The 288,358-nt window shown below is 38.6% G+C and overlaps 7 protein-coding genes across 11 annotated transcripts; 5 read left to right on the top strand and 2 right to left on the bottom strand.

Annotated features, from left to right (window-relative positions):
- The first annotated feature begins 15,665 nt into the window (after nt 1-15,665).
- On the top strand, nt 15,666-26,094 carry LOC133994237 (ubiquitin carboxyl-terminal hydrolase 2-like). 2 transcript variants are annotated; one of them, XM_062433465.1, is made up of 12 exons: nt 15,666-15,919; nt 21,135-21,182; nt 21,301-21,424; nt 22,411-22,522; nt 22,653-22,763; nt 23,101-23,165; nt 23,250-23,353; nt 23,597-23,677; nt 23,773-23,851; nt 24,583-24,690; nt 24,800-24,920; nt 25,891-26,094. In XM_062433465.1, exons 1-12 carry the CDS (start codon nt 15,713-15,715, stop codon nt 25,994-25,996), a joined length of 1,266 nt encoding a protein of 421 aa, XP_062289449.1. In that variant the 5' UTR covers nt 15,666-15,712; the 3' UTR covers nt 25,997-26,094. The 2 variants fall into 2 exon arrangements, with proteins under 2 accessions (XP_062289449.1, XP_062289448.1); XM_062433464.1 differs by having other exon boundaries at nt 21,132-21,182.
- Nucleotides 26,095-35,806: 9,712 nt separating this feature from the next.
- LOC133994554 (integumentary mucin C.1-like) lies at nt 35,807-39,017 on the bottom strand. Its single transcript, XM_062433859.1, has 3 exons — nt 38,893-39,017; nt 37,209-37,550; nt 35,807-36,268 (listed from the first exon to the last, which is right to left on the bottom strand). Exons 1-3 carry the CDS (start codon nt 38,936-38,938, stop codon nt 36,225-36,227), a joined length of 432 nt encoding a protein of 143 aa, XP_062289843.1. The 5' UTR covers nt 38,939-39,017; the 3' UTR covers nt 35,807-36,224.
- Nucleotides 39,018-47,205: 8,188 nt separating this feature from the next.
- On the top strand, nt 47,206-79,567 carry tlcd3a (TLC domain containing 3A). Its single transcript, XM_062432890.1, has 5 exons — nt 47,206-47,531; nt 58,083-58,169; nt 61,577-61,796; nt 67,860-67,955; nt 71,424-79,567. The coding sequence occupies exons 1-5, from the start codon at nt 47,410-47,412 to the stop codon at nt 71,727-71,729; spliced, it is 831 nt and encodes a 276-aa protein (XP_062288874.1). The 5' UTR covers nt 47,206-47,409; the 3' UTR covers nt 71,730-79,567.
- A 10,934-nt stretch (nt 79,568-90,501) lies between these two features.
- LOC133994162 (smoothelin-like protein 2) lies at nt 90,502-100,061 on the top strand. The gene is made up of 9 exons (XM_062433377.1): nt 90,502-90,670; nt 94,489-94,659; nt 94,762-94,920; nt 95,056-95,118; nt 95,596-95,653; nt 95,845-95,970; nt 96,074-96,188; nt 96,572-96,723; nt 98,370-100,061. The coding sequence occupies exons 1-9, from the start codon at nt 90,535-90,537 to the stop codon at nt 98,494-98,496; spliced, it is 1,107 nt and encodes a 368-aa protein (XP_062289361.1). The 5' UTR covers nt 90,502-90,534; the 3' UTR covers nt 98,497-100,061.
- A 7,062-nt stretch (nt 100,062-107,123) lies between these two features.
- Nucleotides 107,124-120,425, top strand: LOC133993508 (adapter molecule crk-like). The gene is made up of 3 exons (XM_062432491.1): nt 107,124-107,639; nt 112,327-112,928; nt 116,755-120,425. The coding sequence occupies exons 1-3, from the start codon at nt 107,420-107,422 to the stop codon at nt 116,887-116,889; spliced, it is 957 nt and encodes a 318-aa protein (XP_062288475.1). The 5' UTR covers nt 107,124-107,419; the 3' UTR covers nt 116,890-120,425.
- A 3,496-nt stretch (nt 120,426-123,921) lies between these two features.
- Nucleotides 123,922-139,814, top strand: LOC133993507 (14-3-3 protein epsilon). Of its 2 annotated transcripts, none has more exons than XM_062432490.1 (6): nt 123,922-124,148; nt 129,536-129,735; nt 131,582-131,688; nt 132,664-132,870; nt 134,902-135,038; nt 138,522-139,814. In XM_062432490.1, the coding sequence occupies exons 1-6, from the start codon at nt 124,085-124,087 to the stop codon at nt 138,572-138,574; spliced, it is 768 nt and encodes a 255-aa protein (XP_062288474.1). In that variant the 5' UTR covers nt 123,922-124,084; the 3' UTR covers nt 138,575-139,814. The 2 variants fall into 2 exon arrangements, with proteins under 2 accessions (XP_062288474.1, XP_062288473.1); XM_062432489.1 differs by having other exon boundaries at nt 134,902-135,044.
- Nucleotides 139,815-151,380: 11,566 nt separating this feature from the next.
- gria4b (glutamate receptor, ionotropic, AMPA 4b) lies at nt 151,381-287,210 on the bottom strand. 3 transcript variants are annotated; one of them, XM_062432884.1, is made up of 16 exons: nt 287,120-287,210; nt 280,850-281,008; nt 220,361-220,600; nt 207,976-208,160; nt 202,631-202,684; nt 201,136-201,294; nt 196,398-196,565; nt 195,490-195,594; nt 193,648-193,758; nt 184,102-184,308; nt 176,865-177,238; nt 163,811-164,009; nt 161,585-161,832; nt 158,485-158,599; nt 154,316-154,453; nt 151,381-151,545 (listed from the first exon to the last, which is right to left on the bottom strand). In XM_062432884.1, exons 1-16 carry the CDS (start codon nt 287,208-287,210, stop codon nt 151,381-151,383), a joined length of 2,718 nt encoding a protein of 905 aa, XP_062288868.1. The 3 variants fall into 3 exon arrangements, with proteins under 3 accessions (XP_062288868.1, XP_062288870.1, XP_062288871.1); XM_062432886.1 differs by lacking the exon at nt 158,485-158,599 and adding an exon at nt 157,669-157,783; XM_062432887.1 differs by lacking the exons at nt 151,381-151,545; nt 154,316-154,453; nt 158,485-158,599; ... (2 more) ...; nt 176,865-177,238; nt 184,102-184,308 and adding an exon at nt 192,248-192,280.
- Nucleotides 287,211-288,358: the final 1,148 nt, after the last annotated feature.

Below are 288,358 nucleotides of genomic sequence, written 5' to 3'. Positions count from 1 at the left end.
ACAAACAACAGTAGAAAAAAACGGTATATGGGAGAGTATTAGTGACAAAGCCAATGCTGTTAGTAAAAACCAAAAATATTCCACTCCAAAAATATAAACATTGGTGGAAAAAACTTGTTCTGTGTATATTCTGGCATTGCCTCCTCTCTATAGTAACAGCTGGTTAAAACCTGCCCTTGCCTATTATTTATAGATATAATTATAGATATTATTATGGCAAATGTACTAAATGGACAGTGCAGATTATCTTGCACATTTGTAAGCCTCAATGCGCCTCGTTAGTAGATCAGCTTGTAAATTTTTTTGCGGGTGATGTCAAGTTTACACGCGTTTGTACACATGCAAACCTTGCAAAAAGGCCCTAAGTGTAACACAAAGAAGTACGAGATTTGAGACACAGCACAGGTACATGTTGGGATCTAACTGTCCTGCTCTGATAGTGTCTGGATTTAAAATATAAATTCCCCTGACTTTGATGTATTTGACCACCAGAAGAACTACTGTAATTACAGTGTTTATTACTCTTAACCAACAAAATCTACATCAGCTTGTGGTTTAAAAAAAAAAAAGAGAGGCTATGGATGATATACTGTAAGTGGAAGAGTCTGTGACAGGATTATAAATCATGATGCAAACAGTTGGTGGCCTACATTAATCTTGGATGTCAAAGTGTGGTTTATGTATTGAGCAAGTATTTATGTGTGAGGAGAGAAGCTCTTTTATTTCAAACCACATTTTTGGGTGTCATAGTTTGTGCCATTAAAATATTACATTGCATTCATTTCTATGTAAATCAGTTATTATGTTCTCATATCATTTGCATTCATTTTTAACACTCCTGCCATGAATACTGATTGCCTCTGAACACCAGTTTAGGATGGACGTGTGAGGACATGATGGTCCCTGGTTAATGTTTTCTATGTGGCACCTTATAAATGTCGATATATGTCACTACACCTCTTGTGTAAAACCATCAGTTGACTTTAATAAGCCAGTTCAAATTCTCAGTTTTGGATTAGTCATTAAGTAACTAGCAGGTTTTTTTTCATAGGGAGGCCTGTTTGGCTGCCTTCTATGTACAAATGTACAGTCCTTGTCAGTTTGGTGGTTTATGGTGAGTTATGTGAACTTTTATTTTAAAATAATCAGTATCTTTTTTTTCTTCTTTTTTTTTATGTTTTAAAAAGTGTCCAAAAAAAGTTTTATTCTTTGAGAGCAGCACCACCCTACCTTTTAATAAATTAAGAAGTTCTCAAAGTCCGTGTGAGTCAAGTTTATTTTAATGTTTTATTTCACATGGAGAACATATTTAATTACAATGAATAATTACACCAAACAACAGTGCCGTTTCTATGTATTTGCATGAATGAAATGGATTCAAAACTTAAGTCCTGTTGCCATGTTTTAGTAGCTGACAGGAAGTAAACTTTGGTGCCTCCTAGCAACACAGCTGGGTGTCATTCAGGCCACACCCCGTGATTGCATTCAGTTAGTTGAAAGTTGCAAATGTCAATCAATCACTCCAATTATCTCCACGCTGAAACGCGCTGCGAGTGTGTGCGCTGCCAGTATTTACAATGTCCACGCTGTCGTCATCAAACATCAGTCATCAGTCATCGGTGACATTTGAAAGTAACTGAATGTTGAAAGAAAAGGGTAGATGAAAGAAAGTAGGTTAAGCGAAACTAAGTGTTAAGTAAGTGAGGATATGTTTCACAGATATGGAGAATTAATATGTAATTAATCACCTTGACATTTTTGTAGTTGTCAGGCTTCTTTTATAGGTCAGTACCTCTCCTAGAGCTAAATATGTGCTACTCTACACTTCCTCATAAGGACTTATACTATGGGTGCTTTTTTTCTTTCACTATTTATTAATTAGTTTTTACAAATCTACAATTTCTAAGCACCTGGAATTGATGCTATAACTTCACATTATCCATATTATTTAAGTTATTAAAGAATCTTGCGTTGTGTCTTAAATTAGCTTGTGTGACCGAGTCATAAAAATAGCTCAATCCAGTCTTGTTACTGGTCACATTAACTTTAAACTACACATACTGTGGGACTTTCACTCCACTAATACAAGTTTATTTTAATTCCTTTGCACAGAATTGAAATATCCAAAATGTTCAGTTTCTTTTTTTGATGTCTGAAGTATCAACGATTTATAATACAACCTGTTATTATAAGTACAAAGAAACCCACATACAATTTTAATGAACTATCAATTGAATATATAACTATGAATTGGAAACATACACAAGTGCCTGCAGAGGGCAGGTTGACCAAGTAGATACTGAAGGTCTGATAAGATTATACTGGATTTAACCTTTTACATACTGTTCATATTCTGACTCATAATTAGTCTTTACACAAATTCACATTCATAAATTCTCCTTCAGTCATTAATAAATGATTGATTAATCCTTCTGTGAAAGATGACATTTACAATCACTGTTTTATGGTCAAGGAGAACATTTTAGAGAATATGATGAATACAACATGTTTTAATGCTGATTTAATGATTTAATGAAATGTACAAATTTTTGTCAAACTTGTACATTTGCATCTATAAAAATGTGAATCAGCTGCAGAAAAATTAAGAAAATATGCATTTTATTTCCATTTTCGTATAGTGTGGGACACATTAGGAAAAGTCTGGCTAAAAGAAATGTGTATAGAGTGTTTTTATAGCTGTAAAATGTAAAAATGAACAGTATGTAAGGGTTAATGCAGTGTAAGGTGAGGAGGGCATTTAAAAATGAATGTTTAAACATGAAAATATCTTTGTCGGCTCAGTTATATTTAGCTAAAATGTAAAATTGTACCTTTAGAGAAGCAGAACATGGTGGGACATGTCTGATGATACAGTTAAAATCATTTCAGTCACACTCTGTCACATGTGGAGAAGACATTGACGTCTGATTATTGAAATGCCATCACGCAAGTGTGTTCTGTTGACATGTTGGTACTAAAAACACTGCGTGAGTACAAGACTGCATCTTGTCCTCATTTCCCCTTTCCCTTTGTAATGAATGTTGAGCCTGTTATGTATCTATGGTTACATAAGTGTGCAGGAGTGTGTGTTTACGTGTGTGCATGTGTGTAGGTGTGTGTAGGCGTGTGTAGGCGTGGTCTGCCATAGCTTGCTTACTTTTGGGGACAAATTTCAGACTAGTTAATTAGAGACAGCTTGGCCAATTAGGAAAAAAGCTGATTTTGGGGTCAGTGGTTAAGTCTCTAAGTTTATGTAATGTCCCGTGTGTGTGTGTGTGTGTGTGTGTGTGTGTGTGTGTGTGTGTGTGTGTGTGTGTGTGTGTGTGTGTGTGTGTGTGTGTGTGTGTGTGTGTGTGTGTGTGTGTGTGTGTGTGTCAGTCACACTCTCCTTTGTATATCTAATGTTTTTTTATTGTGACTTAATTCACATGTTAAATATTTCAATGACAATGAAAGTTGTAATTCTTTTGTGTATCTATGTTTAGCCACTGTACTTAATTCCTGTTTTTTATAGTATAATATATCAGAAGATCTACACATAAAATAAATTCCCTTGTTCAGACTCTTTTGCTGGCAGACCATAAAAAAAAGACTTTTCATCCACCAAACCACGTTGTTTATAATAAAACTGCATCAACGTGATCAGAAATAATAACATTAGTTAGCTGATCTATTTGGGCCACACTCAAGATAGAGTTTCATGCTTATCTTTGTACTTATTTTATGGCGCTGCAGCATGATATACTCCTCTTTGTGAAGGCAGCTGAGTCACTGTAAACTTAACCTAACCACAAAGTTTATAGAAAAGGAGTTTTGCCCTGAGTTTGCTTAAACTTGAGCCCAGCTGAAGGTGCTCCCTTGTTGACGTACATTTGTGTACAAGTTATTTCCTGTGTTTGAATGAAGGGATGGGCTTTGTTGAAGGTGGAGGGTGCATGTTTGAAGCTGTATTTATTCAGAGAGAGTGCCTTAAAAGAAAATCTCTCACCGGCTGAAAACAGTAGCAACCTTAAACCTGTACGAATGTGACATTAATTAATCTTTTATTGCTTGAATGTTCTCCGTCTTTGTTATATAACAGGACATTCACAGGTGATCATTAACAATAGCTCTTATCCTGGAATGTACTGTACATGGCTGCTATCATGATCATATCTCTAATACTTGAATCCATAATCCATAAATCCATAAATTATGTTATGTGAGTAAATCTCAGTTTTGATATCAGTGATTCAATAAAATGTGTTCTCCTGGTGTTTCTCCCCCCATTGTAAAATCAGCACCTTTAATAACAATCTGTCTACTTCGTATGAGATACCTTGTGTGTATTGTTGCCAATTTGGCCACAATACAAGATTTGATACTTATCTTCCTATTACAAGTTAAAACCCCATGTGTTGATTTTTATATGTGAGTCTAGCATCTTTCAGATTATTTGACTGATGTAAGTCTTTGTAGAAAAGTGGATTGTGCCACTGAAAAAAAAGGTCTGTGTGTTGCTTTCAGCCCTTTATTCTTTTCAAATAGTATGCTGTCGTAGTAGCTTCACCATTTCTTGTGTATATGTGGAAATCTAGACCTGACAGTGGTGCTTCATGCAAGATCAGGGGGTCATCAAAATTAACATGGATTAGGAACCCTTAGGCTCATCTTGTTGGGACGATTAAAATCAACATTGAACTTTAAAGAAAATGTCTCTGTATGAAGGTCAGAAGGTCCACTTTGACTTAAACCAGTGGTCTCCAACCCTGCTCCTGGAGAGCTGCTGCCCTGCATGTTTTAGGTATCTCCACCACTCTAACACACCTGATTGTAATAATGAACTCGTTATCAAGCCCTTTGACAAGCTTCAGCTGCCTGATAAGGAGTTAATAGTTAGGATCAGGTATGTTAGAGTGGGGGAGATAAAAAATGCAGGGCAGTAACTCTACAGGAGCAGGTTAGACTTCACCTCTATAGCCACCAAGTTGACATTTTTGGTTTTAAGGGAAATATCTTGATAACTATTAAAAAATACTTTTGCCATTATATTTGATAATGAAACACACAATCCACACAGATTGAACTGTAATAGCTTTAGTGACCTCTTAACCTTTCATCTAGCACCATTATCAAGTCAATATTTCAGTTTGTACAGTTTGTCATTGGTTTATGACTAATACCTGCATAACTAATGGCCTTTTAATCAGCCTCTCTGATATACCTGCATAACTAATGGCATTTTAATCAGCCTCTCTGATATATCTTGTGCTAAGTGCTAATGGAATTGGCACATTTCAAATTACAAATGAGCAAATGGTCACATGCTAAACTAAGATTGTGAGCATGTTTAAAACACAATACCCGTTAGATATCAACAACTTAGCATTGTCATTGTCAACTACACAGCATCAGAGAGATTCAAGCTTGGCTGTAGTATCTTAGTCATGTTTTCAGATTGCTTGTAATGCTCAAGGAGATGATTTGAGATGATTGTAGCAGTACAAGAAAGGTAAAAAGTCTCCAGCTAGCAATCAGGCCAGTACTTAACCAGTAAAACAGATAACAAAGTCTTATTTTACCATCTTTAGCCCCACTGCTATTAATAGCTTGCATGGTTTAACATAGAAAGAAAAAGTCAAATTTCATCAGCATAAAATCAGAAAAAAGGAAATAGTTTCAAACTCAGATTAAACAACATATCTTGTTTTGTCTTTTAGGTTGCAGTATGCATTTAACCCTCACACACTGTTCATATTCTGACTCATAATTAGTCTCTACACCAATTCATATTCATAAATTCCCCATCAGTCATTAATACATATTTAATCAATCCTTCTGTTTGATTAAAAGATTTTATGATCCAGGATAATATTTTATAGAGTGTGATGATTACAACATGTTTGAATGCCGATTTTAAACACAGGTTTACACTTATACATTTGCATATTTAAACATTTGCATCAGCAGAACATAAGAGAAAAAACATTTTATTTTCATTTTTGTATACTGTGGGTCAGATTAGGAAACGTTTGGCTGAAAGAAATGTGTATATGTTGTTTTTACAGCTCCCAAATTAAAGAAAAATTAAAAAGTCAAATTTGACTCTGAACAGTATGTAAGGGTTAAACGTAAAACACTCAAATCATCGACCAATGAGGGAAAGTGTTGCGAAGATTGAAAGAAACCAAATATCTGACAGATAACAGATTAAATAACTCTAACGTTTGACGCAATCAAACTGGAATGGGATATCATGAAAAGTATGTCCTGTTAAACCTTCGGTGAGAATCAGCCATGAGTCAAATGTTAAGCTCTAAAGTCCCAGTAGCCAAATGTGCCAGGTACCCCAGAGACAAAGACACAGAATCGTGGTGCAAGTTTAACAGATTTATTAAAGGGGCGTTACGTCGGAGTGGAGCTGGGCCGAGGAGGGAGAGAGGGGGTATCCTGGGAGAGGTGAGAGGGTGGAGGGTCCACGTGGTGGTTTGGTGGGGGTGAAGGTGAGGGGCTTGGAAGGCGTGGATGGAGCGAGGAGACACTGGGTTTGCGGAGGGAGCCTGGAACAAACACAAAAGAGAACAGGGTTAGCAAGAATACAACACACAGTCTTTCACGAGTGCCGAAAATGCTGCTAGGACACAGCCGGCTAAACTGACCACAATAGTCAACGTTCAAGCGGCGGGCGCCTCCTCTCAGCCTCCTTTTATACTCAGGCAGCGTAGATGTGGAGCAGCTGGGCTGCTCGTCATCCTCATTGCCAGCACCTGTGCTGGGCTGACTGGCTGCTGGCTGCTGGGCAGCCCCAACAGTACCCCCCCCCTGAGGGGAGGCACCGGACGACCGCCCGGGGGCATCTGGGTTGTCCCTGTAGAAATCATCCAACAAGGAGGGGTCAGCGAGGTAAGACGAGTGCACCCAGCATCGTTCTTCGGGGCCATAGTCCTCCCAGTCCACTAAGTACTGGAATCCCCGACCACGGCGACGGACGGCGAGCAGCTTCCTAACTGTCCACACAGGGTCACCATCAGCTAGGACTCGGGGAGGCGGAGGAGCTGAAACAGGAGACAATACGCTGGTGGCCACAGGTTTAAGCTGGGAGACGTGGAAAACTGGGTGAACCTTGAGAGCAGGAGGGAGAATCAGACGTACCGCCACAGGGCTAATGACGTGGTCCACAGAGTAGGGGCCAACATACCGGGGATTCAGCTTGCGGGTTGAGGTCTGGGAGGTCTGGAGGGGCAGGTCCCGGGCCAACAACCAAACCTTCTGGCCAGGTTGGTAGACAGGAGCACGCACCCTCCGCCGGTTGGCCCCACGCTGAGCTTGTGCGGTGGCACGAAGTAGCGCAGCCCGGGCGGCCTTCCAGACCCGTTTACACCGGCGGAGGTGAGCCCTGGTCGACGGGACTGCCACCTCCAGCTCCTGTTGGGGAAACAGAGGGGGTTGGTAACCCAGTGAGCATTGAAAAGGAGACATACCAGTTGCTGCGCTCTCCATGGTGTTGAGAGAGTACTCCACCCAGGGCAGGTATCTGGACCAGGTCAAGGGGTTGCTGGTGGTGACACAGCGAAGGGCCGTCTCAAGTGTCTGGTTGGCACGCTCTGTTTGCCCATTGGTCTGTGGATGGTGGCCAGAGGAGAGGCTGACTGTGGCCCCGATTCCCTTACAGAAGGCCTGCCACACCTTCGAGATGAATTGGGGACCACGGTCAGACACAATGTCCGAGGGAATTCCATGCAGCCGAACAACATGGAGGGTGAGCAGGTCTGCGGTCTCTGCAGCAGAAGGAAGTTTGGGGAGTGGAATAAAGTGGACAGCCTTAGAGAACCGGTCAAACACAGTCAGGATGGTATTATTGCCCTGGGATACCGGGAGCCCTGTAACAAAGTCCATACCTATGTGGGACCATGGCCGATTGGGGACGGGGAGGGGTTGAAGCAGGCCCGCTGGAGGACGATGGGAGGCCTTGCTCCGGGCGCAGATGGTGCAGGCGGCTACAAACTCCCTAACATCCTTGTTGAGGGAGGGCCACCAGAATCTGCGGCTGATGAATTCTGCTGTTCGGCGTTCCCCTGGGTGGCAGGCAATGTGACTGGAGTGACCCCACTCCAACACTTGTGGGCGGACAGAGGTGGGAACGAACAGCCTGTTTCGGGGTACATTGCCCGGATCAGGCTGGGTTCGCTGGGCCTGCCTTACCATGGAGTCGATAGGCCAGGTGACCACACCCACGACTCGGGTGGGGGAAAGGATGGTGTTTGGCACCTCTTGGATCTCAGGGAGTTCCCCAGTGGCCTGACGAGAGAGAGCATCAGCCCTGATGTTCTTGGAACCCGGGCGGTAACTGAGGGCAAAATCAAACCGGCTGTAGAATAGGGCCCAGCGGGCCTGTCTGGAGTTAAGCCTCCTTGCTGTCCTCAAGTAGGTGAGATTCTTGTGGTCTGACCACACTATGAATGGCAGCTTCGCTCCCTCCAACCAGTGTCTCCACTCCTTCAGTGCATCATGGACCGCCAGTAGCTCCTTATTACCCACGTCGTAGTTCCTCTCAGCGGGGCTGTAACTCCTTGAGAAGTAGGCACACGGATGCACTCTCTGGTCCCCCTCTGACCGTTGAGAGAGAACTGCCCCGATGCCCGTATCCGAGGCATCTACTTCGACGATAAACTGCCTTGTTGGGTCGGGGAAGACCAGCACAGGAGCTGAAATGAACAGGCTCTTAAGCTTACAGAAAGCTGCCTCCGCCTCCGCTGTCCAGGAGAAAGGGTGAGAGGGGGAGGTCAGGGAATTGAGAGGGGCCGCTATTTGACTGAAACCCTTGATGAACCGACGGACGAAGCCAGCAAACCCCAGGAAACGCCTTAGCTGAGTTCGGTCGTTGGGACGCGGCCATTCTTCTACCGCCTTGACCTTGGCAGGATCCACACGTGTCTGTCCATTCTCCACTACATTGCCCAGGTACGTAACAGAGTCAGAGTGGAACACACATTTTTCAGCCTTGACGTACAGGCGGTTCTCCAACAGCCGCTGAAGAACCAGGCGGACGTGCTGGTGGTGTTCCTCCAGAGACTTGGAGAAGATGAGGATGTCGTCTATGTACACCACTACAAAGATGTTAAGCATGTCTCTCAGCACGTCGTTCACAAGGGCTTGGAAAACGGCCGGGGCATTGGACAGGCCAAACGGCATAACTAGATACTCGAAGTGGCCAAGATGGGTGTTGAAGGCCGTTTTCCATTCGTCGCCCTCCCTGATCCGGACTAAGTGGTATGCGTTGCGGAGGTCAAGCTTCGTGAAAACTCTGGCATGAGTAAGTGGCTCGAGGGTGGAGCTGATAAGGGGAAGAGGATATTTATTCTTCACCGTGAGTTTGTTTAGCCCACGGTAATCAATACATGGTCTCAGGCCGCCATCCTTTTTCGCCACAAAGAAAAAGCCTGCTGCAAGGGGGGAAGACGAGGGTCTGATGATGCCTGAATGCAGGGATTCCGCAATGTAGTTGCGCATTGCTTCCTTCTCTGGAAGAGAGATGTTGTAAAGCCGTCCCTTCGGGAAGGGGGCCCCAGGTAGGAGATTGATGGCACAATCATACGGCCGGTGAGGGGGAAGCGACAGAGCCCGGTCCTTGCTAAACACTGGGGCAAGATCATGGTACTCGGGGGGAACACCTGTGAGGTCTGGGGGAGAGGACACCGCTTTGGAACCACAGGGCGGGGACAGTGCAGAACGCAGGCAGGTTGCATGGCAAGTCGTGCTCCATCCCAGGATCCGACCGGAGGCCCAGGAGATGTGGGGCTCATGCTTCTCCAACCAAGGTCGACCCAACACCAAGGGCGCAGTCGGGGCACGAAGAACAAAGAAACAGATGGACTCGGTGTGATTACCTGAAAAGGTGAGCATGAGGGGCCTGGTAGAATAGGAGATAGCGCCCAATGGACTTCCGTCTATGGCCTGGGGGAACAACGAGTGGTCTAAGGAAACCAAGGGGACACCTGCTTGGCGAGCAAAGGAATAGTCCATGAGGCACTCATCCGCACCAGAGTCAATGAAGGTGCTGACAGAAAGTGTCTCTGTGCCCCAGGACAGCGTAACAGGGAAGAGGCGGTTGGGATTCTTCTTGGGCTGGGGGAAAATCGTCTTGCTCACCAGTATAGCCCCTACCAGCGAGCAGGATCTTTTGGGCGAGTGGGGCAAGAGCGAATGAAATGATTTGACTCACCACAGTAGAGACACAGCCTGTTGTTCAGTCTCTGTTCCCTCTCCTCTGGTGTGAGTCGTGATCGGCCGATCTCCATGGGTTCCCCTGGGCCAGGTGTAGAAGGAGCCGGGGAACGCAGAGGTGAAGGAGGGGGCTGAGCTCGGCTGGCAGAAAACAGAGTGGGAACTTCCGTAGCTGGGCGGTGAGAGGGTTGGCGAGGAGAGCTTTGATGGACTCTGTCTGTGCGTCGTTCCTGAAGCCGGGAGTCCATCTGGAGGGCCAGGGATATTAAGTCGTTGAGGGTCTCGGGGCAGTCACGGACAATGAGATCCTTAATGGCATCACTCAGCCCCTTGCGATAAACACTGAGAAGAGCATTGGTGTCCCATCGGCTCTCCGCTGCCAGGATCCGGAACTCCAGGGTATACTGAGCCACAGAGCGAGACCCCTGACGGATTACCAGCAAACGACTGGCGGCGTCCTTCCCGTCTACAGGGTGATCGAACACTGCCTGAAACTCCCTCTTAAACTGTGCGTAGTCGGTAGCCAGAGAAAGGTTGCCTTCAACTGCAGCTATAGCCCAGCTGAGAGCCTCATCAACAAGAAGAGACATGACCAAGGCAATCCTAGACCCATCGGAAGAATATCTGGATGGCTGATGAGTGAAAAGTAACCCACATTGAGCGAGGAAACCCCGACAGCGGTTGAAATCTCCGTCGAAGGGCCTAGGGCTGACTAAGTTGGGCTCAGACTGGGGGTGCGCTTGGACTGGGGAGGCCGCAGAACCCGCTGCTACACTGGGAGGGCTGGGGCTGGTGTTGGCGACGGGATCTGGAAGTCCGCTGACAGGGGTTTGGGCTGTAAGGGTATCCAGGGATTTCTGAATGTCGGCCAAAGCTCCGGAGATGGCGCTCACTTGCATGGAAAGGGACGCCACAGATCCTACTGTGGAACGGGAGGCATTTTCCAGCACTGCAATACGACTTTGCACAGTGGGAAAGGCCTTCTTCAACTCCTGCTGCAGCTCGGCAAGGTCAAAGGCCTGCTTGGCAATCAAACCTCCTAATTCTGCAGGAGTCTGGTTCCCTGCCCCTGGGGACCCGGCTTGGCTCATATTGGCTTGAACGTTCTGTTAAGCTCTAAAGTCCCAGTAGCCAAATGTGCCAGGTACCCCAGAGACAAAGACACAGAATCGTGGTGCAAGTTTAACAGATTTATTAAAGGGGCGTTACGTCGGAGTGGAGCTGGGCCGAGGAGGGAGAGAGGGGGTATCCTGGGAGAGGTGAGAGGGTGGAGGGTCCACGTGGTGGTTTGGTGGGGGTGAAGGTGAGGGGCTTGGAAGGCGTGGATGGAGCGAGGAGACACTGGGTTTGCGGAGGGAGCCTGGAACAAACACAAAAGAGAACAGGGTTAGCAAGAATACAACACAGTCTTTCACGAGTGCCGAAAATGCTGCTAGGACACAGCCGGCTAAACTGACCACAATAGTCAACGTTCAAGCGGCGGGCGCCTCCTCTCAGCCTCCTTTTATACTCAGGCAGCGTAGATGTGGAGCAGCTGGGCTGCTCGTCATCCTCATTGCCAGCACCTGTGCTGGGCTGACTGGCTGCTGGCTGCTGGGCAGCCCCAACATCAAATCTGATAAACTTAGCAAATCTTCTTCTATGCACGTGGGCGGTAATTATAAGGTATAAAAGGGATTCCCTCACTGAATGTTTTAGACATGAGTAATGTTTGAGGTGTTCTCTCACTGACGCACTGTAATTATTTCTATGGTGTGGAAGCCAAATGGGAGTGGGATTGTCCCACTAGTCTGTAACTGGTCAGACCTTTTCTTATTTTTCCTTATATTGTCAACAAATCTCATGTTGCACAGCCAAACCAACAATAATAACCCTATGAATGATAATGTGATTGCTGTTATTAGTCTTTGGAGCCATTTGTAACCCTACTGTTTGGGTTTTGACGTTTGACAGCTGTAAAAACACCCCAAATGTCTTTTACCCTGAAATTTGATGACTTTTCTTAAAATGAAAATGCTTTAAATTGTTATACTTTTGTATAGGTGCAACAAATGTCTGTCCATTGAGGCTGTTCCAGGACAAATTTGACCCGTATCTATTGACATGTCTTTTAGTTAAATGAATAGTTAATAGTTTTAATAAGATAGTAGTTATGAGGATTTCTTTTTATGATGTAGCAGTGAAGACTGATGGCTCTAATGGTTTTACAATAAACCCCACAGCTCCATAAAGTTCTTGTGATTTTCAGTTTCAATAAAATACATTTAAATATGTTATATTTTCATGTCTTAGGTAAAATAGGACATGATATTGTGTGATAGGCGTAGGCTCCAACACTAAGGAACTCTCTACCTTTAGGTTTACGATCTGCGTAAACTACGATCCCTAACCCTTACATACTGTTCATTTTTACATTTGAGAGCTGTAAAAACACCCAAAACACATTTCTTTTAGTCAGAGTTTTCCTAATATGAGCCCAAATATACGAAAACGTTTTTTATGTTTTTAATTTTTGTGCAGCTAAGACACATTTTTATATATGCAATTGTACAAATTTGATCTGTATTTATAACAAAATTCAAAAAAATCTGACATTTAAACATGTTGTATTCATCATATATATATATAAATGCTGTCCTGGACCATAAAATAGTGATTGTGAATGTCTTCTAATTAAACAGAAGGATTAATCAAACATTTATTAATGAATGATGGTGAATTTATGAGTGTGAATTTGTGTAGAGACTAATTATGAGTCACAATATGAACATTATTTAAGGGTTAAATTGTTTTAAATACTTTCTTCTCTGCAAGTCCTCTGTTTCCTCTGTGCTTTAGCGTTTATATTTTTATGATCTTTTATGTTTTAATCTAGTTTTTATTACTATTGTATGTTTTTATTGTGTCTGTTTATTTAATGTTTGCACGTTTTTATGGCCTTTTGGTATTTTGTGAAGCACTTTGTGAATTTTATTTCAGTGAAAGGTGCTATACCAAATATAGTTATTATTCATGTTTTAGGTGATCAACTTAATCAAGTTACCCTTGTACACCAAAAAAAAGAATATAATCAGTAGACTATCTCAAGTTTTTGAGAATAAATTCATGCTCCATAATGAATAAACCATTTTGATTTGATTATGTTTAATTTTTTTAGCTACTTATGTTCACTTCCCTCAACAGACGCCAGGGCCTTTATCTGTGAAATATGATACGTGATAAAAACCCAGTTTCACTCTTCTTCACATGCAATAAGTCGCAATAGTATAAAACCGGATTTATCCGGTGTTACATATGTGCGTTACGTGAGTCTGAAAGACTTTGCTCTGTGTTTCTTGCTCATTGCAAAAAGAAGAATGTGAATGCAGAAGGTTGAAGGTTTACAAGGCAGCAATCAAGCTTCTTATCAGACTGTGATCGCTCTCTGGGTCAAGGTAATAAGCCAGAAACACATTTAAAGAACAAACTGAAGGTCAGAAACTCCCTAAACTCCACTAGAGTCTAAGCTTTTATATTCTTATATTCTCCAACACTTTAAATCTTTTGTGCCTTTTTTACCTTTACCGTGCATATTTGGTGTTAGAAAAGAAAAACAAACTGCAAAGGTTTCACTATGTTCTTAAAGCCTTGTCTTATCAAAGAAATGTGAGTATTGTTGAAATTTGAGTTGTATTACTGATTTAAAATTTAAAAAAAGATGTAGTTGCTGGACAGTTTCATAACGTCTTGAAACAAAACAATGATCCTGTTCAAATAAACGCTGAGTTTCCTGTGCTATTTCTTTATTATCAGCACTGATATGCTGACTGAAGTGCTGACTGAGTAAACCCAAGCCACCTGTGCCCTTGAAATGAAACCAGCTCTTTCTCTAGAAGCATATCATAGTCAGTAACTGTTATACATTGTACAAATGCTTCACTGCTGAATGCATGTAGTCTGGTGTTGGTATAAAACTTCCTCCTCCTCCAGATGTCTCACACTTTTACCTACAAGAAAGTAAAAAAGTATGATGAGTATTGACATACTCTGCTTTTTCCTACATTTTCTCAGTAGCCAGCAGTTGTCGTGTAAGCATAAAGACAAAAAAAGTACCCTATCTTGAAGCATTACCATCAAAATGTATTTAAAGTATCAAAAATAAAATTACTCATATCAGATTTGGATTATAATTATAGATGCATTCATGTGTGAGTGTCACTTAAATATTGCGGTTGGTGAACGTGGGGCTAATTTAAACCCTTTTATGTACTGCAATACATTATTTCAACACTTATTTGTTGATTATTAAATATCTTGTATCAATATTGTGAGTCTGCAAAGCAAACTAGTAGCTGTCAAATAAATGGAGAGGAGTAAACAGCACAAGTATAAAGCAGAATAAAAATAATTAAATACTCAAGTAAAGTACAAGTACCTCAAAATTGTACTGCACTAACAGTACTTTAGTGAATGTACTTAGTTTCTTAATTAAATGTACATGAACTGTTGACTGTCAGAGAAAACCAACCAGCATCAATGCCTTCTTTGATTTGTAAAGAATCCATTTAGTCTATCCAAAAAAACCTGAATTAAATTCAGTAGAGCAGTAACTCTCATTAATGTGCTTTGTAATAAATCATTGGTGTTAATGAAATATAATATCAAGGAAACCAAGTCATTATCTCATCTCTCTGCTTCTTTGTCTCTTGCAGCTCTGCACTGCAGAGGTTGTAACATATCTAAGAAAACATCTCGTCAAATAAAAAGTGAATATTTTTTAAAGCTGATTGGTTTTATACAGATAAAAACAGCTTCCAAGTGACCAGTTAATGTCAAAGAAAACTATATTAACCAATGTAAGTAGAAATAAGATCATTTATTCCGCTTGATAACTGACAAACCCCCATTTATTTTATATTTTAAAACACTTAAATTAAAAGGAAATGGCCAGTAACTCTCCTGCATGTGCTCTACCCCTGCAATTTAACCAAAAACAAGCCATGGCCATAAATTAAATCTAATATTAATCCATTCAAGTGACAATCTCATCACTTACAGATACATTTTTAGCTGATTTAACAGCAATAAAACTGTATTTTTCCCACCAGTGTCAATGTTTTTTTAATGTTCCTGCACAAAAACTGACAAGAAGCCATTCAGTATCCATTTCAGGAGACCAGTGGCTCCTTTTCATGTGTAATTTATAGTATAAGTAGCCATTGCTGTATATGAAATCTTACATTAATTCAACTGAGTCACCTTCTTATTACATAACAGCTTCTTCTCGTCTCACTATGCAATGTAAGAGTTTTTTCCTACAGCACCTGAAGGCAGCATGAGTCCTCTCTGGGTGGGAGGGGACATACATAGCAGCACGCAGTAAAAACTAAACACACCACCTCCTGAGTTATTCTCTATGCTGAGGAGATTGTGCGCAGGTATAGAAGCGACTGACAGCCTGCAGATACAGACGCACAGAGAGAAATTGAGTTTCCCTTGACACATCCTCAGTGGAGCAGCCTGTCAGTGGATGATAGCAGTGTGCCATCCATCCTGGTGTCGGACAGTATTCAACAGCGCAGCCATGCCGTCTCTGCGACACTCATACACGGTGACAGTACCGGAGGAACCGGCCGCTTTCCCCGTAGACAAAGCCGACCTGCGGCGCAAGAGTCCGGCGTTGTCCCGGTCCATGCTGGTGTCCACATTCATGGGACTGATCATCAACCAGGCCAAGGTGAGTTTAAACCGACCCCCTCCTCACATACACACACACACACACACACACATAAACACACACTGCACACCTGCCTCTGACTGTCTCACCTGTGTGTGTGTAAAGGCATCCTCCTCCTACTGGCACCATTACATTTTCTTAACTTTAAACATAAAAAAAGGAAACATTTTTTGTGGCTCCTTGTGTGCTCTTTTTTTTTTTTTTTTTTTTTTTACTTTGCACTGCTTTATTTTAGGGGTGCAAAAGCCTTAAAATAAAATTATAGGCCTATAGGCTAGCTTTGATGAATTGCCAAGTAGTATGATGAGTTTTGTTTTACTTTCATTAAGGGCAATGCAACTTTTCTGAAATTTGCTACAAATGCTGTTGCAGAAATATATATTTGTGTCAAGTATTATATCAACTTTGGCAAAAATTGCATATTTATGTCTTAATAAAGAAAAAAACTGACATGCTTTTGCACTGAAAGCATGTTTTATGTTCTATTTTTCCACACAAATATCACAGCAAAATTATAGTAAACAAAGATGGTCACTTTAAAGTCATTCACTGTTTGAATGAAATCAGCAGATGAGCAAGTTTTGTATTTAAAAAAAGAAGAAACTGCAAAATCACAGTGATAACTAAATCAAATCAATACATCTCATTCAGCTTTGAAATCATATGCAAGGCCAAACAGAACTTTGTGTAGGGCCAAATCTGACCTTTGGGCTCACATCAGCCTAGAAGTGGAGAATGACTGAGCTGTAAGCACACATCAATCAATCTCAATCAATCAATCTTTATTTGTATAGCGCCAAATCACAACAAAGTTATCTCAAGGCACTTTACACATAGAGCAGGTTCTAAACCGTACTCTTCAAGTTTTAATTTATAAAGAGACCCAACATTCCCACATGAGCAAGCATTTAGCGACAATGGCAAGAAAAAACTCCCTTTTAACAGGAAGAAACATGAACACATGCAATGCAGCAGATTGAAGAAGAACAGCATTTGCCTGCATCCAAATAAGAACTTGAGTGCGACCTTAGTTGCATAATAGGAAGGAGCGTTGCTGATAAGGAATGTGTCCAGACTGACGCCTTTATCATGATCTGTTCAGGACATTTTGTTAAGACACAAGAGATGCCTGCAGCCTGCACATGTTTGTCTCCATGGTGGTTTACAGTAGTGTGAATGAGTTCACTTCACATCTTTGTCCTTGTTAGTACTGTAGGGGATATTATTGGTCTCCACGGAGGATCTGTGCTCACATTGTTGTGTTTGCACTGGTGTTATGGAAAGATGGAAACATAATTGTTGTTTTAGTGTAACCGAGCGTTATGTTTTATGTACTTTGATTTAAGTATTTTACTGCAACGATTAGTCAGTCAACCAAAGGGAAAAATAACACAACTATTTTGATCATTTAATCATTATGTATGCCAAATATTCAGTTGTTGTCACTTCCCAAATGTGAGAATTTGAAGGTTTTCTGTGTTCTACATGACAGTAAACTAAATACCAGGATTTTGGACTGTTGCTCAGACAAAACAGGATGATTGAAGACATCTTTGAGCTTTATAACAGGCATTTTTCTCAATTTTCTGACATTCACCACTCCATATCACCCCTTGTTTCTTTGCTTTCGTCCAGAGTGAAATATTTCAACAAAACTGCTGGATATAGTTTATGCAGACATTCATGATGATTCCTGCTGACTTCGGTGATCCTCTGACTTTTCATTTAGCACCATCGTCATCATCAAAATTTCAATTTGTCATCAGCCTCCACTGTACTTTGAGTTTAAGGCTTATAAGCAAACGTCACCATGACAACATTAAGACAGTGAACTTGGCAAATGTTTTACAGTACCTGCTAAACATCAGCATATTGTCGCTATGAGCGTGGTAGCATGCAGACGTTAGCATTCATCTCAAAGCACCACTAAATACAGCCTGTATGTCTGTAGACTCTTGAGTCTTGTTATTATACGCATCACTGTGCAACTTCTGCCATGTTTCCATAAAGATCAGAGGAAGACAAAAGAAGACTTTCTGGCTTTTCAAAAACTTTGCTTCCAAAATGATCATTGCTATAAAAATATAACTCAACAACTCCGACAGCATTTTAAATGTTTTTTTGTTTTTGTTTTTTTACTTAAGTAGATGTTTTTCATTAGTATTATTTTCTCTGCTCAGTACAGTTTCAGAAAAGTGCCAATATTTCTACTTGGATACTGTATTTTGGCCCATTCCCATCCCTGCTGTCATGTAACAGAGATTTATGTTTATACTGTTTCCAAGGGAGTGGCGAAGCTGGCACCATGTGTGTGTGCAGGAGTGTTGCTTGGTTCGTCACATGTTATATGGCCTTGACCAGGCATGCATAGCTGGTTGAGAACATTACGTTCTCTCGCTCTCTTTCTCTGAAGTCATGCCAACAAGTGGAGAGCGTTCTTGTTCAGAGCGCAGCAATTACCTGAACGCATCGCTTCCTCTGCTTTTTTAGATGGGTCTTTTAAATCACAAGCTACCTGCTGAGTGTGCCGAGCCCCGCTGGTCAGTATTCAGCAGATCAATGCAGCAGACTGGGATTCAAACCATATGGTCACCTTCAAACACTGCAGGGAAGAAAAAGGGGGAAAAAAACAAAAACACTCAAGCCAAACAGGCTGTTAATAGCTTATATTGTCACTGCTCTATTTTCTAGGCTTGAAAAGCCCATCATGAGGCAGCACATCTCTCCACTTTAAGTGTTGATAATGATAACAGCACATTAGGATGTACTAAATCATGTGCTAAATAGACTTTTTACAATGGGCCCTCGAACTGAAACATGTTCAGAGCTACTTGAAAATGTCTTTTGTGCAGTGTAAGCAAATTGTTATCAAGATTCAAGCTCTGCGCTTTAAATCACACTTCATATCTCCAAGTCTGACCACTGTAGCACAAATGTGATGAATTTGCTAAGATAATAAAAGTGCTACAGGTGAAGCACACCGCACAATAAAGCGGGAGTATGCACTTTTCTTTTTTGCAGATACATGTTTAATTTGTCCAGCAGCAGCAAAAGAAAAAAGAAAGACACAGTATAGCTCACACGTATTGCAATCAGCAACAAAATATATATGCACACAAATCCATATTTTGCGTTTGTTCCTTTTATCCATGCTTCCGTCAGCGTGCCGCTACCTTTTGACGCAGTTATTTCCAGATGGAGCCGCTGAGGCGTCAGTAGAGGCGTTGATGCGTAACTGTGCTGACTTGCTCCGAGTCATCATGTTACTCTGTTACTATGTTCCCTCATTCAGGAAGAGCTGCTGCTCACAAGACAGTATGTCAACTGTCAATACTCAGCTACTGGCGTCACTACAACATGCACATGCGGGTGGTACAGAGTAAAATCTAGTAACCACAATTATTCAACTCACTCTCTTTTAAAGAAGTGATACGTAGAGTTTTTCTACTACTTTGTCTAAATTTGATGCAGTGAAATATCTCTGCAACAGGTGACCGGGTTTGGATAAATATTTCTAGTTTTTCCTCGAGGTCAAGCATCGGTAACCAATTATTCTATCCCCTTCAGGGCAACAGAAACATTAAAAACTGCTAGGAAAGCATTCAATTATTGTCTTTGTACTTTTGATGAATCTATATAACTGTAAATTGGTTCCAGTGGATCCCTGCTACAGTTCTGCAAAGGTCAAAATACTGCCAGATTTGGAGCTTTAACTTTACCCAAGATCTGATATTCATGTATTAATTTTTACTCAGGTAGAGGGATCAGGTATAACTAACGATTATTTGATTAATCTGTTAATTATTTTGTCAATTAATCCATTGGTTGTCTAAAAAAATATATTGATCACTGTTTCCCAAAGCACAAACTGTGCCCTCAACAGCCCACAACCCAAAGATATTCATCTCTGTGATACAACAGAGCATCTTGTGATTGCTCTGGCATTTCGTGGTCGTGCATACATCCGCAGTCTCGATCTAAAAGTAACTCTATCATCAGGTCCGATGCATCAAACTGAGCCTACAGATGATTAACACGTCACTGCAAGTGGCACCGGATACGTCAAGCACTAAACCGGCTGATCCTCGACTCGGCCAGTGATGTGCAACTCTCCACACACACATTGACACGGCGTCCTGTCCTGCTGATTCTCAGTAGAGCCTTTCTCCTCGGTCTGCATCACATGCTGGTGTGATGCCACCGCGGTGCGGGTGGTGGCACGCAGAGGTTAGGACTGTGACATTTCATCAGAGCATGTGGAACAGTCGCTGATATCCGCAGCACAGTGGCTTCAACGCTGCCAGCAATGTGACCATCAAGTGGTATGCATCAGATGAATACCACGCAGTCCTTCGAGGCTTTAGTCACACTCGAGTGATGTAACAAGGTTGCTGTCATACAGTAGTTTCATCGTACTGTGCAGGCTGAAGTGTTTCTCTGTTGGCGGCATCAATACGTCTTAATATAGTCACTGGACATTAGAGCTGTAACAATAAGTTGATTAAAAACAGAAAATTAACTGTTAATCATTGTGAGGATTTAATGCTTTTCTTTTTCTTGCATTTTGTACTGTTGGTTGGACAAAATATGGCATTTTTTCATTATTCCCTGCCCTTTTTTCATCCCAACAATTAATGGAGAAAGCCATTGGCAAATTAATCGACAATGAAAATAATCGTTAGCTGCAGTCCTTACTTGATGTTAATTGTGGGAACACAAGGGACAATAGCTCTGAAAACCGACAGCTCCTATTCATTCATTCATTCGTTTATTCATAGTTTAAATCTGGATTACCATGACTCACGTTCTACCCACACGATAAGCCCAGTTTTGCCCATAAAAATCACACTTCCATCTTAAATTAATCAGCCCACACACTGTATGTACACGCGGGTCCACTTCTAGCCCACTTTGACCCAGTCATGAGCCCAAAGTGGAAGCTGATCTTGGCCCCTCAACTGATCCCCATTACCAGAAACATAAATTGAGATATTTGCGCTTTTATCAACAAAGTGGCCTTAAAAAATTGTGTGTTAATGATAAAGATGAATCAACATGTTTCCTTCAGAGCTTCACTTATTGAATAATAGGTCAAATGTTTCTGCAGGCTGTTTAAAAGTTTAATGGGGTATCTGGTGAACGTATCATGCCCCAACAAATATAATATGAGTGAATCTGAATCTTCTCTTTCTCTTTCTCTTTCTCTTTTCAGCAGAACAAGAGTCCTCAAGGCTTGGTTGGGCTGAGGAACTTGGGTAACACGGTAAGTGCTTTTACTTCACTTTGTGTTTGTCCAATGCTTCACACTGAAACCCCTAAATGAGTCTTTATATTCATTTAATTAACTTTTTTCTTTTTCTGTGTCTCGTTTTGATTTCCAGTGTTTCATGAACTCCATCCTACAGTGTCTGAGTAACACTCCGGACCTGAGGGACTACTGCCTGAGAAACGTTCACCGCTCAGACCTCAACAACAACTGCAGGTCTAACGCCGCTCTTATGGAGGGTAAGACGATCCTCCAAGCTGTTAAACCACATGTTAGCCGCATAATGAGGAACACTGCCCACCTGTTTAATGCTTTGTCAATGTTGAGTCACAAATATGTCACAAATTGTCAGCTTGTATGTATTTACACTCCCCTGTCTTTGTTCTTTAAACTATACATTGCTGTGGAGTGCAAACATGTGACAACTTTATACCCTGAACATTAAAAAGTTGCCCTTTCACAGAGTAGACAGACTAGACAGACTAGACTACTATCATCAAACTACAGTCAGATCACATTAAACTTAAATTATAATTTGCTTGCACCAGATTATTTCATGCCCGCAGTGCTTTTTTAGAGGGTGTGTTTGCACAGCATGTTCACACAGGTTATCACTGTAACTCCATGTATGAATATCCTCAGAATATCATTACTTTCTCAGCAGTTGTTTGTACCTGTAATTAGTACAAAACAGTTGCCTCACCAGTTTTGGGTTTGTTTTTATATGATGTTTTGCCAGCAAAGACAGTGAGAAGCAGTTGAAAGCCCTGGAAAAAGCTAGTAAGTTCCCAAGGTGAAGAATAAACTTCATGCCCAAACAAGTATAAGATTAGGTCAGGATAAAAAAAATGTCATTGCTTTACCATTAAAAAATCTCCACACTTGTTTTCATACATATATTATTTTCATTCAAATAAGAGGATGTTTTTATTTAATCAATAAAGTTTCAACTCTATTATATTTGTATGGCACACACATATGTACACATGGAGGTATAAGGACATATTATGTGCACAGTGCATGGTTGTGAAAAATAAAGCTTTAAAAAAAGCTAAAGATTAAAATAGAACCACTTTTGAGCACAAATGAAAACCCAAAGAAATTTAGAATAAAATAAAAAGTGATTAAATGCAGTATACAAACACGAAACAAAAACATCTTCTTTATGATGATTATGGTCTAATCTTCTTTGTCTTTCTCTCTCTCTTTCGCTCTTTTATCTCAGAGTTTGCTAAGCTGACTCAGAGCCTGTGGACCTCTGTGAAAGACGAGGCCATCAGTCCCTCTGATTTCAAGAGCCAGATCCAGAGATACGCTCCCAAATTTGTGGGTTGCAAGTAAGTCTTCCCTCTCTTTTTAACTATACACCTTTTCATTTAAAGTAATTAAACATGACTCAATAATGTCTGATGTCAGAAATGTAGCAGGGTAATATAATTACATAATGAATCATCTCTCTGTCTGCAGTCAGCAGGACGCCCAGGAGTTTCTACGCTTCTTATTGGACGGTCTCCATAATGAGGTGAACAGAGTGACAGTCCGTCCTAAGATGTCTGTCGAGGACTTTGACCATCTCTCGTAAGTTGGAACACTGGCCACCTCTCACCTTTACCCCCAATAAGTCACTCATAAACTTCTACCTCGCACCACAACTGTCACCTCGCACCACAAAAAAAAAAGTGTGCCTCATCGAGCTTCAATGTTGGAAATACACTGTATAATTTATCATGTATGTAGCTTCAAGATTTTGTAGTTTATTTTACTCTTGTTATGCAAAAAGGAAGAAGGACCCCACAATACCATTTATTTATCTTTAAAAACACACATTTCAGTTGTTTCCATAACCAGTTTTTACAACATTAAGTATTTCCTATAAAAAATAAACATTTTTAACTTGAATGGTTTTCCTTTACAGGGATGAAGAGAAAGGCAAACGGATGTGGAATATGTATTTGGAAAGAGAGGACAGCAAAGTAGTGGGTAAGTGATATTTGAGCTACTACTGTAGTTGCATCCATCCTTGAAATTGTATGTGTATTAAACATCTTTTTATTCTGCTTGTAGATCTGTTTGTGGGACAGCTGAAAAGCTCTCTGACCTGCACTGTCTGTGGCTTCCGCTCCACCGTGTTTGATCCATTCTGGGATCTATCAATACCTATTGCACAGGTCAGTACACACACATACACTTGACAAAGGTTTTCCACATGTGGAAATTGGCCGTAATGATGATTATTTTTGCGCTGGAGTCCTTGACCAAGAATATAATCTATATTATCTGACTTTTACTGGGTACATCCAATCCTGCCTGTCGTGTCCTGATCATGTTTGACCACCTCAGAAAGCCTCCAGAGGTAATAGAGTTGATGTATTTTGCTGTTTTCTGACTGGTCATGCTTTTTGTTTCTGCAGAAAAACTCAGGCGAGGTGATTCTCAAAGACTGCCTTAGACTCTTCACAAAGGAAGATGTGTTGGATGGAGAAGAGAGACCGGTAAGAAACCTTACATAACAGCACATTTCACATGATATATGGATTATATAGCAGCAGCAACTCATTGGCTTATCTTGTGTTTGCCTCTCCCTCAGACATGCAACAGATGCAAAGCCAGAAGGAAATGTACCAAACGATTCAGCATCCAGAAGTTCCCACAGATTCTTGTGCTTCGTATCCTTTTATTTCACGTTTGACATCAGCTGCACATTTTGTTTATTATTTACAGCACACTCACATGCATTCGAAAGTATGTGCATGTGCTAAAGGTTTGCTAATGATCTGGTAGTTCAATGATCTACCAGAAACATGCATAATTTTGGTGGATTTGGACGATGGAATAGTTGCTCAGCGAGCCGGTGTCCAGTTAAGTGAAGAAACTGCGTGTGCATTATCAAAATAGTGTTTTCAGCAAAAAGAAAAGAGAAGAAAAAGTACCAACAAGCTTGTGAATATAGTTGAGCATGTAGCAGCTGCAGAGCCAGATATTTTCTCAGGAGTAGGTGGAGATAAAAACAGCTGAGAGGAAAGCAAAGACTAGATTTACACTCATCAGGTGGCGAATGTTGCTCTGTGTCTGCTGGATTTGTAAATAAGCAACTTTTTGCTAATCTGTTAGCCACAAGAACTCAGTATTGTGTTTTTAGCTTGTTCTGCTGCCCCCAAGTGGCCAAATAAATAAATAAATCAAGCAATGCTACAAAGAGTAGACAGTATTTTCATGTTTGGGGTGAATAGTAAAGTAAGTAAAACTGTCAAGTATATGTTGTGAAGTTAAAGAACAATGTATTCTACTTAATATTAGGGCTACAACTAACAATTATCTTCATTATAGATTCATTCTAGCGATGTTTTAACGCACATTCATTCCAAGCACAATAATTTGCCTCCTTGACTCCTCTCAGACCTGAAGCGTTTCTCCGACTCAAACATCCGATCCAGCAAACTCTCCACTTATGTCAACTTCCCTCTCAAAGAGCTGGACCTGCGGGAGTTTACTTCAGAGAGCAGCGGTGAGTGTTTGCCGAAGATGACAAGCTGTCACCAGCAGAGAGTGAGGAGGACAAACTCTCAGCTGGATTTTGATGAGTAAGGACTGACAGTGTTGTTTCTTCCTCGCAGAGCGTGCCGTGTACAACCTGTATGCAGTGTCCAATCACTCGGGAAACGCTCTGGGAGGGCATTACACAGCTTACTGCAAGAACCCGGGGCTGGGAGAGTGGTACAGCTACAACGACTCCAGGTATGGACTGCCACCTCTACTTGACATGCAGTATCACCTCACATATCTTCTTATCAGATTAGATGAAGGCTGTATAAACCTGCTGTCAAGTTAAAGTGACCTCATACTAGCTGTATCTAGGTGTGTCAACCTATTGGCATAATTTACTGATGGTAAATTAAATGTGTAGATTGGGTGTATGTGACTGTGGTTTTAAGATAATTGTTAAGTGCCAATTAACACAAGCACACAGGATTAAAACTGGGAAAGAGTTTATATTTCCTTTTTAAATTATTTCATTGGGCCTTTAAGTGTTACAGATCATTAAGTTATTCACTCTCATTGACTTCAAGGCTGTACTTTGTTGATTCAGAATCAGAATCTGGTTTGTTTATCACTTTCATAATAGCCTACACACTCAGCATATATAGGAGTGAAATACGGTTCTCCACAGATCACAGTGTATGTCACATTTAAAAACATAACAAGACACATTTAAAAACATAGAAAGTGCTGATGTATTTACATATGCGATGTGGGGCAGTTTACGCACTGGTATATTTAAAAAGATAGGTAGTGTTGATGTATTTACATGGGCAGTGTGCAGTGACTGAAGCACTGGTGTCTTTAAAAGTGGACAGACAGTGGACATGTTTAATGTGCTGGTGCGTTTGCATGCATCATCCAATGGTGTTGGTGGGGGAGGGGGGGCAGCATTGTGTTGTATTGTATGCAGAACTACGTTAATGTTTAGTGTCAGTGAAAGCTGTGTTGTCCTGATAGTCATGCCTTGTAACTGTAAGGTCATCTTAGAAATCAGCCTTACACTCGCACTGTGTGCTTCCTCGTGTTTCTGCACACCTGTTGTGAACTCTTGTTGTTTAAAAGTGTGGCTTAAAATACATGTATGTCAAATCATGTGTTTGGACCCCATTTGTGGTTATATTTCATTTTAAAAACAACTACATTGTGTACCATTTGTTCTGTGCAGGGTGAGCCCGATGTCTTCCAGCCAAGTTCGCAGCAGCAATGCCTATGTCCTCTTCTACGAGCTGGCCGCCTCCCCTCACAGTAAATATCAGACATGTCGACTCTAGACACTGCAGTCGAGTGATACACTGTTCTGAACTGGGCCTAAAGATGGAGTCCATGGAGTCACACTGCCTGCTGGAGGAGAGCTCCACCTAGTGGAGAGAGTCCTACCATTACAGACACTGAATGCTCAGAGATGTTGTTGAGAGAAAAACACCCTAAGACCTTCATCTGAGTATTTTTGAGGTTAAAGGGTGGATTTGAAGACCCATTCGAGCTTCAAGGACTTCAAGCTGGAACTGACACTGGAAAGAAAAGTGTAGAAATTCAGCTCCAGGCACAGCTGCGAGTCATACTTATGCTTTTTTTTGGAGGATAAGAGGACACTCCACTCAGAGAATGACATTTTTTTTAGTTTATTCTCGCTCACAGAAAATAGATTTTTACACAGCTGTTCCTGGAGTTGAATTCATATCCTTCCTTGTCACTTGAGTGGATATTTTTTCTTTTTTTATGCACTTTAAACACGGACTATTAACCTTAAGGATATTATTATATTATGTGTGAACATTACAGAGACTTCAAAAATGTCTCAAACACTGACTGCAAGTTTATTTAATTTATTCTGTTCGATATTGATGCCGGTAATTTAAAATGCATATATTGTGTGTCATTTAAAGCCTAATGGTTTCCTGTTAGAACAATAGAAATACACTGACGGAGAGAGAGGATGCTTTATGTCGAAGCACATTTTATTTTTGTACTGTATTTATATGCAGCGCAGTGAATGTAACTACTGTGGCAAAGCCAGACTGTACCAAAGCAGCTGTGTAAGATATGCAACAATACTTCTGCCAGGAATAATGTATCTGACTTTTCATCCAAGTCACTTCAGAGTATATAAATACTTCAAATTCATTGTTAACTTACACTGCTTCATGTGTTTATTTTCATATTCAAAACATTATTCAGCCTGCCATATGGTTACTCCTTTCATAAGGGTAAGTGCAATAATTAAAAATATACTGCACTGTACCACATACAGTAAATTAGACACAAACCATATAAAAATGAAACAAGTGGACACTAGTCTTTAGCAAATTTTACTCAAACAGAAATATATATTGTGTTTCTTGGGGTCTATTTTTAGAAGCAGGTTAATAAACATACAGTGCTGCACTATTGCACTGGTGAGTATTTTGCTGCAGCAGGTTAGTGTATGTTGGATTAACTCAAAATGAGAGAAGCCAGTGCAACAGTGTGGCTCATTGAGCTCATTGGCTCAGTTTTCAGTAGTTTTTGGACAATAAGGGAGCTCTATGAAGGACTTCAACGACTAGGCTATATCAGGACTTGGATGCACAGACAATTCAATTCAATTCGATACCATTTTATTTCTCTTTATATGGGCGATCTTATGCAGCAGCTCATCACCCAGATCCAGATACACACACACACACACACACACACACACAGTTGATAGGTAAGAAATAAAACATAATGTAAATCCCAAAAGTATGCATGATAGGCTTTAAATAACAATACTTCTAAGCAGAATCAATTGTTGGTTTTTGGTCTTTTCATGGGATATGTTTAAAAAACGGTGTTTAAAGCTGCTTTAATTGAGCTGAAAGAACAAGCTGTAAACAAGACCTTGATATATTATCATTTTATAAAGCTGATAAATGCATTCACATATCCTGCAGACACGGAGAAACATTATCATTCATTTGGAGTCATGTTTCTGACCACCTGATGAATTTAAGTCCAAGATTCACTCTGTTTCTTGCTGTAGTTTAGTCTTTACCAACTCCTGAGTAAAATGTTCTTAGTTTCTAAATGCTCCACTATATTCAACAGCTAGCCACTTGCAGAAAAAGCTGTTATTCATGGAGTTGACCTGAGTAACGTTTAATGAGTTAAGAGAGACTAAAAAGCTCCCTAGAGGTGAGTGGGCTATTTTAAAATACTGATAGTAATATTCATATAAAATATTGATAAATGCAGCCTTCAAGTTGCAGTGCTTGTAAGGCTTAATACGGAATCTAATAAGTCCTAATGCAGTTATTTTGATAAGTTATATAACCTGACATTGAATAATTTACTAGCATCATACTGTTGCATTACAAAGAAATTGCAGTTTAATGAAAAAGGTGTAATCCTTTTCACTGATGATGCATTATTTTTTATTAAAAATCTTTATTTAACCAGGTGAATCCCATTGAGATTACATGTCTTTTTTTCAAGGGAGCCCTGATCAAGATAGCAGCAATACCGCGTTTCAAAAAACACACAGACAGACAATTAAAGACACATGAAACCAAACATACAGCAGCAACTCACAGATTCAAGTTCTTAAAAAGACATACAGGAGGAAATTGATCTAGCAAAGGAAGCAATTACAAAATTCCATTTGAATTTGCCTCTGAACGCTTCACTGCGTTTTAAATTCCCTAATCAGGATCAGCTCATTCAGCTGCACTTTTGTCTGCAAGTGGTTGCAGCCTGCAGGGGAGAGAACATAAAGGCCTGTTTGCCAAATTCAGAACAAACCTTATAGTCGGACAGTAAGAGGGCGCCATTAGAGTGCAACCAATAATTACTAGTCACCCACAAAGGTAAGAGGGAAGCAGATTAATAGTATTGTAAAATGTATTATTTCTCTTGCTGAGTATATTCTGTTTTGTCTGCATTGAAAACAAGCAGAGGTCAACGAGTGTGCAGTGCCTGCTGTGAACTTCCAGGCTAAATGAGCTGAGTGCGGTCAGATTGGATTTGTGTCAGAAACACCTTTGACCCACTTAGAACAAGGCCATGAGACATGAGGAGCTTGTTTCCTGCTGCGCCCACTGGAGGGAGCTGTGCACAGTGGTACGGTCTCATATGGTGTGAGTGTTAAATCATGTGCAGACAGATGAAGGTTTTAAGAGCTGATGCTGATATTTTGGGTAAAAGTGAACAAAAATTGATATTTTTAACCTAATGGTTTTACATTTAGGACATTCAATTCCTCCAGAATCCATCCCCAGTGTGCAGTATTTCTTGAAAAATATTATCCTTATGAGCCTCTGAAACAGCCTTAAGACCCTCATGGTGCACTAAAACTCTCCATTTAAACCAATATAAGCTGTTGGACTATTTTTATTATCTGTAACATGGAGACAAATTCTCAGAAGGACGAGGTTAGAAAGGAAGTTTTAACATTGAGTTTTAAAAAAAAAGAGACATCTAGCTTATACCTGATATTTAATATAATTTAATATTAATTCACCTACTGGCTCCTTATATCATCAAGCCAATACATCCATCTAACCTAGAAACCTCCACCATATCTCCTCTATTTTCCCTCTGAGTTAGCTCTTATCCTTGAGCCACTGAGCTTGTTAACGCCTGAGGGAAAAGAAAGTGTGTGTGTGTGTGTGTGTGTGTGTGTGTGTGTGTGTGTGTGTGTGTGTGTGTGTGTGTGTGTGTGTGTGTGTGTGTGTGTGTGTGTGTGTGTGTGTGTGTGTGTGTGTGTGTGTGTGTGTGTGTGTGTGTGTGTGAGTGAGTGTGTGAGATTAGGTTTCTAGGGCTTTTAGACTGATGATCTGTTTGTGTTGACGCCATTTTGTTAGGAGAAAAGATAAAGTTGTGGGAGCTAGGGGCCGAATGTTGTTGCAGCTGTAACACGAACTGGGCCCCTCCCACAGTGGGATTGTGAGCATATATATCAGTTTTTTGTAATTATGAAGGGTTCAGTTGATTAATATTGATGTATTGAGTATAATACTTACCTGGAGCTGTTGTCAGAGCAACAAGGCCTTTATCTCAAACGTATTCAGTTCACCCCAACCCATTTTGTGACCTCAGCACTCGTTACTGTACATTACTCCTTATTCACTGTAATTTGGTTATATGGCGTTCTCTAAATAAACCTTAGTTGCTGGGAAATTCAAAACATTATCAAAGGCAATATCAGTCTGTCAATCAGTCCACTACTTTGCTCCAGACAGAAATATATTCACAGCTATTGGATGATTCACCCTTTTTTGGCACAGTAGGAAAAGCACTGGTGTAAATAATAAAAATAAAAGTTACGTCTTCAGTAAGATGTTCAACCTTCATTGTGCATAATTTGACACTAAAAGCTATTTTTCACACTCATCTTCTCTGGATCTGAGTTTAAAGCGCTGTGCATGATTTGTGACGTCACAGCTAGTTTCGAGCTAATTGTGGTGCAGTGTGTGACTTGTTCTGAACAAGGTGTCGTGTGGAAACTTGAAGCCTCCAGTGCTAACATACTGTAAATGGACTTTACAGTGAAGGAGGAGACACCTTGTGTTCAGCAGTTACAGATTTAACCCTTACATACTATTCAGGGTCTAATTTAACCAATTTTTTACATTTGAAGGGAGGAAAAAAAGCATTAAAAACGTTTCTTTTAGCCAGAAATGTGACAACTTATCCTGATACACATTTAAACTGAGAAATGCCTGAAAATGAACAGTATGTAAGAGTTAAGAGCTAATTGAACGTCTTTTTGTTGTTCCAGAAAATACATATTACACTAACTAAAAACTATTTTTTTAAACATGTTTGGAGAGGATCTTTAATATAGAGATTATGTGGAACCTCTGCTGCTAAACTGCACTAAAAAGCTCCTGATCCATTCATATTGCTTTTTAAAACACTTTCATGCATTGATAATATATGTTAAAGCAGCTGTAGTCCATGTTTTTATATGAACAATGGATCACATGACATGAAAGGGGTTGCCTGTAGTAACAAACCCCCACAGAGATTCATCATCTGACTTTGCAGTTTCCCCTCAGCTCTGCACAGCATTACAGCATCTTTCAGCTTTTTCTTTAGTTTTTATGGTCCACAACTTTACAGTTTGGGTTCACACTCATCATTTTGATCAGGCACATTTCCAGCTGCAGCAGCCGACCGTACGCTACCTGGCAAGGACACAAAGTCAGCAACTAACAGATGAACATTTAGCTGCTAACGACAAATACTTTCCTAAGGAGTTGGTGGAAATCGAAACAGAGCTATTTGAATATTTAAACACTTTCATGCACTGATAATATATGTTAAAGCAGCTGTAGTCCATGTTTTTATATGAACAATGGATCACATGACATGAAAATGATGATGATGATGCAGTTCATTTATTATGTACCTTACGTATGTACCTTGTACTGTGGTTGTCACACTGATTACATTTACAAACACAATTCATATACAATTTGAAGATAGTCAAAGCAAACATATAGAATGAAAAACGATCAATTAAATTCAATTTACATTTCATTTTCTTTGCAAATACACACAGATAGGAACACTCCCCTCCCCCAACATGCACACACACGCACGCACGCACACACACACACACACACACACACACACACACACACACATGCACACACTCCCCCTGGCTCCCATGCGTACCATATGGGCTGATCACACAGCTTAGGGTATTAACAGTCATTTTCCTGCATGAGAGCAGTGTTCTTCTTCGTGTAGTTACCAAGCGCTGCCTTTGTTGACACTTCCAAGGCTAATGGCCCCACCATAAAACCCTGAAGCCCTCGTGGGTTCTAAAGTCCACTTTATACTGCACCATTGTCCCGGACATGATGAAAGTTTGGCCCAATGGCCAATCACCTAAAGGAATTGTCTTCAGTAGACGTTATGTAATACAGACTGCCTATTTTGTCAGATGTTATTTAACTGCAGGCAGAATAACAAACACTGATACCAACTTTAGAATACTCTAAAATATTCATTTATTATTAAATATTGTAACTGCGTATTATGTAAATTATCTACAATTACTTACTGTTCAGGGTCAAATTTGACCCATTTCAGAGCTGTAAAAACACAGTGAAACATTTCTTTTAGCTGGACTTTTCCTAATGTGACCCCAAAATACACAAAAATGGAAATACAATGCATCTGTTATTTTATTTTTGTGCAGTTGATACACATTTTAATATGAACATTTATAAAAATCACCATTCAAACATGTTGTATGTATCATACTTATACAATGTTCTCCTGGACCATAAAATAATGATTGTGAATTTTTCTCCACATGATTAATCAGAAGGAAGGATTAATCAAACTGATAGGGAATTTATGAATATGAATTGGTGTAGAGACTAATTATGAGTCAGAATATGAACAGTATGTAAGGGTTAAAACTGTAGCACTGAATTGATATCACTCATATCATTTATCAGTGTTTTCTGTCAGTATGTCACGCCTTTGACAAATGGGTTGTTTATGGCAAGTCATACTCTACCAAGCCCCTCCCTCAGCTGTCATAAAGTATGTTAGTCTCTGACAAATTGATTATTACAAGTTGCATAAGAACCCGGACCCCTTTTTCCTTTAAGGAAAATTATGCGGGACATAACACAGACTAAATGGACCACAAAGAACACAAATCTGACATTTTTTTCAAAAAAATTTTGTAGTGTCAGAGATCTGAAAAGTTACATATATGTCACATTGGGCGTTAATGGTAAATTTATTCGTCATTTATTCATAAATCAGCCTGTCAATCTTTTTCTGTGTGGTAACAAAGATTTGCCTTTTTATTTGAATTTCTGCTACATTATAACTTGACTGACTACACTTGACTTATAACAAAGGTTTAACAACAATTTTTTTTTTTTCAGATTTGTTTTACAAAACAAATGTTTGCAATAAAATATTATGATTATCAGCTCAGTTTATTTGGCTAATTTGATGATTAATACTTAATATATTTTATATTATTAATTTCAAAACATATTAAAACAAATATGAACAAAACATTATGTTATATTAATTCAATTATTAAACAAATGTAGAAGGAAACCATTTCCGCCCATTAGTAAATAAAATAAACAAACAAACAAGATTTTTTTGAATTTTATTTTTTTCTATAGTATGGTTAACAAGAAGTGATACAGTGTTCCACTTGCAGTCATCCAGGGAGAATTTGAAGAATGTGAAGGTAGTTCAGATGAAGACCCTGATGAAGACCCTGATTACACTTGCACCAAGATAGATGGAGAATGATGAGTCAAGTGAGTCAGGTGATTCAGACTGTAGTGAATCAGGTTATTTAGATGAAATATCTCAACCAAAGATGAACACTGGGCAGCAAAATATAACTGCCCAAGAAAAAAGTTGTTTTATTGGAGAAAGAAACCTCTGCAACTGAATAAAAATCTCCAGGCATTGTTTGTAAAACATATCAAGCCATGGATGGATCTTCCAGAACTTATCATCTTCTTGCTTATTTGACAAATCAGTATTATCAGTGAAGTGAAGAGATGCCAGCAAGGTCTGAAATGGTTGTGTGACATGTTGTCAGCCACAATGGCACACATTGTGTCATTTTAACAGTAAGCATAATTTCCCAGCAATTGGCAAAGACTTATGTGCAGGTAGAGGTCAATCAATATTTCCAGCTCCTTAACAGTGCAGTTAACATTAGTAGAATGTGCAGATGTTTGTACATTCTACAAATGTGTTTGCTTCATCAGTAACTCAAGAATTTCTGCTGTGATGAACTTCCTGAAATACTCCAGTATGTAGTATGAAGATTGTCTGGGAGTGTGACACTCCTTTGAATATCCTTTGAATGTGTACTCAAATGTTTCAAAAGGTTTCTTTCTCCAATTGAAATATGACTGTTAGGTAAGAAAAATATTTTTTGTCTGTTTATTTTATTTATTGATAGGCAAAAATGGTTTCCCTATACATTTTATTAAAAATATAATTAATATGACATGATTTTTTGTTTATATTTGTTTTAATATGTTTTGAATTGAACAATATAAAATATGTTAACTAAATATCATGGAATCAGCTAAATTAACTGAGCAGATCATCATTATTTTTTCTTATTGTGACATATATGTCACACTAGGTTTTTCATGACAATTTTCAGAGTAAAGACCCGATGTGACATGTATGTCACCACGATATTTATCTGATTTGTTTTATATCAATTTGTTCAAGAAATGTGTTTACAACAGGTTATATGTCATCAAGGACATGTTATGTAAGCATTACAATTATTAAATGGCTTGAATCTTACCTTTAGTAGCAAAAAAAAGCTATTTAAATGTAGCTGTATCTGTCAAATGTGTCAGCCTGGCACACGGCCATCTTGGAAATGTTGTTATGGGAACACAAAATCACATGACCTGTCACATGACCCATCAGCATGTTCATTAAGTGTTACTTAGGGACTTCATGAGTTAAAGTCAAGGATCAAGCTGTATAAGGAACTTTGCAGAACATTTAAAGGTGATGTGACACCTGTGTCACGGTGGGTCCTTATGGGTTAACATTCTCCCTTAAAGAACCAGTGTGGAGGATTTAGTGGCATGTAGTGTTAAGATTGCAGGTTTGTGGGAGACCGTATGGTGGCTGCGAAATGTGCAAAAATGTGCAAAATCCCTATCTAGCACTTGTGTTTCGTTTGTCCATTCTGGGCTATTGTAGAAACATGGTGGCGTTAATTACAAAAAAATGTAACTGTAATCCGTTACAGTTACTAAGAAAAAATGTGTAATTAAATTATAGTTACTTATGAAAATGTTGATGATTACAAAGGAGGTTACATCTGAAGTCAAACCTTTAAGATTTTGCTCAGGAGGGTTTTTTCCCTCATTTTTTAAAATTTTAGTTACTGAATTAATACATTTTAGAGTATAACTGTCCAGTAATACACAAGAAAATAAACATTATTTGGTGCAACAGAAGTAAATTATCTTGTGACACCTCAGATTTGTGTTGCTACCTTTTGTGGGTTTAGATGATCAAGTTAAATAGTTTGAATGTGTTTACTTCTCCACGTCTAACAAAGTGTAATATGGTCATGAAAGATGTCTAAGTGGTGTAACCATAAAAAACTTGTTTGGCATGATCTTACATTATAACTTTTTATATTAAATAAAGGTAATGCTATACAAGTGTATAAGTACACTTAAATACACTGTAGCTGTATAAAATATTTAATATTTATCATTTTGCGGTTACACCATTTGACATTTTCAGGAGCATTCAGTCTTACTTTTGGTTAAAAAAATAGTGTGAATGTCATTTCAGATGACATAAAACCAACAAAAATACAAAATGTACATTTTAACAAACCTGCTTTTAAAATTTAAATATTAAATATTTGTCACTGACCCATAACATAACCCCTTGGTGTGTTACAATGGATCCCACTGCAAGACATGATCTGCTACGTATTCTTGCGCTGCTCGCCTGCTATTTCCTAACCTACGCTCTGTGGGTGTCTTCTGCTGAAAATTAGGAAACGTTAACTCTTAATAACTCTATGTTAACAGTGTGAGTCAAGCAGAGACGCTGCATTATGTGTGGTTTGAATGGATACTTTCTTGGTAGAAGGTTTGCTATTGCTTTGACTGTAAATGTATTAAATCAATCCTAGATGGAAAGTTCTCATGCGCTGCAACAACTAATTTAAGACCCTAATCTTGTTTCTTTTTCTGGATGTACGCACACATATTACACTGTAATCTCGTCACGCTCATAAAAACAATGATCAAACACCAGTTTACAGGGAAGTAGTTCGATCATAAATACATGGACTTCACCCAGTAAACAACTGTTATATAAGAAGATGTAATGGGACGCCACAGAAGTCAATTGAAAGAAAGGCGGGAAGATGTATTAAAATATTTCATCCAAATATTTAAATTATATATTAAATGCAGTGATTTGAAAAAATATTCTCATAACGAGTATAGAATATAGGTTAAAGAACTTTTATTGAAAACGACTGTAATCAATGATTTCTGTAAGTCACAAACAAGCACTGTACAAAACACCTATACATTATGTACTGTTATGTTAAAAAAAAAAACATCTCCTTATGGTTAAACATAAATGCCAAAGGAGTGAACATTCCCTTTAATAGAAATAAATTGTTTTTAAATCAAACTCTTGTCTTATTATGTTAATCCCTTTAGACCAGCAGTTTCCATTCTTTCCCAAAAGAAAAACTAAACCAAAAAAAACTTCCTCAAAAAAATGTTAAATACATTTTCTATCATATCAAGTTTTTTAAAATTTAGTTTTAGTTTTAGTTTTTATCAGCTAAGGATTATTTACTGAAGTCAGACAACTGAACCAGCAAAGTAAAATGTACTTTTATGTCTTCCTCTTGGCCCATGACATCATCTTCTGCTTTGGGCTTTTCAGACAATAAAACTTTTTCAAAGTCCAGTTAACAGAGTCGAGATACGAATCTCAGGATCTGTTTTTTTGTACCCCACTTCAGACTTTCCCAGCAAACTTCAGCGCACCAAAGATACCACCACCTGAAAAAACAGATACATGTATTGTTGTTATTTTAACATTTATCATTTTAAACAGGAGTTTGTAGCATTTTGGACTTTTAATCTAATCCAGTTGTCCTTTCATGTGTCCGTTAATTCCTACATTCATAAAACAAGCTATTTAAAACCTAAAATTTTTGTGTTTTTTATGTGTGATTACAGCACAACATAAAACATGGATAAACTAAAAGCATATATCACCTGATTGAGAATGAGTTGTGATTTCTCAATATGTGTAAATTTAATTATGTTTCTTTTCTTTTCTTCTTTTTTTCTCTTTTTGCAGTATCATTTCACTTCCAGTTTGCATGTGTTTGCTTGCAACTTGTTCAGCTGGAAAACTTATTAAGACTTAGGAATGATAGAAATAAAAATAAAATCCAAATGATGTCTTTCTTGGTAAAAAAAAATTATAAGATAGCAGGTCACAATAATAAGTAAATAAGATCATGAGTCAGATTTTTGACTTTCTGAGAATAATTACAACTAAAAAAGTATAGTAGCTATAGTGTGTCATTTTGACTTGGAAATTACATTTTCTTTTAAATGTCATAATTTTTAGTTACTATCTCTAAATTATAGTATGATTTGCTATTTTTAGTATCTTAGTGTCACAATTCTTCCATAGCTTTGATAAGGGATCTTAACATTTTGCTGCTATGACTCCAGTTCTACTTAACATTACAGTCCTGCTCTTTTTCTCTTGACTGCTTGTGGATACGATTGGATTGACTGTTCACCACTTGATAGGTTGACTTCAAATCCACATGCTAAGGATCAATAAAGGGGACAGCAGTGCCAGACCCCCCTGCTTTGTCCAATATCAAATCTCTCTCTCAGTGAGTTCTTGTCAATGCATAACAGGATAGTGTGATATTGAGGAAGCAGAAATCAAAGGTGTGTGCTTGTGTATTGTACTCACCTATAGCAGCCACCCCGGCGATAGAGCCGACTGTAATACCGGCAATAGCCCCAGCTGAAAGCCCTTTCGGGGGCTCAGTAGCTGGAGAAGTTGTAGCAGCTGAGGCTGTGATGGTAGTACCACTTGGTGTGGTGGATGCGGTGGATTTGGTAGTTGTGGTTAGGGTTGGGGTGGTTGTGGGGGCTTTAGTAGTTGGGGTTGGGGCTGGGGTTGGGCTGGTTGTCGGGGCTTTAGTAGTTGGGGTTGGGGCTGGGGTTGGGGTGATTGTGGGGGCTTTAGTAGTTGTGGTTGGGGTGGTGCTGGGGGGGTTAGTAGTTGTGGCTGTGACTTTGCTTTGCAGTGCTGTGTTAATAGAAGCAGATAAAAGACAAAATGGAAGAATCATCAAAAATGTTGTCCTTAACACTTAAAAAAAAATTGCATTAACCCTTTAAAATATTTAGATCAAGCATTCACAAATTCAGGAATCAGCTATACATTACAAGTACTGACTTCCTCTAAACTTTGATTTCATAAAAACTTTTTACACTTTTGAAATCTTTGCTGTTATTTCAGATGAGGCAGTGGTGCACGTCTTTTAATTTGACATAACTTATGGGGCAATTCAGTAGTTAAGGTTAATGATAATGGTCTGTCACTGCATGTGTAAGAATTTCCTTATTAACAAAGGGAACAATATCAAATATAATAAAACTATTCTTGGACCCAACAGCTCCAATGTGACTATGACTAACCCTTTTAACAAACAAAAGCAACATTTATGACTCTCAATTTGACCTCAGAGAACGTTCATCTGAAATGCTGCAAGACTCCTATGTGTCTATTGTCCCTGTAGTTAATTGCGATGTGTGTGTCCTATGATATTTTTTATTACATTCCTCTTACTTATGACATTCCTCCACCACAAAATGTCCCAACCATGAGATGGATTAGTCTCCAGTTGAATAAAATAAAATAAAAAGTAATCATACTATCAGATGAGATGGTACAACAGGTTTGGGGGGGGGAGGGTTTTATATTGCTCAGGCTCAAGAGGTAAAAGTGAGCGTGTCCAATTGTTTCACAACCCAACCTCCACACATTTATTGTCCATTTCCTCCTCACAGTTTATTGCACAGCGTACATTTTAACGTTTGGATGTCGTGACATCATTTACGACATTTGAAGGCTTGAAATGTCAAAAGAAGAAGTCGCTATCAACCCCCTGCTAATGTTTTATGCTCATTTCAATCGTCAATCGTCATCATTTTTAGTTTTTTTGAGCCATCTGATGATTTCCACAGTTGGTAGCTACTACTGCCATTTTGCACCACTTTCTCATAAGGCAAATGTTACCCTTTATTATTATTGTTGATAAATATTGTAATACATAATAGATCAGTTATAAGCATTGATAAAAACTCATTTTGGGTTGCCAGGATTTGAAAAATCCCTTTGACTTGCCATTTGAACCATTTGACCTGATTAAACCATCTATGAATTACTTATTCACCTTTCTTACTTACATAATTTGTGGATTATTTGAAAGTGAAAAACTTCTACTTATATAAATCATTAGTAAATAGGTAAGTAACCATTCATAAACCCAGTAATTACAATGTATAAACTCTATAAATACTTATTAGTTTTGTTACCAAGAAATCGAAACAAAATCTGCACAGTAAAAAGTTTTGTTTTTATTTACCTGAGCCAAGAAGGCAAAAAGTCAGTAGTTGAAGAGTTAAATGCATTGTTGCGGCGTTTAAAGTAGGGAATAAAGCACACGTTGTGTCTTAAAGGATGCTCTTTGGATGGTGAGATGTGCTGCTGGAAACACAAAAACACAAACATACAAATTCATGCACACATGTAATAAGCTCTGTTTCACATTATCTAACGTTCATGGGTTACAAACAGGACATTTATCCTTATTTAAAACGCGCACCCACTTCAGCGTTGTCATGTCCACAAAGACAAACTCAGAAGGAAGTACACTTGATTTACTTTGTCCTTTTTTTTAACTTGATGAAAAAAGTTTACAACCCCATTTTCAGCTGAACCAAACTCATAATGTATTTATTTATTTCAATACAATAAAACAAATGTTTTAATCTAATTCTCAAACTAACCCATTTTTACAATTGCAGTAGCATTAATTAGAATACAAATATACTTTAATTGTCAGGGGTATTTTAAGATCAATTGTTCTGTGCAGCATGAAAATGTTCATGTATTACTCCTGATATCGTCCTAACAGATCAAAGAAAAACTTTCCCTGTGAGGAAAGTTTTGTTACTCACCTGCGGTGCTATCAATGATGACTTGCTTCACTTCCCGTAAGACACCTGCTTTTATGGACCCTTTATCAGACCTCCCCATTCCAGTCTCTAGCCCTCCCATCTGCTTCATAACCCATCACCACAGACAATGCATGTAATGATTTAATGAGTTCAGTAATATTTAAATAGGGCTATATTCGCTTTATGGCTTCCTCAGTGCTGCACATCAGTATACATTGGTCATGAAGACTATCACCATCCTATAGTGCTTAAAAACAGGTGTTCCTAGGGTGCAAAGGATTGGGCAACGCTGCTTTTTCCAAGTTCAACTGCATATCTTTAAAAATAATCAATACTTTATAAAAAGTCTGTCAAGTCTATGTGATTCTTAACCACTCCTGACCATGTTAGATATTCTTTTTGGCAACGTAATTCATGCAAACATAGAAAAGCACATCTTGTCCTTTGTATAAAACACCCTGTTTTAACTATGACTTTTTTGTCTCAGACGCAAAAGCAGAAGTAGCGTGACAGTGTCGTACATTTACCAACGACCACACTCTTTTCGTCAACTTAACATAATAATTGTGCCTAAACCACACCTTAACCACATGTGTGGCAGATCAGAAAATGAATAATTTTGGATGGTTCAAACAATGAAATAATGTTGTTTATGGGTCATTTTGGAAGACAATGAGAACTTATTTTTATTGCTTAGTTTTGAGGAACACATGTTGTAGTAAAAGCAGCCATTCACCGCTCACCTGCCTGCGGAGCACTACAATGAGCTGTACAAAGAATGTACACAAAATACTGTTTAAGGGTTTAGGATCTAGAAACACTTACTGAGTGAATTCGTCTTTCAGTTGTTTTCAGTGCTTTCTTTTAACTTCTGATTTTTCCTTCAGTCAGCAACACCAACATGAGTTAACCTAGCCAGATAGCAATGGTACCTTGGAGGTAAAAGACTCATACGACAGGCAACACAGCTTGAAAACACAATGTTACTGTCTGAATGCCACACAGTTTGTTCCGCTTGGTGAGATGTTCAGCCAACTGTACCTGAAAACACACGGTTGCCATACATGGATACAGTAAGAGTCCATTTTTTCACTTTTATCCTAGTGACCAATCTGCAACGAACAAAATCTCCTGCAGCACAGATTGATTTTCCATATTTGTGGCCAATATAAGAGATGGCATGTAAACCATGTTAGTAAAACTTAATCAAAGCCGGTTACGTTCCAATGTACAGGTGAATCTTTTCCCACAGTATCAGCATTTCATAACGTCCATGTGTGGCAGATTTGAAATTTTCTGACTGTGGTGGCTCCCTGGAGTTGTATCACGAAAGACACTGTTCTCCAAATAACCATATAAAACAAGTTTTCTGTTAAATATTATCTTTATCGTAAAAGACCTGAATGGCAAAAGAAGTCAAGGTGTGGTAGCCTGATTGTAGGAGAGTCTGGAAAGCTTCTTTTTTTATGAGGCTAATTTAACTTGTAATCAATCAATCAATCTTTATTTATATAGCGCAAAATCACAACAAGAGTCATCTCACTTTTTCACATAGAGCAGGTCTGGACCGTACTCTTCAATTTAATTTAATTTAAAGAGACTCAACATTTCCCCATGAGCAAGCACTTGGTGACAGCGCCAAGGAAAAACTCCCCTTTAACGGGAAGAAACCTCAGGCAGAACAAGGCCTTGACCGGTTGGATGAACATGTGACAAATAGGTAATATATCTAGGAAATGTGTTAGATCTTATTGTCTTCTTACCACAACCACTACATAAAGATCTATCATGACTGGATTGGATTGTAGTCAGTGGGTACATCAGAAGTGAAATGGAAAGCCAAACTATTATCTGCTTTATTTATTTAAATTAATTTTTAAATTGTTTCTACAATGCAATGGGAGCCACTGAAGTGAATTAAGTACTGGGGTAATACAGTATGTTTAAAGCCTTGTGATTGTTTGGTGCAGCAGCAGAAAGAGCATTACAAAGGTGTATCCTGTTTGAGATAAACAGACTTTCTTCTTTTCATTTCTAATATGAAACGTGATTGGTTGTATGTAGGTGTTATACAAGTGATAAAATGTATGTCCTGCTTATTAAATTCAGTTTGGTTTTACAACCTTAAGATAAATGAGACAAAATAAGATAATATATTAGTCTCACAATGGGGAAATGAGGTTTATTTATATTGCTCCTTCACACACTTTAGATGAAGGAGTCTGTCGCTGAAGGAGCTCTCCAGTGCAGTCATGGTGTCTTTCATGGGGTGGGAGTCGTTGTTCATCAGAGAAGACACCTTGGCCATCATTGTCCTCTCTAACTTAAAGGCACGCATTGGCCAGTGTTACAACCACAAGATGAGCTAAAAAATGCTACACCTGAGCTTCAGCGTTTGGTGTTATGTTGTATAATAATGCTGATTTTTTATTTATTTATTTGTTACCTCTCGCTGACCAGCACCACGTCGGCATCGCTCCAGTGTTTGAACACACACGGCAGGAATCTCCTGAAGGCGAAGAACAGACCGGGGAAAACTACGGCGCCACAAGCTAAAACTTGCAACATCCTGCTGTTTATTTTATCCTCTAAAAAAAAAAAGGTACTTTCACAGTATATTTCACAAAAATATACTTTCATCCAATTTGCAGATACCAGGGGAAACATAGAGGCTCTTATCTGTTCACATAGAAAGAAAACCTGTTAGAAACAACAAGATTTCTGTGAATGAAGATATTATGATCAGCTGCATCACAAGCAGCAATGAGGATATGAAAAATTAAAATTGGAAATCAGAAAATGGAAGTCTTCTCTCTTAGAAATGACATTTATACACCTCTAATTTGTTTTTGAAGGAAAGGTAATTGCTGGCTGTATTATGTTTAGTGGCAAAGTGGATGGAGAAGATATTGCGTGCAGGAAGTGCAAGAATTTGATGATGGTCAGGTTTAGGCAAAACATTTCAAAACATTTCCCTATAATCTTGATAAGGCAAGGGTTTGCATGTGTAAATTTCCTTTTACACCATACATGCGGTTGCAAATTACTGTTATATAAATGTGATTTCTCAGTAACAGGTCTTAGTGGAGGTAAATGATTACTATGAAGAGGTCTGCTTGATTGCCATTGTTGGCTCTGAACCTGACTAGTACACATCAACATTGTGTACTGTTATATTCAATAGTCAGCCATTGAAAAACATGTGTGTATTTTATTTAATATTAATTTAATCAGGAAATCCTGACTAAGATGAATAATCTCTTTGTTAGAAGTAGTAGTGTCCTGGTCAAGATGGAAAAACATATAAAACAAATAACACAAAATACATCTCAAAATGCACCACAATATCAGACTGAAACCCTTGACTCCCAAAAAGAACCCAAAATAAGATAAATGAAAGGGAAATGAAAAATACAATGAATAGGACCAATCGATGAGACCCCAAAAGGTTGAAAGTTAATTATCAAAGAGAAACCAAATTGTGTATTTTATATCAAGTTGCAGAAGAAAAGTAATAAGTGCAGCTGTCTTAACATGGTTACACTGAGACCCACCACTCTCATGGACAATAAATATCTTCCAAAAACTTTAAAATTAGTAATATAGTAAAAGAACTCCATTCACTTTTTTTATAATTGTGTTGTACAAAACATTCAGCAGTTGTAGAACAACAGGAACAAGAGAGCAGTTTATCAGCTGCTTCTGTAACTGGACCATAAATAATAGCTTTTGAGAATTTCAGAGACGCATTGATCTGGCATCGGCACACCTTGAAACAATCCAAAAAAATGTTTTTATTTGCTCTTCACAAGGAAATGAAACTAACTACGCCCTCTCTACGCAATAAGGAAACATCATTCAAGTTAATAACTGCCAATCTGCATTGATCCACACATGTGAGTCATGGGTATTTTCAAAGGACACTAGAGATAAAGACTTGCAAAACTTTAGACTTCAGACCGGACTTCTGGAAGACTTAACTTAATTTGACCTTAATCATTTGGCCCAGACTGAAATATCTTGATGGATTGATATTATAATATTTAACAGAACATTTATGACCCCATATTGACCTGATCCTCTGACTTTTCTGCTAGCACAACCATGAAGCTGACTTATTAATTGTTTATTGAAAAATTTCTTGGCAACTATTTTAGAGAGATTGGATGGATGGATTTCATATACACATCCATTGATGAACTGTAGTAATTACAAAAATAAATCATATTTTTGAGTGGAGGAGACTTTAAGTAAAGTTTTGAATGCAGGTTTTACATTGCAATATTGCTTATTTTACCTAGTCAAACATCTCAGTATTCCCTCTAGTATGACACCATTAATATTTATGACTAAAACTAAAACTGTTAAGCCAATATACAGAAGTAGGTTAATCCATCATTTAGAATAACACAGTTTATTTTCAAGTCGTCCATTTGTTAGATAGATAGATAGATAGATAGATAGATAGATAGATAGATAGATAGATAGATAGATAGATAGATAGATAGATAGATAGATAGATAGATAGATAGATAGATAGATAGATAGATAGATAGATAGATAGATAGATAGATAGATAGATAGATAGATAGAACACACTCTCTATATAGAAAGAAATGCTCCTTTAAGTTTAGAAAAACACAACAATTCTTATTTTCAGGTGATTATACACTAATTGAAACACACTTATTAATATTGTTATTAATATTTCTGCCACTAGATGTTGCTAAATTCTACATACTGCACCTTTAAAACATGTAAACATGACCATGACTATAATAGTACATAATACACTATTTGCTGAGTATATACTGTTCACAGTAAACTCTGTAAGCGGGCTTAGTAAACTTTGCCCTTTCAAATAAAAGCATAGTATTATTCTACTGCTGAAACAAATGGGTTTTGGTCTGGATCGGTTTTCTGCACCGATAGTAGCTTTTTCCATCACTTACATAATGGGTTTCTGAAATGTAGGGCTTTTTTTTTACTATCACATTAGGCATTTTAGTGCCATTAAATGGAGTAAGACCATTTTTACCATCATGCATTTTAGTGTTGTTAAACAGGATAGCTTCCCTGGACATTTTTAACTGTCAAATTAGGAGGTTTTGCTGCTTTTCCACAGGACATTCAGGCATTTTCGTTCTATTAAATAAGACATTTTTACTGCATTTTACTGTTTTAACCCAAACAATGATCTTTCCCTAACCCTAACCTAGTGATTTTTGTGCCTAAACCCAAGTCAGTAACAATGCACATGTGTAATAAGTCCGTACTAACAATAAACAGAATATTGATAAGCAAGAATTTATACCAATAGCCACTTTCTTTATTTTTCTTGTCATGTGCCATGGTTGTGTGTTATATTGATGATTGTATTCTATATTGATGGTTGTGTTAAAATCAAAGATATGAAGATATGAATGGAAAAAAAATGTCTGCATCAATTAATCACAGCATATCCAGTTTCAACAAAACTTGGTCCACATTTATTCAAAAATCCACCTCTAAAAATGCCTGATGTCAATTCCACACACACTCACACACACACACATACACATGTACACACATGTACAGCACATACACCTAAATCCCCTATTAGTTAGGCTACCTCCTTGTCTATCTGTTTGTCTGTCTGTCTGTCTGTCTGTCTGTCTGTCTGTCTGTCTGTCTGTCTGTCTGTCTGTCTGTCTGTCTGTCTGTCTGTCTGTCTGTCTGTCTGTCTGTTTGTCTGTCTGTCTGTCTGAGTATATATGTAAGGCAACACAATATACAATTGCCAATTATGTGTTGATACATGTACTTACCCTCCCCCTACTTTTTACCATCAAAGATCAATGTTAACAACACCTTGTGTATTACTATGTAAATATTTAGTATATTTACCTTACTTCTTCCTTATGTCATTTGACAAGAAGCTTGTTTAACAAGTAGATTTTGCGATAATGGAAATGGAAACTAACATACTGTAACTGTAGAGGCACATCAGAGGGATTGTTGTCTGGTGGTTTTAAGTACATAAAGTTATGTTTAATAAGAACTATAATAAAAAAACATTATTATTATTTTAAGTTGCTTTAACACAACAATCCAATCTAGCACAGTAATAAACAACTGATGCTACTGTTGTTATAGGAAAGTAAATTAGTAGTATCCAAAATGAAAGGGGTTCATCTTTTGGGGAGCAAATGTGGAAATAGACATTTTGGCCTAGATAGTGATGTTGAAAGAAAGGTTTCCTTCTTTCTAAGAATTCTGAATTTTATAACGACGACCATATTATACATCAATGGTTGTGTTTTACACTGATGGTTGTGTTTCATATGTTCATGTATTATATCACTAATCATGTTTTATATCAATGGTTGTGTTTTACAAAATGCAGCAGCTCGTCTTTTAACAGGAATGAGAAATGAGAGCACGTTTCCATCATGCTAGCTTCCCTTCACTGGCTCCTTGTGCATTTTAAGATTGATTTTAAAATGATACTCTTTTCCTATAAATCCGGATATGGCCTAGCTCCAACATACTTCTCTACGTTGTTGATTGTTCAGCACTTTGGTCAACTGCTGTTGTGTTAAATGTGCTTTATTAATCAATTTGATTTGTTTTACATTGATGGTTGTGTTATTATGCTCATGTTTTTTTAATCTACAGCTATGTTTCATATGTTCGTGTTTTATATCAGTGGTTGTTTTGTAACCATGGTCATGTTTTATATGAGTGATCATGTTTATATATCAGTGATCATGTTTTATATCAATGGTTGTGTTTTACATTGACGGTTGTGTTAATATGCTCATGTTTGTTTTATCTACGATTGTGTTTCATATGTTCATGTTTCATATCTTTTTTTTTTGTTGATGGTTATTTTTGTAACCATGGTTGTGTTTTATACACTGATACTGTGTTTTACATTAATATTAGCCCCACAGTGGGTAATTATTTTTGTGTTTTATATGGTTGTGTTTTATTCCGATGGTTATGTTTTATAACCATGTTTGTGTTTTATATCAATAGTATTGTTTTATGTTGACGGTTGTGTTATTATGCTCATGTTTTTTTTAATCTTATTCATCTTATTTATCTTATTCATATGTTCTTGTCTTATATCAATGGTTGTGTTTTATGTTGACGGTGGTGTTATTATGCTCATGTTTGTTTTATCTTATTCATCGTATCATCATCTTGTATCTTAATCATAATATTATTTCTGCTTCTTTCTGTGTTTCTTCTTTTTGTGTTTTATACTGATGTTCATGTTTTATATCAATGGTTGTGTTTTACATTTATGGATGTGTTTATATGCTTTATATGTCTTTTTAAAATGTATTTATGGCTGTGTTTCTTCTTTTTGCGTTTTATATCAATGGTTGTGTTTTCTATCTTTCTTTTATTTTGATGGTTATATTTTGTAACCATGACTGTGTTATATATCAAAGGGTCGTGTTTTATATGGATATATATCTACAGTCGTATTTTATATAGATGGTCGTGTTTTTTTTTTTATACATCTTATGGTATGGGGTGAACCCTATAACAGGAAGTACCCCCCTTTTAAATTCCGGCACCGGGTCAAGACTTTTACTTTGACAGTCACCAGCGGAAGTCCGGTGTGTTTTATCTGCCTTTAGCTTAGCAGCAGTGCTGCTGCTGAGTGTCAGCATAGAGAGAGAGAGAGATAGTGTGTGTGTGTGCGTGTATATGTATGTGTAAATGTGTGTGTGCGTGTGTATGTATGTGTGTGTGTGGATGGTGGACTGTTCCCGGTGAAAAACACCGATCTCCGGCCGCATGAAAAATGCCCCACCGCCGCGTGTAGCAGGGTGAAGATCGAGGAGGAGGAGGAGGAGGAGAGACAGAGCAGGATCTCTAAAAAAAAAAAACCTTTTTTTTTTTTAGAGGATAAAATAAACAGCAGGATGTTGCAAGTTTTAGCTTGTGGCGCCGTAGTTTTCCCCGGTCTGTTCTTCGCCTTCAGGAGATTCCTGCCGTGTGTGTTCAAACACTGGAGCGATGCCGACGTGGTGCTGGTCAGCGAGAGGTAACAAATAAATAAATAAAAAATCAGCATTATTATACAACATAACACCAAACGCTGAAGCTCAGGTGTAGCATTTTTTAGCTCATCTTGTGGTTGTAGCACTGGCCAATGCGTGCCTTTAAGTTAGCTTGTTAATGCAATGCTATTTTTAAAAAAATGTATTTATTGTACATGCTATTATTTGCATGGAAATACAGTATAAATGTGTCCTGCAGTCGGTACCATATTGCTTTAATTTTTTGTGTTAATATTCTGGGCTTTTTTTAAATTCAGAAGTGCTGTGTTTTTATGCAAAAAAAATGGTACAGTAAGGGATGATTTGCAAATATCACAGCTACACTATGAGGTCCTTGTAGGAATAAAGACAATCTTTAGCATTAGTGACAACAATGTGCAGGCTTAAGTTAATGCTGAGCCCTTATAGACAATGCTGTAAGAGGTGCAGTATTCCTGTGTGTGGATATAATGCATCCATGATCATTCAAAAGTTTAATTAACATGCATGTTTTAATGATGATGCACAACTAATGAAGTAATCTGGGAAAACCTTGCATCCACTAGGGGACTCTAGCGTTGAGTTGTTTGTGAACGATTCGTGCCAAAAGAACAAATCATTTAGGGGTTAATGAACTGAGCCGAATCACTTTCTGAAAAGGATCCGATCATTTTTCATTCAGGTTTAGATAAAAACTCTAGCTAACGTGATTTGTTTGCAGGGATACACTCACGCACATTTGTTCGTAGGAGGAATTGGTTGTGTTCAAGAGCACAAATACTAAGGCTAGGTATTGGTACTTGATAACATAGACCAAATACATCAATACCAAGTTGTATCGAAAAATCTCCCATGAAACATTACCTGCAATCGATCCTTTTTGCACCCATAGCTAGAGAAGATTCGCTCACAGCCAATTAATGCTAGCGTTCTTTGGTTTAATGTGACATGTGATTGGCCCATTGCCACATCAGCTACAACACGTCTGTGGTGGTGAAGTTGCGATGAATTTGGGTTAGTGCGCTAAGCAGTTCAGCAGCCAAGATGCCACCTAAATGCACTAAAGTGTGGCTATGCTACACGCCAGTTACGCCAGATAACAGCAAGAGCACAAAATGTGTTATGGGTATTGAATTAAGCACCCAATTGGTATCTGTATCACTATATTGGATTGGTACTGGTATCGTCATTTTTTAAACGATACCCAGTCCTATCAAATACACAACTGATCGTACATAACAGGATAGGACTTTGTTGCAGCGGCTATCGGTTCGCAAACTAAATTTTCAGCTCGCTTGACTCATTCTTCACAAACGACTATTTTCAGTTCACTAGTTAGCGAGCCGAACTGAGTGTTCGGCAGTGTTTTAGTTCAGTGAGTGGGACTACGCAGTCGGAGGTCCATTCAAGCACTGAGGGATTTGGGGAATGAACAAATCCATTTAATAAGTGGTTTCTAATGATTCAGTAGACTGTAACAAACTGCTCACTAAGGGGCTCCTGACTGGTACGGATAGGAAGTTCCATTTTTATTGAAGCTAAACAAACTTGAGCCTAATGTGAACATGACAATAAAAAAATTACTTCTGCAGCCTCCTCTAACCGTAACCCTAACCCTAACTTCATAATTATGCATGTTGAGTTGTATAGTAGTAATATTTAATACAGTGTGTGTGTGTGTGGGTCAGTGTGACTTGCTCACATGTGCACAGCTCAGTTCAATGCTCATTTGTACCCTGTCACTCTTGCTAATCCTCCTCTGAGCTCCAGTCAGGGCTGACTGCTGAGTTAGCTATGCACTGCAAAACACTGAGCCCCCACTCCTCCTGAATAACACTTCTACTAATTTACTAATGCTCTTGCTAACTGAAAATGTTGTACGTACATGTGTCCACACATCTGTGGGTGTCACACGGCTTGCTCCCCACCATCAAACCGCCCTTTCTTGATATCTACTGTGGCTACTATGCTGCACAAAGCTTGAATCTTGCTAGTAGGTTTTAGTAGGTCAGAGTTTTCATGTTCACTAAAATAAAATATATATTTCTTTAAAGTCCCTTGAAGTTGTTGAAATCTCCATTTACAACTCATCCCATGTATCTCATATCTCACACAAAACACCTAATTTAATGTCTATACTTCATTTAGCCTCTACTGCCCTATAAAAAGTCTTTGTGAACATTTAAATATTTTACACTTGCAAGCATGTGGTGTACTACAACTGGTAGTATATGAAAGTTAACAGTAAGTTGAAGGATTTGATGCATGTAGGGCTGCAACTAACAATTATTTTCATTATTGTTTAGTCTGCCAATTATCTTAGTCTATTAATCGATTAGTCATTTAGTCTATAAAATGTCTTTGAACCCAATAAGTAACCCTCAAATGTTTCGTTTTCCCACAATAGTCCACAACTCATTCATTTTCCTGTCATAGAGGACTATTGAAACTAAAACATATTCACATTTGAGTTGCTGGAATCAGAAAATGTGGACTTTTTTTTTCTTACAAAGGGAACTAAAACAATTAGGCAACTAATCGATTAACTGACTAATTGTTGCAGCTCTGTATGTAGGTAATATGCAATCCAACATACATAAATTATTACAGCACAAGGGGAACTTTTTATATCCTGGCCTTAAAACCCATAATGTAACTGCATAGCATCCGTTGTTCTGGTAAGTGCTCACATTTTTCGAACTCCAGATTTGCAGGTTGTAACACAGGCTTTCTGCCAAAGATGTAAGTTCTGAGCCTGAGCTGTGATAACCCTGATGACTTAATTTAATCAGGGATTGTTTTCTTGTGTAAACTTGCTGGAATGCCCTTTTTAATTTGAGCCACTAAGAGAGGGAGAGAGTGTGAGACAGAGGGGGGGGGGGGGGGTTTGCATTTGCTTTTAGCAGTGGTGATGATTAGGTAAAGTGATAGGTGTTATCTATGACTTATTAAACAGGGTACATGCAACTCTTTGTCATACTATACCTCTGAGATGTCGTCAGTCCCTTTTTAAATCCAGGTCAGTTCAGTTACCCATTTTAAAGACTCAAGTTTGGCATTTTGACTGTCGCCATCTTGGATTTTTGGAGCAAGAATACTATGACCATATTATGAAGAGAGGGTGGCGCTGACCCTAATGCAAGCTATTAGCTTGGTTAGCGCAGTGCATTTACGGTCTATGGTTGACACGTGATTTACTTAGATGGTCTTTTAGTACAACCAACAACGCTGAACAAGACTTTTTGAGATGACCAAAATGTTACAATGAACTTTCACGAACTGAAACTTTACTAAAATAGTGACCGCTACGGCTATACTCCAGTTCTTATCTGGGGTTACATTACATACGTATAGCATACGTTGCCGTATCTTATATTTTACTCTAAATGGGTCTATACAATCGGACTTCCTTGTAGAGCCAGTGGAGTCGCCCCCTGCTGACCATTACAAAAGAATATAGCTTTTGGCACTTATGCACTAGCTTCACTTCACAGAACCCGGGCTTGCTGCTTGGTTCAGATATGATTTTCATCTTCAGAAGGAACCTGAAAGTCTGAAAGCAACGCTGGTTTTGGTCTTTTCATTGGAAAATATAGAGTATCACCAACCTTATCCTTAAAGGTCAGGATGCTAACATACATTATGTAACTAGGGTTAGCATAATAGCATGCTTTTCTCTAATGCAGACCAGTGATTCAGTCTCTCAGAATGATGAAGAGGCACTTTTGTTGACTTCACATGACTTGATTGACAGTCAGTCTCTTGGTGGTGCATTGCAGTGCTGAAACATCACAATAACCAACGCTTGGCAGTAAAAATGCAAAAATAAAAACATTGGCTAATGTTAAATCAGCTAAAAAGATCTCATACAATACCAGGTGCAACCATAGCCTACATTAAAGAACAACACTTGACTTTACAGGTGATTATAGTGCTCAGTGTCACACTGTAATCATAAGAGCCATAGTCATGCCTTAGTTTCAACAGTAGCAGTTGTCTTACACTAACAGTATATTGCTTGTTAAGAATTATTTTTCTGCTAAGCAGCTTGCAATTGACAAATCTGCATTCATTAAATATTAAGTAACTGTTTGGTGTTCATTATAACTCAATAAATACTGGTAAGTGTGATATATTTGTATATATTGCCCATCTTGTACATAAAAGGGGTGTATAAAAGATAGTAAAAGCATGAGGTACTCCCGACAATATGGTGGTGTCAAGCCTCTCAAGTTTTTCAATGGTAATATTTATCAAAACGCAAATAACCGCATTATGTTGTTGTAGTCACATGAGGACGCAGTCTTTTAATAGATGTAGAATAGATGGCTTTTTTAAAATTAGAGCTGCAATGATTAGTTCATTAGAAAATGAACTGGCAACTATTTTAGTAGTCAATTCAATGTTTTGGGTCATTCTTTAAGATAAAATGCAGAAACTCTTTAAGATAAAATGCAGAAAGCTCCAGCTTCTGAAATTTGAACATTTTCTGGTTTCTTTAGTCCTCTATGATACTAAACTGAATATAGTTTCTTTAAGGATTGTTGGTTGGGATATAACAAAACACTTGAGGTTGCGTTCTCAGGCTTAGGGAAACAGTGATTGACATTTTTCACCATTTTTATAGACCAAACAGTTAATTGACGAATTGAGAAAGTAATATAAACATGAATTATGATGACCAGTGACTAGAGTGTTTACATAGTCTACGTGTCTTTTGGAGCTGCAACTTATAATATTAAAACCCATAAATAAAGCCAATCCAGAATCAATAAAAATTTCGAACATAGTGACAATATCTTAGAGCTCACAGTTCAAATCACTTGTTTCCAACCATCCGTCCAAAACACATTAAGTGCTTGTGACTGCTTCGCTGTCATAAGGACTGATACAGGAAACCTTGCTGCCCAAAGCAATAACTCTCTTCAACACCGCACTTCCATCTAACAGAACTCAGCTTTATAGTTTCTGCTTGAACCAAACTTTACTCTGTTTTGCTCCTTCAATAACTTTGTTCAAGGTGAATTTGCACATGTTTACATCTTAATTTACTTTCCCTTGTGATGCTTTGATGACCTTGCACTGTAACAGAAGAATTTCCCCATTTGGGATCAGTAAGATGCACCCACATAGGTTTAATATCAAACAAGATTGGGCAGTTTGGAGCTAGTTGGTATTTTTGCTTAATGAACGACTAAAACAATGAATCGATTAGCAAAATTATAAAGATAATTTTCTGCCGATTGTATTACCCACTTTAATTTACTACTACCACACTGGATAAGGAACCATCCAGTTAGTAGTGATGTAGCTGCATCCATTTGTGTGATTGTAAGACTGTGATAAGGAGAGAGAAAGCTTCTACTTGCCATTAAATGCACTTTACGTTTGCTTTCTTGCCTCTGCTGTCACTTTTTCTTTCGCTCTGCTGCAGCGCCAATGGAACTACAGATTACGTAGCCCATTTACTGGAGAAGCAAAAAAAGACACCACTCCTGACTGTCACACATTGTGTGTGCGACAGAACATGAAAGACCAAGTGGTCCGTATATAACAAAACAGTCAGTAGGAAGATTTGGTTGTAGTGTAAGGGAAGCCGAGGTTGTTCGCTGTCCTGACGCAGCAGGAAAGAAAAGACAACATTGCCGAACAAGGCAGCAAGGCATTCTTCCCTTTTTCCTCTCCGCACGCTCCTCACCCCATCAACCTCAACCTTTCATCACAAGAGAGTGGGGGTTATAGGCGGACACACAATGAATGGGCTGTGTAAAATCTGGGTCTTGTGACCAAGTATGCAACCATACAGCCCTAGAAGGCAGTGAGGCGTGGGGGTAAAATGTGAGTGTGTTCGTGTGTATGTTGTGGGGGGGGGGGGGGGTTTAGTCTTTTCCAGCTCGGCCTGTGGTTTAGTAGTTGCTGGTCACGTGGCCGTCGTTGCCTTGCCAATGCTTTGTTGATGCCGGTGTCATGGCTGCATTCCCATGGAGATTGGTGTGAGGTGAGAGCAGGTTCAATCAGGATACCACACAAATGGACTCTTTGTTTCTCAGTCACACCATTTGCAGCACACTATAATTCTTAAAAAAGAAAGAAAGCAGGCTTTATTGGCCTTGTAAAACTAGTCATTATTAACAGCAGGACTAAAAGTCTCTAAAGTCCTGCCTCTGCTGGAGGAATTGACTGGTCCTCTTGGTTCCTACTAACTGAACTGAGTTGGGTCAGATCCAGATAGTCAATATAGAGTCAATAGGCGCTTTCGGACTGGAGTACTGTTGGGAGAACCTCCCCCTTTTTGTGTCTGCACTGCAGGACCTTTGAACAATTGTAGTTCTTTGATTATTTTTTTCGGGGACTTTTTAGTTCTTCTAGCACAATATGAACATCGATGGATGTAAGTGTACATTCATTGCTCGAATGGACACATGAGGCAGTGCAGCACCTGCAACCATCATTTAAAAAAACACCTGTGTAAAACAACTACATAGTCTAAATTCACAATGTCCTTTCCATCTCCATTATTATTGTGAAATCCACGACACACAACAAACACACAGCTTCAGTCACAGCGTCCTTCATCTTGTTGACGTTGTTGTATCTTGTGCAATAGTGATGTTGCTCCATTGACCGCTGGCCAGCTTATGTCACTTCAGCCTTTACTCTGGCAGTGCAAATGCGCACAGAAAAAAAAGCCCTTTGAAGGTATGTGAGCTCCCCAGTGGGTAGTTCCTCTCAAGGAGTCCCGAGAACTGTTTCGTCAACTATTTTGAAGTATGCATCATGTGTCTACTATCCTAGTTGATCCATGTGGCTTTACTGTGAGCTCTAATCATGGGGTGAGTCAGAATCGTCAGAGACTAAGGTGGCGTTCAGACTGACATCAGGTCATTTATTTGGATAAGGGCAGTGCCCTAGCAGGGGCGCCAACACAGAGAGCCCCAGTCGTCCAGTAAAAAAAAAGCTGAGCCTGGCTCAAATTTTGCTGCAACGCAATGCAGTGTCACCCAGCAAGGTGCTGCACCCTCCAATCGCACATTCCTGGTGGGCTATTTTGTGATATGAACGTTGTATTTTGATTCCTAACCTTGTGATTGTAGCAGCAAAAGATTAACTAGGTGCCATAATGATAACTGTCCAGGGTTGTAAAATCCTGTTGATGAATACATCAAATCACTTTGCTGCGATTTGGTATCTTATGAGCATTGAAAGCATTAATCTATTGCACCAGTAGCAGTAGCAGTGATGTGTAGTAATGCATTACCTGTAACACGTTAGAGTAATATTATTACTTTTTCCAGTAGCAAGTAGAGTAAGGGATTAAAGTTCAAAATTATATTAACTCTCTGTTACTTTTAAACTTGGGGGACAGTATGCTCGCTGTCTGACTGGGATTAAATAGTGTTTATAAATGCAGTCTCTGTGATCAGCTGACAGACTGCTCTAGAGGAGGAGAAATGTGACTCTGGGTTATTCAAAAGTGGTGTTGTAGCTTGTAGCCGGCTTGCTAACATTAGGTACAGGTACACCTGCATTCAGGAGTCACCTGATGCTAACTTACTTTAGAGTTTAAGAGTGTGTGAATCGTGCAGCTGAGGTTTGGACTTCTTCCAAACTGTTTACTGCCTGCTAGTTAAACCACAAATGCTTTGTTTTCTATGTCTGTGTGTTAAATATACAGAAAATGCAGGGTGTTTGTTGAGGATTTTGAGCTGTTTAAAGGCAAGTAGTAATGAAAGTAAAGCTGCTTTTAGCAAAAGTAAGTTAGCCTGTTGTGACAGAGCATAAAAGAGCTACACCTGGTGCCCACTGGAACCTGACCAGGCTCACTTAAGGTGGACTGACCCTTAAGGTGGACCAACTATTTTCATTTTTGTGACAAGATAACAGAGAAATGTCTGGCTGCAAGTCTGAAAAAGTGTAAATTCAACATAAGTGTGTGCTGTATCTCGCACAAACCAAACATCATACACAATGAACACATGTGGGATGCAGTTTCTCACTGGAAACTGTTTTTGTCTCCATTCATCACTAGTGGTGATCTAATACAGACACCTCAAGGTGGCAAGAAAAAATGAAAACATTTGGTTTTAAATCATTCCCTAAAAACAGCGTTGTGTTAAAGGGTTGACTGTCTATTATGGCTGCAGTGAGGGCAGGGGAATAAATTACATGTTTTTTTATTTCAAAGCAGCTTACTGTCAGTGCTGCCAAGTTGGAGCACAGCCAGGGAGAGAGCTTGTCAGAGCAAAAGCGGTCATTCATAGTTTGAACAAATTGGTGATATAATCCAAAGTCCTGTTTAAAATGGACAAGAATATAACTCTGTTTAACCAACTGAAAAAAAACTCTGCATCTCTGTGGCTATGTACACATTCATCATCTTTTTTCAACACATATAAAGCACATAATACCACAACTGTGAGTTTTCCAACTCAAAACTTTAAATATTAAATATACAAGTTACTACAGAACATTTGTCTGAGGCTCATGAGGTGTAAGTTTACTCTTAAGATAGGTGCAGCGTTACACATGTTGTAGTGTCTTGTGTCACCTCACACAGTGACACTTCAAATAGAGATATACCAAGTTCTCCTATGTCACAGGTCTGTTTATAGACGAGGAAAGTTGAGGCCAAGCACTGCTAATCCCATGATGGAACTTGTAGGTCCGACTGCCTGGGTCACTCACCTGATGGGACACCTTTTCTTTTTTTTTAACTTGACCTAGATTTGATCCGTTGTCACTTACAACCATTCAAATATAAATTCTTGGTTCTGACCACTGTGTCAGGTTTACTGGTTAATCTGCTTTGTAGTTGGTATCATACATCAGCTAGGTCATGTTGCTCTACTCTTTTTCTTTGGACATTTTATCCGTTCCAAGAATCCAAGAGTTACCCAACACCACCAAATGCCTGTTTCAAATGCTGGCACCCTAAATGAAGTTTGATCAACTTTGGGGTGCAGTGTCATTTAGGGGTCTGCAAATCAGACTTAAAACATAAAAACTGAAGTTGAATTGAGTGTAAATGTATGGAAAGTAAGAATGTGATGGGTTTACCTTTGATCCTCTAGTTGGGTCCAGGTGCATGCCCCCCCCCCCCTGAAGAAAATTGTGTACATTTTAAAATTAAATGCATTAATCTGATACACTTTAAGAGCAAAATTAAGAAGCCAGATCTATAAAGAACTTTGTGCTCGTATAAACAATTTTGTGCTCTAGTGAACAATTTTAATTATAAACACATTAGTTGTATTAATGTGAAAGTCCCAAAGTTCACAAATGGTCTTAACACAAAACTGACCAGGGCATACGTTTGAGTCATAAAAAAAAAGCAAAAGTGTTTACAGGTGTTTAACTGATTTATTTTTTTGGTGTGGTAAACATTTATTGGGGCCGAACCAAACTACAGAACTTGATAGATGATCTCAGGACATTGCTTATCGGCTTGAAAAGTCCATATTTCAGTGTGTGTGTGTGTGCATTAGCGACAGTGGCAAGAAAAAAATTCCCTTTAATGGGAAGATACCTCGAGCAGAACCAGGCTCTAGGTGAGCGGCCATCTGCCTTGACTGATTGGGTTGGGAAAGAAAGAGGGAGGGGGAGAGGGCAGAGAGGGACAAGTACAACAGGAATATTAACAATTATAATACTAATAGTAGAAATATGACTGATAAGTCTACAGCCATGCTTTGAGTTAGATTTTAATGTCAGCATGCTAACATGTTGAGGTTCAGCAGGTACATTGTTTCCCATGTTCACCATCTTAGCTTAGCATGAAAACATTTTGCTAATTAGCAGTAAACAAAGGTCAGTTGAGGCTGATGGGAATGTCATTATTTTTGCACATATTTGGTGAATCAAATTTAAATACTGACCTGATGATGCCACTAAATCAATTCATTGGAATCCATCTAATAATTATTGAGACGTTTATTTCAAAACCATAAAAGTCAGCCTCATAATAACACTACAGGAGAAAGTCAGGGGATCACTCACAACGATTCTTCCTCTGGGAACCATGACTGTTCTTCAATTTCATGTGAATCCATCCGGTAGTTGTTAAAAGTCTGGACAGTGGTGGACAAACAGACTAGAGCCCAACCAATATCGGTCAGCTGATATTGATCTTATGACAGTATTGGTGAATATGTTGTTCGATATGTGCCGATAGTTAACTTTATTTTTTAAACTTATATATACAGCATTTTATGTAAATGTGACCCTATGTTTAAATTCAAGTTTAATATAAACATGTTTTTCTGCTCTTTCAAATTCATTTTGTTAGTTAAAGTTTGTTAAACTGTTAAATATCATCAATGTGTGTTTATGTATATACAGGATATATACATAAAGTAGGTATTATCGGCCGATATGTATCAATATTGGAATTTCTTTGCTCCTTAATATCAGCATCGGTCACAAAAATCCAGTATCATTCGCGCTCGTAAACAGACAGAACATACAACATAAATGTCATAATTTCATATAAGAAACTGTAAATGTGGGTTGTGTCGAATGAATGTCTCAATCTTTCTATTTGTCTGTGTTTTTCTCAGGCTGGTGTCCTCCATCCATGCTGTCATGGCGACCACAGCAGGAGTCATTGTTGTGGCGTCATGCCGGGGCAACGTCATCAATGACAGGTTAGACTTCATGTCATCCATCCTCAAACTGCTGATAAACTATGACTCCTCTGAATCCCCCTCAAATGTTTTAGATTTCCCACACAGTTATTACGCTTTCTTAGCTTCATCCACATCCTCAGGGCAAAGCCAGAAGTCTGTTCAGTTTTGATGTAACTGGTGAGATCTGCAGGACGCCCTATTTTGACATTCAGACTCAACAACAGAGAGGCAACAGAATGCAGTTTATTGACTTTGGAGGAAGTTGAGAAAGGTCCGACTTTATGCAAATGTCCCCTGAAGCACAGGAGAGTGACAGCCTGGCGACAACCAAGTAACCTTCAAATAAACAGAAAATCATAGTTGTTCCCTTCTCCACTCAACAACATAAACATACTCGAAACAGAGTTGAAGAGAGAGAGAGAGACAGAGAGGGAGCTTGGCGTGGTCAACGACTCATGTAAATTACATGCTCAGCGCTAACATGCCTGCAAGCAAAGACACGGCCTGCCTCTTTGTATCCGAATGTCTGAACACATTGTTAGTATTGTGCATTTCTTCTAAGAACCGACTTACTGCTTTAATTAACATGTTCTTTCCCCACTTACACAAGATAGATTTTTTTTTTTACTCTTTGGTGTGATTTTAAAAGACTGTTTCTAGCCGTCTTGTCTCTACAGTGTAATGGCTGCACAAGAGAGGAAGCAAACATTACATGTGCACCTATGTTAGCTAGGATGATACATGATTTAGGCTGCCTTAAATATCCTTAAAGAAAGAGCTATTGTACCTCCTTGCTATATCTGCTTTTTGTCAGAGATATTCACATGATTAACTTTGCCTTTATTTCAACAAAACCCATTTTCCTCCAATCTGACTACTCTTATTTAACTGTTATTCAACTGCCTCTAGATCAGCCACCTGGCAGGAAGCTAGTGTTAGCATGGCGTTAACCTCCCCGCACAGTTTATGAAAGTGTAACGCTAAGCTAATGCTAGGCTATTAATCCTACTGAGTCAGCGGCCAGACCTGGGCAGGCCCAGTTCCAGGCTGCTAATCTCCACCCGCCCCTCCCCATCGCCCACAGGGTTTAATTCCTCCACAACGCTGCTCAATTCTGCTGTCCGGTGACGTGCACAGGGCCCTGGAGCTTAGCAGACACATGCTCCACAGTCAGACCCATGAATACTCTTAATACTCCATTACAATCTGTCACTTCATTTAGACTTCATTGCCTCAGTTGCGACAACTATGACAAGGTTGTGCAGTGGTAAAACCTCCAATACTGATGGAATAGCATACAATATATTGAGTGTGGCAGCATGGAGCATATTATTCTCCATGCTAATCATTGATCATTTTGGTGTTTATGTCTTCCTGGTCCAAATTCAACCTAATGTATTCACCATATATTCACATAGACTGTTTTCCTGTGCAATGCGGGACTGTTACCAACATTTTGAGAGTGCTCAGAGCCCCAATGATGACTTTTTTTAGGCCAGTACCCACTTTTTGGAAGTTTAACACAGCATAATGTTATCGTGACCAATAGAAACAACATCCAAAAATACAAAAAGACGGCCCAAGTTGTAGTAAAGTCTTGTATGTACATCTAAATGTAACTAACACTGCATAATTATCACTGCTACTTATGCACTACTTTACTATTCAGTGTCACTTGTGTGGTTTCCTTTACAATATAATACAAAAACACACAGCTGTATGACAGTAATTTCTAGGCAAAGGCAAGGCAAACATATTTGTAAAGCACATTTCAAGAAGTAAGTAATTCAAAGTGCTTTTATGTAAAATATAAAATGCATCAAAATAAATATAATAACACATATAAGACAAGAAAAAAAAAAAAGTTGCAGTGCAGTATAAGGTATTAACCCTAAAATTTGGATTGAATAAAAAAGCAGTTGCAAAACTGTAAAGTCTTACTGCCTTGAACTTATCCCAAAGCAGTTGTCTGATCATTTGGAAGATGCAGCACAGAGGCTGAGGATGAGTGTAGGTTTGCACATATATTTCTATGGTAAAAGGCTTTGTCAGCAAGTTTCAAGAGTGATTTCTCTGCGTGCACTTACAAAAAGAGTTCTTCCGTATTTTCCATTGCCCTTAATACAGCAGATATATGTATATGTACACATATATATATTTATATGTACTACAGAGCTGAGTTGTGCAGCATTCATTCCACCCCGAGCTGTTTGTTGTGCCTCTCTGCTGTTTAATCTCCATCCACTGACCTTAAGAGCTCAAGAACCCAGTCAGAGGTCAGAGGTCAGTAGCTCAGCTCTTCCCTCCAGCTTTACCTCGTTCTGTCCACATAATTAACCATCACAGTAATCGGTGCTCATTAGACTACTGAAACCAACCAAGCTGTATTTAGATACGCCTGCCTTAAAGCCTTGGCATGCTTCTGGGAGGAAGGGGGAAGGCATATAGGTTAAATGAGTGTCTGCCAAACTGAAACTAAAACTAAAGATAAACCAATTGTCCATCTACCACATAACCTACTGGAGCAAAGTAAATGTAAATACGATGATATTTAAACCTTAACTTAAACTCATCATTGACTATAAGATGGCCCATTTGGTCTGCTTAGAAGGAGTGTAATCATACACATTGAAAAACAACCATTTGCATATTTCAGGCTTGCACATAGGTGTGCAAGCACACTGGGTTTTATTTTTTGAGTAAAGAAGTGAAGTCAGGTTAATTTATGTAGCAAATCAAGAGCTGACTGGAGTCTGCTGAGAGGCAGTGGCCAATCAGAACAGAGTGGGCTCATTGGGAAGGGGGGGGGGGGGGGGGGGGGGGGGCGACACCTTAAAGAGACAGAAGCTAAATTGACCAGGGTATAAAGGGCCAGTATAAGATACATAAGGAGCTTTTTGAATTGTAAATCATGCAAAGATATTACAGAGCTGGAAATGAGGATGGTATGTCCTCTTTAACGCCTCCACACTCTGACTCTAAACCACAGATTTATTTAGATTAACAACATGTCAGTTACTCTCTGATATTCGCCATGTAAGAAGCTTTAAAAATGGATGCCACACCGATATATATACTGTATGTATACCGCAGTTATTTTTTTCAATTAATTTATTAACTGCTTGGTCTATAAAATTTCAGGAAACTGTGGAAAAAATACAAAATTTCCGACGATGTTATCAAATATCTTGTTTGTTACATTATGAAGACAAGGAAAATCAAATTCTCACACTTGCAGATATTAAAAGCATCAAATGTGTGGCAATTTGCTCGAAAATTGTCTCAAACAATTAAATGATTATCAAAATAGTTGCAGATTAATTGATTTAGTTGACAGAAAATTGTGGAAAAAAATGAGTATAATTCAGAAAACAAAGTAGTAGATAAATACACATAAGCATTTATTTTGTCTTTTTCCTCCTCAGGCACTGGCTGGCAACCTACTTTGTCATCTGGTACGGTGTGCCCTACATGACATACGACATCTTCGCCATGTACCTCAGCCACTACCACCGCTTCCGCGTCAAAGGGCACGAGGAGTACAAGCAGCATTCACTGAAGACCGTGAACTCCTTCGTCCGCAGAGAGTTCCTGCTGGTGTTGCATCACATTGCCCTGCTCACTATCCTGCTGCCTGTCACACTGGTGAGGAGGGGGGAGGGGGAGGGGTGGGTGATGAGAAAAACGAGGTGGAGGTTTAGACAGCATTGATGAGGTCATGTTGTTTGTAGCTGAGGCCGGTAATTCACAATAAAGCTGAATGTCCTGCAGGCAGAACTGGCAGTGATTACTCAGTATCTTGCAGCGCTGGTGCTAAAACAATTAGCATCACAGATCACAATCTTCATCAACACTGTGGGATTACAATCACTGTCAGTGATCTCTTAGGGTTTTTTAGTGTGTGACATTGACTCTAGTTTGCCATATTTTTTTGTTGATTTGTGTTATTATTGCTCATATAAAATAAATATATTGGACATAGTTTTTTCTGCAATAAGATACTATTAAGTTAGTGCTGCTGGTGCACATAAAGTATCCTGCAAATTGTAATAAAAAGCAGATACTATCTCATATGACTTATCTGTGTCCTATGTTAGTGTTACCTGCATTTCTGAATTTGGCTGAAAATTGCAACCCAAGCTAGTGTTACCTGCTTTATTTGGATGTGCCTGTGCACCAGCTGCTACTGCTAGTATTTCTTAATGTTTTTAATTGTAAAGATAATTCAACTCATTTTTGATGAGTGAAGCTTTAACAATGAATCAATTAGTTGCCAAGTATTCAATTCATCGCCTACCATTTTGATAAAAATCAATCATTTTGAGTAATTGTTTAAGAAAAAAATGTCCAAATGTTCTGATTCCAGTTTCTCAGATGTGAATATTTGGTGGTTTATTAAGGATGTATTCACCAAGTGGCAACCACTAGGGATGAAGAATTAGGCTAAGCTAGACTGTAACTGCACAGTGCTAACCAAACTATCAGCTAGCATTAGGGTCAGCTCCACCCTCTTGTCCAAATATTGTCACTTATGGCTCCAAAAATCCAAGATGGTGACGGTCCACATGCAAACTGAAGGCTTCAAAACAGGAGTCCAAAAAACAGTGTTATCAGTGTTGGCTTCAAAACTGGGGGCGTTTCATCTCATACCTCATTGGTTCATTAGGGCATATGTGAATGCAGCAATCGCTCTCAGATGCAGGACAAAACAAGTGGGCTGAGATAGCAAGGAAAGGGTGGCCTAGGCTAGCTTCTAGTCGAACCCTGCAGTGGTTCGTTTTGCAGTGAGAACTTAAATCAACTCAAGCAACCAAAACCTCTGATTTATGACTCTGGTTCAAACTCCAGTGTAGGTGGCAGTAATACACCTGTTTGCCACGTGCTATAAACTAGAAAAAGAGCTGACTCAGTGGGACGCTTTCATGTTGAAATGTTTACAGAGAAGTCCAGGAAGCTAGTTAGCCAGCATATGACCAGAATGAGTCGTGTTGACCTGGAGCAGCGATGAGATAAAAATCCCTCATTGGAATTTGAACCCGTGGATAAAGTTGAGTCTGCTATAGAAATAGCCTAGTTTCTATATTACTACGCTTATTTAATATCAGCTGAGTGTTAATACTATGTTTGCAAATCACAATGAGCTATTGTTAGACTCATGAATGGTGGAGTTCTCAGCTTTATGCAGCAGAAAGGACCACTTGACTGATTATCTGTGTTTCATGGGAGAAAATGGGTCCACTGAGTCCAACTCAGTTCAAAGGCCTCCAGGAAGTAAATAGCAGGAAGGAAAAGAGAACAGGTAACTGGTAATTATTGATTGCTTTCTATGAAACAAAAAAATAGTAACAAATTAAACCTTTATTGATTTCTTTTACATCCTTGAATTGTTAAGTGTTGCAGGTAAGTAGGTCCAGTATAATGGGCAGGAAGGGAGAGTGAATGATCCAGTTTGTTTCCTGGAAACCGAAGCCAAGCAACATTACTATGTACATGAAAAAGAAAAACACATCTTGAATGGGTCATTATACAGTCAATGAATGCAAACAAGGAAGCAGGCAACAAAAGAGGAGAGGTACTGTGCACCAGGATGACCTTTAGTGTAAGAATAACTGGCTGATCAATAAATTGGAGACCTACTTTAACTATTACAGCTGAGTTCACTGTGTCAACAAAGAAAGGTCCAAATAAACAACTTGGCAATTTTAGTATTGCATAATTTTTTTTTCTAAAGAATAAATATATATATATATGTATTTTTATCACACTTTATCACTAGAATTTGGTCATTCAGGAGCTTCCTACAGACTTCCTTCAACCTGCCATTAAAGTTTATATCACAGACTTTACAGACATGCACCACAGCGACTCTCCTTTCCTACTGGTATCCCAGGTTAGCAGGCCAGGTGCAGTGGAAACTCAGCCCTTTTGTTTGCAGTGGCAGTCAGTGGCAATATGAGATCACATTACCCTACATTATTCAGCTGCAGCTGCAGTCATCCTCTCTTTCTCTTAACTCGCCACCCCTCCCTCTGTTTCTCCTCTTGTTCCCTCACTCATCAGCTTTATGCCGTTCTGGCTCGACCGGGTAATACCTGAGCCGGTACACTTATCCAACAAAGCTGTAGGGAGGACAGTGACATGCAGAGACCAAAGACCAAACCTTTAGGTGTAGATTGAATGTTGATTAAAACAAGCAAAAAGTTTATTCTCAGAGTCAGAAATTATTGAAAAGTTTAAGTTTAAATATAAAGTCATAATTTGTCTTATTGTAAAAGACCGTGATCAACAATATCTTGGTCTGTCTCTTCATACTTTTTGACTTTCCGACCCCATGGCACAATCTGTGGTTCTCAGAGTCCATCGATTCCAACCGAAGACAAACAAGTTTGTAGTAAAATAAGTTTCATTTTGTAAAAGGCTCCCACATTTCCTAAAACATCCAGGCACTGCTGTTTTTAATATGCATAACATATAGTCATTAAAACAGGAGCAAAAAGTGTATTCAATTGGGATTATTTTCAACTGCAAACTTGGTACACAAGTTTGTAATAATAAGTGAAATAAAGAATAATGAGTATAATAAAGATGGAGAGAAGCATGTCACCTTTTATTTTTGGGACTTCATAGGATCAGTTGTCAATAAGAAAAATCTCCAGACTTATCATTTAAATTAATCATTATATCAGTATTGAAAGGCAGGCTAATAATAACATATATGACTGATTTGATATCTTAAGGTTTTGAGTCAGACACAGCAAGCAAATTGAAGATATTACTGTTCACTCAGAAAGTGACTTTTCAACATTTTCTAGACTAAGGGATTAATTGAGACAATAATCGACACATTAATTGGCCATGAAAATAATCGTTCACAGGGACCAAATGACCAAAAGAATATTAATGTGGCCATAAAGTGTGTACGTCACAATGTTCCTAGACTCAGTTTTGCTTGGGGCATCAGACCAGGATACCTTTCGAGAGGCCGCCTTGTGTACTTCTTCAGGGCAAGTGGAGGTGGAGAACTCGGAGCAGACCTTGAACACCAGAGATTTTACAGATCAGGCCTGGGAAGGCTCAGGATACATCAGATGGAGCAGGGGAAGAAAGAGGATATGTCCTTCGAGAAAAACTTCTGGATTATTTTGATTAGTTTGCTGTCATCATGATATATTTGCAGGTTTGTATGATGGTGAAAGCCACTGCATTAACCTCAGTGGTAGAAGGCATGAAATAGATTCTATCTACATGTCCTGCTAAGTAGTGGCTAACCATGACATTTTATTTGCACACAGGGGAATGTGTGAAGGAGAAAAATTCAAATAAATCTCTGGACAGATGGTGAGCATCAAATGCTAACAAACCACAAATACACCTATTTTTTTCTCAGTGGCTGGAGGCAAATGAAGCAGCATGGAGCGGTGCATCAGAACAGCATGTTTGTGGCTTCATAACGTAGGTCAGTTTTAGCATATTTGCACAGAATACAGAGTTTGAATGATGCCTTGTACGTAGACCTACAGTAGTATAAAGGTAACACAAACACACACACTCTGGTGGGGGTGGAATGAGGTAACGAGGTAGTCTGTTAGGTGTGGTGTAAAGTTCCCCCTCTGTGGTCTCAGTCATTCTTTCATGGCCAGATGGCAAGGCCACGTCTGGAGCCACTCATGCTTTATTCATCATCAGCACACTGCAAGCTAAGCTAACACACGGCGCTTGTCTTTTGTCTGGAGTCTCTTTATCCATCTAGACTGACTCACCTATTCTAGGATGGCCTCTCTTAACTCACAGCACTGTGCCACTGGTCAATATTTCAAAGCTTCATTCATTACTTATGTACAGGACATCGTTCTGCCCTGGCCTGCCTCTCCTTCCTTCTGCTATCAAAAAGTTGTTGCGGTTAAGACATTTGCCTCTTGTGGCATTATGCAAACAAAATAAACATTATCTTAACAATAAAGTCAAAAGGATTTTATTCAACAGCTTCTGATTGGCAGCTTTAAATTTGAATCAGTTTGAATGTAATCCTGATTGAAACACACATCCACATGTTTTTTTTACTGTCGTTTTTGGTAAAGAGATTACCAAACTTTATTTACCTCCTTGAAAATGAAAATCAAGTGAAATATACAGACATAGTTAAACAGGAATCTCCTCTTCCGACTTGCCAGGATCAAGATTGCAGCCATGAAACACAATTTAGAGGATAGTAGTAGTAGATAGCATAGTCTATCCTTTGTAGGCCTCCGTATCCCACAAGGCATTTTATTTGAGTGTTCGAGCAATCTTTTTTCAAGTTGTAAAAGTTAATTTATATCTCATGAACACATCAGGTTTACCAGGTATTTGTATTTAGGTGGTTAGCAGTGATAGGTAAATATACCAATAACATAAAGCCACCGCAGTGAATAAATGATTTTATCCCGTTATAAACACTACTGTTTGTTCTTGTTTGCAGCCCGGATATGTTGAGAGTAACAAGATGTTAGAAATAAATTGAATATTGATGGATATATTTGCCATTAACCAGGCGTAATATTTGCTAGTTATCCATCATGTGTTGAAGTTAATCTTAGGCTTCATACGGTAAACATGGAAATGATCTCTGGTTACCATCAGTGTTTACATGTAAGGGAGTGTTTGAATGCACCTTTTAGTTTTGTTATCTTTTGAGGCTAGTTGACGTCATTTTGGGAGGAAGAGTTCAGCCTCACCACCAGGTCCTCCAACACCCTCACCTCCATGCTGGGCTGTCTTAGAGCATCTTTCTCCTGAAATGGGACACAGTTAATAGGGGAAGAGATCGAATGATGGACTCTGGTGTTGAAATCAAACAGTTTTTTGCGCCGATCCACCAGCCTGACGTACACATCCTTGTTTTCTCGTACTATAATAAATTCACTATTATCTGCCTTAGTAGTTCGAACAAAAAAGGACGGTCTCTCTGGAACCTTATACTGTGGACACACAGGGTTGTACGCAAGTGAACAGCACAAAAAAAATGAACATCAACTTGCAGTTTTGATTATATAACCATAGTAACCAAATAGTCAGGGTGGGTTAAAAGAAAGTTTCAGTGACATCTTTCAGGTACACCAAACGTCTAAAGTGCTGCTGTTGATTGATAACTGAAGACAGGTTGGTTGTCCGAACCTTCCTGCCACAAACTATCCACACTGACATTTCTCTTTTGACAGATGCAACATAACGCATTTCAGAACAAACTTATACTCAAAACTAGCAAAGGAAAGCTTTGATTTGGGCTATATATATATTTTGATACTCGGCTATCAAACAGATAAAATGGATTGGCTCTACAGACGACCAATGACAATATGAACCATACAGCAGCCTGAGGAGTGGGTTTCATTGGATCATTTTAGTGTCACATGACGTTTTTACAACCTGACATGTTGGATGTAAAGGACATAATTGAAAGGAACAATTTCATTTCTCTTTTAGTGCTTAAAATTAAAGATAACGTGTAGTATATCTGCCAATAGCAGCTTAATTACGGCTAATTGATTTATCAAAACAGGTACTGATCAAAACCTGATACTATCTCATGTCTTTTGAAGTCTCTTTTAGCATATTTTCAATGAGACTGCTCCAGAAGTCGTCCTTGAATGTCAGCTGTGTTTTGTTTTTTTCCCCATACTTGTGTTTATTTGCTCACTCTGTGTGCGCTCTTGTTTGTCTGTTCCTCAGTTCTTCAGAAGGGACCAGGGGGATTTCTTCATCGGCTGCTTGTTTCTAACGGAGCTCAGCACACCCTTCGTCTCCCTGGGGAAGATACTTATTCAGGTGAGACAGCACGTACACCTGCGCGTTCACCACACACAACTGGGGAAGTCTTATATCTGTCGTGTGTCCTGTGCCGTTTGTGTAAAACTCTCAAAGCCAAAAGGTTTTTAGAACACGTAGTGCAAACACTCTCCGACTGAAATAACTGCAGAAGTATCATAAGCACACTCTTGCTTTATCAGGCAGGTCAACTACCACCTAACACACAGGGGAATTACTATCTCACTAGCAGTAACATAGTGTTGCTTCAAAGGCTACGAGCATATCATTAACTACACAAGTTTGTCGGGTTACATGTTAAACTTTAAAATAAAAGCAGAGGTCACGACTATTAGCGTGTGTATTCTCGCCTCTGTTCTGCTGCTTTTGGGGAAGTTTACACTCCAGCAAGCACAGCCAACATTTGCCAAAAAAAGGCTGGTTAGTCCTCATCCTAAAAGCCATTTCTCTTGTTGCATTTAAAGTAAAACCTACAATTTAAAAATATGCAGTAAAGCAGAAATATAACCCCTGTCTTACTTATGTATGTATGTATGTATGTATGTGTGTATGTATAAGCTAGCTCGACAACGCTATAGAAGAACAATACAGTTTATTTCAATGTCTTCATGGATCATCAACTGGTGAGACGGCAGACCTTTTGCCAGGGTAATGTAGGTTTAGCCTCAGTCTTTTAGTAGGATATGCAGCCAATAAGTGAGTACTTTAGACCATATATAGGGTTTCCCTTTTATAACACAGTAAATAATTGAAATATGTAACCTTTGGCTTTAGGAATTTGGCATTTAATTTAATTATTTTCTGACGTGTTATCGACAAATTAATGATTTAATTGATACCGAAAATTATTGATAGTTGCAGCCCTATATTTTATTTATGTTCATTTTTTTAGCTTCAAAGTAGTTATAAGCTCTCACTTTTTTCACAGACAGGAGATAAGGCTAAAGTACTGTATTAACATGCTGGCTAAAAGGTGTGAGGTACCTAGTCGATCTTCAAAATGTACCTTCTGAGAAATAACCAGTCGGTAGTCTGTGTTTTTCTTCCAGAAATCATCACAGAAAGACCAACAAAACACATTTATAACTCATTTAGCAATACAAAAAATATCTTAAATGTATGCAAAAAGGGCTGGAAGAATCACGAAATGATTATTATTTTCCTCATTTGACAATTTAGTTGACCAGTGGTACAATCTTCCAAATGTTGAGGTGTTTTTCTTCAGACATCCCGTCATGAAACTTTAAATATGATTAAATAATGTTCAGTCATAATGTCCCCAAATAAAATTGAAAGGTTTATTTAGTATCTGAACAAATGAATATCTAGTGAGTCTATCAAGTGTTGCAGCAGGATAATCGTCCCTGAATTACGTTAGATGACACATCATCTTGAATAGGTGTGATTAGTTTATGAAATAATCTTCAGGACATTATCACAAACTTAATGTGAAATTGTATTTTTCTGCTATAAAATAAAGTCCTTAGGTTTTTTAATGGATTTAATAAAATACACAAATGCTGTCAGGGATATCTCAGATTTACGTAAAGCTGTTAGTGGTACTTCATATATGTATTTATCTGTATATAGATGGATTGCAGTAAGTCTGAAGCCATCCTGCTATGACTCTGACTGGGCACAAGAAATCCATTTATCATTTTCTTATGCAATTCCTGTTCAGGTGATATGCAGTGCCTGCATCATCGGGGGGAAAAACCCCAAAGTACCTCCATTTCATTTGGAATGTAGCTTGTCACTGTAACATCAATAATTAAGGTCCATGGCTCACCAAAAAATATAAAGAAGAAGAAGAAAAAAGCAAACATTAGTCAGTAGCATTTAGGCTAAGAGGCTATGGCACTGCTCACTCTCCCACGCTGCACTGCAGTCAATTCCTTCATTGGTTCCACCCAAACAACAAACAGTACATCCTGCACTCTTATTATTACTGCTGTTATGTAGTCTATGTGTGGGTTTGTATGTGTCTGTGTATATATGTGTGTGTGTGTATGTATACTAATGTATTATATTTAATGTAATCATTTTCTAATTATTATTGTCTATTACATTCAGTTGTTCTTAAGCCTGTTCAGCACATTGTGGTTGTTTTAAATGTACTGTATAAATACATTTTGAAATTGACATTGACATTGACATGCAAGTATGTGCTGTATCGTCAGAGGCTCCACGTCTTAGAAAAGCAGTAATCTAAGAATAGCAAAGCCTAACTGTGTATCTCAGTAAAATCAGTGGAGCGTGAGCTTCCAGGTCTTTGCTGACATCTGGTGTCAACAGAGAAAAAGAGCAAAGCAAAGCTGCACTGCTCCTCTGTCTTTAAAAAAAAAAAAACGCTGCCCTCCTTTGGACTAGATCAGCGGAACGGAAACCCTGCCAGACATTTTTACTGCTCTCAACAGCAGTGTTGATTCCTGTTGGTTCCTGTTGTGCATACCAGGGTTCCTGCTCATAACATAATTAAATATATATATATATATATATATATATATATATATATATATAATATATATGACCATGTTATCTAACAAATATATCTTAACAATAAGAGCTGCAGCAATTATGTACAATTATCAATTAATCTGCCAAATCTTCAAATGTCTTATTGTCTTATTTTGTCCAACCAATGGTCCAAAACTCAAAGATATTCAGTTTACTATCATGTATGACAAAAAAAAGCATTAAATCATCACATTTTGAGAAGATGAAAACAGCAGATGTTTGGCTTTTTTGCCCAAAAAAGGACTCAAGTTATTATTAAATTATTAAAATAGTTGCCAATACATTTTTTGTCAACTGACTAACTGATTAATCCAAACTGTACTGACTAAAATAAAGACTGTAGTACACAATATTACCACCATTTTAAGAGGGATCTTGTCATTAATTGAAATATTAGACCAGTGGGAATTTTGACCTGTTGGTGAAGCTCAATGAAAAGCCGAGATCTCTAAAGTCGTTAGAGTTAATTATCTGGGGACCATGAATGTCTGAACACAGTTTAATGGGCCGAAATATTTCACTGCAGACCAACTGATGAACACATCCTTTAACAGATATTATAAGAAGTATGATGCTCCAACCTTAATCTCTGTCTTATTGTTTTTACCAGCTTGTTTGTAGACATATGAACAGTAAGAAAGAAAGAAAGAAAATGTATTCCTTAAATATCCATAAAAGATCCCCAACTGTTCCCTCATTAAAAATCCAGAATGAACAGAATCAAGTATTGTTAATTTTAAGTTCAACTGTTAATAAGTGCATGCCTTAAATGCATATTTCAGCAGATGCACATACTGTACATCATTCTGCACCATCTGAAGAAAAAGTCGATTTTTGATTGGAGAGGGACCTAAAAAAAATAGCGGACATTTAAGATTGTTACCTTAAACTGTTGTCTTCATGCACATCCTCTTTCCATCCCTCCCTGGTTTTCTTGTCTCCTCCCACCAGCTCAGCCTCCAGGACCTCTGGCTGCACAAGCTCAACGGCGGTATGGTACTACTCACCTTCTTTTTTTGCCGCATCGCCCTCTTCCCCTACATGTACTGGATGTACGGCCAACACTACAGCATCCCGCTCTACAGCGTTCCCTTCCACCTGCCGCTGTCCGCCAACCTAGGCAACTCGTGCATCCTGGCGCCGCAGGTCTACTGGTTCGTTCTGCTTTGCCGAAAGGGCTGGCGTCTGTACCGGCGTAGCCGTAGGCCAGACTCGTCACCCGCGGCCGCCGTCACTGACAATTCAAAGGACGATTGATATCCAGTTCACAAATGCTCGCTCAAGCTGCACACTCAGCTACTAACGCAACTACTTCTGCAAAGGCACTAGATTGACTTAACACATTTCAAACCCCACCATTGTACTGTAGTACACCAGGACTGCCAGCACTCCTTGGCATTTTCCGCACACTTTTAACTCCTCGGTTACAAATCTGCTGCCTAAAAAGTGGACCTCTCCACCAATCCAACTCTACTACTGAAGTTTGATGATTTAGGTTTTTATTGGGTTTGGCTCTTGCCTGGAACTTGTTGGAGTGCTACGCCGCGTCTGAAGAAAGAGTGAAAACGTGGAGTAAAAGCACCAGAAACTGAGGAGGCGCTTCCATGGAAAGAAATAATCTTTATCTGTAACTCCTACTGTGTTTACAGCCTCTGCTGATCTGGACGGTCTGTTACAGCGTGTGTGAGTAGCTGTTACGAACAGATTGTATTTATTTTGATGGTTTTGCGTTTTCACTCCCATTCATTCACTTATCACATAGATATGAAGGGATGCGAAATCAGGCAGTATTAGAAGGAAAAAAATGTGAGGAACATGTGTGACCTCATTGACATCTGAGAGCTAATTTATATATATATATATTTTTTGCAATAGCTACCTTTGTTTATAACCCCGTCAATGTGATAGGTTGACTTTTCACCCCTGTTGGTTTTTTTGTGGTTTCCCATACAGCATGTCACCATGGCATCAGTTTGCAGCAGCAATCCTACCTTCCTCACTGTATCATCCAGCACAGATATTTCCAGTAGCCGTCCCCTTCAATAAGAGTTTTGTATGTATAGTATATCCCGCAGAATTATTGCTAAATCTTCCTACTTCCAAAGCTTCCTACTTGGAAAATTTTTGTTTTGTTTTTATTTTTGTTTTTTGAATGTTGTCAGGAATTGGTAATAACCTCCAATGTTAACAAACTCATGCTTCATTCCCATAAAACGAAGATTTCCATCACATAAGTCACTTTCATGGTTGCTCGTCTTGGAAGTCATGCTAGATTTTTATTTTATTTTTTGCAAAGTTTGGTTTCCTGTGACGTGACATCAACCTAATTACACAGCAAAAAATACAGACTAGATTGCTTACGATGTCTGAATAATGATGTAAAGCCAATAGCCCTCTGTTAGAGAACATAATACATTTGGACTCATTCAGATTCAAATTTCTGCTGCGTTAGGTCGGTATCATTTTTACAGGAAAGAGGGCAAGTTTATTTTTTGCTACTGAGAGACTCATCTTCTGAATCCAAATCTCTTGTTAGATGACACTGTAGCATTGCAGCTGCCACAGAAATGTGCCATGCTGACAGCTAGAGCTGACGTGGAGCAGCTTGTGACGGCGCAGTCAGTGAGGGTCACTCGTGGTCAGATGTCCAGTCGAAAGTCAGTCAGATCTGCCTGTCAGACCCTGTCAAAGGTGGTGATGAGGACTAATTTAGGTTTCACTTTTAGGTCAGATGGTGCCTGGTTGATCTCAGGGCTGAGGTCAGAGCAATAACTTATGCTAAGGATTGAAACTTTGGCGCAGTGAACCACAAAAAAATCAAGTAAATCAGGAGGTAGTATCTAAGAACGACATCCAGTTACTTTTTCCTAGAGGCTCCGGAGATTTGTAGGCACTAGTGTTATGAGGTGTTGCATTGACTACTTTACACACACTATAGGTTTTTAGAGATTTACATCATATTTTAGTTTCATCACACACACAAAAAAAGATTTAAAACCATATCTAAACCGATATCCAGAGACGTTGTTGCTAGACTTGAGAGGACAATTTTTATCATGCAAAGCTATTTTTAATTTCTGTTGGAGCCACAGGTGCAGAAAGACATTTATCTTATGAGAGAAAATCAATGTCACCTGCTTTACTTTTGAATACGATTAAGCAGAAGCTGTTATGTTCAATAACAAATGCTGCAGGGTTAGTTTCACACACACATCTTAGACCCTTGTATAATATTCTTGGTCATATAAGCTTTATAGTAAACTAACTGATTCAGAATGCATTAACGGGCTTTTTCAATGTCCTGCAAATTTAATCTATGCAAAAGGGGCTGCCGTGCATGTATACAAGACTGAAGTCAAGTCATATCTAATTGATCCAGGCCTTAGTACGTTGCGTTGTTTCTGAATGTTTTTTGGGGACCCTACATTTATTTCTACTGTACATTTCTACTGGGACTCCACACCACAACTCACCACAAGTCTCGTGTTGCATTCCAGTCGAATAGGAAGTTGAAAATTGTTTGCTTTGTCTTTCAAATTTACCTCACAAGTGTTTTGATTAATTCAAATTTAAGTAGAGCTGAAAGAAAAGAAGGAAAAAACAAAACAAAAAAACAGGTGTATGTTGATCATTATTTGCAATCTGTGTGAAGGATTTTAGCGTCATACTCGTTTACAACAGCAGCTCAGTTGACAAATCTGAGTTTCCCCCTAAAAAGGGCTCTCACCTTTTCAAAAAAACTCCATTTTAAATGCAACTCACATAGCCTCAGTAACCTGCAGATGTTTGTTGCTGTGTTTCAGGCAGTTGCAGTTTTTAACAGGCAGGAAACAGTCCCAAACTTTATCTACCATTTTTGGGTCTTTTGGTTTTGAAGTCCAAAATGTGCACATCATTCAGCACAGTGAAGTGGTTTCCTCTATTGTAGAACAATTTACTCATAGGATTAAAGTGATGATTCATTTCACGAATGTGTGGTGCTCATACATTGTGAATTTCAAAATTGAGACCAACGATTATGGATTAAACAGTTTTTTAAAAAGTATTAAAAGTGACAGTCTTTTAAGTTTCTTGAAGGAAATAAAAGTTCCAACTTACTGGCATATATGACACCATCAAGACTGCTTCAAATGCCAGTGTCTTATGTTGCACTGTTGGTTTCTGTAGTGTCATCATGGCCGTGTAGGAATCTTACATTCTGCACCCATGAATGGCAAACAAATTGGTATCCAGCACCTACTGGGAACAGTGGTGTAGGAAAAAGGTGATGAGTCATCTTGCTGGTTGCCTGCCTGACCAGCAACGTGAGGACAAGGGAGTAAGGAGAGCCGAGCTGCTGAATGATGGGGTTTGTTTGTCTGGCTTGGCTGGAGACCAGGAGAGTGCAGGGCTCTTTTGTCCGTGGCTCACCACCAGGACACTGTTACTGGAAACATCCCAGGCTTTTTTTTATTTTGTTCTGCTTTCTGTCTTTTCTTTCAGCTGAGGTCACTCTCACTCTTTTTTTTCTGCTTTCATGTCCAGCCTTGGCCTCTTGCATCCACATGCCTGCAGGGATAAATGAAATGATGGTTATCTGTGACCTGCAGCAGTCACCAGGTCTCTTGGCTTATGTGGTCTGCAATGATAGAAAGTTGCTCAGAGTTAGCAGAGCTGAGTAAGCCCCCCTGCCTCCTCCTCCTCCCCCTCCTCTTCCTCCTCCTCTCTGCTGCCATCTGTTGTCAGGATTATCTGCTTGTACACTCAGCAGTTTATAGGTAGAATTAATGGGGCTAGGCAGGCATTTCCTATTGATATTGTGCATGTCTTTTTTATGTAGTTTGCCACCTTGAGATAAATTGATCTCAGTTTTAAGCCTCCATGACCTCACCCTTCACTAAATACACCGAAACAACTGACATGAGGGTCTATGTTAATGCTTTGGGATTGGTGGTACTGATTCGATGAATCGGCATTGTTAAATTTGATCATTTTAACTCCTGAAATAGTTTGATAGAAATATATTCTTGTTTTAAATTGGGAAACCGCATGTATACCACGATGCGATAGAGAGTAGTAGTAGTTCCTGACCCTAAAATGAAGCCTGTCATGATCATTTGAGCTTGACTTCCCGTAAAACTGCTTCATAGCTTTTGAAGAAGTCAGTGAGTCACTGAATTTGGCAGGTCCATTTGACGGAGAGTTTGGGAAAAACCGTCCAATAGAGGGAATATAATTGTAGGCTCACTGCTTTGGATCCATAAGATTTTAACAGAAGTCCATAGATGTTGCTCTAAAATCATCATTTAAAAAAAACATACAACATTCCACCTTTTTTTTTCTCTGGATTTAATCATCAAAAGTTCACATTTTTTTGTTAGTTTTACCTTTCTTTTAATCTCGGCCTTCTGGAAATTAAGAAAGCTAAATTATATACTCATTAGTTTGTGTGTCCAAAATTCAAATGTAATTTCTTGTACTTCATATCAGTCCTAGAGACACTGACTAGCCAATGCCTGATTTTAAAAACACACTCATATCCGATAAATTGGTATAAACTGAAATCAGCCCAGATTGTGCTTTGACCTGACTACAGTGTTTGGTTCTTGTGAGGTTCATAATCAATTAAGGGACGGCGAGCCACATTAATTCCACCGCTTGACATCTGAATCACTGCCACATACAACATCTGATCCTAAACCTTGCAAATCCCTCAGTAAAGACATATGAAAAAGGTTCAAAGCATGCAGACTGCACATATGTTAACAGGTATATTTGTCACGTGATAGATTCTTAATGTAGGAAGTCTTATCCTCTTTGCTCAGGGTTTGATGAAATATGATAAAATTGCTAACACATGTATGTATAATCTAGAGGTTTATTGTAAGATGATGAAACTGAGGTTTTGAGAGTTATTCTGAACATGATCACATCTAGAATGGTATGCTGTTTTCTTTTCTATATGATGTTTTTAAAGGGTTTTTTTTTTTTTTTCCCTTATAGATTTTTCTAATATTTATGCTTTCTGACATGGCTTGTGATATTTAACTTTTAAGGGTTGGTAAACCAAAGACTGTCAGACACTTAATCATAGTAACTATTGTGATATATTAAAAAAATATCCATTTGATTTTCAGTCTTTTAGACCTGCTGTAGATTGTTTGACTTCATAGCTAAGTGACTCACTTCTCACTTAAAAAAAAACACAACTACCCTCCAGTCTTATCCTCTTTCTCGGGGTCCCAGGAAGTGACCAACTTGAGTTTGTGATAGGTGTTTCCTCTGAAGATAAATTGGTGGATGAAATACAGACTTGCTCGCTGTTTAGTTAATTCTCCACTAATACACACTCTTAACTTACATGTGCTTTTGTTCAAGTCACTGACATTTTGCTCATTGGTTGTGAAACTACATAATGCATTGTTTTTGGCCACATTTCCTTCCTATCCCTTGCCTTAGTATGTAAGGATACATTTTTATCTTGTGACAGCTGTTGAATGGGAACATGGACACCAAAATTAGCATGTATATACTTACATAGTACATGCTAACACTTTATCTTACACTGTGTGGTTATAATAAGCTCCAAGTTCACTTTTAGCTGATGTTGAGTCGTAGTTGACTTCAAGCCGTAGACTGTATACATTTCTAAATAAATACTATATATTACAGTTTATGCTTCAAGTCAACATCTCGTCACAAGCTGTTATACTTGGCTCCATGTTAACACTTAGGCATTTGAGTAATTTTTCACTCTATGCTAACACTTCAACACATGCTGCTATGTACTGAGTGGTTGTAAACTAAATGCGAACACTATAGGTTGAGTACTTAGCTCCAAGTTAACACTTCATATATGTTTAGTGGTAGGCGACTCCATGCTAACACGCTAGCGTAGGCCTACGCTAAGTTGAGCAGTAGTCAACATACTGCTAACATTATTTCGAGTGAGATTTTACTCCATGATACCACTTAAGCTCATGTTACTATGAGTTGAGTGGTTGTAAACTGAATGCTAACACTATGTTCAATATGTACCTCTGATTCTCTGCCCATAGTCGAAGCTGCCCAAATATCAGCTAGTAAAAACATAGACGTCAGAGCCCATAAGGTTTTGACAGCCCTCTTGTGAGCCCTCTTGTGTGTCTAAAGACAGATCTATGGGAGACGGAGCTGATCAGAAATGCAGATTAAAGAAATAATCAGTGAGAAGAAGCATTCAGGAACAGAGGAAATTATAAATGGGCCTGTTTGAAGCCAGGAAACATTTCCCTATTACACTGTTTTGGTCCAAAAATATATGAGAACGTGTCTTTTTAGACGTGTTGTAAATAGTACAATAGTCAACAACCAGGCAGACAGCAGAAGCTAATTTTGGTGTCTATATGTTCTCATTTTTTTTAAATGGCACATGCTAATTCCTTTGTGATTTCACATCCAAAAATAACATACATATGTCTAGCGTTGCTGTAGCTTTTTGAGGTATGAATGGGAATTATATTTGCGTGTTGGGATTGGTCCCCCCCCTCCCTCGTGGCACTTTTTGTGTAATTGTGCTGCTTCGTATTCTCACACATGCATTCAGGGTTGGTCCCTTTCCTCGTGGGATGTGACAGGATTTGGGCTGGAGTGGGCTGGTGGGGTTTGTAGTGGGTTAAAGATTACATTTATGCAGTTAGAACGGGTTTTTAAATTGTGGCCTATAATGCTACGTACATGCCATGTTAGATGTAAATATGAGCTGCTGGAAGGACACTAATATGCTGGGATCAGACTACACAGTATCAGCCCAAAAGTAGCCCAAAAATGAGCATAAACTATGATAACTGCTCATATCAAGATCTAATCTGACCCAATAACCATCTCAAAAAGGCTAAAATACTGCATAGTCTGATCTTGGCATTAGTTCTTATTACAAATGGAACGTGTAAGCTAATTTTTTATCAATTTTTTGTTAACACTTAATTGGCAACAGTTGCAAAATGTTTAAAAATGGATAGAAATTCAGAGATCATTAGTAAAAAATAATACACATTTTCAGTTATAATGATGCATATATACAAAGCTCTACTGACGACATCTAAAGTGACATCGGTTTCACTTTTTTCATTATGTGTTTTAAATTTATTAATAAATATAATTATGAGTGGGGTGTTCTATTGATTTTAAACATCGATATTATGTTAGATTTACTCTGATATGATGTGAATGCGCCATTAGACTGATGGAAAATGCACAAACATGACTGAAACAATTTAGCGTTCAGATTTTAATTTTTATTTCTTTACGGATGAGCTTGCGCTGCATAAACTGTATTGCTGGGACTGATTTTGATCTGTGGACAGTGAACCAAATTTGGTCTCTGGTGCCTTGTGAAAAATCTATTTGTGATACCCACAAAAACTAAATGTGAAGAAACTAAGCTGGCAGGCAGTGTTTACAGGTTGTGGCTGTATTTATCATGTTTATCACTGTATCATCTGAATCATTATTTATATTTTAACAGGTTGAAACTGTTTGAAACGAATCGCTATACATTTACTGCAAGAATGAGAATGAAACCTGCGATCCCTTTTGAAATTATTAGCAAGTTTAAGGTCTTTATATTATTATTTTGTAGTATTTCATATTTTGTAGCATTACAAATCCCATAATTTAGGTTTTTTTTTGTTTTGTTTTTTTAAATGGATGCACATCATTTGAGGTTGATACCCTTTAAATCACAGATATATCGTAGTCTTGACTTTGTTTGCTGTGTTTCTGTGTTTGTTTTTAGATCTGTCATCTGTCAGTTTAGTGGATGTGTGTATGTTTTGGAGATTTGAATCTTGACCTGCTGTCCATATCACTCACCGTTCCGCCATATGGGTGTGTTACTGACTTAAATGCAGCACCTTCACAACCTTTAACACTTCCTGCCCCACATTATTTTTGATAGCATTCTAATTTTTCATATATATATATATATATATATATATATCTATATCTCTATATATATATCTATATATATATCTATATATATATCTATATATATATCTATATATATATCTATATATCTATATATATATATATATATATATATATATACATATATATATATATATACATATATATATATATATATACATATATATATATATATATACATATATATATATATATACATATACATATATATATATATATATATATATATATATATATATACATATATATATATATATATATATATATATATATATATACATATATATATATATCAAATTTGATGCATCTGTCCTTTTTTGTAGCGTGACCCTTTTTTTGAGGAAATTTCCTATCCGAGAAGAGACTGGACTGTTTTATGAAGAAAAAAAACTTAAAACTATTGATGTAAGAGGAGTTATGTACTGTAGCTGCAACTTGTGAATTCAGAGCACCCCTTTAAAATTCAATAAACTTGATTTGATAGACTGTTTTGAACAAGTCTCAGTTTTATTTTCCATGTTTTGTTATGTGTCTCTGTTTTCATGCAGAATTTATTTTAAAGACCCTGAAAATCGGCCCATTTTTCTTTAATATTCATGGCTAAATAGGAAACAATCCAAGTAAAATAAACATATTTTATTATTATTTGTCAAAAGTTTAACACTCAAAAGAAGAGCAATGACAAAACAACCCACCAGTCTAAAGTCAGATTCATTGTCCAATCACAGACAAAGAGCACACACACACACACAAAAAAACCCAGAAATAAAGAAATCCTTTATGTGAATAACCAAAACTCTCCTTTAAGAGGACGATTGAGAAAATACATTTTCAGGGCCTTTAAATAAGTTTTACATTACCACCTTTTTTTTTATCTTCTTTTTTTTTTTTACATAAAAGGACATCATTAGCCTGAAAATCAGACTGAAAAGCCATTTTTTTCATCTCATTCATTCAGCCTGATTGTGTTCATGTTAGCTGATTTCTGCTCGGAAAGGTATTTTATTGTGTTTTGCCTTATAGCCAATACATATAAAGTGACTTATCCATTTACCAATGTCATTTTCAGTCAATGCGGAGGCTGCACTTGTAGTTTTTAGGACAATTGAAGAAATATGGTGATTTAAGAGTGTTTTTTTTGTTTGTTTGTTTGTTTTTTTCTTTATGGAAGTTGACTCACACCAACCTTTACAAATGTGTAATTTGTCATTTTTGTTGCCATTTCTCTGTTGGCTATGTGACTATGTAGCTATTACAGAAGACAACATCCCTATCATTAATCCCACAAAGGTGTGATTGGCTGATTGTTTCTCCAAATGGTTGAAACAGTCGTCAATGATCACAACATCAGATATATTAAAATGGGAGATGCAGACAGCAATTTAGAGGAAGAAATCTTTTTTGTTTTGTTTTTTTCATTTTGTTTCCCACTAAAAAAAAAGAAAAGATGACAATAATGCTAAAAAGATATTGTCAATAAGGTTTGTATGAATTAAATGATGTAGTCCCCATTATTAGTTAGTAAGTCAAGCCAAGAATATTTATGAAAAAGTGGTCATGATCTATTTCTATGTGCATGCCACGCAGCAAAATACCATGGCATGCCCCAATCTAAATTTAAATAGCTCTAGTGTTTTTATATCCATCCACTTGTGCAGTGTGGGAGCAAACAACTAGACCAGTAAGACAATAATAAACAACATATGTGGTTTTACAAGGTGTCAAAAAGTGTGTATTTTTAAAGGCAAAGACGTTTAAATGGCCATCATGAAAGAATTTGAGGAAACTGAAAAATAAGCCTTGAGTCCACTGTTATCATCTCTGTGTGTGCTTTAAATTAAAGTAAATTACATTATCTGCTCACATGCTTTCCTCTTCTTTCTTTTTTTTAAATTAAGTGTGTGCATTAATAATATGTGCATGCTCTGCGTCTGTTCATGGTGAAGTTGGTGCTTCTTTCAGCTGTAATGTGAAGTCATGGCCACCGGGAGGCGCTGCTGGGCCAAAGCTGAGGCTGAGCTGCTCTGCTGTTGGAGTGAACAGGACTTGCGGGTGGAGGGACGGTGGTGTTGTAAGATCATCCCACTTCTCCGTGTCTACTGTTGACATTAACTGCTTTAACATTTTACATTTTACAATTTCATATGGTCATAAATATTCAAAATGCTTCTTGCAAGTTTAAAATGAGTTACAATGCTGAAATCTGCAGGTAGATTAAGCCACACTGTGATCTTTAATCTCACGATGTTTCTTAAAACTTTACATTTTGGCTTAATAACAAACTACAAATAATTACCACAGCTTTAATATTTGAAGTTATATATAATTTCAGCCTATGCAACAACATGTTACAAACTTTTTCACATGAATCTTTGAAAAGAGTGAAGGCTAATGAGACCCTGAAGCTAAGATAAACACAGAAGTGGGTTTAGGCTTTTTTACACAAGTAGGAAAAATCGGACGGTTTTTTTCATCAGCCTCCATTAAAAAATGGTTAGTTAAGTTTATTTCGAACATGTTAAAATAGCGAAACAAAGCAAATAGGCAGTGGTTTACGGCAAAATAAAATTCTAATAAAATTAAAGCCAACCAAAAAAAAAATATATATATATATATAGACACACATATTTTCCTTCCATTTTCTTTTTTTTTCTTTTTTCTTTCCTTCTTTCTTCCTCATTTTTTCTTCCTTTTTTTAAACTCCTCTTTCAGGCATACAACAAACAATAAATATCGAATGGGTGTAGGATGAAGCAATGAGCTTTTCTAGTCCTACCCCTTTTTTTTTACCCTTTTTTAAATTTTATTTTTATTTTTAGACTCAATCAGTCACTTCCAAGCTAAAGAAGAGAACAAAAAAACTAAAACTAAACTAAAACAAAGAGAATACAGAACATACAAACAAAACAAAAAAACATCCAAGCATTCAAAACAATACGAGTGAAAGATGAAGTACGATCAGAAGTCCTCTTAACAAGTGGCTCATGATATCTTTAAGTAACACGTCCTTTGTAATGTAACCCAATTTACTGTAATATTTTATTTTATATATTCACCAATATCTGATTATTCCAAGTTTGCCATTATTGAAAGTAATGAAAAAGAAAGAGTGCTTCATTCCTTTCTTAGTATTCCTGTGGCCACATTTGTAAAGTTATTCGCTACTGTTAAAGAGTGGCTAATGGAGCCCAGTGCTGTGCAACTTAAACAAAGTACATGTAAATAGGAAAAAATTAAGAAAACATCTGCACCATTTTGACATGGTATTGCATTTAGGGGAACAAACAACAACTGACATGAATTAAAACTCAAGAAAATTAAGAAACACTTGCAAATGTAAAACACCAGCATGCACAGAAATACTGTAAATCGTTCACAACTAAAAGTTACTGAGTTGCAACATACCCTAACCCTGTAAAGTGATTTCCAGGGGACTAAACATGAACATGTGCATGCACTATTTGGTACTGGAAAATTAGCTAACAATGTTTATTTTAGTTTTAAAATTCTGACTCAATTATTTTGATATTGCTTGGGATAGTACCCTTTTTATGAAATCCTTTTGTAATTACTAGTATGTTCTTCTGTTTCTTTAAATGCAACATGTGTTGGAAGTAATGATAAAAAACAACATGAGTCTTTAAATTTTAGATAGTGTAAGTTTAATTACTGTATGCCAGTTTGTAGATCAACAACTCTTCAAATCATAAATTCAAAATATTCAAATTGCAGTATATCACAACTTTAATGTAGAAAAACATTACCTTTTTGAAACTATTCTAAAAGTCTTTCCCTCTTCCTTGTGCACCTTTGCATCTTTAAAGTAATATTAAAAAATATCCCTTTTTGCTCAGGTTATCCTTCATTACTATACTGATCCAGTCTTCCTCATGGTTTAGCTGCTTTGACTAAAGTGAAAGTCATGAAATTGCCCCCAAAGTAAAGACATGAATAATACTGGCCCCTCCTCCCCATTTGAACTTTTCCCAGCCCCTTAATGTCCCAAAATACAGAGTCGAACCTGTTGCTCCCAAGCTTGGAAGTCACAGATAACTTGGACACAGAGCAGGGGCAGCAGGGGTAAACTTCCAGGAAACACACAGTAGGTATACAACCAAAGAGGAAGATGGAACAAAATCATGTGCTGCTTCAACTGGATTACTTCAAAAGGTTGGTTTGATCATTCCTCAGTTCCTGCACGCACTGAGAACTTGATCTGTCTGTGCAGTACATAATCTCTTTTCCCAAGATGACATTATACATGAGTTTTCCATGGCTTATAAATAACAACTGCTCTTGCTTTGACCAGATGAGAGGAGAGAGTAGAGTGGAGCTTGATGGGACTTTAATGAGTTGCTGCCAAGGAAATATTTTGCTACCCCGGCCATCCTTTAAAACCCTTTTGCATCTTAAACTTTGCTGGAATATTGACATGGGACACCAAAGATAACATTTAAGAAGAAAGGCATTACAGACGAACAAACTGACGGAGTGAAAGACAGGAAAAATAGAAGGTTTGTTTTCCGAGATCCAACCACCCCATTACTCGTTTTACTTGAAGCATAGGGGTGGTGAGAGTCACTAAAAAAGGCCATGGATGAAACCACAAAGGAGACAGTGGTAAGCGATGCTCTGGTTCAGTTCAATACCACCTTGCAAGATGCCGTAAGGGAGGTGCACATGGATGTAAGTGCTTTCAAGCAGCGCATAGAGCAAAAGATTGAGGAGATGTGCATCTCTAATGGACACTTGGCCGAGACGGTGATCAAGCTGCAGGAGGAGAACCTGCAGCTCAGGGCAAAGATGGAAGCCCTCAGCCGTCTAGTGGAGGGTCTCCCTGGGGTGAAGATCGAGAAGAGTCTTGCTGAAGTGAAGGAGAAGATCGAGCAGGGAAGTATAGAGAATGGACATGCACAGATACAGTCCAAGACCTTGGAAGATCAGAGGGGTCTGGCTAACTCTGGAACCACTTCCTCGAACCCTGAATCAGGATCAAGTACAGGATCAAGCCATGCTGCCGCTTCTGCTCCTTCTGCTCCGAGCAATATCCCAGTCCTTCCTCCATGGAGAGTAAAGAGACATGCTGAAATGAATGTGAGTATTTATCCAAAGCTGGTGTCTTTGTATTCACTGTTTTCCACACATTCTGCAGTTTATACGATCAGGAATGTCACTACCTTCCTCTGGATTGCAACAGAGGAGGGATACCAACATAAACAACATGTATGTTTGTTATATCAGTTGCAAAACAGGCAAGTGGATGAACTAAAGGTATGGAGTGTTGCAAAATGGGTCTGGTCACAAAAAAATCTTCAGTTTTTATGGCTTCCCTCTAACTTCCATCTGCTGAGTTGTCATTTGGGTTGGGCGATGGTCTAATTTACTTGAGATGACATAAAAATGTAAATAATCATGCAGTAATGATGTTCACAGTGACAACTCAGAATGATGCCCCACTTTAATCAAAGAGGCCCGAAAAATAATACTTCATTAGACAATGGATCATCAATGTGGTATGACATTACTAGTAAGTTCCGAATTTGATCCTTAGTCATCACTAATTAATTATTTTTGTGAAACAAGGAATTCAAACTGAAAATGCCACAATGTTAAACAAATACAAGGGGGCTGCATTGGGCATATTAGTAAAGTTGAGATGATGGAAAAGGAATTAGGATGGCCATAGATTCATGAGTTTGAAAGCTTATAAGATGATACAGCTGTTTATAATATTCTGAGGAAAGATTTTACAATTCTTAAAAACGGTAACAATCATTTTATCCTTGAATTTCTTCTCTCGTGTTATTAATTAATGTACCAGACATGTGCGCTTGCTCACATTTTATAACAATAAACTATCAGATCATACTGCATTTCATTGGGTTTTCTTGTTGCACCCTTGTTGCAGTGACCTCCTTGAAACAAATAATGCGGCTGCATGTTTTCACAATGTCTATCTCAACAAAATCTAGTGTTATCACTTCTATATCACCCTACCGTGCCAAGGAACCTCACCAGCTCTGTCTTTATAATTGGACAAGGGTCTTGTTCAGTGGCAGACCCTGACCATCCACTATGCAGTTTACCTTTAGCCTTGCAAGCTGACGTCAGGCGTTCAAACAATGTCTGGATGCGCTGATCATGAATCATGATCCTCATCCGACCAGAAACCATCCTGTTGACTGGAACATGCATTCATCAACCCAACCCAGCATAACTGCCTTTCAGTGTAATCCTGGGTGTGATGAAAGCTGCTATTTTCCATGTGTGTATAAAGAACCCCTTCAAAAGATCAGACATGCTTGTGAACTGAGACCACCTGATCTATAACTAAGTGTTTGTCTAATACATATACTCAACCTCTGACTCCATCCTCACACAAGCAAAGCCTTATAAGATCAGCATCACCTGCTATCATTATTTTTATACATTATTATATTATCCTCATTTTGAATCGCAAACCAATAATAATAACAACCTCTAACATCATTATCCTTGAATATTAGTATAATTACCATTACAGGGATTATATCCTTACATCGGCTCAAATGAATTGACACACTTACTCACTTACTCTTCCCTACCCCCCTCTAAGCCCTCTTCCACTTATGACCCTCTTTTATAAGAGCAACCCCTCCAAAGGGCACATGTATTTTTGGGTCTGTGCTTTGGGACAGAGCTGCAGCTCTTTGGGGCCTCTTATACTACATACCAACTTAAACAGCATTGCAATACATTTCCTTTCCAGAAAAACACATTGTCTGCACTGATAAATGCACACAAGAACAGATGCTAGCTGCAAGCCTCAACTTATAAATTCTTAATCAATATCTGCTTTATAAATACAGTCCTAAAACTTTGGAGCTGAACTCAAAATCAGAGTTAGGGCCAGAGTACTACATCCTTCTGACAATAGCATGTTTATGATGTAATATGTACACGCTCTGAAGACAGGTATAAAAATAAATCTCGGTCTCCTAATCGCTGAGGCATCTTGCTTCCCAGCCAACACAATTCTCAAATCTCCTTATGGAAAGTTGAATTGCATCTACCTCCCTGTCAATAATACCCACCCGACACCCTGAGAGGGACAACCAGCTGTCCTGTTGAAACACACACCCTGCCAACATTCCTCTGCACTGCAATCAGCCGATCCCCCCACTCTGACGTACAACAGTTTGAACCCCCTCAGAGTTAAAAGAGCCATCAGTTTCATCAGCTTTCACACTTAACATCATCTCCCCCCTGTGATTTTAAAATGTGTTTGTCCTTGTTGCTAGCAATTGTAGACCTTAATTGGGGGGAATTCAGAGAACTGCATCCAACCATTTTTTAAACTTTCTGAAACCAAGAATCTGACCATTTCATGCAGCAATTTCCCAGTTGTTCAGAGGTGAAACATTCACACTTCCGCCATTTTTCATATGTGCTAACGTGTGACAAGAGACTGTCCTCAAAGTGCGCACCATTATTCATATATGAATGGTTATCAATTCTCACGTTGCCACCAAGCTGAAGCCACTGCCCAGTGCTGTAAGATGTATTACCACCAATGACCACTAGATGTTTGCTCCAGAAGATCTCAAAATGAACAGCTGACTCTTTTATAAGCAGGCAGCTACCTTTTTATCAGAATGTCCTTGCAAGAAAAACGATACAATAGGTTGTAATCTCAATCACCCAAAAACTATATATATTTACATTTAAGTGAAAGATGCCACCTAGTGGCCATAGTAATTATGGCGTATATATGTTGACAAATTTCCACATTGGAAGATTGCTGTGAATGGAGCCAGTCCCCAGACAGTGGACTTTGTAGTAGTCACTATAACCGATGCCACATTTCTCTAACCTTTACGAACTTATTTTTAAAAAATGATTTGTTATGTTTTTGGGAAGCACAGTTAAATTATGTTATCCTGCTGATTACTCCTGATAGAGGCACCAGATCAGAAAAAGGTTCCTATACGTTGTTCTGGATTGCACATTGTTAAATTACGTAATTTGGAGGACACAACACAACTATTTACACATAGTGTTGCTTGGCAACTTTAGCATCTATTTAGAGTCATGTTTGTGTACCCCTGAAGAATGTAAAACCAAAATACATTCTCATTTTAGTTCTGTATAATCTCCACCAACCAGAAATATCTTTAGCTGCTAAAATCTTCATTGTGTCCACTACCTAGTCACTAACTTTGCCTGCCATTTAGTGCTGGGCAGCAGGGAATAATACTAATGAGTTTGGTGAGACAGAATGAAAGTTACAGGCTATAAAAACAACACAAGGAGCTGAAAGATACTAAAACGCTCCATAAAGCTGAGTGGAATTGCAGAGATGGTGACAATTGTCTGTGGGTTTGACACTACAAGCGTGCCCTTTTACAATACACGTAGCTATGTGATCCATGGTACATGTTTTATTTCATTGTGGCTTAACAATCAGGATCGTTCCTCAGTGATGTGACAAAAAATATGTTTGACCAAATGTTTTATTTCTCATTATTGAAATGATGGAGATGTTTGTGTTTGTGTCAGTATCTAACCAAAGTATGTTTGCATGTTCATAAGAAGGGGCCATAGTGGAGTTTATGGAGGTAAACCCAGCCAGAGGTTGAAAGGATAAACAGGGTCAGACAGAGTCAGACTGTGATATCCTACAACAGCTACCGTGGAGCCCACAGATCACTGTGGTGCTAATCTCCCTCATGACAACGAGTTGATGGACTGGCAGCAATAGCTCTATTGCGTGGATGCCAGACCACTGTGTGTCTCTGGAAAGCAAAACGCTTGGGGGAAGGACTGGGGGCAAATAAAGGCCATGCTTTGGGGTGATATACTTAGGCATAGTTTGAGTTGCTCAGACTAGCTCCCTGATTTCCAAAGCATCCATTTGTAGCTATATTGGGATGGAAGAAGAGGGCAGCGGAAACTCTTGCAAAGGGGGTGATTGCTAAATCTAAAATAGCCTCTCAACAGGAACGTGGGTTTGTTGGCCACAGTTGTCATTAAAGCTTTCAGCCGTTAACAGCTGAAGATCACAGATGTTGAGAAGTCAGCACGCACACACACAAAGATTTACTGTGGATGATTAAGGCATGAAATTAATTTTAGCTCTACAACACACAGGAGTTTGACAGACAAAAGCATCACCTTTGTTTGAAGACGAGACAAGACAATCTGCATTGGAGAGTGAACATTCAATAATCCCATGAGTGAAGTTGCTAATATACAAATAGATACATATATTGTCAGCTGTATTTGTTGTGTAACTTATTTACCTTCCTGGGAGGAATTACTTTTTTTACACAATAAATGTATAGTTTTTTATGTGTTCTGTAATGAATTTATACTGAATTTCACAATTTTTTCAGCCGTGTCAAAATACCAAGGGGCAGTTCAGAATAATTTCCTCTAAGTTTTGCAATTTCAACATATCAAAAACTTGGAAATAACTTCCCATGGATCAATATACAGCTGTGATTGAATTACTATTATGTTAACTTGCAGGCCTATAAAGCTTTGTGCATGCCAATAAGATCCTTTTCTGTATAAGTGTATAATTTAGGTGTCAGTCTGTTAGTTAGTCTATTAACTCATTATCAAGCCATGACAAGCTTCAGCTGCTTGATAACAAGCTAATATTTATTATCAGGTGTGTTAGAGTGGGGAGATACCTAAAACATGCAGGGCAGTAGCTCTCCAGGAGCAGGGTTGGTGACCACTGGGTCTACACCTTTGAAGCTATAAATGACCCTACCAGTTTTTTGTTTTTGTTTTTTTTATGTCTTAAAGTCTGAAGTCATGAAAAAATGCTGATCTTAATAACAGCATTGCATGTTTTGTACTCACTGAACAGGGCACTGATGCAAAAGGAGAGAAAAATGTTGCCACAACTGTCAAAGAGAATGGAAATCACAAGCAGCAAGGTAGGAAGATACTCTGAGAGGCTCCACAAAGGTAACCTGACAAGTTGACCTCACTTTTGGTTATGTCTTCTCAGAAAACGTATCAGTGGACTCTGATGCAGCTCAGACTGCTGAAACTGTTCCCCAATCCCACCAGCCTCTCACCTCCATCACCAAACCAGATTCAGTGTCTTCAGCCTTAACTAACTCTCTTCAGTCTCCTGTGGAAACCCCCATAATGCCTGGTGGGTCATTTATTGTTCATGTTTAATTACTTACTGACTGCCCTGCTCAATGAGTTTGAAGATTCATCAGTGGGGAAACTGATGCAACAACAGGTTGTAAAAGGTTGCAAAGATGTTTCAGTGACATAAAATCAGGGTCAAGTTAGAAAAATCAAGTATTTTGGTCTTTTCTCCAGAATTATAGTAGTAAAAGTCCTATTTTCCATAAAAATAAAATTAATTACTGATCAAAATATCAATCCCGATATGGTTACATGGAATTCAAAGCATTGCATGACAATCAATCAAGAGCTTTCTGAAATATCAGTGTTGATCAATTCTGCTACAAATATGGAGCCAGATTAAGCTGAGAGAATCAGTCAAACCATCAGCCATCAACATGATGATTTTGATTTAAGCTACAGTAAATAGTAGTTGGCTAATATTCTACAGTACCAAAACCTTAAAAAATTAATAACCTTTAATTCAACTAATGGTTACATCGGTGCTGTGTAAAGTTTTGTTCATTTGCCTATTGTGCATTATACATTACATTATGTATGTTGCAATATTTTATACTTGAAATGGCATCACAGTGAGTGATCATTTTAAAAAGTATTTTTCTTCTTCAGACCAGGAAGATTTAAGTCTTCTTACCAAACCCCATCATCCCCTCACTGCAATGACAAAAGCCAGCTCTGAAGCGCCAGCAGTTCCTCAGTCTCCTGCCTCAGTGGCCAAAGCAACACAAGAAACACCAGAAAAGTCACCAGTAGAGTCTCTTGCTAAAAGTGGTGAGTAGAAAGCCATCTGTGTTGTGTTTTTTTAATTTATATATATATATATATATATATACCACTGAGACACAGAATCTCCTTTGTTAGTTTAACTAGATACAATATCTACCACTCCTTAATTCAGCTATTCAGATTCTGACTTTTTTCAGATGCCAATGAACACCAGCCCCATCTCCCCGTCACTGCTATGAGCGTCAAACCCAGTCCTGAGGGTCTGCTTGCAGCCAAACCTGCTCAGTCTCCGGCATCAGTGCCTAAAGCAGCAAGTGTTTCTACTGCAGAGGCTCCAACAGGGGAAGCAGGGGAATATCCTTTTAAAAGAGGTCAGTTAAAGGGATGTACTGTATATAATAATATTGTGTGCAGACTCTACAAAATATGGGATTTGGTCCCCAGCACTCATATGAAAACATGTTTGTTTTGTTGACATTGTATTGGACTATGTAGCTGTCCACACATTTGTAAAGAATAGAGGCTGGAGATGTTTCTTTCCCTACTCACTTGTCTTCCACATTCTGTATGCAGTAATTTTTAGTCATCTTTTTAACTCATAGTAATTCACTTTCTTACCCTAATCAGACCGACACGGTGACGTGGGTTAAACCTGCGTCAGGGGTCTATCTGTATGATTCAGTCAGCCCACATCATCCAACCCTCCTTCATGACCTCAAGGGATTAAAAGTCTGTCTTCTGCAATTTGCACTGCTGCAAATGCATGCAGCGATTGATGCACTTTATGCTGCTTGGTTTTTAACTATGTGTTCTATTTATCATAGGTTTTTAGGTTATTTAATTATTTATATTAGGGGGTCTATTTCTTAATGTTATTTATTTTGTATGCTGCTGGAGTAACAAATTTCGTTCCTTCATGTTTTTAACATGTATGAATGACAATAAAACTGAGGTGATTGGAACTGAACTGAACTGATGACCCTCTATACAACCAGGGTCAATTTTTGCATGAAGTAGGTCCTCAATGTGGGTTGACATTCAGGAATCTGTTGCTCTTCTTGATCATATCTTTGATTGGTGCTGATTGTAGAGCATTACTTTTAATGTTTCATAAGGTTGTCACATAAAGAACCTCATAAACAGATGATTACTTGGAGTGGCTCCACATTGTCGACTGTACCCGACATGTTAATTCCACAGAGTACATATAGTATCTATTTTTATTGACTTCAGTCAGTGACCTATCTGAAAATGCTGGTCTTATGTGAATGGTGACAACATGTCTTGGGCCAGTATCCAACAGTCCAACATTAATAGATCAAATGAGAGTCGAACGAGCATCACAAGACCTGCGTCATACAAGCGTCTGTCGGAAAGTGGAATAACAGATGATGAGGGTTTTACGTATTAGATTCTAAGTATTAGATTTCTTGCTTTGGCAATTTAAGGTCACACAACTACCCTTCACAACTCTTAAATATTAAAACACACTAGCAACCATCCCGATCACCGTAGCAACCGCATAACAATACTCTTAAGAACCACTTTTCATCAACCAACTAACATCCTATAACCACTCAGAATACCTTAACAACCCTGCTAGTAACCACCTAGCAGTGCCTTAGCAACTACCCTGAAAATCTGAACAATTATTTAACAATAACATCCTAACAACCACACTAATAATCATCTAGAATAAAGCAACCATCATGACACCCAATGAACCACCATGAAATAGCCTAGCAAACATACAGTATACTGTAGCAACCACCTAGCAATGCCCTACGAAACCCTGGCATAGTGACTGTCAGGGCCCCAAAAATAGGAGCACATAGCTACAATAACTCAGACTCTAGGGGTGGCCAACAGTGTATTTTTCATTACAACCAATCACCTTAATCCAGTGGACTTTGCCGTAGTCACGGGGCAACGTTTATAGGAAATGTAACCTTTTTTTACTATGTTCTGGGGTTTTTTCTCCAATATATATGTCTGGTGCTTTGGCTTCACTTACACATCAACTAATATTTCATCTGTTACTTACTTACTGACATTTCAACTGCTTTCATCAGTTACTCTTCATCTGACCATCTGGTTTCAGTAGTTACACGTCATCTGACATTTCAACTGCTTTCAGTGCTTTGACCAAACATCAGACCCTTTCAAGTTTCAAGTTCACACATTTGAAGAACAAGAAAAAAAAAGGACACTAAACTGTCATTTCAACTCCTTTCAGTCATTTCATTAATTAGGGCCCGAGCGGCGACTGCAAGTCGCCTGGCGAAAGCCCTATTGAAATTCGTTCATGCCCCAACGTGCAAGTGACCCCAAAGTGCAAGTGACCCCAAAGTAATCAAGTAATCATGTGGTATGGAAGACCCCCGGGGAAAAATGCTATATTGAAATTGTAATGTTTATTATTATTATTAGGGCCCGAGCGGCGACTGCAAGTCGCCTGGCGAAAGCCCTATTGAAATTGTAATGTTTATTATTATTATTAGGGCCCGAGCGGCGACTGCAAGTCGCCTGGTGAAAGCCCTATTGAAATTGTAATGTTTATTATTATTATTATTATTATTATTATTATTATTATTATTATTATTATTATTATTATTATTATTCCGACATTTCGTGCCCCAATTTCGCCCCTTTCCCAAATGCGAAAATGCTTATACTTTTGCACGGACGTCCGGCCTCATCCGAAATTCGATATGTTTGGGTGGTCGCACATGGTCGACGCAGAATGGCGGAATAGCGCCCCCTAAAAGTCCAAAAATGCCCATAGGGAATTTTGCTAACTTTGTCCTATGCTCACAAAATTCGGTACACATATGTATTATACCCACATATGCAAAAAAGCCTCTTGACCTCATGACCTCAACCCAACAGGAAGTCGGCCATTTTGGTTTTGATTTTTCCCGCCTAAAATTAACTCCTCCCACAGCGTTCGCCCGATCAAGTTCAAATTAGGTACGCAACATCTCCAGACCTAGCTGAGCTTAAGTTGTGCTCTGCGCATCCGTAGGTCAAAGGGCGTGTCTGCCAGGGCTCAACTAACTTTGGCGTGCTCGCCATGTACATACGAGTGGCTCTCACGCCCACATACTTCATCCAATCAGCTTCAAACTTGCTGGACATGATGATGGCTCCGCCCTGAACGTCCCGATATATTAACTTCCCACGTAACTCATAGCGCCCCCCGGTGGTAACAGGAAGTGAACTTAAATTCATGAAAAATACATAGTTGACCCCATCAACTTCATTCCACTTCTAAAACATGCAGAACCAGTTGGTGAAGCTACATTATGAACACTGTGAAGCTACGAGTAATGGCGTCCCTGTGGGGGCGTGGCTACCATCAATTCCTCGCCATGAAAATATGTTTGGCTTTTTGATGGCTTTATTGAACACGTATCATCATGAATATTGATACACAGGTCCAGGGTGGAGACCTCTTCCATCTGATAGGGGTGTTGCTCATGTCGCCCCCTAGTGGAAACAGGAAGTGCCATTTTTTGCATCAACATTGTCCGATTTCCACGAAACTTCACATGTGTGATGAGGGACTGACCCTGAACACACCTGCATGCATCCCTTTACTGCCCCCTGGTGGATGAACCATCAACTGCTCATAACTCCCTCATGCTTTGTCCCATTTCCACGAAACTTCACATGTGTGATGAGGGACTGACCCTGAAGACACCTGCACGCATCCCATTACTGCCCCCTGGTGGATGAACCATCAAATGCTCATAACTCCCTCTTGCTTTGTCCGATTCACTCCAAACTTCACATGACTGATGAGTGGCCGCCCTGAACACACCAGACCACACCAGACCATATGTGTAACTACCTGTGACTGCCCCCTACTGGATGAACGAAACATTACATTTTTGGCCTCCTTCCAGGTTTTTTCTCACTTTCTGCTTCACGCCACAGCCCCGCCATGCCTCAGGCCCCGCGGTGGCATGGGTGAGCGAGGGCCCGCCATCGCCGCTTGCGGCTTTAATTCTATTTGGAATGCCCCCTTTAATTTCAACTGTTTTAATGTTTGTAGTATGTCACATTTCAACAGCAAATTTTCAGCAGCGAACAAACAATCCTCTCTAGTTTGTCATTTTTTGCTTCTCTTCTAATACTATTTATTCCTGATTCCAGTCATTATAGTATTCCATTTCCACTTGTGCAGGAACATCTGGAGTTAAGGAGGTGCCGTCCAACGTATCCAAGGAACAGTCGGGCTCTGAATCCCAGTCTTTTGCCCTTCTCCCCCTTACAGCTGCACCCAAACCTGATCAGAGTACCACTTCAGCACCAGAATCCCCTACAACAAAGCCAGGCCAATATCCGTTTAAACGTGGTGAGCGCAATGCTACAAAATTAGTAATATTGAGATATTATCAAAAATTTCTCAATCATACAAAAGGTGGTTTTGAAACATGCTTCTTTCTCTCTTCATTAGATGTCAGTGAACCCAAGCCGTACCTGTCTCTCACTGCCATGACCAAACCCAACACAGAGTCTTCATCATCTGCTATACCAGCACCAGCTCAGTCTTCTCCAAGTCTTTCAGGATCACAGGACCCTATTGTAAAGCCAGGGGAATATCCCTTTAAGCGAGGTGAGTTCAACAAAAGCTTTCCTGCATTCGTCTTCACTTTGTAATGCATATTGTTAAGTATTTTAAATGTAATATATTTATTTTTTAAATAATCTATTTTACTGTAAAGTTTTTTTTGTCTCTTCACCTCATTAGTACCAGTTCTCAAGACACCCAGTCCCAGCCTAAAGAGAAGTGTGAGCTTCCCTCAATCAGCAGGTAAAATATGTTAAATCCTAATTAGGTCTGGTACATACTGCACCAACAGTTTATAATAAATTATTGTATGAAATTAAAGTTTGAGCTGATTATGGTGCTAGATGAAAAGTTAGGTCATCACAAAAGTTATGACAATTTATCTGTAGGGTGACATATGTAAACCTGTATCAAATGTAATAACAATGCATCTAATAGTTGTCAGAGCATGTCACTAAAAACCACAAATGTCACCCAGATATTCTTCATTCAGTTCAGAATGCTCCAACACTTTCTGCATTTGCACGTGTGGGTTTTTTTTTCTTTTAGCATTTTACAAAATATACTAAAATGTGACAAATCTGCAAGTTTGCGCTTTATATATATATATATATATCCATATGGATACATATATTGCTCTTTTTTGTTTGTGTCACTTTTTCATCCATCTCATTTTGTTTCTCTTGTTCACTCTGACTCTCTCCACCTGTGTCTTTACAGAAAAATTACTTCCCTCCAAATCAATCATAAAATCTGGTTTCTCACCTAAATTGGACAAGTAAGTTGTTAGCATGAACCCTGTTTTATAACATTCAGTTAATTTACTCTTCCCTATGATAGACAAAAGTGGTATTTGGTCAGTTTGCAGCATATTGGCAGATTTAGTACAAAAACATATTTCTATCTGCATTCGAAATATTGGCGAAATCTGTAGGTGATTGTTGCTTGTTGTTCTCTGTTTCTCCACAGGAAAGCAAACAAAGGAGGAGGGTTTGACTTCAAGCAGGATTTGATGAAATCTCAAACACTTCCACGCTCCAATGGAGCACAGGCCAAACGAGCTCTCTTTGAGAGGATGAACTCAGAGCCCACTAAGTAAGTGCATTTAAAATATTTTCCATATCGTCCTAAGCCATATCATTAGTGCCAGATATGAATTACATTTTGTCACACCTTGAGTTGCTTTTCTTGTGAATAGGCCAAAGGACTCTAAGCCTAAACTGAAGCGCTCTCAGAGTTTTGGCATGTCCAGTGCCAGCGGTATTAAACAGATTCTCTTGGAGTGGTGCCGCTCGAAAACGATTGGCTATCAGGTATGGCAATGGGATGTATTTTCCTTTTCTGTCATATGTTCCCCTTTAAATCAGATGCTCTTTATTTGATGACATACTGCATGTATATTTACCAATTAACGTGCTTTGGAGCCCTTTTCTTATGAGAGATGTACAGTCTTCACCGTCTACCCCTTTATCTTACACATTTAACATGATGCAAATTAATTTTGTTGTGTTCAAGTCTGCTAAATGTATCTCAAAAGTCTGGAAAAGAAGGCAAGGGAGTCTGTTTAATTAGTATTTATTTAGATTTTTCAGTAATACATAGTAAGCTTCTGTCAGTTAATTAGAAGTTCTGCACTACTCAATAATACACAGTAATAAAAAGTTCATTCATTCATACTGCATAATCTTCCTTCCAGAATATAGACATCCAAAATTTCTCCTCCTGTTGGAGTGATGGGATGGCTTTCTGTGCTCTGGTCCACTCTTTCTTCCCACTGGAGTTTGATTACAACACTCTGGACCCTGCAAACCGCAAACACAACTTACAGCTGGCATTCACCACCGCAGAGTAAGTGGCAAGAATACACTGAATACACTGCAAAAATTAGAGGTATTTTAACTTTGCTGATAGTTTTTGTAGGCCGTGATACCTTGGTATGATAAATTTTACCAAAATGGACCACAGTTTAGTCGACTGGTAGTTACTCAGCAATTACTTTGATGATGTACAAATTCCCTTTTTTTTTGGCCACGGCTATTTGCGCTGTAAATCTCCTTTTACTGTACTTTCCTTTTGAAAAAAAGAAATCTAAACTAAAAGGGAGTAATTTATATCCACTTACATCCACTTATGTAGCACTAAATGTTATTTCACTCCAGCAAATCAAATCTTGAGTAAGGCAAGATGTGGGTTAACATGGATTTAACCCACATCTCCTGCTAAATTCTCCTTCTTATCTAACATACAAACATTCACACACATCTTGTCCTGGGCCGCAGCTTGTTGAACGAGCTTCCAAACAAACATTTGCTGGGGAAAAGTGCACTGCCAGTTAGCAGGCTAGATAGCTAGTTAGCTGCACAGTTAACAGCATAGTATACAAATGTCACCTCAGGCCCATTAGATGCTGGTTTAATAATAATAACCGTTGCTCTCGAAAATTCTTGTTAGCGACACACTTGTCTGTCTGTGATTTGTAGCTACAGCAGTTTGTTTGCTTTGTCTCCATTCTTAATAGTGTAACACAGATTGCTTGCTAGCCAAAGTCAGTCAAACAAACCTCTGACATGCCTGCACAGCCAGCCAGCAATTTTCTTCATTCCTATAATACAAAACTATTAATAGTACATTTTAAAAACAACTTGAAATTATTTTTGACTGCAGAGAGAAATCATTAAATGATTTAAGTCGGACTAAGAACAGCTGTGTTTTAAATTAGATGCTAACATCAACATTTGCTGATGTGTAGCTCGTACAGTGTTTAGTACAGTAACATTTGCTAATTACCACTAAACAAAAAGTACAGCTAAGGCTAATGAGAATGTCATTAGTTTTTAAGATGTTTGGTCATTAATCAAAGTGTTGGACATATTATGTCCCCATGATGACAGTGACTGAAAGGTTAAAGGTTCATGGACACAAAATCACAAAAGTCATTCTCAGGGTGGCACAATAGGAAAAATCATAGGAAAAGTAATTATAGTTAACGTGAACTAAAACTAGCAGTGAAAAAATAACTACAATGAACAAAATAATAAAATGTTTAAATTAATTAATAAACAATGACTTGGTAAACCGTATTTGGTGTCATGCATTCTTTTATCCTTTTCAGCTTCTACAATTCAAGACTTTCCTCCTAATACCTGGAAAAACTAAAAAAAAAAAAAACTAAAACTACGTAATCACTTATTAAACTAACTAAAACTAAACTGAAATAAAACAAAAACTAAATAAAAATGGAAACTAATGAAAATTTTAAAACTATAATAACCATGGCACCAACCTCTTTGGTTGATGAATGTCCATAAAAGTTTTAAAGGCAATCCAGCTGACAGTTGTTCAAACGGTACGCCTATGGGAGGCTCAGCATCATGTGTCTGGATTTGTTTTGAATGTCAGCATTTCTTTATTTAATTAAAACTAGAAAAATCCCTTCCATTACTTTCTATTTCAATTATATTGACTGTGATTTTATGTTTGCCCCTCCCCCACAGGGAGCAGGCAGACTGTCTCCGTCTGATCGAGGTGGACGACATGTTGGAGATGGGGGACAGGCCTGACCCCATGTGTGTGTTTACATACGTCCAGTCCCTCTACAACCACCTGAAGCAGTTTGAATAATAACTCTGTATCAGAGTACATTTACAAAGTATACATTCTACTTTAACTCCCTGTATTGCTGTTGGTAATCACAGTGTGTTGTGAACACTTTGAATAAGCTAATGACTAATGAGGAGCCCAAAATCTTCAAATCACCTAAACAATGCTCTTGGGGTTTGACAAATATATTTGTCTGTGTGTGTTTACCATTTCCCCCAATTTCCTCTCTCATCTGCAGTGGAAAGACACTATCTTAAAATCCAGCTTCATATAATGTGACATGTGTGGCTCAAAATGTTGCTCTGTTTACAAAAGGGAGCTCAGAGGTCAAGTCAATGGCCATAATCAAAGGAAGAAAGAAAACATATTTGTAATAGCTGCTGTTGTCAATCAATGTTAAAATGTTAAGTAACATGTGCAATGTTATGAGCCCAAGATTCATGAATCAGTGTGGAGACACTCCAGTTACAATGAACAGAGGTTTTGCTTAAGTCTTGCAATGTGGCAAAATAAGGTAATTTTCTAGTATTTCTAATATGAGGTGCAAATGTTTTACATTGTTGTTAGAGGGATGACCTGTCACTTGCTCCTCACTAAAGGCTGCTGAGTAAAAACAAACATGTACAAGTGCAAAAGGTGGAGTTTAATACTAAATAACTCAAGTTTTAAAAATTTCGTTTTTTTTTAGGTGACACAGTTTATGATCATCATCAGGAGTCAACTTCAGGTCAGTTAGTTCAGATACAAATATGAGATTTATGATGGATCTGCTATTGATAATTCAATAATTAGAAACCAATTGGAAGTGTATGATATCTTGATGTGGAGAATCTTCAAAAAAGTGTAGGCCTATACGAAGATAGGAGAAAGGACAGGGTCTAGATGCTGGTGGAGGTGGATAAAGCTAGCAACAGATGGTTGATCGAAACCTTTTGGACGAATCTTCCTTCCTGGATATCATGAAGAGATAAGGTGGTGATGGGGCAGAACTGGGTTATGCAAAAGCAGGTCTGAATGGCAGAATTGCAACGATATTTAGAGAACAGCACAGGGAACTGATTGGCACGAGGAACGTGAGCAGAAAGACCATTGGTCAGTTATGGTGGCATCAGAGGCAGAACAAGATCTTCCTCCTTGAACTTGATCCAACATTTTAGTAGTTGTCATGACATCAGCACAGACACAGACAGGTTTTATGCTACACAACTCAGTATTTAAGTGGACATAACATATGTTTTGTGATTATCATTTATATACTGTTGTTGTCTTTGTTAAAGATAGTAAAATATCCATAAAACATGAGATGAATCTATGTAAAAGTGCTTTCGGAAAGTCAAAAGCCAGGACTTTAGCCTGCTTTGAATGCTCCATTTGCAAAGTTATCTGTATTTCCCATCGAACTGATGTCTGATTTTTTTTTTGGTGCATGTCCACAAATGGCCATCTGTTCCGTCGTTTTTCTTGCTAAGGTTATTCATGTGACATATTATGAATTGAATTTGTTGTTTAAACATGTATGGATGTATTTTAGAAGTTGACATTTTGAGTAAAGATGAGAAAAAGAGGTGAAATCCTTCTACTACTGCTCCTTGTTTACATGATCTCAGCTTTTGGAAGCTAGTGGGCTTATCAGGAGGGGGGGGGGGGGGGTCTTAGAGACATAAGCTAAAATGGCCTTTTTCAGACAGAGGCTGAAGTGAGGGCCAGTATAAGATAACTAAGGTGTTTTTTTTTACTGTAAATCATGCAAAGATACTCAAGTAGAGTCCCAGAATACACATATGACAGGAAATGTGCGTGGTATGTCCCATTTAAATATAAATGAGTTAATGTTATTCAGTACAAGGACCAAAAAGTGCCATAGGTCAGGAAATGAAAAAAGCAAGTATGAACTTTCATGGCCAGCATCTGTTGGGGATCCCCAAACATCCATTTTGACATTGATATTTAAGTATACTGGAAACTTCACTGTTTGTGTTCCAACAGTATGCAAAAAGAGAGATAATGATATGCTGATCTGATACTAGCAAATGTGATGATGAGGGCAGTCCAACCCAGCTAAGCTCTTATAACTAACCAGGGGTCCACATTTAAGACACCAATTGAAGAAGCCATAATAACAATCCTCAGGTGGAGTGCACACTGCCATCTACTGGTGAAATAAATTCAGTGCAATTAACCAGCACATCAGTATTAGTACCCCACACACCTCCTGCAGCACAAGTGTAGTATGAATAGTGTTGCAGTGGTTTAACTACCCTGATGTCTTTACTTTGTGTGTTTTGCAGTTTTTTACTGTCTACTAAGCTTTAGATTTGAGCATAATGTGATATAGCTAACAGAAACACATAAATTGCTGCGGCTATTATTAAACACTTTATTTTACAGTGGAATAAATAAACCTTTGAATAAATCTTTCAAATGTACACATTTTTGAAACTATTTTTCTTGCAACCAAAGCATGCAAACAAATTAAATAGATTCATGTCTCCACTGAAAATGCAGTTATATTACATTACACTTACCCTGTAGTTAAAGGTTAGATTCGTCTTGTTCATGCTCACCATTACAATATCTCTTCTGAATTCACTCTCAATGTAAGTGATGCGGGATAAAATGCAGTCTTCATTTTGAGAAAAAAATGTATTTAAAAGTTTATCTGAAGATAAGATGAAACTTAAGTCATCTCAGTTAGTCAAATTAAGTGGATATCTTCAACAGTGTTTCCGTGTTCAGCTGCAGTGGGTGGATAGTAACAATTCGGCACTTAAAAAATGGTAGATTTGACTCATTTGGACGGCTTCATATTAGCTTCAAATAAACATTTAAATACACCTTTGCACAGAAGGAGGACCATGTTTTTTGTATCCCATCACTTACATTGTTAGTGCATTGTGAAGGAATCTTCTTATGGTCAGTATGAACAGGAGGAATGATTACAGCAAGAAAAACATGTCAATATTAATTATTAAACAGTCAGGTACTGTTGTTTTAGGATAGAAAAAGTGTGAATCTATCCTTTAAGACCATGTTTAAGAAGCACAGAGAAGCTACAGGATGTGGCAGGTATCATTTAATATTTTTATTATTATCAATGAATCCCTTGTAGATCAAACCAACAATGAATTTATCCTGCTAACAAGTGCTGTTTGTTTAGTTGAGGCTATTCAATGATAGACCTCCATGCTGTCACAAAGAAAATAAAATGACCATACTGTTACATTAGATGACATATTCAATCATTTCAGTGAACATGAGTAATGTAGTTTGTAGGGAACAAGTAGATTTCTACCGCTATAACAGGTTTTTTTAAATCAGTGTATTCATTTAACCACTGTTCAAGTTAGAGTAATTGTTGTTGCCAAAACTGTGATCATGATTATATTCTGAACATAATAAAAGCATTAGACCTGCTACCTACACCAGAAGTTTTGGTTTTATTTATCAGAAGAATATGTAATGAAACAAATAAGACATGGTCGCAGATTGCATGAATTAGCAGCTGCATTTCACAGCCCTACAGTAAATAAAACCTTATATAACCTGTCCAACCTTTCCTTGACTGGACTTATGACTATTAACATAGGTTATGATTAACACCTGTAATTACGGTTCAATGGGAGGCACTGTTAGCAGTTACAAAGTACAGTACATGACTCAGGGCCGGCCCAAGCCTCCATGGGGCCCTAAGCAAAATTTGATTTTGGGGCCCTCTATTACTGCCAATAATAATGATTATTGATCATTCACACACCTACTATAAACGTATTGTACTTATTCTACTCCGTCATTACGATTACATTTGTAAAACTAAATGTGAGAACTTTTTGTTGTAGTTAGATTGTAATCCAAAGTGATTAATGCCATGGAAACAGACACCAGATTTGCAAATTTACAGAAAAATCTTTCAATTAATATTAAGCAAAGTCAGCAACTCCCCCTACTGGCCACACAGAGAATCAATACATAAAACCTCAAAGAGCTGCCCGGCATATTTTACCAATATATGGTTTTTAATCTGAAATGGTAGCAAATTCAGCTACAAGAGCAGCCTGGGGTTGATTTACACTTAATATTCAAAGTGATATAGTACTAAGTGGGATACTGAATGTCATCTAGGCCAACTAAAAGTAACAAAATAAACCAATAATTTCCTGTAAACACAATCTGCTTTATTATTTTTTGTTTTAAATAAACTGCAACAGCAAATGTACAAAAACAGACAGTATTAAATACAATTAATAAAAAAAAATATCAGACAAATACTTAAATAATGATGTAAATCAACAGAGGCACCTGAAACAAGGAAACACAAATGGTTTATAAATAAAATATAAAGTAGTCTGACAGGAAAGAGGGACACTCAGCTGGGTCTACTGGCAGAGCTGCTGATCCCTGCTGCTAACTGGACACTGAAGAAGTAGATGAAACATCAATGTCGATGACCAAAGATGAAGGACCTATAGGGAAATTAAATTAATATTTTTGGACAAAATTATTCATCTCAGAATATTCTGCAGTACACTGAGCAATTATAAAGGCTGTTTTATTGTTAACTTACCAGGTACAGCTGAGTTAGCAGAAGACACAGAAGGGACAGTGGATGGAGCAGAGGATAGAGATGGACCTGAGATAAATAAAAACAACAACAAAAGCTAGCCATGTTATAGTCATATTACACTTGAAAATTATGCATCTTATTTTCTAAATAAAAAAGTACAGCTATAGCTTGTAATAAGAAAACAAACTGCCAGTGGAACAACTGAAAATGGCTTGAGAAGTTTTGAAATAATATGCATTTGTCTAAAAACATGTCCCTTGTCATATGATTATATCTTATATCTTATATTAAAAACAATATTCATCTCAGTATGTTCTGCAGTGCACTGAGCAATTAAAGGCTGTTTTGTTGTTAACTTACCAGGTACAGTGGGCACAATGGATGGAGCAGAGGATAGAGATGGACCTGAGATGAAAAACATGTCCCTTGTCATATGATTATATCTTATATTATTACATCTTAATGAGATAATTTGACTAGAAATTAAATATATATGGTGACAGTTTTTCGATCTCCTGATTCATCAGCCTTGGCTGCTCCTGAGGAGGTGGGTTGCTCCTGGGCTGAGTCAGTGCCTCTTCCAAAATACTTTAACAGTGGTCCTGGGAAAGTTTCATATAACGTAGGAGCATAATAGGGAGTTGATGTAAAAGGAATATGTTTATTTACTCACATAAATTACTGTGCTCTGCAGCAAACAATTGCAAACAACATACCTCAATTTATAAGTTAACTAAGTTAATTCATTAATGCAAAACCATATTGTTAGCAAACGTCACTGCGTTTGTAATTAACGTTAGTTATTAAACATTTGCTATTAAACGTTGTTATCAAAAACGTTGTTTTGATGCCAAAAAGCGACTGAGAATAAAACTGAGAATCAACTTATTCAAAGTATTACACAAACACAAAAACGTTAGCTAGCTAATTTGCTATTATAGGCTAACATAGTTGGAACAAAATATCAACAATAATTAGGGACTTTCCTAATTTGAGGAAACTTTTCAAAATCTCCTTGACACCAAATGTTACATTACCAAGACATACCTTTATCTTGTTGTTTTTCCTCCTCTTCCTTTTTCTTTTTTCTGGCCCTGAAGGGTAGATCCTTTTTTGCAACATTATTCACCTGCTCCTAGCTCCTGGATGCTCAGTGCGCACTGCACACGCTACTAGCGCAGCTCTGACATTTCGAGCAGAGAGGCAGTAGGAAGTAGTTTCCTACTGCCTCTCTGCTAACATAATATTATTGTTGTTTTTTTGTACAAAAACGCACATTTGATAATATATGAATCATCACCACTCACGCATGGAAAAAACTATTAATTACTTCTTTCTTTTTTAAGTCAATTGCTCTGCTCTTGGGGCCCCCTAGTGGTCACGGGGCCCTAAGCAGCTGCTTAGTTCGCTTATGCCTTGGGCCGGTCCTGACATGACTGAAGAATATGATTTCAACACCTTCATGTCTGTTCAACTTAAAGCACTTAACACAGTTGTCTTTCCATGTGGGCAGTTTTGATGACATATTCTCCTTTATTACAAAGGTACGTCCTCTCCCTCGTTCATTTAATGGTGTCCCCAATGAGTCGATTGAAGGCTTGTGACCACATTCTCCTTTCACTCTGACTTCCACAATGAAGCACTGGAGGGGAAAAAGAATCGTGAATTGCTCATATTGCAGAGGTTAAAGCAGAAACATTCTCAAAAATACACAATGTTGTCAGTGAGAAAAGTTAACAAAGGAAAAGTGTCTCAAATAAACTAGTTTCACATTTTCTCCAGAGGCTTCTAATAAGATCCTGAAATCAAGACAAACGGTTTTTTTCGTTCATTCTTGAGAAAAAATGGCTTTATTCATTAAGTGAACCTTCAGTTTGTTCACACATCTAATCAGTAAAGTCTGTGAAATTACTCTTTTTCAATGTTTTCATGAACACAATCACTTTGTTTGACACAGAATGTCAGCTATGTACAAGAAAAGAATCAATGATCTGTTTTTTTGATGATTATCAGGATAATTACATTTTTAGTCTACATTTCTTTATGTTTTCTTTATCATTTATTTTTAAATATTTTTCTCTGTTTCAGATGCTGAAGTGAACAAATAAATCAAAATAAACATTAAACTAAGATTTAGAATAAAGAGGAGTGAAGAAATGTCAGTAAAAGTTCAAACATTGTCATGAGCAGTGATAGCCTCCATGGATAAAAACATGCAGTAAAAGAGAAATTTAAAGAAACTCAATACATCATCAACAGAAGAGATGATGATAATAAAAAGTGTTGACAATCACAGTTTGATTGACAGGTGATCTCTGTGCAGTTCAGAAACAACAGAGACAAACCAAATGAAAAAATACAAACAGAATCTGATACATGAAGTCGGAAATGGTTTCTGTCTATTTGACTTTACAGAACTCAGCTGTGTCTCCATACCAATAAACCCTAACTCCAGCATAGAGAGGCTGAGTGAATGTGGTCTGGACTCTGTGGAGGAGAGTCATGGTTTCAGAGACGCTTTAGAAGGACAGAATACCTGCTCTGTGATCCAGGATGGAAACATCTTTATTATACACTGTGCACCTCACGGCTAAAGCAATATTTACAAATAAGTATCAGGATAGAAAATAAAGTGAGGACTCGTGAGGCTTTGCAGAGTTGTGATATTTACTATAAAAAAAACATTTTGATCCATCTGTGTAAGTTAATCAGAGGTCCCTCTCTTTACAGTCTGCCATGTCAGATGATTTCCCTACAGCAAAGAACAATGTGTGTACTGTAAAAAAGTAACTAGTACTCTTACTCAAATACTTCACTTAAGTACAATTTTGAGGTACTTGTACTTTCCATTTGATGCTACTTTATACTTCCTCTTCACTACATTTCAGAGGGAAATATTGTACTTTCTACTCCACTACATTCAGATGAAGATTTGACACAATGGATAATATAACAAGCTTTTAAAATACAACACATTGTTAAAAATGAAACCAGTCTTACAAAAAGCAGTGTGTAGTCTGGCTCACATTTCAGATGTCTATGAGTTGTTAACAGCTCCACTAAATAGTGATTTTCCCTCTAAACTTCTCACATGGTTTCATTTCAATAAATGTTCAAATGATCCAATATTTCACTAAAAATCAAAGATAAAGATTTGTGTCTCAGAGCTTTGTTTTTTCTTCTTTCCTCTCCCATTAATCATCTCACCACCCCTCACATTTATCTGCTGACCCTTTGGAGGGGCCCCACACCTACGTTGAGAACCACTGGACTAAACTAGCTACCTGTTTATAAAGTAGTGTAAACTAGCTCCACCTCCAGCAGCTACAACAGTAACATGCTGCTCTAAACCTGATGCTTCACTATTAATAATCTAATGATGTCATATATAATAATATATCAGTCAGAGGGACCAAACCCCTACTTTTACTGTAATACTTTAACTACATCACTCATAATACTGCAGTACTTTTACTGCAATACTTTAACTACATCACTCATAATACTTATGTACTTTTACTGCAATACTTTAACTAAATCACTCATAATACTTATGTACTTTTACTGTAATATTCTAACTACATCAAGCTCATAATACTTATGTACTTTAACTGTAATACTTTAAATGCATTTTCTACTTATACTTATGAACTTTTTACTTAATAACGAGTATTCATGCAGGACTTGTACTTATAATGTAGTATTTTTGATATTGCTCTATTCCTACTTTTACTTAAGGATCTGAATACCACCTTGGTGCGTTCACTGCTTCAAACTAGTTGGGACAAATATGTGCAGTTCAGGTTCTCACGTTGTTCTGAGTCATTCCCTCACATTTAAACATTCCCAAGAAAGTAAAAAAACAAAAAAAACAGGATTAAAAGCATACACGATAAATAATTAATCCCAGTAGCATTTAATGTGCTGTGATATTAAGAGAAGTAGAGGAGATGTTAGCCGTATCTAAAGTATAGTGTTGTTGTTTTCTACGGGAAGTGAACACAGCTCTTCCTATTGACCAGGCATCCCTTCCGGTAGATGAGGTCAACTTTTCCCCTAGATCCGCCATTTCAGTCCGGGAGTTTTCTTGTTGCACATTAGTTTAGATTATTTTGTCATATTTAAAACCTTTTTTAAGCAATTGGGTGTTGGGGTTTAGTTGCGCAACATTAACACAACCAACTTTAAACGTAGTAACATTACTCGGGGAGGATTGCTTAAGTCGTTTTTTTTTTGTTTTTTTTTTATTTATTTTTTTACATTTATTATTATTTTTGATTTCTTGCAGGAGCAGCGTTACTGAACCAAAGTTTTTTGTATGAGTTGCGGATAAGGAGAGGCAAAGGGGAAAAGGCCTCAAGCCTCGGACGGGATTTTAAAGCAATGGCCGGTAATTTTGATGCAGAGGACCGTGGTAGTTGGTACTGGGGGAGGCTGAGCCGTCAGGAAGCCGTGTCTCTCCTGCAGGGACAGAGACATGGCGTTTTCCTGGTGAGAGACTCAATAACCAGCCCCGGAGACTACGTGCTGTCCGTTTCAGAAAACTCAAAAGTGTCTCATTATATAATCAACAGCATCAGTAACAACCGGCAATCTGGCTCAGGTAATGTTGATTTTATTTATCACTTTAATCTGAGCTTTTTCTACTAGTATCTTTATGCAAATTCAGGATTTCTGGGGTTTTTTTACGCTCCGTGAACGCCGCGCCAAACTCCCCTTTACAAATCGTCTAATGTAACCAAATCTTCTTAAATAAGCACACAAATCTACACTTTGACACAAACATCTGAGTGTGTTCTATGTTTTCTGGTTGTCCTTTCAAATTCGGCGCTTTTACAACTAAAACATTTAGACTCAATTCAACCAAAAAAAGAAGAGACAACTTTTAACATGTGGGGTTAAGTTACAGGAGTCCAGCTGTTGAGACAGAGCATTTCACATTATTTTACTTTAATAAAAAAAGATTTATATATGTTGGGTAATGCAAATGTATCAGCTGAACTAGTTAAATAAAAGGAAATCATAAGATATAGTGTAGAGATTGTGCACTTTGTCATATAAGCAAAGTACACTTAAGTTGACTACTTTTTAAATGGAGTTTGGTGCAACTTTGTAGTTTAACTAGCTAGCCAGCAGCAACCAATCAAAGCTTCATTTATTCAATCATAGTGCTTGAGATGATTCATTTGATGTTGTCCTGACTGAGGGGTTGTAGGGGTAGGGTGGTTTGCAGGAGGGGTAGCTCAGAGGTAGTGGAGGTGAGGTGGGCTGCTGCTGCTGCTGCAGGGACTGAATGGAGCTGGGCAGGCCCGGCTGTCACAACTGGAGGATGACTGGTCAGATTGGCGTTTCAGGAATGTCTGTGATCCATCCATGTTGCACACACACATACAGACACACACACACACGGACACACAGCCCTGCTCACAACAGGTCTACCACTTAAAAAGCTGTTACACAATCCCCTAACTCTTTCCTTTCCTTTCCTTTGGGTAGTTTTATCAGTCTCCCCATCGTCAATCATCAGTGGCGGGCTGTCAGGGTGTCTATATTATCCCAAGAAAGAATAAAAACTGATCTAAGTCACAGTGTTCGAGTGTCTGTTGAAAGTAGAGCTGCTAGGATTAGACGCCAACCATTGAATTTGATTTTTTCCCCTCCAGAGAATAGTGGAAAATGCCTGTTTTTTAAAATGTATTAAAGCTCAAAGTGAAGTCTTCAGACTAAGGCCTGACCGATACTGGATTTTCAAGATAAGATATTCCTTTATTAGTCCCACCGCGATGGAGAAAGTAAAAAGTAAAATAGAACATATACATTAAAAAAATAATAATACAGAACAATACATAATAAGTACAAAAGCAACACACTGGTTGTAAGAAACAAACATACGTTAAAAAAAGTAAGAGAAAATGAAATTAACAAGATAAACTAAAAGAGGAAAAAGCTGGAGCGGCTACAACAGGCTGCCACTCAAGTTGCCGATATTAGGGAATTTAAAATATCAGATATCATTATATCAGCAGATAATCTTATATGTATATATGTATTCAGAGATTCAACTCTCACACTTTATATCCTTTAATGACCATTTAAAATCATGACTTATATCCTGGCCCATTCATTCATTCATTTTAGATTGGTGTGTTTTTCTTTTTCTTGCACTATTTTTTTTTGTTGTCTTTTAAGGGAAACAATATCTTGTTTTTTCATAATATATGAAAGTGTGTAAGTGTGTACAGAAATATCTGAATTTATAGAATATGAACATAAATACACTTATTTTTCTTCAAATGTTGCTACAAAACACTTGTGATTTTTAACAGTAATAAGTAATAAACTACATTTTTATATAAATGACATCAGTGCTCTGAAACCGTAAACTTCAATGGGAGTTTGATATGTATATATATTTAACTTGAAATGCTACCTATATATCTTTAAAAGAAAATATCAGCACATATCGGACAGTATAACCACCGATACCGATACATCCGTGATAGGCCAGTATCGGTCAGGCTCTACCTCAAACATCCTTTATTGCAGATTTATTGACTTATTTATGAAGCTCTAGTAGATTTTTTACAACCTGTGGGGATTTTGCTGGACTGTTTCCAGAGATGTAGATATCTGTGGTTGTAAGAGGCCATTGAGCATCACTGCTTTATAGCTGCAATATTAAAATTAACAGGATCTTTGTGCTAATGTGTTGTATCGCCTTGATTTTTCACACATTTAAATCACCAAATTACCCTTGCACTAGACATTGTGGTTATTTTTTTTATTCATAAAAGGTTTCTCATTTTAATTTCTAGAAGATTTAATAACATATTGTGTTTATAAAATTACATTAGCCCCTTTTTTTCATCTTCTGATTGACTGACGCCTCGGTTCATTCATTGGGAGTATTAATCCTCATCTTTTAAAGCATTTTCTCCCGTAAAACTGAAACTTTTATTGTTTGAAAAGATCTAAAATGACTTATAAATCCCACCTTCATGCAGGCAAAAACTAAGCCTGGACTCAATAGTCAAAGTTGAAACTTATTCTTTTATTTGAGAAGTTTTTGGACTATAATTGCAGTCATGGGTCATCAATGAGCCTCTTCATCTCCCTGCTGTGTCAGTGTTGGTGCCCACCTCACCATTGATATATCCAGATTGTCCTGAAAGATGCTTTTCAAATTTATTTTACAACTTGGAAACAAAGTTAAGATGAACATGTGAGGCATCTTGAGACGAAAGTTGTCTGCTCCTTTATCGCCTACACGTCGGGTTTAGTTGAGATTTTGAAAGATTTGATTGGACTTTTAGTGTGAATGCAAAGTTTAGATAACTACAGTAACTGCAGCATGTGTTGTTAAGTCGACTATAGGTGCTAATTTTTACTGGCGTCACGATTTGATTGGGTGAAGGGCTGAACAATGAATCAAAATGTTATCAAAATCGCAGTAGGAGGAGGTGCATTATTTATTAAAGGTGAAATGTGTGTAAAAATAACACTTTAAATGAAGTATTGTAATGCTGCAGAGATGTCCTGGACCACAAATCCCCACAAAAAAAATACACCATAATCATTTTAATGTATTTCAATGAGAATAATGGTGTACATTTTATAATTCTCTCTAATATCGTAAATCATATCACAATATATTGCAATATCAGTCAACATTTAGCTACTTTTTCATCAATTAACACGAGCAGTCAGATAATCGACCAGTACCTCAGTCTAATATAAGAAGCTGCATCTTTTAAATAGCAGTACAGTAAGTTTGTGCTTCCCATTAAGTTCATAAAATACAAAAATGTGTCCCAAATGTCCGCTTTCAAAATACTAGTTGTGTTTTTTTGTTTTAATTTATTATAACTTTTCTGCTGAACTCTGCCTCCCTCCTCTGTCCCCCCCCAACATATCCCCCCCCCCCCCCTGACCTGGACAATTAAATTATATAAATATCGATATTATATCAATATTGTGATATGTGACTAAATATCATCTTAGATATTGGATATTGTAATATCGTGATATGGTACATTTGTTGTCTTTTTCTGGTTTTAAAGGCTCAATTTCAGTAAAATGATGTAATTTTCCAAACTTAGCAGACTTTTTCTAGCTGTTTTATTATTTACCTTGACTCACTTGCTCAATATATCCACATTTACTGATGATTTTTTTTTTTTTATGAGAAGTGCCATGTGTAAATATTTTGTGAAATCACCAGTAGTCTTCCCTACAATATTATCACTATATTGATATCAAAGTATTTGCTCAAAAATATCATTATATCAGTACTAATTTCTTACTAATAATATTTCTTTGCATTTTATTTGTTTACTTTAAAATGTATTTAATTTAATTTATTATACTCAGTTATATTTTTTATTACACCTAAATTCCTCTCAACATACTGGTACTATTTTTATTTTATCTCCCATTGTTCTTTTTTTGTTGTTTTTTAGATACTGCAGTGCACTTTTGGAACACAGAGTATTTGTATTATTATTCATTACATATATATATATATATATATATATATATATATATATATATATATATATATATATATATATATATATATATATATTTGTTTTATTAGGACAACTTTTGGGTATTTTTAGTAATACTTTTTTATAAGTTTAATACGTTCTTTCCATTGGATAATCAGAGATGTGTTTCTATGTGAAGTTAAGTGTGGATGTAGCTGCTGTTAACCAAGCAATTTCCTTTAGAAGGATCAATAAAGTATCTATTATTATTATTTATTGTTTGTTTTGTTTTGTTTTTAAATTGATGTTCTTCTATTTTTTTCTACCCGCTTTGCTGCTGTAACGCTGTAAATTTCCCCATCGTGGGACAAATAAAGGATTATCTCATCTTGTCTTATATTAACATATAATAGTAACATTGGCTTAAAGAGAGCGACGTTGAGTTTCTAACTTTATAACGTTATTGTCCAGCTGAGGCCAGAAAATCAACAATCTGTGTTTAGTAGGTTAAACATTTGTGAAGGTTTTTTGTGTTATTTTAATCACACTAAAATCTGTCCATTAGAAATGAATTGTAGGGTCGGGGGTTGGCTTTCTTTATCCTTATCATGTAGGCTTTAATAACATTTCCAAACTCCTGATTATGTGTTGTTGCTGCTTTGCACATCTATTACGTAATAAGTTTTCCTGCAATCTGGTGCTTTTTGCATCTTATGAATATTGGTGTTTTTATTATTAGTTTTGTGTCTTTTTTTTAATGATTTTACCTTCATCCAACTCATTCGTTACCTTTCCACTCGCCAGGTTTGGCTCCTCCTCGGTTTCGGATTGGTGATCAGGAGTTTGAGGCGCTGCCGGCCCTACTGGAATTTTATAAGATCCACTACCTGGACACCACCACACTCATAGAGCCCATAAGCAAGGCCAAGCACGCAGGATTCATCAGCTCCGCCGCTGCTGGCCCCCCCCAGCAGCCCGACGAGGCTGAGTTTGTCCGGGCGCTGTTTGACTTTCCCGGCAATGACGACGAGGACCTCCCCTTCCGCAAAGGGGACATCCTCCGCGTTTTGGAAAAGCCGGAGGAGCAGTGGTGGAACGCCGCTAACCAGGAAGGCCGAGCCGGAATGATCCCCGTGCCTTACGTGGAGAAGTACCGGCCCGCCTCGCCCTCTTCCGCTGGCCTTGGTCCCCCGGCTGCGGGGACGGGACAGGGAGGTGTTGGAGGTGTAGCGGGCAGCACAGATGGAACAGGGGCCCCTCAGGTTAGCCCTCTGGGGGACCCGGGCCAGTACGCCCAGCCAGTGGTCAACACGCAGCTTCCCAACCTACAGAATGGGCCCGTCTATGCCCGAGCCATTCAGAAGAGGGTGCCCAACGCCTACGACAAGACGGCGCTCGCTCTGGAGGTAGCAAACCCCCCCCCCCCATTCCCTCATCATTTATTTTTCTCCGAGGCTGTCCCTCTATTCACTGTTAACCTCCTTTTTTTCAGTTTTTCTTTTTCTTTTTTTTTGGGTCTCAGCGAGCGTAGATTGTCCCGATCTGTTAATGGCTTACTCATGCATGTGAGCGTCCACACAAAGTATCTTTACAAATGCAAGCTGACAGCGCACACGAAGATACTCACAGCGGAGATGGCTCTGTAGAGAGAAAGGCGGGCGGGCGCGCGCGCGCGCGCACACACACACACACACACACACACACACACACACACACACACACACACACACACACACACACACACACACACACACACACACACACACACACACACACAGATCCTTTACAATGGCCCGTTTCTGTACGTTGTGGCCCCGATGGGAGTAATGTGAGCGCTGCGTTGTACTTCATTACCACTGGAGCCCCGGCAGTAACAAGGCACGTTGTTTTTCTCCGAGTGTTCGCTCAAAACGGTAAATAAGATGCCAAACAATAGGCAGAAGTTAATAAAGACAGTTTGTCATCATCTGGGTTATTGTGAGTCCTTGGAGACCGTTCGACTGTTTACGTCATTCAGCAACACACTGTTAACAAACCAATGGATTAATGAGCCTCGCCTGTGAACTCACAACTCAGAGTTCATGGATTAAATGTATTTAAGAAGGAGGATTTTTTAGGCAATTTATCCTGAGTGACCGCAGGGAGCTAGCAATTAGACGTTGTTTTATTTAAATAATGTCAGCATGTGAACTTTGGCTGACGGGCCAGCAAGGTAGTGATTAGTCCTGATACAAGACGCACTGTGTATATTTAGTCAAGACTAAATTAACTTTCTCTCAAAGACTCCTTCTCCCGACTGGTTTCCATCAGTCATATGTACAGCGGGGATTTTTTTATTTAAGGATACGTTTGCAATTCTTTCTCAGAGTCTTTCCTAAAACAATAGTCAGTGTTGGGGAGGAACTAGTTAGATATAATGTGACATAATTTAATTACATAAATAAATGTAAGTGTAATCCGTTACAGTTACTGATGAAAATGTTGAAGATTACAAAGGAGGTTACATCTGAAGTCAGACCTTTAAGATTTTGCTCAGGAGGGTTTTTCCCTCATTTTCTTAATATTTAACAAACATATATTGCTGTTTTTAATTTCTTGAAATCAATATTTTTCATATTTTATAAGTAAATAATGACGAGGGCTTAAATAATGTCACAGTACCAATTAATCCCATGCCAGACTTTTGACTTTTTTCACCAAATATCTTTATTTAATATTCCAAAATCTACATGAACAAATGAATACATTTTCAAATGAGAGATAAATCTTGCTTTATAAGAAATGATCTCCCTTATAAATTATGTCAGTGTCCATAAAAAACACCTGAACTTAGATTTTGGTGCTTAATGGGAACATTTACATTACTTATTACATTTCAAATAGAGTAACTAGTAATCTGTCACAAAATCATCCCTCCTGTTCATACCGATCATGAAAAGATCCTCTTCAAACATCCTTACAATGTAAGCGATGGAGGACAAAATCCACAATCTGAATTTGGAGCAAAAATGTATTTAAAGTTTATGTGAAGACAAGATGAAGCAATGTTCATTGTTGATTTATCTGCAGATTATTTTCATTTTATTTACGCGATGTCAGAAAATAATAATAAAAAATCCCCAGATGACATCTAAAAATGTCCAAAACTCTAATAAATTCAGGTTTTTATCATGTATGCCAATAAAAATCATTAAATTATCCCCTTCTGAGAAGCTAAAACCAGTAATATTTGGGCATATTACTTTGCGATAATCAAAATCAAATCAAAGTTTCCTGTTAAGCTTCAGTGGAAGGATTACTTTGAAAGCTGTCGACTTTATTTCACTCATTTGGCTCCATATTAGCTTCAAATAAAGTTAAATACATTTCTTTCTTTTTGGCTCATTCTTTAAACTCAGGAAGAGCTGCTGAAGAGTCAAAGCTGAGTATATTTAAAAATAATTTCATACATTTTTAAGACCTAGCGTGCGTTGGCTTGATAGCTACTTTTTTTAAATTTCTTTTTTAGACACCAACTTTTAAACACACAGCCGCTTCTTAAATCCTCCACTTGTCAGCCGCCGTGGCTCTCTCGCTTGCAAGCCCTGTTTATTCGAGTCTTCTCAACGCCACCGTTTTGTTTGAATTAAGGTGTGTGTGTGTGTGTGTGTGTGTGTGTGTGTGTGTGTGTGTGTGTGTGTGTGTGTGTGTGTGTGTGTGTGTGTGTGTGTGTGTGTGTGTGTGTGTGTGTGTGTGTGTGTGTGTGTGTGTGTGTGTGTGTGTGTGTGTGTGTCACTGTAGTTAAAATTCACAGCGACCGCACACACAATGTTTTCACTGGAGATTAGGATGCTGGTCCTTATCTCCAGTGAAAACATTAATACATAATGGAGTGAAATTAAATCCTATTTGTTTGCAGCTTTTACACGTCGGCAGATTGGCACAGTTTATAACTCAAGTTTCATTTCAGAAGTCAGTTCATTCATATTAAAGCGCTTCCACTGACAGTATTACAGGACATTAAGTCATGAAGTGTGCGGTGTCGTATTGTTTCTGTGTGGTTTTGCTGTCCTGTAGTTGATGGGTCAGTCAATTTTACGTCAATACTTTTCTTTGTGTGGGCATTTCAGTCATTCCAGCTTTTATTGATGAGTCTGACTCGTATGAACTCATTCTGTCAGTTTATCCTAAACTCAGAGAGTTTGTATAATGTAATATAATCTTTATATTATATGTTGGATATAGATTCAGTCACTTCATTTATACAGCACCTTTTGTTTTTTATTTAAAGCAATTGAAAGGGTTTTACAAGTGCACAGACACAGAGATACAAAGATAAAAACACAGAAAAATTGTAGATTTAATAATAGATTAGAATGAAAAGCATTTCATAAAACATACTTTAAAAAGAATGAACCGAATGAGACGACAAAAGATAAGTAAAGGGTTAGAGAAAAGGTAAAAGGAAATGTGTGTGATTAAAGTCAATTTGAGAGATTAATTATGTGATAATTAAACCATAACATTATAAGACACTACTAAGAAGGCAGCCTTAACAGATCAGTACTGTCAGTTCCTTCAGTTTATATTAACTACATATATGGGTCAGTGATATATAAGGGTTGGCAAGATGAGCAATTCAAAAATATCTTAAAATTCGTCTTAAAAGCAGCATCAGGTTCGTTAAAATGTACATTTTGTATTTTTTGTTGGTTTTATGTCATTTGAAATGACATTTGCACCATTTTTTACCAAAAGACTGAATGCTCCTGAAAATGTCAAATGGTGTAGCCACAAAAGAATGATAAATATTAAATATTTGATTCACCTACAGTGTATTTAAGTGGACTTATACTAATAATTACTAAATGTTTCCTGATCTCCAGGATCCCCCAGATTTAAATGTAATATTTAGAACAATTGTATTCCATTACCTTTATTTAATATAAAAAGTTATAATGTAAGATCATGCCAAACTAGTTGATATGGTGTTTATTGAGAATTTAATGTTTCTAAGCAAGTTGAATTATTTGATACAGTTTTTATGGTTACACCACTTAGACATTTTTGCCATAATCCTCTAATATATTCTCTCAAAATGGATTAAAAGCAGACATTTGATGCTGGGTCCACAAAAAAAGAATGTGTGCAAGTTATTCATACGTTTATTTTCATTTATCTTTAAATTTGACTAAACCACATGGACACATATAAAACCATCATTGACCTTTTATATATGTTGTCTTTTGGCAGGTGGGCGACATGGTAAAAGTGACCAAGATCAACGTTAACGGCCAGTGGGAGGGCGAGTGCAAAGGCAAGCGAGGCCACTTCCCTTTCACCCACGTCCGACTGTTGGAACAACACCATCCTGATGACGAGAGCTGAGAAACACAACAGCACACTCCCAATCACTCGACAGTGTCCAGCACATCCCTTCCCTTCGGTCTTTTTTTAATTTTATTTTTGTCATCATGCTCAGAATGAAAGATTTATATAAGCACACAGTTTATGAACCTTTTTGAGCTAAAGCCGGTCAGCAGCTTCTGATCTCCGCCAATGCAAGACGTGACGATGGCCGTCGGTCTCACGAAGAGTTTACACTACGGTCAGACTGATATCGGTTTGCTTATATTAGCTTTTGACGTCCTCTCTGACCACAGCCACTTAAAAATTCTCTGACGCCTGCAGTGACATATTCCTCGCATGCAGGAAGATATAGCAGCATTTATTTGTTAAATATTTATTATGACGAGATAAACAGTTAGTCTAGCTGAATCTTTTAAGTATTCCATAGCTGTAAACCTGTTTCATGGACATTTTAACAGCATTTTAATGAGCAGGTAAAGAGATGAGATGGTTTGTAAGGTTGCTTTCACATCTGTTTGATGGAGTTCAAATTAATTCAGGTGATTTTTTTTTTTTTTTTACATGTTTGATTCGGTTGATTTTGGCTGATGTTATAAGCTGTTAATCGGCAGCTTTTTGGTGTGGACAAAACAACTGGACAGTCCTTTTTTCAGCCTTGTTTCTACCCATTTGTCATTATTTATGACACTTGAAGCCTGGTTACAGTCTTGACTAATATCTAAAATAATGCAAGTGTTGTTTTCAGTTGCTGACATTTGACTGTCACTAAAATAGTAGCTTAACAACTGACAGAATATTAATCTCTAACTATTTTGACAACAAACAAGAACACCAAATATTTTCTGTCTTCAACTTTTCAATGTGATGATTTAATGCTTTAATCTTCAGGTTTGAACCTTTGCTTGGTTAAAACAAGACATCTGAATAAATCCATCACCTTTGACTCTAGGAAAGTATTTTCTGACATTTTATAGACCAAATAATAAAAGGAGAAAATATTTTTCCGGTTAATTGATAATGAAAAGAATCGCTTGTTGCTGCCCATCACCAAAACTGTCCTATTGACGAGTTACCTGTCAGTCCATATCAACTGTCACAGCTTTTTGCTTGTTTGAAATTAGTCAGTGTGAACAAGAAATAGACCACAAACACAACAACACGTGTCGTTTTATGACCAAATCAGTCAAACTACAGATGTGAAAGCAACCTAAGGAGCTTTTAGACATTTGTGCTATTTCTTCACCAACAAGTGGACGTGGTTAGATAGAAGCTGCTCATTTTGAATGCAATGAAAAACCTGGGAAATTATTCATTTTTTTAAAGAGTTTGAATACTGGAGAATAAACGCCAGAAACCGATATCAGTCGAACCCTTGTTTTCACACCTCCAGCCCAGTATTGAAGTCTGCAGCACACATACACAGCAGCCTACTGTTCCCTTCCTGTGATATCTATCCACCCCAAACCCACTACATTACTTTTTTATTTTTTATTGTTACACAGAAGGGAAAAATAAAAAAACACAGGAGACAAAACACTTGACATCTCTCACAGAATCATGAATCAGTGAGTTTTTGTAGTGCTCGACTGTGAACTTCGGAGTGAAACGAACAAAAACACAAAGACTTTTCATGATGACTCCGTCTTGCAGAGAAGGACGGTCCTCCTTGCAAAGACAACTTCACCAATACCAACTTATTACATACCACACTACAAACCAAGTCCTCTTTTTTTGTACTAAAAGTGGAAAATATTATGATAGAATTGACTATATATATATACACACCTTACATGCTAAATACTGTAAACATTTGTTCCTTCCTTTATATTTGATTTTCTTTTTTTGTTACCAGAGACTGTAAACCTTTATATTATTTTATGTTCCTCTTGTTTAAAAAAAAACAAAAAAAAAAACACTATTGAGTGCCAACATGGATGACTTCAAATGCAGCCATGTGAAAGAACAAGAGACGCAGCGTTTGAAGCAGAAAGGAAAGTTTCCCCCTGAGGCTGTTTTTTTTTTCTTTCTTTTCTTAAATTTATAAAAATGAAATGAGAAAGGTCTTTTTTTTATTTTTGTCTTCCAGCAGGGTTGTTATGACATTGTCACTCTTGAGATGCTTTAAATATAAAATCCACCCTAAAAACACTAATGCTATTACATTTGTATGTATACCTTTTTAAAAAAAAAAAAAAGAAGCAGACATTATGTCACTGTCATTTCCAGTGCTGTGTTTGACATTTTGCTATCGGAATGTTCGTCATCAGCTTTTTTCCACATTTAATACACAAGCTGTGATTTATACGTAAAGCTTTTAGGATATGGCAACAAGTATGCAGAGTCAAACCAACAATTAATTAATAACTTACAAGTATTGTGTGTGTGCATCCAAAGCCTGATATATATCTTACTCCTCTGTGCTGTAGAGCTCTGTCGTTGTCCAAAATGCTATTAAAAACGTCTCAGTGAGCAACAACGCTGCACTGGGTGACATTTACCGTCATTATGAAGATTATGGTCATGTTAGTTTATTAAGAAACGGCTCCGAAGTTGATTAAGAGTGATCACATTTTCAATTTCTAGAGAGTTGTTCCTTATTCTTTGACTCCTCTGTGCATTCTGTTAACGGCGCTTCATTAGCTTGTTGTGCTACATATCGCAACCTCTTCACCCCCTTAGTAAAGTTATATACATTTTATAGTGTAGAATAAAGTCAAAAGGTTGTGATGTGTCATATAACAAGTAAGCAAAGCATTATTAATATAGCACATGTTCAGTGGAGTCTGCATTACACAGAACTACTCTCCTGAAACTTAAAAAAATAAAGAGATCGCTGTTATTTGTCTTTAAAGCCGTTTTCAAACAGTAATGTTCAGCAGTAATGTGTGTTTTTTAAATGGTTTTTTGGACATCAAAAGTCTACGGCACAGAAAGAATAAGATATATCAGGCATCACTTTTAAGTAGATCAGTTCATTGTTGGTTTGTCTCTGGTGACAATAAGTAAAACAGAGAATCACCAGCACACTGAGCATCAGGTCAATATGAAAGCAAAGCAGAAAATGGTCTTTTACTGTATGAATTTTTAACTCTCTTTGGTTAAATGTCCCAATATTTTGTTTCAGAATGCGTCCTTTTCCTCAGGCAGAGCAATCACTAACTTGTTGGTGTCTTTATTATAACATTATGTCCATTGTAACTCTGAGTAAAGCAAGTGAACACTTAAAAATGGTTATAAAATGTGGTAAATGAGTGTAACCAGTGTCAATAACACAAATCATCCTGTGGTTAAAGTCTTATTTTTAATATATCAAACTACAATTGGTTGTACCTTTTTTTTTTTTTTTTTTTTTACATATTCTTTTGCCTATGATGCATGAATGAAATGGATGTCTTGAATATTAGGCAGTGCTTGAACTACAATAGGAACAGGGGTGAGTGACGAACCTCAACTGCACATAGAAGTTGGTTGTTTTTTGTTTTATTGTCAGCCACCAGGGAGGATCTGCTGATTAACGTCCTCTCTACCTCACGTCTGCTGTCAATAAAGTAAAGGTGGGATGAGGGGGGGAGGGAGAGTTTCAAGTAGGAACTTAAAGGCCTGAAGCTCAATCAGTCAGTATTGCTTTTTTTAATGAATAAAAGACAGCCAAATGGTTTCTGTAGCACTCGCATATTTACGTTTTTATCTTTGTGCTTTGAAAGTTACAAATTCCAACATTGTCCGATTATAGTCAGATATGGAGACAATGCCTATGCACAAACATTCATTCATTCATATGCCATTTCACTTCACACACATACACACAAACTGGTATTTATAATAAAGAATGTATGATGAGAAAGTGTACACATCGCACATAGATCAACATAGCATACACATGGTTAACTTTTGCAAGATGTGTCTGATTTAGTGTAAAGATCAAATCAAAAGTAAGCTGAGACTGAAATTCATTTAGGTTGTAAAGCCCTACTGTATCTGCAATCAAAGGCAGATTTAATAATGAATTTATTTGGTGTGCCGTAAATTGTTCTAGCTGTATGTGGTTGAAATTGTTGGTTTGTACACAGTGGATTAAAGGTGCATCTGTCCAATTATAGTTAAATGCACCTGTGCACAATTTCAGAGTGCACACTACGGATATTTCTGACTTTTGTATGAACACAGAACGTTTGTCTTTACTATAATGTCCAAAAATGTGGTCATGAGTTTACATTGTGTTTGTAATTGTGAAATTATTCTTTTTTTTGTTTTGTTATTGAGATTCAAATTTAAGGCAATTATGTTTTTGTATGCTACGTTAATCATATTTTTTATTACAGTGATTTATATTTAATAATAATTTTGAGCCACACCTGTCGGTCAAATACAGTCCAGTATGAATAAATACATGCGATGGTTCAAAGCCCCCATATTCCTTATTTTTTCATATTTTGAACTCAGCAAAAATATTGAAATTTAGCACACAAACACACACAGTGGTTAACGTAATGATAAAAGCCAGTTATTTGTAGGTTACATTATTTACAGCTAATACAGAGTGTCTGTAGAGCTTATATAGATATAATGGTGGCCAGTTAACGCTAAATGACTGAAATGTGCCGCTGCAAATCAGGTATGATAGTGATTTTGGGGGAAAGTGTAATGCTTAATCTGGTATATAATAATAATCTGGTGTCCAAAAACATAGAATAATTTAACATATTTAGACAAAAACTGATTTTAGGATCACATCTAAATTGAAAATGCATTAAATTGTGTCAGCTGTCATGTTTAGTTACAGTTTTTGCATGATTTGACATCGGTTGCATATCAAAAAGGCGACATTTTAAATGGCGTTTGTTGCTTTCTGCCACATTTTCTGCAATCTTTTTTCGTTGGTTGTGTTTCACAGGCTGGTCTATCCATTTAATACTGGTACCACTTCATTGTTTTTTCTACTTTGTTGTAACGCCTTTTATGCAAAGAATAATCTGGGTATCTGCAGATGCATGGCACTGAACTCCCCCCCACCCCTCGATTGTTGCCTTTGAGAACACAGATTATTTCTTATTTATAACGTTATTGTAACTCGTAAGCAGTTAGTTGAGGACCAATGAATGCTTAAGAAGTGTTTTTTTTCTTTCTTCCCTTTTAGACAATACCACTGATGACCCTTATAATATGCACCTTATCTCCTCTACAGCTCAAGAAAGAAAAATGCATTAAGTCTCACCATGCCAAATAATGTTTAATTGTTCTTTTATTCTTATTTTTTCTCCCCACAATGATCAAATATGTTTGCCCTTTGTGCCATTCCACCCCAAACCTTTGAAGAGGACAGGATCAAGCAAAATAGGATTTTCTTTGTTTTCTGTTTTGTTTTAAGAGATTGTACAATGTGTCAAAGTGTTATGAAAAATATATTATTTGAAGTTAAAATTTTACCCTTTTATTTTCTGTAGCATGTAATGTGTTAATATACCTAGTCAATAAAAAAAATGTACCAAATTCTCAGTTTGGGGCATTACTGTTTCCATGTGGTGAGTTTATTCTGTTGAATTACATCCAGTGTTTTACTGTTCATGTTCAGTTCAGAGCTAACTTTGCAATACGCTGACGTGAAACTGAACTTTTTGAAGCACTTAAGACTAACCGAGGACTTCCAGAGAGGATTTGCGGTCTCGTGATGATGAAGTAAACCATCGCAATAATGTAGAAACGAAGAGGAGAATGTATAGTGGGATTGAACAGTAATATTAAGGGTTAAATGAAGGTGTGTCCCTGGATCTTATTATGGATGAATGTATGTATGCTGTACTACACTATTGCACCATTGTGATCTGTTGAGCAACACTGCAGAAAATAAATTTGAATAACACATCGTGCAATATATATTACATTTGAGACGTACAGTATAATCAACATTTGAATTATGTTCAATTAAAAGTGGAAAATGCTTAGCAAAGTGTGTTATATAGGTATACAATAAAATGAAACTTGGGAAACTCTACTACATCAAGCTCATAATACTTATGTACTTTTACTGCAATACTGTAACTATCAAGCTCATAATACTGTACTGTAATAATGTATTTTTGCTTATGTAGGAATGTTCATGCTACTGCAATACTTTTTTACAATGGATAATATAACAATCTTTTAAAATACAACACATTGTTAAAGATGAAACCAGTCTTACAAAAAGCAGTGTGGAGTCGGGCTCACATTTCAAATATCTATGAGTTGTTAACAGCTCCACTAAATAGTGATTTTCCCCTCTAAACTTCTCACATGGTTTCATTTCAATTAATGTTCAAATGATCCAATATTTCACCAAAAATCAAAGATTAGAGAAAAAGATTTGTGTCTCAGAACTTTGTTTTTTCCTTCTTTCCTCTCTACTACATCAAGCATCAATACTGTAACTACATCAAGCTCATAATACTGTACTGTAATAATGCACTTTTGCTTAGCCTATGTAGGAATTTTCATGCTACTGCAATACTTTTTTATGCAGGACTTTTACATTGCTATATTGGCACTTTTATTTAACCCTTACATACTGTTCAGGGTCAAATTTGACTCCATTAACATTACTTTTAGCTGGACGTCTCCCTAAATGTGACCCACAGTGTACAAAAATGTATATTACATCTATAAAAGGTTCTTCTGGACCATAAAATAGTGATTGTGAATATATCCCCCCATAAATAAGTTGATTACACTGACTGATGGGGAATTTTATGAATGTGAATTGGTGTACAGACTAATTATGAGTAAATATGTGAACAATATGTAAGGGTTAAGTAAAGAAATACCTTTAGTGAGATTTGGACCAAAATACACAAAACTGAACAAGAAATTTAAAAAGTAAAATATTAAAATAAATACTTTTTATGCATGCTTGATGAAATAACTACTACAATTGTGTGGTTTTAATCACTGCAGGATTTTATGGTAATGTGTGGATGGAGTTTGGAGGGGTCACTTTTTTTTTTGGGAGAGGATTGTAGGCGTGGATGGAGAGACTGTGTGCGTGGGTTTCCCGGATGGAGCAGCGACGCCATCTTTACGCCAGTGCTACCACCGGTGGGTCTTCGGTTCAGCGGGAGTGACGGGCGCTGTTGCTGATCCATCGCTGACAAATTCCTCCCTTTTTTTTCTTCCCCCTCCCTCTCCCCTTTATCGGGACGCCAAGAACAAGAACAAACCCCCCGAAAAAGGCACCACCATGGCGGACAGAGAGAACTTAGTGTATCAGGCTAAACTCGCCGAGCAAGCGGAGCGATATGACGGTAAGTGTCTCTCTCTCTATATATATGGCGGATCACCACCCTCCTCCTCCGCCGCTTCTGTGTCCCTGCGCAGGGGGCTTGGAGACGCAGGTGAAGCAGCCGTTTGTTGGGTGAGAGGAGACAAAATGGCGGAGGTTTTTTTTTTTCGGGGCCAAATGAATCATTAAATGTAAAAAAAAAATATCATTAAAAAATAGCAATTGTTATACTTCAAATGGAAGAGTAGCTTACATGTAAAAAAAAAAAAAAAAACACCCCTTATTTGGAGTATTTGTGTTCCACGGTGAGATAAAATAGTCCCCCTCTCCTTCTCCTCCTGCACATATGTGAATCGCTAACTAGCTGGTTTAGCCTTTCTGCAGCCCCCATTCAAAGAATAAAGCGTCCACACCCCATTTAAAAAGCATGTCTTCCGTAGGTCAATATCTAACTGTATCTGCTCCCTTTACAAAGCGGTGCAATTAATCTAAAAAAACTGCCCCTCTGGGTATAAATGCTAACAATGTACCGCCCCCACCAAGTGTTGTGGAAAAGGGAGGATGGTGCTAGCTCTGCAAAAACTGGCTTTTTGTGAAATTATAACTCACATTTTTAATTATAAGACAGTGTTAGAAGAAGTATTGAGACTCGTTGTTTTAGTATAAGTAGCAGTATAGTAATGCAAAAAGACTATTACAATTAAAAGCCCTGCATGCCCTAAACCCCCCCCCCCTCCCAAAAAAATGCAACTTCATAATGCAACATAAACTGCTGCATTATGAAGCTGCATTTTTGGGGGGAGGTATGGCAAAAAAGGCATAACGTGAATATACTCAAGTAAAATACAAGTACCTCAAAATTGTACTCAATCTGTTACTTTCATGTTGGATGCATGCTGAATTTAAGAGTGACTTTGCATTTAAACAATTATTCAAAAGACTATGTTGCAGCAGGTGAATAAATAAACATGAATAAATCAGTATTTATACTTAAAACTATAAAAATTGTGCTTCCTCAACTGATTTTCTTAAAATTATATGTCACATTTTGACTATAAGACAGTGTTAGAAGATGTATTCAGACCATTTGCTTTAGTAAAAGTAGTATTATGGCAATGCAAAAATACTCTATTACAATTAAAAGCCCTGCATGAAAGAGTGCATGACTTACAAGCTCATTGTGTCAAGTATTTTTGTAGCAAAGCATTCATTTGTAATATTTGACCTCATTTTATTAATAGTTCTCTGCCCTGTGAATTTTTTTGGTGTAAATCCCACCACCCCTCCCAGAAATGCAACTTCATAATGCAACATAAACTGCTGCATTATGAAGTTGCATTTTTTTTTTGGGGGGGGGGGTTATGGCATGAAATGAAAACACTCAAGTAAAGTACAAGTACCTCAAAACTGTTTAAACAATTAATCAAAAGACTATGTTGCCGCAGGTGAATAAATAAACATGAATAAATCAGTATTTATACCTAAAATTATATTAAAGTTTGCTTTCTCTTTGTTACACTCAGTCTGGTGTTTTAAGGATGCCCCCCATCGCCATGTGACTCCATGGTGACCGGGGTTAATTGATTAATAGGTGTAGCATCAATAGTATACAAGGACAGGCGAGACATGGATTATTACTACCGCGACACTTGGAGGTCTCACATTCATAACGTTAATCAATGATTTCATTTGAGCTTTGATTTTTAAGGTCATGATTTGAGTTTTGATTTTAAACATTTTTTTCATCATTTACATTTTCAAATTCTCCCTTTAAACATAAAAGACACATGGTTACATTTAATTACTTTATTTAAAATGTACCACATACCAAATGTTCACCAGTCAACTGGGAATAAAACCAAAAAGAACAACTACTAGATGGCAGAAGAACGGGAACTTTACAACAACAGCTTGAGTTTCCTCATTTGCAAAAAAGCCACCAGAATGAATCCATCAGGACTCATTCTGGTGGCTTTTTGGTGAGGAAACTAAATTTAAGGGTTGTACTTTTTAGATGTTCCCTCCACACTCATTCATTATGTACACAACTCAGGGGAAAGTGGCAGGTTGCCGGTAAGCTATGCTGTGTTGTCTTGTGAAATGTTTTTATTTCCCTTCGGATGTGCATCAGAAACACACGTTTTTCAACTTTGAATCAAAATCGTGACACAATCTAGCTGCTTCTAGTGATTATTTTATCAATTTAATGTCCTTTTCTCGTTGTACCAATAAAAATGTCAGAAAATACTGAAAAATGCCTGTTAAAATTTCTTAGATCTCATCTGATTAACAGTCCAAAATCTATAGATATTCAGTTTGCTGTCATGAAATTACTAAAACGGTTATTTAATTATCAAAATAGTTTAGATTAATTTCGTCAGTTGTTGCAGCTCTGATATAAAGACCCATATTTCTTTATAATAGATTTAAAACATTGGTATTTATTGGTGCATTTTAGGTATTAATAGTTGTATAAATTAAAACAACCCATTTTCTGGACAATATAGTAGTAGATTAATCAATAATGAAAATAATCTTTGAATGACATGAAGTACACTTTTTGCAGATTGACTAAAACACTGTTTTTGTTGTTGTTGCTGGAGAAGTCGGTGTCCAAAGACGGTCAATCAGGTACAGTTTGTTCCTGCTACTGGTGGAGCAGTGATTGAGATCGCCTCTGCAGAGCTCGTAATGCTGAAAAAATGTTTAAGTGGCACAAAGAGGTCATTGGGTTTTTTTCAGAGTGCAGGCCGAGCTGGAGGGTAAAGTGATCAAAGCAGTGCTCCTCCTGGCGTGAAGCCATTGTGTATTGGGTTTCTCCAGCATCAGCATGCTGCATTGAACCCTGCTATTGGCTTCTGCAGGTAACAGCAGAGCTGTGTGATATGACGATATATATCGCTTGAAGATAGAAAAACTTCTGTTGTTTTATATCGTGCTCTCATTTTATTTCATTATATTTCTAGTCATTTGGAATCTGTCCATCTTTTGTGCAGAGTACATTAATAAGTCCCTCTTCTTGGCCTTTTACTCACTGAGCTTTTATTGCACTTAGAGTAACATAACAAGTGTAGTCGTCGTCAACTCGAGTACTTCTCCTGGTTCATTGTCTCTCATCTGCTGCGCTGAGTCAGCACAGCATTCACACAGAGAGCAGAGACTTTTTTTCTCATTTATTTTTATTACTAATTTTCATTTCATTTTAAGCTCAGTATTATGGTGCTTTTCCACTATACAGTTCTAGCACTACTCTGCTCGACTTGACTAGACTCTACTCGTTTTTTTTTTGCTTTTCCATCAGGGATAGTACCTGGTACCTGGTACTTTTTTAGGTGAAGTTCCAAGCCGATACTAAATGTGACGTCAACAGACTGCCGGCCAATGATTGGTCAGAGAATCACTGGAAGAGTCATGAGCCGTCCCACACAAGAATCAAACCTGGCATTTTTAAATACTGGCAACAGCGTTACAGCGATTTGACTCTCTTCTCTTGCTTTGTTTGTGACAAAAGGCACAGGCCAAGCAGCAAGTACACCATCGCCTCCATGTCCTCCATTGTTTGTGTCGCGTATAAAACGAATTCACGGCAGTTTCGCGCAGCCGTGCTATGACGACCCCGCCCACGTTGAGTAGGTACTATGAAGTAATGGAAAAGGCGTTCCTGGTACCAAGTCAAGTCGAGCCGAGTAGTGCTAGAACTGTATGGTGGAAAAGCGCCAATAGAGTCTCTGCTGCGTTTTGCTGTCATTTGTGGTCAGGTTAGTTCTTCTTCTCAGCTCTGTGCCCTCTGTGTGTGTGTGTGTACGCTGTGCTCACACGGCGCAGCAGAGGAGAGGCAGTAAACCAGGTGAAACACTTGAGCTGACGAGAACCACACTCAGTACTGTAAGTGCAAATAAAACTTTGAGAGTAAAACACCAAGAATAAGAGTAATTTAATTCGGGCAAAAGATGGACAGGCATATATTCTCAGGTTGATCCAGAAATTGTAGAAAAGCACTTATCTAAATTATTTAGGTGGGTGTTTTTTTGGGTGTCTTTTTAAATCTTAATCCTCACATAATAAGCTTGTTTTCGTTGCTGTTTCTACCCCCAAATTCTAGACTTGTTTTTCACACTGCATCGCCTCGAAGACGTGAAACTTTAAAAGTACAAGACGGACAAATCACTTTTGATCTAGCTTCCCTCTCCTGGCTCGGTTCCCGGCATCACACCACACAGTAGTTGTACCATTGGTGGTGAATATCTGCATTAGAGGAGTTTGTACTTGGGCAGTGTACCAGGCAGTCCATTAATAAAGTACTGAGGATGACAGAAACCTTTCAAGGCTCCACACTGTGGCTAAAGCTCTTTGTTAATGGAAAGAAGATGTGCTCATTTTGAATCAAGAAATATTGGTGTATGCACTTCTTATCCCCAAAATGTTGTTAATAATTGTAAAGGAATAGACGGCTTAAATATTCACCCAACTTACACAAACATATCTTATCACATACATGTACATATGTTTGGTTATATTTGCCCAGGTTTGAGATTTATCCGCTATTTCTGCCTAAGTGCCTATATCCCCAAAACAATAGAGGTGAATTTGTCCTGATTAATAATCCATTGAAAACATTTTTAACTCTTTAATAGGGACTGTTTTTTTCCAGTAGAAAGTAGTTTTAATGAAATCCAAGGATATAAATTCTCCTTTTTGATGGATGTCAAATAACCCTCAAATACTGTCAAACGTCACAGCATGTGCATTGATACATTTACTGATTAATATGTTAATTATTTGTTGATTATGGATTTATCAGAAAATAGTGAAAAATGCTTGAAACATGTTTGTTAAAATGTCCTTAAGCTCATTGTGGCATTGCTTATTTTGTCTGATCAAACAGTCTAAACCACCCTGAAAAATATTCAATTTATTATCATGTATGGTAAAGAAAAGTATAGTAAATCTTCAAATAACAGGAGCTGCAAACAAGAATGTAAGAACATTTTATTATATAAGTAGTAGAAAAATAAACTCATATGTCCAATTTTTTTGGCCCCAAACGACTTGTATGCATTACATTTTTTTTGAAAATAGCCTGAAAGATATTGGAAACAGTCAGACCTGGTCTAAAATAGACATTCAGATAATTAAACCTTATCCAAAATGTTAATAATAGTAGCTGAAAATAACAGTTAACTGTATCTGCCCTGCTAATATACTCGTTAGGCTTCGTAATTACTAGAATTTAAAACAAAACCAGCTCACTTAGGCTTGTGGTTTTTCATTGAAGGGAAGGAAAAAAAATCTTCAGAACGATGATGTGAAAAGATGCATTTACCTCCATACGTATTATTACAATCTGGTGTTATACGAGTTATACAACATTGAAGTGCCTTATGTCACTCGTATCCTTGTGTCTTTCAGAAATGGTGGAGTCGATGAAGAACGTGGCCGGTATGGACGTGGAGCTGACAGTGGAGGAGAGGAACTTGCTGTCGGTAGCGTACAAGAACGTGATCGGAGCCAGAAGAGCCTCTTGGAGGATAATCAGCAGCCTCGAACAGAAAGAAGAAAACAAAGGCGGCGAAGACAAACTAAAGATGATCAGAGAATACAGGAAAACGGTCAGACACCGTCACACAAAGCCAAATCTACTGACTCATTGCTTTTCACTGGTTGGAAGCTGTGTGAGATAGTATGTTTTATAGTTTTCTCGGCTCTTTTAATTGTGAAAATGCAGAAGTTAATTCATGCAATAATGGTGAAATGTACAGTATCTTCAAGAAGGTTTAATTGTAAGGAAGCAGTAGTCCATTTTGTACCTATTTAAGTGGGAGTGAGAGTGAGAGTAACGCAGTGTGACAGCATGACAGGCTGTAAACCTTCACAAAATGTCCTCTCTAAATTACTCAAACACATAACTCTGCTGGAAACAGAGAAGGATGCTCCGCAGTTTGCTTGGATTTTTATAAACAAACTTAATACTGAGACACACGCACATACATTATTTTCATGACTCTGAAATCTGATGGTTTCACATAAGATGACGAACAGCAGTCTCACAGGTAAAAGATGAGTCATGAAGGCTGTTTGTAGGAGGATAATGTGGGGCGGCTGCTGCTGCTTTGTACTGTAACTGGACGGAGGCTGTGAATAACATTTGTAGGTCACATGTACTGAAGAAAGAAACATCAGTAATGAAGGGTTAGGGATTTTAAAGAATGACAATTATGTGCAGATAAGAAGCAGCATGAAACAGAAGCTCATGACAAATTAAAACGCAGAAGTCGACTCCTCCAAGTCCAAGTGCCGACTCTGATTGACTACGAGTATCCTGAGTCGGGTACAGATATCTGGCTCTTAATGGGACTCATTTTAAGGAGCTACCTACTTTTTTTATTTCATGGAGGTACGCACAGCAGAGGTAGAGGTGTCCGGTTTGGAACCATGGTTTTAGTATCTTATGATACAACATACCTTCTCTGTATTGCACACAGGTGTAACCACGGATACCCTTACATCTGCCAGTAGTTTGATTTATTCTCAAAAGTTTGACTTTATTCTCAAAAGTTTGACTTTATTCTCAAGAGTTTGACTTTATTCTCAAAAGTTCGACTTTATTCAAGATTTTTCGACTTTATTCTCAGCATTTTAACTTTATAATCAACATATCGACTTTATTTTTGATTTTTCAACTTTTATTTGTCTCCATTTGGATTTTATTCTTGACATTTAAACGTTAGTAATGCAAAAATTAAAAAAAACTAGTCGTACATTTCCATTTCTAGAAAGACAAGGTGTCACAGATGTTTTACCCTTTTTGGTAAGACTTTTTAAACTCCCCTCCACTGATCTTTGAGAGGAGTCTGACACCACATATCTTAATGAAATAATGAGGCACGCAGCAGCTATGAATCCACTTTAAATCACTTTTTCTACATTTCTGCTGCAGCCCTGCATTCATTCAGCGAAAGGAAAAAGAAACTTAAACACATCTTTTATCCTGAATAATAGATTTCACCATCACATGTGATCATTTCTGCTTTCATCTAGTAGCTTCTTTGTCAGATATAACATTACAGAACTCGCTGGCCCTAACTGGATAAAGGCAATATCCAAAGAAAGAGCACTTTTATTTACAAGGACATGCAGCCATGAAGTGATGTTTTTAAAATGTCACATTTAGATGACTGATATTGACCCTGGAACAGATACACAATACTCAGCCGGCTCTTCACTGACTCCCACATTACTGGTGTGGCATTAAACTTAATCATATCCAGCCCAAACTCATACACATGAATTCAATTATGATTATAATATATTAAATCACATGAAATCAGAGCTTATTAACATTATGCTTTATGACATTAAATCTCAGACGAGTTGAATCGTATCGAATCGGCTACAAATCATAATTATGTGTTAATGTTCTGACAGCAGTGTTTTTGTGTCTTTGTGTGTCTGCAGGTTGAGAAAGAGCTGAAATCAATCTGCAACGACATCCTGGATGTACTGGACAAGCATCTCATCTTAGCTGCAACCACGGGAGAATCTAAGGTTTTCTACTACAAAATGTACGTAATAATTAACGCGTGTCCATTCCTGTCACACAGATGGTTTTTTATTAGTCCACATCAGCATTGACATTATTAAAGCAAACAAACTGAAAACAAAGTAATTAATTCCTACCTTGTCGTATGCTGGCATGGACATGATTTGTATAATATATGCACTTCTACTAACCTCAGTATAGTTCTTCTTTGACTTGGATCAGTATTATTGAACCAGTATGCTGCCCTGATGTAAAATTGATGTGCAGCCCTGCTCGGTCTTGCTTTAGATCTAAAAATATCTCCAGCAAGTATGTTTTTTTTTAAAGTATTAACTGCTTATGATGGCACGATTGTGAGTAATTATATTTAACACCAGCAATAGAGACAATAATAAAGACCACAATCATTGAGTCGGTATCTGGTACAAGCCACTAAAAAACAATAACTATTTAAATGAAATGCGCTGTGACAAGAAGAAATGCCAGAAAAATAGCAAAGTAGTAAACAGTGTTAATTTTCAAAGGCCTGTTTATTTCAGGGGTAACACTTCATGTATTTGTCCCAGACTACAGATTCACTGATACTGATATAAGATATTTGTCCGATACTGACTCAAATAGCTGGATTGGTTACCATCAGACGGACACCATCATTTTAATAAATAATTCAGTACATTTATATTTATGTATTTGGTAGATACATTTGGTTTTTACAAAGTTTAGAAAGAATGTTTAAGTCAAGTGTGATGTTGCCTTACACATAAGTCTTTTTCACACAGTGAGACATACAGCTTAGTAATGAAATACAGGTATCGGACCGTTAATCTGTGTCGACTGATACTGTTAAGCCCAGGTATTGCTATCAGGACTAAAAAAGTCAGATACAGAACATTTATATCGTTTGAATGTGGTTTATAATAATCAGCATGTGGACTCTTTGTAATGCACGTGTGTGAAAGCAGATTATCTTTCTGACTCTGGTGTTTCCTCTGCTCAGGAAGGGAGATTACCACAGGTACCTGGCAGAGTTTGCCACGGGCAACGACAGGAAGGAGGCAGCAGAGAACAGTTTGGTAGCGTATAAAGCTGCTAGCGACATCGCCATGATCGAACTCCCTCCAACACACCCTATTCGTCTGGGATTGGCCCTTAACTTTTCCGTTTTCTATTATGAAATCCTCAACTCACCAGACCGTGCTTGCAGGTAGGCGCTCTCCTAACGTTATTCCCATGTTTCAAGGATGTGACTTTATTCTTTTTTTTTTAACAGGTTTAATTGCCCCTCAAGAGGGAATTATGAGTATGTCTGGTGTTTGTGGAAAGGATGTTAAAAAGACGTTTTCAAGGCAATAATTGATTGTAAAGTCTATAAAAAGAAATCAGTCGATTATCACGTCACTGGCAGGAGTGTGGTGGTATATTTGGCACCCCAATTTAATTTTTGTCAGAAGTGTTGCTTTGGAGCTCGCTTGTTGGACATATAAACATCAGACTGGAAGCACCGTGTGTGATGGGGAAGGGGAGCAAACCGCTCATAGTGCCAGAATTATGCTGAATTATCATCCAACTTTTCAGCTCTCCTCAAGTTTTTTTTGCCTCTTTTAGTGAGTGTGAAAAATGTAAAAAAGCATTGCAAAAGAATTCATGGACTTTCATGGAGTTTTTGGCTGTAGTGGAAAAGTTGGTGAAGCAAAATGCGACAAAGTGCAATCGAAACAGATTATATTATGATGTATATGAAACATGTGACTTCAGTGTCCACTCATAGTTCTCCTTCACCTAAAAGATAAAAATATACTTCCCTTCCTCAAAGTAATACATAAAACAAATGTCATATTACCAGCATATTTTCTACTTTATTTTTCAACTTTTACCAACGGTTCGAGGTTTGATTTGCACTCTTTTAATTACCTGTTTATCTTCTACTTTATCTTGGTGAAACATCTCTAAATATTCACAAATGTGTTCGAGGTTTGATTTGCACTCTTTTAATTACCTGTTTATCTTCTACTTTATCTTGGTGAAACATCTCTAAATATTCACAAATGTGCATGACGTGTCCTCTTCGAGTTATTGGACATGAACAACTTGTTTTTCTGCCCTGTAGTAAAAAAAAAAAAAAAAAGTGCTCTGAGGCTGTTGCAGTTTGACATTTTTGGTCCAATTTGGTAAAATGTGTCCACATGTTTTAACATCATTTCCTCTCTGCGGTGGCTCAAATCCCACATGAAAAGAAAAGCGAGAGTGTGTTCCAGCTGTCAGACGCTGAGCGAAATGATTCTCAGGAACGTGGCAACTTTCTTGTAACGAGTTCTGAAACTGAACGTGTGTGAATTTCCATCCCGACACAAAAATACCCCTCACTCCGTCTTTAATTAACAGAATCGAACACAGAAGCTTGTTGTTAGGTAGTAGAGATAACACCACATACTGTTTATAAGTATGACGACATCTCCGCTTTCTGCTGCCGCTTTGCCAAAGTGAAGCCAAATTATCTCCTTTATCGGGAGCAGCCATCTTTGCTTATGTGACGTCATTTGTAGCCAGAGTGTGTCTGCGCAGTAGAGACACCCTGCCCCCCCTCAGCTGTCACGCTGCCCGACGGAGGTTTGATGCTGCGTTACATTTCGTCCATTCCAGTTGAAATTTCCAACTTGGAAAATTACGACTTCCGAGTACAACTGGAACACACTATGAGAGCAGATGTCAATCATGATCATTTTTTTTAATTTCTAAAGATTTATTTTGGGGCATTACTTTTGCCTTTATTTGATAGTACATGGCAGAGAAGCCAGGGGGGGGGGGATTCTGACTTGCCAGAATCGAACCAGGGACGCTGCTATAATGTGGCATGCATGGTAACCACTCGGCTACCAAGTCGCTCGACGGAAACCATCTTTGGGGAAAAACGTATTTTTCGTCCCATCTGTGAACATGAATGGGACGTCTTTTTTAGGGCAGTTGTAATGTCCATCTCTTTATATACAGTCAACAGTTTCCCTGACTAGACAGTTAATCCACCTGGTGTGTGTGTGTGTGTGTGTGTGTGTGTGTGTGTGTGTGTGTGTGTGTGTGTGTGTGTGTGTGTGTGTGTGTGTGTGTGTGTGTGTGTGTGTGTGTGTGTGTGTGTGTGTGTGTGTGTGTGTGTGTGTGTGTGTGTGTGTGTGTGTGTGTGTGTGTGTGTGTGTGTGTGTGTGTGTGTGTAACCGTTGTCCTGTGTCCTCTCCACTGACAGGTTGGCGAAGGAAGCGTTTGACAATGCCATCGCAGAACTAGACACGCTGAGCGAGGAGAGCTATAAGGACTCAACACTTATCATGCAGTTGCTACGTGACAACTTGACACTATGGACCTCAGACGTGCAGGGAGACGGTGAGAGCTTTTTCTTTCTTTCTTTCTTCTCGGGGAGTGTTTGTAAATGTGATCTCTTCATTTCTGAGTGATTTTGACTGATTGATTCCTTACTGCCACCTTTTGTTGTAGATTTTCTTTTATTCTATGTGCCGACTTGTCCCTTTAACATGCTCCCCTCTTTCTCCACCCATCCCTCCATCCTTTCAAGGGATGATTGCTCTTGATTGCAGCTGAAAGAATGAATGATTCTCAAATATTCTTCTCTCAAAGTGCTTTAGCTGATACTATAAAAAGCATCCAGAACTAACTGTGAACAACTTTTTCCCCCTCCTCTAATTCCCCCCTCTAAGCACAGACGCTCTCTTCATACATTTGGCTCGTTATACTCACACACTCCTCTAATATCTCATCTCTCCCTCGTTTTTCTGTAGATTCTTAAGGACTGCCCTCTTGCTTCACACTCCCTCCATTATAGAAGTATTTTTTGTAAGTCTTTCCTCCTGTCTTTGGACCATTTCTAACCTCAAAGCTGTCACTCCTGTTTCACCCTCTCCCCCTTTCTCACTTCTCACTAACCCCCCCTCACTCACACAGCACAAAGTCTAGCCTTGCTGAATGTTTTGCAGTGAGGGAAGATGATAGTGATAGTGTTATTATTTTTTATTTTAAGTGTCTCCAAGGTGTCTGCAAGTCGCTGAAAAGTCCAATAATGCAAGTCTGTGTCCAAAAGAAAGTCCTGACTTCTGTCATTCCTGTGTAATTTCTGGTTGAGGGTTTCATTTTAAAATAAGATGAAATAACATAAGATAATCCTTTTATTATAGTCCCATGATGGGAAATTTTCAATGTTACAGCAATAAAGTGAGTAGAAACAATAGAAAGAGCATCACTTAAAAGAATAAAGGACATTAGTAGTAATAAGTGAACAAGCAATAAGAAGCAGTGTGATGTTGATATGGGTCAGATTTTAAAGTGAGAAAAAAATACTTTACGTCCCATATTGTAAGATTCACTTTTTATTGTAAAGATTGAACTTTTTCCTCTGAGGTGGAAACATATTGAATTCTTATCAAGTGATTAAATCTTGAATCTAAATTGAGAAGAGTTTGCGGACATCCTGCTCCTTCACCGTGCTCGTCTTCCTCACAGAGACGCAACCAGCTGTGTGAAAACTCACCGATGTGCAGAGTTAAGTTTTTTCTGAGGTGTGATGTAACAGACGCTGTGTTGCAGTTAACAGCATGCGGGGCCGCCGCTCCGTCTCCTGTGGCTCTCTCACAGCTCGGTTAGCCGCGGCGCTAACGAGCCCTGTTACGCTTTCTATTTTAATCGTGATGGATTCTCGAAGCCCTTTTTTGTTATTTGTGCCTCTTAATTTTTCATTACACCCGTGGCTGTGCTGTCTCCATGGTAACCTTTCTAAGCAACCAGCAGCACAGGTCCACAACGCTTTTTTTTTCTCACCCCCTTCGTAAATCTGAATTGTTTTGAAGACACTGTGGATTAACTGTCACACTCCCGGCCTGCATGCTGACACAAACAGTGGTTTCAGTCATGAACTGAACTTTTTAATAATAATAATAATAATAATGCGAATTTTTTCTTTTATGTTTGAAACTGACATTATTTGAACTGAATGAGAAAGAAAACCTGTTGAGTAGGACTATTTTTTGTTATAATGATTGCTTGTTTATACACTGAAGTTATAGGTTTGTGTGATTTTATAGTCCTTTAATGCAAAGGGTGTTTTACTGTAAATGGTTTTCATATTGGTGTGAGCTTTGATTTAAAATATATTGGGGTCAGTGACAAATAAGGGTTGGCAAGATGAGCATTTCAATAGTTTTTCAATTAGTTTTAAAAGCAGCATCAGGTTTGTTAAAATGTACATTTAGTATTTTTGTTGGTTTTATGTGATTAGAAATGACATTTGCACCATTTTTTTTACCACAAGTAAGACGGAATGCTCCTGAAAATGTCAAATGGTGTAACCACAAAATAATCATGAATATTAAATATTTTATCCACTTACAGTATATTTATGTGCACTTATATAAATAATTATTACATTTTTAAACGTCAAATGAAAAGAACATTTTTTCGAGTATTTCTATATTTAAATTTGAATGTATTTTGTCATTTTGACATTTCCTAAAAAAAAAAAAAAAAAATTGTAAATCATTTGTGACAAATTATGTAAAAAAAAAAAAAAAATGTAAACAGTGTTGCATTGCAAAAGTGGATTATATTTATTCCACATTTATTTTACAATCAGATTTTTATGAATAAAATACTGGTTACACCAATTGACATTGGGTTGCATCACGTCACTGACCCATTGACTAACTAATCTTAAACACCAGGAGAGAAACCTGGCTTGGCAGCCCCAAAAAGAAAGCTGTAAAAATCACAGTAAACGAGTGTGTGTGTGTGTGGTGACTTTATAGCTTCATATCACTCTTCAGCTCTCTGTTTACTCTAAACTTGTTTTTTATATTTGGATGCTTTCTGCTCGTGTCTAAACATTGGCTCTGATCTTTTATATAAAAAGACAAATTCACAATTTTCCATGTAAGTAAGCCTCAAATTAACATAGAAACCTGTTTTTCTTGCTGTAATCATTCCTCCTGTTTGTGACGATGAGGGACAAAATCCACATTTATTTAAAAGTTTATATGAAGCTTCAGTCGTCCAAATGAGTAAAATCAAGTAGATATGTTTCAACGTTAGTCTTTTTAGAGCCAAAGTCTCTTTTTTTGTTACTATACTTCCACCACAGCTCAACAGGGAAACACTAAGAGGGGATTTGATGCTAAAAAGGCTGCAAATGTGTCAGATACCCGAAGCCTCATATAAGTCAGTCACTTACTGTACATTAAAAACACATTTAAAGCTCAACTTCTAACGGTCAGTGGACTACTTAATGCATCCATATACTCTCTAAATGAAGGTGGTGGCTCTCTGGTTTGATGCATATCCCATAATAAAGAGAGAGGATTAATACTGCTAATACTAATAGAGTATATTTAACCCTGTCTGCAGCTATTTGGCTGGTTTTCTGTACTTTTTCTTATCTCATGTGCAGAACCAAACCAAAAATGAATGATCTACTTACAAAGTTTTATGTGTGCATCCAAAGCCTGATATATCTGATTCCTCTGTGCTGTAGACTTCACGTTATTGTCCAGAAACTATTAAAAAAGTGTATTCACTAAGAAGACTCATACCTTGTTTAGAAAGAGAAATAACGACAAATAAAAGTTGTAGTCTGCCTGTGAAAATCAGAATATTGAATATCAGAAAACAACCCTGATGATTTTAATAAATAAATAATGATTTGTGGTGTAACAGCGAGAGAAAATGCATCACGCTCCTTCACTCTTCTCCTGAGCAGGGCTGCGTCTGTTCATCGTAACGTTCACATTCAGCGTGTAAAGATCACAGCGAACCTCTTTTGACGTTTCTGTTTCTGTCTCTGTTTTTTTTTTTTTATCTCTGCAGGTGAAGAACAGAACAAAGAAGCACTGCAAGATGCGGAGGAAGAGGCCCAGTGAGACTGAACAACACGAGACAAATCCTTCCTCTTCTTCTTCCCTTAATTTCTGTCCTCCCAACACTAGCTCCTGTTCCCCAGCCACAGTTTTCAACTGGGTTTATACTTCAGCCCACTCCCTCTCTCTCTGTCTCTTTCTCTCTCTTTGTCTTGTCCATTTCCTCCCACCTGTCTCACCCTTTTGTCCTCGTATGCACGTCATCTCCCAGTCCCCTCAGGACCCGCTTGGGTCATTATTTCCACTTCCCCCGGGGGTTTTACCTTTTTTTTGTTGTTGTTGTTGATGTTGTTTTGACTCAGTTTGCAAGCCCGTACCCTTTAAAGGTTCATGTCCTCTTTCACTGTTTTAATTTTTGCTTTACTTTGCTGTATCATCTTTGTTGCCAAGTACGCTTGCCTGTATTTGTAACACACACATATGCAAGAGTTTATTTAAAGACAAAACTTTGCTGTTCAACTTTTTTTTTTTTTCTTCCTGTGTATGTGTGTTTATGAACAATAAATACTGTCCATGCCTCGGTCAGTCGGTCAGTTTTGAAACAGTTCAGTTTGCAAATTGAGGAAATATAGCGGTAATGTGAGGTTTAAAATGGATGCATTAAAGCTTTTTAGGAAGAACTAAGTGCCCTCTCTTTACTTTGTGGTTATAAAAATCTGCTCCTTCAACACATCAATAGATTTTTTCTTTTTCTTTTTTAATGACAAACAGCAGAATGTCCCCCCGTCTCCGAGCATCACTCTGACCTCTCCTCTCATGTCCACTCGTGGACCAAGTATTGTGCTGCAAGGCTGTAGTGCTTTTGCTAATGGCAGATAGCTAGGTAATGGCTTTTTAGCAGACAAAGTGTGTGTGTGTGTGAATGGGTGTGTGTGTGTGTGTGTGTGTGTGTGTGTATGTATACGTGGGAGGGGAATGCTCAACACTCTTTGATTGTAATGTAATGCAGTTTTGCATTGGCACTATATGGGAAAAAAAGTTTGGGAAATAGAGGCCTGCTGTATCTTTACCCCCCCCCCCCCCCCCCCCTTGCCCCTACCTCCCTTTGACTCTTTCAGGTTTTCCTCGTCTCAACTCTTCGTCTCTCTTTCCTCTCATTTCCTCTCTTCCTTCTGTTCAGTATGTGTAACGTAAATCTGATTTGTACTACTGGGTATTCTCACCGGAGCCACAAGTACCATCTGTATTCTTACTGAAACACAGCATGGAATTAACATTAAACTTCAAACTGAAAAATGTTAAATTAACATGTGTGGGATGGTTTTTTTTTTCTTTTTCTCCTGTCAGTGTGTGTTTTTGACCACTGGATGGCAGTGCAGGCTAGTAGAAGACGAATGAATCCACTTTTAGTTTACATTCACTGTAATTTGGGTTTTTTTAGTTGCTTTTTTAGTGGAAAACAATTAAGCTGAGGCTCATCAAAAAGTGTAATTTCACTTTTTACAACATTTTCTAAGAGACACAAGGCTGTATTTTAGTTTTAGATGTTAGAACCTATCAATGCCAGACACCATCCAAGGTTCCCCACATCATTTTTAGGGTTCCCCTGTTGTAATTCACCCTGCGGACATTGTATTTCCAAACTAGGTGAGGAAAAATGGAGCAGAAAGATACACAGAAGGAAAAACTACTGTATTCAAACCTCCAGAATTACTTAAAGGATAAGTTCACAACAGTCAGGAACCCAAACATACATTGACCTTTGTTTTTTATACTATAATCATTCCTTCTGTTCATACTGACCATTAGAAGAGCGTTTCATAAAGCACTTAAAAGTGTACGTGATGGGGGGCGAAATCCAGAAGCTTCTTTTTTGTGTTAAAATGTATTCAAATGTTTATTTGAAGCTAATATGAATTACTAGTGTGTCTTTTTAGAGCTGAAATTCTCTCTTTTTGTAACTATACTTTTACAATAGCTGAACAGAGACTCAGAGAGAAATCATTACAAAAATATCCATTTTATTTGACAGAGACTACTGAAGCTTCATATCTTCAGATAAACATTAAGAATATTATTACGTAAAATCTTAAATGTACAATGTAAAGTATAAATATACAGTCACCATTTTAATTGGCATTTTATGAAATGTTTATATTTAACTCAAACAGGTTTTGGTTGATTCAGTTTTCTTTAACCGAGGGGGTCGACCTAAAAATAAAAACTTTCTATAAACTGTTAATTGGCAAGTTTATATATTTCTTTTTTTTGTAATTTCTATTAACATGAATTCTTATATTTTGCTTTTTTTGTAATCGATAAACCTGTTAAATGTGAACATTTTAATTGTACTCAGATATTACAGGTATTGAGATAGACTTTGTATCTTTTATAAAATTACACATCTCCAAACTATGGGCAGTGTGCAGCTTAACAAATCCCATTATTCTTAGACATTAAAAACACTTGAGATGTGAATTTTAGCTTCATAAATACTGGCTATTGTTTTACCTTACCTGTGAAGGTGAAAGTGGGGCTTTATTTTGTTAATGGTTATCTAAGACTTCCTGTCGATACTGCAGTGTTTAGCATCTGTGAAGGTTAAAGCAGACTGCAGGGTTTTTTCCCCTTGTGTCTTCTATGCTTTCATTTCCTGGTTATATAACTAATATTGTCTTCTTTTCAACCCGTTTTGCTGTGTTGCTTGAATATAAAACACCTTCATAAAATAGAGGACAGAAACCAAAAGTGTCTTGAGTGGTACAAAAGTATTAGACTGCACTGCAGACACATAGAGGTTGAAATGCATTGTCTTAAGATTATTGTGATTATTCAATAAAAGGCAGTTTTTATCATACATTTGAAACCTTGATACATCAAATCATCAAATCACTGCCGTCTCTAACACTGCTTACTTCTTACTTACCTGGTCCAGTCAGTTGGGGTCACCAATGTGTCTGTTAACTAGTGGAACAAAGGATTATGAGAAACAAGAAATAATCTTGAATGAACGAATGAAAAGATGAATTCATAAGCAATAAAATACCCTTAATCAAATCAATACACTCTGGGGTTTTGGTGCAACAGCTTTAGTTGGTCTATTATGACTGTGAGCTTATTGTAGCCGTGTTAATGTTAGCTTAGTCACTACTGAGTCTGTTTGCAGACCTGTTTAATTTGGCTGCTGTTACACTGTGTTTCTGTCGTTTTATCAGATCAGTATCTGTTGTGTCAAAACCTGGTTCACTGAGAAAGGAGCCACAGTCCTAGATCCCAGACACTCCAAACCTGCAGGGGGCAACCACATCAGTGGTGGAACCCCAGGTAAGAGGAAGAAAGTGCCTGAGGAAGCACATTCACCTGTGCACCCATACAGGAAGCATGGTTAAATGTTTGGAGCTGGCTCAGTCAGCTCTCTTGCCTGCTCCTGGAGACACCTCACAGCCACAGCTCCTGATCGACCATTGAAGACACCACTGGTACAGAACAGTAGATGTTTAAGTTTGGAGGCCATGCTTCCCAAATGCTTTGATTGTGTGTTTGTGGTTGCAATGGTTATTTTTGTTGAGTAAATTGGAAACTTTAATGATTTTATAGAAGTACTTTGGTACTCGTGCTTTGTTTCTTGTACTCTAATAGTGACCTTTGGTGTAGCTTGTTACTTTAATTGTTAACCTTTTTGAAATGATTTGAGTTGAATTAATCTGAATAAGTTTAATTTCATTTCATTTATCAAGTAACATTTATTAATTCATTTATTCTTTATATTAAGAAGTGTGAACTGAAATTATTTGCTATTAATGCCTTTGTCTTTCTGTTTATCCTAGGTTATTAACCTATTCTGTTACACCCCATTCATCCCCTTCTGACCCAAAATAAAAAACTCAAGATTGAACAGAATTGAGTTGTCCATCGTGTCCTTCAGCAGTTGATCAGCCGTTTTTTCAACAGCACATAACTTGACAGTTAATAACCACTGTGGACAGTGAGGACAAGGATTAAAGGCCTGAAGTCAAGCTGTCGACGCGAAGGACTGGAAATTCTCCACCATGGCGGAGGAGGCTCTTGGCAAGTAAGTCAAGCAACTGAAGCAAGAGAGGACCTCAGCTAAAAGTGCCTTCACCAAACAGGCAAACTACCTGAGCAAAGCTGCAGATGGCCTGGTCAAACATGAACTACAAGAGGAGTTCTACAAGCTCAGCTCCCTGGCAAGATGTGTCAGTGATGCAAATGATGACTACAGGGCTGGTCTACTGGAAGATGCTGAAGCAGGAACTGAGAAGGATGAAGAGGTCAAGCTCGACATGCACCAGCAGGCTGAGCTTGAAAGGACAATAGAAGAGTGCGACGCGAGGCTGGGGGACATCCGTGAAGCGATCCAATCCAACCTCTGGCCAAGATACGGTAAGGAGGAGGTTCACTCTGCAATTGGAGAAGCGGAAAGAGCCTGTGACAGAGCCCAAGCAAAACCCATCGCTGCTATCAATAGAGACGGCTACGAAATGCAGCTGAGAGAAGCAGAGAGGCTAATCCATGAGGCAATAGCGAGCCTGAAAGACTGGGAAAAATGGATTCCACATGATCAGACAGCAGACCTGAAAGGCAGATTGAAAGACCTGAGAACATTCCGCAGCAACCTTGAGGCCAAGAGAGCAGAATTCCTCACCGCACAAAGGATTGCAGAAGAGGGAAGAAGAGGATCAGAGCCCCAACTAATGGCAGTTCCACAGCCGGTTCCACAAGCAGTGGTGAGAATAAAGCCAACCAGTCTACCGAAATTCATTGGGTTCAAGAGGAATTTCCACAGATGGAGGAAAGACTGGGAAAGCCTGCAAAAGCAGGGAGAACCGACTGGCTCAGTGGAGGTAAAGAAGTTCCAACTCCTTGACAGTGTGGACGAGAGGATATGCAGAGTGTCTACATACAACACTGCTGAAGACATATTCAGAGTGCTTCAAAACAGGTACGGAAACAAGTCAGCAATTGCCTTGGAAATAATCGAGGACCTGGAGAGGATCCCTCCCTTGAAGTCGTACCAGCCGAGGAGGGTAATTGACCTAATTCAAGCTGTGGAAAAGGCCCTGAATGACCTCACCGAGCTTGAAAGTGCTGGAGCCATCAAGAATCCCCTGGTGATCAGATCCATAGAGAGCAAACTGCCTGACAATATGAAGAGGGACTGGCTGACATTCATGGTCAATCCAAGAAACGGAGTCACACCTGACAATCACTTCGATAGCCTCCTCACATTCTTAAAGACTCAGGAGGACATTCTAGAGAAACTAGACCAACTGGGTGTAGGTGAGAGATCGGAGAAGAAACCTACCTACCCGGAGAAGAGGTTTGCCTCCACAAAGTCCACAAGAAGAGGAGGATGTGTTGTCTGTGGAGACGAAAGGCACAGAGAGAAGATTTTCTTTTGCAAGCGGTTCAAAGAATTAAAGCCTGGTGAAAGCTAAACGCCGTTGAAAAGCTAGGAGCATGCAGAAGATGCCTCATGTGTCATGAAGAGGACGAGGAATGTACAGACACTTACCTGTGCAGGAACAGAGACTGCAAGAGAGACCACCATTTCTTTCTCTGCCTGAAAGGAGGATTCAAGGGGAAAGAATCTGAGAAAGTGGGAAAACCCAGCACCAGAAGGCAAACCCTCACAGAGGAACAAGAGAAATTAATGTCTGAGCTCCGCCCAGACATGGCAGAAAAATTCAGGAAAGCTTTCACCAACATGGCTGCAAAATCACACTGCACTGGAAAAAACCTACCTGGAGTGATGGACTCAAACACATGTGAGTCACCAGTTATTCTTATGCTCCTTGAGGTAACCACCAATGCGGGGCAGAAGATTGGAACACTCATTGACTTAGCATCAGACACCAACTACATCACTCACAGAGCTGCCAGAAGACTGAAACTACGAAGTGAAAGAATCACACTGGTTGTCCATGGAGTCGGAGGCATGGCCATGAAGGTACTTACTCAAGGTAAGAGTCAAGACACCCAGAGGCACGGAGAGAGCTCATGAGCTGATCTGTTATGGCTTGGATGAAATTGCAAGAGTGCAGAGTCATCAAACCGCAACAACTCAAGAAGTTTTTCCCTGACACCAGCCTGGAAGACCTCCACAGACCAGAGCACGTCGAGCTTCTCATCAGCCACCGTGAAGGAAGACTCGCCCCACAAAGAGTAAAGGTAGTAGGAGATCTCGTCCTTTGGGAGAGCCCTTTAGGAAAGACCGTTGGCGGAGCGCATCCAGACCTCTTTGAAGTCGTGGACATGGCCCTACACAACTCTGAGACTCACTTTGCACGATCGATGAGGACCACAGCAGTGAGTATCAAGAAATTGCTGAGATACACGAGATCAAGGCTGAAACCAAAAGCACAGCTGGCAGAGAGTTCTTAGACTGGTGGAAATGGGACAGCATTGGAGCAGCCTGTGAACCCATGTGTGGAGGATGCAGATGTGGTAACTGTCAACCGGGAGGTAAAGACATGACTCTGAGCAAGGAGAAAGAACTGGAGATCATCAGACGAGGCCTTACCTACGTGAAAAAAGATGCACACAGTCAGGAGGCTCACTGGGACACAAAATACCCCTGGATTGAGGATCCAAGTTCCCTGCCCAATAACAGGAATGGAGTGGAGGCCACCTTTCTACGGAGAGAGAGACAGCTCAAGAAAGAACCAGAGTGGCGGGTGGCATACACAACTCAAGTCCATGAGATGGTGGAGAGGAGAGCAGCAAAGAAACTCACCAAGGAAACCATCGCTGACTGGAAAGGCCCAGTATGGTATGTCAGCCACTTGGCGGCGCCAAACCCACACTCCATTACAACACCTGTGAGACTGGTATGGAACAGCAGCCAGAAGTTTAGAGGGCTCAGCATGAACAACCTCCTCCTGAAAGGGCCTGATGTTCTCAATCCCATCCGAGCAGTGTTATTAAGGTTCAGAAGAGGAGTCCATGCTGCTCTAGGTGACATCAAGAAAATGTACAATTCTGTGTGGCTTGAAGATCTGGAGATGCACCTCCACAGATTTCTCTGGAGAGACAGTGAAGATGGAGAAATTGAGGAATATGCCATCACCAGAGTCAACATTGGTGATCGACCAGCAGGGTGCATCGCACAACTGGCCATGAGAGAGACGGCAAAACTGCCTATGTTCACTCACCTGGAGGAGGAGCGTAGGATCATTGAAGAGGATGCCTATGTGGATGACATCTCATAATGACCTGGACAAGCTAGACAAAACCACCAAAACAGTCGAAGAAGTCCTGAAAGCAGGTGGATTCTTCCTCAAGCCGTGGGTCCGGTCAGGCCAAAGTGGGAGGCAGACACAAGCATCACAACATCCAGAAACGTCGGATCAAGTCTTCATTCTTCCCAACCAAATGAGAGAAGGAGACAACAAAGCCCTTGGAGTTGGGTACCTGGTCGAATCTGACAAACTGTATCTCATGACTTCAATCAACTTCTCAAAGAGAAAAAAGAAGATGAGAATCAGCCAAAATCTTCCTGGGAAAGAGGTAAGAGAAAAAACTCCAAACCCACTGACTAGAAGACAACTTCTTAGCCAAGTGGCTAGCCTGTATGACCCCATAGGCCTTGCAACACCTACCAAACAAAAGGGAGCCATTCTAGTCAGAAGAGCTTTTCAGGAAGCTGGAGGCAAAACTCTAACACGAGACACATGGGACAAACCGCTGTCTGAAAGACTTAGAGAGGAAGCTATCCACCTGTTTGAGGAATACACACGGCTCAACCAAATCACCTTCCACAGAAGCCTCACACCAGTCAAAAGAATTGGAGGACACTGGGGAATAACATTCTCTGATGGAAGTGACCAAAGCTATGGAGCTGTTGTGTACTTCAGATGGGAGACCGAACAAGGCGTCCAGGTCCGGCTTGTTGAGTCCAAAGCAAAGCTCACACCACTTGACCAAAAAGGAGAACCAGTGAAAGCTGAGGTATGTGGTGCTGTCTTTGCTGCAAGGCTCAGAAGATGCATCGAAAAGCACAGTCGGATGCAAGTGGAACGTTGGCTCCATCTGCTGGACAGCCAAACCGTGCTAGGAGCAATACAGAGAGACAGTTATGGGTACCAGACCTTTTTCGCAAACAGAGTGGGAGAGATCCAGAAGTCCACATCAGTTGAGGACTGGAGGTGGATTCCAGGTGAGCAAAACATTGCAGACATCATAACAAGAGGAGGAAGCCCAGAAGACCTCAAAGAGGACTCTGTGTGGCAGAATGGACCAGTTTCTGACACAACCTGTGGATGAGTGGCCGACAAAGTCAGCCAAAGATGTCGCTGCGCATGCCAAAGAAGGTATAAACAAGCTCCAAAGGAAATGTTTTACAGCAGCACTGACCCGAGCACAAGTGAGGAGAAACCAAAATGCCCCATCTGCCACTCCAATTCCACCGTCTCCAAATTCTGCTCAAGGTAAAACTGACCAAACCAAGGACCTGCAAAGCAACCCCATTGGAGATAAACACCAAATCCAAGTCCGGAGACCACCTGCTGGTTTTGCAGTGGGAAAAATCCTTGACATCAGCAAATTCAGCAGTTTAACTAAACTAACCAGAGTCATCGCCTGGGTGTGGAGAGCTGCCACAGAGTGGAAGGAAGTGCTGGCCAGAACTTCAGGCACAGATGAACCAAAGAGGGTGAGAACGTTTTCAGCTCAAATCAAGTCCAGAGCCAAAGAAGCAACAATTACCGTCAGGGAGTGCGAAGATGCACTCAGGGATCTCTTCCTGGCAGCTCAAGAGGAGGTAACTTTTCCAGACACCACTCTCAGCAGACTTGCTGTTGTCAAAGATGAAAACAAGTTCAAGTTTGGGCAGAGCTGTGGTCAACAAATACACACTTCAACAGCACATAACTTGACAGTATCTCACAGATAAACATTTCAATGATTTTATTACATTTGGTTCGGTTCGGATAGTATCCCAAACCAAAGAGATAAGTTTCACATTTCAGGTCATATAAAAAGGGGCCTAGAGACGATGACATAGCCAGCCAAAGCTGGTCAAAGGCTGTTTCCCTGTTGATGTGCGTTTCCCTAACCTCAAGCAGCTTTCTTTTGACATGCTTATCTTAACTTGAACCACTTATCTCTGCAACATTTAACCATAACCTGCTCCAAACCACAGAGAGATGTGAGGAGAAACACTATTTTAACAACAGAGACAAAAGAAGCAAAAACACACTTCGACCAAAGAAGCCTCCTTGAATCCTGACATGGAGGATCATTCTCTCCACACATTGAATAAACAAGGCATGTCCAAACTATTCCATAAAGGGCCATGTACCTGCAAATGTTTGTTCCAACCAATCAAGAGCACACGATTCGACCAATCAACTGTCTAAAGACCGAGATCAGTTGATTTAAGGAGTCATGCCTGGTGTGGTCCTGCTTAGTTGGAATGACAACCTGCAGCCCCTTAATGGAATAGTTTGGACCTCTGAAATATACTGTATAAAAGTGTGGAGAGATATACTGTGTCTCAGATCTCATACTTTTGTACTTACACTTACTATTTTGAGTGCATAAGTGCGATTACACTGAGAAGTATGGGGAAAATGCAGTGCACTATGAGTACCTGGATGGTGCACTCATAAACGGTCAATAAGTTGAGTGTGGACCTACGGACACTTCTCACCCTCAACGGTCACCATGGCTACGTAGCAGAAGAGGAAGGACAACTTTCCAAGCTGGAAATGGAGGCTGAGGACATTGTAACTACGGTGAGCATCGCCGCATTATACAAATGTAAATTATCAATGTGTTTACTTGCACTAAGCACCACTACACTGTTGTTACATATAAGCCATCAGTAGGTTTCTTGGGTTAAAATAACCATCTGTAATGATTTGGTACCACAAATGATAAGTTTCCTAACTAGCTAATCATCAGTTCCGGTAAGTATGCAACAGCCGTGTTTGATTTGAGACAACACTAACCTGTTTAAATTTGCGCACTATGCAAATAAGTACACATAATGTACTAACAGAAGTAACAGCAATAGTCTTGATATGACGTACAACAACACAGACACATCTTACCCCGGCAGGACACACGTTTCTTGTTTCCTGCTTGTGGTCCTGATCCATTTACTCTATGATAAGGCCTTTATAAAGCAGCCAAATTCAACAAGCCATTATCCTGTAATTACAATTTACGGCCACAGTAACTGCTGTTTCCATAAACTTACATAGTATTGCTTTAATAAAAGAGGATTGATAGGTTAGGAGATACTTTGTGTGAAACGTCAAAAAACGGACAAGATTAAGCTGCTTGGGAGATTCAGGGCCTCTTACTTTCTTTAGTATAGAGAACTACTTTATTGTTAGACGAGGGAAGAAGCAGCATCAGGGTTTCAAAACATGTTGGTTTAACAGTAAAGTTGTTCTACATACTGCAAGTGTTGCTGGAGCTTTGACCTTTTTATATTATTTATCCCTTCACTATGCACCTTGGAAGTCAATGAGGGTGGCACTAGACAAGAATTACTCTCCCACTCACTTTCTGTGCATTGTGTACAGTTGTATGTTTGAATACTTTGTGCTGTGTGGTAATCTGAATAATACCAATTCATTTAGGTATATGGGTCATTAAGCACAATATCAGCTGAAATAATATAGGTTTTAAAGCTATATTTTAACAGAAACACACTCTGAAAAACCTCAAAATCAGATAATTAACTATCATCTACTGTAGAGGCGTACCATGCCCCAAACAACACAACAATTAGAAAGATAACAAACCGATTGTTTATGGTGACACTGTTGGTGAAGGGATCACGAAAAAAACATTCAACTCATTCATTCATTTTAGCCAAGCATTAACACAACATCACGCTTCTCTTTTACCTCCATGTCAAATAATGACACAGTACATTGCAATTTGAAATTTGTTTTTACTTAAAAAAGATCAAAATAAAGATGTACAATTGAAACCAAAATATTACACTTCAGCTCTAAAGACGGATGGCAGGACACAAAAAGGCATGACCTGAAATATTTCGGCTGGTTGCCTCTACTGCAAAAACTCCCCCGTGTGTCCAGCCACAGCACATGTGAAAGGGGTTGATGGGCCCCCGATGAGAGCTGGGACTAGAAAAGAACATTTTAAACCATTAACACCATTGCTGGCTGGTGCTTGCTGAAGATGTGGCATCTTGTAAATCCTATTGCAGATTGTCCTTCCGTTTTCCAAAAAAGAGATGAAGACACTTTCAAGCGAGACTGGAGCAAAATACATTTCTGCTACAGTGTTGTCCAGCCTCGCCCGGAGGATCCACAGTGTTTCAATAAGGAAGGACTCTAAATCATTGTTCAACATACAAACAGTGGCTTCATCAGGTTTTTCGATAGCATGGACACTTCAAATAACATACTGTATAGTGAGAGAAATGGCATTTTTCATTTGCGTCGTCATTGTTTTTTGACTCATGTCTCCACACACACACATATAATGGTCTAAAAGATCTACCAAGGTAGTATTCGACTGTCGATATTTTAAACCAGGAGACAGACAATTTCCTTTTTGTTTTGTTATTGTTTTTTTTTTAATTTCTCAGTACAAAAAATAGATCAAAGAATGAAAAAAATAGTTATATTCTGACTGCAGAAACTTGATTTATAAAGCTCTGCTCATGAGCAACTCGCTGGGTCTCTACGTCTGCACAGTGAGGGTTGTGGTTTAAGGATTGGGGGTGGAGCTAGTTCATAACATTCATTGTTGAATATATGTATTAATTTGTATGTATAACAGGTATCAGAATATTTGGGCAGTTGATACCCCCCCCCCTCCCCCTTTTTTCACATTTAAGAGTTTGAATGTTCCTATATAATACAGTTAAGTATTCAACACGTTAACAAAAAACTTTTTAAACACTGCCTTCCTTCCACATGTCTCCTATTTCAAGTGGCTTTCATCTTTTTCATTATTGCGATGAATAAAATCTTTAAAGATGATTACAAAAAAAACAACTCTCTGTCCACTACAGTATCTGCTATGTACATCTGTTTAAAAAGCAAGCATGTTACACAGTCGTCCCTATGTACAGCTAGATTTTTCATTTTATTTTATTTTTTTTGTTTTGTTTTTTAATTGAATATACATATTTACTTATTTTCACAGTTTCCTATGTTTGCTCATATATTCAATATCAATAGATTTCATTTTTGTTATTATGAATACAAATATTTTCATCGTATCTTCATGGCACTGGGCTACAACTCTGCCAGCGTCACTTAGTTGTTGATATCTAGTGAGATTGTTTGTCTCTTGAACGCTGCTCATGTCCGTGTAGCAAACAACTGTTCAGTTTTGGAAAACAATCTTGATTGTGGTTCGGTTTTCGCCAAATTCACAGCAATCCAAAAGAGAGAGAGAAAAAAACAAAACACAGTTTTGAGTTTACAGTTTTCTGGTCTTCATCTTTATCATTTAATCATGATATTATTATTTTTCTTGCTCATCCTCCTTCCATTCCCCTTTCCTTTGCTAAGAGCGGTTGAAAGGTTGAATGGCTCCGTTTTGGATTTTCTCCACCCTTTGATTCAAACATATATGCTTCCAAATATCGAGATTGTTTTGCCTCTGGTTTCCACAGATTTCAACGAGAAATCATCGAGCCACAACAAGTCGTAACCTCTTAACAGTGGAATTAAGTGTTCGCTCCGCTGTCGGTCCTGTGGCGCCCACTGGAGGTGACCTGTTGAGGGTGTGAATCCTGTTTATTTATGGTTAGTTTCTAGTGGTTTCGTGGGCGGTGTGGTTATTGTCTTTTTTGTTGTTACTCTTGTTGTTTTTTTATTATTGGAATAAGGCACTTGAGAGGTTTTTGGTTTTCACGGGAGCTCAGAGGAGACCAAGGCGAGGCCGGAGCTCTGGCGGAGGGGAGGCCCGGTGTGGACGGCCTTGGGACAGTCGGGCGTCAGCACCCGTCCGTTTTCCCCAACGCTGCCTGTGATGGACAGACGGGCCTTGTTCCTCATGGCTTCTGTAAATGTTAGCTGAGGAGAAAAATAAAGAAGACAGGTTTGTGCACAGACGAGGTGATAATAAGAAAAAAATTCACTGTTGCAGATTGGAGTTTTAGGATGTGTTCAGATATTATTAGATGTAGAAAAATTGAAAAAGCTTCCTAGTAGGGCTGGATGATAAATCGATATATCGATATCGTGATCTTTTATAGATATCATCTTAGATTTTTGAATATAGTGATATTGTGATATGGAATAAGTGTCTTTTCCTGCGTTTAAAGGCTGCATTACAGTAAAAATGTAATTTTCTGAGCTTAACAGACTGTTCTATTATCTGACTTTATCCAAGTAGTCATTATATCCACGTTACTGATGATTATTTATCAAAAATATTAATGCGTAAATATTTTGTGAAAGCACCGATAGTCATCCCTACAATATTGTCAAAATATCGATATCGAGGTATTTGGTCAAAAATATTGTTATATTTGATTCTGTCCATATCGCCCAGCCCTACTTCCTAGTTATAAATTAATATTCAGTCTGTACTTTAACTTTTAATTATCCTGTTTTTTATCTGTCTTATTGTATTTTAGCTTAATTCTATTTCCAATTTAACACTTTATTCATATTTAAATGTCTTTTTTATTTTGCTGTGGTTTGCTTTCATATCCTGTCTTAATGCATTTTATGTTTTATGTAAAGCACTTTGAATTATCTTGTTGTTAAAATGTCCTTTACAAATGCATTTTCCTGCCTTGCCTGAAAGAGACATTAATGTCATTTTAAACAGGGAAAACAGGAGTAATTTCTGTCATTCATACAGGTCTGCATACAGTCACATTATAGAGTTATAAACACTCTTAAATCTGCTTATTAATGCTAAACAGGGGAAGTTAAAGTGTTTTAGACAGTTAGTCTAGCTAAACCTCCAAAAGTATTATGTATATTTCAAACAGCATTATGTCGTTGCTGTTCAGGTTTGTTAAGTTAACGTAGTTGCGAACAACTACATTATAATGTGTTGTAAAGCATTAATTAAATGTATATTGCATTTAAAGTGAAGTATTATATACTATACTCCCAGAAACTTTAAAACTCCAATCAGCTTCAACACTATCTGACAGCTCTCATAATACAGTTCAGTTGTACATTTAAATATATACAATAGTGTAGCAACCACAGAGTCAGAAAACACCTTTCATAGCCATTCAGTACAGTATCAAGCCAGCCCCATACTACATGTAAATCCACTAGCGACAGAGTTATTACACAGTGAGTGATAGTTGCAGGCAGTGGGACAGGGAAGCTGACTAAGCAACAGTCAAGCTCATGAAGAGTTCGTGCTGAAGTGCTGATGGGGGACACATAACCACGTTGGACAGATATATACACCGAGTGAGAGAAGATATCTGAAAGTCTAATGGTCAAGGACCTGAGGGAAATATCCAGAGACAACAGCTCACATCAATAAAATCAGCTCAGCTCGAGGGATGCTTCACTACATGTTTACTTAAGCCTTACAATCCCCACAATGTGTAGTGTTTAAATATGGTTTTATTATACAGGGCTGCCAATGTGTTCAGGGATGGTTTATCATTAAATTTAATCTGTGTTTGTACATTGATATTCTGTTGTAGCTGTGAGACTTGAGACAGTAACGTGTCTGAGTTAGAACATGTACTATTAAGGTATGTTTGAGTGTTTTTACGTCCTCACAAGGCTACAAAGACCTTTTGACCTTCACTATATGAGAAAACAAGCCTCCGGAGGGTCAGGAGGGACGTTAAATGGACGATGAAAATGTCCTCACAAGTGTAGATGTGTGTGTACAAGTTAGACATTCGTCCTCATTTATCAGGTTTTTTTCCCACCTCTTCACAGGCTATGAGTCCATTCATTGGAAAAGCAGCATCGCCAAAGCTACATGTCTGAATTTAAGAGCAGCATGTTGGCTTTTTAACAGCCAAATGTGCTTTTAACAATAGAAATATAATCCCAAAACCATTCTTATGATTTCTATACCGATAAGGCTACCTCAATTCACTTAATCTGTGTAAACTTGCATTTTCATTCACACATTTTTAATCCTTATAAACTGACAATAAACTAAACATTTTTTTTTTTTAAATGCAAATTTTGGTTAAAAAGGTGATCAATCATGCCATTTATCATGTGTTTTAAATATTATTGGATTCATTTGGCAAGAATATTAACTTCCCGCCGGATTCAGAATGACTAATACATTTTTGATTTGGGCAGGAAAGCGGGTCACACGGTACGCTTGCTTGATAAATGAGGGCCAACGTCTGCAGCCACACAAGCTGCGAAGCAGTAGAGGCGACGTCATGTCTGAGGATGACTCATCGCTTCCTGTCACATTGAGGAAAAAAGCTTGAAACGCAGACCAGGATGTCACATGACCACATAGTGAGCGGGGTAGACAGATAAGTAGGAAGCATTTTTGCCACTGGTCACGACAGTCACTCAGCATGGCAAAGCTAGCACGGGGATATGATAGGTTTCACTTACAGTCTCTGTGCAGGGAGCTAGTGAGAGGGGAAGGGGGGGCGCAAGGGCTTGGATGGACCTTCTACGAAAACTCCAACTACATCTTATCAGCTTCCCCATCGCTGCCATACCCACTGAAAACCTCGCTAAACTCAGCTAAGTTGTGGATGCCGGGGCTGGGCCTTGGGCTCTGGCTTTGGCTTTGGCTAGGCTCGAGGCTATGGTGGGGGCTGCCTGTCTGGCAGGGGTAGCAGGGGCGGTAATGGGGGTTTTGGGACTGGGCCTCCACCTTCATTCTCTTGGCCTCATTGCGTGACTTGTAGCAGAATTCGATGAGGGCCACCAGCATGGCCAGGCCCAGGCCCCCGACGAGGATGTAGAAGACCCCCGCCACGTTGCTCAGGCTGAGGGCCTGGGACGACTTGTCCTGTAGTCGGCGGGGAGAGGAAAACGACAAATACAAAAGTCAGCGCTGGTTTTTGCACAGGTGGCAGAAAAATGCTTACAATCACTCAACATTTGTACACATATAACACAGAGCAATATGAAAAGAAACTTCACATCACACAAACACGCACATGATCACACTCAAACACAGCACTTTAATCATTTTCATCATTTTTTTCCCTCTACTCTACCTCTAACTTCTCAGTCTATTAATGCACAGCTTGTTTGTAGCCATGCTAGCATAGATTAATATCCTGTTTTCTTTTAATCCCGCCAAGTATATTTCACAAAGTAGTTCATAGAAATCAGTTAATTCTACGTGTTAAATGGTCAGTTTAACGAAATCATAAAACAGATATATTTTATCACATACCACCAGTGCTATCTAGATATGCAGATACTTTCAAAGCACCTATAATAATTATTTATTATAATAATGTTTAATGTGAGAGGTGACGCTCATTGTGATGAACCTAGTATCAGTGACTCTGCAGATCTCCTGCAGCTTTTACAGTCTTGATTAACTCAGTGCTCCGAAAAACCCCCACTGTACACTACCTGCTCAACACCAAAAAGCAAACAGACACAGTTATAGGAACTAGCTGCTGAACATAGTGGAGCATTTATCAGCTAAAGAGCCTCAGGAGTTTGTAGAGAGCTAAAAGAGAGTGAACAGTGAGCTTACTATTCAACAGGTGGTCAGAAACACAGCTTCAAATGAAGGGTAATGTTGCTCCTTAACTCATGGATATGTAAATAATCAAGCGCTTACTAACAACATGACATCCTAAAAGGTGATGATACATCAGTGTTGTGTTCACTATTTGTATATGCTGCCCCCTACTGGCCAAAAACCACCCACAAAAAACAAAACCCAGTTAATGCAGGTTTAATTGCCCATGTTTTGAGATAATACAATACTGTACATCTCTGAGATTACTGTCTCCAGCTCAATACAATGAAGGTAAAAAGGAATTGTATTTGTGGTGCTTGCTACATTAAAACAAATCACAGTCCTGGTTACACTTGATAATCCACAGAGCCCAGTACAGATGGTTTTACCTTTTAATGAAGAAATAGTCCCTGTGAAAACTGACTGACAGCCATCCATCTCTGTAGATTAATCCAGAGTTATCAGGACATTGTGTGTTTTTTCTGCATGTCTAGACACCACTAGAGCTAAATGAGTTAATTTCTTTGTTGTCATTGTTGTTATTTTGATGAACTTGCCCTTTAAGTATTCCCTGTATTTCGACAGGCCGCCCTGTCTCTCGGTTCTGACAGTCGCCTTTCACCCTCTTTTATTTAAATTTATGCAGCTGCTCTCTCTGGCTCTTGCTCCTCCCTGCCATTTGTCACCCTCTGATAAATCTCCTTCATCCTTAAGAGGCGTTCAACTTATTACCTGGACACAAACTGCCTATCGTGCTTAGTCTCATTTGCAGTTGATATTTGTGCGTGTGTCCTGCACCTAAAAAAAATCATGTTTGATGTGGAAGATACATGCTGCTTTGTTTAAAATGTGGCAGCTCTTTCCATGCTAGAGTGCATCGACAAGGTGGATCAGTCTCTGAATGTGTTACAGCTGAAGGCATACGGTAGAGCTGACATCTAGTGAGACATACAGTAACGTTTGAACATGCCCTTGGACCGTCGTAGGTGAGAGCCAATGTGAGTGTGATCTTTCATCTGCAGTTGCAAAACATTGCTTAGCTGCTGTAAGACTGTTTGCGCTGCGCCATGCCTTGTATCTGTCATGCTGTATCCCTCAGGCTACGCCTTAAAGGGGACCTATTATGCTCATTTTCAGCTTTATATTTTTATTCTGGGACTCCACTAGAGTAGCTTTGCACTATTCACAGTTTAAAAAAATAATCCTCATTTCTCTTATAATAGCTCTTTATGCAGCCACTCAGTTTAGCCTTTCTCTGAAACAGGCCATTAAAGCTCCTGTCTCATTTAAATAAATGTCTGTTAAGTCACAATCTATCACAGAATGAGGTAACACAATGGTGACTAAGCCTATGGCCCACTGATGAAAGCTCTGGCATTTGCAGTATTGTGATTATTACGAATGTTAGTGGCAACTTTCCTGCTATGCATTGAAATTACAACTCACATCCTGTGGTTGATCCATCAGAGAAGCTAGATGGACAAAAATGCTTACACTTATGCTAGCGTGACATCACACAGCAACTAGAGGTGGAGGAATCTCTGCCTATCACTTTCCTCTGCTTCACTCTGTCTATCACTCTGTATCATGGATGCATAAAAAGCTGCAGGTATGCTTGTATGGCAGAGCTGAGCTTTGGCTGAATGGTCAATGTAATTGTCTGTGGTCTGAGATATTAGGGTTCAGGACCAGTGAAGGAGCCCTACTTTGCAAAACAGTCAATTGAAGAACACTTTAATATCCTTACATTAAGTGTACTATAAACAAAAACAGGATTATTGTTCAAATACTAATAATGTTGCTGCCTCTTTATATACAAATACAAATACTGGGCTCTCTGCACATCCCTAACAGCAGTGACACTGTTTGGATCTCTGGGAGTGAGGTCCAAAAACATACCTGCAATTACTGCTTAACGCCATATGGTGTTGCCAAAGAGAACAAAATAGAGATCTTTGATATTGCAACTTTAATTAAGGTCTCCCTCACTACAAGTCCACTCTGTTGTGATTGGTTAGCTTCTGAAAGTGATGGTCGCTCAGGAGTTGACATAAACCATGAAATAGACTATAGTATTAAGATTGAACTTCTTTTTCTTGTTCTTTACTCGAAATGTCAACTTTTCAAATACATCTGTGCATTTTTTAGCATGTAATCTGATCTGAAATATACGAGTGAACAACACAAATTACACTTGAAAAAATTAACAAAGTGTTCCGATTTCTGGCTTTTGACTTGCAGGTATTTCTACATACATTCACCTCAAGTTTTGGATATTTGATCATGTTTAACATAGATATCCGACTTCATAACAGTATATAAATAACAGAAAGCTCCACAGAGCATAATAGGTACCCTTTAATTCTCCGCCTGCATGTCTGTCACTTGCTCTATCTCAGAGTATTATGTGTGTGTGCATCATAACATATCAGCCAGCCTGCTGTAATAACAGAACAGTACTGCCAAAAGTGTGCATAAAGACAAACAGAGGAGGGGAGGCTCCCGGGTTGGTGGAGACTGACCTTACTTCCCGAGTCCTTGGGTCCACACTCCCCTTTATCGTACCACCATTTGTTTTTCAGTTTGTCTAAGACTCCTGCTTCACTCAGTTTCAATACGGCAAGGTTTACGGGCGTTCTTCAAATCACGGGGGGCGGGGTAAGGTGGGGTGGGGAAAATAACATAAATAACATCATAGGACATGTTATTTTATGTTATTCAATCAGAAGTAGCCCAACAAGAGCAGCTCAGTACTCTTCACAAAGTGACGAAGCCGGGAAGGGGCCCCACTTAAGCTACATGTCTCTTTGCTCGTTGATTAAGATGGTTGTTTTAAGGGATTTTGATAGATATTTAGGGGAAAGGGGCAGAGCTAACAGACATATACGTGGGGCCCATGGCTGCATCGCTTTTCTGGAACGGGCACATACTGCCGGGACCTTTTTTTACAACAAGCATGGAGGCTGGTACTGTCAATACAAAACTATTGGCCCAGAAAATACCCTTCATACTTACTGGTACACTTAGACACCCAATATGGGCTTACTGTCATATTCTAAGATACTTATTTTAAGCAAGGTGCTACTGGTGCACCTTTAATTTTGAGGTGAGCAAATAGTTTCACCTTCCCAATGTGTCACTATATAAAGGAGTGCAGCAAATATTTTTGCTTCAACAGTACTCGCTCTCCTCTCTTAAGATTAAAAGCTGCCATTTTAAAGTCAGCAGCACTCCTCCGTGGGGGGTCGACCCGGCAGATGCTCCTGTTACCAACAACAAAACACATTTCTCTTTTACCCGCATCAAGGTCACATGGGCATAGCGACATAGCGGCTAACCTTCTCGCCACCGCCTCCGCTGCCACACTCTCCTTTGTCGTACCACCACTTGTTTTTCAATTTGTCCAACAGGCCTTGCTCATTGAGTTTTAAGACTGCCAGGTTAACTGCACTTCTTGAAAACGATAAAACATATTTGGTGAGAGGGGGTGAGTATGCTGTCCAATTTGAGAGGGAAGGAACAGGGGGAGGGGGAGGGGGGAAAGGGAGGAGTAGCAAGAGGGACAAGGGTGAAAAAGTGCGTTAATGCTCTAAACTGTTACATCCCATCCCAGAACCCAAACACACACTGAACACAAATCTCTCCTCTTTAATGTGATGTCCTAAGTAAAATAATGCCATATAATATTAATGTTATGCATATCATTATATATGGATGTAACTGCCAAATGCATATTTAAAACATCTTTTATAGGCTTATGGTTTTCAAATAAATCAGCTTGTAGAGTTACAAAGTCAGCTGGCAGCAACAGTCGTTATTACAGCCGACAAAATCGATGCATGTCGGCTAGAAATGAGAAGCCTACTTTTGTTTACTTCTGTGTGAAAAGACCTAAAATTACTGCAAAGTTTGAGTGGCGTATGACAGACAGTTTGACAGACATGGCAACAGTGAGGACCCTCAAGATAAATCTGAATGTTTTTTTTTTTTTAAAAGCCACAGTAGCAACGTGGCTCTTTGGATGGAAATTATTTGATGGGTTGCCATGACATTTTGTACCAACTTCTTTTGTGCACAATTTCGTTCATGGTCTCTGGAAGATTGAATTTAAAACTTTGGTGATTTTTAATCTAGGGCACCAGCGGGTCACAATTTTCAATTATCCAGTTAAATATCTCAACACACTTCATCACATGAATGTACAGACATGTTTTCTGCTCGGTGTATAATTACCAATTTTTTTCTCAAGCACAATTTATCTGGTGAAAATGTGAATTTCTATATTTTGGTTAATGACCAACGTATTGTGAAAGACTGGATACTGCTATAAATACTGTAATACTGCTGGAAACTAATGGGCAGATGCAACCTGTGATTAAAGGCTGGGAATAAACATTACTTTGCTATAAAAGGGCACCGAAATAAAGGGCTGGGAACCACTGATTAGAGGAAGTCAATTGCCTGAGTTGATTTGGTGACATTTGGAGCATGCACGCAAATATGTTCACATACTTATATAACAAATTGTATTTATATGACAAATTAATGTTGTTTTTCAACCCTAATAAGGATCAACATTTGGGATATTTAATATCTAATTGGGTAATTATTATTTTTTCTTTGTTTTTACACAAATAATGTTAGTTTAACTAATTAAATATTGGCACAAAATGTTGGAAACCAGCACTGTCGAAGCCAAAATATCAGCACCAGCCAGTGCTTGGAGAAAACAGACACCTCCAAATAATTTGGACCTGTTTAACACATGTATATAAATGTATGTATGTCAGCCAATTCAAAGCTCACAGGATTTAGGAGCATTAAGCTGTTCTGGAAAATTGTGATTGACTTGCATTAAACGTCTATGAAAAGCTGTTTAAAATAAGTATGCATCATAATTTCATGGGTTCTTTTGAATGCTGCTGTAGTGATGTCTGATGATAGCAGAGAGAGAGATTTGCCTCAGCGTGCATTCTGATCCTTTTTAATTTATTTGCATCATTATGAAAAATAAAATAAAAACAGTCAGTAATGGAAATATGAAACACAAAGCAGCACAGCCTATATTTTAATTTTGAGCTGATGATGTTTGCAGAGCCATGTGAAATAGCACCCTTGACCAACAATGTTGCCCGCTCTCGTCGTTGCTGGTGTGTTTCCTCGCTGATATCCGGACGAGTGACTGACAGAAGATGATAATCCCCAAAAAATAACAAGATGGAGGCCTGGAGGAAGAGGGGGACTACCGTGATCTGTCAGGGACTCCTCCTGGTCAAAGCAGTGGCTGAAAACTGGCACCAGTCTGGCTGCTAAAAAACAAACCAGTGACTGCTCTGCTCGACTTCAGGCTCAGCATGGTCAGAGGAATTTACAGAAAGCAACTAACAGGGAGTTTGATTTAGTGTCTGTGAGGAGTTGGATGCTTAGGAACAAATGTTGGTATCTATTCAAACATAAATAAATAAATAAATAAATGTGATGTTTGGTTATTGTTTGTATAATTATATATGATCTTTGCTCCAATAGTTTGTATACAGAAGAGGAGCATTCACACAAAAAATGCTTTCCCTGATGTACAACAATGTTCTCATTCCTCCGTGGGAATGAATGAAAGTGCAAGCAATCATGGAGCTGTTCTCTACTGGTTTGGAAACATGCACACGCACATACACACACACATACATACACACACACACAGACACACACACACACCTGTGCAGTTTCGCTTTTGGTACACTGTATTTGTCCATTCCCTACAGTGAGACCTTGCCGGCGGGCTTTGATCGATGAGTGTGCGGATTGAAAGTGCAACTCCCCACAGTAATGACACTGTATTCACTGGCAGGTCTGTAAATTCCACTATGTGCAGGAGGCAGTGACAGAGTCTGGCAGAGTTACCCAGGGCTGAGCATCCAAATGGCTCCCAAAACAATATTTCAGTCGCTTAGTTGAAGAGAACTAGTCAACCGTGAAGGAAAGCTGAAGTAGCATTAGCTAAATATTTCAAACTAATTACATCTGCATATATTAAAAAGAAAAAAAGAGAGAAAAAAAAAGAAAAGCTGATTATCTTAAATTAAATCTTCTCAGTAAGACATTTTTCAGATGAATCAAGTTTACTAAAGCCTCGAGCATGCCATTCCCAACATCACAAGCGCATGCACAAAGATTTACCTGATGTGGAGAGCTGTGAAGAAAGACTTAAGAAATAAAACAAAAACCCACCCTTGCATCATCACGATGAACCCCAAACAGCATGCAACAAACATGGATGTAAAAAAGCCTCTACCTCTGCCTTAAAACAAACACATAAAATGCCCCAACCACCCCACAGTAAGCAAGTAAGTGGAGACAGATAGAGATAGAAAAGGCGGCACACCAGGGAAGGTGGAATACCATAACAACACGTAAAACATATTGTTACACTATTCCACCCACCTTAACTGTGAACCCTTGGGTGTGGCTACTCCATAGCCTTTGGAGTCCAAGTTGCCTCCCACTTTCATTGTGTCGCACGGCTTGCGCTGCTCTGTGTATTCATTCATAGTGGACTCCAGGAGGAAGGCGTATTTCCCTTTGGACTTGCGGACCCGCGCCACGCCCTCAGCCGTGGTCTTGGTGAAGACTGTGGGCTCGGCCGACTTCATGTATCCCCACATCTTCTCGTAGACTGCGATCTTTGACCGCTGTGGGGTTTTGAAGAGATGGGGAGGAGGAGATGGAAAAAACATATCCGCATACAAACACAAGGTGGAGAAAACGGTTTGAAAGTTGGCATTTACGTTTACCGGGTTTTGAAACAAGCCGAGGAACAGTATGTGTTGTTATGTTTCTATCAGCTCTACTGGGATAGCTAGAAAATCAATATTCTACATGTTGGCTATTCTAGTGATGGTAATTAACTCTGACACCTTGTAGGCTTGAAAGGAGGCTGCAGCTTACATCTTCTACAAAGGCTGGTCAGTTTGAATTAATCCTGTTTACATTGGATTCCAGTGGATGTTGAGAAGCTCTCATGGTGAAAAAAAGGGTATCAAAATGTTCCAAGAAATGTCCTTTAAAACACTCCTGCAGCAGGATCCACTTCAAGTTCAGAGTGTGCAAAACACTTTTACAAAAATATGAAAAAGTACTCTTCTGCTTCTGTACATTGGTATTGCTATCTCTGAATGTTTCGGTGAGTGTTTGTAACATACTGAGTGCACAGATTGAGAGTAGAGATGTGTTTAATGCTACAGGAGTGGTTTGGAATATATTTGATGGGGTTTTTTTGGAGGGGGATTCACTCTAAAGGACATGAATTCAAGCAGACCATAGATGCTTTTCTTCATGAAGGACAAGAACCTTTCAAGTCTACAGAAGGTGGAGCTGACCACAGACCCAAAGCTACATTTTCACTCTGTTTGAACCATTTGTGACAATCGGCTCACCATAAATTACTCATAAATTACATTTAAAATGAACCAAACCCCATCTAGAAACTCTATGCAGCCACTTAGGTATAAAACAGTTAGCATAAATCTAACAGAGTGGTTTTATATCGAAAGGTTTTTGGGTGCAATCAATCTTTACCTGCTGCACACATTGAATACAATTTCAGTGTAACATAATCAACCTCCAAGAAATTACATTTATATACCACTAATTAGAAAACATAATTTTTTGGACACAAATTAATGCTGGAAAAATTATATTCTCTATTAACATAAACACATTTTTAATTAAGAAAACCTACCAAGTCACAAAATGTTCAGATTGAATGTATATGCAACGTTCACGTGTTTCATTCGTTTTCCCTACACACTCGATGCAATTAAGGCATAATTCACGTTTTTAAAAGTTTAGAAAAGGTTCTTAAAACTATAATTAGGTGCCCATATGCACATTGAAACAGGGGGAACTAAATCCACAGCAGTCGTTTTGTGTATAAATGTATTTAAAAGTTTATCTGCAGATAATATGAGGCTGCAGCAGTCTGAGAGTTGGTCAGATAAAGTGAATATCTTCCACAGTCTTTTTACTAAAAAATTCCTTTTCTTTGCGTCTCGACGGACTCTGTTTTCCTGCAGTGGAAGAATCATAACAAAAAGAAGAAATTTGGTACTAAAACGACTAAAAATGACTGTAGCTTTATAAAATCTGCACATAAACATTTCAGTACATGTTTGTACAGGAGGAGGACTGTGGATTTTGTCCCCCATCGTCATCCCCTCCATTATGAAGGGATCTTCTAATGGTCAGTATGAATAGGAGGAATGATTACAGCGAGAACAATGTGTCAACAATGTGTTCATTTGGACACAGGGCCAGATGTCTGTACTTTACTAACTTTTAGCCAATCTTCCTTTTTTGGGGATATGAACCTCGCTCTCTGGTATCAAAGTCCAGCAATTTATACTCATTGGATGCTGCATGAAAACGTAGAATTCCCTTCACTTAAAAAGAGTTGAACATCATCTAAGCAGCAGTTTTATTTCCTCTAAAACATACAGTATTTGATCAAACAAATTAGAACTGTACAAACAAGATTTCTAGGATTACCTTAGAGACCTGCTAAGCTTTCTTACATCAGCCTTATTTGTAGTATGAAAAAGATGTGGATACTGCATGGGTTCCCCTCCCTCTCTAAAAAACAGACTATTAACCCCGATAAAACCAACTCACCCTGAAGAACTCTTTGGTCGAGCCAGAGTCCAAAGTGCCGTAGGCAATATCTGTCTGCTTGGCCAGATCCTCGGCGCTTTCAATAGGCGAAACCATCCTCTCCACAGTGAGGAAGGCAGCCAGGTTAGCCGTGTAGGACGAGATGATGATGAGAGTGAAGAACCACCACACTCCCCCTACGATCCGTCCCGATAGTGATCTTGGAGAGAGAGAAAGGAAGGAAGGTGGAAAAAAAGAAAAAAAAAGAGGAAGAATATTGCGGGGAGAGTTTGGAAGGATTAGAAAAGAGAATGTAGAAAATATATATAAGGAAAGGAAAGTGATGGCAGTAAGAAATGAAGGGAGGGAAAAAGGGATTGCCAGAAAGTTGAGGTAGGAAAATGATCATTGGTGTGGCGTTAAAGGTAAAATTAGGGTTAGGAAGAAAGAGTGAGGGATCAGTGGGGTGAGATAGAAAGACATAGAAAACAGTTGTCAGTCAGTGTGTGAAAAATACAGTGAAAGACAATTAGAAAGGAATGAAAAATGATTGAGTAAAGTATGAGAAGACACTGTGGATACCAAAGATGCCGATAAAGCACCACAAGGTGGAGCTCTGACAACACTCAAATTTGCCAGAACTGTAGTTACCCCTCATTAGTGGAGATTGCCTCATAAAAAACACACCCATGCTTGTGTTGACCAGCTTTGATAAAGGAAAGGTGGGTTACTTCAGTCCCACCCCCCCTCTTTCTTATTGTTTATTGGCAGGATAAAAGAGCTGCAGGTCCCCAGGACAGCATAGCGGCAGCACTGTTCTTTTCTTGTTTGTTCGCTCGGGGGAGACAGATAGCTCACTGCTCAGGAACAGCGCAAGGTCGTGAGGAGAATCTTAAACCATAAATGCTGCATTGAGGAGAACAAACAAGATCTCCCCTCGGTGCAAATCAAACAGCAGAGGATACAAAACCCTCAGGCCTCCTTGTCAGATGGAGCGAGAGAGGGAGAGAGAGAGAGAGAGAGAGAGAGAGAGAGAGAGAGAGAGAGAATGGGAAGGAGAAAGGCATCTGCAACAGTCAGTGTTTTCTTGGCTGGTATTTCCACTGTGTCTTATTGCAATCTGGCCATATTCCATTGTTCCCAATAGGCACTGGGTTTGTTCTGAACGCCTTGTAATGTGTGTGGATGTACACGGTTTACAAAAAAGGACGGTATCATCCCTCTGCTTGATTGATACCAAATCCAGTAGACAAAGAATCCTCCTCTAACACCTTTTTCCTTTTAGGGCCCAATGCTGTAACACTTTAAAAAACCTTGATGACTAGCAATTATTTTACCTTAAAAATGAAGCAATTCAAACAAACGCTACAGTCTTAAGCAGAACCATCACTCTAACCAAAGAATCGCGGAGGAAACCTCTGTTTTCTCGCTCTGTACCGCTGAAAGTGCCTGTAGCGGCTGAGGCCACTTCCAATAGAGAGGTGCTGCAGTAGAGCATGTCTCCTCTACACACACAGGAAGCTTTACCCATGAAATAGACTTACTTGACGTATTAGCTCTGGATTTGAATACAAATGACTTCCCCTCTCTTTCTCTCCCCACACTCTATTTTCCCTCTCCCCGTGACGTTTCTTTTGGCTTTTGAGCACAGAGAATTTAACTGTAAAATAATGAATAAAAGGGTGGAGGGTGTGCATGTGATAAGGTGGAAGGATGAGTCCTATCCTCTCTCTTCCCCCATGCCTGCCTTATTTCCTTTTTCCTACCTGCCAAAATCCCTTCATTCTCTATCAGACAAGTCTCTATCTTTCTGTTTTGCAATGCAGGCAGCCGTGGATTGAGAAGAAGAATGTAATAAAGGGAACAGAGGAGGAGTGTCTGCTTGCCATCCCTCCAAACCCCTCTGTGCTGTGTGTTTGCTGGCTGATACCGCTGACTTTGATCCACGGTGACACACTGTGAGTCTTGATGGGCCTGCGGTAAACAGAGGGGATGAGGAGGTGAGAAGGTGGGGAGAAGCTCAGCACTGGGAGTCACTGGGTAAATTTTCAGACCACAGCAGTGTTTCCAGTGTTTCTTTCTCTACTCATTTTGAATTAGAAGTGGCAATGCACAATGCTAATGGCACAGTGGACTATTAGAGCGATAGTAGGATCAAGTCATTGCTGGTTTTGGTCTTTTCATGGAATTTATTAGTACTAAAAATAAAAAAAAAATAAAAATTTTTTAAGTCAGCCAGTTGCCCAAATGAATATTAAAAGAGATTTTTCTCATCGTAATCATTCCTCTTGTTCACACTGACCCTCCCCTCTAAATGTGCTTACAATATACAGTTATAGTCAAAAGTTTGGACGCATCTTCTCATTCACTTCAATGAGAAAGTGTGTCTAAACTTTAAGACCGGTGCTGAAAAATTATGGGGGACAAAATCCACAATCTTTGTTCTGTGCAAAGTGTATGTGAAGAGTATATAATATGAGGCTTAAGCTATCTGAGTTATTCAAATTAAGGGGATACATTTCACAGTTACAGTCCTTTTTTTTTTTATCTTTCAGTGGAAAGTTTTTCCCTGTTGAGCATTGTAACAAAAAGAGTGAATTTGGCAGTAAAAAAAAAAGTAACTCTGGCTTGATTTGAAAGGGTTGATTTGAAGCTTCATTTTAGCTTAAAATAAACTTTTGAATACGTTTTTTTTGCACAGAAGGAAGACTGTGGATTTTGTCCCTCATCACTTACATTGAAAGTACATTATTAATGGATCTTTTAAAGGTCAGCATGAACAGGAAGAATGATTACAGCACGAAAAAACACATAGTGATGTTCATTTGGGCCCCTGAATGTTGTTTAAGAGCAACATGGTGCATGAAGCAGCACTTGTGTATGTACATTTGAAAAAATATTAAATTTCAAATGATCCAGGTGCTTTTGCATATATGGAGAAACTAAACTGTCAGAAAACTGAAAACTTCTCCATCAAACAAACTCTAAAAGTTTAAAGCAGAGATAGAGTAGAGCAAAAGTAGAGGAGAGGTTAAGGTCGGTGTTATGTTTGTGTGTTCTGAGGTAAATAATTAGCTTTTTTAGAAATATATGTGTGGGTTGTTTTGTGTCATAAAGCTCTGCTGAAAATAGAAAATCTGAAAAATGTTTCACTGCAGTTGGATTTTGTTGAAAATGTTGGGGAGAACTTGACTGTAATGATGTATGAGTTCAGTTTTCCCACGAGTGGAGGAAACAAGAACACCAAACGGGGAATGTATTAGAAGACTTAAAGTGGAAACAAAACAGAAATTGGCTCCGGTGGTCGAGGGGAATGGGATTCTTCGCAGCAGTGCAGCGAGCCTCAGGGTATAAAGAATAGTAAATGTGGAGGGGGAAAGGAATGATTTCAGCAATTAGTCAGCGCTTTTTCTCCACTGGTTCACTTGCTTCAGTCAAATTCATTTGTATTTCTTAAATGGGATCAATTTAATACGGCTGGCAAGATATGCATCTTGGCTAGGTGGTATTTCTACACTCATCCAACAGTTTATGTAATTAATTAATTAATTAGTTTCTTAATTGAATCTATTAATTTACTCAAACCTGCATTAACTGATTTATTTGTCCACTTGGGGGGGCAACAGAAATAATGTGATGTATCATCACCTTTAGCAATCATTTGTCATGTTTCTGTCCACCTAATGAATGGAAGTCTCTTTCAGGTTTTCTCTCTATGAACTCCTGAGGGAGATATCTGGTGCTTTAGCTGCTCCAGCTAACTATATCTATGTCTGATTGGTTTGCGTGTCATTTGATGTCATTTGATGAGGCAGGGAGTCTACAGTCAGATTTTTAGCCTGTTGCAGCTGAAAATGACGCTATGAGAGCACTGAGAGTGATCCATAACAATAAAAGTGAAGCTGGACAACTAAACAATGAGCTGCAACTCACTATCAAGCTCTGTTAAGTCAACAAGAGGGTCAATGACGTATAAGGATTTTCAACAACTCAATTTTAGAATAATAAAAACAAGCATATCTAATGCAGTAGTTAAAACATTCAGAATGTTGTGTACCTGAAAATTCATATTACATTTTTGAAAGTGATTTTAGTGGGTTTTTCAAGATTAATTGGCACTGGCCTTAAAAAAAAAGTCAAGTCAAGTGGTGCGACCATGATTCATCTTGAAATATCTTATTTAAATAAAAGATCATCATTTACAAACATAAAAAAAAATGCAAATACTTTGTTTCTAAACACTTTATATTACTGAAAACTTGTAAAAAAAGATGTGAAGCGTGTTAAGTAAATTAATTTATTTCAAGATGAATCATGGTCGCACCACATGACTTTTTTAAAGGCCAGTGCCAATTAATCTTGAAAAACCCACTAAAATCACTTAATTTCAAATTTATAATATGGATCTTCAGGTACACAACATTCTGAATGTTTGAACTACTGCATTAGATATGCTTGTTTTTATTATTCTACAATTGAGCTGTTGTAAATACGTCATTAGAAGTTGACCCAAGAGCAACAGAGTCACTGATAACTCTCTGTAGGTTCATCATATATTATTATTATTAAAATTATTGATAAAAGCTGCCAGTAGGTCTGTCAATAAAGCCTTCTTGATCCTTCATTTCAAATGCGTCTAAATCTTTCAAAAATACCAAGTATGACAGGCTTAATGATGCAGTAATGTGTAAACATATATCCATATATATATATAGATATATATATATTGATGCCCATCAGGAATATTTCCCTTTGATGCAACTGTGCAGCCAACAAAATGGTGGCTTGACTTTAAATATTTCACTCAGTGTGAACATCATATAGCTTCAAAGAAGTGTTGGAACAAGCAGCATATACGTGTGATACGTGTGAAGATGGTAAAGTTTTAAAGGGAAAAGAGGGGGGGTTATATGGAATAATCAGGAATAAAAAGCAACATGAAGGTAAAGGAAAATCTCTTATCTGAGTTAAATATAATATGGCAGCACTCTGCAAACTCTGATTGGTGATGGTGATACAAACTCTCACGAGTGTGGTAAGGGTTGGGATTAAGGTTAAGGTTAGCGTACAAATCTCGCAATTGGTCCCATCGGCTGCTCCAATCTAGCATCAACCATCGGTGATTGATGTGAGATAGTAACATTTAAAGCACTCACAGCTCCCAGCTGTCCACTTTCCTCTTTTATTTCCTTTGATGTGAAAGAGAAAAAAAAGCTGAATCAAAAAAAGCTGCTGTCAAAGATGATTTGGCGCAGTGTGTGTGTGTGTGTGTGTGTGTGTGTGTGTGTGTGAGAGAGAGAGTGTGTGTCTTTCTCGGCATCTGAGGAATGTTTGTGAGGGAGAGGAAAGAACGAAAAGAAAGAAAAGACAGAAAGAAACCGAAGATACAGCAACATTAGGTAGAGGAGGTGATGAAGTGAATGCTGCAGAGAGAGAGAGAGAGAGGAAGAAAGAGGGAGAAGGGAGAGCTCTGACCTTGAGCAGAGCCTAAATAAATGAGTAGGTACTGGTCCGCTCCCAGGGTGATACCTGGGGCGAGACCACACTATTTGACTTATTCATGCCAGACAAACTGTCACTCCACATCCCTCTCTCGCTCTCTCTCTCTCTCTCTCTCTCTCTCTCTCTCTCTCTCTCTCCCTCTCTCTCTCTATACTTCCAGCCTCCCTCCAAACTTTAGCTGCAGCCCTCAGAGAAATCTGTGAATTACTGTAAATCCATCTTGATCCTCCTCACTGATGTCTATCTGCCGGTTGAAATGGCTGCACTGGCTGCTGAGACGGTCTATAGGACGGTGGCATTGCATCAAAGGTAACCTGGACTCTTTCACATCAGCATTTTCCCCTTGAAGAACACTTTAAGAACAATACGATCATCTGCTACTGGTTTATTGGAGGTTCACAGCAACAGCCGAAAGAAAATTAGTCAATTACGCCCAAAAACTATGAAACAAACTACCTTTAGATATCAGAGAAGCCAGCTCGCTCAGTATTCAAAAAGAAATTAGAACTGTATTCATTTTTCTGACAGTCACTTTAACACTGATGCACTACTGAACTTCTTTTAAAATGTTGTATTTTAGTTTATTTTATTTATACTACTTTTTAGCTACTTTTACTATGTACCATTTCTACTATTTTAAGATTATTGCTATTTTAATTTTCCATCTTATATTACATTAATGTTCCTTTTTTTCTTTCTTTTTTGTCCTTTTATTTAAACATTGTTTTCTGCTTCTTTTAAGTCCTTTCAATTTGAAGCACTTGGTGTATGTAGTTTTTTTGTTGTAAATAACTTTGAGCTGCATTTCTTGTATTACTAATATCATAATTATTATTATTAAAGAGTTAAAATACCTGAGATCACATCTCTCCATTTTCTCCATTTGCTGCCAATGTTGAAAAGTCAGTTTCATTTGTCCAGTTCATTAATTTCCTAAAAAGTTGAAGAAACAGGAAACTTACTAAAATAACATAATGACTGAAAATCAAACCTTCTTGGAGATCCCCAAAGAGTTGTATAGTCTCTACGGCCATTAGGAGTCATGACATCAAGCAGCATGTGCTCATTTTTACTTCATAAACAAACCTTTCTGCATTTCAAAATGAACACAAGTTCGGAGTTGGGACGCTACAACAACTCAGAGACACATCTTAGATTATGGTTACTTTAGTTTGAATAGTTAATTTCATTATCAATTAATCTGCTTTAATTAAGCTTAGTTTCTCGATTAGTTAATTGACTGTTTGGTACTATAAAAAATCTGAAAACAGTGAAAAAGGCCATCACAGTTTCTTAATGCTGAGTTGATGTAAAAAGTCCAAGAATACTGGCAAATCCTTTCAATCTTTGCTTTACAAATGACTAAAACATAAAGGAAATTAATTGATGAACTAATTAATCAACAAATCCTTGCAGCTAATAATTATGTTTATTTGTCAGACTTCTCTTTCATGTTGTTTTTCTTTCTTGTGAAACACTTTACATGGTCAGACCTCCAAAATTATTGAAATAAAAAAGTCTGTGTTTTTGTGTCGGAGGGGAGGGACGGGTGATCACATTTTAGTTAAACTGCTCACAAAAACATGTTTTCACAAACAACAAAGGATGAACCGCTGCGCCAAAATGTTCTTTTATGGTTACACAAGTATATCATTCAATGGCAACTGGAGATGTTTGTTTGTGATAAATGCAACCTAATTAGTGCTCGCTACAAGAATATCAAAGCAGGAAACATTAAATTGGCTCTTGACTTTGAAGCTATAGACACAACTGTACATAGATACAATCGGAGCCTCTGGCAGCGCTCGCAATTTGCAAGAATATTGTGACAAATCAGCCGAGTGTGAAGAAGGACAAGCCCTGTTGACATAAGCAATAAGCAGTGGACAGTGTGTCCGCTCGGCAACAGAAGCTAATTGCTGTTGGATTAAATGAATAATGGGAATCTTACAAACAGACGGAGTACTTGAAAGTCATTCTTCCTTATGAGACGCAGCTTTTGTCGGCTCTAAACTCGCAACTCATATTAAAAGTTACGTTTCATCTATCCGTAGCATTCAGGAAATGTGACATCAGTGTGTGCTATCAGTAAGGCACACACTCGGAGCTAATCAGGACTAATCAAGTCAATCACAGCGTTCTTATTAGCCCGGCAGAGATATGTGGCTCAGTGCGAGAGACGCAAAGATAATCCATATGAGAAGCGATGACGAGGGACTGAAGTGACTGAAAACACCTGGAACAGCTGTGAAAGTGAAACACCTGCATGCAGTGTCAGGCAGCTGCATTGATATTTATGTTGATATGTTCTGACCTGTGTTGTAGTTATGTGACATCCTGCAGCCTCAATATAAAAAAACAAAAATAACTTGAGTTCTATTCATTTGGGATTTGTAGTCAATTAAAAAGACTATTGTGTCACAATTTCATTTAAGCTCCCCTCTTCTCCGGTTTCCAGGGAGACATTAACATTGGAGACCAGGATATTAATCACTGAATTAATTATTATGGGCTGCCTTGAGGGAGCAGAAGGGGGTATTAACCCTTATTAAGAGATATAGAGAGAGAGAGAGAGAGAGAGAGAGAGAGAGAGAGAGAGAGAGAGAGAGAGAGAGAGAGAGAGAGAGAGAGAGAGAGAGAGAGAGAGAGAGAGAGAGAGAGAAGAGAGAGAGGAGGAGACGAAGATGTTCTGAGCTATTTCAACCTCTGCCTTTCCTTTTGGAGTTGTCATGAAATTAAAAAGAATGAGGAGTAATGAGCAAGTTTAGTAAAAAGTAAAAGTAAGGAGGTCTGCATTAGCCCGTTAGCTACTTGTGGTATCTTATAGATCATTTTGTTCTCCCAGTAACATAAGATCTCATTTGTAATCATTTCTGTGTAATCATCTGTGCAAACAGTTACCTAAACTGCCTCCAGATCTCTGAATCACCACTCACATCTTCAATTTGTGCAGCGATTTAAACAAATATGTTGCTCTGTTCACTAATGGCTGTTTCCCCCTTGTTGGACAAACAATCGACCAATCACAGCTTTTGCAATTAGGATTAAGAATGGTGGCATCTCTGTGTTTGTTGCCCCCCCTTTTTCTTTCTTATTTCTTTCTCAGTTCATTCTGTTATTTTGTTAGTAATTTGTTTTACAGATTGAAGGTGAAGTAGATTATCACCTGGATTACAGCTTTATAATCATTCAACTGTGCAACAATCGACTCATTGTTATCTGTATATAAACAAAACTGCCTAAAAATACCTTTGATAAAACGGTGACATGGTGTTATTTAAATACATACTCTAGCTTGCTGGTTATAAATGGCAACATCCATCACAAATGACCACCACATGAGATTGAACTATTTCAGGTTTATAAGTAATTTACCTCTTAATTTGACATATTTCTTAGATTGCTGTTCTTATGCTGTGTCTCAAATCTCTTCTTCTGTACTTACACTTAATATTTTGAGTGTGTTCACACTGAGAAGTATGGGAAAATGCATTGCACTGTGAGTACCCGGATGGTGCACTCAAAACAGTAAAAACTGTGGAATTTATCATCCTCAATGGTTGCCATCTTGGCTACGCTTGGACCACTTTTCAAACTGGAAATGATGGCCGAGGATGTTGTAACTATGGTGAACATTGCCACATTGTGCACATTTAAATTATACATGTGTTTTTTGCAGTGAGTAACACTATACTGTCGTAGAAGCCCTTCAGTTTAATGTTTTAACCTTGCTCGCTTTTTCCTCCAGTGAATTTCTGCGAGACGAGACAATTCATGTTTTCCAGTTCATATAAATTCTGGCCGCAAGTCACCATGGATGTGACCAAATCCACCAAAACAAACAATCTTCTGTGGAATATAACAAACCTTACCAAAAAAAAAATTGACCTAAATGTGGAAAAACATGGAAAATTATGTGCACAGTTTACACTTCAATTGTTTTATCCTTTTGCTTGTTGGATGAATGAGTCATTTGTGTTTTTTTGGGGGTTGATGTAACAAATGCTCACAAAAGTTTCAGACACACCGAGCGTGCATGCACACTTGCAGAGTTTCACAGTCCAACCGGTTTCTCGACTGTAACACATGAGCGAACACTGCGGCCCTGGCCCCGAATTCGTCCCATTCACCTCTGCCCTTGTCACTCCCTCCACGGCGTCTAATCTCCCCTGTGTGAAGGGATTTGCATGTTGCCCTGTCAGGCTAAACTGTAGTGGAAGCGCTCCTGAGCTCTGGTGGCTCTGTGCTGATGGATTGGGGAGAGGCCCCATGGGATTAGCAGTGACAGGTGGAATGCAGTGGAGACCACAGCCAGAGACAGTGAGGGTTGAAATGTAGATTTTTTCATTCTGATGCCGACATTGTTGTGCGGGTTCTGAAGTCCTTATCTGTAGTACACAGGCAGAGATGTGGCGGGCAGGGGTGGTTATGGTTGTGGTGGGTGTGTGTGGGGGGGGGGTGGTCTGTGCACATGTGAACAAAGCGAGTGTACTCCTTAAATGAGTGTACTTAATCACAGTCACAGGGCCTACTATCTATAGGTTGCTTACGTGAGGCCGGGCTATAATTTTCGAAGGCGCTCTAATGATCCTCCATCTTGTGTGTTTCTCAGTTCTCCTCTGGTGTGGGGGGAAGGCTGAAAGATACAGGCCTTTCATCTCTTAAAATCTTACCAACTCTATTACAGTACAAGATCCATAAGGGCTTTAAGGCAGATAGATAAAATAAGTATTATATTAAAGACTTAAATGTAACTATAGGAGCCGTTTTAGCAGTAGCTTAAAAATAACCCAAACAATCCCTCTGCTGGAACGTTAAGCTTGACAAAACCATTCGGACACACAAAAAAAGCTGACAAACCATTATAAAAATTGCAGGCTTTACCAGTCTATAGGTTCCACCATAACAGGCAAGATGTCAGCAGCGAGGTGATGGCGGACAGTAGACAGGAAGCCTGATCTTTGATTGAAAAGCAAAGACGACCAGCCCCTTTTTTAAAAGCTGGAGAGGAACATAGCCAGACAGTACAAACTGTACAAACTCCAAAAAATTCTCCACCCTTCCACCAAAGTACGCCATGCTCACTAGACACCAGTCCGCTGGTCTGAAGCCCAAGGGATGCTGACTTTTGGGGGCGGCAGGGGGGTAATTTGGACAAAAGGGAAGAGAAGTCACAGACACGGTGAAAAGAAGACACCTTGACAGCGTGCGCTTAATGAGTCACACAGGTTGCCGAAGCTGACAGACACTGAGACAACCTATTTCCTTACAAGCAGACAACACAGTGTATGCAAGTCAGACAGTGAAGAGCAATATGGCTAGGGAAGAGGGAAAGATTACAAAAAAAATCAATACTAGCAGAGACACTTTCATACACCACATTTACACACACACACAAACACATACAGGTATACACACAGCATGAGCGGTAAACACTGTAGTGCGACAGATTAGGCCGTAGCTAAAAATGAAGAACAAATAACAGAGCAATACTTAAAACCTCTATATTATGCTAACTATAGTGTCCATGCATTCATACAGAGCAGGGTGCAGTAACTTACTTGAATAATACATCTACAGTAGGTTACAATTGGTCAAGTGAAGTACATTATATCATCAGTGGTAGATCAAAAAATTTCAAAATATGAGTTTGAAGGAATAATTTAGCGTTTTTTTGCGAATATATGCTCATTCAGTTTCTTCCCAGTAATCTCATGTCTGTAGGTTAAGTAAGGAGCTGGAGACAGGATGGGTTTAGCCTAGCTTAGCATACAAACTTGAATCAGGGTGTTTCCATAATTCAAATAAATGCCAACTAACACTTTATGGCTCACAAGTTAAGACATCTCTTGTTTTTTTAGCCATTCTAGCTGCATGGCTCTGTATCCATCAACTTGGTCACTAAAATATCTCAATAATAATTGGTTTGATTGCCATACGTTTACCTATAGACAAACAGAAACAACACAACAAATTTGTGCTTTTTTTGGGGCATAATGTGCAGAAACTCTTTCTTTCAGAACAACAGCTAGGCAGACTGACCGAAAAACTTGGTGTAGAGTCAAATACTTATTCATCAAGATGTAGTTATAGAGCGTTACTCCCTCTAACCCTAACCCTAACCCTTTAATCATTAATAGTCATTTTTACATTTCTGATTGTGTACAAATTAAACAAATGAGACACAATATGTTAATTAGTGAGCTATAGAGGGGTTGGTAGGTGTTTAGACTAGCTAGATCTGCTGTTTCCACCTGCTTTCAGTCTTAATGCTAAGCTAAGCTAACAGTCTACCAATTCCAGCTACACACTTAATGCACAAATATGAGGTTTATATCAGTCCTCTAATCTCACTTTCACAAAGACATCCCCCAAATCTTAAACTAATCCGTCAACCACAAAGCTGTTTTGTTGTCATCTTTATGGCCATATAATCTTCCTATCCAACGACTTATTTTAAATTAAGTCAACACTGACAGTTAAAGGGGCAATCCACCAATTCTTTAATGTGCCTGTGACTACTTGAGCTTTGTCAAGTCTGAGATCTCATTAAGGGGTTACCCAGTAATGGACTTGGAGACTTTTTAACATTACACATTATTATCAGACTGATTTTGAAAGATGTGGGCACTTATTTGCCATGGAGTGTCCAATAAAATGTGCTGAGTTGCATTAAGGGAATTGTAGGATCCAGCATTTATAAAGCTTAACCCACACTTGGGACTAAAAGTCAGAATATTTTGACCTTTTTTTTTTTTTTTAATTGCTGAAGTACCCCTTTAAAGTTTAACAATAACTAAATTATGACATCTTTACATAAAAGTTATATATGAAGTAATGAAGTAAATAAAGTTATATACTTTAGTTATTTAAGGAGATGTAACTATTATGGTGATATCATATTGCGGTAATTCTAGTGCAGTTGTTAAGTGCCATAAAACGATCTATATTAGAGTCAATGAGAAAAGTTTTTAAAAAACTGTGAAAATTGGGACAGTTTTTCAATAATTTCATGATTTATGATGAAAGCTGCAGTTGAAATTTGAATATCAGTTGCGACTCACTCTGAGGACACATTACACAACAGTTTGGACTGGGAAGATATAATAATGACTCATGCTGCACTCGCCACACTCAGTAAAGATTTTTTTCCATCTTGTGTCGTACAAAATCTGAAAATAAAGAGGGTACTGTTTATTCAGACGACATGACTAGGAACAGTAAGACTGAATAAAACACTAATGTGTTATTTTTTGCCTCTTCACTGTCACAGACTAATGGTTCTTACAGGAGGGTGTGAAGACTTGCCCAGTGTTGTTTTGTGTCAATCCAATATGTTTGAAATAATGATGGCCTTAAGTGGACTGGCATGTGAGGGATTCAAATCCTGAACGCTAAAAGAGAGCGAGCTGAAAGTCATCTGTAGGATCGTCCCGACTAACACGGGTGAAATCCAGTCAGCCGTGATGGCACACTGTGAATATAATAGGCCTAAATGTCATGTTATGTGTCCCCAGCTTGAGAAGATCAAGTAAACAAATCTCTCTGACAGTTTAATGAAAGTGTGTCTTACCTGGGGGAGATGTCGCAGCCCTGTTGCATGAAGGCGCCCAGGGAGAACCAGAGGGAGTTGAAGATACCAAATTCATTGGGGGGCTGGTCGCTTGGCGGACCGTCGGTGCCCTCTTCGGGCTCCTCGGTGTGCCATTCGTACGGGCTGAAGCGGCTGACCAGGAAGAGCACCACGCTCACGCCGATATAGGCAAACACGATGCACATCCAGATCTCGTAGGCCAGCGGGTCCAGGAAGGAGAACACCCCAGGTTTGGACTTTTGGGGTTTCTTGATCATGATGGAAATGCCCAGCGACATGAAGGGCTTGGAGAAGTCAATCACCTCCTCCCGGACCAACGTAATTGTCAAAGGGGCCACAGCGATTTCCGCTTTCTGTGGATAAAGAGGGATTTGATTAGGCATGTGAGTGAGCCCCTCTGAGAGCGACCACCAAACTCTAAATCCAAATGATGACAGATAAGCAAATGCAAATGATGGATCATCTCTCTGAGCTGGGCCATGCAACAATCAAACATCACTTAGTCACAGATATGACATCCCGAAGGCCAATGGCCAGTCAGCCATCGGAAAACAAAGCAACAACAATTACCCCTTCTCTCGTTCTCTGCAGCTCATTTAATTTCATCTGAATTTCTCCCATCACTGAGCAAATCTTGCAGCGATCAAATTTAGACGGCCGTGAAACACACCTCAGAGTGATCAAGTTAAGACAGAGAGAAAAATAAAAGAAATTGAAAAAGAAATTCTGAAACCCTCTCTAATGCTGAGAGGCTTATAGCCGAAACTCGGGGGGGGGGGGGGATCAGCAGGGAGGATAAAATAATGTGTTGGAGAAATATGCTTACAGCACAGGAAGGCCAACATGGGATACAGCTGTAGAAAAGTGCATACTGGCTTGCTGAAAATCCACAAACCAGATTATAGTTAGTGATTTAGCAACACTTGTGACCTTGTCTGCCTTGGCTTGGGAGCAAAGGGCTTAATATCAGCAAGAATTTAAAGTTTCATTACGACCATCTGACACTTAAGGAGGTAGGAGAGGAGAAAGCAGGGGCGAAGGGGGGGGGAAGAAAATGAAAGAGACTTAAGTTCTTTCATCCTCAGCAAAATGCACTAAGATGACAGCTTCGGGGCATTTAGTGTGTGCTAAAATACACGGCAGGTTAAAAGGAGGCAGAGCTTTTGTGGTAGTGCGGAGCTTTTCAGTGAGAGCTGGGAAGAAATGAATGGTCTCTAAGCAAAGTCTTAGATGGGAAAGTGCTGACAGCTTCCATGTCCTCAGACGTTCCCGTGAACGCTGGAGAAAAAAAGCTGCCAGCTTCCCCTATGCCCCCAACTATAGCTATAGCTCAGTCTTAACTATCTGTACACACACACACACACACACACACACACACACACACACACACACACACACACACACACACACACACACACACACACACACACACACACACTTATATTCTTCACAACAACACACACAAACTCACACACACATTCAGGTATTACTATACATGTGAAAACCTTCCACTAATATTTTTTTTGGTTCTCTTCTTTTTGGTCCTCACTTGAGTATTTAACATAAATCTCTTTCTCGACAGCTTCAAACTTTTACACTTACAGTAACCTCGAAGTAGTAGTTGTGGAATATTTCTTGTTGATCTTGTGCACTAGAAAACGTTAGATGATTAGCGAGCAGCAGTATGGTTTCATGCCAGGAAAGAGTAGTAGAGATGTAAAGTGTTTGCTTTGAGATTGTCGATGGAGGAGTTCTGAGAAGGAAAGTGTCGTGGAATTGCTGCTAAAGTACTGGATGCAGACACAAGAAGAAAACAAGGACACTGATTGATCTGAAGATTAAATTAAGTTATTATTGATCAATAAGGAGACAGAACTCACATAAATAAAAGCATTCCTCTATCTCACTATACAAAGTCAAACTAACATCTTTTATAGCGTTTTTAAGACACATTTTAATTAACATTCTATGATAGGTCAAACTTATCACCCTATATGATTTTACCCAATAGATTAGAAGATGATCATGGAGCTGAACATATATGAATATGCACATCCTACACGGGGCATACAACCCCAAAACAAGAGCACCCTATAATAAATGATCTCTTGACACTTTACAGTGTAGTGAGCTTCTACCTTATTTAGATAGAGGCCAAGATAGAAGAGCAATGGGAATCCTAAAGATGACAAAAACACACATTCCAGGGATGAGGCAAAAGCAGTGATCCTACATCCGCAATCTTAGATTAAAATGATCAAACCAATTTTATAATCCTTCTTCATTTTTTACAAAGGAGATGCTTGTGTCTTTGTGGATCTAGAGAGAAAGCATTTGACGCAGTGCTGAGAGAAGAGCTGTGGTATTGTGTGAGGAAGTTGGGAGTGGCAGAGTAAGAATGTAAAAGTGGTGCAGGGTATGCATGAGGACAGCAGTGAAGTTTGCATTTGGAGTGACTGATGGGTTCAAGGATCGGCTCTGAGCCCTTTTCTTGTTTGCATTGGTGATTGACGGGGTGACAGACGAGATCGGGCAGGAGTGTCTGTGGACTATGATGTTCGCGGATGACATTGTGATCTGTAATGAGAGTAGGGAGCAGGTTGAGGAGAGCCTGGAGAGGCGGATGTATGCACTGGAGAGAGGAGGAATGAAAGTCATTAGGAGCAAGACGGAATACGTGTGCGTTGAATGGGAGGGAGGACAACTGAGTCGTAAGGATGAAAGGAGGGTAGGTGGTGAAGGTGGATGAGTTTAAATACTTGAGGTCAACTGTTCAAAGTAACAGAAGTAGTGCGGAAGAGAGTGCAGGCTGGAGTGAGTGGAGAAGAGTGTCAGGAGAGATTTGAGACAAAAGGGTTCCAGCAAAAGTGAAAGGTGAAGGTTTACAAGAAGGTAGTGAGACAAGATTTTGTATGTTTTAGAGGTGGTGGCACTGACAGAAAGACAGGAGGTGGAACTGAAGGTGTTTAGGTTTTTGTGGAGAGTGACGAGGATGGACAGAATTAGGAATGGACTAGGGACAGTTCAGGTTGGACGGTTTAGAGACAAAGCCAGAGAGGCGAGACTGAGATGGTTTGGACATGTGCGGAGGAGAGAAGCTGGTTATATTGGGAGAATGATGCCAAAAATGGAGCTGCAAGGCAAGAGGAAAAGAGGAAGGCCCAAGCGGAGGTGTATGAAGAGACAGGAAGAGATGGAAATGGGTGATCCGTTGTGACTCCTAACAGGAACAGCCGAAAGAAGAAGAAGTCCATGAAATGTGCAGAAAGTTTTTTTAAATTGTGGAATTTTTTTTTTTTTGTCTACGTCCCCATTATTTGAGCTTTTCTTGTGCCTAGGGCCATTTCCTTGTGTCCAGTTCAGGACACAACTCATCACTTTGAAATAGTGAAAGAAAATCGAAATAATGCGTCTTTAAGTAAAATAATTGACCAACACTGAGAATTTTTTTTTTTTTAACAAAATCAGCAAATAAGTGAGATACTGGCAGTGAGTCTGCTTTCTATACTTTTACAGCGGTAAAGGGATGTAGATTTACTCCAAGACAGCTTATTATAAAATAAAATAATATATGCCTTTACCTAGAGGGGTACAGCAATATAACATATTTGCATAATGTGGTAACAAATATAGTACAGTATAAATAGTGTGGAATATAAGTGTAATATAGTACGAATTGAAATTTAGTAGTATGTCAACGGTACAGCAGTATAGCATATTATTATTAGTTATAGCTCATAAATACAATAAGGCAGTAAAATAGCTTTCCTGAACACCTGCCTATTATAAAGGGCAGGTTTTCGGATTTCTAATCACTGTCATTGAGTACTGCTTTCACAACCTCTGTCTTCAACCTGTACTGGAAGTGAGTCTTAGTATCCTAAACCTAAAAACATGTGGGACACTCATACTTGGGGAACTCATATTTGGAAAAGCAAACTAGAAGCTTTTGCAGGAGAGAAGGCTGTAACGACTGCTGTGATAATGTTGTAGCAAGAGGTTTGTTCACAACTGCAATGATTTTCTAAGTTATAACAGACACAACACTGACATTCATTAGTATGGAAGGACGATACTGCTGGCTTTGTGAAGGAACAGCAAGGTGACCAATTCTTCATTCATCTTAAATATGCTGCCAAGGAGAATGATATTGATTCAGCCTGAGAGAAAGTGCAACATTGGGTCAGCATGAGAGCTGCTGTCCAACTGTTTTCTGCAGTTCATCGACAGAACGACCAAGCAGAAGACGCTTGAGTTTGGCTACAGAGGATGAAGTTGCAGCTACACACTCCGCGATACATGCATAAAGGCTCTCACTGCCAGAATCCATATCCATAAATTACTATTAGTCTGTGACGATCAGTCCCAAAGCTGAGATACCAAGTTGCCTAAACAGACAGTACAACCGCTGACAGAAATTGCCTGTGTGCTTTTGGCAGCACAAAGCTCTTAAAATTAATTTGCTATGAATGAGCTTGCCTTAATGAGCACATAACTGTATAGGTTGATTTTACAGAGCTTATAAAAGTCAAGACCGAATATAAATCTCCGCCTCGCTGCCCCTCAAATTACAAATGATGCTCTCAAATGAAAAATGTGTGAGCTCAAAATGCTTATTTTGTTCCCTCAATTTAGTAATTTGGACCCTCTAATATATGTCATTTGTACCTTGAATGACTGCACTAATTTGTACCCTCCAAAACACAAAATTGGTGTAATATGCTTTCTCTGAGAAAAACGCTTTTGTCGATGGATGTGCCCGATAACACAAAACCAAATCTATATAATGACTTTAGAGAATCTGTGATGTTGAAACTTTTAATTGTTGGCTAAGTTGTGCAATGATTGCGACAAGCTGATACAGAATATCAAGAATAAGATAACTTTTCCAACTTTAACACCACTTAAGGGGAAATTAAAGAGAAAACATTTCAAGAGGTTTTTACAGGTGAAGTTCATAATATTCTTCTTAAATATAGCTTGCCCCCTGTCTTAGTAATACAACATTTCTAATAGTACGTGATACAATGAGTCCAAATTTTAAGATTACACAATTATTCTAAAAACAAGCCTCAAATCAGGCCTCTTTTTTCAAAATCTCATCTTTTATGTAACGTTTATGTGTGTGTATTAATGGGGAGATCCAATGCATCAAAACAAATGCTCCTAATTTCTCCCTTTCTTCTTCAACGAACAAATAATAAATGCACATTATTTCACATCATACTGTGCACAGTAAGAGGGGGGCAGGATATTCATGTGAATGAAGTGTAAATAAAGTGTGAGGGAGGCGGGAGTTGTGCTTGTACCATAAAATCAACATTTAAAGACGATGATAACGATCAAAATGAATCTACTTTGCAAGTAAAAAAAGATTTATACATTGTCATTCTTCCCTGCAAAGCCTTCTGCTCCAAAATAAAACATTTGGAGAGGATGTCTTTTCACAGTGCTTCTTAAAGAGAAGAAAATAGCAAGACAAAATAGCAGAGAACACAGCTGCACTTTTTGACCAACCTGGTTATTCTTTTACACCAGGAGTGCACTGTACTGCTTGATCAGCCTTGACACATCTCGAACTGCTCGCACTCGTCGCATTCAACTTCACCGTGAGTCACTGCAGCACCAAAGAGGCGCAGCGAGAAAAATGCCACTTTGTGAAAACGCCAATTAAGTCATCACAAAAATAAATAAATAAAAGACTAGAAAAACAGAGCAAACACAGACTGTGGTTTTCTTTAATGTCTTAAATGAATTTTAGAAAAAATTGCCTTTTCTGCTCATGTAAAAATAAAAAGCACAGAATGTTTTGAACTGGATGAACGTTAATTAACTATTGTTCTATTGTCTCTCTATGAAAATGTGCTAATCAGACCATTATCATGACTATTACTGACCATAAATCCAATTTCAATCCAGTGTAGGTGACTAAATCTTCATATTGAATGTTCTGTATCTTCTTATCTTCACTGTTTTGTACAAAAGTACATGACCACACACACACCTACATAAGCACATCTGTCTTTCCTCACTTTGATGGTCTTTTCAGGACTTGAAATCCCAACATCATCCCATATTGCCGCCCACACCCACTTTGATCACACAGCAAGGTCAGCAAGAGAAAGACGCCTCACTACCTCCAAAACGCCACCTCAAGGATTCTTTAACAAGCTCCACATCTCTCGCTTGTCCCTCTTTAACCCCTCCAAAAGCTCAGCTCTAATGCCACTGTGATTCCCCTCTTTCTGCGGGCATTAATACTGTTATCCTGTTTTCAACTTCCTCTGTTCAGATGGGTTTAATTATCTAGGCAGGAAACAACCCCACAGCAGAAGCTCTTCAGACAGAGATTAGGTCAACTACAGATCAAGAAATATTGTTTGTGTAGAGACTTTTTGTCCAGTAAATAAAAAAGAAAAAAAAGCATTTCATGTATCCTGGAATCATTTTGACAATTATTTACATTAATGTATTTCTAATTCCTCCTGTTTTATAGGAATACATCCTCCCTGTTCTTTGATCTGCTCCCATTTTCATTTGATGGTGATACAAAACTCGAAACGTCCATCATCGTATCGTATCATACGTCTTGATCAATTCAACATATTTCTTGAGTATCATTGACAAAAAAGTAATATGAATAAATTGGTGAATGAAAGCAATTTCTGTGAAAAAAGTAAGATCCAGATCAACAGAGAAGTGAGAATGACATGACTAGTTTTGGATAAAGTGCTGTGGAAATGTACATTATGCTTAAACATCAGCGTTTACTTAGGAATGTATGTCATTTTAACACGTTTAGATATGTAAAGTACATATTTTTATAACTTTACTGTGATCTTCACAGGGTCATCAAGATAAGAAATGATGAATACATTTCTCTGTTTAATATATCTTGTCTTAATGGATTCTTTGCTTACAGTTTGAATAAATGACTTTGATGTCTCATTTCGGGCCATTTTCAACTTTAGGGAACTGAAAACCAATTTTTCTGTCAAAAGCCAAGCTGCTGTACAAATATATAATAATACCATATTAGAAGAAGACACAGTATTGTCTCTAAATACCACTATGAATCTTACTGACAGCATAAAATTAAAATTTGAATTGGATGAGTCAGCTTAGATGAAAAGCTCATTTCTCTCCAAAAACTGTGCCTCAGGGAGCCGAGAGAAGAACAACTTCCTGTTAGAGAGAAAGAAAAACAAGTTCTTACCCCGTACACCAGCTCCCCGACCATGCCATTCCAGATCTTCGTCTCCGGGTCCCTGGCGCCGTACTTCCCATCGGGTACGATGGAGATCTTGTACTTGATGCCGATGTGTTTGGCGATCTCAGATGCCAGGTCCACACAGTAGCCTTCGTACTGGTCGTTGCCTTCGTACATCTCCCAGTTCTTCTTAAGCATCACATAGGGACCCTCCTACACAAGGGACCATAACCAGTGAACCAAACCGTCAGACAGACAGACACACGGACATGAGGGCTCACACAAATGACCCAGTGACACACCAAAGACAACAAAATGAAACAGAAAGTGCAGTGTATTATTGCCAACCAGGGCTGAGATTAAAAGTAGCCTGCTGAGTTTTTTTTCACGTGTGGCGCTATGGAGCAACGTAGCTGTGTTTGTTTTCAAGAAAACTCCACAGGGTCAGTTCATGTAGTGGATTTTCTTTAGTATTAAGTTATGAACAACAATTTAAAGCTGCACTAGTCAACATTTAAATGAAAATGAGATGAAATGCCAAAAAAGCTCAAGTAAATTAGACAGAATACAAGTTAAAAAACTAAGCATTGTCTTTGAACAGGAAGTAGTTTTGAAAAATATGTCCTCATATGGGGACAATGGATTTATTTTACTGTATAACGGATATAAAACTATCTATTTCCTTACATTTACGCCAACGATAATAAAGTCCCAACATCCTCAAACAAGTACTTCCTGATTAGCAGTGTCGTAGTCAAATTGTTTACAGCATATCAAACTCCAAATGTTATTAAGCATAAATAAACAAGTTTCAACCACAAAATTTGATACGGTTTTGCACCTGGTCCACTTTTGTTTGGGGATCTGCTGTTGATTGACCTGGCCAAGATGCCTGCCATCTTTACACTGATTAATGCACTGTGCTTTTGCTACCACTAGGTGGCACAAAAAAAGTGTACAAACAGGACAACAGGTCAATAAAAGGTCAAAGGTCAAAGTTAAGCAGAATGCTCCAGCAAACCCAAAAAGTAACCCATATGAGGATGCAGGGTTGCAGGAGGATAAAAACACACTTCTATATTCATGTCTATACATTTTCGATCTGGTATCAAGCTCTTATAATACATCCATAGTTAAAGCGTACTTCTACTCTCTACTGACCTCAGCTGTTTAATTCTAATACTGTTCAGTGGATTCTCTTCTTCAGCTGCTCACTGAACATGGTGATTACTTCTGTGCTTTCATGTGATGTTTCCTGAAGCTGGAAAATGTAGTCATCAACCCAAATATCAAGAGGGCGATGTACTTCGTTGCCAAACCATGTAAGACATTGAATGATTTTCTGGATAGCTGCTACTAACTTCTGCCTTTTTGCTCATTTGCACCTAAATATCCAAAGTGCACTTGGTTGCAGAAGCCATTGTGGTCAAACGTGCAGAATGAGCCTTGTTGTTGTATCAGATCGTGATCGGAACAGAAGAACCGCTGCAGAATTAGTTTTTGGCCAGAATGAGACCACTGTGTCTAAAAGGTCTCATTGTTTCAATTGATTGTTGTGTTCAAACAAACTAATCGAACCAAGGAGGGAAACAAACCAGAGCCTGACTCAATCAACGTATCACCACTGTCTCATATGATGTACTGAAGCTGATTTTCCACCCCATCAAAAAAAGTCCACATGATCAGCAACCATGTACTGTAATAGCAACGTGGACTGTATCTTGATGTGATAGTTGGGTTGAAATCAGCTGCAGATTGTGCCTTTAAACTGTGATGTCAGGTGGGAACCAGGAATTGACCAACAAGAACGGCTAAATCTCTCCACCACCACCACCACCACCCACACACTACAATCTGAGACCAGTTTCATTAGGTTACAGCTGGGGCTCCTAGCAAATTAAGAAAATCTTCAATTTAAGTTCATTTTAGTAAAAATGCATTGGGCAGCTTTAAACTGAATGTCTTTCAAGTGACGATTAACTCACTGCTTAAATTTTTGCTTGGGGTAATTTAGAGTTGTGCAACTGGAAGGGGATGCACGTGTAATCATGATGACAGCCTCATGCTGGATATACGCAGCAAAGACTGGAGTTTAGCCAGGCCAAAAAATAAATAAATTAAAAAAAGAAAAGAAAATCATGAAAGTGTTAGTGTGGTTGTATGATGCAAAGAGACTCAAAGAGAAGGAAGCAAAGTATGACTAAGCAGAAACGGAGGCAGACATAAAGCTGAAGGGAAGTGAGAAATGAGCTGCAGTCAGAGTGAATGACTTAATACCAAAAAAAAACAAGCCAGACTCGACTTAAACATTTAAAGTAATCAGAGGTAGCTACATCAGTCTGCACTGTGACCAACGGCAGGTTATGAATCATTGGATTTGCTGTTGCTAAGAAAGTGATCTAAATGTAAACCGCGTCTGGTTTCTGCACTCATATTTCCAAACAAATTACTTTTGTCATGGAAGGCAGCCTATTGCATATTGAGAATGGGAGCAATTTATTCTTGAGATGTGTTTGCTTGACATTGCCCCGGGCCAAAGCAAGGTAAACTAAAGACTCCTCAGCGGGGAGAGAATGCAAATGCTGGGCTGAGCTTGCGGCACGACAAAATGTTACTGTACAACATAATGATGGCACAATTTAGCAGTTTCCTTTAAAAATAAAAAAATATATAAGAAATACAGGATTCACAGCTTATCTTGCACAAAATGTAATTAAAACATATGTAATTGACATAATTTTAACACAAGCACTATTTAAGCTCAGTCCTTGCAGAGATTACACAACAAAAACATTAATAAGAAGTACATTAAAATGATTTGATAAGTTAATTACACAATCGTTACTGTACAGCTGCACATGGTGGTAATATTACAAACATAATTATAAATATAAAACGATCATAAAGCTTAAAAGCCAGGCTTCATTAACCCACTAGATGGGGCTGTGCAGTGTGTAGCTCCAACTCAAAATGCAACCCAGGAGCAATAATTCGAAAGATACATTAATCACATAAAATTTGGTATTGCTTTATGTTATGAGGTTGTAATTTTCAAGATGTTTCCTGGAAAGAACTTTCTGATTTGACAGTAATTACAGAGAAATTACAGAAAGTGTTGGTTCACTGCCAATTAATCAGTTCTAATTTCTTATGTAAACTTGAGTCTTTTAGTTAGTTGAAAATGGAAAAATGAAAAATGTGTCTACAGGCATCAACATATATTGAGAATGAAATCATTTATAATAATTTATGGTAATACTTTATTTTACAGGTTCTTTAATTGCATACTAATTTCTTGAGTAATTTTCAGGTATTTAAAGATCAATCCTTAGGACATTTATAGCATGTGGGGTGCAATTTGGTACAAATTATATAAAAAAGAAATGTTGGTTTAGTTGGTAAGTGTAGATTCTTTATATTTGGGTTCAAAGGTATATGTTAACTTGAAAAAAATCTTTTCTGTGAAATGTCCAAAAAATTTGCTGTTAAATATCCATAATTTACTAAAACAATTTCCATGAAATTATTATGAAATTAAAGGATCTTTAAAATAAAGCGTTAACTAAATTCATATTCACACAGGTTGAGTACAACTTTTCTTTTATGAAAACCCATATTTTCCAAATTAATGATATAAAATTACATTCCTATGGTTTTTAAAAAAGAAATTACACACCTGTAAAAGAAAGAATTACTGAATTTGTCTTCAAGCACTGATGTCTAATATGTAATGTTGTGTCTCTGACCCAGAGATACTCAGAATAATGAGATAAAAGCAACACATAAGACAGCTCCAATTTTCACTGGAATTGTCTCATTTTAATTTGAAAGACGCTACTGTAACATAAAATGGAGGCTTTAATAGTGTAAGATTAATGATATTCATGTTCTCCTCTACTTTCTATTTAACAACAGCTAAAAATGGAATGTGCTCTTAATAAACCTATACTATTTAAATGATGGAGACTTCATTTCAGAGTCAATTTTTTGCAGATGTTTTGGATGTATATCAGAGGGGAAAGCAGCTCTAATCCCTATGATTTATGATGATAGGGTGTTTGACAGCGCTGGCAACCAGAGGAGCGGAGGAAGTGGCAGAAATAAAGGATGCAGTCAGTGTTTCTGGCATGAGAAGAGAGCAGTGCTTCAGAGGCCTCTGCAGCAAAGGCCAGCATGGCTGACAGGCTGGTCAATAATCACAACCACACTGCTTCACTCACTGCCTAATGAGACTAATTACACATGCCATTAAAACACACACACACACACACACACACACACACACACACACACACACACACACACACACACACACACACACACACACACACACACAGACACACTACAGGGGACGCTTGATGTGACAAATCCATACGTACGTACATCAAGGTAAAAACAAAATCTGTCTGTATGGGTTTGTACTCCGAGGAAGATAAACAATCTGTCGCACATCAGTCTGTTTAATGATGAGCAGTAAAAAGCATCAGAATGAAAGTACATATTGTACAATTACTTCACCACAAAAACAACAATTTCTTTACGAAGCAAACACACATTAGCACTTCTCAGTACAGTAAGTGACTGATTTTTCTGTCCCAGTCATCAGTGGCGACTTGAGGCACTGATCACATTTGATTTGATTTAATGTGGATGTATGGCATTGAAAATGGGGGAGCACATTTAAAGCACATGTAGGAAAAATAGTAATTAATGTATTATGCACTCTGGCTTTTTTCACATGATGTGCACTAGACTCACTGCTGCAGACGGACATCATGGTGCTTTAATGAATGCTAGCAGTGTTATAGCTGAGCCTCAACCTCATACATATCTACACTTTCAGTACAGACTGTTTGCTCCTTGTAGCAATAAACAAAACAAAAACTGAAAACTAAAATATAACTTATAGGTGTGAAGAATGAGGACAAATGCTGCTCTTTTTCTACAGAACCGCACAAAGTGTAAAATCGTACAATTCAATTTTTTTATTTTTTTTTTTACAAAGAATAACTGCTGTTTTGTTTTTCTCTCTTTTCTGAATTTGTACAATTCAAAGGGCCTCATGCATGAACATTTTTTATTCTTATCCTAAATCTCTTATATCATTTCTTCATGCTTGCTCATCCAAGTGCTCTTAACTGTGCAACTTTTACGTAAAAATGTTTATCTTGATGATTGTAACCTGTTTATAGGGTGCATGTTTATGAGATATATTTATTGGCACAATTAACGTCCACAGATTGCAATACTTCTATTGGAGTTAGATTTGGAGTTTTAATTCACAAAAAATGTCATGTAAGAGTAAAAAAAGAATAACTTGGAGCCAAAATAGTCAATTTTCTCTATGCCATAAAAAAGCCAAATAAAAAACCTGATGTGGAACCTGAGTAAATTTATTTTGGAGACATATTTAAATTTCACTGGCGAATTTTGTTGGTGCCTAAAAGTAATTCAAAATACAAGAAAAACGGTGAATACAATAAGTTCTCTTGAATCACACTTATGTATGTGCCATTTAAGGATACATCTGTTTTGTGTAAGTGGCTCTTGAATTAGACCCGATGTCTTTTTCGAAACAGCTTTGTACTGTAGTTGCATCATCAGAAGGCATTTTAAGTATCAAAGCAGTCTCTGTCTGCAAACTCCAAAAGTGTCCTCCTCCCCCTGAACTCCTTGAACAAGGCTAAAGAAAAAACATAATTATCACAGCACCTTGTCTGTACTTCTTGCCCGCTGGCAGCTTAATGGTGCGCTAAGTTTAACGTGCAGTGGAGGAGTTTGAATCCAAGTCACACTTTATCAAAGCTTTCAGCCTTATCCTTCTAATAAGATGTCACTTGCCTCTGGAGGTTATACTCATGACCAGCCTCCAAGTAGTTATGGCAAGAAAAACTGAGATACTTCAAAAAATAAACCATAAAAATCATACAGATGAAAGAAAATCAAGTTGTATGTGCAAAGGTAAGGGTGAATGTGATGGATTTACCACCAAATTCAGGGTTCTGATTACTCTGGGAACCATTAATCATGTCTTATTTGCTCTGTCAGGGTTCACATCACACCTTTCGTTAGTCTGATTGGTTGTAGGTCTATCCGCTTGCCTCCAGAGGGATTTTGGTCTATTGATTGAACACCTCAATTAACTAAGAGACTCATTTGCATTGGTCTGGCGATACCAAGGCAAGGTTCTGGCAGTCTTAGCTATGTTCTAAAACTTTGAAGCAAGGTAGCTAATGTTTTAAATGTAATGTGACAACGCAACAATAAATATCAAAGTGCTAACAAGCAGCAGTGACTTTCTGATTTCTACCTTTGATAGTCTTTCCCATTGAAAAGCGTGTGTGAAGTGGCGGTGCACTGCTCAAGAAATTCAATATTCAAGAGCTTTTATCGTAACATGCACAATAACACCACAGAAGCTGTTAAACAAACTGAAAGATACATTTTTTCGTCCTTTAAAAAGGAAAAAAAAGAATTCACCCATAGCTGTTTTCCTCTGCAGAAACTTAATATATAGCCATTGTTGCATCTTCTGTTTTTGTTTCCACAATTTTCAGCCTGCTTTGGGAACTAGGACCTAAAACTAAATTTCGACACTGCTCAGGAGGAGATAAATTTAAGTTCCAGAAACTTTCAGGATTTCCAGTAAAGTTGCTGATTGTACTTGATCGAACAGATGTGTTCCCACATCATACCACACAAGGTCGACTGTAACTAATGCAGCTTCTGGCAGAAATGGAGATAAAAAAAATGCTGTAGGGAAAAAATTGAAAACATGAATCAAGATTTTAAAGAAACGAAGGCCCAGCAGTGCCTGAAACGTGTATCTCAAGACAATCAAGAATATCAGTGCCACTTCTTCTCTTATTGTCCGTACCACAACTGCTTACTGCAGTTGCCTATGAAACATGGAATAAATAAAATAAATGAATTTAATAAAATCAGATTAAACCACGCCAACAAAGTCTAGATGAATCAGGTCAGTTGTGTTTATGAGTGCTAAACTAGTGGACTTTAACTTTTGCCTATTTATTTCAGTATTTAATATTATAGAGGAGGATCAGGGTTATGTGTCTTGATATTCAAATTTCAAACCAACATTTAAGGGGCTTTAAGTTCCCGAAGAGGAAAAGAGCTACTACTGTATTTGACTTCTCTGTACTGATGAATAATCTCTATCAAATTTACTGCTTTGCCTACAAAAAAAGAGATAGCTCTGAGGTGTAATTAGCATAAAGACTAAAACCTGGTGGGAAGTAAGACTATGTTTGACAATAATAAACAAATACATTTCCCAACATGATGAACCGCTCCTTTAAAAAACTGCTCCACACAGGTTCCTTAAACACAGAGGATGTAATGTAATATAACACTTCATTAAGTTTATGCTAAACAAACATTACTCCCACGAACGCGCAAAACAAACATTCAAAAGCGGGCGTGAAAGGCAGCCGTCACATCGTAACTGTAATATCATGCTGCATAAAAGCGTGATGGATATGAACTGGGATGATTATGAGAGCATTAATCTTTCTTAGCTGTTTTAAAGTCCTCTGAGTGTGTAATGTACTGTGTGGTGGAGCAGGTAGTTGGGAGAGAAAGTGAAAGACTTCAAGCAAACAGGAATTCAGTGAGACATAATGTATATACATATATATATATATATATATATAGTCACATTCTGGTAGCGCCTCACTTTATAGCTCAGGGTTCATAGATCTTTGCAAAAAATTACAAACTCAGGATGGGATTCAAGCTGTGATCGGCCACACAAACACACCGGGCATGACAATGTATGAGTCTAACACACACAAGCAGGGATACTGGGACTTTGTTTATAAACAGATACTGTGCTGTTAGGAGCTGTGGACCAATTTTAGCCCCAATGGGTGTCCATCCACAAGTCCTTAAAAAAGACAGTGTTTTTTTTCCCTCCATTTGCATTTCATTCTCCTCTCGAGGGGCTCCATTATGGCTTTGAGTGGCTCCATTCCTTGTTCAGTTTTCTGAACAGGTTGTCCATTAACACAGATGCCGTGTCTCTCCTCTCGCCTTGAGGGCTTTGTCTTTAGGGCGTCATTTTGGCTGGGGTTGTTGTGTCCATCACTCTGCCATTAAGGGCTTTCATATCCTGCTTGCGTCCAACTGGGGCTCAGTTTCTTAAAATGGGGTTCCTCATCAGGGGCTGAAAAGAGGGAGGATTGTGCTGAGCTTTGACTCTCCATTCCCACCTCCTTCCTTCCTCCACTCAGCTGCTACGCTTTACACCTGGCCGCCGTACTCTACTCAGCCATGTCGGCGTCACTGTTACAGCCAGAGATTCACATGCCATGCAAAGGCCATTCATTTCTACGATTTATAAAAACTACTCTTGCTTTGATTGATTTTTATAGCTGTATGGATCTCTTTTATGAACTGTTAAGAATAAAAAAGAAAAACCTCAGTGATGGCAGCTGGTTGTGGAGCTGTTTTGGCTTCTTATTGAGATGTTTATTGGTGCAATAAAAGAAAATCTGAGAGACTAACGGTAGTTGGTTCTGGAGATGTGTGATGTTTTATTGCAGATTCTATCGGGGTAATAAACAAAAAAAAAGCCTCTTTCTTTAAAAGTCTCTTCACTTATAATGTTGTACTGCTGTAACAAAGCATGTGTGATCCCTGAACATTGGTCAGTCATAGCACACAACATAAATGCCTTGGAATATGCATACATCGAATACACTGTTGAATGCTTATAAATCCTAAGGTATCAACAACTTGATGTCAAGATGTTTAAGGACTTATGTGTGACGAAATGTTGGCTTTGGAGTTGAGATAATTTTGTCACACACCACATATCTTGTTGCCACTCTTGTATTCTGGTCTATTGATGTCACTATTGGTGGATAATTGGCATTTCTATCATGTTTGTCATGGTTGTTCTCCCACTGAGAAATACTCTGGAGTCACTGCAAAATGGTGAAAAAGCTGGTTGGCATGGAAAACTTTACTACTCAAAATGTATTTCATAGCTGGAGTATCAAACACTATTGTATATTCTGCACATACAGTACGCCTACTGATTGTCTGCATCTGTGGTAAAAATTCAGTATAAAGCAAGACATAATAGGAAGGCAACGGATTGCAAAGTTTATCACCACCACCAATAACTGTGTTACAATGTCAGAATATGAGTACTGTAGTAATACCTGTAAAGGGCCCCAAAAAATACAATGATGTCATGTCATTGGTCTGTCAGTGTTGCGGATGTTGGAGGTAATGTATGTGATGTGTCGCCATTGAACCTCAGACCTCCTGACTCTGCATATCCCTCAAGTATTATGTTCAATGTACTCAGCAGCACATTGTAAAGTCTCCTGGCATTACAAATTGTTCACAATAGGAGTGCATGCTCAAGTGTGTGTGTGTGTGTGTTTGTGTGTGTCGTTGTGTGTGTGTGTAGGTGTCTTGTGTGTGTGTGTGTGTGTGTGTGTGTGTGTGTGTGTGTGTGTGTGTGTGTGTGTGTGTGTGTGTGTGTGTGTGTGAGTGTTTGAGCACACGCTGGTCTCTTACCATGATGGTGGTAACTACAACAGTGCGGTTTTCAATGCCAGAAGTGTCATTAGGAAGCAGCGGAGAGTCCTGGATCAGCACCAGTTTGTCCGCATCGTTCCAGTAGCCAATCTGCAGGGAAAAGAAAATATGAGATTCCCAAAACCCAAAATGGGAATGTGTTCATGCAGGATGCTGTGTGCACAACTTCCCCTGCTTTTGTGACCCGAGGATAGACAGTTATTCTCACTTAAATGTGAAGCTTGGCTTGCATAGCTTGTTTCTTAAAATAGTGTAATGGTCCAAAAATGTCAAATGTGAAATATCTATGTGATTGTGAACTACAAATCCCTCAATGATACATTTTTGAGGGAATGGGTTGAAAAACACTGCTGTATAATAATATTATTATCATCGTTAACATCAAAAAAATAATAAGTCAACTTTTCATTCTGGAAAGACAAAGTATGTCTTGTACAACAGCGTTCCTATTGTCCACTTCATATTTCTGGTTGTACTGACGATACAGTTGGCAAAATCCAATCTGCTTGTGTGTAATGGCCGAATGGGGGCGCTAATCTGCCACTGTACATAATTCAGCCCAAAAAACTGTAATAAATTACTTCTGACCTTCGTTGATCTCACAATACATGAAGTTGTGCACACAGCATAAAGCTTCTATTAAAAATCAGATCTGCTGAGTGTCATTTTATTGAGTGTCATCTGCACTTTGGATATGATGGACATGAGTTCAAGAACTGATCGACACTGTGGGACAATATAATTATAACCAAACATGAGGAATACAAAAAGACAGAAAAGAATAACAACTCCTCATCATTGCTTGAAGGAGTTTACATGTTTAACTTGCTGGAAAGAAGGCTGATGAGTAATATGGTCCCAAACAAAATCAGGATAATCGTTATGACTTTAGAACAATTTCATGCCTTAATTAAGCAGTTTTTTAAGACAGGATTACTATCCATCATCATTTTGCCAAATTACCATTTCGAAGGTCAGGCATGAACTGTCATGCCCAAATGTATGGCTGTTTTTTAAACACTAATTCCTACTTTTCTTTCTTAACTTAGTAAAATGCATCATTTTTTTAAAAAAATCACAGTATAATTGCATGATGTTATGATTCTTTTCAAAGACAATAAGTGGTGCAATTTAATTTTTTAAGCCTCATCTAGAAGCTTTGACAGTGAGCATAAGCAGCTATAAGTCAGTGAGAGCGGCGACACTGAGCCAGCAGCTGGCTGCTGGTTGGACGCTGCCAGTGGGAAGCCATGGAGAACGAAGAGCTGTGATTGGCTGCTACCTCCAGTGTGCTGGGGCGTCAGGATGATTGAAGAACATGGAAAATGTGGAAGAGATGCTGTGACCCACACACAGACGCAGGCACACACACACTGTGTCCTGACAGGACCCTCGCTGTGTGCAAGAAGACAGGCCAAAGCAGCTTTTGATTGATGGGAACTCCTCTCAGCTTCCTCCTCCTCCTCCTGCTCCTCCTCTCTACCTTGATTGCTCTCTATTTCATTCCATCCCCCCGCCATCCGTCTCACAAGTAGTCATTCTCTCTTTTTCCCATTTTCTCCTGAATTTCATCTTCCCTCTGTACAGACATCAATCCTCTCATACCAGAAGCACACATGCTGGCAGGGCCTGAAGCTTTTTAAAAATATACTTATGATAATAGAAAATACCACACTACATTCTGCATCGGCCCATCCCTAAGTTAATTCACATAACAGTGCATCGCTTAAAGAGGAAATATTATGCAGGTTAAAACATACAGTGTTATTATAAAATGTTAATATGATACACAGATGAAGGCAATGTGGTGTGATGTTTTACCCGTCTGGGTCCATTATTCTTCAGCTCAAACACGTCCATAGTGTAGTTGACCCTGCGGCCATAGTGGTCAAACTGGACATTACCTGTTAATCCCTGCAGCCGGACCTGCACACAGAAACACATATAATACAACACAGTTAACAACAGCAGTCCTCATCATGTGACAATGCTGTGGTTAAGGTCTGGTTAGGTTTAGGGAAAGATTGTGGTTTGGGTTAAAACTTCCTTAATGTTAGGTGACTTTCATCATCAGAGTTACAATATTAACCACGTGGTTAAGGTTAGGGGATGATTGTGATCATGATTTTAAAAACTGTGCTCCTGTGGTTGAGTTGTGTCACTTCTCCCAACGCTGATTTGTTTCTTTGATTTCCTTCTTTGTTCTCATCTTTGCAGCCACTAGAGGGCTTGAACATATATATAATGTATGTCCTTTTCGGGCATTTGAATAAAAAACTTGTCACAGGAAGAAGAAAGCTATCAATACAAGTAAGAGGAAAAAAAGAAAGAAAGAAAGAATGTCACCATCAGTGTCACAATTTAGTCAAGTTTGATATTTAAAATTGAGAACATTTGGTGAAAACTACCAGTCAGCAGATCGGGCTGACTACATCACACCAGTATGGTTGATATAACATTTATCATTCAATACACTTCCAAATGATATCAATCCCATGTTGGTGCATTACGTATGAAGCTGGAGAGACCAGGTCTGTCCAAAGTTCAAAAAACACTTCAATCAACACAAAGCTCTTTAATTAACACACTGCATCTTGTTTGCAGCTGCAGTGGAAAGAAAAATGTTTATTCAGTTTGAGTTATTGCAAGTATGTGGAAATGGTGGACGTTTAAAATCAAGTTAGAAAATACCCTGCATTTCTTTTTATTTACCCCTCTGTTTCTTTCACCTGTTTAAGAGTACGTTCCATGTCGATGCCTTGGTTCCACGGGGCGGCGGGGTTGGCGAGACAATCGCCAGCGTTCCCCCTTCTGGAAATGTCCACTTTTTGTCTGCGCAGGTTCCTGAAGGCCTCGGCCATCACCATCACCCCGTCGTACGTCAACGCTGAGGTGTACTGGGAGACAGGAGGAGACTGCATGTGGGCACAGTTGGGTTATGTGCAGGTTTCTCCAGCTAAAAAAAAACAACTTAACACATCACATGAAATCACTGCAGTAGGAATTATGGTTCAACTGTGGCTTATTAGATTTATTAAAAGGAAATAAAAACCCAGTGGGGACGGACTCTGTGATTTGTAAATACATTCTTTATAACCTGAAGGCCACCCTGCTGTTCTGTCTGTTTTGGGTGTATGCAACGCTGGGGAACACACACACTGAGGGAGAAAAAAAAAGAAGGTACGAGGCCAATTAAATGCTGATTTAGCTGGACAGGCAAAATGTTCTCCAATATTTGCCGGTCAGATCTCCTTAAAAACAATCTGTGTAAAGGCTGCCTCTGAGAACACGCTGAGTTTCTGCAGGGCCAAGCAGTACGCCTTAATGGCCTGGCTGTTGCAGAGAGGCAGCAGTTACACTCTGCTCATTATTTTCTGGGAATGCAAAGGAAGAGATGCGAGAGAAAAGAAAAAGAGCATTCTCCCCACAGTGTAAGCCTCCCAATTTCCCTTTAATCTATCTTTGACCTAAAGACTCTGTGTAGCCTCTGATTATTTGCATCTACAAAAATCACTCTCCCCCTCATGAGCTATACATTTTTCTAAAACTCACCTCTGGCGTGGCAGAAAACTAATTGAGTGAATTACGAAAAGGCATCAAGATGGAGAGTGAGTGGAGGAAAAAGAAAGGGAAAAAGGCGAGTGTTTTGTCCAGCCGGGTAGCAGTCTGGCATTAATTATCCCGGCTAGCAGGAGTTCATTAACTTCGCCCCTGGCCCGGGGTGAATCCTATTCATTAGCCCACTGCTCACTGTGACATTATGGCTCTCTATGGAGACTGCTGCGTTTTATCCCCCTGTTACTCTTTGACAAGCTGCCCAAAGTAACACAGAAACAATCGAGGTAGGTGATAAACTCACTAACAGACTCGCTGCTATCTGCTCAAATCTGACAGGGATGATTATCCACAGGGGACATGAGGGATGGTTTTAAGTTAATTTATAAGTAGTGTTTGTCAAATGGCAGCAGCCAGATCTAACTGAAAGTCCAGATGTCCGCATAGTGACATATTTTCATGTGAAACAGGATAGAAAAGGTGGGAGAAAACGCTGGGAGGAATTCGATTTCAACGTTGAAAAGTGGGCATGTCATAATGAACGAGATTGATTGATGGATGGATGCCTTGATGTTATTGGTTGAAATGGGTTAGTTCAAGCCTACGTAAGGACACTAACATGATTGTATTTTGATATCAGAACACAAAATGATGGATTCTTTTGTGTTTTTTCAGCATATTTTGCTAACTAGGTGCAAAATATGACCACAAATGTGGTCTTAAATGGTAAAAGGGGCATTAATCATTTCATCTTGACTTTAACTCTTTTCACAATGATTGAAGTAATATGATTTAAGACTTGGTATTTGTTCTGTAAATTGACTTACATCTCAATCTTATCCATGCTTGCCCCAAGTTTTCTAATGCTGTTTTTGAATGTTACTAGGTAGCGAGTTAAAACAAGAGAAAAGTCTGCACACTGCAGTTCCCAATGCAGGTTTTTATTAGGATATCACCAGCATGACGTTTGAGCATCTCTTATCCCCCCTTCAAAGCCCTGAGTGGTTGATTGTTTCTCCAGACTCGGAGAGCAACCAATCAACGAGACCAACACCAGGGATTAGTTTCACAAAAACACTTGGTATAGACACAAATTCAGAGTTTATTCAAACATTTAAATTCATCTATTGCACAAAGCGGTACAGCTCTCGATTAACATAAAGGATATGGAAGTGATTTTCCATAGGAACCTTATTGTCAATAAATCTCTTGGGCAGAGCCAAAAAAGTAGACTTCTGTTGTTGTCCAAAAACTATCGAAAACACATCAGTTGCCCTGGTTGACACGTTGCTTACAGTTGTGGGTTACAGTAGTTTGCTTTGAAATGGCTCTAAAGAGTAATAACAGTGATCACATTTTCAGTCTAGGCTACGTATCACAACGTCTTGACTTTTTACTACATCTTTTCTCAAATCTTATCTCAATCAAGAGATTGTGATATGCAGCAAAACAAGCTAGTGAATCACTGCAAACTGAACCGTGTTCCTGCACATGCTCAGCGGCGTCTCGCTTACACAGAACTACTCTCCGGAGACTGAAATCAAAATCACTTTCTATGGAGCTGAAACGTCACCAAACTCCAAACCAAAAGATCCTCGGAAAAGTTTAGCTACCACTAGTGATAGCAAGCATCTCCACTGATATATACACTTCTTATTCTTCTGTTTAGACTTCTGTTCTTGTCCAGAAACAATTAAAAACGGCTCCAAAGACTAATAACAGGGATCACGTTTTCAGTCTAGGCTACATATCACAACCTCTTAACTTTATTAGGTATAGTATCAAAGCAATCAAGGACACCTTACACTTTGTACTACATGTTTTCTCAAAGAACTTCAGTACAAGATCAAGAGATTGTGATATTTAGCAGGATAAGCTGGTGAAACACTGTAAACTTTACCGTGTTCCTGCACATGCTCAGCGGCGTCTCACTTACACAGAACTACTCTCCGGAGACTGAAATCAAAATCACTTTCTTTGGAGCTGAAACGTCACCAAACTCCAAACCAAAAGATCCTCTCAACGTGTTTGTTAACTCCACCTCTTTCTTGAGGGACAAGGTAATATAACAAGCATCTCCACTGAGGACTGATAAGGTTATAAATTTACCGAAAATTAGCCTTCGTATGTCTTCAGTTATCACACATCTAAATGAGACAACAAGAATGCTAATTAATACCACTTGTACCACTAAATGCGCACGCCTCTGATGAGATGTCGCCGTCCAAACACAGATTGCATGTTTTTACGAGGTGTAAATGGGGTCTACTGCTGTATCTCCGCAGTTCTCCTTGTCATGACGAAGCTTGCTGTCACTCGCAGCACAGTAATCTCTCATTAGTTCACTCCCTGCTGATTCCCGGACCTTTTAAACACAATTGGCATGACATTCATCTCTGCAAAGTGAGTAAACATGTCAGAAGAAGGCCCAGCTCACCGGTTGGGTTAATATATTAGAAAGAAAGACAGGCTGACTGTGACTCAGGCTGTGGACAAACTTGGTGGGGAGCAGAGTAATTTAGTCTGAGTGGATTTCCAGGAGAGAGAGCAATTTATCAAGAAATGGAGTGGGGATAAACACACATGCACACACACACACACACACACGCACACACACACACACATAATGTCATGTAATATCACCCCGTGGTGTAAACTTTTAATTTGAACCACCCCAATCCATCAGACACACATACTACACACTCTGCTTGACTCACACCGTTTCCACTCCACCGCATCTGGTTTTTTAAAATAGAAATCTTTGTGCGACACACAGATTTGCTCGGGGCAGGAGGTTTGCTGACCACCGTGGCGTGATGCCTTCTTGCCCCAGTGCCATTTGCAATCTGCGTGGCTGGAAAAAAAAAAAAAAAAAAAAATGGAAAGTGGGTCAGTCTGTCACATCACTACATATGACAGCGGTGGATGGAGCTGAGCAGATTGTGGCTGCTGCTGCTGTTGATGATGACGATGTTGATGTTGATGCCTTGTATGTACTTGTATGTACATGCTCATGAGTTTGTTCCGTCGCAGTATGTCGATGTTTAGTTTCTGCACCGAGCCAGTTTTTGTTGTTGTTGTATATTTCTGTCTCAGCGTGCTCTGCTGCACAGCTCAAACATTAATTCACTTCTCATCTTATGTCATCTTATCTGAAGCTGTCCTTACTTTTATTCTCTTTCTTTGTATCCCATTTGTCTCTTTGAATGTTACACCACAGAGGGATCATTAAAGGATAAGGCTGGTGATTTTCTATATTTTTCATATTGTCAACAAATCTCATGTGTAGAGCCAAACCAACAATGAATTGATCTAACCTACAAGTGTGTATCCAAAAACCTGATATATCTTATTCATCTGTGCTGTAGAGCTCTGCTGTTGTCCAAAAACTATTAAAAACACATCGAAGAGCCACAACAGCTGCACTGGGCGACATGTTCGATCGCCCCCAGAAGGTCACGGTAGTTTGTTTAAGAAGTAGCTCGAAAGACTAATAACAGCAATCACGTTTTCATCCTCATGAGATTATTGTTGACAATAAAAAAAAAATCTAGAAGATCATCAGCATTACCCTTTAAAGGTTTTGCATGTTTTAGCCCATCTACTACAAATGGCATATAATCTATGTGACTGCAGCCTTTCCTTCCAAAACAAACCATCAGTTTAATATTTAAGATTAAGGATTTGTAAATCCATATTGCTGCAAGAAATGAGAAATTCACTTTGTCAGTTTTTGCTTTACATGTGTTTTGGATTTGATTATCATCCAACTCTCTGAATCCACCACCAAGGGGTTTTCTTTTTAAATTTTGTTTTTAGAAGCTCAAAACTGCTACACCAAATCTAATTTATAAGATAAACATTATTATTGTGTTATATTGCTGATCTGACTCCTGTTTTAACATGATGTACCTTTGGCGGGGCGTCCGAGCCTGGGTACTCCCTTTGATCCAGCTTGTTCCAGCGCTGCATCAGTTTGATGACCATGGGGTTGCTGAAGTCGACGAGCTGGAAGCCTGTCACGTTGGCACCGCCGTGCATGAAGCGCTCGAGGTTGATGTCTTTGAAACCCTTGAAGGGCAACAAGCAGAGAAAGTGTTCAGTGACAGAAAGTACACTGAAGTCAAAGGTATTCATTTAATTAAATTTAACTGTCTACAGTAGATGATTCTCTCTATAAATGAGGTGAATCGTAGCTGGAGAATGGGTCTAAATCCTCTTTAGCCTTGAATCAGGCCCATCACACTTTATATCATGTTCGTAGAAAACGTTCACACCGGTTAAAAAGTGGAACCACCACATACAGTTCTGCTTGAAAAATGACTTACATTAGTCAATTGCTAGTATATTTATAGTGATATCAGTGCACTATAATAAAGATCAACAAATTATTAATCAATTTTTTACTGTCTACAACACGATTACACTGTGCCAATTACTTGTGGGTCCAAACTACTAGAGAAAATCAGTTTGAACAACTTTTAGTTTATTTTTCAGAATATGATATACATATACATATATACGCACATCATACATACTCTTTGGTCACTTATTGTATATACATATATGTATCTGTCTGGCTATTTCTGTGGGAAATGAAGGTTGGTGTTTGAGGGACTATAATGATGTTGCTCCCCTCCTGTCAATTAAAAACAAATAGATAAAAACTGGATTACAAAAAAGACAAACTGATTAATCAGCTAATCATTTGAGTTTTATTATAAGTATTATTATTTTTATCGTTCCTTTTTTTACATCATCACATCCATACTTTAGACTTTTCTTTATGGGTAATCCTGTAAGTGATGTCTGCACCCTAAATGGACCCCTCATGGACTGGATTAATGATGTGGACAGCTCTCTGCACTTGTGGACTTCCCATAAAAACGCCTATTAAGCCTGCAAGTGCGATGAAGTCTGGACATTTAGATTAAATCTTAAGTCATAAGTTTATGAATGTCTCATTGACTGAAATGTTCAGATTTCCTATCAGGTCAAGTAATCAGCAACTGGAAACTTCAAACCACATAGATTCAGATTGGTTTCACAGTATAATATTGCAATGCTACTGATCCAGTCGTAATTACGTTTTCAACATTAAGTATTCAGTAGTGGTAAAGTTACTTATGTTTAAATCATTTTGCCCTTCTTTTGCTTCCATGAAGGGCTGTAAGCTCTTACATTCAGCCATTTAAAGATACTGGGATACAGTTTATCCATAAATACCACACACGTACACACACATACACACACACACACACACACACACAGTTTAAACAGCTGGGCTGAAATTTTGCAGCAGTGGTATTAAGCAGATATCAGAAAGGTATAGAAAGGTGGGGTGAAATAGATAAAACAAGAAGAAAGAAACAGCAAACAAACAAAGAGAGAAAGCTCTTCATCTCACCAGGTTGGCCATGATGTAATGGTAGCCTTTGACGTGTTTCCCGACGCTGACGATCTGCAGGGAGGAGGAACAGAGCTCAGCGTTAATGTGACTGGATTACAGGATAGCATATGTTAATTACTTTAAATGATGCATATGACAGGCAAGTGTGCACGTCTTCTTGACACAATGGGACCGTCGGGTTTAATCCGTAGAAGATCGGACGTCTAAACAAATGTCAGTATCTCACCGACCGAGGAAGTAAACACTTCACGCTTTCCAAAGACATGACAATGCTTCTAGACACCCTTACGAAACACACACACACACACACACACACACACACACACACACACACACACACACACACACACACACACACACACACACACACACACACACACACACACACACACACACAAACACACACACACACACACACACACACACACACACAAACACACACACTCGATGCTGCATCTAAGTGATAAAAACTGATTTTGAAAGCAGACATCTGCTGGGAAATCCCACTGGACATCCAGTTAATAAGGGCTCGAATCAAGCTGAAAAAATACGCTTTGAAACTCTCAGAGAAGCTCGGATTGATAATAATTCCCTGACAGCTTTGATGTTGACAAGACCTGAGTGCCAGGTTATGAAAAAACCTGCAATTTGTAAGATTAATATATGAAAATAGGCTACATCCAATATATCAATATGAGTCTCAACACGGAGAGCTGTTGCAGAGATTAGCATCAAATTGACACTTCTGAGATGGTTGGAAATAAGTAAATTTGCTTGTATGAATACGTCGGTTCACCCAGTAGGGATTATTTCCTCAGTCGAAAGTAGTTTCAATAACAACTCTTCACAGTGATGTCTGTGGATAAGTAACAAGGACACTATATTTTAAATTCCTGTGCTGGGTATGGACTCTTGAAACTGAAAATACAAGTTTTAGGATAATCCTTAAAAGAAGAAGTTACTTCAAAGAAGGGCATTTTTAAAAACTTTAAAACTATTCTACTAAAAAATGAGTACAATTTGCTGAGTTTACTACATTCTGTATGTTTTATGGTTATTAAAGTCAAGTAAAATGCAGTCGAGATGGGAGGTTTGACTCTTTTTACTGACTCGTCTCTTTATGAATCACTCGTTAAAGAGAGTCAGGTTTTTGAATCACTCGAGTCACTGAGTCAGTCACCCAAAGTTGAGGGAATCTCCACCAGTGAACGACCTCAGACCCTGACTAGTACAAATAAATAAATCTCATGAAATATTGCTCTTGGAGAATGTTGGTTGATATGAATAGAGGTGATATCATGATTGATCAAAATCTATTAGTAGTACTTTAAATTTCAAGGATGGCCTTTTTTCATCTATGTAACATTGCAAAAATCAGACACATCACATCTCAAAAACATGCAGAAAAACTAGTCCACGCACTTGTTACTTCTAAGCTGGATTATTGTAATTCCTTATCATAAGGTGTATGTAATAAATCTCTAAAGACTCTTCTTTAGACTCTCTAAAGAAGCTTGTCTAGAATGCATCTGCACATTTACTGATAAAAACTAGCCAAAAGAGATGACATTTCTCCCATATTAGCTTCTATGCAAAATCCTTCTCCTCGCCTAACATACATCACCTTACCCGTAACATACTGTATGATGCACTGAGCTCCTTTCTTCACTCCATCTGTATGTATTCATGTATCATTAATGCATCTTACTCGTAGTTTTGTGCTTTCTTGTCCTGAAGGTGCAGACCATAAAGCCCACTGCTACCACCATTATTATGAGTCATAGTTCTATTATTATTGTTGTTGTTAATGAGCTTCTCTGTGTCTCTCTGTCTTAGCCCAGTCTCCCTCTGTTTTTCACTCTCAACAAAATTGGTCAAGATGGAGATGGCTGCCCACCAAATGTTGCTCGTGGGGTCTTTAACTTGAAGTCTACAGTCTAGACTTTCCCTTTATATTTGAAAAGTCCCCTGAGATAACCTCTGTTGTGATTTAGTGCTGTATAAATAATAAAAATTGACTTGACTACTAAAAAAGGAGAAATTAAAAGTCATGGACTGTGGCATTGAACTTGTGAATGAGTGATTTGTGCAGCTTGAGTCAGACCTTCAGCTCTGAGCGAGGAGTGAGTTGAAAAAAAAGGCACTAAAGTGGAATTTTAACGTTAAAGGAGTTAAGGAGTTAAATTAACTTTACTGATCATATATCATCATCATATATAGATCATGGCGGCGCATGGTTGTGCAGCGGCTCTTGGGTCTCCTGTTTTTTTTTTTTTGTTGTTATTTGTCTTTAAAGCACAAATGGAGTGGCACCTGTAATCTCATTATATGTCAAATATAATGACAATGAAGCTTTCTATTCATTTTCACAATAATGACATGTTGTCTTGCCTCATCTTTGCAGTCGGCACTAACAACCTGTTAGGAGCGGCAATCAGTGAACGAGTTTAGTGGAGATGAGGACAATTCGTTCATGACTAACGCATCACTAAAATTCAACCATGTGAGCTTTTTTCAGACATAGAGTGTGTGTCAATGCTGGTTTCATTAATCAATAAAGGTGCTGTATTTTACATAAATGTTATATCTTTTTATCTCAGACATGACAAAAGAGCCATAAAGCTGCAGTATTTGACTTGTGGTGCATGAGAGAGAGGTGGCATCGCTGGAGAACAGCAGTGACTTTGAAAGTACACACACACACGCACGCACGCACGCACGCACGCACGCACGCACGCACGCACGCACGCACGCACGCACGCACGCACGCACGCACGCACGCACGCACACACACACACACACACACACACACACACACACACACACACACCGTAACAGTGATGGATTTGGGTTTTTGGGAGCTCCTGTCTTCTCACAGTGAGTCTAAAATATATTCTCATCAGTTTTATCATTTATCATAGATTGTTGCTGCGTGCTTTACAAAATATGACAGCGCAAAGGCAAAGAATGATGACACATTAAGCTGGGACTCTCATTATTTTTGCTCTGACATACTGCATATAAGCTGCTAAATATTCATACTTCAATGCATGCAGCTGCCATTAATAAAAACCTGAAAGTTAAGGAAGGGAGTACTGGTCAGATCATGTATTTTCATATTTCCATATGATCCATCTCCCTTTCTTTTGGCAAAAGAAATAATAATTAAGAGACAGATTTATCACAAGGCACTGAAGGTGGATCAGGATGTGCATGTTAATCTCTTTTTCTGTATATTTTACCCTTTGCTGTTGCAGTCTTTGCACGATTGTAACATTCAATTTAAACATGTATCGCTTTGGAAGTATAATGGAAAAGTTATCAGGTCAAATCTAGTTAAAAATGCTCAACAACAACAGATAAAACTGCTGACTCACTTACGTAACAAGGTGCATCTCTGAAAGTGGCTTCACGCTAACTTTTCTGTGAGATTTAGTTAACTTTGACACCTCTTGAACTTTCATGTTAACTTTAAACCGATACTGACTTCACCCTCCTTGTTAATTTTGCAGCTACGGTACATTTTGTACAAGTTGTAAAAATAGCTGCCAGGAAAGTACATTTCCATCTGTAAATGAAAAAAAAAGAAAAAGCTTTGCATTCTGAGATTTTTAGGCTCTGTCATTCAAAGTAACATCTGGCTCCTTATAAGCCTTCATATGTACTGACCGTGCTGTTGATAAGCAGCTAATGAGGCCCAATTATGTATTCAAATCCTTGTCCTGGATCAAGATAATTTGGCAAGATAAGTGCAGGATGACAGTTGTGATGAATATAGGCTAAAATAGATGTTTGTTTGTATTTGGCAGTAACTCTGTACACATAAGAGTGTTTCATCCCACAAGCTCTAACTATGACAGAGTCCATCATGTCTACTTCCGAGATGTAGAGTGAGCTGGCATCAAGAAATGATGGAGCAGGAAGTCTGCTGCTGCTGCTCTGTGGGACAAAGAGACTTACAGATACGCACACACACTCTCACACTCTCTCTCACACACACACACACACACACACACACACACACACACACACACACACACACACACACACACACACACACACATCTGCAAAGTAAATTGTTAGAAGTATGACAGATGTCAGAGTGGAGATTTCCTGAATAATTGAACAATTACAGAGACACCAGTTGCCCCGGGGAAAGATGGAAGGATGAAGGCGTACATCATATTCTGAGTGTGTTTATGCCAACTTACACCACTGGAGATCTGATACAGACTGCTTTTCAAGTTCGAAACTTTCTAATTAACACAAACACGCTCAAAAAAACAAAAACAAAAAAACAACAACAGTGAAACAAACATCGAGTAACATCGAGCATCAACAGTATAAACTCTCTGTGATCCTGAAAGCAACTGTCAGTGCATTTTAGAGAAGGGACAAATGTATTTAATGATGTAGCTGATTTAGCTGATCTTATGGTACTACAATAGTGTAAAGAGTTTTATATTTTAGGCACAAAGACAGTCACACCATTAGAAATAGTGGTTTATTAGTTTTTTGTTGTTGTTTTTTAGTTTTTAGTGCTTTTACACATCTTGCTTAAACATCTGCTGCTGTCAGTCAGCTCAGTTTAGTCTGTAAATACTGAAACATCACAGCAACTAGCGTCCCAAAAATACTTCTAATCAATACACTAAATCAGCAACCACCTGTGAACCCTTCTGCTTTTTTTATATTTCTCTGTACAACATACAACAGTAACAGCTCATCTATATCTATTTTCATTAGCTTCAGACACAGCTGGAACCAGCAGCTGTTTACAGGACGTTATAGTTCATACGTGTGGATGCTCACATTGTCGTCGTTATAGTAATTGTAATAGTTATAGTTATTAGTGTGGACGGTCCTTTACAATCCTCACTGCATTTCTAAACAGTCTGAACCATTTAACACCAGTAACACTACACATGTTGTGTGGCTGACACACATCAGCAGCCAGTAGTGGATTTGCTTAGTTAGCATGTTAAAAAACCAGTGAAGCCAAACAAATCCAGCAGATCAAATATGAATGAAGCCTCACAATATGAAATCAACATCAGCAGGAGAGTAGAGGTTAATATAACTTCAGTAAACAGTGCATATTTACATATTTCAACTATATTTTTTACTACTACTGTTTTTTATTGCTTGTGTACTTCCTTATTATTTATTGTTCTTTATTCGTTTTGATTTTATTGACACTATTTCTATTTCTGCTGCTGCAATACTGTAAATTTCCCCCACTGTGGAACTAATAAAGGAATATATTATCGTATCTTATCAACATGACTGACATCAATGCTTCTTTTGGGCAGGTATAAATACTGATGTCATGGTGGCGTCACCTGTTCCAGCATGTTCTGCAGTCTCTCAGCCTCGAGGTCGATCACAAACTTTTTCTCCTGTCGTCGGTCCAGGTCCTCCAGCAGTCGCCGGTAGCTGGCATCGTTGAAGTTCTCCACACAGATGGCGCTGACCTGCCAGTTGTTCTGTCCTGCCTTCTCCATGATGGCCTGCAGGATGGCGTATCCTGATAAAGTCAGACACACAGGAAAAGACTCATCAGAGGTGGAAGGAACTTGGAACAGTTTAATTTTAGCACAACATGAGTATCAGATTATTTATTGAATCATAATGTATAATAATGTCCTATTGATGTGCTGTACATTGTTGGAGGCAGACTGGTTTAATTTGTCAACTTCAACAAACAGCCAACAAGCTAATTTTCAAATCAATATGGTGGAAACTCCTTTTTTTTCAGGACATTTGTGCATATTGATCGTCATAATTGAAGCTCTATGCCCACGCACAACATTGTGTGGCCTTTATGTAACGACTCAGTAGTGACAGTTGTGGAGCGGCACGTAGAGCGTGCAACTTGGCATCATGTTACAGATCTGTCATTTATGTTCGCTTTATTGTTGTTGCATTTTTTCCCAAATTTACACTGCACAAAACACAAAAAGTGCTGAGACAATGAAATGTAGTTAGGCCTCAAACCAATGATAAAAAACAGGCACAAACATTATACACAAACACTATAAGTATGTAAATGCAATCATATATTAACAATATGTATTTACCATCGCCATAATCTTCAGACATAATATCTAAGATAAGCAGAAAAAACTGAAACTGAAAGTTAAAAACACTTTTTTTTTGGCAGAATAGTCCGAAATCAATGTCTGTTCCTCGTCATCAGGTTTTGTGTTAAGTTTGTTTCTTTTTTTGTCTGTTCTGGTTTTGATTGCAAGATATGATGTAAAATCAAGTACAAGTGTGTTGAATGTATATTCTTCCTCATGAAACATTTTATTTTTGGGGGGGGGGGGGGGGTTTAAAAAAATAAAATAAAAATGTATTGAAGTAAGCAAGAGTCTGGGCACATTACCTACAACCTTTCAACATAGTTATCATTCCTTCTCGATATTAAATCACATGAATTTGGTTGACTTAAATTGCCCCAAAACAAACTTCCGAACAATACAACACACACAAAACAGACAGAGCTAAAAAAAAAAAAAAAAAAAAACAAGGTTCTTCTGATTTTATAGATGTTGGATTTGTGAGCTCCACTCACTCTATTAAGATTCATAGAAGAAACTACAAACTTCTTGGAAATGTTTCTGTTTGTTCCTCATAAAACAATTGTAATTTAATATTTAGTAGTAATAGTAAGTCATATTTTTTTGCCTCACCTGCATGTTTGTGAACATATACATAGGGATGTTGGGTCTCTTTAAATCGAATTAAAGAGTGTGGTCTAAACTTGCTCCATGTGTTAAGTGCCTTGAGATGCCTTTGGCGCTATATAAATAAAGAAAAAATGGGAACTGTTTCAAAGCATCTCTAGTGGTCAAAAACTCCACACTACTGCACTTACAGTATTTTAATGAAAAAAAGATCCAGAATCAGAACATTTTGTAACATTTGGTCAATTAAAATAACAGTACTTATTATCTGAATGCTTTTTTTGGTGCTACTGATACTGATTATGTTAACTGATGAAACTGAGGCTGATACTGTATACTTCCTGGCTGAAATATGGCACATTGAGCCATGTGAAGTCATGAAACATATTGCTCATAATTGCTACGTTTCAATAGCCAACTGGCTTTAGTTGACACATCCTCCCTGGCAAGATAACCCCCTCCGTCCCTGCCTAAAAGAAACTGAACTGAAGAAAACTCCTCTAAAGCTTTTATCCTTTTCCAACCAGATCCTGGCTTTTGGTCCAGTCAGGGAGACAGGCTCAACTACATGAGTCGGATGTAACACTAGACTCTAGAGGGGGGTGGATGGGGGGGCTTTCGCTGTCAGGTTTGTGTACGAAGAAGATGAGTGTCAGAGAGTAAACTAGAGAGCTGTGAGGGCGGCTGTTCTCCAGCAGGAACAGATGTCCCCCTTAAACGGCCCCTCCTGGTGGCCATCACAATCTGGCAACCCGTCTCCCTTTGCTCCCAATTAGTGGATTAACCTGTGCTCTGGCAACCCAGCTCCCTCTCCACCTCCTCTATCCCCCTCCCCAGCCCCCTTGCTCCCCATTAGAGGGTTGTCGGTGCCAAGAGAGAGACTGCTAGTCGAGTTGACACAGTTGCACCCGCTCGTGCATGCATGTATCGTCTCGGAGTGTCTTCAGCCTCTCCGGGGATGAACTGGTTGATGACATTTTGGCTAGAACTATTGGGAATCTGGACCCCAAATGGGACGCGAACACTGTTCATTTTTCTGATTACAACACAAGACAAATCAGCAGTGAATCATATTTTCATTACATGATGTCCAAATTCAGCCCAGTCAGTAATGTATTATCTATAAGATGGCCACTAGCTACATTTATTGGCTTCGCTCCTGGTCCACAAAGCACTGAATATCTTAAACGCTCCCAGTTTATGCCCAAATATTCCCACAGTGCAATCAAAAATGTACATCCTACCCACTGAATTGTGGTTTGCACTAATAATATCTTCATGTAAAATAAGTGGAAGCCATTTCTATTTAGCTTAGTGTAATTAGTTTTGTGCATGTGTGTGTGCATTCATGTAAACCTGGTATCTGTCTTTAATTATGCTTCAACTCATTTTTCTACTATTCTTTCGCTGTAAAGCAATTTGAATTATTTGTATTTGATGATGTGTGACACAAACTTGAATTTGAGCCACAATAACAAATTTCATCACCAGAGACTATAGCTTACTTAAAACAAGTGTAACCAAAAACATTTCTATCCCACTTCAAATACCCAGGAAACCTGAGATTCCTCAAAAAGAAACGGGACCACAGTTTGTTTGAGGATCAATAAGACGTCACAACATGCTAGCAGGAGTTCACAAACATCACGAACATGCCAGAAAAATCCTCTCAGCTGGTTGTGAAACCATCAGCCTGCAAGATGAAACAGCTAAAACCCACAGAGAGGTATTTCACATGGTATCTCCTCTTTTGGAAGGCTAGCTTTTGAGTAGGAAATCAATATTTATATGCAAGGCTGCTAGTGACCGCTATGACCGACAAGACAAGCATCACGTGACAGATGCAGATAACCGAGGTCTTTACTTTTTGGTAGTATTTTTACTCGTAAAGATAATCAGTAAAGCAGCTCATAACTCAATTGTCCTTGAAACATGTGTACAACTCAGCCGCAAAGGGGGGAAAAAACATGATAAAGCTTTTTAATCAACATGCTGCATTTTTTAAATTCTTTCATGAAGCCCTCAGGAAGTGTGCTGGGCCGTGAAACCAATTCGACATAGTGGCCAAATGGTCTAATTGCAACTTCTGAGTTTGTCATGTGATGAACGCTGGCTCAAAAAGCATTTCACACACACACACACACACACACACACACACACACACACACACACACACACACACACACACACACACACACACACACACACACACACACACAATCACTGGAATAATAGTGTCTGTAAGATGCTGAATACAACAAAAATGACTTGTTTCAGTATCAGAATTTAATTTAATTTATCTTAATCCATTTAGTTCAATAACATTGAGAAGTCTAGAAGAGCTGAATGACGAAATCATTTTATCCCATTTCTAGTGAACAGAGAGCCAGTTGGAGGTAAGTCGCATGCTTTACGGGCCTAAGAAAGATCATTTTAAATAGAAAAGCAATGACTGAAAGAAAGACTTGTTTCTAGCATGAAAAATTGAATTAATATCACATCGTACCAAAGGTGGAAATTGATGGGGTCAATGGGCAAACTACCCCTAAAAAATGTAAAAATGTGAAATTGGAATGATGGGTTTTCTTTTAATCCCCTTCTAAAATAAAGATTTCATATATTTTACAAAGCTTGTTAGGATTTTGGTCTGTATTCAAATCGCGATGATGGCACGGAACCGGCGAAAACAGCTAAGCTTTCAGAACCTGCCCAACCCCCCCCATGGCATTTTTAAAATTCTTAAACCCGTCACACTTCCAGCTGAGTCACGATCAGTTTGAAATGAAATAACATTAAATCTCGACAGTCGCTGAACCTCTCCTGCTATGCTCTGCGCCTAAAAAAAAAAAAAAAAGCTACCAAAGCTGTCAGAGAGTCTGCAATAGAGGGTCAGAGGATAGACTGGATAGCGACCAACACTTCATGTGGAGGAAACGCTGCGCTATACTGTCAGGCCTGGTGAGAGACGTCACCTCTTCCTCCTCCTCCGCCTCCTCCTCAAAACCGCAGACAGCTTCATCAGCAGCATGAGAACAGCTGAAGTAGTTTACTGCTGAAGAGAGCAAACCACAGAGTAGCAAACATAACATGCCAGACAATCAGCAGTTGAACTGTTATGTCGTTATGTAACGTTGTACTTCTTGTTTATACTTTTAAAAATAAAATGGGCATTAAATGGATAAAAGTTATAGCCTCATCTTTAACAGAGATTATAACTCGGTGTGAGTATTTTTATCCATTAAATGTTCTTTCATAATAAGTTTGGCTGCTCCATTAGCTTTTTTATTTTTTATGAAGTCATTAAATATGTCTGTCATGCAACATAAAACTGAGGTAATTCCCATCATTTAAAAAAAATATTGGCCTGGAAATGATCCAAAATAACCCCGAAACTCATGAGGGCAAAAGTTAATTTCCTACCTTGCACTGAACCCTTCATGAATATTCATGCTAACATAACTTATAACTTACTCTATTTAATTTTCATAAATCATTGCATCCTTAAAGAACATTTTTAAAATCAAAATTCAGAGCCTGTCGTTGTCAGACGACGGGAAACAAACAAGCAGATTAGTTAGCGTTCGTGCTCGCTTGGCTAACCCGTGCTTTGGTTTTTCCAGAGGGGGAGCAATAAATATACATCTTATTTTATCTTATCTTTTTCTAAAGTTGACAAAGTCTACTAGCCACACTAGTAGCATGTCTATCAACCTCATGTATTTAACAGAAAACTTGTTATCCAATTTATTAGTTTCATTGTTCCTACCTTTTTCCTCCATTTGTGTCAGTAGTGCACATTTATATGTTGCATTTCATGTGTGGAGTTGTCAAAGTTTCTTCAGTGGTTATGACACATTTTATTTCTTTACCTTAATATTTATTTTCTGGTGTTTGTGTCTACCTGTCCAGAGACTGCAGAGGATTACTGAATCTGATACAAAGCATCTATTCCTGCTTTCCTGCTTTTTTCTTCATGGTCCCCGACCAATAAACATAATAAAAAGGACAGACTTTGTGCAGACGTGGTTGAATGCGACTCCTTGTGGCAGCTGCAGCTACTTTGCTGTTATTGAATGTATTGATTGGTAGTTTAAGTCATTACAGCGGTTTGCTCTTATGCTTTGGTTTGGTATGGAATCGATCTCTTTTAGGGCAAAGGTGTCCGCCTGCATGGTGAATTGGCTTAAAGCAACGTACAAATAAAATGAAGTTGTAGACCTGAACTTTATGTTTTGAACCCAAAACATGTATTTTATATCTTGTATGCTGCCATTGCATGAATATATACATTTAAAACATGGAGGTTTAACAAAGGTGTTAAAGTGGAGTATGACAATGCAGTACCATTCAGAAAATCACTGCAATTATGGTCATTTTAGTCTGTACATATGATTACATAATGTTCAGTAGCTTCCGAAACCTTTAAACTATTATGAAAAAGGCAACAAAAATCATCAAAAGCATCAATCAATCATTTCCAATAATCTATTCCTACTGAAATGTGTGAAATAAATGCACTGCACTAACCAAGCTAGGGGTCAGCTCCACCCTCTCGTTTTAAATATGGTGCCTTCTGGCTCCAAAAATCAAAGATGGCGATGATCAAAGGCTAAACTCAAGGCTTCAAAACAGCAGTCCAACAGCAGTGTTATTTTTTAATTATTTGCACATTTGTTTTAACCTTTGCTGTTATTTTACTTGCTGTATGTTTGCTCTTGTTTTATTCTTTCAAATGTAAAATCACTTTGAGCTGCATATTATATATGAAAGGTGCTATATAAATAAAGCTATTTATTATTATTATTATTATTATTATTATTTAGCACTTAAGTCTTGGGTATTTGTTAGGCTAAATTTAGACTAAAAATGAAAATAACCTAACTGATCTTATTACTTAAAAATGACTAAAACTAATATTTTTTGTCAAAAGATTAAAGCTAAATCAATATCAGGTGCCAGGTTCATGTTGAGATCATCATACCAGCAGATACAAATCAGCAGTTGCAGTGAGTTGCTTGTACAGTATGTAACATTATGATATCCCATCATGTCTCATTGTGCCTCGCAGTGCACACAGAACATGGACAGCAAAAAAACGCTGCTGCGGCCAAGGCAAGCAAAGCGTGCAAAGGGCCAGCTGATTACCAGCTGATAAATGTGTAGACCTGAGGCTGTATGTGGAGCAGCAGCCAGCCACAATCAGCATCAGCATCAAAGACACAGCCACGGGCGAGTGTGCAGACTGACGCTAACGCAAGCGGTGCTGATTGGAGCAGATGTGGACACTAGATGGAAGCAGCTGCAGCGTGTGGAGCGGAGAGTGAGAGCACATCTGGACTATGCGTATGATTTTCTCCTCTTTCCCCTCCCTGTTGTCCCGTCTTTACTCTCCGGTGTGGTGCACACTGTCAGCATCTGTCTGCTGAGCCGCCATCCTTGCCTTCCTTTCCTTTCCCTTCATCCTGAATGAGTCAGTCCTTTTTGCCTTCACCTCTTCCTCTCCAGAGAGAACAGAGAGAGGCTTATGCTTGATAAAAAAAAAGAAGAGTCATTCATCACAGCTTGAACACCAGTCTATCTGCTGGAGAACCATCATCTTGTTTCCCCGCTCTCTGCTTTTCTTTTCATCCATTGTTTCCTCTTTGGCTCTTCTCCATGCCTCATCTTATCTCTCCTCTCCTCCTTTAAAAAAAAAGTAAATATTCACATTTCCTCTCCTCTCGCTTCCTCTTGTCTCCTTGTTTTTCCTCTTTTGACTCCTCTTTTCTTTTTCCCTGTGCTCTCATTTCTTCTCTTCTTGTTTCCCCCAAGTGTGTATTTATGTATTGTAGGGACTTCTAGGAAAAGCTAATCAGATCCACCACACACACACACACACACACACACACACACACACACACACACACACACACACACACACACACACACACACACACACACACACACACACACACACACACACACACACACACACAGACTCTGACGCTCCAGTATTCAGCTCCTTGTATATCTGCTGCTGTGATGCAGGGAGTCAGACAGGCGCTCATTGACTGAGCTCAGCCATGCGTGGGCTGATTCTACATTATAGTCAATACTGGATGAATGCCTGGTGCTATGTGTGTGAAAAAAAATCCTCAGGCCAAAGTGCTGCAGCCTGCACCAAAAAGCCTTATTAAAAGCACACACATGCACATACAGAACATGCACACATTCGTACCCACTGACAAAGACAGAAGGCTACGTGACATATTTGAAGTACTCAAATGTGTAACTCTGCCTCTTAAGGATGTCACACTCATATTAACAGTTTTACTTGATGGATGACGTGTGTGCAGTGGAGAAACTTTTACAAGAAAAATGTAAAATAAGTATAACTATTCAGTATTAGTGATCCTCCATTTACACTCTGCTCTTCCAGCCCATTGCAGAGAAAAGGCCTCACCAAGGATGAAGGATTTCAACTGATGAGCTAAAGCTGGTAAGAGCAATGAATGTAAAGGAAAACTAAAGTGAAAACCTAGGGCGGCATTAATAAAGGAAAAAAAAGACAAATTATGTAGAAGGATGAGGAAAAACTGGTCAAATAATTTCAAATCACTGTAAATATTTAATTATTGCCTTAATATGTCACCCGATTCCTCTTTTAAGAGGCATTTAATTTGTGAAATGGAAATAAACTGGTTAGGATTTAAATAACTTTAAGCACCACATTTCATTCAGCTGTAATAATAGTGAAGAGCCAGTCATGTTTTTCACATCCTCTGTGTTTCATCCGGCATGTCATTTCATTGACAGCCGCTGCTTCCCACAGTTAGGATGACAGCAACTTCAACAGAGTGGCAGAGCCAAAGCATCAGTCAGCTCAAATGAGTTGTTGTTGTCTGCTTCCTGATTTCAGCACCATGGACAGAGCTCTCCAAAGAACTGTCACTTTTTCCCCTATTTTTGTGTGAATTAAACAGTACTTCACTTTGAACACAACACACAAAGCCTATTCCAAAATATGTTGTTGCCGTCACACCTGATTTAATTTCTTTGAGGAGCGGGGATTAGATATTGAAACTTTTTGGTCCCGGTAGCTGACCATGACTCGTTATCTGCGATTCAATCAGATAAAACTTTGACATGTGAAACTACAAAGCTCTCTAATGCCCCGACAGTTTGAGAAAGAGAGAGAGAGAGTGAGAGAGCGAGAGAGAGAGAGAGAGAGAGAGAGAGAGAGAGAGAGAGAGAGTGAGAGGGTGGGATTGACCTCCTTTTTATTGAATTATTAGTTATATTCATATATACTGTAACTGCATGGTCAAATAATACAAACAGCAAAGCAGGACGTTGATGGAGGGTAACGGCTGTAAAGTGTTTAACGTTCAACTTTCTGAACCACTCCTTTAAGCCTGTTATTAATGCTAGCTAAAGCATTTTACTATTTATCTGTGGAATAAGGAGTGCCTTCATTCGAGTTATGTTTTACAAAGTCAGCAAACAACCTTGATCCAAAAAGTTACTTTTGAAACAGTTTTGTGTCATAATTAAGTGATCTACACAGCTCGATAGTTTTCTACATTTGAGCAAGTGGAGAAAACAACAGTACTATGTTTATGGATGCATGCGGTGCATTTTAGGAATCAGTTACAGAGATTTGAACATAAAGGAGTATTCCACAAACTTTAAAACTTTAAACACTTTACAGCCATTACCGTCCATCAACATCCTAGCATTCCTCCTTCTTTGCTGCTTGTGTTATTTGACCATGAAGTTATTTATGACTATAACTAATAATTCAATAATAGGAGGTCAATCCCACCCTCTCACAATCAGTTACAGAGATTTGAACAATTCATCATATACCAAATATTACGTATTCCTACATTTAAGCAGTAGATTATATTTTTAAAATAAAGTGACATTCCTACAGTAGCTCAACAACAGGATTAGAGTGTAAAGGGCAACACAAACTGACAGTTTTTTAATGTCCGTCAGTCATCTGTCTATAGGGAGAAGATATGCTTGTATTTGTACAAATGTATCCACACTAGGGCTCGACCGATACTGGATTTTTGGGGCCAATGTCGATACCGATATTAAGGGTGTAAAAAAAATCTGATACCAATACATCATCTGATAATTTTATATATATGAAGAATAAATACATAAACATAAAGGTTTTTGCAATGATCCCTTAAAAACACTGTACTGAAGGCATAATCTTTAAAACTTTATTGTATAAATTTAAGTCCCTGCACTGAAACAATAAACTTCAGTGGGAATTGAATCTTTATGAATAACTATAACGAGCAACTAAACTAACTTTAACTACCTATCATTTTTCAATTCTCTTGCCCCTGTTTTTCGAAATGTTGTGAAATAAATATCCACAATGATACATCAGGGCTCCTAGTTTCAGGGTTTGTTAATTGTTAATCCTAAATTAAAACATTACTGGATGTTTTGATAAAATGTTCCAGTCAAAGGTATACAATGTCAAAACTCCTTTCCTGGATAATCTTCATGCCTTTTAACTCTCTTGAAAACTCTTGTAAACAACACAAATTATCCCACATCTACAACAAAGAAATAAATGCAGTGAGTGAAGAATCATTATTCCCCCATCTCTCTCTCTTTTCTTGTGTTTCGCTTGCAGTCATTGCTGCATGAATTCGGCTTACCAGGAACCACAGAAGTCCTAAAATATCTCACACACACACACACACACACACACACACACACACTCACACACACACACACACACACACACACACACACACACACACACACACACACACACACACACACACACACACACACACACACACACACCATGAGATCATCTGTATTCCTGTCACACACTAATGCTGATCTTGAATCGGTTGCGATGCCGGATCGAGGCAACAAACAACCTTAAAGTGGTAGTGTTTGTCCTCAGCCTCCCTCCGCGGGGGGAGGAGCAGTTCACAGCTAGGAAGCGTTGTTGTGTTTTTGGAGAATGCTTGATCAGATATCAGTAGGTTTTTGTTGAAGAGAATGGAGGCTTTTTTTTTACCCAGTCAAGCATGTACGACCTGAGATAAGAGGAGAAAGAGGCGGGGGAATGAGTTGTTCTAAAGGGGAGGTGATCCTGATACTGTCCTCACTCTGCAGCCCCCTATATAACCAATCTGCTCAGACATTCACTGCAGTCCCCACAGCAGCAAAAGAGAGAAAGAATGAAAACCCCTGAGTACCTTCTGGAAAATGTATGAAAGCGAGATGTGGAGATGTGATCCAAGCAGTAGCCCATATCCATTCTGTCTTTTAATGGAAATGTGACCCGAGGGGAGGGGTGGCAGGGTGGGGGTGGGGGGTTGTAATACATTTTATTTGCAGGAATTCAAAATGTCCCCAGGCTGAATAAGTACAAACCTATTGACTGTGTGAGTGTGTATGTGGTTAGAAAAAGAAAGAGAGAGAAAGAGAGAGAGGGAGGCAAAGACTGGGCGGCTGACAGAAAAAATTAAAAGAAAAAAAATGCAAGAAGGGAAGAACGAGAAAAACCAGAAGACAAATACGCAGTCCTCCTCTTCAGGTAGGGAGAGAAAGAGAGAGAGAAAGGCCCAACACTATCCACAACACTTCTAACAGCAGCTGCACTGCAATATTGATTGCTTGCTGTACTTAAGACGTGGACAAAAAAAAAAAAAAAGTGCCATTATTTTAGAGGCACATCTATTCACACCTCTGAATTTGCCGTGAGGGGTGAATGAGGGCAAAGGCACGGTAGATATCACCAAGAACTAGGATAAAGCTTATTGATGAAGCATCCGCAGAGAAGATTTGAACATTTATGTCAATTAAATTGAATCTCTTTGGAATAAATATGCCTTTTTAGCAGGCTTAAATGAAGTTTTGAGAGCTGGGGACATTTTGAATTCCTGTAAATAAACTGCATTACAAAAAAAAAAAAAAACAGATAAAGCTTGCATGTATTAGAACAAGCTGTTATAGACTGCCTTGAAAAATGACCTAGACACTTTGTATTCCCAACCATCTCTCTACACCAAGTAGGCCTGGGTGATATGGTAAAACAAATATTATAAATTATTTCATTATATATTATAAATTGGGAAAATACTTCTTTAAGATTCCCCTTAAAATCATCTATTAGTAGATTTAGAGAATTATTCTTCCAGTGTGTTAGTATGAATCCTGATACGTTCACATTTCGGGTCAGTCACTGCATGTTTCTTGTTTCTGTGGGTTATTCAAATTGTCCGCTTGCATTATTTTGGATCTGACTTTAAAATGTACTGATGTATTTGAGAAGTTTCTATTTTGAGTAAAGATCTAGAAATAGAAGTGAAATCTTACTACGACTGTTTGTTTACGTCGCCTCCGGAGGAAGTCTCAGAACAGAGTGGGCTCATCGGTAGCGAGGGGAGAGGAGAGGGGGGAGCCTTGTTTTTAGACAGGCTTAACTGAAGGGCTGCATTAAGAGCCAGCATGAGGTAAATAATATGTTTTGATCTGTAAATTGCACATTTCACAGACATTTCAGTATAGCCCCAGAATTTAAAACACATATATAGATGTGGGAATGTGCTTGATGTGTCCGCTGTAAACACAGGACTGTAATTAACACAGCGCCTGTTTGTTAGTATGTTGCAAGCAATACACCTTTAAAAAATACATCAAACTTACTAACATTCTTACAAAGGAACTGTTTGTTCTATGATCAGCGATTTTTGTGGTCCTTACTGCATGCCTCTGAGGCTTTGCAGCACTGTAACATCATGTTACTTACTTTGGCGTTTGCTTCTAACAGAGATCAGTCATTATTCGCACAACTATGAGAGGTTGTTGTTTTTTTTTATAAGGCATTCAAACAAACAGCAGATGCTTTCTCTGATACAGTAACCTGAATATTACACAACAAACAGGTCACTCAGTTCATCAGTTCACTCAGATCAATGAGCAGGTTGCCAGTTAAATGAGAGACATTCACAGGCCTCCATAAAGAGCACATCAGCAATTTTTACACACCGATTCCGTCCCCAGAACTCACCTCGGTCGGTGTCGTACAGGAAGACAAACTTGTTCCAGTCGTAGTGGTCGAGGAGGGACAGGAGCGCCCCTCGGATGGATGGCCGGAGCTGCAGGGTGAACTGGCTCTCGCCTTCGGTGGGGAAGCTGGGGGTTATGAGGGAGATGTGCAGGGCGCTGCAGAAGGATGTCAACGTGTGGACCGAGCGCTTGTCGTACAGGCCGAAGATGGCGAAGACACCACGGGAGTACTGGGAGCAAACTGGGGAGGAAAAACAAGAGAGAAATTAATAAACAAGAAAATAAAGCTAGTGGGGAACGAACGTAGTCAGTGAAGATAAAGAGGAAAGGGTCAGGAATTCAACTAATCAGTGATATTATTTCTCCTTCATTATTTACCCGATCAATTTAATTCTCATTCTTCATAATCCTAAACAAGTCAGTGAATTTGCTCTTTATGTATTTTCCCCAAAATCATTTAACTAATCTGTTTTCATAAATGTTCAGTCAATATACTATTATTCATTCACATCATTGTGTTTGAGTGGTTCGAGTAAATCTGGCATCATTAATGTGTTTTTGGCTACTGGGGGTGCAGCACAACACTGACATATTATCACCTCATAAAAATGTTACTGTAAATGTTAGCACACAGTTGCCTATTTACACATCCGGCAGACACATACTGTAGCAACATTAGCATTCATTTGGAGTCTTATTTCTAGCAGCCTTTGTGAATGTAAGTTCAGTATTTACTCCTCCAACAACAGACTGAAGGGAGCAGATTAAGTTTTACTTGACAAAGAACTAAAAGACACTAAATCACTCCAAAGAGCTGGAGACTTTACCATTACACAGAGCCAATTGATCCACTGTTTATAGAAAAAAACAATTACAGCAAAAACATTTATATAATATTTTAGTTTTAGTTTTCTTTTCAAAATGTTCTCTCCTGTTTGAACAAAAGTGATCTTATTATTCTAAAATCAAGCTTCCGCAGACTCCACAGCCTGACAACAAGGATGCTGCCAGGCTGTGAGTTGGTTTACTTAACTTTTATTAAACACATTTCTCCCATGATGATTTCATTGTCGCACGAAACAGTAACAACAACAACACACACACACACACACACACACACACACACACACACACACACACACACACACACACACACACACACAAACACACACACACACACACACACACACCACACACACACACACACACACACACACACACACACACAATGAGGGCTCATCTCCAAAGAAACACATTATTTAAATGATACTGATCTTGGCACAACGCCAGAAAAACTCTTCCCGGCACACAGGAAGTGATGGGTTTTATATTTTCAATTTGCTGGGAATGAACAGAAGAACAACTGGGTAGTTAATATAAGCAGTGATAGCCATCATATTTGACTAATGCACCTGAACAGACGGCGGGGGGGCAAAAAAAAAAGGATTCTCGCTGTTTTGAATGACAATTGATTTCTGGGAAAAGCGTTGCAAAAATCACCAAAGCAATGAGCGCTTAGCGCCACAACTATAGACAAAGTAACAAAACCATTATCTGACTGATTACCAGTGTAAATCCTTTCAAGAATACCGCTGACTGCAGTAAACAGAGATCAAAACCAAACGCATCCATTTCTTCTGACGCTTTCATCTCTAAAGCTGTTCTCTTTCCACATTTAAACAGCAACAACAGTACCTACATTTCCGAGCAATGCACTGAATCACTCCCCTCGCTGTCATGAAGATATTTTCTAGAGAACACATTCCCCATTAACAAAACACACATCGCATTCAAGCTGCATTGTTTCATGACATCGAAACAGCATCTATCTTTGCCTATTGTGCATTATCGGTCAAACTTTGAATTAAATGGAAACTTGCATTTGCAAAAAGTTTACACAAGTACACAAACGCACACATACACACATACACACATGCACAGTCTGTCCTGTTAAAGGAGATCTCCTCATTATAGAAGGAATTGGCTGTCTACAAGAGCCCATACTATAATTGCCCACTTTTTTACACACACAGAACAACAACAGAAAAGGGAAGATAATGAGCATCCTCTGCCAGTTTCCGGGTACGAGGAGAATCAGAGCGAGCAAGCAAACTGAAGAAGGAGCTCAAGATGTTCCTGTTGTTAGAGGGAAATGGGGGGTGGGGAAGTAAACAAGAGGGTTGCTTCACTGACAAACCCATTGTTTCCATGCAGAGTGCTGTACTTCACTGTAGAGAGAAAGAAAGAGAAAGAAAGAGAGAGAAAGACTGCTTGTTTTGTGATCTGCCTGCAGCTTCCACCCTCACTGATACAAACAAGACAACAGTCAGAGAGACACAGAGAGAAGAGCCACGTTTCTACTGTTGTACGCACAGTTCAGGTACACGCAGCTGCTGCCGGGAAACACTGTGTCAGGAAAACACGACAGTCAAGACTGCACTGTGGTGGGGTTTGTTGTAATATCACAGCTTTATCACAGTTTTGCTTTTCCTCTTGTTATCTTTCATTTAAAGTCAGTCTCGGTGTTGCATAGACAGACCTAACCAGAAAGTGGTGCAAAATCCATAATAAAGTCATTTGTGGAGTGATTTTTAAAGGCCCAACCTCCACTCTAAGATCTGTTTTGCATACTGTACCTGCAGTTGCTCATCGTTTTTCTGTGCTTACCGAACACCTGAGTTCAAGTATCGCACCTACGAGCGTGATTTGTGAAGCCAACACTAGTTTGGAAGCCATTTGTGTCCAATATGCAACTTGAAGCACTCATGAGAATAAACTTTTGAAATGAAAAAAATCTGCATATTCATAGATTTAGTATTTTTAAAAGGACATTTTAAGATTTTCCACCAAAGGAAATTGAACTTGTTTTTGTGGAAGACCAAATTCTTATTAAAAGCATAATATTTATATGTGTCATTTTGGAGATTTTTAATATTTTACTCATTGGAAATACATCAAGATTAGATTATTGGACAGGATGGTGTTTGACTGACAGCTGTGTCAGCGGACCTAAACAAGCAGGTGCTGCAAAGTAATCATTAAAGTCAGCATTTTGTCACAGAAGAAGAAACAGAACCGCAACATGTAGCATCTTATACTGATTGATGTTGACATGTGCAGGTGTTTTTTAAGCCAAGGTGCAAAGACAAAGTGTCTCCATGCTTGTAGAGAAGGATGTGGTTTGAAGTATATGTAGCTGTCATCAAAGTTTTATGCAAATATTTTAAAAGGGGACATAACATGTTTGTTGTGATTTTCTGTTATTTTTGTACTGTTATGGTGTTGGATGCTTCTTATCTCTACTTCCTCCTCATGATGACATCCGATTGTTCACACATACCGACAAATGGTCATCAGCTGGTAACCTTTGTTGCTACGGTTGTTGCTAAGGTTGTTTTAATGGGCTGTTAAATGTTATCCACTTTCATATTTTAGATTCAGCCTCGAACATTTCGTAGGGATTTATTTGAGAAATTTCCATTCTCCATGACGCAGCTTCTTAAAGCCGACCAATCAGAACAGAGTGGATTCATCAGGAGGGCGGCCTTAAAGAGACGGGAGCTAAAATGGCCTGTTTCATACAGAAGCTGAACTGAGGTGCTGCATAAAGGGCCAGTATAAGATAAACAAGGTTTTTTTTTAAATTATGCAAAGATATTCCAGCAGAGCCCTAGAATATTAATATAGACCTGAAAATATGCATGTTATGTCCTCTTAAAATGATTTGATTGGCTATATGCAAAGAAGAGACACCAGCATTGATACTGGTTATTGTATAGATCGGGGGTGCTGTAATTTACATACAAATCTGTAAAAAACAACAACAACAAAACAAAAACAAAAAAAAATTAATTTAAATTGAATTTGAGGATTAGTTAAATCAGTGCAAAGCTGCATAACAATTCGAAAAATAAATTGATGTTATTTACACACATGACCACACCTGCTCCTATAGGCTCCTGGAAGACTACAAAGTGATTTACACTTACTGAAGTGTGCATTTGTGTGTATGTGTGTGTGTGTGTGTATTGGTGTGTGCATGTGTGTCCATATTGAAGGATGAAGGCCCTCAGGAGCAGTAGATTTGTGGTAGAGAGAGTGTCCACTCAACCAAGAAAGGAGTCCAGAGGTTGGAAAATCCACACAGCCCACTGATGTCCCCTCGAGGGATGGGACGACATCAGCACACATACACACACTTCCAATGAATTTATATATGTCAACCCACACTCCATCTGAACATGCTGTGTTGCTATTATGTGGGAGAAAGAAAAAAAAAAACACTATCTGAATAACACCACACATCAGTGTGCATGTATGGAAACCTGCTGGTCTGAGATCAAAACCTGACAGTGTTGCTCAAACTTTGTCTCCCCCTGCTGTGTTTTCATACCATTAGAGCTCAACTTGTGCACATTTTAGACTGGAACTGATGATATGAGAAAACAACAACACAAATACGACTTCTACAACCAATAATAATATAATAATATGGTAAATTCACATCTTTGTATGTTCATTGAATTTCAGGATGAATCTGATTGTGTTGACCTATAACAATGAAGCTGATTATCATAATATTGGTAGACATGTATCTCAAGTACACTTATGGGCACAATTTTATCACAAACATGCTGGAGGGCAAAGGACATGAGAACAAGAAATTAAAAATTTGGTTTAAATCAGATTAAAACTCCTTTCTATCTCAGACTGTAGAGAGATATTCTTTCAATTCATAATCTATTTATAAGGCCAGACAGTATTATAATCTACTTTGGCTTTTAGTTTCTTTCTTTCTTCTTTCTTCACCTAGGTTTCTTTACATTGCGTAATAATTCTGTTTACTCTGACTGGTGATTGGACAGCAGTGTGTCTAAGAGGAGGGGTAGTTAGGCTTGGCACCAGCCGACATAAGGGACTCTTTTTCTGGGCTCGGCTCTTGGATTTGGAGGCTGGATTTAAGGTGATTAAACAAATGTAAGTGCCCTCTGTTGAATGTTAATTATAAGTGGGTGTCTGCCTTTCTGCTCTACATGCATTGGTTGTTGTTTTTCTGTGTGTGTGTGAAATTTATCTGAGTCTCAAAGGTTATAGCTACAGTACAATGACCGAGCGGATCCCTAAACTTCACCACCATACAGCAAAAATGGGCAGAAATGGGAAGAAACTATTAAATATTTTAAGTCAGATTTTAATTGGAATTTGGAAATGATAAAATGTACTCTTAATTGCATTTAGAGCTCTTCACACTGTTTCTTCTTACTGCACTCACTGCCTTGTTGAAACTCCCTGACTGGTATTTGTTCTCCTGAAATCTGGGGTGTTTTTCTTTTTTTAAATATGTCAGTGCACATTGCTTACAGTTACTTGTCTACTCTGTCCAGCTGTTGCTGTAGTCCTTGTTTAGTAGGAGACAGTAGAACGAGGTCATCAGCATAAAACTGAGACTTTACCTTTCTATCTATGAGGAAAGAAGCCAGCAGCAGTGCATTGATACCACCGAACAGAAAGTTAATTCATTTACACATTAAATAAAGTCAGACTTAAATAGCAACCCTGACACTTCTCCCCTGTGCAAATAATTCAGTTTGTCTCGAATCTTAACAGCATACCTATTTTCCCAATACATTGATTTAACCAGCTCATACATTTTTAACACAGTGTATAAGTCTGTATAGATATGTAGAGCCTTTAATGCCAAATAGAGTCAAAAGCGTTCTTGAAATCAATAAAAACAAGTGAATATCTTACCATTTTTTCTTTGTTAATTAGTGTGTGAAGGACATACAGTATATACACGGTCAGCTGTGTGGTATTTTGGGAGGAAGCCAATTTGATTCTTACTAAAAATGGAGCAGTTTGTAAAGGAATTCCAGTATTCTTTCATCCAGAATACGACACCATCATTCACAACTGCTGACACAGATGCCACAGTAGTTACTCTGCTCTGATTTGTACTCTGATGAATGGGAGAAATAAGCCCTTTGCACCAGATGTCAGGAAAGCATCCTGACTGTAATACGATATAGAACAACCCTGCACCTCTGCGGTGCTGAATTTCATTTTTTAAAGCTCTCCTTAGCCCCAGGGGATTGTGTCTGCGTGGTCAATTTTTCCCTCAGTAATTGGGAAATCAAAGAGGTTTTGGTTGTTACTTTAATTGTTTCTTCTAATGTTTGATTTTTTTTCTTCTTTAATAATTCATTGATCTGAATTAATGAGATTTATTGGTGTGTTTTTGTGCAGATTTTCAAACTGTGCTCTCTATTTTGGATGGGTAATGCTTGTGGTCGCTTTGTGTTAAAAAAAAATGTTCCACTTATCCCTGAAGTAATTTTGATTAATTGTATTCTCAGTACTTTCAAGTTTCATGTGGATATAATTTTGTTTTTTGTTGTTTTTTTCTAATTGTCCAATTCTATTTGCTTAAGATTTAATTGTACCTAATGCGTTGTTTGGTGGATGATGTTTTTCATTCTCAGGTCTTTTCTGATAATCTTGATCAAACCATTTGTCAACGTTTTATCTTTTAACAGGCTTCCTTTTTTTCATTAGTTCAGCTTTAACAGCTGCCTTATGAAATATATTGACATCATGGATGGCCTTGTTCACATAATCGCTGATAGGGACATATTGATTTTGGTCATATATTGATATTTCATTCATCACATCAGGTGAGTTCAAGGCTGAGATGAACTCATGTCCACTGCCCATCTAGAGGATTTAATTCATAGACCTTACTGGGTTCCCTTTTTCTGTCACTGATTCATTTGATCAGAAAGTTTAAAGAGCGCATTTATTTGGTTGTGGTTTGAAAGGAGGGGGGGCTGATAATGGAAGGATCAATGTCTACTACATTAAACCCAACATCTGAGGAGTATGTGGATCTCCCTGAAGAGTCCACTCTGATTTTACCGTTAACTGTGTATAGGCCACTCAAAATTGTGTTTACTTCTTGTACCTTAAGTTTGATGTTTGGGATTCACTGTACAGAATAATGGTTGGGGCTCAAATCTACAAAGCATGGATGGTGACTGATAATAGCACCATGCACCTGCAATCTGCTCCATTTAAGGTCCTATCCACAGAAGATGTTGTGCTAATAATATGGTTGCACAAACATGCCCATAACATTCTGCCGCTGAGTGCAATTTGCTATTGTTTCGCATCCAGTGTTTCACAGATAGGTCCTTAATGAAAATGCAGAAAGCACATACAAACTACAGTTTTTAATATGACTCACGCAAGTCTGAAACGTGTCAGATTAATGATTGAATCTTACAATAATGTTGTCCAGGTGTCACTAAATGTATCAGTGCTGATGTTGTGGTGTTTGTCCACAGCTGGATGTGTGTCACAGCTGGCTGCAGCCTCACACAGCAGCTGAAACGATAAGTGCACCTCCAAACTGAGAAAGAGGCTGTGCACATTTAAGCACACAGCACAGAAGCCGTAACTTCATTAACACCGGCTCGGTCAGGATCTGACGGTAATTAATGGTTTGTGTTCTGCTGCACATCTACAAGGGGCAGCTGTTGCATACAAAGATTCAGGTTTATACAGTGGGATTGTTTGTTATAAGGTAGCTCTTAGGGATGAAGCGCAGTTAACTCTAACTCTCTGAAGACGGTACTAGCACCACCCTAACTAGGTCTATCTATCTATCTCTCTGTGTATATCAGAGCTAATTTGTCATTTCCAATAATTTGTGCAAGAATTAACTGTGAATACCTTGTTTCTCTAGAGTTGCAGGGAAGTTATGATAGTGATAAAGTGCTATAAGACAGCACCAAGAAGTGTTGTTGTCCTCGTAAGCAACAATACAAGTGAGAAGTTTGTTCAATTGAATGAGAAAGTGTGTCCAAACTTTTGACTGAAACCACATACAACAATGTGCAGTTAAACCAGCTACATAAACAGTCTCATAGTTGGTATTTTCTGGCCCACACGACATGGTGTTTTTTTATATTTATAGTTATGGCTTAGTGGGATAAACTCGTAAAAAAAAAAACATTAAAATATATGTTTTGAAATCCTGAAGCACATGTTGGACTGGCTGCTTTTCAGAAGTGGCACCTCTGATGCTGAAATATCCCATAAAGTTCTTCACTATGTTCACTATGTTCAGTCCAACTCTGACATAACAAAGGATTCCTTCAAAGTCACATTTCCACACATTCAGGAGCTGCCAATGAGACTATTCTGCCCAAAGAAGCTCTGGCAGAGTGGATGGCACAGTCGCTACACGAGGAGCCAAAAAGCCGGAGCGACAGCACTTGCCAAATGGCGAATGATGAGAGTTATCGTTTTTATTAAAATAGATTGCCTCAGCATTGGAAAAAAAAGAAAGAATCCATCAAAACCACATATAGCGAACAGCTTGCTGCGTGCCGGCTCGCCAGTGAGGTTTGTTCAGTATTTTTCCCGGATGACACACATGAGGATCACTTCTGGATTTCCATTCAGTCAGTCACTGCACTCACTGTTCAGACTCTTTTTTAACCCAGAGGAAGAAATAATTCATTGTCTGCATGCAGGAAGCTTGTCTATCAAGCTTCTGCAGTTTCTTATTATTTAACAACTTGAATCTTTCTGAGTGAAGACGAAAAATGAGGGAAGATATACTGAATGTCAATACTATCAAATGAATATTTAGGAATTAGGAAATGTGAGAAAAATGATGATTGAATGGGAATATGTGAAAAATATCACATGTAGCTGTCTGGATCTAATAGAAAAACACTCTTACACTCTCTTTTACAACTCGTGTCACTTCATAATTTATTAACTATTTACTTTTATCATCACGTATTGAAACAAGTCATTGCCGTATAAATTAGAATTATATGAGCAAATACCAAGTTGAATACCACATTTTAATATTAATTACTACTGAATACTTAATGTTGAAATTTAAATACCACAGATTTTGTTGACTGAAATATTTGGCTTTGAAAACCATCTTTCTGAATTCATGTCATGGTCTCAATAGTCCCAACATAAAACTTTAGGATTTATTTATTTTAGGCTTCTAAAATTCTGATAGAAAATCCACATTTCTAATATTCTATAGCTATATATTTAAAATGTTTTGTTCCAATAAGCTCAAATCTGACCTAAAAACTTGACTCAAAAACTCTTTTAGACACACTTGGTGAAATTCAGACGCTAAAAAGAAAAGCCATCGACCCCAAAAGGAACCCGACCTCTCAGAAAAGAAGACAACCTGTTTTTACCTCATAAAAAAATAATAAAACTTTCAAAAAGATGAAAAATGTCAAAGTAACTTGTACTCAGTCTGCAATGTGACACGTGTCACATGTGTTTTGAGACAACAGGGCAGGATTGCTTCAGTGCAAAGATACAACAGAGGCCAGTAGTGGCAATCCATCAGAGTCAAGTTGTATCAAACACAGTTTGCTCTGTATGACCTAGTGGTGATGTGACAGCAGTAGTACGGACAACGAGTGGGCGTCCACTAGTGACAGGCTGGCCTCCTGGACTGGTCCATTTAGTCCCACACCAGCAGTGACCCTGAAACAGCATCCGCTGGCCTCACACTCCACTGCACAAACAGGTCAGAACACACACACACTCACTGCAGCTCTGTCTGATCAATGGGCCAGACTTTTTGCGTGTGACACACTAACAGAGCGTCGCATCAGAAGCTCTCCTGTCGTTTTACATAACACCGCTCTGAAATCATCTCACATCATCACTTCTGGCAAAAATAAACGTCATGTGAGTGAACCTGTCTGAGGTGCGTAGATTCTGTCTGGGTCATCTGAAACCTGACAAGGCGTCAACCTGAGCTGAGCAATGCTGAGCTACACCGAGGTAAGATAAGCTTTTACAATCTGATCGTATTGACCAGTAGGACTTTGGGTTGCTAAACTGCTTTGTCATCAGTGCTCTGTGTAAATCAGTGGGCGGTTGGATGTGGTCTAGTGCCAGTGACACACTTTTCCCTCAGTCCCCCAGGTATCAGGCCCCACCCACAGCACAGGGCGGTTTGATGATGACTGCCCCCGACCTCTACCCCGTCAATATATATCGATCTCAACTGCACAGAACAAACCTCCATTATTAACCACTTGTTTTAGAGCAAAACCATCTGATGCCTGCTGCCGGGGGAGTCCATCCACTGAATTTTGAGTTATGGCAAATTCCTTGCACCTCAAATCATCTGTCGGCAAAACATTCAAACTGGTTTAAATCTATTAAATTTGATGAATATGAGTCCTGAATATGTTTATCCTGCTTTATTTACTGCTTCGTCTACTGTAAATCTTATCAACCTTTCAAATTAATCTACCTTTCAAACCTCTGTGCTCTAAATCATTTGTTTTCTCTTTGTCACATCATTGATCAAATGATCACTTTAGAAAAAAACATACCTATATATACCTATTTTCTTTCTTTTTCAATGATAAAATTGTACAATACCTTACTACTGCTAATGCTTAAAGCTCCCATTTAAAATAAACAGCTGCATGAATGAAAAACTGTATGCACTCATGATAATGTAAAGTATTTGATGAAGTAATTTGTATACAGTTGATGGTTTTAAACGGTGAAAAATGGTGTAAAAGCTGTCCACAGTAAAAAACAATCACTGATTCATTCAGTAATAAAAGGGTTAATTAATGCCTAATGAGCCCAAATCTTTAAAACAATATACAGTTGTCTTTCAAACTGAAGGCTTCAAACCATGTTTGACCCAAGTGGGATTCACTTTAAAGGATTGAACTTGTGTTGTGTCAATTTTTCATCTTCTTTTGTCAACAAATCCAATAAAAATACTAAAACTAACACTTTGTACATTCACATAGGTTCCTTTGAAGGTTTCTGCACTGGTTTCTGCTCTAACATCAGTGCCTTGACAATGCAATATCTGTTTCTTTTGTTGTTAGTGTTTTTCCAGAATGAATAAAAATATCTGCCTTTCAGTACTACGCTGTAACTGCTGGTCCAGTACTTCACAACAAGTGCTGCAAATAAGCATTATAAATATCCTAACTTCTCTCAGACCTTGCTTCTCTTCTATAATTGAATTTAGTGTAAACTTTTTTTTTTTTTAACCCTGACTGAATGAAATGCACATAAATTACTATGTGTATCTACCTTGTGTCTGTGCAAAAGTCTCTTGAATCTTATATGAACTTTCATTTAGCAAAAAAAAAAAAGGCTCAGTAATTTAAAACAGCTGGGAACCGTAGAAAACGTGACTCAAACAAGAGTAAATAGTTCATTTGGTGCTCTAGTGAGTATTTCCAGTGGGATTCAGTCCAAATAAAGAACAGTGGCTGTGTTTCATAGTAATGAACGTGGCTCTTTATTTTTGTTAGTGGAAGTCTATAATAACCAATAAGAATGAAATTGAGCTGATATAAAGTTGACAATCCCTAAAATTTAATTCCTTAAAATATGTTTAAAAAGCATGAAATGTCGGTAATTTTTTTAGATTTTCACAAAGGAAGATTTTCCTATTACACCAGTTTATTGTGTTTTGGAAATCTCCTGAGTGAGATCTGGTGACTGTAATTACTGTGACGAGCCGTTTATGATTGTATTTTCTATCATCATCAGCTCTTGAAGTGTCTGTGTGTGTGTGTGATGGTTAAAAAGACATCTTCATCAGCTCACATGATGCAAGTGACATGAGTAGAAGTCTTTTATGAAAGGATGGTAGGAACCACAATGAAGCCCCTTTGTGTCCATAATAGTCTCAACGAGGTAAAAAAATCAATACAGGCCTCTTGTCTGAGCTGTCCCAATGAAAAGAACCCATCACTCTTTTACCGACCGTACAGAGTGCTCACACTGGGCAGGCGGCCATTTTGAGCAGGATCAGTGCAGCAAGCAATTTCCTCCCTGGATTCGACACCTTTATTGACACGACGACTGTCAGACACAATCAAGTGGCTTCATTTGAGGCTCATGTTTCATTTATTTAACGGCCAAACAGGGTCTCGTAGTCAGCCGACCCACAACAGTAAAACTACCTCATGTTAACACTTCTAATACTGCAAATTATAGTGATCATCTTTAAGTTTTAAAGTTAACCTGACTACAAGAACAGGCCGCACACAATGATTTAAAAGGGGGACATATCATGCAAATTTTCTTGGGCTCTACTGGAATATCTTATATAATCTGATTTGAAATATGCAAGTGGACAATGTGAACTTTCCACTGAACAACCTGAGCAACAAAAACTATGCAGCATGCACAAATACTCTGACAAATACCCCGGACACAAAAGTAAAAAAATAACGGAAACACCCACTTTGGTCCAGACTGAAAAATCCTGACAAATATTTCATCTACTATCATGACGTTTTTGTACACTAATGGTCCCTAGATGATGAATGCTACTGATTTTGGCACCATCATCAGGTCAAAATCTCATGTCCAATAAATGAGTTAATGCCAGATCAGCTGATCAGCAAATATTACTAAGATGAAACATGAAGCATCATTGTGTGAGTGTGAATGCTGGATGGTACATCTTTGCAAATCTGGGGCACTGCTTTTGTAAATAAAAACTTTGAGCCAATGGCCTTTCAAATGTCTGCACAAGTTCCTGCTATGGCTGATTTGACCGACACTGCACCACCATGATACAGCCCCGAGGCCATCACTGGTTTGAAACCTTATAAGATAGCACTCAGAAACCATGGACCCAAACTAAAGCTGCACAATCCAGCACCATTTGCTATTTTAGATGGAAAATAAAAAATCACGCAAGCAATCAATAAAAAAAGAGCAAAAATGTTCAATATCAAATGCAATGTTAATCATCTTGTTTTAAAAATTCAGTTTCTTGGTCTGTTGCATGACTTTCCCCAAATATCCCACTTACACCAAGCAAAAGAAACAAGCAATGCAACAGAAAACATAAGATCCATAAGTGGAACAGTTTAATTGATGGCTAGACACTGAATCAGTGTTTACACCAGCAGGTAACACAGACATGTTTGTGAAAATAGCTACATGAAGTATACATATGAAACACACCTCACATCTGTATCCCTGCTGCTGCCCAGTTATACACGGCACCTACTGTAACAGAATTCTGCCGCTTCCTTTCATTCGTGTATTTCAGATTGAATAAGGCGTTTGTGCCATGTGCTCGTGTGCATTCAAGTGCATGTTGCATGCATGTACGCATTTGTGCACATGACTTTTCCTTTGGCATCACACAGATACACACAGAGAAAGAGAAAGAGGAACAGAAAGAGAAAGAGAGAGGGACAGAGAAAGACAGAGAGACATGGAGTCCCACTGGACATCATTGCAGCACATTTCCACATAATGCATGAGTGCCAGAGACAGACCACGTCTCGCTGCACACAAACACACACACACTCATGTACACACACGGACACACACACACACACACACACACACACACACACACACACACACACACACACACACACACGCACTGTGCAGCATCGTATACTGTCTGCTTTACTTTGTCTCCCACCACGCCCTGGGTTAAAGAGTGATGGTGCAGGGCGGCAGGGGAGATGAAGCTCTGCTTTGCACATCATTTACACACTCATCCTCCTCCTCACCATCTCCCCTCCCCTGCCCCTCCATTTCCCTCCACCCTGCCATAAAATCAGGCAGCCTGAGGTTGAATGCTAAGGGAATTAGAGGTAGTCTTGTGTGTATGTGTGTATATCTGCACACATACACGGAGGAAGGTCACTGATACCAGGTATGAGCCTTGAAACACTCTTCAAATCACCACGTTATCTGATGAAAACAACTTTTTCTTTTCTGTCCAATCAGGAAGGACAAACGAATAAAGCATCTTTATATGTGTGAGTGTGTGTGTGTATGAAAGCCTCATTACAACCCTGCAACAAATGAATGCAATGAAAACAAACTGAATCATCCTCATCATAGCAGGAGCTATTAGCCCATGATATTGGCAAAATGTTAGCATATATTGGTGACACACATAAAATCACATAATCAGATTCTGAACTGGGGCTACACAATTACACTAAGTGTACGCTGCAGCCGGTGGTCTCCTGCTTCTCATGCCATAGCCCCTGTGGGAAAAACAGCATATGACAGATGGTAAAATACAGCAATGACCGTAAGTCAGCCGTACAGCAACTACCAGCATTGCTGTTGGCCCCCTGATATATAGTATAAGCTATACTTTTATCAAAAGAGGGGGCAAACACAATAGATTTCCAAGTTAAAAAAAAGACATCAAAAAACAACAAATGTAACAGCTACTAATGTAGCAGAGATCCTCAGAGGAATCGCCAAGAGGCACAAAATGCTCCAAACTGTGAATATTTTAAGTGCAAGCACCAAGGGATGAGTGAACTAAACTCTTTGTAAATCCTTTACCACTTAGCATCCATAAAACATGAGTTAACCAAGTGGGGGAGGAGGAGAGGGACCGAGAGTGAGAGAGAGAGACCAAGTGAGAGAGACCGAGAGAGAGAGAGAGAGAGAGAGAGAGAGAGAGAGAGAGAGAGAGAGAGAGAGAGAGAGAGAGAGAGAGAAGGGAAACTTTACTGGGAGTAAATGGGTAACTGGCCAGACTTCCTGCTAAGACTTTTTGTGCATTTGTAGATGATAAACTGACGCCGAAAGTGAGGCTGGGGTGTAAAATGCATCGTCTGTGAAGTTTAGGATGAAATGGACATAAAAAAAAATCAGCATAAAAATGAAATTTTCCACCTAAGTCGAACATATTGCCGTGGACATTTTGAGATGTGACTGTAGGAAAATAAAATAAACAATGGTTGAATTCCATTTAGCTGTTTCGGTTTCAGCGTGCTGGTCATTGAAGACATCTTCTTTATTGTTGTTTCTTCTTTTTTTCCCCCTAAATTGCTTGAACATTTTAAGCTCGCATAGGAGGGTAAAGAATATATACATATTTCTGATGTCAAACAACAACAATAAGAAATAACAACAAATGTATTGGATAAGTAAATTAAACATGTATTCTATGTGCAATATGTATATATAACTATAAATATGTTGTGACTATTATGTACGAAGGGATCCACTCAAAAGATTAATGTAAAAAGGGTCTCTGTTAAAAGCTAATGCTTCAGAAACTGGCTTTTTTTGGTTTGTCACTGTTTCTAAGGGAGTTGAGGAAGATAAGGACATATGATTATTTACTTAATTTATTTATATGTGTATTTGAGTTGCATCCTTTTAATATGACTAAACTAAACTAAACTAAACTAAATCTTGAAAAAATCTATTCCCACAACTCACTAAATACTATTGATGGACAGATTCAATTAGATCAAGAAGCTATTTAAGTTGTTGAAAAGACAAAAAAAATGTTCCTTATCAATATGAGAGATTACAGATTACAATTAAATGATAAACAATTAAATATAAAGCTTTAATATTACATTTGAATTTGGTTATAATATCTTTAGGTCTAATTGTTATAGATTGTTTATTCTATTGAAAATGTCCCCCAAAACAAATACATTACTGTCTCTGGCTCTGTTCTGCTAAATGATCCTGGTCCTGGTGTTGTGCATGCTGGCTCACTGTCACACTGTCATGGTTTACTGGGACACTTGAACAGAGAGGGGACATTGTTAACGTCATTAGTAACACCTGTGCTGTGACAAGTCATAATGTCTGCTGTGAAAAAGGCCTTTTGTCACAGGTCCTACTCTAGTTTCCGCTTCAGGTTCCTCGAACTAAATGTCGACACCGCTCAGGAGGCGACGCTAAATACAGTGCACGATCGGTCACGCGGATGAGTCATTACATTACAACAAGGGTGACTACGACAAACACGCCGCCTCGAAGAAATGGGGTAAAGATCACAATGCACACATTGGAGCAAACCCAAAAAAACTACAAAGTGCACTGATGACATGTTCACTCTATGAACTTTAAAATCTAAAACCTCCTCTTCCCATGAATATGAAAGTAAATTCCTTCTTCTATTGTTGTCTGAAAGTTAAAAGTTGGGTACAAATGTTATTGTTTGCTTTAATTTTCTCTCATAGTCTAGTCTGAGTTAGTTTTAGTCTTAGCTAAACTTAGCTTAGTCTCATTCTGAACATCTGGCCTGCCCCACCAAGCCCCCGGAAGTTTGTCGAGCTGTGAATCTAATTTGACATAGTGGCCAAACTGTGTAATTACAACTTTTGGGATAGTCACATGATGCCCACAAAGTATTTTTCCTCACACACAATCATTGGAAAAAGAGCAACTGGAAAACGGTGAATACATTTTTTTAAAGCATCACAACCCCCACAAATGACTTGTTTAACTATCATGATTTGATCCATTTATTTTAGTAACATTTGGAAGGTTTAGCAGAGCTGCATGATTTAAATTATTTTATACACATTCAAGAGATCGGGGAGCCAACCAGAAGTCAGCCGGCTTGTCTGTATGGGGCCGAAAATGCAGACCCAACATCCAGGGATTTACAATCAAAAGCCAAATTTTTGGCTTCATGTGTTATTGAGCAACTTTAATAGGAATTAATTAGCTGCCATTTTTGTGTCTGGTATCTAGTTTTCCTTTATATATCCATGCATCCCAGATGGGCTTTCAAGACTAGATTTAAAATGAATTATTCATGGAAAAATAACCAGAAACAATTCATATGTAGCTTAGATCATCATAGAAAGCTTTTTCTCTCTTTCTCTGTTACTGTAACTGTTACTTATAACTTTCACTAACCTGCGAGTTTGTCTGACTACCCAACTTACTAAACAATACTTAAAAATCAAGTAAAAACAAATGAGGGAGGTAACTAGAGAACCTTTGAGGAGCCATCCTGAGGTTTTTTTTTGGGATAGATGACCAATATTGATAGAAGTGAGGAGATGTCGAGTGTGAAGCATTTAAATCTCTGCAATCCTATGTAAATTAAACCCTGCAGTCAAACTAAGGCCACATTTCAGTAGAAGGGAATTTGATAGACAGATTGCTGCCAGATATTGACAAAGTGTGAAAAACAGACTATTATGTACTGCACCAAGAGCTGGTGTCCCCTTAGAGACTGTCACACAGAGACTACACGCAAATTAATATCACAACTCAGATTCTTCCACCTGAGGAAAAATCCTATTAAATAGTTAATACGCATCACACCTTTCAGGCCACCTCTGCGTTTTAAAAGCTTACTTAAAAGAGAAGCGAACTGCATGTGCTAAGAGATATATTACTTTATTATTATAGAGATATTTTCAATGTATGTGCTGATTTGTGAGCTCACTTTTCTTTTCCCTCAGCTCTCAGTGTGACAGCTTCACTGTAAGAAGCGTTTCATCAGTTAAATGTTGTAAATGTGATGTAGCAGCAGTAGGAGATATTAGGTTTGTATTGGCTGTAGCAAACAGTGAGACTCATATCAGTGAAATAAAATTTCAAACTGTAGAGCTGGATTACATGCACGCCTCATTTCCTGTGATTAAACTTGTGCGTGAGAAGGCTATTTGAATGCAGGAACGGCAGATTTCACCACCAACAATGAAAACTACTACAGACAGAGGTATTAATACACACTATATAACTAGCATCAAAAACTAGGTTTGATGACATTAAAATGTTAAGGATTACATCTTACAGGAATACTTGTTATTTCTGACAACTTTGGTCTTTTTTTTTGTTGTTCAGCCAGTAATAACATTATTCTCACTGAGTCAATTGCTGATGTAGTTTGATTTTGAATTAAGATAATCTTCTTTAAATGTTTCCATTCTTTATTTCCTGTAGCACTCCCCTTCCCCTCTGTTAAAGTCTTGATTTATATATTTCATTAGTTCTTCTTTCTCATAACCAACTGAATGGACCTCATAATAAAGAGGAAAAGAGGAGGAAAGAGTGTCTGAAAGCCTCGGCCCTTATTTACAGCCTGCTTCCCCTATCTTCCTTTTTCTACAAAAGCCTCTACAAATATAGACCCACTGTCATCATGATTTTAGATACAATGTTTTATCAGCCTAAATGGGTCTAATCCTCACATGAAGCTGGAAGCGACACACTCCAACACGCCAATACACACTCTTCAAGGCGCATATAAATGCCCACATGCGAGGACGTCAGCGAGAAAACCAATAAGCTGCCGTATGGCTCCCTGACAATCGCCGTCACTGCTGCTTCATATCTGTACGGCCTGATTTACAGCGGCGGGGCAGACATTTCTCTGCTCCACAGGTGACTTCGCCAATAAAGTCGTGGTTCATCCAACACAAATGTCACCCAGCAGCTCATGTACAGTCTACTGCACACAGATTTCTGCATACATTTCAGTAAAACAAATAGAAAACAAATCCTTTTTTTTCAATCCATCAAATTAAATTGTGTCATACTGTATGTTGAACAATCGAAGAATTAATTTTCTACACAATAACAAAACAAGTATACATTATGAAAATATCTGTTGTTTTGCTATGTTTTATTGTAGCATAGCCATACAATGAATTTGACAATTTGACTACTTTTACAAATATCCTGAAATATTCACTAGGGATGGCAACATTGGTCTGTTGGTCTGACCACTTTAGAGTGAAATATCTCAACAAATATTGGATAGATTGTGGTGAAATCTGGTATAGTCGTTCATGTTTCCAAAGTGATGAATTCTAATGATTTTGGTGATCTGCTGACTTTGCATCTTTGTCATAAGGTCACATTTTATATTTGTCCAATACGGTATTTTGTGTTTAGCATGTTTAGCAATAGTAAACATTACTTGTTACAATACTTACATTATATATATATTGCATATTTTATTGTAAGTTATACACTACATACCATTGCACCATAACACTATGTCAAATTTCTTGTATGTAAATCAACATAGTTGGCAATAAGCCTGATTCTGATTGATAATTATAGGTAAATTAGCGTGCTGACATACAAATTCTGCACAAAAGGGTCACCATGAAGGCTGTAGACATGGTATACATTGTTATAATCAACCCCATAGCCTTGAAGGCTATATCAAAGTCTTTACCCTTATTATTATTATTAATGTAGGACAGACGTTCAAAAAATAACAGCTAACATCAAAACAATAAGAAAACATTCCTTATATCCTGTTCGTATCTCGTCTAAAAAATATCACTTCACCAAAATCCTTTGTCAGTTTGACCAGGAGTGCAGCCCTGCAGTGACTCACATCTGCTAACCCGACTCTTTGTGTACCCAATGAATGTGCGTACATGAGCGACTGATCCTGCGCAGGAACACTACTGTATGAGAAAAAAAACAAAAACCCAACACGTCACCATCACACTCCAGTGCAGCATCGGTTATGTCATACACCAACACCCGCAACTGCAGAAATGTCAGCGTACATGCTGACAACGGGAACAGTGAGGAAAAGTAGCTGAGTGAGGCTCACAGTGGCCGTCGTAAACAAGGACACGGCACGAATGCAGCTAGACACAATAAATGACACCAGGTGGTGTCTGTGTGTGTTGTGTTCATATTGTGTGTGAGAGAGTGATAATGTATGACCCGTGTGTATTGGTGCAGCAGAGACAAGTTCATTTGTATAATTGTAATATTACTTCTATGACTGACTAAAAATAATGTTTTTCTATGTTTTCTACTCATTTTTTCATGATTCTCCTACTGTGGTAGGTTGCAGGAGAAAATAAAGTCAATCAGCTCAGTGCCATATGTAAGATACAAGTATTCCATATAATAGGCTCTCCTGTGTTATGGAAAGAGTTGTGGAGGATGGGGCTTTGTTAGCATGTAAGCTAATGGTTTATGACTCACTGGATGGTCAGAAAGCACAGCCTGGGCCTGGGGGAAGAGCTGCGCCAAGAGGCCTCCTCCAGCCCAGCTAAGTCAGGTGGCTGCTGGTCTGCTGTCAGCCCCGGGGCCCAGCTCGGAGCTGCGCCGTGTGCGCTGACTTGCTACCCACAGAGGAATATTATCACTAATAGGATCTGGTTTAGGTCATAGAAGTGCACACATGAGCACACATGTTACACACACACACACACACACACACACACACACACACACACACACACACACACACACACACACACACGTGCGTACACACACACTGATACGTCATGGGAAAGGACACTCAGAAAGAGGAAGAGCACTGGTTGAAGAAACGCACTGCTTCACTGATTTTTGAGACAGCGTATCCAGTCCCACTCACACACACGTCACACACACACGAATACTGAGAGACGAACACACACCTTCACACCAACGTGCACACACTCATATACACACACATGAGCAAAGCTGGGAGATTCTTGGTCTGAGGACAACAGTTCTTTTTTGGCTGATGCTGTCAGATCCACTCATCCTCAGAGATGCATGGACCTCACTGGAAACACGCACACACACACACACACACACACACACACACACACACACACACACACACACACACACACACACACACACAGACATATATATATATATATATATATATGCTGGGCCTTCCTCAAGCTCTGTCTTAAGAGTAATGGGGTAAACAGCGAGAGAATATGATTTAGGCAAACAAGCAGATGAATATTCATGACATGCAGTGTGTGTGTGTGTGTGTGTGTGTGTGTGTGTGTGTGTGTGTGTGTGTGTGTGTGTGTGCGTGTGTGTACGTGTACGTGGGGTGAGGGGAGGTAAATCAAAACTATGAGTCAGGAAAAGAAGGGACAAGAGGCTGAAAAGGTTCAGGGCAAAGAGAGGACAGAACATAGAGACAGGGCAGCACAGAGAGTGATATCTCTGCAGCCATAACACACCAGGACCTAGACACACTCGTTTACTCTTCCAACATGATTCAACCTTCCTCATCGCTCTCAAACTTTCAATTACGTCACACTCTCTACTTCTAATCACGACAGCGTTATTAAGTTTTAATCCAACCAGGTGGCTCGGTCTCAGAAGATAACAAGAAAGAACAGGATTGCAGGATGTAATCATGGTGATGTCCTTCTGAGGTCCAAAATGTGTCAGTCCATCCTCCCATATTACCCTTTGGTATAGAGAAAGATATCTTAAGGACAATTACAAGACTCTCCAGAGGATGACTCATGAACTCTCTCCAACACTAAAAAAAATAATGACTCCAGGTTGGCCATGAAATTCATTGAGCACATTTATGCTCCCCAGAGGACAGACCCTTTCTATCTCAGACAGTTCATGGCCATAATATCAACAATGGATCAAATTTTAGCATCTTTCAAGCTGATGTAAGATAATTACTTGATTACTCAACTTCAGTAACCTTTAAAGTAAGAAACTGAGAACAGAAGTCATCGAACAGCCAAACTGGGACTTTATTGAAGATGTAGCAAACATAGCAGACACCAACAATGAACATCCAAGAAACAGTGAAGAACAACCCTGACCTACGCCCCCTTCATACTACTGTTTGGCGTGTCGGCGTCATTTGTTATTGTGTGTGTGTCAGGTCAACCTGACCCAGCGTGTTACAGCCAACAACTTTCTCGTAAGTGTTGGCTTCCTGATCTCATTTGGGGATATCGATATGGTAAAAACAACTCCTTAAAAAGGCTTGTTGCGACATCCCCAACTGGTACAACTATTGACCTTTCGTCTCTCTTGTTGTTCTCACATTTTACTATGATGCACACATATCTGCCTCTACACTGACAGAGTATCATGACTAGCTGGTGAACATGTTGGAGCATTTAGCAGCTATACTGTTGTTGTAGTTTTATATGGCAATGCAGCATGTGAATTGTATGTGTAGCATAGTTTAAAAGTAGTAGCATTTATCAGCAAAAGAGCTTGATATTTCACAAGAGACGGTGGAAACCAAAGCCAAAAGGAAACTGAATATTGGACTTGCATTCATCAGGTGGACAAAAACACAACTTCAAATGATAAAGTTGCAACCATTATATTTATTTATTTAAGATTTATTTGGCAGGGACAGTTCACATCATATTGTAAATGTGTCAGAGTTAACCAAGAGGCTAGTTTTCATCTGTATTCCCCGGTCAGGTCAACAACTTAGCCAATCACAACAACAAAAAAGAAGACAAAAGAAAGATATACATATCTCCATCTACATATGAGGGTGGAATAAATTAAAGCTTGGCATTTAACTAAATGTTCATATTTTGTTTACCAGTTGCTCGCAGCCTTTTTTTGTTTTTGTTACATCGTCTCTATTCTGACTGACAGCAACCTCGCTGTTCCGTTAGCTAATTGTTAGAAAGTTGGCCATGTAGGCAAGTGGTTAAGAAGCATGCATTATAATAGCAAGTTCATTGGTTTGAGACCTTTGTTGCATGTCCCTCTCCCTTCTGCAAGATTTTCCCAACCATATTTTCAATGTTTCCATGGTGATGATATATCTGATGTTTTTTTTCAGATTGTTCCACATCACCAAGGCGGACATTTAAAAAAAAAAAACACACAAAAAAAACAATTAATGCAGCTTTAAAAACACACCACTTTATTAATATTAACATAAAACCCCTGCAGCTTTTGAGAGGTCAAACTACCAAATTACCATAGAAATGAGTTGACACCTGTCTGACACAGCTGAGCATAAAAAGCCTCACAAAGGTCAGATTGATTCCAGGGCTGTTGTACTGGATTATATTAGATTTTATAACCTGATAACTGATCATTACCTGATACATTTGGGGAAAAAAATATAAGTGTTTAATCTACATTACAGCAACGTGGTCAAGTACCACCACTGCTGTCACATAAGTTGACATGCTCTGTCCTGCCGCTACCTTGCTCTAACCACTGTAGAGATATTTGTCCTATTTTTAGAAAAGCGCTGAAAGCAGATCAGACGAGCAGAAAATATCAAAAAAGCACACAATAAATTTGCAGAGTTACCCGGCAAAGGCATGAGAGCGGGAGGAGGAAGAGGGCAAGCAGTTATTTACAACTTGAAGCGAGCGTCAACTTGGATTGCCTGGGAATGCCGGGAGGAGCTTCCGCCTCTCTGCTGCCTTTTTTTCTTTATCAAAGAAGAAAAACTGCTTTATGTAACAGTTTTATGCAAATTCAGTATATTTTTGTGATGTATATAAATGTGTCTGTGGAGAGTGCTTATGGGTTTAAATTACAGCTGATAACAGGGCTACGCAAGAAGATGTGTGACAAGGTCAGCATTTCGATCACAATAGCAGCCAGAGAGACTGACGCTGCTGCTGCTGCTGTTAAATGTACGCTTGTACTACACGATGCAACCCTATCTCATCCAGTTTGCTATTTCTGTAGCAGCTTATGTCAAACAAACTGACATGTAGTGTTTGAATTTCAAACTCGATCCCTCTGAAGGGATCCGCATGAAAAACTCACGGCAAAAAAAAAGAAAAAGAAAAATCAAAGAAGAAACAAACAAATATATCTAACAAGGAGAAATGTTTGTTTATACATTACAAATCGCTATAATCCAACAGCGATGCAGAAACACAACATCAACGAGCACATAGAATAATTTTTTTTAAATAATTTTTTTAAAGTGAATAGAGAAAGTGATTAATGTAGTAATGAGATGCTTTTCCCCCTTGGGTGGTGAACATAGAAGGTCATGGGGTGGATGAAAAAGACGTCAACCAACAATAACCTTCAGGCTCACCAGCAAAGCTCACACACACACACACACACACACACACACACACACACACACACACACACACACACACACACACACACACACACACACACACACACTAATAAATGCCAGAGTGTGCCTCTTAAAATAAACCTAATGGAGCCTCAACTAAAAATACATATAAAAACCGATGCAAGTACTTAACTTCCTATAAGGTCCTGATGCTCATTGTAAAGAAAAACAATGATGACGTTAAAATGCAGGTCATGTGACACGTTCATCATCTTAGTTTTATAATGCTAACATCTATAAACATGGACATTTTCACTTAATGCAGATGTATCAGTTTGTTTTCTTACTATTTATTTGGATCCCCATCAGCTGCTGCATCATTTTATCTATTTATTCTTTCTCTGTAAAACGTCCTTGGGTTTGTGAAAGGCAATATATAAATGTAACTTATTATTATTGTTATTATTATCACAACAGCCATTTGTCTCTGGGTTCATACACAAATATACAAGGTGACAATTTCAACATCACCCAGGCATGATGGGAAAATCATTAGTTTTGGAAGTATTTGAGTATTGAAAAAAAAAAATTGAAATTGTGACCCGATGATGGCGGCAGATGAAAAGTCAGAGGATCACCAAAGTTATTAAAATTTCATAGCAATCAATCTGAAAACCGAGACAAGTCATGCTGGATATAAATGACGAAGGATAAATGATGGAGGTATTTTCTGTTTCTCAGAGATGCTGCAAAATGCTGCCTTGAAAATATTCATCTTTATTACATCAACAAATGCCTCTGTACCTGACGAGAGGCCAATTTGGGCTTAAAAACGTTGTTCTCTTTCTAAATCTAATATGGATAAATACTTTTAAGGGAGTGTGTTACACTGCTGCAGGTCCTTTGAAACCAGAAAGTATCAATACAATACTTTTTTAAAACTAAGTACCTGCACTCGAAAGATATGATAAAGATATAACACACACCGACAGCATGAGCACACGTCTAATACCACTGTAAACCAAACTCCCTAGGTTCAAGCATACAATACATGTCAATTATTTCAAAAAAGCAGCTTTTCCATCTGATTCACACATAAGATAAAGACATCCCATTGACTGTATCTTCTGTCTGAGGTGTCCTCTGTGTGTTATGGTGGTAAAGTAATAGTTTAGTGGCTTTGAGCTAAATGCTAACACACATAAAATGACATATTGTGTATTGTCATCCTTGTTTCAGAGTGTTAGCATGTTAACAATTATTGATTAGTAGAAAATGCACTAAGATGATAGGAATGTATCAAATTTCAAGGCAATCCATACAAGCAGTGGACCACCATGCTGTGAATGTGGATAAAAATTGAAAAAGCTATAACTTATATAAAGCTGAAAACACTAATAATGTATTTTATATACAGTACCAGTTTGGACACACCTTCCCATTTACTTGAATGAGAAAGCTGTGATTGGTTCTGTATAAATATCATGACTGAAAATTATGACTACATCCTTTACGGAGATGTAAAACGGTGATTAAACCGTGTTTTATTTTGAATTAACCACCAACTATCAGCTTCAATTAACAGTCTGACCCTTTGATAAGAAAAACACCTGAGAGGTTAAAGGCGGACCACAAAGAGAGAGGAACAACAAACCACATGAGAGAGTGAGCTAGAACCAGTGTGAATGTGGAGGAGAGAGAGAGAGAGAGTGGAGAGGAGAGGAAGTGGTGATTGAGTAACGGTGCTTGGAAAGCATGCCTCCATTTAAAACACGGCCACAACTTGCAACCAGATGGGAGGGTTAATGAGGAGAGAGTCATGCCTGAACACGACGCCTCAGTGTCGGGCCACACCAACAGGGAGCACGAGGGACCCAACAGGGAGCATGTATGTGTGTGTATGTGTGTGTTTACAGCATGTGTGTGATGAAGGATTGAAGGTTGAAGCTAAAAACTGCGTCACTGGCAGACACCATCTGGGTGTTCAGAGGAGCGTGGACACCCAATCTCACAAGCACAATACTGTTACATGGTCCTTAAGTGTAGCTGTTGAAAAAAAAGGGGAAGACTTCCTGCATTTTTTCCCCGCCGCTCCAGGTGTAAAGCTGCAGAAGTACGCACGCACGCACACACGCGCACACACACATACAGAGCTACGTCTCACTTTCACTGTTGTTGTTGTGAAATATGCAGGGAATGTAAAGTTAAACACCATGCATTATTAAAATTCAGACCATGAATAATCCAAACCCCCGTGTTGCATTTACACGCCTCATGACACAACATGATTTTTTTTTTTCAGTAAGAAAAAAAAAACAAAAAAAAAACATTGCACAATCAAATAGTGAGCACTCACCTTGAAACTGAAAGGTTGGCCATTGTTGTTGACACCATTACATTTTTTTTTAAACATTTCATGCACATATTCAGCTCTATATTTATATTCTGTTCTACTGGAATATCTTTTTATATCTTTTTTTCCCTTATATTTTTCCTTTTATTTCATTTTCATGTCATAAATATGTTCTGCTCATGTCAATGCACAGTTACATGCATGATCGATTGGTCCCAAGGTGAACAGTACATCAAATAAGAAGTGTGAAGAGTCTTTATTTTGTTGTTTCCCCTCCAGTCATACACATTTATTTATTACTATTTCTATCCTATTTAAACTCTTTCTGTTGCACAAATTGAAGGAGCTGGATAACATTTCACTGTCATTGTATCTTATATTACATGTGACAAATAAACTCAATTAAATTGATCTAATACTAGCTCTTTATGCAGCCCCTTCAGTTCAGCCTCTGTCAGAAACAGGCTGTTTTAGTTCCTGTCTCTTTTCCTGATGAGTTCCAGGAGCTCTGGAGGCTACGTAAACAAACACTAGTAGTAGGATTTCGCTTATTTTTCTCTTCCATTTCTTGAAAAACAACCCATGGAACAACCTTAGCAACAAAGACTGCGGACTAATGGACAGCCATTTGTGAACAATCTGACATTTTGGGGAAGTAGATGTAATTTTGCAAACAAAGTGTTCAGAGCTGGATGAATACAAATGACAGAAAATCACAAAAAGCATATTATGTAACCTTTAATAAGTGTTAAAAGGAGGTGACAAATGGGCTAAGGGAGACATCAATGAGCCATAAAAGACCTGAATTGTGTCCAGACCCGGGACTTTTCTTTTTCTTTCTGACAGTTTTCAAAGTCTCTAAACGAAACTAAACCCAATCCATGACCACTGTGCCATAACACCTTGTCTCCAATGCTTCATGTTAACCTTTCAGTGTCCAGTGCACTATGCTAAATCGAAATGCCTTTTTTTTGTCTCCATAGAGCATTATTAGTTGGTTATAAAATAGCTTAGATTCAGATATTTTGAAATGTTATTATCCGGATGTTGATCCTCTCTAAGATGATTATTGATCTAATAAATGTGAATTCAATACTTTACATTGTCTGGTTACTATACTGATTTGTATTTGAGTCCATGTGAGGAGGAGGAGGAAGAAGAGGAGGAGGAGGAGGAGGAGGAGGAGGAGGAGGAGGAGGAGTTCACTCTGAGCCACAAAGTGCAGCCTGTTGCCATTAATGAAATTTTTGTGATAATTGATCACTGTGAACTCTGCCTTTTGTGTTTAAGATGTATTTTTTCCCCCCATTTTTCAGCCTATATCTAAAGATGATCAGTGACTGAAATGTTGTATTTATTAAAAAGTACCTTTACTGAGTGAGTGAAGACAGCGTGCAGGTGTTTACTCCATCAATGCTAGATTTTTTTTGATTATCAGGATGTTTACAAAGTCGGAGAAATCTCATCGACTGGCTGCAGGGGCATTTTTTTAACTGCACATAAGCTGCACTGCAGACATGGCACAGTGCATAGGATCTTCACGGGATATAAAATTGGAAGCAGGTTGAAGTTATCCTCACAACTACAAACCGTCCAGTTTTACAGAGCGCTCCACTTGGCACCTGTGGAGGGGGTACATTGCAAAATGTCACCTTCTATCCTCAACAGGATATTTCAGCTCCAAACCACATACTGTATGGACCTACACACTCCATCTGTTATCCCTTGTATTTTTCTCTCTCTTTCTCTGAAGGTTTCTCTCCTTCCAGCTGACTGTGACTGCATCTGTTCCCAGCAGCCCATACCTGTCTGCTCTCTGTATTTGTTCTGCCACTAATGTAGTCTCTTTTCCCGCTGTAGAGAAGAGATGACACGGTGGTGGGTAAGTCTGGTGCTTAGGTCTCTCTCCTCCTCTTGCTACTGTTACACTTCAGTAAAGCAGAGTGCAGTGATTTGCGGTTCAGCCTGTGTGTTTAATTGCTTTTTCCTCTTCCAAAGAAGCCTCCCTGCTGGCCCGGAGAGAGAAATTCATACATCAGACGATTGGGGTGAGACTCGTAAAGTGCAACCGCGGCATTTCAGACTTCTGCACTTCACAAAAATAATCCACTTCCACATAATTTTCTGATGACCACTTATGGCTTGATGACTCTGAACTGATTCCAAGTAGCCAAAGGGTAGCCAGTTAACGACTATCGAAAAGCCATTAATGACAGACAATGACGGACAAACATGACCCGCCTACTGTCCAAACGTGAACGATGTGTTGAGCTGTGAACACAGTCAAAGACTAAGACTGCTTGACTAGAAAATGGTTTAATTTAGGCAGAAAATTTAGTGTTATACATGCAAAAGACAACAAGAAAAAAGTGCATTCTGAGATATTGACACAATTACTATAATTTATCATTAATGAAATGGGTGTTTTGTGTGTAACCCTTCAGTTTAAATCAGAATGTGATCATCTGCGGTATCATCTGCTGGTCGGTCTGCATCGCCGAACGCACCTTCCCCTCATGCTTGTGAACAATAATCGTTAGGCTTGGGGAAGATATGAAGTCATTCCAAATCTGAGATCCTGAGTCATGAGTCATTGGTGCTGAAGTCAAGGTTCCAAATCTCTCTTTTTATTTTTTTATCTTGACAAGTTTAAAAGTCTAAAATCATTACATTTCTGACTCATCTTGAATCCAGTGCTGTGTCTCAAATCTCGTACTTCTGTACTTACACTTAATATTTTGAGTACATTCACATGGAGAAGTATGGAAAACTGCAATGCACGACGAGTACCTGGATGATCCACTCAAAACAGTCAAAAAGTTGAGTGTGGAACTATTTCAAACTGGAAATGGCGGCTGACGGCCTTGTAACTACAATAGAACATCGCTGCATTATACAAATGTATTATACATGTGTTTGTTGCACTAAGCACCACTATATTGTTGTCACATATAAGCCATCAGTTGGTTTATTGGGTTAATTTAGCAGTGTGTAATGATTTCGAACGATAACAAAAATGCTAACACTACTTAACACTACTTACTAACCAGCTAATCATCATTTCGCGCTAAGTGTGCAAAGGCTGTGTTTGATATTAGATCACACTACCCAGTCGAAATATACACACTACACAAATAAGTACACAGTTTACTACACAGAAGTTTACTACTACTACTGATTTGAGACAAATTAGTGCAAGTCATGTCTCTCTATTGCACACTGGTCAACTCGATATTCCTCTATGAACAGGAATACTAAAGCAGCTGAATGTGCGTGATATGCCTGTTAAAAAATATGTAGCTAACAGACTTCAATACAAATGCAATCAAGCATCTGCCACCGCCTGCTGTTGATCAGAAAAGAGTGACCCATTATCCAAATTGTTCACAATGTGAAATCACAGTTTGGCGTTAGATGGCCAATCAAAAACAAAGGGTGTTCACTGTGAATACAGTTCGATGTACCTCATTTAACCATCAAAAAAGTCAAATTATCTTCAGATGAGACACTTTTCTTCACAATATGAAATATCCGTGCGCGTTGTATCGGCCTCCCAGCATCCTCTATCATGCCCGTCACCCTTCATGCACCAAGCTACTCAAGTAGATCTATCTTTATTGGTATGTGCTGTGGAAGACAGCTGGACCTCTTCATTTCTTTATAAATCTCCATTGGAGCCAGACAGCGGCGACTCTGACCTCATTACAGCCAGTAACAAGCTGTATCAACACCATTTGTGCTCAGGATTTATCTTCTCATTCTGCCGTTACTCCCTCGCTCCTTCCGCCACAGAGCAACACAAGACACTCGCACTGCATTGAAGCGAGCGTGCTGAAGAGCTTACATGTTTTCATCACAGGGTTCAGACTAGGTTAAATGAAGGCCAGTGTCATTTTATGTGAAATAAATAAATAAATAACTAAGTGTACCAGTACTATAGCATATGTTCTGCATTATTCATTACAGTAATTTCATGCTAAAATAAATTAAACAAAACTGCAAGGATACAGGATTTGCTGCAGAACTGAGTGTAACACTGTGAAATTTAATTATAATTTAATTTTTCCCATAAACAATCTTATTTGACTCACATTTTGAGCACAACTTCTACAACTGGAAACTCTCTGTGTTAAATGGCCAGTACAAAAAATTAACGACTGCATTAGAAAATATCTGTTTCTTTTGTAAGAAGTCGAAGTCAAGACTGTGTAAATAAAGATTTCAGAGTAAAAGTTGACTACAGCTCCTAATGATTGATGATTTTCATTTCTGGCATTTTTGATTCATTACTACACTGATTCATACCCATGGCTTCTTCTCCTTAGCAACAGGGGCTGAGGCTTATGGGTAATGTAGTATTCTTAGCCATCCACCAAAATCATGGACAAAAAAAACGTGATTTCTCAGAAACAAAGTTGAAATAATTGAAATCGGTGGTCATAATATAAACCTTTAGAGTCGTTACATAAAGTGGGAGAGTCCTGTGTCTCTGTGTTAAATAATATTGAGGAGATTGTTTAAAGAAAAAACTGAAATGGGAATACAGGATGAGGTCAAACACTGCAACCATAATAATAATTTTGGATCCACTAGTTTGTCCAGTAGTCCACTAGTGCAGGTGTATAAAACTATATTTAAAGCACATTTTAAACATTTCCAGAGCCATTTAAATTGCAGCCCTGTATTCGGGTTTACTGCATCAGATGAAATAAAATATTTGGGGGCACTTCAAGGAGAACCTCATGTTCATTCATTGTGTGGCTCTGCTTTATATAATATATGACTTCAAGTACAAAGAGCAATAATAGCGAGCAGGAGATCACGTCACAGCAGGGAACCTGAACTAACCTACAGTATTTAGTGTATGTGACACCAATATATTGTACGTGCAGCCCGGTTACTACACTGCATTATTGTGTCACTGTGATTTAACTGCCTATACTTAGTTTTTTCCACAAAGAGGTTTCCAATTCAACTCAAAATGGGGGTAATATCCTTTTAAGCTGTGATGAGTAAGCCTTTAATTATACCTGGACAAGAGTTTCTTCTGTGTAACACAAACTGACATGTATTACAATTTAATTTAAGGAATATCAAAGTCGAGGGACATTTTTACAGTATATTTCTGATGTGAATCTTTTTTTTTCAGAATTGCTTTGGTCTGTCTATGTCTCTCTGATCTTCTCCAGATTAATATTGACATCAAGACATTTCCTTAAAACTGTTTTGACTCAATGTTCTCTTTTTGACCTCTTGCTCGGAGTTACGTGCTGCCTTTTTGCGTTCACAAAATTATCCTTAAATCGAGTTCAAAGCTTTGAGTAGTTCGCAGAAAACCTCCCCCAGCTTTCCTTCATGGCAGAGCTAAAGCACAGTGATTGAAATTCACAAAAGAAAAGATGATAATGGTATTTCTCAATAAAGGTTTGTATCTTGTAGCCCTCAAGTGTATTTGATGTAATGTCTAGTGTCTAAAGAATAAATCCAAAATGAAAGGACACAGTAGGACAGAAGATGAAAAACATCCTGGAGGTTTACTGCCGACTGAGGAAAAAAAACAGATGGTGACTTGGGCATCGAGACCAATACAACATGTTCAAATAGAGTCATATTTTTTAGTACAAAGATAAAAAGCTTTCCTTTAATGGTTGCCTATATATAGTAGAATGCCCTGCTGTGTTTTGTATAACCTGTGGAGGGGTTGATTTAGATTTGCTGTTGCGTGGAAGTTTTGCATTTGCTGCATAAACAAATTACTGAAGTTCAGGTGCAGTTTTCAGCAAACAGCAGCCCTTCAGAGGTGTGAAGCACCTGCAAACTTTCACAGAAATCAAGACAAAGAGCGTGTTGTGAGCATCAGCAGGTGAGCTCGCTGTCAGTGTGAGTATCACTAATTAAAACTGTCTGGCTGCTGTTTATTTATTTGTTCAGCTCTGCTGTTATGAGCATGTATGAGCAACAAAAAAAGGGTGGAAAATTTGAGCAGGTGCCTTCATCAGGTCTGAAGCCAATCTTGTGCATTGGCTCAGGAAGTGACTCGCTAATAATGCCCATTGGCACTTAAAGATACTTCTTTACTGTAAATTGATGATATTTTGTTAAATACACAGTTTAGCAACTGTATATGAAGATGGATGTAGTGAAGTGTGGCCCATTGGTTTTCACTGAAACTGGTTTAAAGCCCAGAGTTGCTGCTTAAGGTCGGCACCATCTTTTCCGTTTGGAGCCAGGAACTCTGCACGCTCTAGAAAAACACTTCGGTGCTGGAGAGAGCAGCAGGTGAGTCAACTGCCAATCACAGCTGTCCATAAACACCCATACAGCAGACATCAAAGCAACCTTCAAGTCTTCAAATCTTACTAATGGAGCAATAATTTATTAGGGGGTTTAAACTTAGCGACTGAGACCATAATGGCTCATTGGAAAAAATAATTGACTTAGTATTTCACACTTTTTTTTAATGGGACTCAAATGGAGCCAGCATCTACAAGCCATCTATAGCACTTTAATGTATTTCCATATTGGCTTTCACCCAATGTACACATAAAACTGTAACTGTAAATACATTTTCCACAGTTTGTCTCATCATCTGATTTTCTGTACTTTAATTATTACATACTGTGGCCTGTTATTCCGTTGCTGCTCTGAGAAACATTTCCCCTGCAGAGATCATTAAAGTTTCCTCCTTTTTCTTAGAATAAACAGAAACTGTAAGAGGAGAGGGCACCTGCCTGGATTTGATCCAACATCACAGCTCTGGAGTTTTGCGCAGTAACAACACAACTGTATTCCCACATTGCTACCTATCCACATCAATGAGAGAGTATGTGTTTGTGTGTGTGTGTGTGTGTGTGTGTGTGTGTGTGTGTGTGTGTGTGTGTGTATGTGTGTGTGTGTGTGTGTGTGTGTGTGTGTGTGTTTACATTTTATATTAGGCTGGTGTCAAACCACATCAGAAAATCTCTCCTCCCTGTCTCCTCTATCCCCTGAGCAGACTTCATCTCTCTCTCCCTCCTGCTCTGTCTTTTTGTGCCTATTATCTTTCAGTACCATCAGTCGCCCCAAACAGACACCAACATCTATCTAAACCATCTAACAAGGATGCGCATCAACAGGGTGTACTGCATTTAGTCTATACTCAGACTCTGGTTAGATGTCTCTGTCAGCCTGGACGAACTGAAACATATTTTAAATTTATTGAATGGACCAACACAGAGTTTTGTGCAGACATTCACAGTCCCCAGAGGATGAATCATAATGAATCATAATAACTTAATAGCTTGAAATTTGTAGGTTTTAGTGAAATATCTCAAAAGCTATTTGACAGACCTCCATGACATTTGTAAGAAATATAATCACGGTCTATTGAAGAGTTCTGGTGCACGCAGCTCCAAAACGTGAACAAAGTGTCAGGTGCAATAAATTGTCCACAAAATTTTAATTTTTATATAATCATCATCTGTAGTAACATTTATGATCACCTGACTTGTCACAAAGTGTCATCATCAGGTCAAAATTTGGTTTTACAAATATTTTATCATAAACTAGTGACAATTAGCCTCAGCTGTGCCTCTGTCTATGCGCTAAACATCAGTATATTAACTTCATTTTTTGCCTTATGTTATTCTTGCAAATTATAAACCATTTGTGTTAGTTTGTTCTAAACAGCCAAAATACCAACTCTATACTCTTTATTGATCTGTCATCTCTGTACATTTATGAAGCAGATTTATAAAGACCCTTGACAGTACACACCTATTTTTTGTTCAAGTTAAAACATGTTTAACTCACACAGATGCGTGTTTGTGTCAATTTGTGTCCACTTGCGTCTTTCAATTGGCTGTAGATAGACTCGCTTTCATTCTATCCTAACACAGTTACTCCTGTTAAAGACTGATATGGATTGATGTAGGTCTTGGTAGTCTTTCTTGACGACATAATTGGAGGCTAACGTGGTTAAAGAAGAAACCTGGTTCTTTTTCCAATAATTTTGTTCCTTATGACTATTACCTCTCTGTTGAGATTTGGGAAATAAAATTTATCAGGGTGAAAGGCAAAAAAATCCAGCAGCTTTCTGAAAGATCTGATCCAAAGACTCGTTTGTTCGATTGTTTTTTGAGTGAAAGTTAACTCAAACATTACACATATTTTATACTGGAAATCCTTGTAGCTGTTGTAGTGAACTGTATAACATAGCAGATCGACCATCTGGTTAACTTGCCATGTGTGCATGGTGACACACTTCCTATTAAGCTTGAGCTCATGCTGCAGAAGTAGAAGGAAAGTTTTTAGATGGTTTTGTCTGCAAGTTTTACAAACACAAAAAGAAAGAGGCTGCTTTTTTAAAAATTTATTTACTGATACTACATGATAAAGATTGTTCTACAACAAGAGATAATTGCTCGACAGCTACTTTCTTGTTGGCTACAGCAGCTTCAGAGATTTTAGGGGGGGTATAGAAGCCTATAGAAGTGCAACCATGAACATAAAACCCTGGTTGACAAAGCATAACATTTGCCTTTAAGTGTAGATGTATAAAGGGAGGTTGTTAAACAAGTGTTTTGTGCTTAAAGACAGACAGACTCTCGAACACATAGCTCCAAACAGCTTTTATCTCAAGCTTTTTTGTTAGACAGGGGTCTTACATAATGCAGGTCTAAGGAACTTTGGATGTTCTTCACCAGGAGAAAGCATCATCTGGCCTGTCTGCCTCATTAACCCACCCTCAGCTCCCCGTGGAGACAGGAAATAACACTAGGAGGAGGGCAGGATGCATGAAGTGCTATGAATGATGGGCGTTTGTGTGTATTTATGTGTGTGTGTGTGCGTGTGTGTGTTCGGTTGACAAAAAGAAAAATGGGGCAGAGGAGCTCAGGGAAAACAAGAAAGCAATGAAGTAAAGAGGATAGCATGAAGATGAGAGCAACTAAAGAATTATTCCAGGTTATGATCTTAAGCTATTATGTGAATTTTGAAAAGAATTACCAAGTTTAGAAACAAAAAACTACCATCAGAAAATCAATACCAGTATACAGTAGTTTAATTTTTTTTTAAATATTGTTTCTCGCAAATGTAGATTTGATAGTACGGACATCATAACACTTAAACCTCTTCAAATATGTTGCCAAAAAAGTGCTTGATATGAGCTTTACACAGCAGTTGTCATATTAGCGGAGTCTGCCTATCCTGCATGGGATTCAAACAGCATACATGAGGGATAAACTTGAAACTAAGCATGCAGGTACTAAATGTGATATAAAGGCAAAAATGGTGCATGGGCACTTTTTAATGTGGATGACAAAACAAACGTCTGACGATTTTGTTGACTGTCTTCTTAAAAGGATATGGTCGGTGATTTTAATATCTTTCTTAGTGTCAACAAATGCTCATGTGCAGAGCCAAACCAACAATTAATTAATGCTTCTTTCAAGTACTGTGTGTGTATCCAAAGTCTGGTATAACTGACGTAATGTTGCACTTAATCGGGAAGAGTTTGGACATGTTAGTTTGTTTAAACTGAGTAATAACAGCTATCACATTTTCAGTCTCCGGAGAGTAGTTCTATGTAAGGCTTCTGTTGTTCTATTTATAGACCTTCACTAGCTTGTTGTGCTGTATATCACAACCTCTTGACTTTGTATGATAATGTCAATTTCTCAAAGAACTTCATTAGCTTCAGCCTTACACAGAACTACTCCCTGGAGACTGAAAATGTGATTGGAGATGTTTCTAAATAAACTAACATGTCCGTGATCTTTGTGCAATAGTTAATCATTTGACACAAATGGAGCTCTACCGCACAAATGAATCAGATACATCAGGCTTTGGATACACACACACACACACACAATACTTTTAAGTAGATCAATTCATTCCTGGCTTTGCACATGAGATTTGCTGACAGTAAGAAAAATCACCAGCCATATCCCTAAAGTCTCATTCATGAAAAACAATATGACACAATGAATCCTCTGAGCTAATGTTTCATTTAGATTTGTTATATACAGATACAAGATTTGCCATATGTTGTTGTAGATATTGTGTTTTTTTAAAAATCCACTTGCTGTTGCCACCAGCAACCACAAGTGCTCCCACACCAAACAGGACTGATTTCTTATGGGTAAAATCTAAAATGTAATATTGTAGGCTTACTTACAAACAAGCAACAAGCTGCTTTTGGGCTTTTTAGCTTACACTGCGAATCAATTTCCAATAGTTTTCATGAAAACTTTATTAAAACTGTCTTGTTGCAGTCTTGTACCATCCTCTGATGATTTGGAAATGTTTTGCACTGATGTCTCAAATTGGTTGATTTCAATCTCGGCTGGATTTCAAACTAATATATTGTCAGTGAGGAATTAACATTACTGCAAAAAAGTTCCAGTGTCCACCCCCTCCCTTCCCCACCCCCTTGAAGTTATGTTAGGAAACAAGCCAAATCCAACACACGGCTAAGGAAGAGTAATATTTTTTTCATATTTAATACTTGCATTGATGCCTGAAAGTGGTACACCCAGCAGAGAGGGAGTTGATGTACTGTTGAAGCTCTCATAAAAAAAACAAAACCACATGTCTGAACTGCAGTGGAGTCTTTTGATACAACCTTCTTGAACATTTTAAATGTCAGTGTTGCTTGACAAACCATTCTCACCTTGTTCCTTTTGATAGTTGACAACAAAGTCTGAATTTTCCAAACAACTGCTCCCTGCGTCATATAGCAGTAATACCGTGTGTCTCTACATGTGCATGTTTTCTTTAACTTGTCCTTCCGAGTCACATAAACTGGAGAGTGTCTGCCTGTACTCACTTATTAAAGGATCCTCTTTTTTTCTCTCTATCTGCAGTCATTTGCATTTTCTGTCTTATTGCTGATAATATGACGAATCAAAGTCAAACTCTTCTCCTTTCCCCCACCCACTCCTCTCCCTCCATCCCTCCCGTTTCACCCTCCATCTCCTTCTTTTGTTTCTCTAACAGAATCAAACATCTCATCAGTCCCAGTCATGCAGCGTCGGAGGGAAATGTCTTTTCTCGCTGGGCCATTAATGTGCATCATCATGCAGTCTGTTCTTCCGACAGGATCGGGCAAGTCAGCAGATTTACTCGGAGAGGAGTGGGGACGGGGTGGATTAAGATCCCCAGTCAGGTTTCAAGGACAATTCATTATCACGGCCAGGGTGTGGCAGGGCAAGAGCGGGGGTGGATGTGACGGTGAGGCTGTAGGACCACAGTTCAATATTATATGAGTTTTGATGCTCTGACTGAGGTGAAGTGAGGGGCTGTGAAATGCCAAAGGCATCGAATAAACAAGCCGCTTCCCAGCTATCTCCCCAAATCCACTGCAAGCTGTCTCAGAAAATAGGCCCTTATGTCAGATGTGTGAATGTGAAAAATGGCTTTGCTAAACATCTAATCAGTATAGTGTGATTTATTTTACTTTTTTAAATATTGTCTTATCTGTAACTGAAAGCAACATCACTGCTGGAAAAATTACTTTGTGCAGAGTGTTTGCTTGCTACAGCCACTAATGCTACTCCTGCTACTGCCACAGCTAATGCTCATGCTATTGCTAATGTAGGGTAATCATGCTCCATTCATGTAATACCTTTAATTGGATGTCAGCAGCTATTCCTCTATTTTTAGAGGCCAGAAATGTCTTGATTGTAACCCGCTGTTTCCCACGTACAGCACATGATGTGTCATTAATACTTGAGACAGAGGAGTAGTTGTTGAAGACCTTCCAGACTACAAAACAAGAAGAAACTATTTTTGCAAACTGTGGCTGAAAAAGGTATTTTGTCAATACAACTTTTTCAAAAATGTAAACTTAGTTAGACAATCTATGTTAATCCACATGCAATTGACATTGTTTTCTTGTTACATGTGGCTCTACATGGGGATTTTTGCATACTTCCTCCCCTCTTCTACCTGTCTCCAAAGAGCCTGCAGCACTTTTTGGGGAATTTTTCTCCCTTTTTCCCCAGCATGGAGATCACTGGTTGTCCAGTTATCACATCTTGTTTTCGTTTAAATTATATTTTTCTTTTGGTAGTTTAGGGAGATGAGCTGGGTGCATAACTGGTTTAGTAACTTCCCCATCTTTTGTTCATTTTTGTTTGTTTTGTCTTTATTTTGGGTATGGTTTATTATTGGCGTAATTTAATCATATTTCGGTCTCCAGCTGAGCCTTTGCTTGTTTTAGAGAGGCTGTAACACATGCATCTTCATAAAATCATTATGCACATCAGCTGAAGATACCGACTTAACTCTTGTCTCATACATAATTTGTTTTATTTTCTTTTACTACAAATTTGCTTCGCCACATATAATTTGGAAAAATAACCGTGACATCCCTACGGCACTGGAGTCATAGGGAGGAGGTCAGGATGGATTGGTTGAAGTAGAAGACTTGGGTAAGGTTTTTGGAAATATGGTGGTCTTGGTTAAACATTGAGAACCTGTCTCATAATCTTTTAAAACATTTAACCAAAAAACACAAAACCTTCCTAACCTCTTTTGGATTATCTCAGAAATCTTTGAGAAGGCTTTCTTTATGTTTTCTTAGAGTCAGGGTCAGCACTCAATGCAGCACTCAATGCACAATGGTGAGATTTTTACTTTATCTGAACACTTTTGAAACAGTGTTTCAGTTTCACAGAAAAAAAAACTTTGACTTAATCGGTAACACATTGTATAACTGATTTGATAATTTTGAGTCATTTTTCCAAGAAAAAAAATGCTAACATTTTCTGGTTCCAGCTTCTTAAATGTGAGCATTATCTAGTTTCTGTAGTCCTCTATTACAGTAAACTGAAGATTTGTAGGTTATGGTCTGTTGGTGGGGACAAAACAAGACATTTTATAGTTCAAATGATTAACAAGTCAGTAATTTGTCTTCAGAACCCACATTTACTAATTGTTTGATAAGCAGGAGTAGGTTATCATTATGAATTTTTCCAACAAGGTTAGCATATGTTAAACTTTTAACATAATGAAAAATCACTGCCTTCATTCTTCTTTCCATGGTGCCAAATCAATTCACAATAGTCTCCTGAGGTTCACATTTGCTGTATTTTTTAATCTTTTTTTAATATAGAGTAATAATAAGCAGACATAACCTCTAACCACTTCCAGCCATTACTGAATTGCCTACAGTAGCAATTATGTTGATCAAAATATTAAAATACAACCACTGTTGTCTGGAGTGTCTGAACAAGTCCCTGCAAAAATGGACTGAAGATACTTCAGGAATAAGAAGTGCAACAGAGTGTGTCAGATCCACTCTACAAGGTATAATGAATGAGGAAAGCTTTCAAGAGGTTTTTGACAAAGCAGTGGGGATTGGACTCTCTTGGCAATGAGCTTATTCAGATTCTTAACCAAAGACAGCCACTAAAATGCTACGCTGGAGGGGCGATCCAGCACACTCCCAAGTCACCTGAGGAGCATTACAGAACAGAGGTCAACAAAATGATAGATAGTGTAGATGTTCATTTTAAGGGAAGGTTCTAGTTGTTGATCTAGTTGTCCTGCAGAAACTGGAGGAAACTATTACATTATTGATCAGTAACTGAAACTGAAAAGGGAGAATCTAATCTTATCTAATCTCAAATCACATACTTCTTAGTACTAGACTTACTTGTGTAGTGTGCACATTTCAAAAGGGGTTAGTCTTATCTCAAATCAAACATGGCTGTTGCGCACTTACCGGAAATGACGATTAGCTAATTAGCAAGCTAGCGTTAGCATTCATATTGTTGTTTGTGGTACAAAATCATTACAGACTGCTAAATTAACCCAATAAACCTGCTGATGGCTTATATCTGACAACAGTATAGTGGTGCATAGTGCAAAAAACACATATATGATGCACTGGTATAATGCAGCGATGTTCACGGTAGTTACAACGTCCTCAGCTACCATTTCCAATTTGAAAAGTGGTCCCTCCCCTTCTGCTACGAAGCCAAGATGGCGACCATTGAGGGCGAGAAGTGTCCATAGTTACAGACTCAACTGTTTGACTGTTTTGAGTGCACCATACTCGCAGTTTTTCCATACTTCTCAGTGTGAACACACTTAAACTTTATATTCTGAGTGCATAAGTACAAGACTATGCAATTTGAGACACAGCACAAGTCTAACTAACCATGTTTCGGTCCAAAAGCTCTTTCAAATCTTGTGCTAAAGTGGCTAACGTCATGAGAGGAATGGCAGTTGAAGTGAACGGCCTGCTTAATCAAGTTGAAACCCTTGTCAGGCTGATTTAACTCGTCCCAGTCTCATCAGCTGAGGCTGAAAGTAGTTTCAGTGCTCTCAGGAGACTGAAAACATGGTTTAAAAAAACAACGACATGAGTGAGACTGAATAATGTTGCTGTGTGTCATGTCCACCTGAACAACATTGACAATACTGATAAGAAACAAATATGCCTACAGTTTCTTTTAAAGACAGGAGCAGGTATGTCTTTAGTTTCTTCTAATAGTAGAAAAGCAGTGGACAATAAGCTGTTTGTATACATAGCAAGCAATACTTAAAATGTATGTGTAGATGTAAATATAAATGTACATATCACTGGATTGAAAAGGTCCTTAGTTACCTATAACTTATAACATTACAGAATTCATTCATATACTTGTATTCAGTATAGACTCAAAACCTGAATGTCCATCCCTGAATAGCGTTGTTTTATTCAACTGTAAACGTTTATTTGTTTAGATGTTCTATCATGAAGTACAGAAAGCTAAACTGTTATGTTGTTGGTTTACATAATTGTAATTATTGTCTCAGGAACTTAATGACAGAGAAAAACTCTCCTTATGTGTTAACCTGAGGCACCAGATGGTTTGTTACACAGAACCATCTGAGAAGTCGTCCTTGAAAACTGTTTGGATAAGGGCAGGCAATTTCAAAAAAAAACTTGGCAGGTGAGTGAACCATCTGTCTATCACCGTCTTACCTTTGCGAGGGAGGCAGCTGGATTCACGAGAACACCCGAGAATCCTCGTAGGACTCTGACCGAACCGTGCGGCGGAGGTTCAGGCTCAGGCAAATAACTTAAAACCTGACAAGATGGATTCTCGTGTAATTTTTTTGATCTTGGACGAATCCAGCTGCCTCTTAGGGTAATTTATGAGTGTGCAGGCTATCATATCTTTCTCTCATCTTAAAACGTTTTAGTGCTTGTTTATCTTGTGTGTTTCCTTTAGAGGTCCTCTGTTTGCCTCTGTTTTTTGCTTTTATATTTTTATGGTCATCTATGTTTTAATCTGTTTTTTTAATGTTTTTCTTGCTTCTGCCTCATTGATTGTATGTTTTTATTTATTGCCTTTGTTTGTTAATGTTTTTTTATGGCCTTTTCAAATTATATTCTGGTGAAGCACTTTGTGAAATGTGCTATACTAAATGAATTTATTAATGTTATTTATAAATAAAGGCTCTACATGGCATGAATTTGCTGTCAGAAATCTTCCATAAATCCATAAAGCCTCAGCTTCCACGGGGGAACCGCAGACTGCTTTTTAAAAATCCCCACCAATGTCAAAATCAAACCTACCCCCTTGGTAATGAGCACACATTTTTCGGTTCATGCTACCCTCAGTGTGCGAGCTACCTGCATTCAATGTCTTGTCTTTAAGTGTGAAATCAGTTAACCTTCACTTAGGATTCTTGTTTTTCCACAAAGATGCTCTGTTTATTCCAAACAGCAGCCCTATCTCTCTCTCTTTCTTTATCCTTTCCCCCCTTTTTTTCACACTGTGAGCATCCTGAGCTCAATCACAGTCATCAGCTCCATCATTTGAGTGGTTTCGCGTGGAGTTATTAAGCTACCATACATGGCAGGAAAAAAATGCAGAACTCATCCTAATCGGCAGCCAATGAGGAGGTTTATCTGGTGTGCAGTAAAAGTGCAATAATTGGCCAATCACATTGCAATCAGGGGCTCTTCTCTAGTAGGAGAGAGTTGAAATGCTACCAACAACGGCTTCGTCGAGATAGACCATGCACACACACACACACACACACACACACACACACACACACACACACACACACACACACACACACACACACACACACACAAAGAGAATGACACACAGAGGGTGAATGGCTTGCAGGGAACTGATAACTAGTAATGATCCGCTCTAATAATAGTCTCATTAGATGGAGCAGTAGTAGCATAGGGTGAAAGGTCATTCTGTGTGTGAATGTATGTCTGTTTGTACATACGTGGGTGTGTGTGTGTGTGTGTGTGTGTGTGTGTGTGTGTGTGTGTGTGTGTGTGTGTGTGTGTGTGTGTGTGTGTGTGTGTGTGTGTGTGTGTGTGTGTGTGTGTGTGTGTGTGTGTGTGTGTGAGAGAAACAAAGATAAAGAGAGAGAAAGAGAGAGTGTGGGTGTGGTAATTACTGAGGAGGGGTCCTGCGTTTCATCGCTGACATACAGAGAGAGACACATGTGATCAGTGCTGTTGGGAAGCAGAGTGTGAACCACATTTCCAACTGTTCAACTAAATCACTGCTGACTGATAAAACATGGCTTGTTTAAAAAAAAAAAGTGTTACGTCCTATATCACAGAAAATCCTTATTTCTGATTGTCTGGTATATATAAATATATGTGAAAGAATTGTGTAATTAATTAAAATATACCCTGTGGACTTTTTGACCACCGCTATAGAGAAATTGTGACACACATATTATTCATACTGTAACTCTAATTGGCAGACGGTGGCAGTGAACCCAGGAAAGGTAGCAACACGCTAACGAAGGAAAGGAAGAGTGCCAGCTAGCAAATGCAAACAATGCAGATTTTAACATATTCAAAAAAATGGTTTTACAAATACTTTTTAATGGCATTCAAGATGTGATACTGTGTGTTTTACTTTGTGTACAAAAACCTCAACAACTCACTGGTTTAACTAAACTAGCCAAGGGATAAGATGACTATAAACATGCTTTTAAAAAAGGATTCAATTGTAAAGCTTTTAAAGCATTGTATCATAATATACCTTATTTCTCCTTGGAGAATTTAGAGCTTCACTGTCTGATGTGTTTTATGACTCATGTGTTGATATTTATTGATTTCTTATTTGTCACTTGATTGTTCGTTGTCTGATTTTAGATGACTTTATGAAACTACCTGATTAGATGAGAAACACTAAACACTATAAAGGACACCTAATACTAAAAATAACATAGGCTATCTCCACTCTTTTGACAACACATACACCACTTACTGACAAATATAGAAAAAAAAACATAAGCAAGTATAAAAAATGGCGCAAAACACACAAAATAAAACTACAGAAGGACCCAGTGGTCTCTAAAGACTGATGTAATGTCAGTAATTAGTTAGAAATACTAATGTGGCCAATATGTCCCAGTCACGCACTCACAGTGTTAAAACTAAATCCCCCAAAATCATGTTTCATCCATTGTTGATATAATAAATAAGTAGTTTAATGGCATTAATTATGGTATGTAGAATATTTATAATTTGACTGTCATAGTCTACGTTTACAGTAAGTGTACAAATGATGGCTAATATCACTGTGAATGTGTGTAAATTGAGTAGATTGAGTTTACCATGGAATAATTCACACAGAAAATGCATGAAGCACCATGTTGACGTACTGTTTTGACAAAGAAAAACATTTTTTTAAACACTGGAAACATTAACACACTGCTTCCTCTACAGGGACTACGAGGGCATCTCAGTGGGATCTTAAACTAAACGGATTTCAATTTCAGATTTTGATGCAATTCGGATTTTTACACATGTATGCATCTATGTGTAATAGCTTCATTATATTCCATATATTATATTACATTATTTCAACAAAAAACAAATTCAATATTGGTCGAAGTCTAGCGTCAATAATCCATATTTTTTTAGTTGCACCTGTGAAATTGATGGAGACAAATTCAGCCCCAGATTGAGAGAAACTATCTGGACTCATCATTTTTCAAGGATGAGGGGTTAAAGGTCAAGAGGTTGTGACTGTAGTCAAGGGAAAGTCAGGTCAGGATACGTTCCTCTCCTGAGGCCTTGAAGTGGGAGTTTGACCTCAAACTAATGAGCGCTGCAGCTAATGAACAAAGTCCTTGAAGGGTTTCTCCATCAAAGCATCCGAACTCATTGGAAATCTAATGACCATGAAACCACAGCTGCTAATTGTTTGGACACACCTACACATTTAACTAACGGATATGATTTTCATTTGTCTTCAGGCATCCACAGCAGCACAGAGGTTCTCCATCACAGCTTAGTCTACTTTTGTATCCAAGCTCCTTCTGTGATTTGAAGTGTAATTCAGGCCCATGAAGCTGAACCACCTCATTAACATCCAGTGAAAGGCACTGTGTTATACTTTGCTGAATCATCATCTTATCAATATTCATTATTCATTTCCATATCTCATATCTGCCATGATTAACTTTTTTAGAGGCAGTAAGTTGCTGCAGTGTCGATGGAACAAATATACGTTGATATACTGTATATGAATAATATGTTTAAATGTTTAATAAAGAGGTGTTTCTAATATTTTTCTGGTGATATTTATGACAGCATGTTTTGAGGCTGCTGCATTTTATTTATTTATTTTTTTCTCAAACACAACATATTATCACCTAAGATCAGATCCAGCAGACACAGAGCAACATTGACATACATTAACAGTCTACTTTGTGTCCACCTGATCGATGTAATTCCAATATTTATTCTTCTTGTAGCTCTAATTTGGTCTACACCAACTCCAGGGGGAAAAAAATAGCTGCTAAATACTCCACAAGCTGGTTACTAACTTTGATACACCCACTTTACACTAGACTTATACTTAGAAGACTTTATTGTCATTGTACAATTACAGAACAAAATTCTGTTGGCACTTCTCAGGCAATCAGACAGACAATCACAGAAAGACAGACAAAACCATAAAAGGACAAAGACAATCATAAAAATACCAAAATAGAATAAAAATAAATAGCAGCAGTATAAAAAAGTCACTACTTGCCTAAGCACTAAAAAGCAGACAGATTTATTTTTGTTTCATTTTACTGAAAAAAGCTGCCAGGTGCAACTTTAAATGTGGTTGGAAATCCAAAACAATGAGCTAAAATATACTAAAACACCCGAGAGAGCTGCACAGTTTACTGAGAGTCAGAGGAGTCAGATCACAAGCAGGAAAAGACAAACATGTCTCCAGGTGAGATAAACTACTAGAGCTACAAAGAGTTGATCCACGGGAAAATAACAATTTTAAGTAACTATTTTCATAATTTATTAATGTTAAATTCAGTTCCAGCCAATCATTTGTGAGGACTTGCAGCTTTTCGTAGTCTTATGTGATCTTTTGGCTTTCGACTGTTGGCGTAACAAATCAGGCAATTTGACGATGTCACCTTGGATTTTAGGAAACTGTGACAGACAATTATCACTGCTTTCAGATGTATAGAACAAACAATAAACCAATTAATCAGGTTAATTGATATGATAATAGTCATTAGTTGCGGCTCTTGTTTTTATTTTTGGTTATATTTTAGTGGTAAAACCTTCGAAATGTTTGAAACAAAACAGTAGCATATCAGTTAATAGACTCAATAATAATATATAATACATAATAATAATCAACAATAATATCTAAGGTTTGTAAACATCAGATAACATTAGCCAACACAAGTGAGGCTAGCAAGCTTGAAGTAAGACTGAAGCTGCAAAGGAATTTAACTTTTATGATGAACATTGCTTTAAAAAAACAAACAACTTTCTCTCCTTTCAGTCACTTTTATCATGATGATTTTTACAATTAAACATGCCATTGTTCTTTCTGCGTGATTTACATACCAAAGCAATCTCTTGAAGCTTGTAATTTGATTTAATTCGGAGTGTTGCAGCTATTTTCAGTCATTTCAGAAATGTGATAGCGCCTCATGCGTGCAGTACGTATGACGATGTGTGCGTGTGAGAATAACTCCCCTGGCCAGAGTGTGTGTTCCTGTTAAAACCAATCTGTGAATTCACACGACTTATTCAGTGTGATCCCAGAGCAGACCTACTGCTGTTTCCCTCCCACTCACCTCTCTGTCGGGTCTCTTAAAATATTCTCTTGTCTGGCAAAGCAATCCACTTCAATCCGTTAGGCTTTCATTAGCGTTAATGTTGCATGAACAATATTGATATTAGCAGCTGACTGATACGGTTGTTTGAAGGTCGACGTGGACCGAAGAAGGTTTGTACAGAAGCTTTAGAAACATATTGTGTGTGCATATACTGTATCTTTATTGGAGGTTTGTGTGTGTGTGTGTGTGTGTGTGTTTGTGTTTGTAGAAAAATTGAGTGTTTCAAGTTAAAGTTAAACTCTCGATTAGGGCTGAGCGATTATCGCAAAAATCAAAATCACTATTAATTGAACTTTTAACCTCGATTTCGATTAATGAACAAATATTTCCACTCTTGATGAACAATTATTTATTTTCACGGTTTATTTTGTATTGTATTTTACACTGCTGCCCTCACACATGAGTATCTTTAGGGAGTGAAAATAATGATGTTTTAAGGTGTGACGCTGTGGTTAATGTCTAGTTTACTGGTTTGGGTTAAAATGATCACTGGAGACAAGTTTTCAAATTCCTTAAAGATATTCAACCTTTATTGTCATCGCAACAGTGAACACCACGATTAATTGACATGAGAAAGATTAAGTCGATTAGAGTTTCTAAATGTAGGTTTCGATTATTTTTCGATTAATTGCCCAGCCCTACTCTCGACAGAAAAAAAGACCTTCATAACAATTAAAAAAACTTTATATACATTGGCTGAATTCAGGTGGATTCCTGCAGACAGCTGGCACTCATGCAGCCAATCATACTGCATCATCTGTATTATATCACAGATGAAAATGATTTATGTACAATTTTGCCCAACTGTAGGGTCACGATGTCAGCTATTTGGTGAATCCATCCATTCTTTTCTTCTTAAAAGGACATGGCAGTTGATTTTCTACATTTTTCTTATTACCAACAAGCCAAACCAACAATGAACTCATCATACTTAGAAGTACTGCGTGTACCCATGGTCAGATATATCTTACTCCTCTGTGACATAGAGCTCAGTTGTCATCCTAAAAACTATTAAAAACACATCAATGAGCCATAGTGCTGCACTGGATGATATGTTCCTTTGTCCCTGAAGACCGTTGCTACAGCGCCGAAGAGTAAAAACAGCGATAGACCTTCTCGTGCCTTCAGGTCAAACATTACATCAACTATCTTCTAGCACCATTATATACACAAAGTATTTTATAATCTAATGAAAGATCCATTGATACAGCATTACATTTCTTGTCCCACTAATGGTAAAGCTCTAAAAATAACAGTATCTTCATTATGTTGGTCCATGCATCTCTTTGCACTGTGGGTTCTAATAGCATCTAAAGGTAGCAAGTGGGAGTTTTTGATTTGGAAAACAACTGATTACTCCTCAGGTAATCATCAGCAGGCATGTATAAATTCATTGTAGGTGCTGGGTGAGAAGTATCTGCACACAAAAAGATGCTCCCCACCTAACAAATGGTCGTCCTCAGGTGAAAGTGAGGTGTTTGAGCACAAGGATGAGGTGATTCAGGGAGACCCTGGCCGCCCATTAGGCAAATCATGCACTTGTTTACCTCACATCATGAAGTTTACCTAGTTCTGTTTTCTGCGAGTCCCTCAAAGTGATGCATTGAAATTCAGATGGGAGCTCAAAGATGCTCAAATTTGAGCAGCAATCTCTAAATGATTAGCACAAAGTAACTGACAGGACTTCCTGTCCTAGTTTGGAAAAAAGAAAATCATCAGAAGAAATCCAAAAATAGCCTTCTAATTGAGTAAGAAGGTGGAAAGAGCTGCTTCACACCCCTGATGGCTTCTAAATGTTCAATAATTGCCTTCAAATGACAGCAGCCATAGCTAATTAAGCGTATCTTGTTCTTTGCATTGCATCGTTATCTACCTTTCCATTGTCCAGCGTGGCCTGCTGACACTTCAAATGTTGTCCAATTCATATGACTTATTCTGAATGTAGAGGTGGGGGTGATTGACATGCACTTTAACAACACAACACAACACAACCTCAGCATGTGTTGCCAAATTACTAACTGCTTCTGGTCTAGAAGATTGAAAACCATTATTACCCTTCTGTGTGCAATAACAGCTGGCTCTCAGGATTTCATTATGAAAGTGCTTGATGATTAAATGGTCAAACTAAGAAGATGATGTTTAGTTTCTGGGTGAGTTTGATAAGGGTAATGTTTTTCTTTTCATTTTGAGCATCTATTAGGTTGTGTGACCAATATTTCCTCCTTGCCACGGCTAAAAAATAAGTGTCAAAAAATCTTAAATTTATTCTCTTAAAATTGAAAAGTGTAACGGTGAAGACCCACCGGAGGAATGTGCAGTAAAATTCAGCTGCATTCATTTTCTATTGGACCAAAACGCATCATAAGACATAGTGGGATTCCAGACAACACGGGACTGACTGGCCGTGTGAAAAAAGGGTTTAAAGTTTAACGTTTTATGCAAATGAGAGTGAAATTCGCCCCGAGTGATGCAGTGAAACTGACAAAGTGGCTTGATGGCGGACCAGGAAACTATGGTAATTATTTTTGGTAATTTCCCTTTCATACGACCCTTCTCTACCAAATTAACTAAATAAAGTCACTTCACTGAACTCAGCCAGAGGGCAATTGAGGAGGACTCTTTCTGCGGTGTCACACTGAACAGAGGAAAGCCCAGTCACAAAACATTTAACCAGAGGCAGTTTTTCCCTAAGTTTGGCTAAGAACTTAGAGGACCGTATGTTATCTCAAGGGAGGGAGGTTGCCGGATAAAACTGGATATAACAAATTTATCGAGGACTTCAAGGTGCTTTACGGACAGTACTCGCCCGAGGACGCAAGTGTGTATATGGAGACTGAAGTTGAACTGCTGTGTCAGTGCTTTGACATTCAGGCCTATAGAGAGCACAGAGACTCAAATGAAAATCCCTGATGGACTGAAGGAGCCATTTGTTGCCGCCAATAGCATTTCTCTAATAAATGCTGAGTGTGAGCTTGGATTTCCTCACATGAACTTGATGTGCACCCTGAACCATGCCTCTCCACAAACACACATATCATATTTACTCTTTCGGAATCTTGTTGGACCCCTCTGGCCAAGTTCAGACCAATCCCTTACATAAGGTCGTGGGTGGCCAAAGGACAAAGAACTGCCACAGACGTACACAGTCTGAAACAGGGAGGAGGAGGAAGAGGATAATTCAGACTGTCTAGTTAATTTTTTTAGCCCAAATCATGATATTTTACCTTGCGAGGCTGCTGAATTTGCAAGATCATGCAAAAATCCATCTTGTCAGGCTTCAAGTTATGCACTTAAGGATTTAGCTCCCTGACAAGCTAAAAAACAGTGATAGACAGGTACAGACAGATGGTCACCTGCCAAGTATAAAAAAGCCTCTGCCCTTTTCCAAACAGTATCCAAGGGCGACTACTCAGATGGTTCTCTGTATCAAACCATCTGGTGTGTCAAGCTTTTATGATCTTTCCCTTCAAGGTACTTTTTGTGCTTACACATAACCTAAACCTTAACAAAAGCAGAACCAGATCAGAAAACGGTCATGCAAATCGTGTTTGTGTGTGATTTGTAAAGGTTTTGAAAGGCGCTGACACATTTTATCGTCCTGCAGAAGGGATGTCAGATCAGAAAACACTCATGTCGGCCGTTTTGTTGAAGTAGATGATGACAAATGACGTGTTACTAACATCGGCGAGTCAGATTTCTAACTTAAGGACTGTTTCAGATCATTTGTCACAGTGATGCCATGTTGGTGTACTATGTTCATGATTGTTTTGCATTGAAATTGTTAATTTGAATAATAATGAATATCACCTTTGGTACAAGCATTTTGGTTGTCAGTTCAAGTTTTTAAAACTAACTTGTGGTGACAATGGTTACATGTAGAAAACCCTTCTGTCTATGGAAACCATGATTTCCTTTTTTGCTCTAATTCAGGGGTGGCGAACCATGTGGCCATGGAGAGCCATGTGTATGCAGGTTTTCCTTCCAACCAAACACTTCAACAGGTGATTTCACTGATTAACACACCTCTGTGGCTGAAGCTGTGTTAATCAGTGAAATCACCTGTTGAAGTGTTTGGTTGAAAGGAAAACCTGCATACACATGGCTCTCCATGGCACATGGTTCGCCACCCCTGCTCCAATTGATGTATTAAAACATCTGTTGTTAAAACATTGTAAGATATAACTAAAGCCAATCCGCCCCAGACCGACTATCAACTTCATGAATCAAACTACATCTGGAGGATTGTATTAACAGTTTTGTTTATTAACTTTAATTTCACCCCTAAAGGAGTTAAACGTGGTTCACTTCAAGTCGATTCCTCAGAGTTCTTTCTCAACCTGTGACACCTCCACGAACACGAACACGAACACACACACACACACACACACACACACACACAAAAAAAACAAAAACACACATACACACTCACAAAAACACCTCAGGGGGCCACTTACATAACCAGTACATAGATCAGGAGGGGGAGGTGCAGGGAGGTGGAATGGGAAGGAAGAGGAGGAGACAAAGTTGAATGAAGAACATGGAGAAACCGTCAGAGCGGAGAAATTACATCTAAGATATTTTACATTCTGTGGTGCAGTTAAGGTGTCATCTCTGTGCTTTAAAATGTAAATAAAAGATTTTGGTTTTTTTTTAATTTAAGGACTTCTTGAGTTTATGTGGGTGCAACATAAGAAAAAACAACCTCAATCTGTATCAGTGTGGTTAAGCTGTCCCTATTCTCTCTTCCACAAAAGCAGAGATGCTGAATCTGTAAAATCATTGTGATCATAGTGTAGGTTTGGTTTTACATATCTTAGAATAAATGTATTTATTTGTGTGTCCACATAATTATTTGGTTGGGGTAAAGGGTAAATACGTAAAATTATTTATTCAGTTATGAAACTCTACTTCTCTACCTCAACTAGTAGATGTTAGAAATGTGTTAAACATCACACAAAGCATCAGTTAAGACTCTTTTACCCAATGAATTGACTAAAATCAGTGTATTTGAGGGGTTGCAGACTATCATGTGAGGCAAAGAGTGCTGCAAAGTCGATCCTTTCATTGGACGTCCTTGCGTTTCACCCGCTACACAAACAGCAATGCAGGGGGCACTTTTCATCAAAATGTCTTGACTAAATTTAGCAGCGTATGACTAATGGTGCTCCGTTTCAGGTACAGGTAATACATGCAAATACAGCTGAAAAGCAGTATTTTATGAGGAGGAATACTTACATTAACATGCTTACATTTTACATTATACCAGGCTGATTCCTCCTTGTAAAAATCATTTTTTCGCCATCACCTTTTATTCCCTCTACCCCCCTCTCCATCCTCCATCTTCCTCCCTGCTTCACCACATTAATCTCTCATTAGTGTCCCCCTCCTCCCCCCTCGCCTTTTCTCCATCCCTTTTTTCCTAACACCAGTCATTACGCATACAAGTACACATCGCCAAAAGGCCCGTATTTTTTTCACCCGCGCATCAGAAGAAGAATCCTCAGACAAATGAGGGGCACGGGCAGCCATTTAAAGGGCAGTACTACAGAGCAGAAGAGCCCCTCTTATTGGAGCCCATGGAGGGGCTTAAACATGCTGCACAGCTGAATTATTTGCATGCAAACCCACACATAAACACACACACACACACACACACACACACACACACACACACACACACAAAAAGGCACACATGATACACAGACGGGAGAGCATTTTCCCACTTCAAGGACAGACAAGGGAGGCATGTGTTCACGTGTGAGCAGCAGAGAAAATGCAGAGTCTCCAATGCTGCATGAGTGCATATAGGAGCACAGGCTGCTCGCTATCTGGATCTGGAGTGAGTCAGAGTGCCATGCTGAATATAAATGACTCAATGCAGATTAAGATGTCACTGTTTCAATGAAGGCGAAGGCAGGGGCAGCATGTAGGAGGTCAAATTAACCCCTTCCACCCCCTCAAGCTGCATTTAAAGCCATTGTCTGGCTGTGCGGTTAAAAGGTTACCGTGTAACACACAACGAGGATAAGCTGGATGAATGAACTGCAGATGAAAAAGCACACACACACACACACACACACACACACACACACACACACACACACACGCACACACCGCTGAGAAGCTGCTCAGAGGCATATTGATTATTTTTCATTTTGGTTTTTTTTACATGACAGTGTTAGTCAGAGTCCGTCCAAATCCTGATTAAATTTGGAGTTTATAATTAAGGTCTAGAGATTCTAATACTCACTTTCACCCAAACTGCGTACCTTGATTAAATACAGCTTGCTGAAATCCTTCCTCCATCTCTTTGAGGTTAATTTATTCAATATCCTATTTCCAACTCTTTATTCATTCTGTCTGTGTGCTACACTGAGAAATGCTCATCTTTCCTCCTCAGTTCACTCAACTCCTCTATCCAATCATCTCCCCATCCCAAATTTAGAAAAGGAATGAACAAGGATTTTGCGGTTTGTTTGTTTAAATGTAGCTACAGTATAATTTTGTGCAGTTTTACAGACATTAAAATCACCGACATCCTCAGCAGGTCATTGGCTGGAATCCCTCCTCCCTTATTCAATACTTTATATACTTTTTTATCAGTCTCGACATGTTGGAGCCCCTGAGTATATTTCTGAATCGCTGTTTGTGTCTTTAAAGTAATTTAAAGTCTCTCAGATCGGCTAACCAGAGTCTACTGGACAGAGCATGATTCAAGATGATGGGAGACCAAGTTTACCTCTTACAATCAGATTATCCAGCTCAACTGACATTTTTAAAAAACCCTCACTTAAATCTCACTTATATTCCCTTATGTTTTATTGGTTTTGCTGATATTATCTCTGTTCTAAAAATATTATCTTATTGTTACTGTCATGTTTGTGTGATGCTTTTTAACTTGAAGCACCGTCAAACGTGTGTTTTGAAAAATGCCGATTCAGAGCAGAGAATATTGCTTATTTCTCCACAATTTTGAAACCTCATTTTATACTTGCCGATTTTTTAAATCTTTCAAATGTAGCTGGGTGGTTAATCACATATTTTTCTGTGGTGTGAAAAACTCAGAACACATTTATTGTTCTTTACACAGACTGTAACTCATGTTTCTTGAGCTTTTGGACCTATTTTTTTTTAGCAGTGTTGCTAAGTTTTATGTTGAATGTCTTTTCTGTTTCTTTCTCTTTTAACATCTTTGAACCATGTCAGTTTTTTCACTTTAATATGTTATCCTTTGGATCCCTTGTTTTATGTCTGTAATCTATAAATAAATCATATCATACACATCATGAGTTCAAAGATCTCAGGTACCATAATGATTAATATGTTACGGATAAAAGTGATGGCCACACCAACAGAAATTAAATGTTATTATGAAGTTTTCTTCATGGTTAATTTTACAGTAATTACCCTTCTTTCATTTAGGAGACAGGGCTGCTGAGCTGGCTCCGTTTGCTGAATGAAGATGCAGCTGAAAGCTCTGGAAAGCTAGTGAGAGGATGTTTGAGCTTAGATAATTTTGTTACATGCGTTGACACAATGCTGAAGACTTAAAAAGACCTAAAACTTTGTTAAATTCCTGCATAAAACTGTCAGACACAACACCACACATATGTGTTAGCCTGGAGCTTAAACAACAATAAAGATTTAGGAAACTGGGTTTTTTTTATCACAGTAATGTTTTGGTGTAACACTGACATGTGGATACCTTTTCCAAGCCTCTGCATGCAATTTAAAAGTATGCTGAACAGTAACAATAGCCTTGCTAAGCTACATTACTGGATGTTCAGGGAAACATGGGGAAAAAATTCTAAACCGAACAATCCCCTTCAGTAAAATCTGGTGGGTGGAGTTTCACTGCAGTCTCAACCTGTCACAAAGCACAAAGAAAAAAATACTTCTTCTTTCAATTATTTTCTTCACGTATACTCTTCATTTTTATTCCACTTCAATGTGAAGAATCTCAGCTTACAGAATTATCTGAGGTGAAAGCTCCTCAGTGAGGCACTTTTCTCAAGTGTATCAGCGAGTATTGTGCTGAAAATAGATTGGGATATCCCAAGTTCTCTAGCATTTCACTTGTACCATACGGTCACAGAGCCTCAATTTTCCATCTATTTTCTACTTTTTTTTGTCAGAGACATTTTCACTGGTGATGTTAATCGAATGGCACCGCTCACTACTCTCGTCAGAAACACCTGAATGTTCTCAGGGACTTTCTGTCTGAATTCCCAGATGACATATCCTCCCTTCCAAGTGACAATTGGTTGAGAAGCCATTCAAGTTCAAGGACTCAGGCACTCTCTCACAGTCACTCTGACTGTCCTGAACTTCAGCACATCACTAGAAATGGCACCTTGACAGCCAGGCAGAGATCCATGAAATCGTTGTCATGCTGGCTCTGTGTTTCATAATCAACCAAGCAGTCTGTTGCTTTGGCATTGACATGGTCTTCCGGCACACACACCGGCTATATTTGAGAGACAGAGATTTTCCGTCTTAACACCAGTTTACAAAAAAAGCACAGAAGCACAGACAGGCTGAAATCTGCATCCATTTGTGCACGCAATAAAAACAAATTATTCCAAATCACAGATTTTAGCCTAAGTTAAACACAATGTTAGTGATGCATCATGCATCATTTGTAGGTGACATAAGGCAATGCAAAACATTTCACTCCCCACAACCGATCTTCCTCCAGGCCAGTTAGTAACAGCTGCATCACAGTTTTGACCTCATGACCTCTTTTAAAATGTCAAAATGCAGTAGTAAGACGCAGCATGTCCCATTATCACAAAATCATATAATTAGTGTCATAGTCATGTTGTGTGCAAATAAATGTAATGAAAGAACAAATGGATGGACAGAGACCAATCACAATGCCTCCCTCACTGCAACTAGAAAATTAATTTTTCCGTTCACTGAGTTCAATTTCATTTAGCAACAATATATTTAATAGGATGTATGTCATCGTACTAAATAAACTTGGATTTGTGAGGTGCAAGGGTGCATTTAATTGTGTTTCCTTTATTCCCCCTAAAGCAACGTAGTCTTATTCTCAACAAATCCCCTAAAAATACTAAAACCAACAACACGTCCAACGTGAAACAGCCTTTCTGTGAGACTCAGCTCTAAGCCCAAATATATACTTTCTTTCTTCTTTTTTTTAAAAAGTTTTTAGCAAACATTACTTAAACAATAATAAATAGTGCATTTGCTTTCTGTTTTCACAGTTTTCAGCAGTTGATTAACACATATCTGGTGCACTAGTGCGTATTTCAAAGCAGGACAGGGTTCACGGGATTGACTCAAAAGAAACACAGTGTGTTCATGGTAATGAAAGAGCATGTCACCCAGTACACCAGTGTGACACACTGATGTGTTTATAATAGGTTTTTTGGACAACAATGGAGCTCTATGGCACACAGGACTATGGCTACACAGACAATACATGTTAACGGGATCGATTAATAGTTTTTGGTCTTTTTATGGGATTTGTTAACCTGAAGATAATATATAAAGCCACTGTGTCTAGAATTGAAAAATGACTGCAGTAACAAAAATTCACACTAAATACTAATTTTGAGCAGGTTTTATATTTATTAAGTGTGGTCAATCTCTGTGTGTAACACTATTGTCCAACAGTGCAACAGACTTGGTAGCATACAGCTTTCTGCAATCGCATTTAAAAAAATAAAAATAAAAATAAAACAGAGTTGGAAACAGCTGGAAGAAAAACATCTCCCCTGTTAGATGACACAACATAATTTCTTCCAGTAGTCATTTAGGATATATTAGCTGCATGAACAGTATACTGTGATGAGTAGTATGTACAGTAGGCTATACTATAAAGATTCAGAATGGGTTGGGGACAAACCAAAACCTTTCCTCTTTATTTGAATCCCCATTATCTTCCACATAAAAACAGCATTAATAAAAACAAATACGTATTTAAAACCACATTGACAATTTAGACAAGACAAAGCAAACTAATGAGTAAAATATGATGAGCTGAGCAAAGTATGATGCTCCAACACATAAAGAGCACAGTAGCATGTTTGGATTTCCAGCTATTTGCTTTTGTGAAAGACAAACAATCCCTGAAAGTCCATTTCTTTGCAGAAGCCAACATTTTCCAGCACAGAGCTGAGCGCCACAAATAACTTCTCAGCTTGTGGGAAACACTGAAATCCACCACCGCGACACAAGACACAAATGCCTTGACCGTGTTCTCATTTGTTAATGGTAATTACACCGAGGCATCACAATTAACTTGGTGTTGATGCAGTGTGTTGCTCTGTAAAGTGCCAACAGTGGGACTTTTAAAAGTTGTGAGATAACCAACTAAATACATGTTATGAGTAGCTTTACAATAGAGTAAAATCACTAACCCCACTGTGATTAATAAAGAGTCTATATTGTTAATCAAATGTGGCACAGTGCCTGGGTCCACAGAATGATTATCAGTGACAATGGGAACATACAACAACATTTGTCCCCGTCCTCCCACCAATTATCCCCATCAGCCTTCCTGACAGCAGCACGTCGAGCCACTGAATGGCCTAATCTCTCTTCACAAATTAGCTCCGTCTCTCATCTCCCCTTCCCAAATGTACGCTATGCCCTTAAACGTCACATGCTAACGCTGTCTATTCATAATCATTATCTCAGGGCCTTTGATAATGGAGTGAGAAGCAAAAAAGAACAAAAAAAAGAATATAGACACGGGGAAATGTAAAAAACGAGGGGTGAAAACAAGCGATGTGGTTCGATGTCAGATTCTCCCACTGGCCCTGAGCTATCAGAGCCATTGATTGGCTCATGTAATTCTGCTCTGATTTGGCTTGGCCAATCAATGGGCTGCAGACTCACATCCTGTGACTATGCAGCCATTAGACTAGAGGAGAAAAATCCCATAGTTCTTCTTCTGTTCCTGGAAATATATAGTTTACCCTCTCCCCATGCCTCTGCTACAAAATAACTGCTGCTCTCTTCTCATAGTCTCGGTCATTTCGAGCTCCTCTAACAGCCGTTTCCTGTCTCGCTGCCTCATTTCAGTGTCGGTATTGACCGGATGAACATAAAATGCCTGTTTCGAGGATGGTGTAACCTTGCAAGTGTACAAGCATTTGTGGAGGGATTATTGAAATAAAAGCCGCTTCAGGTTCTGCAACCGTGGTCTCTTCTGTGCAAATTATTGACTACTTTTAAAGTAGGTTGTTCAAATAAAAAAAACTCAAGCACTTAGTACTAGTTTGGATCTGGAACATGGTGGTTGTGTACATATTTCATCCAAATAAACTATCTAAATATGTATTTTTAAACAAAGATTCATGCTCTTTCCTGCAGTCCACTTTACATATGTTTCAAGTGTCAGCTGCATATTTATGTGCATGAATATATATACATTATATATTTTAATTGCTCATCTTCAATTCTATTCTTGTGCTCATAACCTACTTTTCTATGTTTCTCTGCATTATTCTATGAACTGCAGCCACAATTCATTTCCCCAAAGAGATCAATAAAGCTTCATCTACTGTAATTTCATTTCGGAAGGTCATTAATAAGCGAAACCTTTTACCGATACATTGGTTTTGATTAAAAGGAGATTTGAGCTGAATGCTTACGTCAGCATGGGTTCAAGGTTTCAGGTGATCCCACCAGAGAAATGCATGTATAATGTTGTGGAAAAGAACTAGACCTTTTTCACTTGCTGTGATGATGCAGCCATAGAAAACTCGAGCATGAGACATCATTCAAATTAATGAGATATGGCAGAAAATACAAATGAGGTGTCCTCAGTGTAATTTGAAATTTAGAGGATAAGGCCGGAGATTTTCTATATTTTTCTTATTGTCAACAAATCTCATGTGCAGAGGCAAATCAACAATGAACTGATTCTACTCACATGTATTGTGCGCATCTCCAAAGCCTGATATACCTTATTCCTCTGTGCCATGGACTATTAAAAACATTGAGCCACATTGTAGCAATGGGTGACATGTTCCTTCATTATGAACAGCTTGATCACGTCAGTTTGTTTAGAAACGGCTCCAAAGTCTAATAACAGCAATCATGTTTTTAGTCTCCAGAGAGTAGTTCTGTGTAAGGCAGGCATACGTTTTCATTAAAGAATCACAATGCTGCACTGGGTGAAATGTTGAAGGGTTTAGTCACATTTTGTTATTGTTTTTTTAGTTTTCATTTTCCAGAGAGTAGTTCTGTGTAAGGCACTGAGCATGTGCAGCAACCTCTCAACTTTGTGCTACATTGGACATTATAAATAACTTACAAATATACAAAGCCTAAAGGTTATAATATGTAGGAAAACAAGCTAGCAAAGCTCTGTAAACTGAAACCTACTTCTCTCTTTACACATAACTACTCTCTAGAGACCGTAAACATTCATTGCTGTTTGTTTGTATTGAAGTTATTTATAATGTCCAATGTAGCACAAAGTTGAGAGGTTGTGATATGTGTTCCTGCACATGCTCAGTAACATCTGCCTTACACAGAACTACTCTCTAGAGACTGAAAACTTGAAAAACTTTTAAACAAAATAATGTGACCAAACTGTAGCGGTGTGATTCATTAAAGGAAAACATTTGTCTGCCTTACACAGAACTACCTCTCTGAAGACTGAAAAATATGATCGCTGTTATTAGTTTTTGGGGCTGTTTCTAAACAAACTGACATGACTTAACTATTCGTAATGAAGGAACATGTTACCCAGTGCTACACTTTTGCTCACTGACATAATTTTAGTAGTTTTTGGACAATAATGAAGTTGTTGGTTTGGGTCTGCATTTGAGATTTGATGATAATAAGAAAAAAATATAGAAAATCACCCCCCAAATCCTGTGGGGAAATATGAGGTCTGAGATGGTTACGTGAAATAGTTACTCCTATTCTGATCACAAGATGAGAAAATTTCTGAAAACTGTCACACACACACACACATAAATAACACTCCCTCGATTACCCAACAAACATAACAGCACTTCATTCTCTGCTTAATTTAGCCATTGATTTTTCTAACACCAGATCGCACCATAGATAGTAGAAGACATCAGGCTGCAGTGTTTTATGGCCTCTGCAGGAACCCCCCCCCCCCCCCCACACACACACACACACACACACACACACACCTACTACTGTTAGGAGATCTAACTGTGGCAGTGTGTGTGATTGTTGTTTGTGTGTATATGCTGTGTATGTATGTGTGTATATGTTTGTTTTTTCAGTGGTTTTGGATTTAATTTCTATCAGTTATAATAACATTGTTCTCACTAATTGCTGAAATCTGGGAACACAACAATGCCTTAGTCCAAGATGGAAAGCTGCACCATCAAACAACTGTTTATTCAGATCATTTAAACCACTTTATTTGGATGTAAAACTAATTTAAATGTCTGGAAAAAAGTGTGCGCATAACTAACAAAAAGAACAGCTATTAAATACAACTGTAAACTGTGAATGTATCAATTAATACATTCACATGTGCATGAAGATCCTCAATTTTCTTACATGTAACCATCTTATCCTGGTTTCAGAAACCTGAATGAGGCCATGTCCCAGTTTTAAGAAACTTGGATATGTTACTTGGAGTACCCCGATAAAAAACAGGATACCGTGGCACTTTATCCAGGTGTCTGATCATTCTGGGTTGAGATATTGAGGAATCAAGACACACCTGTATACCTGGATACTGTTAAGATCATGTCTACAGGGATTTAAATAACCAGGTTTCTGACATTAAATATACGTAATATCATATAATATGATAAAAAGCAGGACACTAAAGTGCTTGTAAATGTACTAAATTTTGCAGTTCACCTTCATTTTCTCTTCCAAAGTTTGGCTAATCAGGGTTTTTGTTTAAAAACTATCTGATCGTCTCTGACTTCTTTTTTAGCGATGCTGCTGGATCCCATCTCACAGCAAGTAAAGAAATACTTCAACATTTTGAGAAAATGTGCTTAATTGCTCTCTTTCTGAGGATGAAATGAGAGGACTGATACCAATCTCATGACTGTGTGATAAATTAAGCTGGAATCAGGATGCAGTGAGTCTTGCTTACCATAAAGAGGGGAAAAACAGTGTCCAAAGAAAAAAAAAAGAAAAGCCAACCAACATCTTGTTTTTAAGGTACACACAAACAAAATGCAAATGCGACAATTTGTAGTTTTAGAGGATGAAAGTCCTACATCCCAACATAAGATAATGACGATGGTTCCTTTAACTTAGTGAGTACAATGTTATTATTATTTATAGGATTATGATGGTAAAATGAAGACCCTTAAATTATCCTTCAATTAAAGACCATTTATAGATCATGCATCTTGATAAAATCCTCTGGAAACCTCAAATGGTTGTTAATGTATATAATCTTGCACACTTTCGCTGTGCAGGAATCCTCATTTCCCTTTTTTACGGTAATAAACTCGACTTACAGGCGTTGGTGACAGCAAAGCTGTTGGCCGTCTCGATGTTGTCCACATGAGGCACCAGGTTGAACGGGGCTTCCGAGGCGTTCGGGCTGGTGTTGTGCAGGAAGATTGCCAAACGAAAGGCGGTGTACTCCTGATCAGTGTTTCTGATGAAGAGCCCGCCTAAACAGAGGGGGAGAAACACAGGTCTGATGAGGATCATATGACAGAAAATCAACAGAGAAGAACCCACTCTATTTTACAACCATGTTTAATCTTGTTGTAGAGACAGTTCACAATTACTGCTGACGGGCACAGAGACACGAGACAAGTGAAAACCACTGCAACAATCTCACCATCATCTGCAGATTTTCACTCTTTTGAATACAAATAAAGCAATTTCTTCTAGGACACAGGTCTTCACACATTCCTGTCACACCTAAAAAAAATCTGACATTAGAGCAACATACCCTTATTTGACCAGAGTCGGTCACCGCGTTCAGAGCAGTATTGACCAATCTTCACTGTGCACTACAAGATAATAGCAGTGAAAATGAAACCTTTTATCACAGTAATGATTCCTCTACATATTCTGTGGAGGAAGATTTCAAACTTGAAATTAAACCATTCCTCCCCTGGTGGTTTGCTGATTTGAGAAGCACAAGTGGAACGGGCGACAACTCACTACTAAACTAAATGACAACATTTTTTGTTGTTGTTGTTGTTATTGCCATCCAAAATGAAAGAATTTCAAAACCACAGGGGTTACAATCTCTACTCTATATAAGACCACTTGTTCTAACATGATCGAAGTTCTGTATGTTGTAAGTTTGTCCCTTTAGAGATACTGTCACGCCCTTTTTTTACATCCGTCATTGTAATCCACAGTCCTGAGTCGCCACTACATACATGCCCACATGCAATTCTACCTGGTCTCATGTTTCCTCTTTATTAGTTGTTACACCAAATAGCAGAATGAATATACAACAATATATTGTATCATTTCTGACCAAGTGTCATACATTGAAAAAGGCCCTGAGATACAGTCAAACCTTAAATTTAGAAGAAAATTAGAATTTGTTTTATCACATAGAGTATACAGTATGTTCACAATGTCATTAATGAGTGTTCTGACAGCTAAAAAATACATATGTATATATATAACTACTATTATTGCTTGGGTATGGTTAGCTTTGGGCACCAAAACTACCTTGTTAAGGTTAAAACAAGACTACTTAGACACACTGATCCTCTGAGGTGGATGCTGTTTACCATCTTCAACATTGTATCTTATCGTGTTAGTATGAAAACATCTACTAATTGGCACTAAAGACAAAGTGCAGCTGATGGGGATGTCTTAAGTTTTGCAGGTTTTTTCGTCGCAACCCAAAGTATTGATCAAATTTGACCTGATGATGGCGCTGGATGAAAAGTCAGAGGATTATCAAAGTCAATATTATCATTATTGAGCATCTATAACAAATGTCATGGTAATCAATCCAATAGTTCATCAACAGAGACATTAGGATTCGTCCATGGGGAACAATGGACGCCTGTACCAAATTTTGTCTTAAATATCAAGTTTTTAATGAATAAATGGCCTGGTGGTGGTAGAGGAAAACATATTTGTACCATGGCATCATAGGAATCCATCCAGATGTTACAGAGATATTTCAGCCACTATCTAAACAGGCTAAAAACAACTTGGTTGGTTCAGGAAAGATTGCAGCCATGGTTTAAAAGTAAGTGGCAGGAAATGGGAAACAAGCAGGTTTCCTGAGTCTAAGTTCAACAGTTTATGGACCCATCCATCCAGACTGACTTCTTCCCCCAATAGGATTAATAGAGCTGTACTTCAGGCTACTTCTGTCTTTGCTTCTGGCAGACGAGTAATAATTCACACAGCCACTAGAGGGTTATCTTATCTGGTAAACCTAAGTTGTTTTATGCATTAGAACAAACAATTAAAGCTGTTTTTCTTGTGAGGACCATCTCAATTTAAAAAGGTTGTCACCAAAACTTTATTATGGTTTAACTGACTGTTTTAGCAGCTGCGATTGGTGAGGAACCTCAGTCAACTGGTTGGTCAATATACGAAGAGTAATAAAGGGCCAATATTGGTTTGGTAAATCACTTTGCCAATATCCTATTGCTGACAATTCAGTTTTAATGCTACTATATAGTAACTCGTAATTCTTCAGGCACCTCTAGGGCTTTGTGACATATCGAGCTCCGTCCAATGTGTAAAATATGTCTGTTTCATATTAATGCACGAAGAAAAAGTGATATAACATTCAGCTAATATTCCTGTGGAGCAACTTTTACTTCATTTTATTTTGTGCAAAAGCAGCTTCAAGAATCAGTCTTTGCTCTTGGTTTATTTATATTTTCTTTCCTGACATTTTGACATTACAGCCTTGTTCAAATACAAAGATCTTGACGAAGCTGTTCACGATTGTGTAAATGTCAGTGGTGTTTTAGGTTAGAAGCAGTTTGTTTCACATTTTAAAAGTTAACTCAAGGCTATATTTCTAGGGACGAGACGAGTGTAATTGTCCTTTAAAGCAAAATGCCAGTGTGTTCTTTTTATGGCTGACCTCTTTATAGTAAAAAGCTAAACTTTAGAGTATTAATACTCCTTTATGATACGCAGTCATGAAAATCCCTTCTGTGGATCTAGAAATGATAAGATAAAGCCAGGTTTTGATTGTGGTGTAAATGTGATCATTTCATGTCCCATTGACTCACACTCACACACACACCAAATGCTCACAGAAGGTGTTAATTCCTGATTTGCTGGTAAAAAAAATAAAATGGTGTGAACATTTTGAACATCTTGGCTCCCAATCAGCAGGAATGTCCTTTGCACAATTTAAATGTGAAAACGTATACCCTCGCTACTGATTAGAAGGTAATAAAATCAAGTTTTGGCCTGAATCCCACTTATTCAGTTATGACCTTCTCTCTCTCTCGCTCTGCTAATGTATGTAAGACAAAATGAGATTCAGTATAAAACTACCCAGACTTTGAAGTTTCATGAATGCCATATGGTTTGCAAAAAAAACAACAAGACTCCAAGGATCCTCTTTGTTTTTGACCCCATTTCCAAATGGTGTGTTATCTGAATGATTTCATCTGAGCACTGAATTTATTCCTGGTGGGGTTTTTGGGTTGTTGCTACCTGGTCTTTTCTGCACACACTGTACACAACATCTATTGCATGTCCTGGAAGAAGGATCCTTCCTTTGAGGTTTCTTCAATTTTTAAAATGTATTTTGGAGAGTTTTTCCTTATCTGAATCGAGCGTCTAATGATAGAAGATGTTGTATTGCTTTACGGATTTTAAAACCCCCCTGAGGAAAATTTGTGTTGAAAAGTAGGTGGGTGGAGCTGGCTGAATTGTAAACAATCATGGTGTGTCTCAGGTTGAAGGGAAGCAATGTAGGATATTCTCAACAGGCCGCTATAATGTGCAAGGTGGATGGCATCCATAGACTACTCTTTAGTAGCTTTGCTAACTGGGCTAAAATTATGGAAAAATGCTGCTGATATTATTTTTTACATACGACTAAATTGTTATACGATATATGCTGCCTGGTTTATGTTCACAGGCAGTACATTTATATGTCACACTGAAGTCAGAGTGGATGGTAGGTGTATAACAAACTTGTGTGTGGTTAAGGTTAGAGGAAGATTGTAGTTGCCTAAATAATAACAAACATGTTGTGCTTTGCTGAGTTTTCCTTCACCAAACCTCAACTGAGTGCTGCCTAAATAAAACTACAGTTTTATAGTGCTGTAGTTTCTATTGGCGGATATTGTGCGGCAAGATCAGATCACTCATACGTTCAGTGTCAACATTCTTGCCAAATACATCAATTTTAACATTTTCTCATTATGTTGAGAGAAAACATTATTCAGCCTGCATTATGTTTCCTGCTAAATGTATTTGCTGTTGCAATTCAGTTGTAGATGGACATTATTTCTAGGAGACAGGGTTGCCAGATGTGTCCAGCCAATCCGATCGCAATTAGTTTTGTGTGCATTTACACTTGTATTAACATTTGTTTTTTAATCCCGATAAGACATCTATACTGTATATACAGATCCAATGTTAATATGAGGTGTGAATAAGTTCTCGATGTGTGGTGATGTAACTGGTCTCAGTTGGTCTGAGAATTTTGCAACAACAGTTTCATCTCACACACACACACACACACACACACACACACACACACACACACACACACACACACACACACACACACACACACACACACACACAGACTACTCAGGATCTTCTTTAGACATGACAATAGCTTCAGCATCCTTCAGAAAACAAACCTGTAAATCCTTTCAAAAGTCTTAAAGCCCTTGTTAATGTTGCCTGGAATGTCAGTTTTCTATATCCTGGTTCACTTTGAGTGTGCTCTATAAATGTATTGAACGCTGTTTTGGTTAGTTTTATGATTATTCTAAGAACATATTTCGGGCTTTTTTGGATGTGACAGATTGAAAGGATGTCCCCCTGCCCTCCATGCAATGCATGCTGGGACATGCTGCAGCCTCATCCTGGCCTTCAAAAGAAATAAAACAGTGTGGAAAATTAATGAACAAAAGCATGAATGAAATTTGGCATCAGTAATTCTCAGGATCTCTCATGTGTCAGTGGTGTCAGGATTCATCTGTGGTCGTTGCCATGAATGTATTTGTAAACTTGTTTCTGTGATGGATACATGTGTACAAGGCAAATTTTCCACCGCTAATAAGTGTTGATTTTTCAGTGATGAGTGTTGGTTGGAGAGATGTTTGCCCTCTCTGAGAGCTGATGGAGCTCAAAACTATGTTACGTACGTGTTAAATAAAGTCTGCTGGGTGATGAAATACTTCACAGTGTGGATTTTTACTCTCCAGGTCAATAACCACAGCTGACACAGAAAATATGATGGCACCACTATTACATCAACAATGTTTGCTATCATTTGCATCAATGCTTTTTGCCAAATGATAATGAGAAGTGGTTCTAATGTGAAAAAACATCAGGGGTCTGAAACAGCACAGAAATGTGAGCAAAAATCTGTAGTTTTGCTTGCAGCAGCAAAATAATGTTAAGCATGATTGCACAGCAGTTCCACAGAGCCAGGTCTAAACCCCTCACCCTGCTCAAGTGTCCTCAGTTGTAGGGGTGCTGTTCTGTAACAGACCCTGACCTCTGACCCTCGCTGGAGGGGCCGGGGGATTTGAGTATCACGTTGATATAAAAGGACAAGGAGAATCATTTGAACAGCTTGTCATTTTTCATCAGCCTGACTGCTTTTGATGTGCCTGAACTCCACTACAAGCTGGGATGCAGTGGAGGGGTAAACCCACCAAAAAAAAAAAAAAAAAAGTCTATTTGAGCTAATGTTTAATTCCAGAGAAAAGGGTTATAACACTTTTAACTCATAGGGTTTTACCATAAAAAGCATGACTGCTTTTCTAATAATTGATTTTTGGGGAGGGTTGTGATGATCAACAACTGGAGGTCACAGTTTGCCCTTCTTTTCATTCCCTGCCTTTAAATCAGCCACGTCAATCTGTCTGCTGGTGAAATGAAAACTATCAATCCATCATTTTTATTTCCTCCTATAACAAACACTGTTAAGTTGTTCAAATAGAAACATGGAGATGCTTTTTTTGGTTTGTTTGTTTGCTTTTATTTTTTAAGAGTGCAACTGAGTGAAAAGGGGGGAAATGTTGGACGATCTGTGGGACCATGGCAGAGGTTTAATGCAGCGCCAGGTCCGGGATCTATGAGTGTTAACAGCAGTCAATGCACAGGCAGCCTGCATAGGGAATACGCACGCACACACACACACACACACACACACACACACACACACACACACACACACACACACACACACACACACACACACACACACACACACACACACACTTTGCTGCTCTGATCTGCTGCAGTGGCGGAGTGCACTGGGATACACACTCTAGCCTGCAGATACAAAGCGCATTAGGTGTGTGTGTGTGTGTGTGTGTGTGTGTGTGTGTGTGTGTGTGTGTGTGTGTGTGTGTGTGTGTGTGTGTGTGTGTTAAACATGCACAGCATCAACAGAGGAAACAACCACGTCTGCAATTACGCAAAAAAATCAGCCAAGAAAAATGAAAGACTGTGGACAATAGCAGCAGTTTCCACTTTGAGCGGCGCTGAGGTGTTAAATGACAGGACGTCCACACATCCATGCACATGATTCATTTTCTGGTTACGAGGAATTAAACATGAAAGCTTTCACTCACCGATCTGAACGCTGCTCGGGAAAGCACCCATTGTCATTCCCAAAAAGCCAGAGAATATCAACAGAAACCAGTCTCGCGAAGGAATCCTCATTTTGTTTCGGTTATAAACTGATGAGAGACATCGAGCAGGTTTAATTAACACCTCCGGGGCAAAAGCAACATCACAAGGTTGGGGAAAAAAGACAAAGACATAAAAAAATAAGAATCAAAGCCCGTTAAATATCCATGTCTGCTTTGGATGCTTTATTCTTGGATATCCCCCTGCAGTGCCGCTCGTTTTGTACCGTCAAACTGCGTCCGTCCGTCCGGCGCTGGAGATTTTGCGCACAACACCACCAAGATGAGGGGAGAGAAATGGGGAGGAGGGAGGGAGGGAGGGAGGGAGTGAGTGAGTGGGGGGGGGGGGGCATCAGCCAGCGGCGGCCAGTGCGTCTGGATGCGGCTCAACTCACATCACAGCAATACCACACATGCGCCTTTTACTCCGACCGGGGCAGGCAGGAGGGGCGTAAAAAGTACCCCAAGCTCATTTATAGATAACACCAAAAAACTTCCAGAGCCGCTGATGTACAAAAACACACAGTGACTACTCTGATGAGTGATTGCTGACAAGAGATTTCTGTTTGTGTTTTTTTTTCCCTCCAATGTAACAGATTACTACAGATATAAGGGCTGTTCTCTTTGCAGAAGAAGATAAATGTTGTTAAACCCTCTCTGCAGCCTGTAAACGTGCTGAAACGTGTCATTTAAAAATGCATAAATGGCCCCAATTAATCGGATTTAAATGAGAAGCTACAACAAATCCATAAGTATGCTTTTGGTTTCTTCTTCTGTTTTTGCTAAACATCACTTACTTTTTTGCAGGATTATAAAAATAGCTTTGCACTGGGTCATTTAGTTTAATTTATCGTTTTTCCTCTCTGAATCTTTATTGGCCATGAATGTTTAGGCACACATTGGTGGTTTTCAGGAGATTCACACATGGACATGAAGCAAAAAACAAGAACAACAAAGCTGAACAACGACAAGAGAAGAAAAAAAAAATCACTATTATGTACAAGCAAGCAAGCAAAATAGATACATATACATATATAGAAACAAAAATATACAATGTCTATGCACAGGATCGTAAATAGGGTACAAGTAGTGCAATAATAGGGCTGCTTAAATATATGACAGTGATGAATGATATGATATGTACACATGTTTTTGCACATTTTGTATTTTAAGCTAATATAA

The sequence above is a fragment of the Scomber scombrus genome, chromosome 14, assembly GCF_963691925.1.
Source record: "Scomber scombrus chromosome 14, fScoSco1.1, whole genome shotgun sequence".
NCBI classification, from domain to species: Eukaryota; Metazoa; Chordata; class Actinopteri; order Scombriformes; family Scombridae; genus Scomber; species Scomber scombrus.
The sequence above is the reverse complement of the archived record's forward strand: the minus strand, read 5'-3'. Positions and strand labels throughout refer to the sequence as shown.

What these genes read in the sequence shown, in the direction of transcription:
- LOC133994237 (XM_062433464.1), top strand. Translation starts at nt 15,713, where the DNA reads ATGATAGCAGTGTGCCATCCATCCTGGTGTCGGACAGTATTCAACAGC. An exon ending in TGATCATCAACCAGGCCAAG is followed by an intron (nt 15,920 to 21,131) that starts GTGAGTTTAAAC and finishes TTCTCTTTTCAG; the next exon opens with CAGAACAAGAGTCCTCAAGG. An exon ending in CCCACAGATTCTTGTGCTTC is followed by an intron (nt 23,852 to 24,582) that starts GTATCCTTTTAT and finishes GACTCCTCTCAG; the next exon opens with ACCTGAAGCGTTTCTCCGAC.
- LOC133994554 (XM_062433859.1), bottom strand. Translation starts at nt 38,938, where the DNA reads ATGCATTTAACTCTTCAACTACTGACTTTTTGCCTTCTTGGCTCAG. An exon ending in TTTTTGCCTTCTTGGCTCAG is followed by an intron (nt 37,551 to 38,892) that starts GTAAATAAAAAC and finishes CTATTAACACAG; the next exon opens with CACTGCAAAGCAAAGTCACA. An exon ending in CGCCGGGGTGGCTGCTATAG is followed by an intron (nt 36,269 to 37,208) that starts GTGAGTACAATA and finishes CTGTTTTTTCAG; the next exon opens with GTGGTGGTATCTTTGGTGCG.
- tlcd3a (XM_062432890.1), top strand. Translation starts at nt 47,410, where the DNA reads ATGTTGCAAGTTTTAGCTTGTGGCGCCGTAGTTTTCCCCGGTCTGTTC. An exon ending in GGCAACGTCATCAATGACAG is followed by an intron (nt 58,170 to 61,576) that starts GTTAGACTTCAT and finishes TTTCCTCCTCAG; the next exon opens with GCACTGGCTGGCAACCTACT. An exon ending in TCCTGCTGCCTGTCACACTG is followed by an intron (nt 61,797 to 67,859) that starts GTGAGGAGGGGG and finishes TCTGTTCCTCAG; the next exon opens with TTCTTCAGAAGGGACCAGGG.
- LOC133994162 (XM_062433377.1), top strand. Translation starts at nt 90,535, where the DNA reads ATGAGCGTCAAACCCAGTCCTGAGGGTCTGCTTGCAGCCAAACCTGCT. An exon ending in CCAATATCCGTTTAAACGTG is followed by an intron (nt 94,660 to 94,761) that starts GTGAGCGCAATG and finishes TCTCTTCATTAG; the next exon opens with ATGTCAGTGAACCCAAGCCG. An exon ending in GGAATATCCCTTTAAGCGAG is followed by an intron (nt 94,921 to 95,055) that starts GTGAGTTCAACA and finishes TCACCTCATTAG; the next exon opens with TACCAGTTCTCAAGACACCC.
- LOC133993508 (XM_062432491.1), top strand. Translation starts at nt 107,420, where the DNA reads ATGGCCGGTAATTTTGATGCAGAGGACCGTGGTAGTTGGTACTGGGGG. An exon ending in CAACCGGCAATCTGGCTCAG is followed by an intron (nt 107,640 to 112,326) that starts GTAATGTTGATT and finishes TCCACTCGCCAG; the next exon opens with GTTTGGCTCCTCCTCGGTTT. An exon ending in AGACGGCGCTCGCTCTGGAG is followed by an intron (nt 112,929 to 116,754) that starts GTAGCAAACCCC and finishes GTCTTTTGGCAG; the next exon opens with GTGGGCGACATGGTAAAAGT.
- LOC133993507 (XM_062432489.1), top strand. Translation starts at nt 124,085, where the DNA reads ATGGCGGACAGAGAGAACTTAGTGTATCAGGCTAAACTCGCCGAGCAA. An exon ending in GCAAGCGGAGCGATATGACG is followed by an intron (nt 124,149 to 129,535) that starts GTAAGTGTCTCT and finishes TGTGTCTTTCAG; the next exon opens with AAATGGTGGAGTCGATGAAG. An exon ending in CGTGCAGGGAGACGGTGAGA is followed by an intron (nt 135,045 to 138,521) that starts GCTTTTTCTTTC and finishes TTATCTCTGCAG; the next exon opens with GTGAAGAACAGAACAAAGAA.
- gria4b (XM_062432884.1), bottom strand. Translation starts at nt 287,210, where the DNA reads ATGAGGATTCCTTCGCGAGACTGGTTTCTGTTGATATTCTCTGGCTTT. An exon ending in TGCAGAACATGCTGGAACAG is followed by an intron (nt 202,685 to 207,975) that starts GTGACGCCACCA and finishes TCCTCCCTGCAG; the next exon opens with ATCGTCAGCGTCGGGAAACA. An exon ending in TGGAACGTACTCTTAAACAG is followed by an intron (nt 195,595 to 196,397) that starts GTGAAAGAAACA and finishes TTCTGTGTGCAG; the next exon opens with GTCCGGCTGCAGGGATTAAC.